The sequence below is a fragment of the Salmo trutta genome, chromosome 15 (genome assembly GCF_901001165.1).
Source record: "Salmo trutta chromosome 15, fSalTru1.1, whole genome shotgun sequence".
NCBI classification, from domain to species: domain Eukaryota; kingdom Metazoa; phylum Chordata; class Actinopteri; order Salmoniformes; family Salmonidae; genus Salmo; species Salmo trutta.
The window spans coordinates 16281638-16569995 of NC_042971.1; the positions used below are offsets into that span (position 1 = coordinate 16281638).

Sequence of the window (288358 nt, forward strand, 5' to 3'; positions counted from 1 at the left end):
TACATATATTATCACCTAATGTTCTGTTAGATCTTTTTTTTAATCAAATTAAGTTATTGTGAACATTACAAGTTTTGAACTTCTATTTGATATTCATTGACTTGAGCTCATACAACTCATTTTTGAGTAAAAAAAAGCATAATGTATGGATTATTTTGACTATAACAAATACTAAGATGAAACATATTGTGATATTTATCACAGACTTACTTTGTGTCAAAGTTTAACAAGGACTCTCTCCTCCTCCCCAGTGTCATGATCAAATATACAGTTGAAGTCGGAAGTTTACATACACCTTAGGCAAATACATTTAAACTCAGTTTTTCACAATTCCTGACAATTAATCCCAGTAAAAATTCCCTGTCTTAGGTCAGTTAGGATCACCACTTTATTTTAAGAATGTGAAATGTCAGAAAAATAGTAGAGAGAATGATTTACTTCAGCTTTTATTTCTTCCATCACATTCCCAGTGGGTCAGAAGTATACATACACTCAATTAGTATTTGGTAGCATTGCCTTTAAATTGTTTAACTTGGGTCAAATGTTTTGGTTAGCCTTCCACAAGCTTCCCACAACAAGTTGGGTGAATTTCGGCCCATTCCTCCTGACATAGCTGGTGAACTGAGTCAGGTTTGTAGGCCTCCTTGCTCGCACACGCTTTTTCAGTTCTGCCCACAAATGTTCTATAGGATTGAGGTCAGGGCTTTGTGATGGCCACTCCAATACCTTGACTTTGTTGTCCTTAAGCCATTTTCCCACAACTTTGGAAGTATGCTTGGGGTCATTGTCCATTTGGAAGACCCATTTGCGAACAAGCTTTAACTTCCTGACTGATGTCTTGAGATGTTGCTTCAACATATCCCCATAATGTTCCATTCTCATGATGCCATCTATTTTGTTAAATACACAAGACCCTCCTGCAGCAAAGCACCCCCACAACATGATGCTACCACCCCCGTGCTTCACGGTTGGGATGGTGTTCTTCGGCTTGCAAGCATCCCCCTTTTTCCTCCAAACACAACAATGGTCATTATGGCCAAACAGTTCTATTTTTGTTTCATCAGACCAGAGGACATTTCTCCAAAAGTACGGTCTTTGTCCCCATGTGCAGTTGCAAACCATAGCCTGGCTTTTTATAGCGGATTTGGAGCAGTGGCTTCTTCCTTGCTGAGCGGCCTTTCAGGTTATGTCGATATAGGACTTGTTTTACTGTGCATATAGATACTTTTGTACCTGTTTCCTCCAGCATCTTCACAAGGTCCTTTGCTGTTGTTCTGGGATTGATTTTCACTTTTCGCACCAAAGTACTTTCATCTCTAGGAGACAGAATGTGTCTCCTTCCTGAGCGGTATGACGGCTGCATGGTCCCATGGTGTTTATACTTGCGTACTATTGTTTGTACAGATGAATGTGGTACCTTCAGGCATTTGGAAATTGCTCCCAAGGATGAACCAGACTTGTGGAGGTCTACAATTGTTTTTACTGAGATCTAGGCTGTTTTCTGTTGATTTCCCCATAATGTCAAGCAAAGAGACACTGCGTTTGAAGGTAGGCCTTGAAATACATCCAGAGGTACACCTCCAATTGACTCAAATGATGTCAATTAGCCTATCAGAAGCTTCTAAAGCCATGACATAATTTTCGGGAATTTTCCAAGTTGTTTACAGGCACAGTCAACTTAGTGTATGTAAACTTCTGACACACTGGAATTATTATACAGTGAATTTTAAGTGAAATAATCTGTCTGTGAACAATTGTTGGAACAATTACTTGTGTCATGCACAAAGTAGATTTCCTAACTGACTTGCCAAAACTATAGTTTGTTAACAATAAATTTGTGGAGTGGTTGAAAAATGAGTTTTAATGACTCCAACCAAAGTGTATGTAAACTTCCGACTTCAACTGTATGATCAAGAGCCTCACATACAGTATATCGTTTGGTCATTGTGCTGCCACAGAAAGAATTGTGAGCAAGGCCTCAAAAAAGCTTTATATATGGGGGAAAGATTCTATTGGGAAAAGGTTCCCATGGGGGTTGCCATGGAAGCCAAGAAGGGGAGTGAGTTGTGTGTGTGTGTGTACTCAAACACATAAGCATGTGGGTGTCTGGGAAAGGAAGTCTGTCCATCTGGTGAATGGGCATGTGCCTGAACTCATTTTTAGACACTAATTGTAGTCTCATCCATTCATTTCTAATGACCGATCATTTTTGATCAGGAACACCGCAGGTGTACAAAAGTTAAATAAAACACCCAAAATGTAATGAATATCATCAAAATGTATTTTGTGCGTTCAGATGCCCTGTGTGGACAAAATCATGGAACCTTGTGACAATCAGATTAAATGAACTACATTTTTCAGACAGAAAACTTGTAAATCGGTCCAATTCAACCGGAACGCAGCAAGAGGGTTAAGGCAGTTTATACAATTGTAAAAACATTACAAAACATTCAGACTGTCTGCCCTAAGGCCCCTACTCCACCACTACCACATATATACAGGACAAAATCCATGTGTACGTGTGTGTATAGTACGTATGCTATTGTGTGTGTGTGTGTGTATGCGCCGATGTTTGTGTTGCTTCACAGTCTCCGCTGTTCCTGTTGTTTTTTAATCTGTTTTTAAATCAAATTTTACTGCTTGCATGAGTTACTTGACGTGGAATAGAGTTCCATGTAGTCATGGCTCTATTTAGAATTGTGCGCCTTCCATAGTCTGTTCTGGACTTGGGGACTGTGAAGAGACCTCTTGTGGCATATCTTGTGTTGTATGCATGGGTGTTCGAGCTGTGCGCCAGTAGTTCAAACAGACAGCTCGGTGCATTCAACATGTCAATACCTCTCATAAATACAAGCAGTGGTGAAGTCAATCTCTCCTCCACTTTGAGTCAGTAGAGATTGACATGCATATTATTTATGTTAGCTCTCTGTGTACATCTGTGTACATCCAAGGGCCAGCCATGCCTTGCCTTGCCTTTGACCTTGACAGTTTACAATCAACGGTAACTCCAAGCAGTTTAGTCACCTCAAGTTGCTCTATTTCCACATTATTTATTACAAGATTTAGGGTTTAGTGAATGATTTGTCCCAAATACAATGCTTTTAGTTTTTGAAATATTTAGGACTAACTTATTCCTTGCCACCCACTCTGAAACTAACTGCAACTCTTTGTTAAGTGTTGCAGTCATTTCAGTCGCTGTAGTAGCCGACATGTATGGCGTTGAGTCATCCGCATACAGAGACACTCTGGCTTTCCTCAAAGCCAGTGGCAATTCATTAATAAAGATTGAAAAAAGTAATGGGCCTAGACAGCTGCCTTGGGGAATTCCTGATTCTACCTGGATTATATTGGAGAGGCTTCCCATTAAAGAACACCCTCTGTGTTCTCTTAGACAGGGAACTCTTTGTCCACAATATAGCAGGGGGTGTAAAGACATAACACATAAGTTTTGCCAGCAGCAGACTATGATCGATAATGTCAAAGGCCGCACTGAAGTCTAACAAAACAGCCTCCACAATCTTTTTATCGTCAATTTCTCTCAGCCAATCATCAGTCATTTGTGTAAGTGCTGTGCTTGTTCAATGTCCTTCTCCATAAGCATGCTGAAAGTTTGTTGTCCATTTGTTTACTGTAAAATAGCATTGTATCTGGTCAAACACATTTTTTTCCAAAAGTCTTCTAATGGTTGGTAACAGGCTGATTGGTCGGCTATTTGAGCCAGTGAAGGGGGCTTTACTATTCTTAGGTAGCGGAATGACTTTTGCTTCCCTCCAAGCCTGAGGGCATACACTTTCTAGTAGGCTTAAATTGAAGATGTGGCAAATAGGAGTGGCAATATTGTTCGCTATTATCCTCAGTAATTTTCCATCCAAGTTGTCAGACCCCTGTGGCTTGTCATTGTTGATAGACAGGTTCTTTGCCGGTAGCCAGTGATTTAGTGGAATACATATAGGTGGGTATACTCTGATTGCCGGTCACGGTGAAAAAGTAAAGCTCATTAAACTTTCAATACATTTTTCAGAAAAAGGTGGGTAAACCCAGAACAGGTAGCTTACATTCAATATAATACATGAGTTGAATCAAAACATGTTTAACACGAGTTATCCATAATTCATGAGTTAATGCTTGGAGTTCACAGATCGTGTGACATAAAACGCTACCTTTCCTTACGCTAATGACATTTATGACAGTGTTATTTGTAATTATTAAGCATTTAACATTTGTGTAATTCAATTGTTAAATACTTAATAATGACAAATAACACATTGAAATTAACCCTGTACGAATCATGGATCTTGGAGAACTCGGAAAATTAATTGTCAGTGTAACTATACCTATGTAACATTTCACTATTTTTTGCCGTGAAAACAGTTCTCATGGGCACACAAATCCAAATAATGTAGGCATATTACATTGCGACATCGAATGCTTCTAATCGAAAGGGTCAACTATAGGCCTACTGTTATTAACGTACTTGTGGGATGGATTGGATGCGCATTGGTGTCTAGCTGTAGGCTAGTTGTCTAGTGATATTGTCGACCATCATCAGCTGATCCAGGAAAGAAAACAAACATTGATAGAAAATCATAAAGCTAAATAAATGGTCTACATTTACATTTTACATTTACGTAATTTAGCAGACGCTCTTATCCAGAGCGACTTACAAATTGGTGCATTCACCTTATGATATGCAGTGGAACAACCACTTTACAATAGTACATCTATATCTTTTTTTGGGGGGGGGGGTAGAAGGATTACTATATCCTATCCCAGGTATTCCTTAAAGAGGTGGGGTTTCAGGTGTCTACGGAAGGTGGTGATTGACTCCGCTGTCCTGGCGTCGTGAGGGAGCTTGTTCCACCATTGGGGTACCAGAGCAGCGAACAGTTTTGACTGGGCTGAGCGGGAACTGTGCTTCCGCAGAGGTAGGGGGGCCAGCAGGCCAGAGGTGGATGAACGCAGTGCCCTTGTTTGGGTGTAGGGCCTGATCAGAGCCTGAAGGTACGGAGGTGCCGTTCCCCTCACAGCTCCGTAGGCAAGCACCATGGTCTTGTAGCAGATGCGAGCTTCAACTGGAAGCCAGTGGAGTGTGCGGAGGAGCGCCACAGACGACACGGAAAACACCAGCGCACTTGAAAAACAAAGCAATGAGTGCTCTAATCAGCTGACTGACAAAACGAAACAATGACAAATCAACGGATAAATATAATGCATTGGAATAAAGGCATGGGCTATTTCTATCAAGGACTCATGGCAAACAAATGGCGAAAATGAGGAAGTACAAAGGGAAATCGACGAGTAAAGGAGCTCAGCTTAGGCAAAAATGTTGCACTACTGAGTGGACTGCTCAGCCACATAGAAATAAATGGTTTAAATCATGATAGAGCAACCTGGTCTCAGAGCATTTCATACTATTCTGTATGTACATCCGAGATACTCCTTTAGTATGATATGTTAGGTTTTATATGGTATGTACTCATTTCTGGATGTCCATTACCCATTTTGTATGATATGTTACGAATTACAATTCTAAGCTAGCTACAAAGTATGTTGAAACTTGCTCGTTGAACAGCTCATTCCAAAATCATGGGCATTAATATGGAGTTGGTCCCCCATTTGATTCTATAACAGCCAAGGACAGTAAGGAATTCCACTAGAGGTTAGAACATTGCTGCGGGGACTTACTTCCATTCAGCCACAAGAGCATTAGTGAGGTTGGGCGTTTAGGCCTGGCTCGCAGTCGGCGTTCCAATTGATCCCAAAGCTGCTCGATGGGGTTGAGGTCAGGGCACTGTGCAGGCTAGTCAAGTTCTTCCTCACCTATCTCAACAAACCATTTCTGTATGGACCTCGCTTTGTGCATGGGGGCATTATCATGCTGAAACAGGAAAGGTCCTTCCCCAAACTGTTGCCACAAAGTTGGAAGCAGAGAATTGTCTAGAATGTTTTTGCTTTAGAAAACAAATCTATTGTTCATTGTCACTCCATATAGTCACAAATGCTATAGATATGGTGACCAGGCTACAAATGTATAGGAGTGATGATGTGTAGGAGTGATGGATACTGTGGTTTAAAGAGGCAACATAATGACCTACCCAATCAAAACTGTATGTGAAGATATGAGGGTGAGTGTAATTACATTTCTATCATAAGTAAAGAGACTTGAAGTGAGGTGCATACCTCTCATTTGGAAAGAATTCTATGTACTGTACAGTGTGTCTTTGTACATTGTCAGAGTAACATCACACCATAGCCTCATGTTCTCAAACAACTCATTATAATGAAGTAAATTAAGTATATTAATATGAAACTACTGTACAAAATGCCATGCAGACAAAAACATATTGAAAATGGGAGCTTTAATTGGAGATTTGCCAAGCATAATTAATTGGAGCTTTGCCAAGCATCCATTACAAATCCAGTATTTCCGCATATTTTCTTCACATCATCTCAAAGTTCTTATTATGATGAAACATTTACTTCTTTTTCCCTGGGACCATCACAATCTCATTGCCAACTTTTCCCAGGAGAGCCTGGAAGACTGCATGATGGATCGAAGAGTTCTATCCTGGTGATGTTTGGACTCCTGGGAGATGGTGGCGGGATGCGCCCCAAATGGAACCCTATTTCCTATATAGTGCACTACTTCAACCCTGCCCTTGTGGGGGCATTATCATGCTGAAACAGGAAAGGGCCTTCCCCAAACTGTTGCCACAAAGTTGGAAGCAGAGAATCGTCTAGAATGTTATTGTATGCTTTAGTGTTAAGATTTCCCTTCACTGGAATTAAGGGGCCTAACCCGAATCATGAAAAACAGCCCAGACCAGTATTTCTCCTCCACCAAACTTTACAGTTGGCACTTTGCATTGGGGCAGGTAGCGTTCTCCTGGCATCCGCCAAACCTAGATTAGTCCGTTGGACTGCCAGATGGTGAATCATGATTCATTATTGCAGAGAACCTGTTTCCACTGCTCCAGAGTCCAACACTTGGCATTGCGCATGGTAATCTTAGGCTTGTGTGCGGCTGCTCGGCCATGGACACCCATTTCATGAAGCTCTCGATGAAGAATTTGTGTGCTGATGTTGCTTCCAGAGGTAGTTTGGAACTCGGTAGTGAGCGTTGCAACCAAGGACATACAATTTTTACGTGCTACGCACTTCAGCACTCGGTGGTCCAGTTCTGTGAGCTTGGTGGCCTACCACTTCGCGGCTGAGCCATGGTTGCTCCTAGATGTTTCCACTTCGCAATAACAGCACTTACAGTTGACCGGGGCAACTCTAGCAGGGCAGAAATTTGATGAACTGACTTGTTGGAAAAGTGGCATCCTATGACGGTGCCATGCTGAAAGTCACTGAGCTCTTCAGTAAGGCCATTCTACTGCCAATGTTTGTCTATGGAGATTGCGTGTCTGTTTGCTCGATTTTAAACACCTGTCAGAAATGGGTGTGGCTGAAATAGCCGAATCCACTAATTTGAAGGGGTGTTCACATACTTTTGTATATATAGTGTATGTTCCCGAATTTACAAAACATACAATATGTTTCAAATCGGCAAAACGTACAATATGTTACAAATTAGCAAAACATATGATATGTTAAGAATTCTAGCTAAGTGGCTAACGTTAACTAGCTCGCTAATGTTAGCTAGGCTATGGGTTAGGGTGAAGGTTAGGGCTAAGTTTAGGAGTTAGGTTAAACTGTAAAGGTTAGAGGAAGGGTTAGCTAAAACGGTTAAGGTTTAGGTGAAGGGTTAACTAAAAGGGTTCAGGTTAGGGTTAGGGGAAGGTTTAACTAACATGCTAAGTAGTTGCAAGCAGCTAAAAAGTAGTAAGTAGTTGAAAAGTTGCTAGTTAGCTTAATTGCTAAAGATTCAAACTCGCAACCTTTGGGTTTCTAGACGTTCCCGTTATACACCCACCCATCCACTCAGAGCAACCACCTTTTGTTTTTTCCTTAAGTAACCATCTGTCTTATATAACCATACTAAACGTAACATAAATGGACTGTCCCGGATTCACGTACAGAATAATACAAAATGCTCTGAGATGGTTACTGGTTGGACAGAGAGGTTGGGGTGTTCGTTTCATTTCGAAGCTTTTATTTTACTATTTACCACTGTAAAACATATTTGCCACTGCATTTTAAAGACATAGAAGAATGGTTAAATGAGCATTTAGTGACCACCTAAAGTTTGAGTTTTGTTGCATTTAGGGGAGCTAACGTATCATTCATATTCCAATTTTTACTTAAGAGGCAATGCATCTTCATAACAGAAACAATCTTTGCGTGTTCTCTTTTATCCTCTGTTTTGGCATCCATAGATTGGGTGGTGAGATAAATAGCATCTAATGAGAATTTGGTTCCATTCTCATTATTTGCCAATTCTGTAGCATGTTCCTAAAAAACTGAATGGTTAGAAGAAAATACGCTTCTTAGTAAATACTCCATTTTATATTTTATTGTAAAACTGGGGGGGGGGAAAGAAAAATTACATCCCAGGCAACACAATACAATATACAGTACAGTATGTCATATCCTTACAGTCAATGCTAATTAAAATACATCACTGGTGAGCTGGGTCTTGTCTGTGGGTAGATAATATGAGGTATAGACACTGGTTCCATACATTTCAGTTCAGATGAAGCAACTCAAAAATATATTTAAAAAAAATCTCTGAATATTTTAATATATTATTGTACAGAGGCAATTTTTGGGTGGGGAAAAAAAGCATAGGAGTCATTAAAGGGAAACTCCACTCAAAAATGATATTTTGGTATTTTTTTCATTAATCCACTGTTGATACAGTCCCAAAATGTTTTGCATGTCAGCAGTCAAGTTTTCAAGATAAAGGAATTTCAAGAAGCAAAGTGTCACGTGCCACATCATCATGATGATGCAAAATGCATCATATGATTCAAAACGCATCACCAAGTGGACAAATCAAAAGAAAATACTAAAATATCGTTTTTGAGTGGACTTTCCCTTTAACAATTGGAGGAGAAGTAATACATTTATACACCCAGACTGTTTTAACATCTTAGGAAAAATCTACTCACAAAACACATACATCATACAACAGTTATTGCCTTAACAATGAGAATGTGTTGCATAGAGATAAACCAGCACGGATACAGCTACAAGCCTTTAAGGTTGCCTAGGTTGCCAAAGATCTTAGAACAGCACACATTTATACTCTAATTTAGGCCTCTTGTGTTGTTGATATTTATAAAACATTTGACATATCTGCTGATTTGAATACTCTTAGTTGAGCCTATATGAATTCATATCTGATAACTATGTGGTTTTTAGTGCTTAAAGAACTGTGTAGCTCTGTTAACAATGTGAGATTTAGAGGCAGGCGTATCTTGCCGTTCCTTAGCCAGTTACTGAGGGATGGTAACTCAAGCCCCATTTATACCTGGTGCTAACATGCATCCTTTGTCCTGATCACATTCTAATTGTGCCCACAATTTTAGGCAGCAGTAGACGATTAAAAGATGCATTGTGATCTGATTGTTATCAGATCTTATAAATGTAAACAGACAAGATAAGGACAAGATCAGGACAAGATCAGGACAAGATCAGAACGAAGGATGCATGTTAGAGCCAAGTATAAACAGTGATAAAAATGGATGTTTCAGCCACGTATCAGCACAATGCTAATATATTGTTAGTGTTTAGTCAATGTCACTATACAATACAGTTTCGTCCTAATAGTAAAGAATGTCTGCTGACTGGATGGGTTTTTTCTCAGTCATAATACTGGCGCTCTAGTTAGCAAGAAGTCCCCCGTTGAGACTGGTCATTGTCGTAACTGCTGAAGAAGAGCTATGTTGTCCTGGGGCAACCCAAAACCCATTACCACTGGACACATCCTGACTCAACTCAACAGAAAAAACATAAAGTGCTGCTGTGTTCGCCATTGGCGGGTCTGCACCACTCTTCCGAGCATTACAAATGGTACTCCTCATTTAGAAACTACTCTTGCCTGGTTTCAGACAGAAAGCTGCACTGGATCGATTGGGCTTTGGATGGAAGAAGAGTATTGTGAAGAGAGTCAGATGTGACAAAGGGATGTCTGCAACGTTTTCAGACCTGTGCTGTCCAGGTGTCAGGATGACGTACTGTATGAGAAACTGCTGCACAAAAGAGCCATATCCAGAGGCTCAGATATCAACAAACTCGTAACAATTTGATGTAACTGTAGCTCTAACAACCTATGTAATGAACGTTGAAATACATATACAGCATCAGTTTGGGGTTATATATCATAGTTTGTCCTCACATTAGCAACAAACATATGCGTTTGATGAAATTTGTCCCTGAATATTCACATATTTTATGTTCAAAGTAATTTATAATGTGACACAGCTGCACGTTTTTTTTGGTCATTTTATTAGATATTATTTTACAAACCATTTCCCTCATAAACAAGAACACACCAAATGCATAAAGAAAACTGGACTTGTTTGAATGTGTTCTAAACAAGAACAATTTATATCTACAACAGTGTCTCTAATGTCAATATCATACCAAGAGGTTCAGGTTTGCAGCCATGGTCTTGGTTAGAGACCAGGTATGTAATATATGTGACATTTTCACCAGCAACTGTACTGTTTGTGATCCTGTGTACTTGAAGGCCGGGATTCAATCAGAGGCGCATTGATGATAAGCACATTGCACTAGCAGCAATGCACCTTTTAAAGGCAATTTTCCTGACGAGTGGGGATATTGCATTCACTATAAATGATGCAGAAATTACCTTGTTGACAAGCAGAAATTACCTTGTTGATAACGCGCCTTTGATTGAATCCCAGCCGAAATGCTCTTAAACAATATTAGTGAGATGAGCCTCAACTCTCAGTACATGCATATGGAACACTCAGTTCTGATGATGCCTTTGGTGGTGACTCATATGAATTATTCTGAAGTTACTCTGTAATGGTGGCACAATAAGTACTTTGGTCTGGGTGCCTGATGCTTTTTGATGGCAATTACTGAAATGTTATTTTTCCATGACCGTAAAATAATTGGGCTTCAAATTGGGCTTTTTGAATATATATATTACACATCTCTGCCTCACTCCTGGAATACACACATATTTCTCTCTCAATACAACAGTGTTCTAAGAAATGTCATCAAGCCTTTGCTTCTGTGTCAGATTGAGCAAAGGCAGTTACCGTAGCAACACATATCTAAATCGCAAACATAAGCAACACATCTGTTAATCTTGGTTTGTGTCTTTTTTTACAGTCTTGTTTTGCTATTACTTGCTCGTCACATACAGTACTAGCCAACATTAGGGTAACAGGCACAGCTACTCCTTATGAGGGAAAGCTGTTTTTCAGTTGTCGAGCAGTTGAAGAATGGAAACTAAGCTATAGGGAAACTGGATACACAGGACTTACAATACCTCCATGCTGATGAACAAGACCCTTACAATGCTAGACTTAGTGGACAGAGGACTAGGAGGTCACTGGATCAAAACTGGAAGTAGGCTTACTGTGTGAGAGAGGGTGGGGGACATACTATACCATATATATTCTTTGTACAATAACATGTTATCCACCGATGGGTTTTCTACTGTATGCTATTAGATACTGTTCTTAGCTAAGGGATGGAAAAGTATTCTCTTTGGAAAGTAACAGGTCATGACTAATACGGTACAACATGTTTCAAGCCAACCTGTATGTGTTAGTCAGCATGAGAGCTTTTACAGAAAGCGTACAATAACATGGACAAGGACAAAGGCGAGTAACAGGGTGCTGTGGTTTTGAAAAGGACCGCAAACACATGTATACACTAGAGGCAGACAGACGTCTTGTTGGGACTATTTGCAGTACTGGTGAACGACAAACATCTCGAAACCAAAAAGCGTTAGTCTAAAAAAGTGAGCGTTGTGCATAGTTAAATTTTCAAAATGTCCTCATTATATCCCTCCTGTTATCTGCAGTGTTACAAGGAAGTGCAATGTACAACTCCTCTTAGTTAAGTACACATAGATCACAGTTGCACTAAAGGAACTCACCACCCACCTTCTCCCCATAAAAAATACCATAATACGATTTTCTAAATATTTTTTTTCAATTACTATTTTTTGTGTACTTTTGTTACAATAATCCAGGCGTGTTCCTCGCGCTCAGTCCCAGGGTTGAGTCCACTTATGTCCATATATATCTTAAGTGTTTTGGCCTGATCTCTCCCTCTCTTTCTCTCCCTTTCCCCTTCTTCCCACTCTCTCATACCTCTCCCACCCACACCACTGTGTTCCCTCTCTTGATGTCTGACACCTCACAGTGGGGCGTGTTCAGTTTGCCGTTCAACACAAAGAGGGATTCCGCTGAGGGAGTGACCAAGTACTGGCCAAACAGTCCGCTGGACACCACCACCCTGTTGGGCCCCCCCCAGGGCCAGGTGTGGTGTGACAGGGGCTCCTTGAGGCTTCTGAGGACCTCAATGTGCCCTGTCGCCAGGTCAGAGAAGAGCAGGTCTGTGCCTGAGCCAGAGGCAGCTACCACAGTGTACTGGTTGGACTTAGTGAAGGAGGGCTGGAAGATCAGGTCGGACACAAGGAGAGAGGTGTCCAGCTCCCGGCTCAGACCCAGCACCCCCTGGAAGGACACTGTCTGAACTCTGACCTTGCCGCGCTGCTGGTCAGGGGTGATGATGTAGCGGCCGTCCGGGGACACATAGGGCTGGCCAGTGATGTTGAGGTTGGGCCCAATGACAGTGTCGGTGACACTGTCGATGAGGAGCTGTGGCTGGGCTGACGAGGGGTCCCTGCTCTGAGACTGGCACTGAATGAAGTAAAAGCCACTCAGGTGTGTGTAGGCCATGCTGACGGGCACACAGCTGTAGTTCTTCAGGCTGATGGTTTTGACTCGGTGGAAGGTCTCCAAGTCAATCTTATGCACCGCAGGTTCAGATTTGAGGAAGACGAAGCCAAACCTAAGACGACAAAGTTCAAGGGAAAGGTTAATGGTCTTTTTTGGGTGATTACGGTGTGGTTAGGATTCTCATTAAATTATAATTTGCTCTTTTCTCCTCCATTTGAGAGAGATCGCAAAGATGAGTTGGTGAGGTCACCAGTGTTAAAGGTTAACGGGCCTTCTGTACCTGACGTGTGTGATAATGAGGTTGGTTGGGGGGATGAAGAAGTCATCAACCCTCTGGAAGGGGGTATGGATGGTGTGGTGCACCTCTCCAACACTGGCCTGGGGAATCACCTAGAACAGAGCAGTCAAAGGAGAACATGAGAACAGGAAATATACAAATACAAGTGTCACCTATCCGGCAAGAGAACATAAAAAGAAAGCATGGGTTGGAGCGTTTACTTAAACATAACAGCGAAAAACTTCGAAGGCAATGTTGCCATATACTCTGAGCTCCAAAAGTACTGGGAAAGTGACAGACTGTCAGCTTTAATTTGAAGGTATTGTCATCCATATCGGGTGAACCATTTAGAAATGACAGTACTTTTTGTACATAGTCCCCCCATTTTAGGGGACCAAAAGTATTGGGACAGATTCACTTATACAGTACCAGTCAAAAGTTTAGACACACCTACTCCTTCCAGGATTTTTATTTATTTATACTATTTTATACATTTTTAAATAATAGTGAAGACATCAACACTATGCAATAACACATACAGTTGAAGTCGGAAGTTTACATACACATTAGCCAAAAACATTTAAACTCAGTTTTTCACAATTCCTGACATTTAATCTTAGTAAACATTCCCTGTCTTAGGTCAGTTAGGATCACCACTTTATTTTAAGAATGTGAAATGTCAGAATAATGGTAGAGAGAATGATTTATTTCAGCTTTTACTTCTTCCATCACATTCCCAGTGGGTCAGAAGTTTACATACACTCAATTAGTATTTGGTAGCATTGCCTTTAAATTGTTTAACTTGGGTCAAATGTTTTGGGTAGTGTTCCACAAGCTTCCCACAATAAGTTGGGTGAATTTTGGCCCATTCCTCCTGACAGAGCTGGTGTAACTGATTCAGGTTTGTAAGCCACCTTGCTTGCACATGCTTTTTCAGTTCTGCCCAAACATTTTATATAGGTATGAGGTCAGGGCTTTGTGATGCCACTCCAATACCTTGATTTTGTTGTCCTTATGCCATTTTGCCACAACTTTGGAAGTATGCTTGAGGTCATTGTCCATTTGGAAGACCCATTACCGACCAAGCTTTAACTTCCTGACTGATGTCTTGAGATGCTGCTTCAACAAATAATTTTCTATCCTCATGATGCCATCTCTTTTGTGAAGTGCACCAGTCCCTCCTGCAGCAAAGCACCCCCACAGCATGATGCTGCCACCCCCGTGCTTCACGGTTGTGATGGTGTTCTTCGGCTTGCAAGCCTCCCCCTTTTTTCTCCAAACATAACGATGGCCAAACAGTTCTATTTTTGTTTCATAAGACCAGAGGACATTTCTCCAAAAAGTACGATCTTTGTCCCCATGTGCAGTTGCAAACCGTAGTCTGGCTTTTTTATGGCGGTTTTGGAGCAGTGGCTTCTTACAGTACATCATTACTTTAAGACATGAAGGTCAGTCAATGCGGAACATTTCAAGATCTTTGAAAGTTTCTTCAAGTGCAGTCGCAAAAACCATTAAGCGCTACCACAAAACTGGCACTCATGAGTAATGCCACAGGAAAAGAACACCCAGAGTTACCTCTGCTGCAGAGGATAAGTTCATTAGAGTTAACTGCACCTCAGATTGCAGCCCAAATACATGCTTTTCAGAGTTCCAGTAACAGACACATCAACTGTTCAGAGGAGACTTCGTGAATCAGGCCTTCATGGTCGAATTGCTGCAAAGAAACCACTACTCAAGGACACCAATAAGAAGAAGAGACTTGCTTGGGCCAAGAAACACGAGCAATGGACATTAGACCGGTGGACATCTGTCCTTTGGTCTGATGAGTCCAAATTTGAGATATTTGGTTTCAACCGCTGTGTCTTTGTGAGACAAAGAGTAGGTGAACGGATGATCTCAGCATGTGTGGTTCCCACCGTGAAGCATGGAGGAGGAGGTGTGATGGTGCTTTGCTGGTGACACTGTCTGTGATTTATTTAGAATTTAAGGCACACTTAACCAGCATGGCTACCACAGCATTCTGCAGTGAAACGCCATCCCATCTGGTTTGCGCTTAATGGTACTATAATTTGTTTTTTTAACAGGACAATGACCCAAAACACCTCCAGGCTGTGTAAGGGCTTTTTGACCAAGAAGGAGAGTGATAGAGTGCGTCATCAGATACCTGGCCTCCACAATCACCCGACCTCAATCCAATTGTAATGGTTTGGGATGAGTTGGACGGCAGAGTGAAGTAAAAGCAGCCAACAAGTGCTCAGAATATGTGGGAACTCCTTCAAGGCTGTTGGAAAAGCATTCCTCATGAAGCTGGTTGAGAGAATGCCAAGAGTGTGCAAAGCTGTAATCAAGGCAAAGGGTGGCTACTTAGAAGAATCTAAAATCTATCTTTTTTGGTACTGTACATGATTCCATATGTATTATTTCATAGTATTGATGTCTTCACTATTATTCTACAATGTAGAAAATAGTCAAAATAAAGAAAAACACTATTGGCATTCTCTCAACCAGCTTCATGAGGAAGTCACCTGGAATGCATTTCAGTAGGTGTGTCAGTAGGTGTGTCCAAACATTTGACTGGTACTGTATCTGTATTAAAGTAGTCAAAAGTTTAGTATTTGGTCCCATATGCCTAACACACAATGATTACATCAAACTTGTGACTCTGCAAACTTGTTGGATGCATTTGCTGTTTGCCCATTAGAAATGAATGGTAAATTATGTATTGTGTCGACGTGGAGTAAATTTAATTGTAACTAAGAGTATAATATTTTTCCAAACACTTCTACATTAATGTGGATCCTACCATGATAACGGATATTCCTGAATGAATCGTGAATAATGATGAGAAAGTAACAGATGTACAAATATCATACACCCCAAAAAATGCTAATCTCCCCTGTTATTGTAATGGTGAGAGGTTAGCATGTTTCGGGGTTATGAAATTTGTGCATCTGTGACTTTCTCACTCATCATTATTCATGATTCATTCAGGACTATCCGTAATCTTGGTAGCATCCACATTAATGTAGAGGTGTTTAGAAACATATTCTATTCTTATTTACAACAAAAGGGACTCCAAATTGACACATTACATTTTTTGCCATTCATTTCTGCTGCTGCCTAAGCGGAGATGAGATATGATGATGACTAAGGAATGAAGAATTATAAAGTACTCAAATAAAACTAAGTAATGTACACAACTGAAATATTTTTTTCTTTTATAGTAATTTCCTATTTTCTATGTGGACCTGACAAAGACTATGGAATATTTTCAATGTTTTGGCAATTGAATGTTCACTATTTTTGGCTTTGGCGTTTACATTAATACGCTTTAATAATTTTTAATGCCATTATTTCATCATATACTTAAAGTAAAAAATCTCAAACAAAATTGAAAACCGTGATAATTTTTTTAATAATCTAACCGAAACCGAACTGACCTCAAAAAGCACTAATCGCTCAGCAATAGCTTACAGTCTACACTTTATCCTCATAGTCATCGTATCATTTCAAATCCAAGGTGCTGGAGTAAAGAGCCAAACACAAAAACAAATGTGTCAGTGTGTATTGGGCAGTGTGGTTAAACGGATGATATATGGCCTCACCTCAAGTCCTGATTGGCTAATGGTTGCTTGAGAAGATACACACACAGATAAAGCTGCTATCTCACAAGTCAAAGGCGGTCGTCTGACTCATCCATTTCTCATTGGACGATCTATCCATCCACTTTATCGGCCCCACCCAGTATGTACATGACAAACGCTTCATCGGGTACTCTACATTATCAGGTCACTGTCAAGGACTTGTGGGCTGTTTATGTAACCACTGCATAGCTTGGCTTGTTTAAGGAACCCCAGTACATATTTCATGTAGAAGGTATTTGAATAAAAGGGAAAACAACTAAAGACACTAATCTGAAGTCTGTGCCATCCCTTTAAAGCTCTAGAACCATCACATTGTCAGTGGGGGACCTGATTTTGTATTTTGCAGTCTTCCTATGAGCGAACTATACTGACAATTAAAAAAAGAAACGTTTTAATGCAGCGCCCTTTGACACTGCAGTCAACAGAGCTACGGAGCCCCGGATGTAACAAAACAGAGGGTTTTTAGAGAGAAACCTTGTTAATAAAGAAGGTCATTAGAAATGTTACATTGTTACAAATGGTGTAGAGTTAATGAGATCACACGTCATGTAAATCGTGTCTAATTAGGAAGTTATGCTCTCACAGGCTCACATCATAGAAGTCATGTCTAATTGGGAAGTAATGCTCTCACAGGCTCAGGGTGCTCTAAACTTCACACCACCACCCTGGCACATATTGATCATATGCACCATGTTACTGTGTTTTACCTCGGCTATTATTTTCTCTCCTGTATTACACCTATTGTACTTTAATACTGAAGGGAAATTGGTTTGTACTGACTGAGTACCTTTTATATTGAACTGCACTTGCTTCAAGGCAGACTGGTGGATCTCAATGTTATTAAGAAATGCTTTATATATATTCTACACTGTAGGTCCCCACTTTACAAGAATATTACACTGTTCTTACACTATATTATGAGGGTAAAGTAATGTGAAATTGTACTATAAATCCAAGTTTATACTAATATCCAACTCCTGAGATAGACCTGCGTCCTCTCCAGGGGGTGTACTTGTACATCAAGCTGCCTCAGAAACAGGAGATAGGATCGTACTTCTATGAGCCGTTCCGGCTCACACAAGCCAAGTCTCGTGCAAACCTACTTACTTACTAATATCCAACTAGCAGGCCTCTACTGGCCAATTCCATTATCCAAGTATCTATTACAGTTGCATCTTTTGATCATGCTGAGGTTTCAACATATTGCAGCGTCTTGCCACTGTTATATGTTGTAAGCTCATGTCACCATGTTTCTAAACCCTAGTTTCATAGGTAATTATCTAATGATCCTGTAGCCAAATTTCAACATATATACTGAACAAAAAATATAAATGCAAAATACAACAATTTCAACAGTTTTACTGAGTTACAGTTCATATAAGGAAATCCGTAAATGGAAATAAATTCATTAGGCCCTAATCTATGGATTTCACATGACTGGGCAGGGGCACAGCCAATGGGTCTTTATTACAGACAGAAATACTCTTCATTTTCATCAGCTGTCCAACTCAAATCAAAGTTTATTTGTCACGTGCGCCGAATACAACAGGTGTAGACCTTACAGTGAAATGCTTACTTACAGGCTCTAACCAATAGTGCGAAAAAAAAGGTGTGTGTGTGTGTGTGTAGGTAAGTAAAGAAATAAAACAACAGTAGAAAGTAATTTGAAAATAACAGTAGCAAGGCTATATACAGACACTGGTTAGTCAGGCTGATTGAGGTAGTATGAACATGTGGGTATGGTTAAAGTGACTATGCATATATGATGAACAGAGAGTAGCAGTAGCGTAAAAAGAGGGGTTGGCGGGTGGTGGGACACAATGCAGATAGCCCTGTTAGCCAATGTGCGGGAGCACTGGTTAGTCGGGACAATTGAGGTAGTATGTACATGAATGTATAGTTAAAGTGTCACGAAACCGACGGATGGTGGCGCCCCACCTCGACCGGGCGGCGCTCGGCGGTCGTCGTCGCCGGCCTACTAGCTGCCATCGATCCTTTTTGTTTCACTTTCTGTTGGTTAGGTCTAGGTAGGCACGCACCTGTTTTGGTTTAGTTATTAGTAGGGGGGTTATTTAGTTTAGCGAGGTATGTCTGTGTTTGTGCGTGATTATGTTCCTTGTCAGGTTTGTGGAATCTTGAGAAACGTGTGTTTTTTTCCCTCTGCCTGTGGTTGTTTTGTGTTTTATCACCGCAGAGGTATTTATGGGCTGCGTCCCTATTTTGGACGTCTAATAAGGGTTTTGGAGCGTGGTATCTGTTTGGCGCCCTGCCCTGCCGTGTTTGGACTGTCTTTATTTTTGTGCATACGGATTAAAGTGTGTTCAAGAATTTACTGTCTCCTGCACTTGACTCTACCTCTCCTGCTTCCTTGAGCCAGCCCTGACATAAAGGGACTATGCATATATGATAAACAGAGAGCAGCAGCAGCGTAAAAGAGGGGCTGGGAGGGGGGGTGGGGGCACACAATGCAAATAGTCCGGGTAGCCATTTGATTACCTGTTCAGGAGTCTTATGGCTTGGGGGTAAAAACTGTTGAGAAGCCTTTTTGTCCTAGACTTGGCACTCCGGTACCGCTTGCCGCCTGGTGTAGAGGTCCTGGATGGCAGGCAGCTTTGCCCCAGTGATGTACTGGGCCGTATGCACTACCCTCAGAAGTGCCTTGCGGTCGGAGGCCGAGCAATTGCTGTACCAGGCAGTGACGCAACCGGTCAGGATGCTCTCGATGTTGCAGCTGTAGAAATGTTGAGGATCTCAGGACCCATACCAAATCTTTTTAGTTTCCTGAGGGGGAATAGGCTTTGTCGTGCCCTCTTCACGATTGTCTTGGTGTGTTTGAACCATTCTAGTTTGGTTGCTGGTCTCAGGTGATCCCACAGGTGAAGAAGCCGGATGTGGAGGTCCTGGGCTGGCGTGGTTACACGTGGTCTGTGGTTGTGAGGCTGGTTGGACATACTGCCAAATTCTCTAAAACGAGTTTGGAGGAGGCTTATGGTAGAGAAATTAACATTAAATTCTCTGGCAACAGCTCAGGTGGACATTCCTTCAGTCAGAATGCCAATTGCACACTCCCTCAAAACTTGAGACATCTTTGGCATTGTGTTGAGTGGCAAAACTGCACATTTTAGAGTGGCCTTTTATTGTCCCCAGTACAAGGTGCACCTGTTTAATGATCATGCTGTTTATCATCAGCTTCTTGAGATGCCACACCTGTCAGGTGGATGGAAACATTCGGGGATCTTTTATTTCAGCTCATGAAACATGTTGCGTTTATATTTTTGTTCATATATATTGTAGCCTAGGCCTTTATTTCCTGCAAAGTAGGAAATAGTGGAAAGTAGTTCACACGCCCTGAAAGTAGTGGGCGTGTGGAAATGAGTTGAAAGGAAAGTAGTGGGTTTATGGAAAGAAGTTGGGTGTGTCGAAAGGAAAGTAGTGGGCGTGTGAAAATGAGTGGGTGTGTCGAAAGCTATAGGTTAGATGGTTTTGACTGAGCTGTGTTTTTTTCTTACTGCGCAATTACTGTACATTGAGCTTCCATACCACAAGAGTTTGGACTTCTGTTTTGAAGCCAGAGGATGAGTCTGAGTCGTATTTCATTGTTAGTTGTACACAAATAATTGTAAAATTTCAGATTTAAAACAGACAATTTTTTAAAATTAAAATGACTGATGATTGGTGTACTGTTGGTTGTATGCCCGTGCTTACTGTGACTGCCACCCATGCCGTTGCCTGAGAATAGTGGTTGGCAAACGGTGTTGTTGCCATTCATGCCCTCCCAATTGAGTAGTAGACTGTATGTATGTATCAAGGTGACATCTAGATGGTTATCAATAAGAGTTATTTCTTGTGTAGGCTGTTATCCTAATTGAAATAAAATAATGGGAGGAGAAAAATAACTGTGTTATAGCTGCCCAGTGGGAAGCAACTCCGTTCGGCAGGCACATCGATACAACACTGATGCACTAGTCATTCGCACTGGCTTATCGACTCGTCGTGCATCCCAATCAGCCACGCAAAATAGTCTTGATTGGCAACAAATCTGTCCATACTGGGCCTCAGCTACCCATACTTGGTTTGTTCTGCTGCTGACCTCTTAGGCCTACTAACAAACACTCAAATTGAAGCCTTTCCTGTTCCTGACAGTGAGATGACACATACAACTCAAAAGGGAGACACTAGCTACTACGCTAACGTTAAGCACTGGTAGCTTCTGCCAGCAGGACGAGTGCAACGTGCGCTCGCACGGGGGACATTTTCCAAGATACAGTCGTTTTGAAATGAGCTAGTTTAACGGGCAACTCTTTTCAATAACATGAGAGGAAATAGACCTAAAGTCAAATAAAAATGTAAAAACGAAAAAAAGGCAATCTGAAAGGGGACTTTTCTCACAGGATGGAAAAAGAGCAGGTGCTCGGGCACTCTTAGACCTCTTTCGGTGCATCTGCTTGGTATCGCACATTTCTCTCTCTGTGGTCCTCTGTAGCTTGGTTGGTTGACCATGGTGCTTGTGATGCCTGGATAGTGGGTTTGATTCCTTGGACCACCCATACATAAGATGTATGCACGCATGACTGTAAGTCGCTTTGGATAAAAGCATCTGCTAAATGACATGTATATTATTATATTACCTCTGCCTCAATTGCTGTCTCTGAATAGCCAGCATTGGCGCGTGCAGACGTCAACAGCGAGACCCGTCTGACAGTTAGAAAGGCTGTCCCTCCCCTTTCAACATCCCTGCGCCTTCATTTGTTTTATCTAATAAATTGACAATCTCACTTGGATGTTTGCTTAGAGATATTGAGCTAGTAAAAAAAAGAGGTGTTTAAATGTTGAATTGGAGAACGGAGTACTGCCGGTGCTCAGGTCAATTACTTGCATTCCAAGTAATAATGACATTATCAAGCCATTTATCTGCTGTGTGATCCATATGCCCTACAGTCAGTTATGCAGATTGCCTGAAATTGAATTTTGGACTGAATGATTCAAGCCTCATTTTGTAATTATTCATTACTATTGAGCGACAACAGAACGCCAGGCGTGTTTGAGTAGTTCTGACAATTCACCCGAATGCTTATGCAGAGCCGTTTTGAGAATTTACAACACTTTGAAGTATATGAACAGAAAATCACTTTGTTTGAGATAGAAAAGTGCCTTTCAAAACTGCCTCGCCTCCTCTTTATTTGAGACCCATTGCATCTCGGTTGGTAGTGAGAACATATTAGGATTTCACAATGAGCTCAACCTGACAAGTGCTCACGTCCTCTCCCTTGCTAATAAGGCTGTTAGCGAGGGAGAGTATTGACTACTGACAGACAGAGCACCTCACAAGATTTTAATAGGATTCCAAAGGAAGAGGAAAAGAACAATAAACATGTTGTGGCCATTGCAAAATGAAAATGTAGTCCCTCAGCAGTTGTAGTAAGCTGTGCTGCTGTCCTCGGTTACCTCAGCCCTATAAATACTATTTAGTATTTTATTAGTTCCCAGCTCCCATTGGCAACCCCCCCCACAGGGGGGCCTGTAATCATCCCTGAAGTCTCCAACACATCCTCTCCAAAGGGACTGGATCCCATGTCTACAGTGCCAAAGCTGTAAATTGTAGTTTGCTGACTGGTAAACGTTGTAAAACATACATAGATTAAATACTCACACAAATGAAATACTTGCTCATACACGCATGCACACACACACGAATGGACAAAAATACACAAGTGCACACCAATAACTCCTTACCTTTAAGGTTGGGTGGGACTTCTGCATGCTGCCCCAGCTTAGCACCCAGACCTGGTCATGTGACTTGTCATAGAGCAGCTTCACCGGGAAAGGATCTGTCTCTACCGTCTTGAGAGAGAGAGAGAGACACACAGAAGCGTCACACCCTGATCTGTTTCACCTGTCCTTGTGATTGTTTCCACCCCCTCCAGGTGTCGCTTATTTTCCCCAGTGTATTTATCCCTGTGTTTCCTGTCTCTTTGTGTCAGTTCGTCTTGTATGTTGAAGTCAGCCAGCGTGTTTTTTCCCGTGCTCCTGCTTTTCTATTCTCTTCTACTAGTCCTCCCGACCCCCCTCCCTTCCCCAACCCCACCCCCAGTGAAGCGCGACAGAGGCATGTGTTCAGTAATGGGAAGCCAGCCTATTTATTTTCCGCTGGTCAGCTATGTGTCAACAGCACTCCCACTCCGAGACCCTCAGAGGAGGGGGGACTCTGCCGCTGCCACTCACATGTCAGAGAAGGGGAATGGGGGGTGGCAGAGTGCACCAAACAATGAGACATACAGGCAACTGACCGCTCGCCACATCCCCCCGTATACTCCTAGTTTGTTACAGACACATCTCACTCACTATCAGCTCACTGTTCTTTTACAGCCATTTTATTTTTACAGCATTTCTCCAGCTAAAGAGTTATATTACATTTTTTATAATGTTCAGTATCTAATATCATGCAGCGTGACAGTAAACGAAAATGACTTTCGTATCTGTGAGCTACATGTTGCTGTTGTTGAGTCAACATATGAGCACAAGAAGGGTGTTCTTTCTATCTCTTTTAAAAGCCTCCCAGAAACGTCTCCGTAAAGAGTGGAGATGGCTGAGATAGAGGGTGAGGTACAGTAGGGAGAGAGAGATGGAGGGAGAGAGGAAAGGGATGATGCGTTAACCCCCTTCCCTCACGCACACCAGTGAGGGTATGGCGAAGTGTGACAGAGCTTGGCGATTGGGAAACTACTAGCTTATCTGTTTTCAGCCCTCTTCTTTCCTCTCCCTCTGTTTGCTCGCTCTTTCTCTCTCTCTACCTATTGGTGACCTGTGTAAAAGCCTCGGGGGACCGCTCTCTAAACAGCTCATAGAGAAGATTAATAATACCAACCAACCTGCACCACATTCTGGGCCTGGGTGTCGATGACCAGCAGGCGTTTCTGAAGGGGCTGGGTGACATAGATGTACTTATCCCTCACACTGACCGCTGAGGACCACACACAGTGTTCCGGAGACACACCTTCACTTTTAGGGCACATCTCCTCCTGGAGAAAGAACGAGATGGAAGAAGAGAGAGAATTGAAGAATGAAAGACGGGAAGAAGGGAGGAAGCAGAAGAAGACGATGACGAAGAAGAAGAAGCAGAATAGAAGGGAGAGTGGCGAATCCACAGTTAATCACATAGCTTCCACACACAGGATAGGGCCATCACGCAGCAGAGAAAATGCTGTTTACAGCAGCAATGGACTAACATATGCCGTATTAAGTTTGTATTGATCTGTAATACAATTACAGCAATCTGTACAACTTAAATCCCTCTGAAAAACAAGCCACTTTTACCAACTTAAGCCCATTACTTTGGGAGAGCAATGTTCTCTAGTACAGTATATTACAGACGTGCAGGGTTACTGTGAGCTATTGACTTGGGGTCTTTGACTAATGGACATTCATAATCCCATAACATTTAGTGAATGGAGGGCACAGATACTGGCAATGGGGGGGTGGGGGGGTGGGGGGGGGGGTGTGTACATCTGTACAGTGGATTCGGAAAATATTCAAACCCCTTCCCTTTTTGCACATTTTGTTACGTTACATCCTTTAAATGTATTAAATTCCTTTTCCCCCTCAATCTACACACAGGTTTTTAGAAAGTGTTATCAATGTATTAAAATAAAAAACAGAAATACCTTATTTACATAAGTATTCAGACCCTTTGCTATGAGACTCGAAATTGAGCTCAGGTGCATCCTGTTTCCATTGATCATCCTTGAGATGTTTCTACAACTTGATTGGAGTCCACCTGTGGTAAATTCAATTAATTGGACATGATTTGGAAAGGCACACACCTGTCTATTTAAGGTCCCACAGTTGACAGTGCATGTCAACTGTGGGACCTTAAACCAAGCCATAAGGTCAAAGGAATTGTCCGTAGAGCTCAGAGACAGGATTTTGTCGAGGCACAGATTTGGGGAAGGGTACCAAAACATTTCTGCAGCACTGAAGGTCCCCAAGAACAGTGGCCTCCAACATTCTTAAATGGAAGAAGTGTGGAACCACCAAGACTCTTACTACAGATGGCCGCTCTTTGCCTGAATGCTAAGCGTCAATTATGGAGGAAACCTGGCACCATCCCTACTGTGAAGCATGGTGGTGGCAGCATTATGCTGTGGGGATGTTTTTCAGCGGCAGGGACTGGGAGTAGTCAGGATCGAGGGAAAGATGAACGTGGCAAAGTACAGAGAGATCCTTGATGAAAACCACCTCCAGAGTGCTCAGGACCTCAGACTGAGACGAAGGTTCACCTTCCAGCAGTACAACGAACCTAAGCACACAGCCAAGACAACGCAGGAGTGGCTTGGGACAAATCTTTGAATGTCCTTGAGTGCCCAGCCAGAGCCCAGACTTGAACCCGATCGAACATCTGACCTGAAAATAGCTGTGCAGCAACGCTCCCCATCCAACCTGAGGATCTGTGGAGAAGAATGGGAGAAACTACCCAAATACAGGTGTGCCAAGTTTGTAGCATCATACCCAAGAAGACTCCAGGCTGTAATCGCTGCCAAAGGTGCTTCAACAAAGTACTGAGTAAAGGGTCTGAATACTTATGTAAATGTGATATTGAATTTTTTATTTAAAAAACTATTTTTGCTTTGTCATTATGGGGTATTGTGTGTAGATTGCTGAGGATTTTTATTTATTTAATACATTTTAGAATACGGATGTAACGTAACAAAATGTGGAAAAAGTCAAGGGGTCTGAATACTTTCCGAATGAACTGCATATCTGTAAGAGTGAGGCTTCTTCCCTCTGGTTTAGTATATATTTAATATCATCTCAAGTCATAAAAAGTCCACAAATACCTGAATCATTAACCTCTAAAACATGTACAGTATGTACTCACATAGCTGGCCATGATCCTCTCGGTGCACTTGATGTGTCTGCGTATCTCACACTCGCTGGGCTGCAGCACCGTGATGCCCTCATCAGAAAACACATAGAACATGTTCCCTACGCTCAACCCTGGGGAGATAGGACATACAAATTGGTTCAGCTAACATTCAAGAGCCTTCCAGAGCCTACACACCCTGTTAGCGACTCCTGAGCTGGTGAATGACTGGCAGTGTTGTCAGCCATTTTGACAGCACGGTCAGTCTCTGTAAACAGCATGTCTAGCGAGTGAATTGTGAGACTGTCTTCACAAAGTTGATAGCCGCTATGAGCGCGAGAACATTTTGCAGGCCAGTTACCTGACCGTAAACAACAGCTGTTAACTCGACAACCGCCATTCATGCTTTGGAAAAGCACATTGTGTGGGGATGGACGGCAGGTTCACATCATATTGAATAACGAGGTGAAATCAACACCTTGAGCGCTGCTGACACAGTCATGACCGTGACGCGAAGGCCAGTGGTACAGTCTGCATCGGGGGGTGCAAATTATTCAAACAGTGGGCCTGTCTCACACTCTCTAAACAGCCAAAAGAGTTTTTCTCATACACACGTTTTGGTTTCACAGCTAGATTATACTGTTCTGAGGAAGAGTTACATGTGCTGAAATGTTGAGGCAGGCCTGTAACAAAACTGTGTGTATATATATTTCCATGGTTAAGTCTTGTGAAATAATGTTTTCAGCAAGAACACATACACACCAATCATCATTCAGGAAGATATAGTCAAATGGAAATTAGAGGAAAATCTATGTGGTGTTTTACAAATGATGTTTTACTCTTGTGGATTTGTGTTCTAAACAAGCATTTCGCTACACCCGCAATAACATATGCTAAACATGTGTATGTGACATATACAATTTGATTTGACATAATGCGTATACACTGCATATAATGAACCTATTCACCCTACAAAACATAGGCATTCAGAAGAATGTTGGTCAATTATAGAAGTTTTTTTTTTTTTTTAAACAGAAAAAAAGACATGGTGAAAAGTGTTATGCAACAGTAGATTTTAGTACCTTCCTCCCGCCACAGTATGTTTGCAACTGCAGCATCACCATCAGAATGACAGAAGAGCGACAGAGAAAGGGAGACAGAGGAGGGAGAGAGAGAGAGAGAGAGAGAGAGAGAGAGAGACCATGTCAAGTCATATCAGAAAAAGTGGGACAGAAACACGTTTAGCAAGAGTGTTTCTTCACAGAGGCAGATATTCTGTATTATCACAACATAAATGTATTCTAGATTTTTGAATTGCATTTGAGACTATCTAAACCCAAAGGCTGTAAAAATGTTTTAGATATATATATACTGTACATACAGATACCATACAATGAATCAGATACAGAGTCACATGACCTGGACTCGAGTCAGAATCGAGTCACAAATATGATGACTTACAACTCGACTTTGACACCAATGACTCGTGACTTAACTTGGACTTGAGCCTTTTGACTCAAACTGACTTGTTACCCTCCCCAAGCCCAAATATTAAAAATTGTGCAGCAGATTACAGTTTGAATCGGACAGCAGCCAATCAAATTGTGCCAGCTGAGAAAAAGTTGCACGTGGCAGTGCAGAGGAACGTCGGTGGGTGAATTCAGACGGAGCCCTTGGAAAGATGATACCCCAAATTATTATTTTCGGATATAAAGACTACGATGTAGTCAACAAAAAACGGATTGCAACTTGCAAAACATGCAGGAAGAAAATTACAGATGGAGGCGCAACAACTTCCAACTTTGTTCGACATTTGAAGCTGCACAAAGAACGAACGGTAAATCGTGGCTAATATAGCCGACAGCTATATATAAATTTGCTAGTGTAGCATGTAGGCTAGCATAACGTTAAATCAATGAGCCTCCACACAGTCAGTCAATGCGGGAACGTGATCATTGCACCCAAGATTGTGCTACAACTGGCCAGGCAGTTGATAACCTAAATCCTGCCTGATGTTACTGCTGTTCCTAAAACCATTGACATACGTTAGCCTACTGTAACCACACACAGAGAGGGTGTGTGTTTGTGTGTGTTAAGGGTTGGGCGATTGTGTACAAGCCTACATCGCCCGATTGCGGCCCTTAGCGATCCTCGATAGTCGATCCCTATGGGGGGGGGGGGGGGGGGGGGGGGGGTCTTTCTCATGGCTACTCATGTATTTCCATGGAAATATAAAGTTTATTTGGAAAGTAAAAAATATATATATTTTTTAAAAGCATTCATGATTTGTGTAAATGTAATATACTGACTATTACTCTTGTTAAAAATATGAAATGGTATTACATTTGGTGAAGAGCACATTATGACTTGTTCAGGACTCGAAACTCAAAGTTTAGGACTTGGGACTTGACTGCTAAGACTTGAGACTTACTTGTGACTTGTGAAACAATGACTTGGTCCCACCTCTGCTTTCTACAGCTTCATATTTTTGGTTAATTGTATGCAGATATTGCAAAATGCTAATTACTGTCTACATTTTCATTGCCAAAATTGGCTTTTGAAAATCCCGGAGGCATTTTTCCATGTTCTACTCTCAGCCACTTACGTGTCTTTCTGGCTGAGTCCTCCACAAACAGAGACGATATGTCCTCGTCCACCCCCACCTCGTTCTTAGCAATGCAGGTGTATGCGCCTGTGTCCTCATAGCGTACACTGCCAATGTGGAGCTCGCTCCCATTCGCTGTGTTAGAGATGAGCAGAAAAGACAAGTGTTAGCTCAGCCCCACGTTCCTACACTGATACACATTTACCTTGGCTGTTTCCTCCTCCCACCTAAAAATGCACACTGTCCTTTCCTAAGTGAATAAACAAAGAGAATCTAAGTAGCCACCTACCTGCGCACCCAACTTCTCGCTAATAGAAGCCACTGACGCCAGGAAACCCTTTTGACGACGTCACAACAACACTTTATCAAAATATACTTTGACTGAACCGTCTCTGTTCTGTTCCCAGAGATCTAGAGTGTCAGGTGAAGGTGATGTATCCCAGGACACAGTGAGTGCTATCATCAGAGGCATCCTCTCTGACTGTACCACGTGTGTGTTTGTGTGTGTGTGTGTGTGTGTGTGTGTGTGTGTGTGTGTGTGTGTGTGTGTGTGTGTGTGTGTGTGTGTGTGTGTGTGTGTGTGTGTGTGTGTGTGTGTGTGTGTGTGTGTGTGTGTGTGTGTGTGTGTGTGTGTGTGTGTGTGTGTGTGTGTGTGTGTGTGTGTGTGTGTGTGTCAGACGTATCAGGTAAAGGTGATGTGTCCCAGGGCACAGTGCTTTCATGAGAGGCAGCAGAGGTATTCCTAGCTCTCTGACACTAGTACTCAGTATTTTTTGGGGATCTAAGGCATGCTCTCACACTCTCACACATCCCTCCCTCCTCATCCTCACACTGCTGCTGTTGCTGCATTGTTGCCTTGATCACAAGGCAATCTTCACAACGCCGCGGAAGGAGTGAAGGACGCCGGTGTCAGACAGCTGCTTTCAACACGCCGTGTCAAAGATCATGTGCCAGTCTCTCTTCCACCTTCCTCCCCTTCATCTCTGCCTCCCTCTTGCTGTCCTCTTTGATCTCCCTCTCTTGAGCTCTCTCCATGTATCTTCTAAATGTGGAGTGGCAGGCAGAGGCAGTGGAGAACTTCTCAGTGCTACACAAGACCTGACTGAGCCATGGCCTGAGACTAAAACCCTGGACTAATATAAACAAACTTCCACAGGAATGCACAGATAATGCAATATACATTTTCTTAACTAGGCAAGTCAGTTAAGAATAAATTCTTATTTTCAATGACAGCCTAGGAACAGTGGGTTAACTGTCTTGTTCAGGTGCAGAACAACAGATTTTTACCTTATCAGCTCAGGGATTTGAACTTGCAACCTTTTGGTTAACTAGTCCAACGCTCTAACCACTAGGCTACATGCCACCCCATTTAGATCAATGTAGATAACAAAAGTTATACCACCTTAAAAACAGTCATTTATGTTACACTATACCTCATGTTAGTGAAATGCACAGTTAAATGGATGATGTTTTTACAGTAGTTTGTGTTCAAATTCACTTTTCTATCTACTCTTTAGGGAGGAGAAACGTAATGATGTAAAGTGTGGGCCTCCCGACATTAAAAACCAGACACGGTCGTAATTGCCTGTTATCCATAATTATGCCTTGATCAATTTTAATGCATAACCACTCAATTAATAATTCTCCTATAGTTAGGCATTGATTTCTCACTTAAAATGTTGTTTTTGTGTTGAATTAATAACAAGGGAATAGAGATATTATACTGTGATTTCAGACTTGTAGAACTGTGTGGCGCCAGAGGGTAAATGGAAGGTTTCAGTGTGGTGAAATGTTGAGAATATGTCAGATAGAACATATACAGAGCTGATATATATATCAATATTCCAAAAGACAGGGGATAATGTTGGTTCTACACAATGCATTTCTATCTGATTTCAGCAGTGTTATGCCTTCCTAAATAGCCCCCACGCAGCTGTCCATTCAGCACCATCAGTAGCACTATGCAGTCATGAACCTTGGAGAGCACCTATTCTTAACAGCTGAGCCTCTTGAACACTCCCATTGTAAATGGGGGGGATCCTGGCAGCATAGCTAGGCAGTTTATCGACAAAAGCTATGTCAAAAAAAAAAAAAAAAAAAAAAATTGTGACGTCTAATGGAAACAGCAGCTATAGGAGAAATGTTTTGTAAAGATCAACAACATTTTTATCAGTTCAGTAAGGGGTGGATTTTTCTTTTGTCTAACTTTTATTTTGTCTAACTTTCTTTATTGCGACAAATGATGGAAACAGTGCTTTTCGAATAAATGATGATTGCTGAATAATCCTGAAGGGACGCAGGGCACGTGAACCTCCACTCCAAATTTGTTTCTAAATGCCTACTGCTCGTTAAATCTACTGTTCAACTATAAAAAGAAAAAAGTTTCTTTGCAGAATCATTATCCTGACTTTCAAGAATGCCTGAATTGCTTCGCCTTGCTTTTCTGGTTGGCTGGATGCAAATTTCACCATCCAATTATTGTAGATCTACAGGAGTGCAAGGTTCACCATGGCACGGACCGTGGTGGTACGTTGGCACATGAGAATTATTACAACATGGCAAATATCAGTAAAATCTTGCATTCTATCAATTTTGGCTTTTGCAGGCTACCTGATACATGAAACAGATAGGTGGGAGGGCATACAGTCTGTCGTCAATTTATTAACGCGGAATTTACCTAAACTAATGAAGGAAATACTTCAACCACTTCATTTTTATTTCACATTCTAGATTTTTGGGATGTCATTAGCTCCAGCTGTTTTTATCGACACAAACGCACCGCAGCAGTCAATTGTCGCATCTATTTTCTATGCAAACCTAAATGTCAACAAAAAAAATCACTTGACAACTTAATGGGAACATAGCTAATGAGGACTGTAGCCTCACCTTTATAATGGCAAGAAAGATTGTGAGCTCTAACATTAGCCTCTGAGTTTGAAATCTATTCACTGATGCAATGTTGAAAAAATTCATGGCAAATGTGTAAAGAGTGTCACTCTCTAAAACCACCGTATTCTGCAGACTAAGGTTTGAGCACTCTGTTAAACCTTTACTAGATATAAGAGTATCATCAGATCTATCCCAAATAACAATTAAATCAACATCCTAGAATCCAGCTTCACGGATTTGCCAACTCTAAACTGAGCTGTGAGAGTTGACAGATCCGTGAAGCTGGATTGCAGGATGTTAATGTATGGATGAAGCTTTCAGAACCTCCCTTGTTTAAGCTTGCATCTGAAGCCTGAAAACAGGCTATTATCACAGGTAATGACCCACACACAGCCTATAAACTGGCATCTAACGAGGGTTACTCCATAAAAGACGCTCACTTCTGTCCCCTCGGAAATTGAAACTTCCGTTTAACTCCCCCACGTGGCTGGCTGCCGTAGGTTTCATTTTCACACACTGTTGTTCCATCTATTTCTTTCATCTTCTAGGAATGGATATTTACTCTTCTAAAATCAGTGGCCTAAGCAATCAACCGACAAAATAACAATAGTCAAAACGGTCACCATAAGCTTAGATTTGGCAACACAGAAGGGTGTGACACAGATTGGCATCTAGTATAGCAACACCTCCATGGTTCCCTGCATAATAGTGTGTCTGGTAAACAGCAGCTGCTATGACGGTAATAACAGGGTGCGTCTCAATTGGCACCCTGACCCTTATATGTTACCTATGGGCCCTAGTCAAAAGTAGTTCTCTATATAGGCAATAGGGTGTCATTTGGGATGCACTCAGTCTTGCCAGTGTGGGCAGCAAGGCAGCCTGGTGCCTTACCGATGAGGGAGAGCTGCTTGGAGGGTCTAGGCTGCAGGTCCATGCCGTTCTTCAGCCACAGGATCGTAGGGTCTGGGATGCCGTCGGCGTGGCAGTGCAGGCTGGCAGACACACCAGGCTCCTGTGCCTGTGTCTCTGGGTAGACCAGGATCACTGGGGGAACTGGATACACAGAAACACGCACACATGCACAGACACACACATGCAAAGAGAGAGACACACGCACACAGCCACAAGAGAGAGGAGTCAGGGAGGAACACTTACAATGAAACATTGATAGGAGTGGCAGGATGGTATAGAAACACACACACACCAGGCACATTGGGCACACCGGGCAGAAAGGATTTTGTTTCACACCAGTACCACACGCATAGCTACATGCACTGCATTACAACATAGTCCAGCATGAGAGATGTTTATAAGAGACATGTTTACATGTTTATAAGACCAAATAAGATCACAATTGAAATACATGGTAACTGTCTTCCAAGATAACCTGCCTTCCAGGAAGAAAACTTTTCTCTCCGTCTTCAGCTGAAGCCAGGTCTTAGATGCAGCTGTATCGTTTTTCAATTAGCCTAAATCCTGCCGTACAACACAACACAATCACGCCTATTGTCCCTGTTAATTGAAAATCATTTCAGGCTATTTTTCTCTATTCATATCTGCGCATGCAATGAATCAAAGCTCTGAGGATGGCGATTATTATCTTTGATTTGATACGGTACAGACGGCTCTCCCAAGGTCTTCAATGAAGAGGCAGGCCCGGTAATCACACGTCATCTCAGCGGGAAAAAGACTTATGCAAATGAGTTTGTCGAGCAGTGTGCTTTGATAAATGTCTGCAGCATCTGCGCTGCTTGCTGCTGGCTAGTTGGTGTACTGTAGCTAAAACGGTTTACATGCTCAGGGTGGAATCAATTGAGTATGGTGAATAGAACGCCATGGTTACAGGCTTAATTTGCTTTCTATGATAGAATGTTGGACATGTTGGAATCAATGCCATGTTTGGTGCTGTGAATGCTGTTGCTTCTAACTTTATCAAAATATTTGTTATCTATTCAACAAAAAAAAGGAACGTAAAATTGAAAGCAGCAATGATCGCAAACTGCAACTATTACACGTTTTGTCAGGGCAACATCCTGGTGACCACGTGCCAAACTAAAATCGGACCATGAAAGGACAGTGAAATGTCAAGTATGTGCCATTACTAACCATTCACCTGCAGTACATGGGTCTGGTAGAGCTCTTCATATCCATACGCATGACAGCTGTAGTTCCCCATATGAATGGTTGTCACCTTGGTGATGTAGAGGGAGCCGTCATCACCAAAGTCCTATTGGGAGAAGAGGAAGGTGGCAGTGGAGGATGGTGAGGAAGGGAATAAGGGAGGGGAGTGAGGTGAGGGGGGGAAGAAAAGTTGGGGACGGATGGAGGGAGGGGGAAGGGAGGGCACACAACAGGGGAGCATGGAGTGATGGGAAGCATATTAGACAATGAATCAACGCGGTCCCTGGGTGTTGGGAGGGGCGTGGGGATTTGAGCCCCGTCGTCACGCTCACTCAGTCTGATAAATAGGAAGGGTTAAAAATACAAAGAACATTAGTGTGATTAATGGAGCCAGTTGTTGTTTTTCCGGATGCACAACTCACCTGGGGTTTTAGCAGGGGCTTAGGGAGGATTAAGAAACTAAATAGTGGTGTCCCGTATGTGGCGGACAGACTGTGTGCAAAGCTACCTACCTGGAAACACATCTCTCTCTGAACACAGACTAAAGCCTTGGAGTTTCTTACCACAAGCTATTGTCCCACTACGTGATTTTAGATAGAACATTTTGCTTCTCTCTTAGCTAACGAGGTGGGAGTGGATGAGGACATATCATCTCTAGCAATGCTTTTAGGTGAGGAAAGGCAGAGGAAATACTTAGGACAGACTTTGTAGAACATAGCAAAACAGTAGAAACTGCTTTAGAAATGAATTACTGTATAGTACAGCACCTGTAGATCAAAGGAGGTTGGTGGCACCTTAATTGGGGAGGGCGTACTCATGGAAAAAGCTGGAGCGGAGTGAGTGGAACGGTATCAAATACATCGAACACCTGGTTTCCATGTGTTTCATGCCATTCCATTTGCTTCGTTCCGGCCATTATTATGAGCCATCCTCCCCTCAGCAGCCTCCCTCTGTGAGGTAGATATTAAACCGTTTCTATAGTATGTAGCCCTATAGGGCATATACTTAAATGTGTAATGGTGATTCTCATTATGTTGTCCAGTACAGGTTTATTTGAGATGCTTTTAATTAGCAAGATATGGTTGTACAGTATGCGGGTGGACCTGAGACTATAAATGCAAATACAATCCTCTCAAAGTGAAATTAAACAAGAGATGCCGAACACCTTGTTCACACTGCCATTTGGGTCTCAAATGATGGACCTCGTAGAAGGAAATGTGTTATAATAAAAGATTTCAATATTTAAGACAGTGGGCGGAATGGCTTTACACATAGTTAGTTAGTTCCGCCTTAGTTTGTAAAGAAGCTAAATATTGTCTGATAAATGTTTCCTTTTGCTTTGTCTTTGAAACGCAAAACCAACCCCGATGCTTCCTTCTATCTCCCCTTCCCCTTTACAATACACACTAATAGTTGTCCATTGTAGCCATAATATCGTTTGTGGATTTTTCACAGCATTCCCAAACGGGCAAGTTTGACATGCTAATTAACATGTGTTATAGCATAGTTGTTTGAATAGAGAAAACGCACTACTTAATTTCATTGCTGAATTATTCCCTTGTGTTTCAGTGAAGGTTGGTCTGTCTGGAACTACTGGAGGCGATGAGTGAAACAAATTGTTTTCTTTCTCTGCAGTACATAGGCTGCTATGACACAGGCAGTCCAATTCTTATCCTTTTCCACAAATTATTTGACCAATCAGATCAGCTGAGCTCTTTTGCCAATAATTGGCCACAAGATCAGAACTGCGCAGCCTGTGTAAACGCAGCCTGTGTAAACGCAGCCGTATGGTGCCGCCCTCTCCTTGAAGGCAATCAAACCAGAGGGGAACAGATTTTATCTTTCCCAAAACACAACGCAATTACTTTGGAGAAAAGTAGCCATTCAATATGTAAAATGTCCCATTTACTAGTGGGAGAGAGCGAGAGAGAGACAGAGAAAGAATAATACTGCTCTACCTTTACGCTGTAGCAGAGTGCAGACAAATGGGTCTGATTCCAGCATGGGCAAATTGCCACTCAGCCAGCGAAACGTTTCATATGTCAGAGTGCCTTTTGGGTTGGAATTTCAATCACAACTAAATGTAATATTTGTTTATTGATTGCAAAATGAGATCATTTTCATAGTAAAACAGAACAACTCAGTTGGCCTGTAAATGAATCTACTTTACGCTGACCTGAAGCGACAAATCACACACACGGTAACCCAACATAGCAGGCGTAGAAAGACGCCTGAACTGAGTTCCCACTTCTGTTTTTCAGGGGAAACAGAAGTTGGGTTGAAAATACTGGATCCCTGAAGAGCGGCAACATCCGCTTTCTGCCAACGCCACTAAAGGTGCACACACGGAGACCAAAGGCCTTCAGTAAGTATGCATTATTTCCTTTGTTCTTAATTAAAATGCACCGGAAGTCCACAATAGGAGGTAACTGTTCCCTTGCAGACTGTATGCATTATAAGAGCATAAAGCTGCCTAAGAATTACATGGGAACACATGATGCGGAGTGGCACTTTGCTTATTGTGCACACCTGCATGTTCTTGCACATCAGACATTACTTTGTGAACATGAAGGCATGAAAAATAACCTCAAAGTAATAGCTATTAGTGGTAACTGACAACTGTAATTATCGTCACACACTTTTTACCACTGAAAACCCTAACTCCATGGCAACAGTAGCAGTAGCATGTTGCACAGAGGACCTTTTTTTCTCTCTCACTTCCTTGTCCTCCCCGTGACACCGCCTATACACATGCCAGTTGACCTGCATGTCATTGTTTATTGTATCTCCGAGGCAACATATAACAAGGCAAATTCGTTAACATGCAAATAGAGAATTCTAAATCAGCTGGTGGATTAACAGAGTCCCCCACTGTCAGCTGTGCAGGTGAGCTAAACAACTCGCCGGCGCCGCCACTCCATAGTTCATTAACCGCATGTAGCCAATTCCCATGCTATGCTATGTTTGGATTTGCTCATATTTATTTTGAACATGGTTTGTGCTCTTTCAGATCAGCACGACGCCTGGCAGAGTGCCAATGAGACCCACATGCTACTGAGACCCAAATCATTACATAATTTCTAATTCGAATAAATGATAGCTAACAAGTGATGAAAAACACAGACCTGTTTTTAATTGGAAATGAAGAAAAAAAACAAGCTGGGAAAATAAGATGAATTAATGGCGTTAATGGGAATTAGCATTTCTCATTTATTTTCCGTGAACCTTTATCTAACGTTATTGATTATTCTTTGATTTCTTTCAACGTGAAGAGCCCCTGTTGAGACACATTCTGAGGATAATCAAATATTAACCAACGTTCCAATTATAAAAAGTTTTTTCTAAAAACCCGCCACATCAAAGTTTACAATGTTGGACACTGGTTCACCTTGTTTCACCTTGAAAAGCCCATGAAGTTGAAAGACACTCTTACTCATATCTACAGTTTCAGAGTGAAAGCCTATGCACTTTTGGGCTGTAGGACTAACCTGTTTCAACCCTGCTCCCTTGGACTCTGGCTCATACTAGCATGACTTAATTCATGTCAAAACATGATTTTTTACAAGGTCCTATAACTTTCCATAAATTCCCTGGTTCCAGAAATCCTGGCTGGAGACTATTGGATTTCCTGCTTATTCCCTTCTTATTCTGGGAATCCTCCAACCAAGATGACTGAAACCCTCTGACTCAGCCAATACTCACATTGATGTCCTCCAGGTCCAGGAAGTTGAGTATGATCCCATTCCTCTTCCAGATGATTGGTGGCCGCAGCGTTCCCTGGATGGCACAAGACAGCACGGTGCTGAGGCCCACTGTTACCGTGGAGACACTCACTCTCTGGTCCGCAGCCAGGCTCAGCTGAACAACCTCTGTTGTCAGGGTGGGGCGAAGAGGGAGAGAGATAGAGAGAGCGAAAGAGACATACAGTTGGGGAGTGAGAGAGAGGAGAGAGAGGGGGAGAGAGAAATAGAGAAATTGGGGGTGAGAGAGAGAAGAGAGAGAGAGAGAGAGAGAGAAAGAAAGAAAGAAAGATAGAAAGAAAGAAAAAAGAAAGAAAGACCAATAAAAGAGATAAGCTGGTGGAACTGAACCAAAGACAGACTTTATTCATCACATCACAGAACACACAGTAGGGGATACAAACACAGCTGTGTGAGAGAGAACTGTGTCTAATCTGAGGACAAGAGCAGGACATTGTGGAAGTATAATTTCTCTCATTAAGGAAGATTTACATTCAGCTGACTAGCAAGTCCAATTTGTTTCACCTTTAAGGAAAATCAAGAAGCACTGTTCCAGAGTGTCCCCAGGGCCCATATACAGGAAGGATGAGAGAGGGATGGAACAATGAGGGATGACAGGTAAGAACGTAATAAATACACTAAATGTACAAAACATTAGGAACACCTTCTCTTTCCATGACATAGACTGACCAGGTGATTCCAGGTGAAAACTATGATCTCTTATTGATGTCACTTGTTAAATCCACTTCAATTAGTGTAGATGAAGGGGAGGAGACAAGTTAAATCATTTTTTAAGCCTTGAGACAACTGAGACACGGATTGTGTATGTATGCCATTCAGAGGGTGAATGGACAGTCAAAAGATTTAAGTGCATTTGAACGGGGTTGGGTAGTAGGTGCCAGGTGCACCGGTTTGAGTGTGTCAAGAACTGCAACGCTGCTGGGTTTTTCCACACTCAACAGTTTCTTGTGTGTATCAAGAATGGTCCACCACCCAAAGGACATCCAGCCAACCTGACACAACTGTGGGAAGCATTGGAGTCAACATGGGCCAGCATCCCTGTGGAACGCTTTCGACACCTTGTAGAGTCCATACCCAGACAAATTGAGGCTGTTCTGAGGGCAAAAGGGGTTGCAACTCAAAATTAGCAAGGTGTTCCTAATGTTTTGTACACTCAGTGTATGTCTGAATGGCCCTGGATCAAAATTGGTTGGGGTCTTTAGGAAGAGTATAATTCATTCAATAAACAAAGATTCCCAGACACCTGACAGAAATCTAAATAGAGCCGACCATGCATGAACTCCTGAGCAAATCCCTGTTCCCTTCCCACTCTGAAATGGATTGGATGGAAACAGTTGGCTCTCCTCCCCCGTGTGACCTATATGAAATTACAATGTGCCAGCCTCTCCTGCTGGTCTATACTTTCCTTACAGTCGGTATTGCTACAGTACATGACTAGAACAAACACTACTGGATATGTAGGTGAATCCAATCGTGATCAAATCCAGGTGATAAAAATAAATAGGTTTGACAGGTTTGAGACACACAATATTGCTTCCTCTAGTTGACTCACCCTAGTTCATGTTCAGACTATAATACCTTGCATTTAGAAGGAGCTTGGCGAAGAGCTGCTCTGCTACGCTAGTACATACTTGTGACAAATCTCCCCTGCTTTTCTCGCAGAATCAATTCACGATGTTCTGATCCACCTCTTATAAAGGCTTATGTAAACCCTATTCATCAGGCTCTGAAAGCAGAGAGCAAGCGGAGCCCAAACACAAACTGCTTGAGAGGGAAACATTTACTGTTGCCATCTAATGATATCATTTAGTCAAGAACTACTTAGATTGCTACATTGCTTGCTGTTCCTTCGTTCAGTTACAAAACATACCAAAAGAGGTGAAACACTGAATTTATAGTAAAATAACCAAGGGTTACTTATTGGATTGGTGAGAATAGGAGAGCAGGTCTAATAGTGTGCCTTTTGGGGGCCCTAAGTGTGTCACGCCCTGACCTGAGAGAGACGGTTTATTTCTCTATTTTGTTAGGTCAGGGTGTGGGGTGGGCATTCTATGTTTTTGTATTTCTTTGTTTTGGGCTGAGTATGGTTCCTAATTAGAGGCAGCTGTCTATCGTTGTCTCTGATTAGGAATCATACTTAGGCAGCCTTTTCCCCACCTGTTTTTGTGGGTTATTATTATTTCTGTGCGTGTTGTGTGTTCGCCACAGTTGCGTTACGTTTCTTTCTGTTTACCTGTTTATTGGTTTGGTTCGGTTTTCTTCAAATAAAGATGTGGAATTACCGGCACGCTGCGCCTTGGCTCATATATGACAGGGAATTTGAAGATAGAGAACGTAACAAAGTGAGATAGACGTCTTAACGTTTATTTTCTGCAATTCTACACATTTTGCCATGGGGTGTAAAGAAAATGTTGCAGGTTTTCTGCAAATCTATACATGTTGCCATGGGGCAGAGAGAAAGCATGTGCAGTTCTACAGCACATTTCATGCAATTCTACCCATTTTGCCATGGAATGGTGAGAAAATGTTGCAGTTTCAATGCAAATTCCCTAATGACTTATGCCATGTTAATATGATATCTGAGTGAGAGTGACTAACAAAACCAATGGTGCCTCCTGGAGGTCAGGGCCCCTGGGCACATGCCCTGCATGCGCGGTCGGTATTTGACCGTGATTAGGCAGAATGCAAGTTTAGATAACTGGCTAGACTAACTCCCAATCTAAAAAGTGTTAGCTGACATGGCTAATTGAGTGACTGTCAGTGACTGACATATCAAGAGTAAAACATTTCTAAATTGTACCTATTATTTATTCTACTATTCTTACTCTCAATTTTAAGTTGAGGACCCCGACTGAGTTCCAAAATAAAACAATATTTGTTTTTTTGTTAGGACACGTTGCCACGTCCAGGTAGGGTTTAATCTACCCCACAGTAATTGGGGTGACATGGTGGGCTATGAGATGTAGGCCAATGCAGAGCAGAGTACATTGATTTGACATGGCTGGCTAGGGAGCCTACTCCTCACTACAACTGGTCTGTCATGTACACTGCATACCTTAATGTTACTGGTATCACAATATGCAGAAAGAAGGATTGTGCAAATGACTGAGTAGTCAGTTTCCCTTTTTGTTCTCAGATGTTACATGTACAGTATATGAGTAGAGAGTAAAGTTGTTGAAAAGGACATATTCATTTGCAGGGTCTTGAGAGATGTCTCTAAACCGAAAGCAAAACTGAAGTGAAGAGGAAATCCGTCAACTCTTGAAGGACAGTGAAGATTGATAAAGCGGATGGATCATTGTTAAAACCAACACATTTCAGCCTTCCAAATTCAGCCATGATATATACACTTTGACACATAAGCGGAATCAAATGTAAAATTCAGAGTGCACTAAGATGGAGGTTATTGTATTGACAAAGCAGAGTCAACCTGGCAACTTTTCAAACCCACTCCGTCTAGAAATTCAGCCTACACTGTTTTGTCTGGCACAAAAGCAATACAAAGAAAACACCCACACAAAAATGTCCTCCATGTTAGAACAGTGGTGGTTTCATCTTTTGTTGGCTCTGAGCAATTCGATGTGAAATAAATCCTGATGCCAAATGGAGATTTTGACTCCAGCTTTGGAGATTGTTGTTCCCTAAGGAGAAGCCTCTCTCCGTCCAATTTTTTACCAGCAGACTACACAGGCAAAAGCCTCGTCTTCTGAAGAGCAGAGCATGTGTGACAAAGGCAGACAAATTACATATCCACTGGCCATGCCTGCACGGTTCTCCCTGCTGGAAAGGCTTGACATGACATTATCTGCTTAATGATTCCTAGGCTTTATAACCCACCCAAAAATTGCGTGTGTACGAGTAACTTTCCTGCGACTCACAAACTATTGATCCATCAGTGGTAACTGCTAGCGCCTGCTATATGCGGTATAGCCAACATGAAGGATGGTCGTTTCTGGCCTCCGCTCCAAAAAATACACACAGAAATATAAATGCAAAGTACGAATAAGCTCTCCCTGGGAAAAACGAATGTGGGCCTCTGAATGCAGCCCAGAAATCTCGTCCCCTTTCTCCTCTATTACCTGGGGCCTCATGTGCCTAAATAAGACATCCCTGGAAACAAAACAGGGGGAAGAGAGCTTGGCTGTCTGCGAGGTGGGGGTACACAGGAATGAGAGTCGAGGAGGGAGCATTAGACTTAAGAATTCGGCCTAAATGTTTGATTGGTCTCCATAGCTCCACCTCCCAAGCTCTCTGATGCTTATGGCATTCTGATGGAGTTGTCAGTGTTGTGGCTAAGGCAATTTACAACCAAGCTTTAACTTCCTGACTGATGTCTTGAGCTGTTGCTTCAATATATCCACATAATCTTCCTCCCTCATGATGCCATCTATTTTGTGAAGTGCACCAGTCTTTCCTGCAGCAAAGCACCCCCACAACATGATGCTGCCACCTCCGTGCTACACGGTTGGGATGTTGTTCTTCGGCTTGCATGCCTCCCCCTATACCTCCAAATGTAACGATGGTCATATTGGCCAAACAATTCTATGTTTGTTTTATCAGACCAGAGGACATTTCTCCAAAAAGTACGATCTTTGTCCCCATGTGCAGTTGCAAACTGTTGTCTGGCTTTTTTATTGCGGTTATGGAGCAGTGGCTCCTTCCTTGCTGAGCGGCCTTTCAGGTTATGTTGATATAGGACTCGTTTTACTGTGGATATAGATATTTTTGTACCTGTTTCCTCCAGCATCTTCATAAGGTCCTTTGCTGTTGTTCTGGGATTGATTTGCACTTTTCGCACCAAAGTATGTTCATCTCTAGGAGACAGAATGCATCTCCTTCCTGATCGGTATGACGGCTGCGTGGTCCCGTGGTCTTTATACTTGCGTACTATTGTTTGTACAGATGAACGTGGACCTTCAGGCATTTGGAAATTGCTCCCAAGGATGAACCAGACTTGTGGAGGTCCAATGCTACCCCACATTTTGTACGTTTGCCCACTGACAAAGAAATGATCAGTCTATAATGTTAATGGTAGGTTTATTTGAACAGTGAGAGACAGAATAACAACAACAAAAATCCAGAAAAACACATGTCAAAAATGTCATAAATTGATTTGCATTTTAATGAGGGAAATAAGTATTTGACCCCCTCTCAATCAGAAAGATTTCTGGCTCCCAGGTGTCTTTTATACAGGAAACGAGCTGAGATTAGGAGCACACTCTTAAAGGGAGTGCTCCTAATCTCAGCTAGTTACCTGTATAAAAGACACCTGTCCACAGAATCAATCAATCAATCAGATTCCAAACTCTCCACCATGGCCAAGACCAAAGAGCTCTCCAAGGATGTCATTTTGCAATTATGTTAGCTCAGCTGAAAAATGTCATCCTGATTAAAGAAGCAATACAACTGGCCTTCTTTAGACTAGTTGAGGATCTGGAGCATCAGCATTTGTGAGGTCCATTACAGGCTCAAAATGCCCAGAAACAAATAACTTTTTTTCTGAAACGCGTCAGTCTATTCTTATTCTGAGAAATGAAGGCTATTCCATTAGAGAAATTGCCAAGAAACTGAGGGTTTCGTACAATGCTGTGTACTACTCCCTTCACAGAACAGCGCAAACTGGCTCTAACCAGAATAGAAAGAGTAGTGGGAGGCCCCGGTGCACAACTGAGCAAGAGGACAGGTACATTAGACTTTCAGAGTTTCAGAAGAAAGTGCTTTGTTTTTGGTCATTTTGAGCCGGTAATCGAACCCACAAATGCTGATGCTCCAGATACTCAACTAGTCTAAAAAAGGCCAGTTGTATTGCTTCTTTAATCAGTATAACAGTTTTCAGCTGTGCTAACATAATTGCAAAAGGGTTTTCTAATGATCAATTAGCCTTTTAAATTGATAAACTTGGATTAGCTAACACAATGTGCCATTGGAACTCAGGAGTGATGGTTGCTGATTATGGGCCTCTGTACGCCTACAGTATGTAGATATTCCATTAATAATCAGCTGTTTCCAGTTACAATAGTCATTTACAACATTAACAATGTCTACACTGTATTTCTGATCAATTTGATGTCATTTTAATGGACAAAAAATTTGCTTTTCTTTCAAAAGTTACCCCAAACTATTGAACGGTGGTGTATATCTTTTTTAAATTTAACCTTTATTTAACTAGGCAAGTCAGTTAGGAACAAATTCTTATTTACAATGACGGCCTACCCCGGCTAAGCCCTAACCCGGACAACGCTGGGCTTTTTGTGCGCCACCCTATGGGACTCCCAATCACGGCCAGGGTCTGTAGTGACGCCTCTAGCACTGAGATGCTGTACCTTAGACCGCTGCGCCACTCGGGAGCCCCACAATATATAGAGAGACTCAGAATAGATAATTTCAGGTTATACAGAGTCAAGCTAGATCATTTCAGGTTGTATAGAGTCAGGATAGATCATTTCAGGTTATACAGAGTCAAGCTAGATCATTTCAGGTTGTATAGAGTCAGGATAGATCATTTCAGGTTAGGTAGATAGATTAATTAATAGATTCAGGATATCAACACCTGAAAAGGAATTTGTTTATTTTGCCATTCTTGATACTTGCTACCTATTCTCCAATGCTGCCAAAGCTGCTTAGCAATGGGCTTTAAAGCAATCAGGTTTAAAACAGCTCTTAATTGGTGCTCTGTTTCCTTTTGCTGGGCCACATCATTGTGACTGCATGGTTCCCTCAGTCCAATCCCTAACTGATAGCAATGTGCCACTACTGCAATATAATATCTGAAGAAAAGCAGCCACATTGGACCTAAAGTTCAAACATGCATGCACACACACAAGCACGTGCACACGCACACTTTAATGTGTCTTTTCAAAGCGGGGAGAGGCTCTATGCAGATATGCCTCCCCTGAGATCCCTCGGTGACTACAAACAATCCCTGATGTGTTGCTGTACATGCCTGGGCTGTGCAGGTGGGAACTGATACATATGGTTGTTCTATTATCAATTAAAAACAGACAATATTTGCCACATCCAGTAAAAGGACTTGCAAGGACTTATAAGGTCTTGCAATTTCACACCAAGGCAAAGTGCTAAAATACATAAATACACCAGCTAATACATTTTTGGTTCCAGGAACGGTTGGGTTAGGTAGAATTTGTATTTATTAAGGATCCCCATTACTCAGACCTGGGGTCCAGTAACATTACCTCTTACTCTGAGAATGTTGCATACCGAAGCATTCCAGGAACAGTCTAACGACTTGTTAACTCCAACAAGTTCTAAAACGTTCTATGGAACATTCATTTATCTTAAAACCATAGACATTAAAACCAGTAGATAGTGATAGTGATACGTCATCCACGTATTCCTATGGAAAACTTGGCTCATGAAGCCAGAAGTATTAGAATTTGAAGCGTGCCATATTGCTGAATGGGGCTGAATGGCACCCCCAAAGAATTGCTAAGGATCATGGTGAAAGTGTTCGTAACTAGAGAAGGATTGTGGTTGATGTAGTCGTTTTCATCCTGCCTGAGAGAGTCAACCTTAATGTCTATAGAACCTCCTCGTAGCCTGCCGGGCCTGTGATTGGTCAATGTCAGCACGTGGTCCTGTGTGACGACAAATGTCATAATAATAATTTACATAGGCTTTCTAGGGCACCGCTAGGTTGCTACGCGGTAGCTGACCAGCAAAGCTTGTGACTTCACGCTCCAGAACGGACATTGGGGGCCTGCTTAATAAAACCCAATGGGACCCAGTAGAAAGAGGTCTCCACATGTTCTTGACATGCTTTTTGCTATAGCTGAGATTGTATGTGAATAAACATTTTCCAGCACAACAACCTGAAGTTATTACCACTGGAATAATACATTCACTTCTGTCTCTCTCAGTTTTTCTTTAGTGCTCTCCCTCTCTTTCATTCTCTCTCTCTCTTTCATTCCTTCTCTCACTCTCTTTCTTTCATCCTCTCTCTCTCTCGTTCTTGAGTTCTCTCTCTCTCTCTTTCATTCTCGCTCTCTTTTTCATCCTCATCTCTTTTATTCCTCTCTCTCTTTCATTCTCTCTCTCTCTCTTTCTTTAGTTCTCTCTCTCTCATTTTATCTTTGTCTCTTTCTTTAGTTCTCTCTCTTTTATTCTCATCTCTTTAATTCCTTTCTCTCTTTCTCTCTCTTTCTCTCTCTCTCTCTTCAATTTGAGGGATCTGAATGTGTCAATTTGCGAGTGTGCTGGTAATTCATGGAGGGAAAGAGAAGATGAGCAATCAGCAACCCACTCATTAATCACACACAATCCAGACCCTTAATCTCCTCCACAGGTAAAGATGAATCCCTCCATTGCCTCTCACTCTACTTCTCCTGTCTCACTTTTATTCTACTTCTGTCTCTCTCTCTCTTTTGTATGTTTCTATCTTTCTCTTGCCACCTCTCTCTTTGCCTCTGTCTTTGCCTCTCCTCCTCTCTCTCTCTCTCTCCCTTTCTCTCTCTCTTGCTCTCTCTCTCGGTCACTTTCTCTTTAAATGTGCCTCAGTGGCTCTAACAAAACCAAGGCGGAGAGACTGACTGCGGCTCCCTGGCAGCCCTGAACTACAAGGAGAATGAAGCTTTTTATAATCACTAAGAATGGGAAAGGTCTGGATGATGAGAACAATCACATCGTTAAACTACATTTAAAAGTTTAGAAATAAGGAAAGATTTCATTGATTGGGCAGGGCCTACATCTCTAAGTGAGCTCTGTAATATAGGCACAGGAGAATCTGCAATGTAAGGTCAATAACCTACTACATCGCTGCTAGTCTGCTTATTGGTTTATTAACAAAAATAGCAATTTACATTTACTTGTAAATCGGTATCTAAATTAATAATAGCATGATGTTACTAGGTACTAATCTCTCACTTCGAATGCTCTCGCTAGATTTCATGGAAAAATATAATTTTATGGAAAAATAGGATACAGAATGTTCAGACACACGCAATTTGACATTTACATTTTTCAGTCCATTATACTGTTTGTGAAACGGAGACAAGAAAAGCTTTGTAATTTGGGAAGTATAAGTTACTGAGGATAACTGAGGAGAAATTCTGTCACAGCCAATTGCCATTATTTGCTAAAGAAATCCATAAATCCTTATGGAACTCAATTTCCTGAACCATAAAAAAACAATAGTTTCCAGTCACATATTGTTTAATGGACTGAACGTTTGACTGAGAATGGGTCTCTTTCTCATGTACATAAAAAATTCACAACCAATAGTTAATGTGAAACTTACTCTATTATAGATTAAGTATGTGATGGCAAATATTCAGCGGTCTGGAAAAAAAGAGGTTCAGATAATGCACTGAACAGTTGGCCACTTAATCCACTTAATAAACAGTACAGTTTTGTACCATTGGTATTTGCTTGTAGTATGAAGGATAATTTTAACCTTGGACGCAATATCTTCATCTTACAATAGTTGAGGATAGGCTTGTTTCCTAAAATGGAATCTGAAATTCCATTTCCACCAACAGGTTTCTGTGCCAATGACCCATAAACCAATAAACAAAACATACAGACTTCGAGTGCTTCAACATGGTTAGCGTTTTCAACGCTACAATCTGCACTGTTTGGACGCTGGAATTATATTTTGGACGAATGTACGCAGGTAGCCTACAGGATACGTTTGAAGTAGCCTATAATCAGATTAAAACTTTATGACTGGTTGTGTTAATGCCACAAATAAAAGATAATACATTTTCAAAGTGAAATGACAAATATTTAGGCTATAGGATATTGAAGCGTTATGAATTCTAGGCACGCGAGGAATAGCCACTCAGATTGGAGAGAAGGCAGAGCTCAGCATCCTGAATAACTGGGCTTGCTGGAAGCATATGTGGCCACATTATTATAGGATGACTTGGTGATCGACAACAGACAGCGCATCTCAGTATCAGAACTTAAAATACAGTCAGACTGGCATGCTACTTTCTATACCTAATAAACTGTTAAGAGTAGAATGGAATGAAACATTCAAATCACGTTTGCACTGTTATTCAAATGACATTTTCACTGCAGTTTACAGCCTAGAGTAGAACATACTCACTTGAAAACAATGCAACTATTCATTGCAATGGGGTGTTGGAGGCTAGTCTACGTAGGATAGTATTGTCCCTAAACAAGATCAATAGGGCAGCTTTTTGAGCTGCCTGTCTCATGTCTTCACTGTTCTTTCATGCACAATGATGCACTATGTCCTCTCCACTTATAATGAAAATTGGTGCAGCTTTGAAGGATTTTATTTATGGTATGATTGCTACTTAGTATATTGCAGATCTGAACAAACGTTCCACCTACCACTATTGTCACTATGAATGGTGGATAGAGAGCAGGATAGACCGTTAGACTGGTAGACTATATTGACCTGTGTGGGATAGTTAGTGTGTGGAAAAACATAGTGCATAAGGGAAGTACCAAAACAACTCGATATAGTGGAGGTGCATGCAAGCAATGAGGAAATTTGGCGAGGATGGAAGAAATTGTATAATAAAACCTGCAAAAGGGCTAAAGTAAACCCGGGAGAAAAATCTCTCCCTCCCCTGTGCCAAATAAAAACCACAGAACTCTCCCCAAAGCAACAAAAAAAAGATAGACAACCTTCACTTAATACTGACCTCCAAGCCGTTAGTGAGGAGCTACGCATTCTCTGAAACTAATCTCCAACTTAATTTGGCTAGATCAAGCCTGATTCATTAAAGACCAACATGCAATCTGGATATTCTTTAAGGGCTCTATTTCATCTGTAAAGCAAACGCATTACAGATTCTGCAATCGAAATGTAAAGGTAATTTACGATTGAGCCGACATGCAGCGTTTACTGTGAATGCGGTCTTCACCAACACATGAACATTGCCTTTAAATTTCAATCCCGATGTAATGCTGAATTTCCATGATAACGGATTGAATAGAGCCTAAATCTTTTAAAAACAGCCAGCCAGAGGCATTTTCTTATTAAACAATGCTAAAGCCTTTGACGGGGTAAATAGCTTTTCTTGTTTTAAAGCCTTAAGGAGGAGGTAAGAGGGATTAATTGCCTGCAGCATAAATCTTTTTTATGGGTGCTACTGACTGACCTGACCTAGAGATGTTATTGGCTACCAGCTGAATGTAGACCCAGTAAACACACACACATACACATACACACACACACACACACACACACAGCATCTCTTCTGCAGCTCATTAAATGGGGTGTGTTTGAAATGTCTTCCATAGCGTCAATATTAGGCCTTGGTTCTTCTCAGAGTGTAGGAATCACATTGAGCCAGACAGTGTTTGAACATGATTTGCAACTTTTGAATCGAATTTCATTCTGCGTGTTATTCATAAAGCTAGGGGCCGATTCAGTCAGATCCGCTTTAGCCGACATCTTCATAGCTGATGATTTGATGTGTCGGTGGAACTGCGTTAGAGCTGTCAAATCCACAATCGACTCACAGTATCATACCTTAAGCGGACATTGCCATTGGCTGCACAAAGATGCAATAAGAGAAATCCAATGCAGCCTTGTTTACACGTTGAAACACTGAAATGTGAGATGTAATCTACTCCTCACTTCGGATGATAGAAATTCTCATTTTTTCATTTAATGATTTTAATTTGAACGTCATTATTTTTTATATAGCCTACACTTTCTGGTTCTGAACTTCTAACGCGAGTTGGACGGGTGTGGCTTCGTGACAAAGATCGCTTGACAGCTCCAACGCAATTCCACCTCCGACACAGCCAAAACATCAGCAATGCGGGTATCTGCTATCACCGGTTAACACTTGATCTGATTGAATCTAGGCCTAGAAAGGAGGATGGTGAAAGCTAAGTATGTGCGGGGAAATAGCTAAGCGTTGTGCAGTAACGTCACCATGAGACTTGAAGTACTGTTGTTCAGCCTTGGCTTTTAACTGACGATCAATGGTATTGATGGGGACGTTATAGTGTGTCTAGGTTTTGGCCTTTCTAGGGAGTTTTTCCTAGCCACCGTGCTTCTACACCTGCATTGCTTGCTGTTTGGGGTTTTAGGCTGGGTTTCTGTACAGCACTTTGATATATCAGCTGATGTAAGAAGGGCTATATAAATACATTTGATTTGATTTGTTATAGTACTGGGAATACTGGTTCAAATCTGTGGTCCACTGTAACAGAGACTTTGGTAAACCTAGTGAGAACGCACTACCGTAATCACCAGACATCTATCTCTGATCAAAATAAAAGAGGAGGCAGTAAATAAAAGGCATTAATGCTTTAATGTTACTAGTTTTTAAGGTCCGTTGCATTCAGGTGTAATACATACTCTGCATGGCCAGCCCATAGATCTGTACACAGATAAAATAATATACTTCTATGGGAGCTAATGAATGCTGTATCACACTGTGATAAAGTGAGAGCACTTATCTTGCATTAGACTCAGGCAGCTTAACTTTTTTTTCAACGAAATACTGAGGGAGTTTAAGCAGTTTTGCTATAGGTACAGAAAAAGAACAAACATGTGACACTGATATTGCTGTAAAAGGTGGGGTTTCAAATGAGTTGTTGCTATGCTAGCACATTAGCTAGCAAGTGTAAACATTACGTAGCATGTGTGAGAACATTCCATTCAATAGCACAACATGTGTGTCGCTGCAAGCAATAGCCTCAACCATTAGTGTAAGTCAGTAACCAACATATGTGTCAGGCCCTAGTTCTTGTCATGTAATAGGATGTCAGATCCCAGTGAGCTCAATAGAGACTTGGGGAGAGGCTGCGGTCACATGTCACTGGCCTTGGGGCAATTGTCACCCTCACCGCTCCATGGCGACACTTATCGTAGATGGCAGGGCAGGGGGGCAGACGGTGGGTGAATACACAGTCATGGGGACTCGGATTGGAGACAGTAAATGGGGCTGACAATGCTCAGCTGTCCCAGTCCATGTGACTATGACTTTCCTCACCAGTGGACATTTCTGTAATGCATGTCACTGCCATGGTCTGTGTGACACACTGATGGGGAGTCAGGTTGGATTTACGTGACAATTAATAATCAGTCATCTGACTGATATGCCTGTCCCTAGCTGTTTCCTCTGTTGGAGGACAGAATGGAAGGAAAAGAACATTCCATTTCCTCTCAAGCAATAATCACAAAGTGCAGTTTGACCTTGTCTGAAGTGTTTTTTTAAAGCGAAAAATGTTGGTAACATCCTTATTACAGTGAAATTACATATGTTATTACACTGTAATTACATATGCAATTACACTGTAACAATCATTGTAATTAATTGTAATAATTCATAGTTACACTGTAATAACTGGTGGTAATTGCAGTCTGTAATTACAGAGGTGTTAACAACGAATGCTAGTTACCATGCTTGTTACAAATGTTAAAGTTAAAGATAACATCCCAACACACCATATTTCAGCCTGCACAAACCACGTGACAAGTGTTAGCCAATTGAAAACTGATTACTTCTGCAATAAAGAGCTCTGGAGTATGATGCCCAGAAAAACGGTTCACAAATAGTTTACATCAAAAAATACATTCAAATGTTAAACCATTTCACTGTGCATTGGGTCAATTACAATGGGTCAATTATTTTAATCATCAATTAAACATTTGTAAACACATTAATAAACAATTACATTTAAAATGATGATAGTCATTTGTGATTGCTAAATTGTAAGCCTATTATTAAGCTTGGTTGAATAATGGTTTATAAATGCACTTAAAATGGTCATAAGACAAACTAACTCCATCATGTAATCTTGCAAGTGTTTCACCGTTGAGGAACATTCTCAATTTTGACTGGGATGCATTCGTGCAATTATTTATTTATCGCAGGAATTAAGGCATCATGTCAAGATCTGCACATCTGCGCAAAACCCTAGAAAAAATGACGGCCGCAAACGTGCCCAGATGTTGACATCGATATCATTTGAAAAGCGCGCAAAGAACAGGGTCAAGAAGAAGGTCAGTGTGCAAGTCCAAACATGAAAGATTGCCACGAAAAAAAAACAGTGTTGTAGGTCAAAAATATCAACACTGTAGAGCAAAAGTACGTTTTCCATGCAATTTATTAGCATTTTTGGATACATTAATTCTGCTGGATGATTTAGCATAGGTATCTAGCTAGCTCTATTCACTAGCTAAATAGCTAGCTAACATTAGCTGGGCTCGATGGTTGTATGTTCTCTTAACCTTCTCAGGGTATCCGTACTCAAGGGTATTACGTGAGACACACCAAGCATGTTAACGTTAGCTAGCTAGCTAACGTTAGTTCCATTTCAATGTATCTAAACACAAGCTAACTTATTAGTATTAGCAAGCACTATTAATGCTAGCTGGATAACACAACAACTAACTAGGGGGGCTAGCTAGGCCAAGCTAGCTATATGCCTAAACTATAGAAATCATGATGATAACTTGGGGTAATATACAGTGTCCATGCTACATTTTCATACATTCTTCTTTTCTACCGCAGATTCTCACAAGGTCACCGACTCCAGGATGGGAAATGCTAACAAGAAAGAACAGATGAAGACAGAGACAGTTGTCAATTTCCATCGCTCAAAGTGGAAGAAAAAGACCATCTCAATTAGCTATCTAGGCTATTCACCATACTTTAGGCTACAGGTTTGAGTCACCACTTACTGTTGAAGTCGGAAGTTTACATACACCTTCGCCAAATACATTTAAACTCAGTTTTTCACAATTCCTGACATTTAATCCTAGTAAAAATCCGCTGTCTTAGGTCAGTTAGGATCACCACTTTATTTTAAGAATGTGAAATGTTAGAATAATAGTAGAGAGAATGATTTATTTCAGCTTTTATTTCTTTCATCACATTCCCAGTGGGTCAGATGTTTACATACACGCAATTAGTATTTGGTAGCATTGCCTTTAAAATGTTTAACTTGGGTCAAACATTTCGGGTAGCCTTCCACAAGCTTCCCACAATAAGTTGGGTGAGTTTTGTCCCATTCCTCCTGACAAAGCTGGTGTAACTGAGTCAGGTTTGTAGGCCTCCTTGCTCGCACACGCTTTTTCAGTTCTGCCCACAAATTTTCTATAGGTATGAGGTCAGGGCTTTGTGATGGCCACTCCAATACCTTGACTTTGTTCTCCTTAAGCCATTTTGCCACAACATTGGAAGTATGCTTGGGGTCATTGTCCATTTGGAAGACCCATTTGCGACAAAGCTTTAACTTCCTGACTGATGTCTTGAGATGTTGCTTCAATATATCCACATAAATTTCCATCCTCATGATGCCATCTATTTTGTGAAGCGCACCAGTCCCTCCCGCAACAAAGCACCCTCACAACATGATGCAGCCACCCCCGTGCTTCACGGTTGGGATGGTGTCCTTCGGCTTGCAAGCCTCACACTTTTTTCCTCCAAACATAACGATGGTCATTATGGCCAAACAGTTATATTTTTGTTTCATCAGACCAGAGGACATTTCTCCAAAAAGTACGATCTTGGTCCCCATGTGCAGTTGCGAAACGTAGTCTGGCTTTTTTATGCCGGTTTTGGAGCAGTGGCTTCTTTCTTGCTGAGCGGCCTTTCAGGTTATGTCTATATAGGACTCGTTTTACTGTGGATATAGATACTTTTGTACCTCTTTCCTCCAGCATCTCCATAAGGTCCTTTGCTGTTGTTCTGGGATTGATTTGCACTTTTCGCACCAAAGTACGTTCATCTCTAGGAGACAGAACGCGTCTCCTTCCCTTTCGGTATGACAGCTGCGTGGCCCCATGGTGTTTATACTTGCGTACTATTGCTTGTACAGATGAACTTGATACCTTCAGGCATTTGGAAATTTCTCCCAAGGATGAACCAGACTTGTGGAGGTCCACAATTATTTTCTGAGGTATTGGCTGATTTCTTTTGATTTTCCCATGATGTCAAGCAAAGAGGCACTGAGTTTGAAGGTAGGCCTTGAAATACATCCACAGCTACACCTCCAATTGACTCAAATGATGTCAATTAGCCTATCAGAAGCTTCTAAAGCCATGACATCATTTTCAGGAATTTTCCAAGCTGTTTGAAGGCACAGTCAACTTAAAACCTGTTGTGGATAGTGGGCGGTATTTGCACGGCCGGATAAAAAACGTACCCGATTTAATCTGGTTACTACTCCTGCCCAGTAACTAGAATATGCATATAATTGTTTGATTTGGATAGAAAACACCCTAAAGTTTCTAAAACTGTTTGAATGGTGTCTGTGAGTATAACAGAACTCATTTGGCAGGCCAAAACCTGAGAAGATTCCAAACAGGAAGCGCTCTCTCTGACCATTTCATGGCCTTCTTGATCATCTCTAACCAAAACAGGGGATCTCTGGCATGACGTGACATTTTCTAACGCTCCCATAGGCTCTCAGAAGGCGCCAGAAAGCTGAATGGTGGCTTTGCAGGCCCTGGCTGAAAAACATTAGCGCATTTTGTAAGTGGTCGATCTGAGGACAATGAGACTGGAGGCGCGTGCCCGAGCTGACACCATGTTTACTTTCTCTCTCTTTGAACGAAAACAACCACTCCCGGTCGGAATATTATCGCTTTTTTACGAGAAAAATGGCATAAAAATTGATTTTAAACAGCGGTTGACATGCTTTGACGTACGGTAATGGAATATTTAGATTTTTTTTGTCACGAAACGCATCGGGCGTATCACCCTTATTTACCCTTCGGATAGTGTCTTGAACGCACGAACAAAACGACGCTATTTGGATATAATTATGGATTATTTGGGACCAAACCAACATTTGTTATTGAAGTAGAAGCCCTGGGAGTGCATTCTGACGAAGAACACCAAAGGTAATCAAACTTTTCTAATAGTAAATCGGAGTTTGGTGAGTACCACACTTTGTGGGTGTCAAAATAGCTAGCCTGTGATGGCTGGGCTATCTACTCAGAATATTGCAAAATGTGCTTTCACCGAAAAGCTATTTTAAAATCGGACATAGCGAGTGCATAAAGGAGTTCTGTATCTATAATTCTTAAAATAATTGTTATGTTTTTTGTGAACGTTTATCGTGAGTAATTTAGTAAATTCACCGGAAGTGTTCGGTAGGAATGCTAGTCACATGCTAGTCACATGCTAATGTAAAAAGCTGGTTTTTGATATAAATATGAACTTGATTGAACAAAACATGCATGTATTGTATAACATAATGTCCTAGGATTGTCATCTGATGAAGATCATCAAAGGTTAGTGCTGCATTTAGCTGTGGTTTGGGTTTATGTGACATTATATGCTAGCTTGAAAAATGGGTGTCTGATTATTTCTGGCTGGGTACTCTGCTGACATAATCTAATGTTTTGCTTTCGTTGTAAAGCCTTTTTGAAATCGGACAGTGTGGTTAGATTAACGAGAGTCTTGTCTTTAAAATGCTGTAAAATAGTCATATGTTTGAGAAATTGAAGTAATAGCATTTCTAAGGTATTTGAATAACGCGCCACGGGATTCCACTGGCTGTTGAGTAGGTGGGACTGGCCCAGAGAGGTTAACAAGACATTTTTGGGGTGGTTTAAAACGAGTTTTAATGACTCCAACCTATGTGTATGTAAACTTCCGACTTCAACTGTAAATAGTTATTTTATGTTATTGAGTAGGTCTATATCTTATTTTATTAATTAGATTAAACAAACAATGAATATCCTTATTATTTTGTTAGAAATGTAAGATATTTTAATTTTTATGTTGCAATAAAGTTGGCTAAAGTAGAAGCGGATATTTGGTTTGTTGGTATTTTCATTTTGTAATATGTAATTATAAAGACATTTCTCATAGGTAACTATGACTTCACTTTAAATGGCTAAATCCTGTGTAACAACTGGCGACAACCTTGTACTCATGCAGATATTACAGTACATGTTATATGTGGTGTACTAGTGGGTTTATCCTCTCACTTGGATGACAAAGAGGTTCAGGTTGTCATAATGGGTAAGTGGGTAAGTATTTTGTTTATATATAGTATATCATATATTATATTATAAACTGGGATGACATCTGTATGATAGACCCCAGTCAGTGAGGTTGACCTATATCTGATCTGTTTTTGTAAACTCAACCAAGTTAACCCAGATGGTACACTTTTTGGGGGACAAGTGCTAGCAACAACATTGAGTGGAGGTAATTGAGGGTAGCTAATTAGAGCCTATTAAGCATCCAACCATTGTAATCTGGGACATCCAGCACATCTGTCTACAAGAGATTACAACCTTGTGGTAGTTATTACTGAATCGGATGCAGCTGAGAAGAAACCAAACACTAAATTGGTGAATTTAGTGGAAATTTACCTACTTGTAACAAGCACGGAAACAAGAATTTTTGCGACAGACTGCAATTTCCACCAGTTACATGTTGTTATTAGAGTGTAACTACTTGTTATAGTGTAATTACAAATGTGGACCCCTTAAAATGAAGTGTTACCGAAATGTTCTTTGTATTTCGGTAACATTTATTTTGTATTTATTTTGTCATATAAAGTTGTCACGCCCTGACCGGGTGAACTCAGGTGTTTTGGGTCAGGGTGGTTTATGTTGGGTGGTTTTCCTGTGTTTGTTTTCTGTTTTGCGTTGGAGCCTTGTGTTGGCTCTATTGGGGAGTATTTCTATGTTGGTTTCTGTCTTCCCAATCAGAGACAGCTGTCGCTAGTTGTCTCTGATTGGGATCTCATTTAAGTTCATTTTCCCCCACGCTGTTCGTGGGGAATTGTATTTGCATTGCTATTCGTAGCCTGTGAAGCTGTTCGTTCATGGTATCGTTAATTGTTTTGCTGGTTCACCGTTCTAATAAAAATGATGATGAACCAAACCTCCGCTGCGCCTTGGTCCCTCTATAACGACGAACGTTACAGAATTCCCCACCGAACCAGGACCAAGCAGCGGGAGGAAAAGGAGCGCGAGAGATGGGCTCGCGAGGGAAAGGAGTTCTGGACCTGGGAGGAGATCATGTCGGGGAAAGGACCCTGGCGGACGGACTCCCAGGTCGAGGAGGAAAAGCCAGCCGGTAGACGGAGTCGCAGGCGGCGGTCGAGGAGGCCCGGAAAACAGCCCCAAGAAAATTTTGGGGGGGGGCTAATGGGGTGGTCCGGTAGGGCAGAGGAAGAGCCCAGACCACTGCTCTCGTGGGGGATGACGGCGGAGGAAGAGACGAGGATGAGGCAGTTGATTGAGGACCTGCAGAGGGAAGATCTGGAGGAGGAGCCCTGGTATGCGGAGTTGCGCGCTGTGTCGCCAGTGCGCCCGCACAGCCCAGTGCGTCCGGTGGACAGACCCAGCACATGCCGTGCTAAGATGGGAATCCAGCCGGGACGAGTGGCTAAACCAGCTCCACGCTACAGGTCACCTATACGTGTTCACAGTCCTGTCTGGCCCGTCCCTGCTCCCCGCACCAAGCCCACGGTGCGTGTCCCCAGTCCTGTCCGGCCCGTCCCTGCTCCCCGCACCAAGTCAGTGGTGCGTGTCCCCAGTCCTGTCCGGCCCGTCCCTGCTCCCCGCACCAAGTCAGTGGTGCGTGTCCCCAGTCCTGTCCGGCCCGTCCCTGCTCCCCGCACCAGGTTAGTGGTGCGTGTCCCCAGTCCTGTCCGGCCCGTTCCTGCTCCCCGCACCAGGTTAGTGGTGCGTGTCCCCAGTCCTGTCCGGCCCGTTCCTGCTCCCCGCACCAAGTCAGAGGTGCGTGTTCCCAGTCCTGTCCGGCCCGTTCCTGCTCCCCGCACCAGGTTAGTGGTGCGTGTCCCCAGTCCTGTCCGGCCCGTCCCTGCTCCCCGCACCAAGTCAGTGGTGCGTGTCCCCAGTCCTGTCCGGCCCGTCCCTGCTGCCCGCACCAAACCAGTGGTGCGTGTTCCCAGTCCGGCACGGCCCGGGTCCGGTCCACCGGTGCCCAATCCTGTTCCGGGCGACGGCTCCGCTCCAGAGCCTGGGCATGCCGCTCCACAGTGGTCCAGTCCGGGCCAGAGGGGTAGGGCTAAGGTGGAGGCGGGGGGGAGAACACGCCCGGGGCCAGAGCCTCCACCGAGGGTGAGGCGCCCACCCGGATTCCCCCCCCTAATAGACTTAAGTTTGGTGCGCCGGGAGTACGCACCGTTGAGGGGGGGGTACTGTCACGCCCTGACCGGGTGAACTCAGGTGTTTTGGGTCAGGGTGGTTTATGTTGGGTGGTTTTCCTGTGTTTGTTTTCTGTTTTGCGTTGGAGCCTTGTGTTGGCTCTATTGGGGAGTATTTCTATGTTGGTTTCTGTCTTCCCAATCAGAGACAGCTGTCGCTAGTTGTCTCTGATTGGGATCTCATTTAAGTTCATTTTCCCCCACGCTGTTCGTGGGGAATTGTATTTGCATTGCTATTCGTAGCCTGTGAAGCTGTTCGTTCATGGTATCGTTAATTGTTTTGCTGGTTCACCGTTCTAATAAAAATGATGATGAACCAAACCTCCGCTGCGCCTTGGTCCCTCTATAACGACGAACGTTACAAAAGTGATGTGATACATCTGTTTCTCTTCTCATATTTTCTCTCTGTATTGGTGGGCAAGGGAAGTGTAAAACAAAAGTGTATTAGAAAGGGATTGGTAGTAGGTGCCAGGCGCACCAACCAGTTTGAGTGAGTCAAGAACTGCAACGCTGCTGGGTTTTTCACACTCAACAGTTTCCCGTGTGGATGTCCTTTGGTCCACCACCCAAAGGACATCCAGCCAACTTGACACAACTGTGGGAAGCATTGGAGTCAACATGGGCCAGCATCCCTGTGGAACACTTTCGACACCTTGTAGAGTCCATGTCCACGAATTGAGGCTATTCTGAAGGCAAAAGAGGGTGCAACTCAATATTAGGCAGGTGTTCCAAGTGTTTTGTCCACTTGGTTGTGTTGACAACCAAACACAATTCAATATCACTAATTATCATTACATTTGAAATCAACAAGAACTTGGCCTATTGTATTGTATATTATTAGTTTCATTCTGGATTGAATTGAAACAATAGCTGTTAATTACACTGGGCTTGATTAAAACCCTGAATGGGAGACCAAAGTGTATCTGTACATAAATAAATTCTCCAGTAGGAGGTGCTGCCCAGGCCATTGTTACCCTGTTGGGGCTAGGGGGCAGTATTTTCACGGCCGGATAAAAAACGTACTCGATTTAAACTGGTTACTACTCTTGCCCAGAAACGAGAATATGCATACAATTAGTAGGTTTGGATAGAAAACACTCTAAAGTTTCTAAAACTGTTTGAATGGTGTCTGTGAGTATAACAGAACTCATATGGCAGGCCAAAACCTGAGAAGATTCCATGCAGGAAGTGCCCTGTCTGACAATTTGTTCTCCTTCTGTTGCATCTCTATCGATATTACAGCATCTGTGCTGTTACGTGACACTTTCTAAGGCTTCCATTGGCTCTCTAAAGCGTTCAGAAAGCGGAATGACGTGTCTCCTGTCTCTGGGCAAAGTACAGCAGCAGAGTTTGTAAGTGGCCTGCCTGGGGACAGTGAGACTGAGATGCGCATTCACGAGACTTCTCCATTTTTTTCTTTCAGTCTTTGAATGAATATAACGTTGTCCAATTGGAATATTATCTCTATTTTACGAGAAAAATAGCATAAAAATTGATTTTAAACAGCATTTGACATGCTTCTAAGTACGGTAATGGAATATTTGGAATTTTTTGTCACGAAATGCGCTCACGCGTTACCCTTCGGATAGTGACCTGAACGCACGAACAAAACGGAGGTATTTGGATATAACTATGGATTATTTGGAACCAAAACAACATTTGTTGTTGAAGTAGAAGTCCTGGGAGTGCATTCTGACGAAGAACAGCAAAGGTAATCCAATTTTTCTAATAGTAATTCTGAGTTTAGGTTGCCCCAAACTTGGTGGGTGTCAAATTAGCTAGCCTGTGATGGCCGAGCTATGTACTCAGAATATTGCAAAATGTGCTTTCGCCGAAAAGCTATTTTAAAATCTGACATAGCGTTTGCATAAAGGAGTTCTGTATCTATAATTCTTAAAATAATTGTTATGTATTTTGTCAACGTTTATCATGAGTAATTTAGTAAATTCACCGGAAGTTTTCGGTGGGTATGCTAGTTCTGAACATCACATGCTAATGTAAAAAGCTGGTTTTTGATATAAATATGAACTTGATTGAACAAAACATGCATGTATTGTATAACATAATGTCCTAGGAGTGTCATCTGATGAAGATCATCAAAGGTTAGTGTTGCATTTAGCTGTGGTTTTGGTTTTTGTGACATATATGCTTGCTTTGAAAATGGCTGTGTGATTATTTTTGGCAGGGTACTCTCCTGACATAATCTAATGTTTTGCTTTTGCTGTAAAGCCTTTTTGAAATCAGACAATGTGGTTAGATTAACGAGAGTATTGTCTTTAAAATGGTGTAAAATAGTCATATGTTTGAGAAATTGAAGTTATAGCATTTTTGAGGTATTTGAATTTCGCGCCATGCTATTCCACTGGCTGGTGAATAGAGTGGGACGCTCCACTGGCCCAGAGAGGTTACTTTTTCTGATAGTTGATATAACATTGAAGATCTGACGTTGTTTTAAAGGAACAAATTAAACCTATTTTATACAAGGTTTGTCTATGTTTACATTTGGTTACCATGATGATGACATCCTGTGGTTGAAATTTCACGCTCAAAACAATAGTTTATGTTGCAGACTTTTTTCAAATCCAATGTATTTTCCACGTAGATTCCACGTCACACTACATTCACAAATTACATTTAAAAAAAGTTGATTCAACCAGTTTGTGCCTAGTGGGATGGTTCTCCTTTTCAGAGCATTGTGGTACAGTGCAAAGAAGCTCAATAGAGAACAATCGTCACGTACTGCAACTGTGTGACATAAAATAATAGCTTTAGTAATTAACCAAGCCATGAGAGCAAAGAGCAACATTCTGTCACGATGGGAAAGAAAGATAGTCAAAGGTTTCTAGAAAATATCCTGGGGAGTTGATTAAGTTGATTAATTGCTTTGAGATCTCTCATTGGAGTCTTGGCTCCCAGAGAAGGAAATCACTAGAGAATAGGTCTAGAAGTCACAAGGCTGCCACGTTATTCCATTGGTTCTGTCTGCTGGTGTATGCTAATTATCTGACTTAAACATTCTTAATATTCCTCTTATTTGAAAGATTATATTATTTTCACTTTAAAATGTGGAATTAATTCCTACAAAATGTTCTTATCTGTAATACCTGATTGTACAGTATAGAGATACCAACATTACCACTTTATCTCAAATAAAAATCAGTACACTGCCTTGCTGTTTCCACAGTTCACATAGAGGTAAGGACAACATTACAACATGGGCTATGTTTAAACATGGGAGTTCTGTAGGACTGCCTTGATGAACCAAACAGCATTGGAAAGCGTGTCTCTTTGAGCTCTACCATTGAGCAAGCTAAATGCATGATTTCCTCAAGGCAAAACTATGTTGCTGGTAGTCTCTTAGCCAAGCAGGGATATACTGACATTGTCTCTGGAGGCCTGAGGATTTCAGCTGAGTTAGAGAAACAGCCAATTCTCTGGAGAATCCACCCAGACATTTTCTTTCTCTTTTTCCACCTGCATCTTATACGCAGAGCGAGAACCCATGCGCTACAAAGAGTCTACAGTCTGTAAACAGGAAGCAACATCAGGTTAACATTCTGCGCTCTTTTCATTATGGTTCCCTCCAGAACGGAGGCTGAGGCCCAAATGGCACCCTATTCCCTATATATAATGTACTACTATTGACCAGGACCCGTAGGGCTCTAGTCAAAAGTACTGCACTATAAAGGGAACAAGATACCATTTGGGACGCAGTCATTGACAGATCAGTGTTGTTTCCAGCAGATTACCGGTGCGTTGTGCAGGTCTGAGGCTGATCAATACACTGTTTAGCTCTGTAGACCTGGGAAACTCAACAACATGCAGCTGGGAAAGAGAGAGCTACAGTAGGCCTATGTACATGTGGATAGGACAAGCTGTGTAGGCTGCTGGCTAATGGCAGCAGAAACCATCTTATGTCCCATTACCTCTATCCTGTTAAATTGCTACCAGCAGCAAAATCCCATTGGTTCATTTATCTGTGATCTCTCTCTCTCTCTCTCTCTCTCTCTCTCTCTCTCTCTCTCTCTCTCTCTCTCTCTCTCTCTCTCTCTCTCTCTCTCTCTCTCTCTCTCTCTCTCTCTCTCTCTCTAAAATGATATGAGCCAGGTGTAGTGTGTTTGTCTGTTCAGCTCCTCATGCTCAGCCAAGGACACCAGGCAGTGAGGTTTCTCTGCAGAGTTGTAACAGACAGCCATTGTTTGATAGCTGGATCGGATCTTCCAGGATAGATGGAGGCCTGCCAGACGGCAAGTGACCAGTCTCCCAAAGGCAGCGATGTCCAGCGGAGGAACAGATCAACACCACCCTACTCAACGAGATGCAATTCGCCTGGGATGCAGTTAGGTCGGTAAAGTTTTCTGCTGCAGCTGACCAAACCACCAGAGAATCTCTTCCCGAAGCTGCTAGATTGTGCAGCCTGGGCTCATAGACTAGACGTAACATAATATGCAAAAATCTGCGACACTCAAATGAGTATGATATGTTACGTTTCGTATGGTTATTTAAGACAGAAGGTTACTTAAGGCAAAAACGAAAGGAAGGAGGCTGGTCGGGGTGGATGGGTAGGTGTATAACAAAAATGTCTAGCAACCCAAAGGTTTAAATCAATCAATCAAATCAATCAAATGTATTTATAAAGCCCTTTTTACATCAGCCGATGTCACAAAGTGCTATACAGAAACCCAGCCTAAAACCCCAAACAGCAAGCAATGCAGATGTAGAAGCACGGTGGCTAGGAAAAACTCCATAGAAATGCAGGAACCTAGGAAGAAACCTAGAGAGGAACCAGGCTCTGAGGGGTGGCCAGTCCTCTTCTGGCTGTGCCGGGTGGAGATTATAACAGTACATGGTCAAGATGTTGAAACGTTCATAGATGACCAGCAGGGTCAAATGATAATAATCACATACCTCGTTCAAATTGCAATTCGTAACATATCATATGGTATAGTTACATAAGACAGAAAGTTACAACTGGAAAAAATAAAAGGAGGGTGGTTGGTCGATATATAACGCAAACGTCTAGCAACCCAAAGGTTGTGTGTTCAAATCGAATCATGGACAATTTTAGCTAATTAGCAACTTTGCCAACATCGAGCAACCCAAAGGTTGTGTGTTCAAATCGAATCTTACTACTTACTACTTTTTGCTACTTTACAACTACTTAGCATGTTAGCTAAACCTAACCGTAACCCCTAAACCCTAGCCTAGCTAACGTTAGCCACCTAGCTAACCATTAGCCAGCTAGCCACCTTGCTAACGTTAGCCACAACAAATTGGAATTCATAACATATCAGGCGTATTGCAAATTTGTAACTTATTGTATGAATTGCAATTTATAAAATCTAATGTGAATTGTAATTCAAAACATTTCATATGAAATGAATGATGGACATCCACAAATCTTGCACCTATCGCATTTGGGCCCAGCCTTGAATAAAAACACTGCTAGCCTTCTAGCCAGTAGGATCCAAGCTTGGGTCAGGTTGGAGAGGTCCCAGCCACAGGGGCTAACCGTGACATTCGCTTGTAAAATGGTGTGGATAAAAATGCTAATCCAAACCCTAATTTCTTCGTATAGTTTGGGATAAATTGCAGAAGAATAGGCTGAATGACTAAACAAACAAAGAATTGACACACTAAAGAAATGAAAAACCCCTATACCACACTCTACAAAGAAAGTCCTGCAGGCTCTATTTTTATCTTAACCTGCAGCTGGCCCAGAACAAAGCAGCATGTCTTGCTCTTCATTGTAAATAGAGGGCTAATATTAATACTATGCATGCCAGTCTCTCTTCCGACACGTTTTTATGAGAAGCATTAATGTGTTGGAAATTCCAAATTGTTTGTATAGTCAACTTACACACAGCACTGACATACACACTTACCCCACCAGACATGCCACCAGGGGTATTTTCACAGTCCCTAGGTCCAGAACAAATTCAAGGAAAAGTACAGTATTATACAGAGCCATGAGTGCATGGAACTCCTTCCATCTTATATAGCGCAAGTGAACAGCAAACCTGGTTTCAAAAAACAAATAAAGCAACACCTCACGGCACAACGCCTTTCTGACCATGTGACCTACTTTGTGTGTGTATGCACTGCCGTGTATGTGTAACTAATAGATGCACGCACAGACACACACACACACAATCTGTTAATGTTTTTAAATGTATGTAAATTGTAAAGTATTTTACATTCGAATGTTTCGAATGTATTTTTAGTTATGTGTTGGACCCCTGTAAAACTAGCTGTCACCATTGGCGTTGGCTAATGGGGATCCTAATAAATAAAAATGTAACTGGACGTGACGTGTGAATGGATGAGTGTTAGTATGAATAAGAAAAGTGTAATCACTCAGTGGAATTGGTTTTCTATCATTAGAGATGTTCCCTAATGAAAACAAGTCTTCATTGCAATATCAAATACTAGGCCTGTGTTTTTGCCATCAAATACTATTCCGATTCCAATTTAGGAAATTCCGATTGTCTTAACCTCTACAGGATCCTAGGCTTGCACCTGGGCTGGAATTATACATTATGGCCTTTCTCTTGCATTTCAAAGATGATGGTACAAAAAAAAATAAAAAAGAACGGATGTTTTTTTTCTTTGTATTATCTTTTACCAGATCTAATGTGTTATATTGTTCTACATTAATTTCACATTTCCTCAAACTTCAAAGTGTTTCCTTTCAACATGGACATTACTTTACTCAGTGCTTTGTTGAAGCACCTTCGGCAGTGATTACAGCCACGAGTATTCTTAGGTATGACGCTACAAGCTACTCCTGCGTTGTCTTGGCTGTGTGCTTATTGTCCTGTTGGAAGGTGAACCTTTGACCCAGTCTGAGGTCCTGAGTGCTCTGGAGCAGGTTTTGATCAAGGATCTCACTGTACTTTGCCCCGTTCATCTTTCCCTTGATCCTGACTAGTCTCCCAGTCCCTAAAAAACATCCCCACAGCATGATGCTGCCACCACCATGCTTCACCATAGGGTTTCCTCCAGACATGACGCTTGGCATTCAGGCCAAAGAGTTCAATCTTGGTTTCATCAGACCAGAGAATTTTGTTTCTCATGGTCTGAGAGTCTTTAGGTACTTTTTGGCAAACTCCAAGTGGGCTGTCTTGTACCTTTTACTGAGGAGTGGCTTCCGTCTGGCCAATCTACCATAAAGGCCTGATTGGTGGAGTGCTGCAGCGATGGTTGTCCTTCTTGAAGGTTCTCCCATCTCCACAGAGGAACTCCAGAACCCTGTCAGAGTGCCCATCGGGTTCTTGGTCACCTCATGGCTTGGTTTTTGCACTGACATGCACTATCAACTGTGGGACCTTATATATAGCATGTGCCTTTCCAAATAATTTCCAATCAATTGAATTGACCACAGGTGGACTCCAAACAAGTTGAAGAAACATCTCAAGGATGATTAATAGAAACAGGATGCACCTGAGCTCAATTTTGAGTCTCATAGCAAAGGGTCTGAATACTTATGTAAACAAAATTTTTTTATTGAAAAATGTTTTTTTGCAAACATTTCTATAAACCTGTTTTTTGCTTTGTCGTTATGGGGTATTGTGTGTAGATTGCTGAGGATTTTAAAAAATGTAATCCATTTTAAAATAAGGCTGTAACGTAAACATTTTTGGAAAAAGTAAAGGGGTCTGAATATTTTCCTAAGGCACTGTATGTGAGGTCATTAGGCCTACTGACGGTCAATACTGATAGTGGATAATATTTAACATGATAGAAATATGAAACAGAGAAAGTAAGATAAGTAAGATATTCGAGAGTACCCATCCCTGCAAGTTAAAAGGCTGTACAATTTAAATTTGGCATAATGGCACAGCATTTCATAAACTTTGATGTAGGAAAGTTGATATGTTGATGTGCTTAAGTTGGCTGCCACATGATTGGTTTCACATTTGTCTCCAGCAATATACAGTTGAAGTTGAACGTTTACATACACCTTAGCCAAATACATTTAAACTCAGTTTTTCACAATTCCTGACATTTAATCCTAGCACTGAATTAGGTCAGTTAGGATCACCACTTTATTTTAAGAATGTGAAATGTCAGAATAATGGTAGAGAGAATGATTTATTTCAGGATTTATTTATTTCATCACATTCCCAATGGGTCAGAAATGTACATACACCCAATTAGTATTTGGTAGCATTGCCTTTACATTTTTTTTTAACTTGGGTCAAACGTTTGGCATGTCTTCCACAAGCTTCCCACAATAAGTTGGGTGAATTTTGTCCCATTCCTCCTGACAAAGCTGGTGTAACTGAGTCAGGTTTGTAAGGCCTCCTTGCTCGCACACGCTTTTTCAGTTCTGCCAACAAATTTTCTATAGGATTGAGGTCAGGGCTTTGTGATGGCCACTCCAATACCTTGACTTTGTTCTCCTTAAGCCATTTTGCCACAACATTGGAAGTATGCTTGGGGTCATTGTCCATTTGGAAGACCCATTTGCGACAAAGCTTTAACTTCCTGACTGATGTCTTGAGATGTTGCTTCAATATATCCACATAAATTTCCATCCTCATGATGCCATCTATTTTGTGAAGCGCACCAGTCCCTCCCGCAACAAAGCACCCTCACAACATGATGCAGCCACCCCCGTGCTTCACGGTTGGGATGGTGTCCTTCGGCTTGCAAGCCTCACACTTCTTTCCTCCAAACATAACGATGGTCATTATGGCCAAACAGTTATATTTTTGTTTCATCAGACCAGAGGACATTTCTCCAAAAAGTACGATCTTGGTCCCCATGTGCAGTTGCGAAACGTAGTCTGGCTTTTTTATGCCGGTTTTGGAGCAGTGGCTTCTTTCTTGCTGAGCGGCCTTTCAGGTTATGTCTATATAGGACTCGTTTTACTGTGGATATAGATACTTTTGTACCTCTTTCCTCCAGCATCTCCATAAGGTCCTTTGCTGTTGTTCTGGGATTGATTTGCACTTTTCGCACCAAAGTACGTTCATCTCTAGGAGACAGAACGCGTCTCCTTCCCTTTCGGTATGACAGCTGCGTGGTCCCATGGTGTTTATACTTGCGTACTATTGTTTGTACAGATGAACGTGATACCTTCAGGCGTTTGGAAATTTCTCCCAAGGATAAACCAGACTTGTGGAGGTCCACAATTATTTTCTAAGGTCTTGGCTGATTTCTTTTGATTTTCCCATGATGTCAAGCAAAGAGGCACTGAGTTTGAAGGTAGGCCTTGAAATACATCCACAGCTACACCTCCAATTGACTCAAATGATGTCAATTAGCCTATCAGAAGCTTCTAAAGCCATGACATCATTTTCAGGAATTTTTCCAAGCTGTTTAAAGGCACAGTCAACTTAGTGTATGTAAACTTCTGACCCACTGGAATTGTGATACAGAGAATTATAAGTTAAATAATCTGTCTGTAAACAATTGTTGGAAAAATTACTTGTGTCATGCACAAAGTAGATGTCCTAACCGACTTGAAAAAAAAGAAATTTGTGGAGTGGTTGAAAAACGAGTTTTAATGACTCCAACCTATGTGTATGTAAACTTCCGACTTCAACTGTATCTAAAACAATTGTAATTTATAATTCCCTCTTCCAAACGGATTACTCATTTACCTAGCTCTTATCAATAGCTCTTGTCAAGTAGTAAAGTACAGTGCATGAAGGATGGTGTTATTTCTATGAGAAAAAAATTAAGTAGATTTTTTTCCCACTTGGAATCGGTAGGTTCGCTAGGTCTTATTCATTGTTCGCTCACGTATAAAGGTTGTGGAATTATTAGGGAATTAAGTCAAGGTCAGAATACGGCGTATCTGTAGACACACCTCCACCACACCTTCATTTATTTGATCTCCACCTAAAACGAATAGCATGCTATTCTCATGCTTACAAATTCAAGTTTAGTTTATGTTAGAATACACCTAGAGAAAAAAGTGCATAAAAAGGGAATTACATTCCATTTACCTGCTTAACTCAGGTCGGAATTGGGCCCTTACAGCGAACCCAGTGAAGCAATACAAGTACGATGAACACACTGTATCTTTGTTGTAGGCTTTGTTATCATACTCTTTCAAAAGGTGTTTTTTTTCTAAGCTGTTTTTATGTTTATTTGAGGCCCAGCTCTCCACAACAGTTTGGGCTGATCAGAGGAACACTTTCTCTGTGACAAACTCTCTTCTCCGGGGGGGGGGGACACGGGACACACGCACTTGTTTTAAAGTTGCAGAGGGAGCAATGAAGCTCACAAAATGTGTCAATCAATGGAGGCATGATAATGAATTATTTCCTTGCTGGAGCGAGAGTTGGAGGGAGAGATAAAAGAAGACCCCATGCTGTGCTGCTAACAGCCGGCGGGCCTCAGTGTGTGAATAACGGTGTGCCGGAGCCTGAGGACTGCTAGCAAAAATGTGATGGTGGAAAAACAACGAGATGGCGAGGAGGATGGAGGAGTAGTGGAGTCTGGGTGTTCAGGGGTTAGAGGTCAGGCCGTGCTATTCCCAGGACACGACTCCGATAAATTAGAGAAGAACTATTAAAGGGGTCAAATTAAAATAGATATTACTATATGACTGGTAGCACAACGGCTCTCAAGAGAATGTTCACCTTTTAAATGATCAACTCACTGATGATTATGGAGATAGGAAATATTAGAGTATTACATTAAGTTACAAGTGTTCTTTTATCACATCTTGTATTACATTTCCCCCGGTTAAGAGAGTCTTCTATTCAATCTCAAGGATTGGAGTTTGGATTGGAGAATATTAAGACTTTCAATTAAATAGTAAGTTCTCATGAGAAGAAAAGAAAGCCAAACATCCTTTCTGTGAACTCTGCGGAAGTCGTTGTAATTCGCAATTATTTTGGCTGGCAAACAACGAGTTTCCAACATTTGCCTTTAATTGGTTACAGGCTGACAAGCAACTGCTGTAACACTAATGCGCTACTTTTTCATCCCATTTATAGATTTATATCACTGTCTGTGTAAACAAGTGGATAAAGATTCTGTCTGCCTAACAGGGATATTGATTTTATTAGCATTATACTGCTCTGAAGCATCATTTGACATATGCTTGGATGTTTCTACTGTACAAAGAAAAAACCCAGTGGTATTTCACAATGTTGAAGATGTTGGCTCATATTTCTTATTTGAAATTTGATATTTATTGAAGTCTCCCGGTACAGAGATATTTTGCTTCGTCTTCCAGACATACATTGTACCTGTGCAGTTTAGGTTCTGTGTATCAGGCAACTTAATGAGCGTAGACACATTCTTTCTGTACTGTCCATCTCTTCTCTTCTCTCCTCTCTATAGGGAGATGGCGGCATTGTTAAATGTCTCACAAAATAGATTATTCCAAGATCAGAGGTACCTACAGTTGCCATGGAGACTCACGTTGCTTGTCTCACTGCGTTATGCAGAACAGAGCAATCCTCTGGCTTCTTGCCGTTCACCGTCGGCCATATTTAAGGGGCGGACGAGAGAAACTGTAGAACGGTGAATGTGTGGAGGAAGAGATGTGGTGACAGGACATCCTCTGTTTCTGTCACACTCAGGGACAGAGACGGTTATTAAGGGCTAACACAGCAAGCTGACAGAATGTAATTACCCCAGCACACAGCTGACACAATGAATGTGCCGGAAACCATACAAATACGGTATTGGCAATTAGCCGTGAAGGCCATGGAGTCGTCTAATGAGCCTTCAAATAAAACACCAACGTGGAACAGAGAGGAGCTGGAAGAGAGGAGCCATCCTGAGAGGGAGGCAGGTGGAATAGACCTTAAGTACAGTTATCTTAAGTCACTCTCTACTATGTGCTTAGCTACGGATATTTCACCACTCACTGCAGGCTACAACGTCATGGGTGGGTTACTTGTTAGACAATGACATGCAGATATGATCGAGGTTGTCCACAGTGTCAGCTTCTAATCTAAATTTAGGCTATTTTTCACTTACTGGAAAAGTCAGAAAACCATGAAAAATGTGCTGCGACAGCTTTACGGTGACGGACAGAAGCTTTGTCTTTCAATGAGTGGGTTTAATTGACTATGCCTTTGCTAATGTAGTCATTTGCATCCCTTGAAAAGCTGTGATCTCCTTGTGATAAGCATACCCTTCTGATGGCCTGTGTAATCTCCACCTGTGGAGGATAAGCATCACAGGCAGACAGGGGACTGGCGCGTGCCGTTCTTCCTGACCTACACCCTACACGGTCATTCATGCCCCTCCACCGCAAAGCCTGCCCCTTAGTACATTCCACCACACGCACACGCACGCACGCACGCACACACACGGACCCCTTTTCCTAGCCAATTACACTTGTCTCCCTTTCTTTCCCGCTTTCTTCCTTTCACTCCTTCCCCCCCTGACCGCTCTCTCCTCCCTCTATGCCACCACACTCTGTTTCAGCCACTTGATTAATTAAGCAGATCTGCTGACGGTGCCTGCCAGCTCAGCTCACCATGTCCTTATAATTCCACTATTAACGGCAGCCATGAAAAACAAATAGACTCCCAGCGAAGGGAGCTCTGGGCTCAATGCCCCCAACTCCAGCATTCCCCCTCTCCTCTCCCTTCCCTTATCCTCTTCACTCCGCCCCATATGGATGCCTCTTTTCCACTCCCCTGGGGCACTACAGTGCATCCCTCCTGCAGTAGAAAAGGTTTACAATGTTAAAGGGAGTACTACCACAGTATGTATCCGCAAGTCTGGACAAGCATCTGCTTCAATGGCTAAAGCACATGTGGTCCATGAGGTTAATGTATCAGTTCACTCTAATAACAGCACATGTGTACCAGCCGTTCTCTAGCATGATCTACATTCACATTGGGTATTTTTTATTGAACCTTTATTTATGGAATAGATAAATACTACACTCTATCCACTGGGAACACACTGGTTGAGTTACTGTTGTTTCCATGTCTTTTCAACAAAATGACGTTGAAACAACGTGGAATAGACGGTGAATTGACATCTGTGCCCAGTGTGTAGGGCACTCACAGAGCACATCTTAGAGTCATTATACCTTTATCTCAGCACCTCCATAGGCACTGCGGCAGAGATGTGCGTTATTCAATGGCCATTACTTATTCTCCTTTGTGAAGAACAAGAGGTCTCTTCTTCCTTTGACTGAGTTGAGCTCTCCAAACTTTTCATCATTAGTCATGAATACTACTTTCCAACATTTCGTTAAATACTCATTAGGCAAAGATTCAAGAAGATATTTTTTTTCTGACTGTGATTATAGCTGTACTGTTAAGCCCTCCTGTACAGCAAAGCCATCCTGACAGACCAGGGTAAAGGATAAAGCGAGAAGATGTTGGAGAGAGAGAAAAAAAGGAAACAACAACGCTGTGCTGAACTGCTACTGTCAGACGCCTAAGTAGATCACTGCAAATACTATCACTTCCTGATGGGGGTGTCTAGAGCCAAACTGAACTCCCAGCTTTGGAATGGAATTTGTCTGCCTGCTATGGAACAGAACACTCTCTCTACACAACAGCATCTGCAGAACGGGGCTTAACATTGAGTATTGCTGCCCAGTGTATCTACCAAGCATGGCATCTACAGGGGGAGGTTGTGTAGAAACACCTGAGCTTCCTGGCATCTCAACTTAAATTTCCCTCAAGGGAGAACAACTCATCTCAGGAACATCCATCCATAGCACATAAGCCATAAACCTCCTCTTAATAAAACATTCCCACTCTTTGTTTTAGTCTTATGCAGCACAACAGTTAACCTTGAACAATGTCTGATCAATCACATGTTTTATTAGTCCCAACCCTCTCCTTCACCTCCCTGTTAAACCCCTTACACCTTCCTCAAAACAGACCCACCGCCAGCCATTCTCACAGCCCATCTGGATGCTAAAAGGAAAGTAACTGTATAATGACAACAATGATTCCACTAAAACCCAGTCATTACTATGGTTAATGACTGTTGAGGCTTAATGGACCTGTGTTTTTGCCCCTATTGTGAAAACCTTCAAAATGGTGCCATGCCGCCTACTGCTAATGTCCTGATTTATCGGCTTTGTCCAATTGGATGGACTGGCCATACAGGTCTGGGCTGCGCATTTTGGTGCTCAGGTCGCATATTGTGTTTCTAATCACACTGGCTGAAATGTATGGTGTATAGATATCCTCTCAGAGGTAAAGCAACCTCAGTGATAGGGGTTGCTCTGTCATCTTCTGTTCCAGCCCAAATCCAGGCTGCCATATTGGCTGTGCGAATAGGCTTTATTAGGCCTGATGACCAGGTGCTCTCAACCACGGCTCACAGCTCAGAGGCCCATAATGATGCCTGGCCTGGCAAACAGGGCAGAGGATTGCAGGATTACTGGATTGCAGCGCAGCCTGAGTCAGGTTTATCTGGTCTGATCCGGTCTTATCCTGATGGGATGGGCTGAGAGAGGGAGGGAGGGAGAGAGAGAGAGAGAGAGAGAGAGAGAGAGAGAAAGAGAGGGAGGTGGGGATTTAAAGCTGGACTTACGAAAAGCGGTGTAGAACTCGTGCAGAGTGAGGTGTCCGTCGTTGTTGTAATCATCGTAGCGGAGCAGGTCCTGCATGGTGCACTCCAGCAGATTGTCTTCTAGGTGCTCCTTCATAGAGATCTGGACAGGAGGATGGAAACCCTAGACTGTATTACAATGACTGTATTACATTCTATGATTCACATTCTAGTTCTATGGATATAAACCATAGGACTAAGTCAGATAAAGTACATTATAACAACTGTCTTCCTTCATTCACTTAACGGTCTTACATCTTCTCTTAACCCTTATTTTAGCCTTGTTCTATCCTATATTTAATTCCCTTTGGAAAAGGTACAGGTGCAAACTATGCTTCTGGTGAGACTGGCCCCATTTTGTACATCTATAGAGGGAAGGAGAACCAACGTGTAGAGCTAGTCAAATACTGCTTAATTAACATACAGATATATATATATATATATAAATATATATATATATAACTGATCATGACATTTAGTGACATCTTATTTCTATTTCTTTGATTTCTCTGATCTTGGATGGATATTTCTCCCTTAAAAAAATGTAAATGTCTCTTTAAAGATTTCTTGGCTACGTGTCAACATTAATAATTGCCAAGTATGATTTGATCAGATCTTCAATCAAATCTTCTAAACTGCTGAGATGTGAGAAATAGTTCATAATGTATTTCATGTCGGTCCTGTCTCCTCAAAGTAGAAAGGTGCAAATTGTCCGTCCCAAATGACACCCTATTCCATATATAGATTTAAAAGTAGTGTACAATTATATAGCGAATAGGGTGCCATTTGGATGTAGGCAAAGTATTTTATTTTAGTTTCATGAGACATTGAGTGATGTCATTTAGCAACCTGTTCTGTAAGCTAATAAAACACGACAGCTATTTGTCACAACACTGCAACTAAATAATTGGAAGTATCTACCTTCTAAAAAAAGATCACGAACCTAAACAGTGCTTTAATGCAGAAACCAACACATTCCCAAGTTCTCGCATGTCACCCCACTCGGCACACTCCCCTGGCTTCCACACCGTGGTGCTTGCCTACGGAGCAACATGAGGAACTGTGCCTCTCTACCTTCAGGCTATGCTCAAACCCTGCCGGTGGAGGCTCCTAAGAGGAAGAAGGGGTATTGTAAAACATTTAAAAAGTTTCCCTAAATATAATCACGTCACCAAATAAATGATTAAAACACACTATTTTGCTAGGAAGGTCTACAGTAGCCTCAACAGCACTCTATAGGGAAGCACAATGGTGTAGCCGGAGGACAGCTAGCTTCCGCCCTCCTCTGGGTACATTTACTTCAATACAAAACCGAGGAGGCTCATGGTTCTCACCCCCTTCCATAGACTTACACAGTAATTATGACAACTTCTGGAGGACGTCCTCCAGGCTATCAGAGCTCTTTCAGCATGAACAGACATGTTGTCCACCCAATCAAAGGATCAGAGAATGATCTAGTACTGAAAGCATAAGCTACAGCTAGCTAGAACTGCAGTGTATAAAATATGGTGATTAGTTGACTCAAAGAGAGAGAAAAAAATAGTTAAACAGTGTTGAACAAATTCATTTCTTCCAAAATGAAGGAGAAACAAGAGAGAAATAGAGAGAGATTGTCATTTTTTTTCACTTTCAGTTTCACTTAGCTAGCAAATTCAACAAGCTAGTTTAGCCTGCTGAAACACCCTGCTCAAACAGAGGGATGCTATGTTAGCTAGCTGGCTATGACTATCCAACACAACACTGGAACTCTTCCAAGTCAAGGTCATCTTTTCGTATTACTAATTTATTGCCACAGGGGCCCGCTGTTGTAACTGCTTACTGACAGTACACTGTAACTTTACTGCATGATTGTAGCGGGTTTACTAACACGTTAGTTATATTAGCTATGTTAACTATGGTGACCATGATGTAGGCTGTGTGTAGCGGTTTGGCTTGGAAAGTGTTTTGTTGCCTGGTCACATACAGCTGATGTGTTGCGAGTTGAAGTCCACAAGCGAAGGGAAGAGCTGAGAGGAGGAGAGCGCATAGATGCAACAAGGAATACAAAGTGGCTGCTTTGAAAGGGAACTGGGTTTACGCGTGATCAGGGGTGTATTCATTCAGCCGATTCTGTTGAAAAAGGTTTCTTAAACGGAAGCAAATGGAACAAAACAGGGATAAACATACCTGAATTTGTCCAACAGAAACTCTTGTTGGACTAATGATTACACCCTATATCAGCTAGATGCAGGCAAGAGTGTGCAAGGCGGTATTAAATGTCACTGTCAGTCCATGTGTCACTGTCTGTGACCTCAAATTTGCCTCTCGACCTGTGTGCACCTACGTTGTAAACTTTCATTCATAGGCTAGGTTGTAGCAACCTCATGATGGGTATAGGAACATTTGAGTGTCATGTAGTAGCCTAAACTTATCGCTGTTACATTGAACTGGGTGAATGGAATATGAATGAGAGACATCCACAACGCTGCAATAGAAATAAGGCCATGGCTCATGAATTTTTTTTGTTGGTCCCTCCTCATCTTAAACGGCACTGACCGCCACTAAACCCTACACCCCAACCCGAGCACCTTCTGGCATAGGACTAGTAGAAGTAGATCACCCATGGATGGCGATGCATCCAATTAACACCAGTTAGTGTGGCTCTGATGCCCACCTTCATCCAATTCTCACCCCAGAGAAGTACCCACCTGTTCAAGCTCGTCGCTGCACAGACGGCCATCCCCGTCCATGTCCAGGTACTTAAACATGGTGTCCACCAGGGCTCTCTTCTGGTCCATGTCTCTCTTAATGTTCCTGTCCCAGCCATTCAGGCCTTTAGGCTGCATATCCAGCAGCATACTCTTCAGCTTGTTGTAATCTGCCATGGTGCACGTGTCTCCTATAACAACACAATACAGACTTTAAATTAACCTCAATTAAGTTATAATGACCTTACCACTGCAGGACTAAATGATTTTGGGGGATGGTTAAGTGTGTAAGAGTGAGTATATTAAATGTGTGTGTGTGTGTGTGTGTGTGTGTGTGTGTGTGTGTGTGTGTGTGTGTGTGTGTGTGTGTGTGTGTGTGTGTGTGTGTGTGTGTGTGTGTGTGTGTGTGTGTGTGTGTGTTTGCGTGTGTGCGTGCATGGGTTCTTGCTTGCTTGAGTGCGTGTTGCAGTGTGCGTGTTGCAGTGTGCGTGTGTGTGTGCTTGCATAATGTGTTTTCGCGCAGGGGGTCCAATTAATTATGTATAATCCTCCAATCCACATGAAAACAAAAGGTAAACATCCTCATTGAGATGCTTTGGACAGTTTTGTCCTCTTTCACTTGCTGAGGGATTAACACCACATGTTTCAAACACAGCATCACATCCTGCCTGACTGCTCAGCACTCTGTCTCCCAGCCCACTAATAAATATGTGCAGAGGAATGGAGGAGCCCTGATTAATCAAGTGCAGCTGAGAGTGTGTTTATTCCTTACTTGAAATAAAATTGTGCAAACACAGGCCACCCGCTGTGGGCATCTTTAGGACTTGATGTGAATGGAGAGCATTGCTCCACTCCCCCCTTCCTCCCCCTTCCTTCCACCAGCTGCCTATGAGAGTTGACAGGAGGTGGGAGGGGTGCCTGTGTATCTCCGCCAAGTGATGAGCGCACCAAATATTAAAAGCTCATTGATATGAATAAGTCATTAGAAAATGTCTCCCGATCGCTGCGAAGAGCCATACCCCCTCCTGCGTGATTGCAATGCCTGATTCCGAATAGACATCAACATCAATTACAGCTAATAAATACCACAGAAAGACAACGGTGTACAAGATGCAGGCATCCAAAGCGTCCAACCTGCATCCCCCTGGTTCCCCCACCCCACTGTAGCACTGATGCCTCAATGTCCTATCCGTTCACCCTCATGTCACTCCTAAACTCAACAAGAGTTCTGTTAAGCCTCTAAAAGGGAGAAATGTCTCCTACATTACGTCACGTTTCGTGGCTTTTTGGTGAAGCATGCTGCCTGATGTGGCTCAGTTGGTAGAGCATGGTGTTTGCAATGCCAGGGTTGTGGGTTCAATTCCCACGGGGGGGCCAGTGGAGAAAAAAAATTATGAAATGTATGCATTCACTACTGTAAGTTGCTCTGGATAAGAGCGTCTGCTAAATGACTAAAATGTAAATTGGGTTCCTTTCACTTCAGTGACAGGAGGGTTAACTTACATGCTATGTGAATTGTTAGCAACTCTCTTTGGAACACACGACCGACCCAAACTTTAAAACACTTTTACCAGCTCTATTTTGCCTACCCGCTGCATTGTCTGTATGACCTGCCGCTGGCACTGCTCTGGTGCTATCCATTAGCATGACAAGGGGTCATTTCAATGCACCAGCCCTTTCTCTCTGACTGCATTCAGTGGCTGATCAATCATTGATCAATCTGCCACGAAGAAGGGGAGGGATTCAATTTTCGACTTTTCAAATCGGGTAATGAAGTACATCTATCAAGGCAACTTTGTGAGGAGAAAGGTCGACGGTGATATGGGTTAAGTTGTTATGACACGCTATTAATCCAAGATCCTCGCTTTTTTCGGGGTAAAGATCTTATGACCTTTCACAGACACACCCCACTATCCGCATCGGTCCGAGGCGTGTGAGCAGCAATAACGTCAAGGTCTCGGCTAAATCCCTGTTCAATGTTATTCCTTCTGGGGGGAATGGAGTGTGCCACTTGTTGAGATGAATGTCATTACTTTCCCTCAATGATGTCCTACTACCAGTAAGTCTTTCTTATTCTGCTGAAGACAGCAGCTGAGGGGCTGAAACATTACTCCCTGTTTGAAATGTCAGCTGCTTAAAGATGCACTCCAGAGCTTTTGTAGTTTTGAAAGTGGTGCTCACTTTCAAAAGGGAGTAATGAATGATCTACGGGACTTTAATGAGAACCAGCCAACCTTTTGATACAGGATGCAGTGATGCGTATTAAAACTGTCACCTGTGATCAAGCGAAGAGCGCTATGGTAGATGGCATCCAAAGGTTTAAGAGTAGGGGCTGCTGCATTCAGATAAATGGTGTCACCATAGTCAAGACCTGGCAGGAATGTTGACTCTACAATATGCTTTCTGCTGTGTAGGGAGAGGCATGATCTATTTCTATAAAAGAAGCCTACTTTAAATCTGTAGCTTATCCGTATGTTTTTTAAATATCAAATTATTGTTAAACCAAAAGCCCAGAAAAATATAGGCGGGAACCTACCTGATTAAAGAACCATCCAATGCATAAATGTGTAAGCCATCTGAAATACTTCTATGAGAATGACAAAATAGCATACATTTAGTATTTCCGTCATTAAGTAACAATTTTACCCATGCGGGACACCTTTAGTAATATCAACATAACTTAACTGCATACAGATATATTTTAGGGAACTAGTGATTTTTTTATATATTTTTTTTTTCTCCAACCTTTATTTAACTAGGTAAGTCAGATACAACACAATAAATGTACAAAGACATAACCCAAACTAAAGAATGGACTAACTATAAAAAAAAACGACTAAAAATAATCCCATTTAATTGAAAGAGTAGGTGTCTGAAGGCCTCTCATGAGCGGTTCCTAGCATCAGAACCAAGAGAGTAAAAGCTTGTTCTAATACATCAACTGTTGAAATCTTACTACAATCCCTCAAGGGTGTGAGCAGCGCTCCTGTTTGATTTATGACGGCTTGACCTCCATGGGCTGAGATGATTGGGTTATTTAAGCCATGCCATCTGTGTCCTGCTAATGGTAAAAGATTGACTTGCCTCTTAGGTAATTATGGAGATGATAGATACTTTCCTCATACGTGAGGGACATCAGGTCGAAAGTAACTGTGAATCAAAGCATGGACCAGGGGTCCTTTGAGGGTTATCTGTTGCATGGACATTACCCTCATTGAGACATGAGCCCATTAAATACTTGCCTGTTTAATTTAGACATAAGTCTTCACAGTGACAGCCTATAACTATGGCCCAAAGCCAATTAAAGTAGCCTGCGATGCAGCATCTAACGGGAGCCACATACTGTATGAGAGAGAACTCTACTTCTGTTCTCAATCTGGCTGGGTAAATAAAGTGTACGCAGACAAAAGACAATCAACAACAGAGAGGCCATTTCAAAATCTCATCTCTCTTTTCAGCCCAACTCAGCAAATCCTAAATCTATGCTGTTACAAAGCTGCAAGAATTTGACTGTAGTGAAACTGGACTGTTTGTCGTAAGAGCTTTGCCAAGGGAAAATTATAACATTTGTTTTGTGAAAATTGTTCTGAGGGACAAAAACGACAATGGGTGTTTATCAGAAGAGCAAGCCAAAAGGAAAGGCAAGCTACATAATTTTTTTTTACAAATTTATTTCACCTTTATTTAACCAGGTAGGCAAGTTGAGAACAAGTTCTCATTTACAATTGCGACCTGGCCAAGATAAAGCAAAGCAGTTCGACAACATACAAAAACACAGAGTTACACATGGAGTAAAACAACATACAATCAATGATGCAGTAGAAAAAAATAAGACTATATACAATGTGAGCAAATGATGTGAGATAATGGAGGTAAAGGCAAAAAAATGCCATGGTGGCAAAGTAAATAAAGTATGGCAAGAAAAACACTGGAATGGTAGATTTGTAGTTTGAAGAAAGTTAAAAGTTAAAATATAAATAATATGGTGCAAAGGAGCAAAATAAATAAAATAAATAAATACAGTAGGGGAAAAGGTAGTAGTTTGGGCTAAATTAAAGATGGGCTATGTACAGGTGCAGAGATCTGTGAGCTGCTCTGACAGCTGGTGCTTAAAGCTAGTGAGGGAGATAAGTGTTTCCAGTTTTAGAGATTTTTGTAGTTCGTTCCAGTCATTGGCAGCTGAGAACTGGAAGGAGAGACGACCAAAGGAGGAGTTGGCTTTAGGGGTGACCAGAGAGATATACCTGCTGGAGCGCGTGCTACAGGTGGGTGCTGCTATGGTGACCAGTGAGCGGAGATAAGGGGGGACTTTACCTAGCAGGGTCTTGTAGATGACCTGGAGCCAATGTGTTTGGCGACGATTATGAAGTGAAGGCCAGCCAACGAGAGCATACAGGTCGCAGTGGTGGGTTGTATATGGGGCTTTGGTGACAAAACGGATGGCACTGTGATAGACTGCATCCAGCTTGTTGAGTAGGGTATTGGAGGCTATTTTGTAAATGACATCGCCGAAGTCGAGGATTGGTAGGATGGTCAGTTTTACGAGGGTATGTTTGGCAGCATGAGTGAAGGATGCTTTGTTGCGAAATAGGAAGCCAATTCTAGATTTCACTTTGGATTGGAGATGATTGATGTGAGTCTGGAAGGAGAGTTTACAGTCTAACCAGACACCTAGGTATTTGTAGTTGTCCACAAATTCTAAGTTAGTACCGTCCAGAGAAGTTATGCTGGATGGGCGGGCAGGTGCAGGCAGCGATCGGTTGAAGAGCATGCATTTAGTTTTACTTGTGTTTAGGAGCAGTTGGAGACCACGGAAGGAGAGTTGAATGGCATTGAAGCTCGTCTGGAGGGTTGTTAACACAGTGTCCAAAGAAGGGCCAGAAGTATACAGAATGGTGTCGTCTGCGTAGAGGTGGATCAGAGATTCACCAGCAGCAAGAGCGACATCATTTATGTATACAGAGAAAAGAGTTGGCCCAAGAATTGAACCCTGTGGTACCCCCATAGAGACTACCAGAGGTCCAGACAGTAGGCCCTCCGATTTGACACACTGAACTCTGTCAGAGAAGTAGTTGGTGAACCAGGCGACGCAATCGTTTGAGAAACCAAGGCTACTAAGTCTGCCGATGAGGATGTGGTGATTAACAGAGTCAAAAGCTTTGGCCAGGTCAATGAATACGGCAGCACAGTAATGTTTCTTATCGATGGCGGTTACGATGTCGTTTAGGACCTTGAGCGTGGCTGAGGTGCACCCATGACCAGCTCTGAAACCAGATTGCATAGCGGAGAGGGTGCGGTGGGATTCAAAATAGTCGGTAATCTGTTTGTTGACTTGGCTTTCGAAGACCTTAGAAAGGCAGGGTAGGATGGATATAGGTCTGTAGCAATTTGGGTCAAGAGTGCAATCAATGTTCCAAACACGCTTTGAGATCCCAATGTTCATATTATTTAAGTGGTGGTGCCATGGTGTCATGCCTTAAGTATTGCTATTTGCAGAACAGCAATACTTAATGATATATGTTTACTTCTATTGGCATTTGTTTAATTAATCCATTCTCTGAAAAATCTGTAATCTCCCAATAGCAATGCCATGTTGCGTAGCAAGTTGCCCAGAAACTCTCAATTGGGACAGATTGAGCTTTTGACAGAGCTCTGGAAAGTGTATTCCCAGCTAGCACATAACATTCTGAGAACTATATGTTTCTTAGAGCTTGGTGAGAGCATGGTTGTCCTATGGTTAGTTCCCGGTTAGTTCAAACATGGTTACATTTAATTTCAATTTTGGTAATGTTCTTGGAATTCGTTCTGGTTTGACATTGGACATGTTCTCAAATAGTTCAGAGAACGTAAAGAAACAATATTTTTTTGTGGGAATTTCAGTACTTCAGCATAACATTTCCTACAGGTTTTCTCATGATTCTATTTAAAGTAATGTTGTCAAAATGTTCAGAGAACGTTAAGAAAACTTGCATATAAAAACACAAGAAAACATTAATAACGTTCAGAGAATATTCTAAGAATTGTATTTAAAAACACACATTTGTTCTCAGAACGTGAAGAAAATGTCCATAAAAAAACACAATATTTTCAGAACGTTCAGAGAATGTTCTAAGAATGTTATTTAAAAACATATACATTCGGTTATAAGCATCAACAAAACGCTCTCTAAATGTTCACTTCTGTTCTCAGATCTTAAAAAAATGTAATCTGTTTCACCGGTCAGGAAACGTATGGCTTCGTATCCATGACCAATGTGAAACCAAAACTTCCAAGGAACCAAATGTGCTAGCTGGGTTATATCATATTATAATATTGTCACGTCCTGACCATAGAAAGCTGTTATTTTCTATGGTAGAGTAGGTCAGGGCGTGACTTTTTTTTTTCTAGTTTAGTTTTTCTATGTCGTTATGTTCTAGTTTTGTATATTTATGTTGGGTTTTTGTTTGGGATGATCTCCAATTAGAGGCAGCTGGTCATCGTTGTCTCTAATTGGAGATCATACTTAAGTAGGTGTTTTTCCCACCTGGGTTTGTGGGAGATTGTTTTGAGTTAGTGTATGTTTCACCTCTGCGTCACGGTTTGTTGTTTTGTTCTTTAGTTATTTTGTATATATTGCATAGTTTCACTGTTCAATAAAATATGTGGAACAATAATCACGCTGCGCTTTGGTCCGCTCCTTCATCATACGACAACCATGACAAATATTTTCAGATCAATGCCATTGATTCGGAGGACAGTAGTTTGACAACCATTGAGAAGTAATCTCAATAGCTCTCCCAACATTTTAGTCACGTCTCACATTTCCAAATGATGCCATTAGATTAGCTGAGTAAAGACATCCAGTCTTCCCCCATATGTTCTGCCGTCAGGATGTGTGTGTGCTTGGCAAACCTTATCTGACTCACTGCACCTTGGGACAGGCTAAATGAGAACTCATTGCAACATGAGAGTTATTGGCAGAGCAGTGAAGGAGAAATACTATAGAGGACTGACTGCTGTGGAAACCTACAGTGCTCAAACCGTGCATCGGTACTATATGTGACTCGTTTCAGGAAACTAGGCGTATGTCGCGCATCACTACTTCACAGGAGAGGCATTTGAACGTAAACATTTTCTAAAATCAAAATGCCTTCTGGAACATGTGAACTTTCATGTGTCTTAATAACAAACTTGTATGTCTGTATGTTGGAACATGTGAATTTTCATGTGTCTTAATAACAAACTTGTATGTCTTGTATGTTGTATGTCTGTAAATACAAATAAAATGGTTAAATTGCGAGCCCAGTTGGTTTAGCCATGGAAAAAGACAGGAACCGTCCCGATTGCCATGATTGGCTGAGATAATGGAAGGACTGGCCATGCCGAGAGATGAGTTTGGATTGGTCTGCCATGAAGCACACTTCTGTCTATAACATGAGCAGGTGAGTATGTGTAGGTACTCCTTTCTAACACAGTTTTTTTTAAAGATATCACGAAAAACTGCAAAAGTGTTACTTATGCTCTCCCCTTTCTGGAAGACTGAGTTTTGAAATCAGTGTAATGCCCGGTGGAAGCAGAGTACGATAACTAAGGAGATAAAGAAAATTGAAGCGTTTGATTGCAAAAGCGGAGGGAGTCCAAAAGAGAACACAGAAGGTCTGTTGTATAAAACACCCGTCTCTGGATTACATCTTCAAACTAAGGGCAACCATGGCATCCGTGACAGAGAGGGAGAAGCATTTATCCATGTATATGGGTAATAGAGTCTAGCTAGCTACATTTTCAGATATTATACATTTATAATTTTGTCAAAAGTCATTTTCATTGCAAGTTAAAGCATACTGAAGGTGGCCAGATAAAGTTAGCTGGCTGGCTGGCTGGCTGGCTCGCTTGTTCAAATTATGTGTATGATGTGTGTAGTAATATTATTTGTATCTCAGAGCAATTTGTATTGCTAGTTATAGCATAATGTTAGCTAGCTAACATTGAACCTAGTTGGTTTGCTTTAGCTACCTGTAGATTCATGCAGGGTAGTAACATTATGAGTTGGGATTATGGTTCATTGTTTAGCTAGCTACACCATGAAAGCAACTATTTCACTGTACCATTTACACCTTCTGTATCCTGTGCATGTGACAAATAAACTTCGATTTTATTTGATATAGTGTGTTTACCAGAGATGGTAATGTGAAAAACAACATGACCTGCACTAAAGTCAAATTAGGATACAACGTTAGGCCAACAAGACAGTGTCCAAGTTCTACATTTCTCTGGTAGAATGCCCTATTTTATTTTTTCACATTCACAACCATGAGCTATTTTCTGTAATTAGCTTGCCATTAATTTGTAAATAATGATCTTGTTGTGAGTTTAATTATTAATTAATTTTTAAAACTAGATATAACGTTAAGACATTGTCAGCTATATGATATTGTCATTATTTGAACTGGCTAGCCAACTAACTTCATGTTAGCTAGCTAGCTAGCAAGTTGGAAACAAACCAAAACATTGTTTAGAAAGTTGCTTTTAGTTGCCTGGTTTGCTAGATTGACATGTACTTAGTTTTTAAAGGGATGGGTTTATTGGTCTTAAAATACACTAGTTGTGCTATTTTGGACCACCAGGCTGCTGATGTCATGCAGCCTGTCGCTTTTGTGTTTATATTTTTCATAACGACAACGACAAGTTTGATGTCGGACGACAATATAATGTTCATGATGTCCCTGCGACAATTGTGTACAGACATGTCGATAGAAGTAGTATAAACCATCTTTTAGTCTTGAAATCTTCGGTTGTTTGGTACACTACCGTACTCACTGTTTAGCACATGACCTCACATGTGAATCCTTAAAGAGATGGGTGGGGCTAAGACTTAAGATGGTGTGAACAATGCTGAATAGTTGTAGACAAAGAAGAGCTCTCCAGAAGGTGTACCAAAAATATTCAAGGGCCATTTTCTCAAAAGTGGGGTAAGTTTGAAAGCAGAATTACTTTCCCATTGTTCCTCAACTATAATGTATGATATACCATTTTCTAGCTGAGTCTTTACTTTTATGCAATGTAAAAAACACAATTTCAAATTTTGCCACATAGGACCGAATCGAGCCAGTCGGTCACATATGCTAGCTGCACCTCTCTCTCCGTTTCTACATTCTCCCAGTTTAAAATCCCACGTATAAAATATTTTGGAGTCTTGATCAAATAGTTATCCAAGTAATAGCCCAGTTCAACTTCAAAGTACAAAACAAGGCTTTAGTAATATAACACAGGAATAAATATGTCTCAATTTCCAAATGGCTGAACACCAACACTTGGCAATCCTTAACATTTTTTACAAATAAAATAAAACTAAAAATACTTGGTAATCCTGAATTGGGCTGATCTAAAATGGAATGTGCAAACAAACACTTTACAGACATAAGTTAATACCATTCAAAAGTAATCAAATGTACTCTGTTATGCAGGATGGCCCACATGAGAGGAAGGAGAAGAAAACATCTTGTGAAAAATTAAGAATATGGGCATTAGATTGTGTCTGCAGTTACAGAGGTAGAAAAGCAATAAAAAATGATCGCTTCACTAGCATCATAACTGCACTGATTCCAACCTAAACAAATCCTTCTACTGTAATGAGAATGAATTCTTGAAATTGTTGTAGAAATCAGACCAGGAAAGTAGCCATCCCGATATACACATTATATTACTATTTTCCCACAGGGCAGAAAAGTACAGTAATCACAAACTATTAAACACCTTTTTCTACTTTACAATCAAGTTCAATCATGGTCCATCACGCCCCCCTTTGTGAGTGTTTATGACGCACTGCAGGTATAATGTACAGTCTGGTGACTTTCACAGTCATTACTCCTTCTGACCCCCTACACCACCTTACACTTTACCAATATGTTTCTCAACCACCCAGTTAAATCACCAACACAATCAAACCCAGAAATAAACCCCACCTGACAGTCCTTAAATAGAGTTGCACTTGCCTCTGCGATCGCTCCGCTTATAGATTCGGAGTACAAGTGTAGGGCGTATATTAGATTTTTCGCATACATTTTTTCCCACCATACCTTCAGTGTAAACTACAGTAATCTCCTGGCTTGTCCTGTCTGTTAGCTGAGCTGGGGCTGCAGACTGCCGTCTCAGGGGGAAAGAGGGTTTAAAATGCCTGGCTAGCTGCTTAGGACCGCAGCCTCAGCGAGACCCATCCATACTGAGACCAAAGCACAAACAGCCATCATTAGCCTGCTCCGTCACACTGGTGACCTTCAGAGGCTTGAAAGGGAGATGGTAAAATCACTTGGGGAAAGGTACAGAAACTGTACTGTGTGCACTGTTGCTACTGTTAGCTGGATGTAAACAATCAATGAATGTGAATCATATGTTTGAAATGAATATGGAAACCTAGCAACAAGATGAAAGATACAGAATGAACTGCAGAGGTGCTCATCAACTTGTGCCCGATTGCTTAGACTAGCTCAGTGTATAGCAGGGAGAGTGAGAAAGTTAATAACCAGTTGAGCTGACAGCCATTCTACAATATTTTGCTATGGTTTTAGTCATCAATCTAACACACCCCTAGAAAGATATCATGGCATTTAAACAGTGACCGTCCCTCCTATAGACAAGCGGAGAAGGACTATGTAAAGGGCCCTATTTTGTTGTTCTGAGCATATGCAATATGTTTGCCTCCAACCAAAACAAACGTTTGACTTCCACACAAAATTACTTATTTACTTATTTTAGGTTTAAGGACGTGTGTAGATCGCATTCTTTATCGTAGAGCTATGAAAATGATGTATTTAGATCAGCCTGCTCGAGACAAATTCGGCGATTGCTTCGCCATGAATGTGCCGTAAAGTAGTCGAGCCAAGATAAATGTTTTTATAAAGGACCACCCCCTTGACGTAACGTTGCGCCGACCGCCAGAAGAAGGCAAATACTCGTTTAGGACGTTGACATGGTCATAGGTAGGTCTGGATGGCTATCTTCTGACTTCTAAAACGGTGAGAAATCAATCAAATCTCTAATCTAAACATATACATATTTATTTAAGCAATTCTAGGGCCCGATTTCGGGGACTGTCAGCTGAAGAGGATTTATTAAATAAAAGACATTTACAGTTCAACTTTGGACAGAAAATATTTTTTGACTTTCAATAAATGAGTGATTAAAAATGACAGTATAGGCTAACAAAACTACTCTTCAGCTGTTGACCAGGAGGTAAAATAACAAGGACAATTGTTCCTCTCTCTTTGCTACAGTATGAGCAGGTACCTGACTCTGGAAAAGCATTACGTTCATTTACAATACAGTGGAATAGCAAAGCAGTAAGAAGACAAAATTAAGAAAAGAAAGTGAGAGGGCAAAGAAAACATAAGGGAACAGCCCTTTCAATCTCTCATGACTTCCATAGTCAGAAAGAGAAAGAGAGATGCTGTATCTCCCTTTCATCTCAGAGTTTTGTCTTTCAACTAAATTTTTATCTTTGACTGTTTGCCTTAAAGAGGAGTTTTCATCTTCTTTCTTCCTCGCTGCTGCACTGAGAGGACATTTTTCTCATGTAAATGTGGCAGCTTCAACAGCTAAGTAACTACCCCCGTGCATATCTACCTGCCCGGAATGTGCAAGGATGACACTTAAATGCAATATCATTAATATACTTCAGTCGTATGACATTGATTTAAGACAGGGCTCTTTTTTTAAAGGTGTGAAGAAAAAAAATCTGAAAACTTTTTTACAGATGCTTAGATAACCTGCTTTAACACTTGAAAAGAGAATAATCACATTTCCATATCTTTTTTGGAAAGGAGGGTATGGAGATTAGGTGGTAGGCAATTGTCATAGCATCCATTTGTTTTACTTTTGTGAATAACTTTGTATAGGTAGATATGCTTTGTTGAAAACACATTTGAGCTCAATTATGTACGGGCCAATATCAATGCTTGATTTGCAGTATAGTTCAAGCCAGTTGTTTGTCATGTTTATAATGTTTCAGCTCTAGGTTTGTTTCTTTGATTCTTTTTCAAAAGAAGGCCAAGTAGTTTGCTGTTTGATTTCCATGTTTCAATCCCCATATCTACACAATCATGTTCCCTTTCACCACATTAAGCAATTATTGGAAGCTCATTTCAATTTGTGCTTATGAAAAGCTGCAATTACTGTGTGTTCCAATTTACAGATAAACAATTACAGTATGATAATGTTTGCTACAGAATAACTGTAATGTTTGGTAGCAACTTTAACAAAAGTACACTGTATAATTCTCATTATACTTTGGATACTTCTTAACCTACCATGTCAGTATTTCAAAATACAATTTGTTCTCAGTTATCAACTTCAGTGAATGAAGGATACTGAAATACCCAATCTATTTTTAACATCAAAGTCAAAAGATTATGAAAAAGTACGGCAACTTTGTTTTATCAAAAACATATCAACCTAGTTAAATTGTGTTCTAATATGTCTACTCTTCACTTTTCTGAAATAACCATACAGTACTTACCAAACTCAGACACAGGGCCAAGTGCTGTGTGAGTTTTCAGAGACCACCAGAGCTTCCATTAGGCTAAAACATCTGCCAGTGAACGCCAACTCTCACTAATGCCATGGACTTTGCTATTGACCCATGAAACCATTACTCTCTGATGCAACCTTCAGGGGCAATTGTAGAATGAGCTGTTCGTATGACAGGTAATATAAGTTGACTGCACAAACACCTCTGGGGAGGAGGTGCATTCTTTCCTCAAGCACAGTAGGCCAACACAGGTTACTGCATTCATACTGCTGGCTGATATGACAGAGCACCTTCTGTCATCAAGAATCCTGGTTTTAAATTGAACAAAAAATGCCAGAATTTAGATTTTTTTTGTTGCATTCACATCCCTTCTGGCACTACATTAATGAGCAATATTTTCCTTGTCATAGATTGTCTCCATTTATTTGACGAGGAAAGATACCACCACCACTCCCAACTCCTATTGGTTGCCTGGAGGTGCGTTGCATTGGTAGCAGTGGAGTGATGTCGAGTCATTAGTGGTTTACACTCGGAGCTCCTCAACCTCCTCCCTCTCTCTGCCAGCAGGTAGAAATAGTGTGAGGGAAAGTCATTAACCAGGGAACAGAACTAATGAAGGGATAAATTAACAAAACAACAAAGAAATACAGCATGGTTTACCCTGCCTGGCTCCTACCTGGCTGCAGGTTCGTTAAAATACTATCTGGGTCAGAAATGTCTGCAATGGGGAAGGAATCTTTGAGGAAATGCAAGAAACACATTTTTTGCCGATGTCTCATTGACTATTAATAATGAGCTGACCTGGTTGAACACAGTGAGTGATTCAGACCACACCACCTCATCTATATATAGAACTGTGTGAATGTTGAACAGGCAAATGTATCATTGGCCTGGCCAGTTAAGCATGCACCACTTCAACCATAGTCCCTTCAGAGAATTGCCTCTAAAACTCTGACTTTTTAGTGGCTCTGTGAAATTCTCTTTCACCCCCATGTTGTGAATCTATACCAGAATATGGATTCCCGCTGTTGGATGTATTTCCAACATTAGAATCTCATAACTGTGAGAGTCACTCTTTTAGCATGAGGTTGTCAGATAGAACGGCATGTTTCAAAGCAGGGGTCTAAAGCTATTAAAATACCCATTGGCTCCCTGTCCCCTCACGATCACCAGTCAAGCCTCCATCCCCCAAGCCTGTCACTCACACCAACAAATTTAAGAGGGGGTAATCTCAGAGGTCCATGGAATTGACTTCAAAATGGACGCAACACGATTCATTCTCTTAATTTTTTCCTTTCCCCCACCTCTTCTCAGGGGCTTCGTCATTAGGCCCGGGCTTGACAACGCAGGCTAAATGAACAGGAGACTCAGACAGGGAGGAATGTGGGTCAGGATGATAATATGCAACACACAATGGCAGCAGAAGGACTGTTTCCCCCGGAGCTACAGCCTCTCCATCCCACAGCCCCCCTGATCATCCAAGTGACAAATTTGAGAACATGGAGGAAGAGGAGTCCAACGACAGATACCCTAATTAAAAAACCTGACAAAAGTTTGTAGGTCCTCTGCGCCCGTAATATATCTAGATTAAAGACTGTGTCTGTAATGAAAACAAACAGACACACTCCTTGGGGAAACAGCAGAGCAGAATGCAGTCTGATATTATTAGAGATTGTTGCAGTGTGGAAAGGCCTCATACTCAGCAGAAAAACAAGAATAGGGCTTCTATTCAATGTACCCTTCAATGCTGAAATGCTTTGGCTGATTCCTGTCCTGAAGAGATGGTTAAAAGGCTCAGACCTGTGTTCAAATACTATTTAGGAGATGTCAATGACTTTCACAGACATTTTTAATTTTTTGGGGGATATTTCTTCTTTAAAAATACCAGTGGTTGAATATTGGAATGTATTTCAAAATACACTAGGAAAATATTGACTTGTATTTTCAAATACAAATATTTAAATACTCCATAAATATTAAATACTCCCAGGTCTGTTTGGTCCTAGGGGTATTTTAAATACTGTATTTGTAAATAAGTATTTGAAAATAGTTTCATAAACTTCAAAAATAAGTAGCTGATTTGGCCACATTATGTGGAAATACTCAAATACACAGAAAATACGTATTTAAATAAAAAAATACTTAAATATGCATGGTTTTGAACCCAGGTTTGTCTAGGCTACCCACAATAAACTATTTTGATGTTTTCGGTATTTTCAAAATGTGTTTGTGATGGGTAAAATGAGACAGAATTTTTTAAGAAAGTTCATGAGAATTCTCATTACAAACTATTAGCATCCTCATCATCAACCCATACTACTGTGTCCCGTCTTTGTTTAACCAACTTGTCATCAGTCTGAGCATGAATCCTTATCCCCTTCCAGCAGTTGAGCTATGTTGTCTCTCTTGAGCCTTTTTGATATTCTAAAATAATGAATCATTAGGGAAACGAACACGTTTAAAAAACACAACCAATTACCAGCCCAAACACAGGATTAAGGCTACAGTATCACTCAGCCTCACTGGGGTACAGGGAGGTAGTACAAATTACTAGTTGTCAGATTAATAATTAATTAAAGCCAAGTAAAATAATCCACAGAGTCCCTGGCCACAAGAGGGACTTTGATTAAAAAAGAAACCGTAGTAGTCTAGTTTGACATTTTGTAATACCTTACGCTGTAAAATTATGTTTTGTAATACTTTACGCTGTAAAATTAAGTCAGGTTGAATAAATTGCTGTGCTGCTTTGGTAAAAACATAAAAGTACACTCAACACATTTATTAACTTGTTGAACTAAAATGTGCTACCATTTGGAAATCATTATCGGTTTCTGTAAAATACTGAAACAACGTGTACATCCAACCTCTAATGGCTCAATGGTTACAAATGCAAATGTTTTATGTCTGTAAGGACTTTCTATTTAATGTCAGCCATCTTGATGATATTTTAATTAAGGAGAGATAATCGTATTAAGCTTGCCAGCCCAATTCTCTGATTAAATCTAGGCTGTCTCCTTTGTAGATAGACTAATAGATTATATTAATCCAACAGTGGACTGCACTCATGTTCTCAAGAGTGTTCTCAAGATACCATTAGAGAAAGTGTTATCAGATACTGTTCTATTGTTGATGACAAGCCAACACATTTATCTTTGCTAGCATGACATGCATCATTTATATGTACAGCACCAGTCGAAAGTTTGGACACACCTACTCATTCAAGGGTTTTTCTTCATTTTTACTATTTTCTACATTGTAGAATGATAATGAAGACTTCAAAACTATGAAATAACACATATGGAATCATGTAGTAACCAACAACAAATCAAAATATATTTTATATTTGAGATTCATCAAAGAAGCAACCCTGTGCCTTGATAAGAGCTTTGGACACTCTTGGCATTCTCTCAACCAGCATCATGAGGTAGTCACCTGGAATGAATTTCAATTAACAGGTGTGCCTAGTTAAAAGTTAATTTATGGAATTTCTTTCCTTCTTAATGCATTTGAGACAATCAGTTGTGTTGTGACAAGGTAGGGGGTATACAGAAGATAGCCCTATTTTGCTAAAGACCAAGTCCATGTTGTGGCAAGAATAGCTCAAATAAGCAAAGAGAAATGACAGACCATCATTAGTTTAAGACATGAATGTCAGTTAATCCAGAAAATGTCAAGAACTTTGAAAGTTTCTTCAAGTGCAGTCGGAAAAACCATGAAGCGCTATGATGAACCTTGCTCTCATGAGGACTGTCACAGGAAAGGAAGACCCAGAGTTACCTTTGCTGCAGAGGATAAGTTCATTAGCCTCAGATATCTTCAAACAACTGCACCTCAGATTGCACCTCATCGAGTTCAAGTAACAGACACATCTTAACATCAACTGTTCAGAGATGACTGCGTGAATCAGGCCTTCATGGTTGAATTGCTGCAAAGAAACCACTACTTGAGGACACCAATAAGAAGAAGAGACTTGCTTGGGCCAAGACACACGAGCAATGGACATTAGACCGGTGGAAATCTGTCCTTTGTCTGATGAGTCCAAATTTGAGATTTTTGGTTCCAACCGCAGTGTCTTTGTGAGACGCAGACTAAGTGAACGGATGATCTCCGCATCTGTGGTTCCCACCGTGAAGCATGGAGGAGGAGGTGTGATGGTGTGGGGTGCTTTGCTGGTTGCACTGTCGTGATTTATTTAGAATTCAAGGCACACCTAACCAGCATGGCCACCACAGCATTCTGCAGCGATACGCCATCCCATCTGGTTTGCGCTTAGTGGTACTATCATTTGTTTTTCAACAAGAAAATGATCCAACACACCTCCAGGCTGTGTAAGGGCTATTTGACCAAGAAGGAGAATGATGGAGTGCTGCATCAGATGACCTGGCCTCCACAATCACCCGACCTCAACCCAATTGAGATGGTTCAGGATGAGTTGGACCACAGAGTGAAGGAAAAGCAGCCAATGTGGGAACTCCTTCAAGATAACCTCCTTCAAAATAACCTTTATCACTGCTAGACGGTTGCTGTTTATAACTCCAGACTATTTGCATGATGAGAGTCTGCTGTCCTGAGGCACATCTCTGCCTGTTTAGATGCTGGCCGAAGAGAAAAAGGAGCAGGAGAGAGAAAAAGGAGAAAAGTTGTCAATTTCAACTAAGTGAGAAAAGATTGCTGCTTAAGACTGCTACAAATGTTGCTGATGCAGTCAAATTGTAATTGGCTGTACCAGAGCCATATTTTACATGAAATGTAATGTCAGATGTGTAATTTTGCTGTGAGGTCCCATTGGTGATACTCTCATCTGCTAAGTGAAACGATGTGCAACACCAGGGGCTTAAATTAAAGAACAGTAAAGATAATTGAAGTTGTAGCATGGCATGAACGTATTAGATATGACATACTTTGGCCACAGATCAAAGACACTTCATATTGTCCCTGCCAACGAACAGGTGTTTCTAGGTAGGGGAGGTCAGTTCGGGACAACTGGTATGTGTCCCAAATGGCACCCTATTCCCTGTATAGTGCACTCTTTTTGACAAGAACCCTATGGGGGGCTTTGGTCAAAATTAGTGCACTAAATAGGGAATAGGGTGCAATTTGGTTAGCACACCTGCTATTCTTCCTACAGTATCACAGGTGAACACAGATGTGCACACTCAAAGCTAGCATTTCAGATTAGTTATGGATTTTGAAGAGAATAATTCCATGAGGAATTCACACCGTTCACACACATCCACATGAATTCACATAAAGAGGTGAGCGTAAACACATGTTTTGTTAATACGGTAGACACCGGCTAGGACAGATTATGTATTGCTGCAATGTTATGCAGTACGGAAGACATTACTTATGGCATCGGTGGCAGAGTATCACCTTCCCAACGTCACATGCCTTGGGTTTTATAATAATAATAATAATAATAATAATAATAATAGTCATTTTAGTATCACCACCACCCCTTCGCCAGCAGACAGTCATGCAGCAGAGTCAGAGACGTGAGGTGGAAACATCATGGACGCCTGCCTGGCGCGTCGACCAGGAGGGAAGGAAGGGATACTGTAACTTTGGCTGTGTCACAAATGGCACCCTATCCCCTGGTCAAAAGTAGTGTACTACATAAGGAATAGGGTACCATTTGGGACACATCACTGTGATCTGAGCGCCCCTGTTCCCCTGCTCTCCTTTCAGTACCACGACAAGCTCATTCCCTTCTGCTCCAACAGCTGCAGCTCTCGGCCGTGACTCGGTACATGCCAGGGATCAGTCACTTCATGATTTAATAAGTCAAAAGACACTTTGACTTTGCCGTTGTTTCTCAAAGCACCCCTCCGCCTCCTTCACCCCCCCCCCCCCCCCCACTCCTGCCCGTCATCGATGTGTGTAGTGAGTAAAGTAGGATGGCAGTCTTAACCCGGCCTGTAAATAATGCACATCTCACAAAGCCCTGGTTCGAACCTGCCGGGGGAATTACCCAGATGTCTGGGCACCTGGTAATAGAATTTAAATGCTGCCAGTTGTCATGCTTGCTCGCTTCAATTTACTGTTGAAGTAAACAGGTTTCAATTCCACTTTATTTTGGCCGTGTGTGAAATCAATCTTTGTTTAATTGTTCCCTGTTACTTCAGGGGCTCGTGCCATTTTGACTAATAGCCTTGTAGTGAAAACGTTGAGGGACACAGGAAGAGGGCCAGTGTTGAAAGGGTGAACTAGCCTTATGTTACTAGCTAGCTATAGCTCCTCTATGTCATGCACTGCCATAGAGCGGCCATCACATGTTCTTATATAAGTCACATCTAAATTTCAAATGTGGCATCTTGATTGATGAATGATATTCATGAAGGTTCCCAGATGTGTCTGGAATTATCATAAAACTGCTGAATATATGCAGATTGATCTAACGTGACATCTTGAATCAGATACATAGCCAGAAATAATAATAGCAAGTGTCATTAAATGGTGCTTTAAAGCAAATTTCCATACACACTTACTCACATTTGGCCCTTATTTGTCAGCTATTGCAGAAATTGTGATACCTTCCTGGAATTTTGAGGACCGTAGTGATAAAGGTGAGGTTTTTAATTATTTCCGAGATGGGTGAAGTTGAACAGTCTCTCCTCCAGTCTAATGTATTAGTCTCATGTAGTCAGTATAAATACAAAAGACAGCAGCAGCTCACATCTCAGTGAGATAGCTCCCCAACTCCATCCAGAAGACACTCACTCTACCAACCTGGGTCCCAGGGACACCCACCGTAGACACAAGTTGCATCCCAAATGGCACCCTATTCCCTATGTCGTGCACTGTTTTGACCAGAGCCCGGTGGCCCTACTTTAACTAGAGCTCTACTCAAAAGTAGTGCATTATATAGGGACTAGGTTGCCATTTGGTTTGCAACCCAAACTCCCCACTCACTACCACCTGATCCAGGACGAACCAGATGACGGCAGCGTGTCTGACACCACAGGTGCTTTTGATGTTGTACAGATGCTCTGCTGAGCAAGAGGCGCGTGAGTGACTGACAAGCTGACCACACGTCAGATACTGCTGCCTGGGCTACGAGAGAAAACATGGCTGGCCTGACTGATGACGGGCGGCAGGAGAACTACAAGGATCCCAATATGTAGGCCTGCGTCCCAAATGGCACTCTATTCCCTATGTGGTATGCTACTTTTGACCAGGGCCCATAGGGATCCCTGGTCAAAAGTAGTGGACTATGTAGGGAAGAGGGTGTCATTTGGGATGCATACATAATACACTCCCAAAGTGCTACACACAGAAAGGATACTGACATCAAAGCCGTCCCGGCAGATGCTCTCAAAACAACCATGTCAGAAGATCACAGATAGTTGGTGAAGGAGCAAATGAGTGTATCTTCCTGGAGGAGAGAGTTGATGAATCAACGATGATACTCTAGATCCCTTTGTTGGTGTGTGTGCTGTACTGTGTGCTGTAGCCTTCTCCATCGTAGGCCAACCCCATGTTGAAATGATGACTGAAAGTCAAAACTCATCAGGCTACTCATCAAATTAAATTACAGGTGTGTTATAATAATTGTGACTGGTATTGTAGGGCAATGTTGCGCGTAAAGACCATATAACTCTGATGAGAAATCATTTCAACTGATTATGTAGTATCACCTGCAATGGTTAACGACACATATTTACAATCGCCTGATACCGCTACCATATCAGAACAAGAATATCGCTTGGCAAACATTTCCATAGTACACACTGGGTGTGCTGCTGCCAGCGGCCTTGAAATGATGAACAGTGTTTGCATAGGGCAATATTTTTCTACCTGGAATGCCGTTGCTCTTTTACACAGCTCTGTCCTGGAGCCTGTCTTGCTCTTTGGAGGGATCATCATGCAATCTCTACCATATTGTCCTCGGGCACCTCCACTCAAGTGGAATCCTATTCATCAGCGACCTAAATGAGCTCGCAGCACTGTCCCTCCCCAGAACACACCCAGGCTGCATCCGGAATTGCACTCTATTCCCTTTAAAGAGCACTACTTTTGACCACATTCCTATGAGTCCTGGTCAAAAGTAGTGCTCTATAAAGGGAATACAGTGGCATTTGAGATGCAAACACTGTCCCTCCACACATACCCAGACCAGGGTAATGGAGACAGCAGCTCATCCTTAAATGATGCTTAGATGATGCCATCTGAACCCAGTAAGCTACAATAGGCTATACACTCCTTCGCGGGACATGGTGGCACCGCAACAAAATGGAAGATACAAAATGTATATTGTAACTAAATAATTGGGAAAGAAGTTCCTATACAAAATGTTTCCTGTACAGTTTCGTGGAATAGGTTATAATACATTGGTAAGAAAAGTGCAGAAAAATGAAATACATGAATTGACTTATAAAGCTTTGACCTAAGGGAGCGGTTGAAATTACGCAATTGGTACCCAGGGAGAATGGGGGAAAGTCATGCTTTTTAATTACACGTTTCATTTAGTCCAGGGGAGGATCCTGTAATTGTAATCGATTAAATGTCATATTGCTCAAAGTTTGATAATTAGTTGCATATTATATCTCGATGTGCGCCCGGTGCTGCCCCTCGTCCCTGATTCTCTGCTGGGCGCGCAATATCAAGTGTGCCTAGTGTGGTCTCAATCAAATGATCCATAGCCTAAACTAAAGGCTACAGGCCTAGGCTATACGACGAGCATGCTCGGAGAAGCACAGGGCAAAGTTATATTTCAAAGAAAATGTATTTCCTTCTTGAGTTTTTGCACTGCTGGGGGGGTGTATGTAAAACTAGGTTACACTGCATTATACACTGCAATGGATAGCCTATCCCAATCATGAGCTCCGGCCTGCCCTGCTCTTGCTGATGTAAACCCTTTTGTGCTGCCCAAACAATGGTTGTGCTGTGTACGGTGGCACTTCAGGAGGCGAGTCAAAGGCTTCTTCCGAAAATAATTGTTTTATTGGTAAAAAAAAGAAATCAATATCTGTGCGTGCAGACTAGGACTACTGGTGTCCTGTTCAGTTTGAGAGGGAGAGCGTGCCGATGAGAAGGAAGACTACTTGCTACTGCTATAATTGATTTGAATAAAAAAACAATATGTTTCATTGACCATATTGAAGCTATTTAATTGACCTTTTTTAAAATGTTATTTAACTTGTATTTAACTAGGCAAGTCAGTTAAGAACAAATTCTTATTTACAATGACGGCCTACTGGGAAACAGTGGGTTAACTGCCTTGTTCAGGGGCAGAACGACAGATTTTTACCTTGTCAGCTCGGGGATTCGATCCAGCAACCTTTCAGTTACTGGCCCAATGCTCTAACCACAAGGCTACCTGCCGCCCCAAAAAGCCATATTTGAGTCATTTACATAACATACATTACTATGAAGAGACAGCGATGGAGATAGACAGTGCATGGGTGCTGAAAGTAGGCTAAATAGAGAAGGCCTAATTCGTTTAAACAGTTGTCATTTTCATTTGACTTTAGGCTACTAACAACAATAGGGCTTTGCCTATTTCTTCCTATTCAAGAAATAAGAGGTATGCCCACCTGTTTGACAGACTAAATTATAGTCTACTGTCTAGGGCTCGAATTGAGGGGATATGTAAGGGTATGTGAGGGTATTGTGGCTTACGCTCAAGAAAATGGCTGAAAGCATAGGCCTACCACCTGTTAGCTTACAATTTCGGCAAAAAATGTAATAGACCCAATTATGTGAAGTGATCTATAACAATGTTTTACTCCGAAATAATTTATGCTAGAAACAAGCTGTAAAGTGCCGGGAAAGCACGTGACTGTCACGTTGGCATAAATGATTCGGGAGACAGGCGCAGGAATGCGTAAGAGGGTTTTTCATTGCATCCAAATTACGGCGTGCCGTGTAAAGGCCCGGGGACGAAGACCAAACAAACAGTATACAAAACACAGGGTAGAAACCCAAAATAAAAGAGCAAGGAGTACCTCGAATAAGTAACACAAGCGCACAATGATTATCACACAGGACGAGACCCATAATCATCTGCGCAATCCACAAGGGCACGAAAGCCAAAACACACAGCACATGTACTCACACGCACCAACGGAAATAGTAACAATAATCGACAGCCCAATGGAAACCAAAGGGCACATATATACAAATACTAATTAGTGGGAATACGGGACAGCTGTGGGTAATGAAAGTTCCGGAGGGATCCGTGACAGACTCGATGTATATGGGATATCTTTGGTTTGTCTCTATGACATTCAGAGGCTGCGCTACAACTTTCTATAGCCGAGGAGAATGTGCAATTCTGTCACTGTGAATTAACTTTCAACATTTCAACAGGCTATTAAACAACAAACTAACTCTAAATCAGTCAGGAGCAAGCCAGGTTGCATGAGAATGATTTATTAATATATGTAACTTGTTTCAGGAAACTAGGCATATGTCGCGCATCACTACTTCACAGGAGAGACATTTGAACATACAGTAAACATCAATTTTTTAGTTTTTGTCCGAAATGCCTTCTGTGAACTTTCATGTGCCTTAATAACAAAAGTGTGTGCCATCTCAAAATACATATAAAATTGTTAAATTACGAGCCTAGTTGGTTTAGCCAAGATAATGGATGGGCTGGACATGCCAAGAGATTAGTTTGGATTGGTCTGTCTATAACATGATCTGCTCAGTATGTGTAGGTAATCCTTTCTAACGAAGCTTTTTTGAAAGATATCACGAAGAACTGCAAAAGTGTTGCTAATGTTCTCCACTTTCTGGAGGACCGAGTTTTGAAATCAGTGGGAAGCCCGGTGGAAGCAGAATATGATATTTAAGGAGATGGAGAAATTTCTGGCGTTTGATTGCAAATATGTGGAGGAAGACGAAAGAGAACACACAGAAGGCTGTTGTATAAAACACCTGCCTCCGCATTGCATCTTCAAATTAAGGGAAACCATGGCATCCGTATATATACATACACACACATACACAGAGTACAACACATTAGGAACATCTGAACTAATTTAGGCTTGCCTAAACAAAGGCGCAGCATACTTATGCAACGACTATATTTTATTTATTAACTTTCACATTAATCATCCACTTTGTCATTACAGAGTGATTTGTGGAGATTGTTGTCCAAAAAAATGACAATTTTAATCCCACTTTGTAACACAACAAAATGTGAAGAAATCCAAGGGGTCTGAATAATTTTGCAAGGCACTTTAAATTCTATGCTCGCTTCGAGGCAAGCAACACCACAACCATGCATGAGAGCACCAGCAGTTTCGGACGACTGGGTGATCACGCTCTCCATAGCCGATTTGAGTAAGACCTTAAAAAAGGTTAGCATTCACAAGGCCGCGGGGCCAGAAGGATTACCAGGATGCGTAATCAGAGCATGCGCTGACCAGCTGGCAAGTGTCTTCACTGACATTTTCAACCTCTCCCAGGCCTAGTCTGTAATACTTACTGTACATGTTTCAAGCAGACCACCATAGTCCCTGTGCCCAATAACAACAAGGTAATATGTTTAAATGACTATCACTCTGTAGCACTCACATCTGTTGCCATAAAATGATTTGAAAGGCTGGTCATGGCTCACATCAACACAATCATGGACACCCTGGACCCACTCCAATTCACACACCTCCCTTTATTTTTTTATTTAACCTGGAAAAGCCCATTGAGACACAGAGTCTCTTTTTCAAGGGAGACCTGGCCAAGAAGGCAGCAACAATCAATACATACAGAATTAAAACATACAACAAACAATACAACAACATGATCCAGCCTAAAAAAAAAAGCCCTAACAGATCCACAGATGATGCAATCTCTATTGCACTCCATACAGTGCTTTCCCACCTGGACAAGGGGAACACCTACGTGAGAATGCTGTTCATTGACGACAGCTCAGCGTTTATCAACATAGTGCCCTCCATGCTCATCACTAAGCTCAGGACCCTGGGACTGAACACCTCTCTCTGCAACTGGATCCTGGACTTCCTGATGGGCCACCCCCAGGTGGTGAGGGAAGGCAACAACTAATCCGCTACTCTGACCCTCAACACGGGGGCCGCTCAGGGGTGGATGCTTTGTCCCTTACTGCATGGCAGTGCACAACTCCAACACCAACATTAAGTTTACTGATGATACGACAGTGGTTGGCCTGGTCACTGACGACGATGAGACAGCCTATAAGGAGGTCAGAGACCTGACAGTGGTGCCAGGACAACATCTCCTCACTCAACGTCAGGAAGACAAAGGAGATTCATGGACTATAGGAAACGGAGGGCCGAGTACGCACCCATTCACATTGACGGAGCTGTAGTGGAGAGGGCCGAGAGCTTCAAGTTCCTCTGTGTCCACATCACTAGAGAATTATTGTGGTTCACACATAGCAACACAGTCGTGAAGAAGGCACAACAACACCTCTTCCTCATCAGGAGCTTGAAAAGATTCAGCATGGACCCTCAGATCCTCTACAAGTTCTACAGCTGCACCATTGAGAGCATTTTGACTGGCTGCATCACCACTTGGTATGGTAACTGTTTGGCATCCGACCGCAAGGCGCTACAGAGGGTAATGCGTATGACCCAGTACATCACTGGTGCCTAGCTCCCTGCCATCAAGGACCACTATACCAGGCGATGTCAAAGGAAGGCCCTAAAGACTTCAGCCAACCAAGTCATAGACTGTTCCCTTTGCTACCACAGTGCAAGCGGTACCAATGCACCAAGTCTGGAACCAACAGGACCCTGAACAGCTTCCACCCCCAATACTGCTAAATAGTTAACCAATAGCTACCCGGACTATCTGCATTGACCTTTTTTCCACTAACTATTTTGGCTCATCACATACGCTGCTGCTACTGTTAATTATCTATCCTGTTGCTTAGTCACTTTATCCCTAGCTATATGTACATACAGTTGAAGTTTACATACACTTAGGTTGGTGTCATTAAAACTCGTTTTTCAACCACTCCAAAAATGTATTGTTAACAAACAATAGTTTTGGCAAGTCGGTTAGGACATCTACTTTGTGCATGACACAAGTAATTTTTCCAACAATTGTTTACAGACAGATTATTTCACTTATAATTCACAGTAGGTCAGAAGTTTACATACACTATGTTGACTGTGCCTTTAAACAACTTGGAAAATGATGTCATGGCTTTAGAAGCGTCTGATAGGCTAATTGACATAATTTGAGTCAATTGGAGGTGTACCTGTGGATGTATTTCAAGGCCTACCTTCAAACTCAGTGCCTCTTTGCTTGACATCATGGGAAAATCTAAAGAAATCAGCCAAGACCTCAAAGAAATTATAGACCTCCACAGGTCTGGTTCATCCTTGGGAGCAATTTCCAAATGCCTGAAGGTACCACGTTCATCTGTGCCAACAATGGTATGCAAGTATAAACACCATGGGACCACGCAGCCATCATACCGCTCAGGAAGGAGACGTGTTCTGTCTCCTAGAGATGAACGTACTTTGGTGTGAGAAGTGCAAATCAATCCCAGAACAACAGCAAAGGACCTTGTGAAGATGCTGGAGGAAACAGGTACAAAAGTATCTATATCCACAGTAAAACGAGTCCTATATCGACATAACCTGAAAGGCCGATCAGCAATGAAGAAGCCACAGCTCCAAAACCGCCATAAAAAAGCCAGACTACGGTTTGCAACTGCACAAGGGGACAAAGATCATACTTTACGGAGAAATGTTGTCTGGTCTGATGAAACAAAAAAATAACTGTTTGGTCATAATGTGTTTGGAGGAAAAAGGGAGAGGCTTGCTAGCTGAAGGACACCATCCCAACCGTGAAGCACAGGGGTGGCAACATCATGTTGTGGGGGTGCTTTGCTGCAGGAGGGACTGGTGCACTTCACAAAATAGATGGCTCATGAGGAAGGAAAATTAGGTGGATATATAGAAGCAACATGTCAAGACATCAGTCAGAAAGTTAAAGCTTGATCGCAAATGGGTTTTCCAAATGGACAATGACCCCAAGCATACTTCCAAAGTTGTGGCAAAATGGCTTAAGGACAACAAAGTCAAGGTATTGGAGTGGCCATCACAAAACCCTGACCTCAATCCTATACAAATTTGTGAGTAGAACTGAAAAGGTGTGTGCGAGCAAGGAGGCCTAGAAACCTGACCCAGCTATGTCAGGAGGAAAAGGCCAAAATTCACCCAACTTGTGGAAAGCTTGTGGAAGGCTACCCAAAACGTTTGACCCAGGTTAAACAATTTAAAGGCAATGCTACCAAATACTAATTGAGTGTATGTACACTTCTGACCCACTGGGAATGTGACGAAAGAAATAAAAGCTGAAATAAATCATTCTCTCTACTATTATTCTGACATTTCACATTCTTAAAATAAAGGGGTGATCCTAACTGACCTAATTCAGTGCTAGGATTAAATGTCAGGAATTGTGAAAAACTGAGTTTAAATGTATTTGGCTAAGGTGTATGTAAACTTCAGACTTCAACTGTACCTACCTCAACTACCACGTACCCTTGCACATCGACCTGGTAATGGTATCCTGTGTACATAGCCAAGTTATCATTACTCATTGTGTATTTATTTTATTTATTTATGTATTTACTATTTTTCTATTATTGATATTTATTCGCATTGTTGGGAAGGGCCGTAAGTAAGCATGTCACTGTTAGTCTACACCTGTTGTTTAAGAAGCGTGTGACATATACAATTTGACTTGATCATCAATTCTTGATTTCTCTCGCTTTCAAGGTTTTGAAAGGCAGTTAGGAAGGCCTTCATTTTCACTGCTAAATGCAGTGCTAAATATAGTCTATTTGATCTACCGTTATTAACGCAATGCGCTTGCATGTCTTTAAAGCAGTTTGCCTGGCTCCCATTCCTCTGGTGGTCTTAATAAATCAGCCTTTTAAATGTTATCTTTCATACAATCATTTCCAGATTCAGAAATGATCATTTGTAAAGTAATGAATGACAAGGTTGGACTTGAGCAGTAATAGAGGCTTTGAGAAGAGCGTTTTCTTAAATCATGCATATGGAAAAAAAGAAATGGATATTAAAGTTGTGCATTACAGCATTAGGGAAAAGCGGACACATTGTTTATTTAAAAAGTGAGTTTGTAGCTGTTCATTTTGAGTTAAGTATTATGAAAAGGGAAATGTAAATCCTGGTGAAACAAATGACTCTAAAGCAGTTGTATTGTGTAATCTAAACAAAGTGCTGAAATCGCAATCACATTCATCACATGTCCACTAGACAATATATTTTCAAACCCGTAGCTACTCTTCTCTCTATTACAAAGCCAGAAAAGCAATAAGGTCTGCCATTGATTTGTAGTATGTTGAGGCCTTGGGGGGCACCTGATTTATATTACAGTGATTTGTGTCGTTACTTGAGCTTTACTCTGCGTTTACTCCACATAGATGAATAAATAACTGTAAAATATCAGAAAGATTATGTTGACATAACACTCACTGCCTGTTGTGATCAATAAACTCTGCCAATGTCCTTTATCTCCCATGGAACTACACTTACTTCATTGGGAAAAAAATGTAGCATGCTAAATTGCTGCTATGAAATGTACAAAGAAGCCTAGCCTACCATCTATAATTGAAGTGTCACCTAGCAAATGCGTAGAACTATAATACTACTATGCACAATATGCTTTATAAGCTCACACAATTTCCTGGCAATCCAAGACTGATCCCCAAAATGCTCAATGTGTGTAATGACTTCCATGACCGTGTCCTTACTTGCTCCTTGGCATTCCACAAGCCCTACTCTATGCTTAACCGATTCACAAATACAACTCCGAGTCTCCAAGGAATGCTCCTAAAACGATATGAGCTGGTACAAGCTCTCCTTCAAATGCAATTTCATCTCTGACAACATTTTACCACATTGTCTACAAATGCTGATGAAATTGTCTCTATTCATGCGTGAAACAATCAGAAAACGGCTGATGTTTGTCTCACCCCCAACTGGCACAATATTTGTGAACGGCAGCCCAAAATAACACTCTCGTCAAGACTCATGCCGAGTGTCTTTCCTTTCTGCTCTAGCTGTACCATATGGGTTGGAATGTGTGAATAGTTCTCTGTGAAACACTTTATAGTAATTAACATCTGTTCCCAAGGAAACCGACCTGTTGTAGTAAGTGTAAAGGTTTAAAACCACAACCTGTTTGAACAGGTTGCTATTATGCTTCTGTCTTGCTGTATAATAGAAATGCAAATACTGTGTCATATAACACGTAAGGTAAAAAAAAAAAAAAAAACTTGAATGCGCATTAGTTGAGGAAATACACTGTCTAACTGTCTAATCAAGCATACATTAGATTAGAGTAATGGGTTGCTCTTTAGGCGAGAAGATCAGACACAAAGGGCTTTACTCCTGTGCTATGTGCTTGAGTTTGAGCCATGGTGGATAGGGCACTAGACTGCTGTGAGGTGGGGATATGGCACTGCTACAGAATGTATGCGTCTCAAATGGCACCCTATTCCCTGTATAGTGCACTACTTTTGACCAAGGCACAGGGCTCTGGTTAAATGTAGTGAATCTTATAGGGAATACGGTGCCATTTGAGAGGCAGACCAGGTATCCTCCCTAAACCCAGTAGTCTTAATTTACCGGTGAATTGTTCAGTCTCAGTACAGCACCCCTCTTATTAGTGCCTGAGACCTGAACACCTCTAGATCAACCACAGGAGCCCTGGCTGTCAGCAGCGTTCAGGTTCACACCAGCAGGATCCTAGTCATGTGACTCAGGTCTCCACATGGGTTTAATGGGGGCTTTGGGTTCCTCCTGGCTACAACACTGAGCTGCTAGTCAAAGGAGCAGCGCTAAAGGTGATAGGTCGGAAGATAACAGAGAGGGTTAGTTTCTAGGAACAAGGGCCTATTTTTGTAGAAATGCGAAAGGTGATGATGGGCAAACCATTTGAAATGACAGTTGTTTGATTAGCGCTCATTATGCAATAAGGTAAGCAAAGTGGTTACAATATGAAGTAAAACATTCAAGTTTCGAACAATGAAGTATACGTTTTCAAAATGCATACTGCCACCAGCTCACATTGCAAGGTGGTGGGTGACATTCCAGTGCATAGCCTGCCTACCGTTGCCTATGCACTTGAATGGCGAATGGGAGGCGCGCTTCGATTACCAGTTGAGAAATAAAAATAGTAGCTGATTTTAACAAGCGATTGTATTCAGGATTGTTGTGCAACGGCAGGGCTTATAAAAGCACGTTTCACTCCAGCTGCAAAGAGCTGAGGAGCTGCAGCAGCAGCTCTAGCACTGTCTAACGAGATATTCCACTCAAAATAGGCTGTAGCCTGTCTGACAAGTATACACACGCCCCAATTTAATTAACCCACAGACTGGTAAGCATGACGGTAAAAATGTTTTTCCATCGACTGATATTTCCATCAATTAATAAATAGCATTATTTTGCAAAGGGGATTATTTTTTTATCCTGGTCAAATTGGACGGCAAATTTTTATTTATCAACCTTCGATTCTTTTTGTTACAGGCTAACAGAAACCCTGGTATTTTGCGTGTTTGTGTTTTGTGTGCATGTGTGTGTGTATGTATGTATGTATGTGTGTGTCAGTCCACAAGAACACATGGCAGCGTGTAGCAACTAGTTGGCTACATGCAATACTCCATCAATGTGAAAACCCTCGCTCACGTCTGTACATCCATTTCCCAAGTCATGTCTATCTCCTGTGATTTCTCAAGAGGCTCATAAAATATATTAGCCCGTAATGTGTTATGAATTGCTTTACGGCGGTCATTTATACCTAGACCACTGCCATAATGACAAAATGTCCTACGGAGTGATTCAGAACGGATAATATATTAAGCTTGTCAGCTGTTGACATTTATTTCTGATGCCCTTACCTGCTTGTAAATTTGTAATTAACATTGTTGATCCTTGTGTGTTGCTAAATTAAATCATGGAGATCTAAGGAACGACTTGGTGCCGTTATTGATAATGGCCCTCAATTTATTGTGAACTCTTAAAGCGTCAAACTTGGCTCAGTGCGATGCACCTGTTAGACGAATTAAGCACTCAGACAATGTGCAGTGACATACATCATTATTCCACCGACTACAACCAGGAATAGGAGATCTTATTTTCTCTGCTCATGATATACTACTGTAGCTTATTTCAGCCGCTAAAAAATGAAAGCTCTCTCTCAAACAAGCGTTGAATTCCATCAAGCATGAGACTATGTTCTATTATCATGCCATATTCTCAGACACCTTGCTCATTTCTCTTTTAAGAACATCAGAGAACCTATTGTATGCGTGATTTTGGAATCATGTTGACCGTTTTTCCATTCTTTGCAGGAGCGGGCAAAGTCATGCAGTGGCCTGCTTCAACAGACTCACAAGGGATGGAAAATGACTCACTGTATTATACAGATTATTGCAGGCTCATTGAAGGGAAGATTGGGTTGCACCCGTGGGATAGTATTTCAGGTTTGTACATGGTGTCAGGGTACACTCTGTGCATCAAGAGGACTGGGCCTTGAGGCCTGGAGGAGGGTAGGAGAGTGGAGAGAGCTAGCTGGGGCTCCAGGGACCAAGGAGGGAAGTGGCTCAGACGGTATTGCCGCAGGGATCTCTGGTCCATTGCTCGATGTATGCTATAAAAGGAGCACAGAGATGGGAGTCACCTCTGTCATCTCATGTCTAATGGGGGGAGTGTGTACCTTCTGTCATTGGACCTCCTCTCTAATGACCAGTGCAGTGTTCCGTAGCAAATGGCTCACTGGGCAAAGAAATGTTGTTTTTATTGTGTGTGTTTTTGACCCTATTTTCAAAAGCAATTTCTAGTAATGCTATGAGTATTTTGTGAATGTGACCCATGGCTATTAATGGTTTCATTTATAATGCTCATTGCACAGGTTTGGAGTGTGGCAAAATTAATACAGAGCGAGAGAGAGGATGAGGTACACCTCCATAAGTCAACCACTGATAAGGCCAGTCCAGGCAGCAACAGCACCAGCCTCAGCCCCCACAGGTACAACCACATCTGAGTATAGATAAGAGAATCATTAAAACAATACAAATGATTGTGTGGAATCACTGTCACATGCTGCTATTGCTATCATTACCACAGGTAATAATGAACGAGGAAGAGGGAGGTGGAGAGAGGGAGGAAGGTGTCTGTTATTCCACTCAATCATGCAAATGCGAAAGTTGTGCCATTTATTTCCAAATGAACTCAACACTCTTTCCACTAATAAGAATTGCAGATTAAGTAAAACGGTCAAGATAATTATCAACTTCACAATCAGCACTCTATCGGGAGAGGGGATTATTACAGCTGAATAAAAAGACACGCAGGGGAAAGAAACCGTAGATTGTTAATCACAGTAATATGTTTAACAAAAGGTCATTGGGTTGGCTGTGCAATTTTATTTTATTTTAAATTATCTTTCTTGAAAGTAATTACTCATGTTTTATTGTATTATTGTATTTCTGGTAGGAATGTAGTACATTTGGTATGTTAGAACTCCCATCAAGAAACTGAGTTGCAGTCCTGCCCTGGCACTTCTCTGAATATAGCCTTTATCAACATACCACTGCTATACATTATTGCTTCAATAGCGTGAGTAATACCTAGGGTTGCAAAGGTAGGTTATATTACTGGAAACTTTAGAAGTTTACCAGTAAACTACCAGAATTTTGGTGTCTTTCAAAGATTTTATGTTCGTGGTCTGTTGATATCTCTCTAGTGGTGTGGGGGCTGTGCTTTGGCAAAGTGTGTGGGGTTATAGCCTGCCTGGTTGGCCCTGTCTGGGGGTATCAACGGACAGGGCCACAGTGTCCCCCCGACCCACCCGTGTCTCAGTCTCCAGTGTCTAGGCTTAGAAGTTAGAAGTTTACCAGTAAACTACCAGAATTTTGGTGTCTTTCAAAGATTTTATGTTCGTGGTCTGTTGATATCTCTCTAGTGGTGTGGGGGCTGTGCTTTGGCAAAGTGTGTGGGGTTATAGCCTGCCTGGTTGGCCCTGTCTGGGGGTATCAACGGACAGGGCCACAGTGTCCCCCCGACCCACCCGTGTCTCAGTCTCCAGTGTCTAGGCTGCAATAGTCTATGTGCCGGGGGGCTAGGGTCAGTCTATTATATCTGGTGTAATTCTCCTGTCTTATCTGGTGTCCTGTGTGAATTTAAGTATGCTCCCTCTAATTCTCTCTCTCCCTCCCGGAGGACCTGAGCCCTAGGATCATGCCTTAGGACTACTTGGCCCGATGACTCCTGGCTGTCCCCAGTCCACCTGGTCATGCTGCTGCTCCAGTTTCAACTGTTCTGCCTGCGGCTAGGGAACCCTGACCTGTTCACCGGACGTGCTAACTTGTCCCGGACCTGCTGTTTTCGATATGTCTCTCTACCGCACCTGCTGTCTCGACCTCTGAATGCTTGGCTATGAAAAGACAAATTACATTTACTCCTGAGGTACTGACCTGTTGCACCCTCTACAACCATTGTGATAATTATTTGACCCTGCTGGTCATCTATGAACGTTTGAACATCTTGAAGAACAATCTGGCCTTAAATGGCCATGTACTCTCTCCACCAGGCACAGCCAGAAGAGGACTGGCCACCACTCAGAGCCTTGTCCCTCTCTAGGTTTATTTCTAGGTTCCTGCCTTTCAAGGGAGTTTTTCCTAGTCACCGATTTTCTACATCTGCATTACTTGCTGTTTGGGATTTTAGGCTGGGTTTCTGTATAGCACTTTGTGACATCTGCTGATGTAAAAAGGACTTTATAAATACATTTGATTGATTGATATGTAATCTATCACAAGACATCTAGTGGCCCTTTTGGATAATTCTGATTATCACAGGCGTCTGTATTTATCTCTGGCCCACTGTGATTCCTTATCACAAAAAAATAGAATGACAATGCTGATAAATATTATTCTAAATATAAACCATTGCCATAGCTAATATCAATGGTGTTCAATATGAGGGTTTCTGCATGAAATATCCTTTATAAACATGGACACCATATACAGTGCCTTCGGAAAGTATTCAGACCCCTTAACTTTTTCCACATTTTGTTACGTTACACCCTTATTCTAAAATGGAAAAAAATAAAATAAAACCCTCAGCAATTTACACACAATACCCCATAAGGACAAAGCAAAAACAGGTTTTTAGATAACAGAAATAAAAAAAGACCTTATTTACCCTAAGTATTCAGACCCTTTGCTATGAGACTCAAAATTGAGCTCAGACGCATTCTGTTTCAATTCATCATCCTTGAGATCATACTACAACTTCATTGAAGTCAACCTGTGGTAAATTCAATTGATTGGACATTTGGAAAGGCACAAACACCTGTCTATATAAGGTCCCACAGTTGACAGTGCATGTCAGAGCAAAAACCAAGCCATGAGTTCAAAGGAATTGTCCGTAGAGATCCGAGACAGGATTGTGTTGGCACAGATCTGGGGAAGGGTACCAAACAATGTCTGCAGCATTTAAGGTCCCCAAGAACACAGTGGCACCATCATTCTTAAATGGAAGACATTTGAAACCACCAAGACTCTTCCTATAGTTGATCGCCAGGCCAAAATGAGCATTCAGGGGAGAAGGGCCTTGGTCAGGGAGGTAACCAAGAACCCGATGGTCATTCTGACAGAGCTCCATAGTTCCTCTGTGGAGATGGGAGAACCTTCCAGAAGGACAACCATATTTTCATCAGGCCTTTATGATACAGTGGCCAGATGGAAGCCACTCCTCAGTAAAAGGCAGCCCGCTTGGAGTTTGCCAAAAGGCACCTAAAGACTCTCAGACCATAAGGAACAAGATTCTCTGGTCTGATGAAAGCAACATTGAACTCTTTGGCCTGAATGCCAAGCGTCACGTTTGGAGGAAACCTGGCAGCATCCCTACGGTGAAGCATGGTGGTGGCAGCATCATGAAGTGAGGTTGTTTCTCAGTGGCAGGGACTACGAGACTAGTCAGGATCAAGGCAAAGATGAACAGGGCAAAGTACAGCAAGATCCTTGATGAAAACCTGCTCCAGAGCGCTCAGGACCTCAGTTCTCCTTCCAACGGCCCTAAGCACACAGTCAAGACAATGCAGGAGTGGCTTCAGGAGAAGTCTCTGAATATCCTTGAGTGACCCAGCCAGAGCCCGGACTTGAACCCGATCGAACATCTCTGGAGAGACTTGAAAATAGCTGTGCAGCGACGCTCTCCATCCAACCTGACAGAGCATGAGAGGATCTGCAGAGAAGAATGGAAGAAACTCCCCAAATACAGATGTGCCAAGCTTGTAGCGTCATACCCAAGAAGACTCAATGCTGTAATTGCTGCCAAAGGTGCTTCAACAAAGTACTGAGTAGAGGATCTAAATACTTCTGTAAATGTGATATTTCAGTTATTATTTATTTATATAAATCAGCAAAAATTTCTAAACCTCTTTTTGCTTCATCATTATAGGGTATTGTGTGTAGAACGACAAGGGGAAAAAAACTATTTTATACATTTTCGAATAAGGCTGAAATGTAACAAAATGTGGTTAAAGTCAAAGGGTCTGATTACATTACGAAGGCACTGTATAAATGTATGTGGACACCCCTTCAAATTTGTGGATTTAGCTATTTAAGACACACCCATTGCTGACCAGTGTATAATATTGAGCACACACGCATCTCCATAGTGAAATTTCTGCACTGTCAGAGCTGCCCCGGTCCTCGGTTGCCACACTCACTACTGAGTTCCAAACTGCCTCGGGAAGCAACCACAAGAACTGGTCGTCGGGAGCTTAATGAAATGGGTTTCCATGGCCGAACAGCTGCACACAAGCCTAAGAACAACATGCGCAATGTTGCCGCCATTGGACTCTGGAACAGTGGGAACGCGTTCTCTGGAGTGATGAATCACGCTTCACAATCTGGCAGTCCGACGGATGCCAGGAGAACGCTATCTGCCCAACTGCATAGCGCCAACTGTAAAGTTTGGTGGAGGAGGAATAATGGTCTGGGGCTGTTTTTATGTTACGGGAAGTCTCAGTGAAGGGAAGTCTTAACGCTTCAGCATACAATGACATTCTAGACAATTCTGTGCTTCTAACTGTGGCAACAGTTTGGGGAAGGCCATTTCCTGTTTCAGCATGACAATGCCCCCTTCCACAAAGCGAGGTCCATACAGAAATTGTTTGTTGAGATTAGTGTGGAAGAACTTGACTGGCCTGCACAGAGCCTTGAACTGAACCCCATCGAACGCCTTTGGGATGAACTGGAACAGCGATTTCGAGCCAGGCCTAATCGCCCAACATCAGTGCCCAACCTCACTAATGTGGCTGAATGTAAGCAAGTCCCCATAGCAATGTTCCAATATCTAGTGAAAAGCCTTCCCAGAACAGTGGAGGCTGTTATAGCAGCAAAGGTGGGACCAACTCCATTTTAATGCCCATTATTTTGTAATGAGATGTTCAATGAGCACGTGTCCACATACTTTTGGCCATGTAGTGTATATACCAATATGTATTTATGATCAATGTTTTGGCATCAATCTGGTGGCAGTTGTGAAAAAAATGTATAGTTGGAAGAGTTAATATAATGCCATTGCTGATTAGATAATTTTTTCATTAATTAGGCTATGTTCTCTTCAACTATATGGTCTATCTACTGGAAACTCATCGACAACATGGACACAGATATAAAAAATGAATTCATTCGCAATGCAGTCGGGATAACAATGTGATTCAGATTAAAAAAATAAATACAATATATATATATATATATATATTATTTTTTCCCATGTTTTTATTCTCCACATTTTCAAACAGTCCATTATTATTTTCCAACCGGGCTATACATTTGAGTGAGGTTTTTTCTTGCCTGAGTAGCCTTGTTTCACTGCAAAAAATAAAATTAAACCATCTAGTGTTCAGCGAAATAACAACACAATGTCAAATTCAGGTAGCCTCGTCAAATAATTAACATCCAATCACATTAACCGTTACTACCTCGTGGGAATTCCGCTAACGGTGCGTATGTAGCCAAACGTAGCTGCTGCTCATGTTGGTATCTGTATTGATAGCGCAACAGCCATGACAGGGAGACATACAGTAGTGGAGTGGTAACGCACGTGCAAGCAGTTGCTCCTGAAGCCACTAGGGTACACTGCAGCATCCACCGAGAGGCTCTTGCTGCCAAAGGAATGCCTGACAGCTTGAAAGACATTTTGGACACTACAGTGAAAATTGTTAACTTTGTTAAACCATTTTAAACCATTAAACTCTCATGTACTCTCGTGTACAGGGACTCTCCGCAACTATTTTCAATGTTTGGGACAAAATTGAGGCTATGATTAAGAAGTTGGAGCTCTTCTCTGTCTGCATTAACAAGGACACTACACAGGTCTTTCCATCATTGTATGATTTTTGTGTGCAAATGAACTCAAGGACAATGTCAAATGTCATAAAGCGATTGATTTGGGTGCGCAATTACGCAGGTACTTTCCCAAAACGGATGACACAAACAACTGGATTCGTTATTCCTTTCATGACCTGCCTCCAGTCCACTTTTTTTTTAAATGTAACCTTTATTTAACTAGGCAAGTCAGTTAAGAACAAATTCTTATTTACAATGACTGCCTACAGGGGAACAGTTTGTTAACTGCCTTGTTCAGGGGCAGTACAACTGATTTTTTTCAGCTCTGGGATTCGATCCAGCAACTCTTTCGGTTACTTGCCCAATGCTGTAACCACTAGGCTACCTGCCGCCCCACTTTCTGCTAGCTGAACAGGAGAGCCTCATCTAAACTGCAACAAGTGGTTCTGTGAGAATGTATTTCATCAGAAGCCACTGACAGATTTCTGGATTGGGCTGCGCTCAGAGTATCCTGCCTTGGCAAAAGACACTGATGCCCTTTGCAACCACGTACCTATGTGAGAGTGGATTATCGGCCCTCACTAGCATGAAAACTAAATACAGGCACAGGCTGTGTGTGGAAAATGATTTAAGACTGAGACTCTCTCTAATATAACCCAACATTGCAGAGTTATGCACATCCTTTCAAGCACACCCATCTCATGAGTTATTCACAATTTTCGATGAACAAATAAGGTTTCATATGTAAGATGGCTAAATAAAGAGCAAAATTATTCATCATTATTATATTATTATTTGTGCTTTGGTCCTATAAGAGCTCTTTGTCACTTCCCACGAGCCTGGTTGTGACAAAAACTCACACTCATACTTACATATGTTTAATAAATGTTGTGGTAGGCTTACAATGATGGCAAAAAACAACATTTGAGAGTACGCTGACCCTGGTGGTAGAGGGGGTACGCAGTTGGAGGTTGAATGTTTGAAGGGGTACGGGACTATAAAAAGTTTGGGAACCACTGCATATATGAAATTTAAAAAAAAATGTATTCAAGTATAAATTACCAAAGTTACGATGGATTGCCATAGATGTTCTGTTAATTACCTGTCACGACTTCTGCCGAAGTCGGTCCCTCTCCTTGTTTGGGCGGCGTTCAGCGGTCGACGTCACCAGCTTTCTAGCCATCGCCGGTCCACTTTTCATTTGTTTTGTCTTTGTTTTCTACACACCTGGCTTCTATTCCCCAATTACATGTTCATTATTTAACCCTCTGTTTCCTCCATGTTTGTGTGCGTGTTTGTTTTATTGTGAAGGCTGTATCTGACGGCTGGTATTATTGTTGCCGGGTTTTGTTATTATGCCCGTTTATTTTGTGGTACTGGTATTTTTCCCACACCATAGTATTGTGTTTATACTGGTGTTATCTTATATTAAATACCTTGTCCACGCATCTCAGCTCTCCTGCGCCTGACTCCTTTCACCAGTTACCAACAGCCTTGACATTACTAAAATTACCAAAAGATTCTGATAACTTTGGTAAATTACCGGTAGCTTTGCAACCATAGTAATACCAGCCACCTTAATTTACCTCCTACTAGAAGTGAGTAATTCATTTCAAGAACGGTGGAGGCTAATGCATTTGGTAACACCACAATGTATCTGATTACTAAGAGGCTGCACTGTGTGCCAAGTCACCCCACGTGTTTTCATACAGTGTCCTATGGCTCGGTAAACAGCATGTTACTGCACATCAACACACCATGCATGGAGAGTGATTAACAAAAAGGTCAGCAATGTTCCACCTCTTAGGTACATCTCTGTGGAAATTATGTGGGAGCATGAAAACAATAACATGCGCTGATAATCCCCAAGGCTAGTCACAACTCCCTCTGTGGCTCTGGATTAGGTCTCAAACTGTTTCAATACTCAGTGATATACTTCACTGACGTAATGGAAAGTCTCTTCCGCTAGAAATACGCGGCTGGCTCGCCCACCCTAATGAGAGCAAAGCCCACAGAGTCACTCCATATTAGTTCTTATTTTGCTTTCTTGATCATTTTGCGGGGATGGAAACAAACAGGAAAATGTCACTCCTCCCAGAGGAGGATATTAGAATTCCATCTCCCAAGGCCTGACACTCCAGAGGAACTATGGGACTAAACAGAGACAGAGGAGCAGCAAATTATTTTCAATTGAGTCAATTCAGGAAGTTACCCAAATTGTCTTAAATCTTTTCTATGACAAAACATTGTCACAGCAGCAAATCATCGTCAGGCAAATGTATAACCATTTATTATCAAACCCCGCTCATTGTGTTCTGCACTCTAAAGTTACCTTGCAAGACTGAAAAGTTAGTAATTGGTCCAGGGACAGGGTTTTGGAGAAAATGATTACATGTAATCAGTTACATTTAATCTGATTACAAAACAACTAACTGTAATCAGTTCTATTTCAAATACTCATTTCAATGTCTCACATTGGGATTCGCTCGGGGGATCACTGGGCTCAAATAACTAATCACACATCATATGTTGAAGACAGACAGGTCGAGTGGCGAATGAGGTTAGCCCCTTTCCTCATTATAAAGGCACTACTCGCCCACATACTGGTCACTCTTGCCTCTTTCTTGTGGAAGAGACTACACTCACTGAAGCTCTCCTCAGCACAACGAGATCCCTGACTTCCTACTGAAGTGTTCTCAGGCGAACCATGAGGTTAACACTGCTAAATGTAGGATCTTGGCTTCTATCAATAGTGTTGAGTACTGACCGAAAGGAAAAGGAAAGCTAACCACCTGCAACACAGTTATCATGCTAGCTCCCTTCTCTTGTCTAGTTTAACCTTCGTTTACTTGTTTGTGTCAACTAGAACGATTGGTTAGCTCACGTCTCCACAGTCGTGGTGGAATACTTACCCGAAGTCTAACTGCCCTCACAAGGTTATTTTCAGCTAGCACTGTGGTAGCTACAGCGTGCCTGAGCCACAAGGTAGCTGCTAGCTAGCTAATCTATTACTAGCCTCGCGGCTGTAGCGTTCAAGCTAGTTTATGCCTATCTAAAGCCCAGGGCTTACACATTGTTTTTACAATCGGCGTCTCACCATCAGCTAGCTCTGTTCTATACAGTGGGCTACTGCTGCCCCATCCCAAGACGAGCTGAGCAAAGCATTGAAACTCCCATGTTCTTGCACTTGTCGTTCCATGGTTGCGTAGTAGGAATTTTACCTTCTATGCATCAATTGCCCGGGAAGGGAACATGCTCAGGAAGCACTCGACAACCCCGAGTCCTATAAGGATTGTAAATTGCTGTCTAGTCGCTGATGTGAGTAAGACCTTTAAACAGGTTAACATTCACAATACAGATTACCAGGACACGTACTCAGAGCATGCGCTGACCAGCTGGCAAGTGTCTTCACTAGGGCTGTTGCAGTGACCATAGTATCTCCACATCAGCAGTCATGACCCCAGTAAAATTCCATGTGACCGTTGAGTCAGCGTAATCTCCTCTTATGCACCTGGACATGCATTGGTAGTACCCAAACTCGCTTAAGAGCATCAGGACGCTAATGGCCTAGTACTCAGTGCGCTACTGTCCTTGTAACCACACTGAAATCAACGCAAATGCAATCAAAAACCCTATCAAACACATCAATAAACAGTATGTGCTTTTAAAACTAACCTCACTGTGATTAATCAACTTGAAGAAAGAAGTTCAATGACAGGTTGAAACTGAGTGGAAAACATGGTCATTGTGGATGTTGTTTCAAAGCCTAAAACAACTAAATGGACAGCGTTTCTAAGGTGATGAATATTTCAAAACACCCATATGCATATTATAGTTCATGCATACATATAGGCCTATCAGCCCTAGCCAGAAAAAAAACCGGAATTAAAATAATGATTGTGCCCTTATACAATACATAGCCTACCGCATATTACACATTGCAGAAAAACACCCCAAAGATTAAACAAATTCTAGTAAGTGTGGACTGTATTGTTATGCGTACTGGATGGACTGGTTAAGTTATGCTACACTCCAAATGTTCTATTCTCGAGTCTGGGAGAGAATGTATAGGCCAAGGCGATGCTGTTGGTTCTGTCGTCTCCTCCCTTTGCCCGGTCTCCCTATGGTCCTACAGACTGAGGAGGCCCTGTTTACTCATGTCTTCCGGCACTACGGGGTGCCTGAGGACATAGTTTCTGATCGGGGTCCCCAGTTCACGTCCAGGGTGTGGAGGGCGTTCATGGAATGTCTGGGGGTCTCGGTCAGCCTTACCTCGGGTTTTCACCCCGAGAGTAATGGGCAGGTGGAGAGAGTGAACCAGGATGTGGGTAGGTTTCTGCGGTCGTATTGCCAGGACCGGCAAGGGGAGTGGGCAAAATTCATCCCATGGGCAGAGATGGCCCAGAAGTCACTCCGCCACTCCTCTACGAACCTGTCGCCCTTCCAGTGCGTGTTGGGTTATCAGCCGTTCCTGGCACCATGGCATCAGAGCCAGACCAAGGTTCCTGTGGTGGACGATTGGGTGAGGCGCTCGAGGGAGACCTGGGAGGCCGTCCACGGGTACCTTAAATGGGCCGAAGGGCGGCAGAAGGCAAGCGCTGACCGCCACCGCAGCGAGGCCCCGGTGTTCGCACCGGGGGACCGGGTCTGGCTCTCGACCCGAAACCTGCTCCTCCGCCTGCCCTGCCGGAAGCTGGGTCTGCGGTTTGTGGGGCCATTTAAAGTCCTGAGGAGAATAAACGAGGTGTGTTATAGGTTACTGCTCCCCCCTTATTACCGTATTAAGCCCTCGTTTCATGTGTCTCTCCTCAGACCGGTGATGGCTGGTCCACTTCAAGAAGCTAGACATCGAGGGAGCCCCGGCGTATGCAGTTCGGTCCATACTGGACTCGAGGTGTCGGGTGAGGGGCCTTCAGTACCTCATGGATTGGGAGGGGTACGGCCCAGAGGAGAGATGCTGGGTGCCGGTGGAGGACGTATTAGACCCATCTATGCTGAGGGAGTTTCACCGCCTCCATCCGGATCGACCTGCGCCTCGTCCTCCGGGTCGTCCTCGAGGCCAGCATTGGCGCGCTGCGGGATGGGGGGGTACTGTCACGACTTCCACCTAAGGTGGTTCCTCTCCCTGTTCGGGCAGCGCTCGGCGTCACCGATCCCTTTTTCCTTTTCCGTTTGTTTTGTCTGTGGTTCTTTCACACCTGTTTAACTGTTCGTCAGGAGCATCATGAAATGGGTTTCCATGGCCTAGCAGCCACACACAAGCCTAAGGTCACCATGTGCAATGCAAAGCGTCGGCTGGAGTGGTGTAAAGCTCGCCGCCATTGGACTCTAGAGCAGTGGAAACGCATTCTCTAGAGTGATGAATCATGCTTCACCCTCTGGCAGTCCAACAGATGAATGTTGGTTTGGCGGATGCTAGGAGAACGCTACCTGCCCAATGCATAGTGCCAGCTGTAAAGTTTGGTGAAGGAGGAATAATGGTCTGGCGTTGTTTTTCATGGTTCGGGCTATGCCCCTTGGTTCCAGTGAAGGGAAATCTTAATGCTGCAGTATAAAATTGCATTTTAGACGATTCTGCAGACGAAGCAATTCCCCTGCAGCAATGTTTCAACATCTAGTGGAAAGCCTTCCCAGAAGAGTGGAGGCTGTTATAGCAGCAAAGGGGGGACCAACTCCATATTAATGCCCCTAATTTTGGAGTGAGATGTTTGACGAGCAGGTGTCCACATACCTTTGTTCTAGGCTTTATTAAAAGTTTACTACTGTACTTATAACAAAATAAAAATATCATGAACACTGTTTACTAGGCAGTCATTTCATACAGCAGTTTATGGTATCCACAACAGTGAACATCATTAGCCATACAATCGGTAATTTGTCTTTGTGATGCCTCCATTCAAGTTGAATAAAAACATCTTATGAAACGTGAAGCTGGTTTTATTATACATGGACATAATAACGTACAGCATAGATATCGGACCTTCACCAGATAGTAGAGCACCAGTATTTGTTGTATTCAAAAAGTTAGATGCTTAAAGTTTAAAGATGAAATCAGAGCTCAGTTTTAGGGATTAGGGATTCGTTCTGCTGTTGCTGATAACCCTCAACATATGAGTTGAGGAACTGGACTTTGGGGATGCAGGCTGCAGACACCTGGGGCAATACAGGGTTACCTCTGAGAAATCCAGTGATTGTATTGGTTCAGTTGCCAATCTAAAGCTCTGCCCCGTGGTCACACATCTCAGCGCAGGCAGAGTGGAAATATTTAATCTGACAGATCACATTTCACAGGATGGCCATGTGTGTATTTATCCAAGTCTGCAAGGTCAGGGATAGAGGAGAACTGGGTCGTGAAACGGCCCTGCATGTTCCCAATTTTACTTCCAACTTTGAGGATGATCAAGTATAATTCAACTTGACACCCATAGAGATAATGTGCGTGGGGGCACAATGACATAACATTTGTTATTTTTTTTTAGCTAAGACAATTTTGTAAAGAGCCTTATAGGATTGTTGTAAAAACAAACAGATGAGTCAATGATAACAATGGGATGAGGAGGTTGAGGCAGAGCGATAGAGTGGAAAAGGCTTTGTGCAGTCTAGCTTTGTCCTTAAGAAGTTCTGATTACAAAACTTACACAAGGAATGTGTGGCACCATTCAAAAGGTTACAGTGCTTTCAAAAAGTATTCATACCCCTTGACTTATCCACATTTTGTTGTGTTACAGCCTAAATTCAAAATTGATTGATATATTTTTTTTCTCACCGATCTACACACAATACCCCATAATGACAAAGTGAAAACATGTTTTTAGAAATGTTTGCACATGTATTGATATTTAAATACAGAAATATATAATTTACGTAAGTATTCACACCCTTTTACTATGACACTCCAAATTGAGCTCAGGTGCATCCCATTTCCTTTGATCATCCTTGAGACATCACTACAACTTGATTGGAGTCCACCTGTGGCCAATTCAATTGTTTGGACATGATTTAGAAAGAAACACACCTGTCTATATAAGGTCCCACAGTTGACAGTGCATGACAGAGCAGAAACTATATCATATCCAAGGAACTGTCCGTAGATCTCCGAGATAGAATTGTGATGAGGCATATACCTTGCCTTCAGAAAGTATTCACACCCTTTGACTTTTTCCACATTTTGTTGTAACACATTTTTTCAACAATCTACACAAAATAATATTATGTCAAAGTAGAAGAAAAATTTGAACACTTAAAAAAGTATTCAATCCCCAGAGTCAATATATGTTAGAATCACCTTTAGCAGCAATTACAATTAAGTCTCTAAGAGCTTTGCACACCTGGATTGTACAATAATTGACCATTATTCTTCTTTAAACTCTTCAAGCTCTGTCAAGTTGAATGTCATTGATAGACAACCATTTTCACGTCTTACCATAGAGTTTTGACTTAAAGCGGCTTGAAAAGCTAACGAGACCACTCAGGAACATTCAATGTTGTCTTGGTAAGCAACTCCAGTGTATATTTGTCCTTGAGTCTTAGGTTGTTGTCCTGCTGAAAGTTGAATTTGTCTTCCAGTGTCTGATGGAAAGCAGACTGACCCAGGTATTCCTTTACCATTTTGCCTGTGCTTAGCTCAATCCGGTTTCTTACTGCCTAGTCCTTACTGATGACGAGCATATCCATAATGTAGCCACCACCATGCTTGAAAATAGGAAGATTGGTACTCAGTGATGTGTTGTGGTAGATTTGCCTCAAACATAACACTTTGTATACAGATCATTACTTTAGTTCCTTATTGCAAACAGCATGCATGTTCTGGAATATTTTTATTCTTTAAAGACTTTCTTCTTTTCACTCCACAATTTTTGTTATTATTGTGGTGTAACTACAATGTTGTTGATCCATCCTCAGTTTCCTCCTATCACAGCCATTAAACTCTGCAACTGTTTTAAAGTTACCATTCACCTCATGGTGAAATCCCTAAACGGTTTCCTTCCTCTCCGGCAACTGAGATAGGAAGGACTCCTGTATCTTTGTAGTGACTAGATGTTGCATCCAAAGCGTAATAAATAACTGCTATGACATGATTTGGCTTGGAAAGGTTTTTTCGCCTGGTCACATACAGCTAATGTGTTGTTCATTGAAGTCGACATGCAAAGGGAAAAGGTAAGAGGAGAAAAAGAAGAGGCGAGAAGGAATGCAACGTGGCTGCTATGAAAGTGAACTGTATTTATCCATCATAAAGGGTCTATTCATTCTGTCGATTCTGTTGAAAAATCTTTCTTAAACGGAAGCAAATGAAACAGGGAAAAAAATACCCTAATTTGTCCACATTCTCATTTGCAACTGTTGGACTAATGATTACACTCCAGACAAGCAAGATGCAGGCAACAGTGTGCAAAGCAGCATTAAATGAGTCACTGTCTGTCATCTCAAATTTCTCTCGACCTGTGTGCACTTACGTTGTAAACTTTCATTCATAGGCTAGGTTGTAGCAACATCATCATGGGTATAAAGAAAATTTGAGTATCATGTAAACTCAGCAAAAAAGAAACGTCCTCTCACTGTCAACTGAGTTTATTTTCAGCAAAGTTAACGTGTAAATATTTGTATGAACATAACAAGATTCAACAACTGAGACATAAACAGAACAAGTTCCACAGACATGTGACTAACAGAAATGGAATAATGTGTCCCTGAACAAAGGGGGGTCAAAATCAAAAGTAACAGTCAGTATCTGGTGTGGCCACCAGCTGCATTAAGTACTGCAGTGCATCTCCTTCTCATGGACTGCACCAGATTTGCCAGTTCTTGCTGTGAGATGTTACCCCACTCTTCCACCAAGGCACATGCAAGTTCCAGGACATTTCTGGGGGGAACGACCCTAGACCTCACCCTTCGATCCAACAGGTCCCAGACGTGCTCAATGGGATTGAGATCCGGGCTCTTCACTGGCCATGGTAGAACACTGACATTCCTGTCCAGCAGGAAAACACGCACAGAACGAGCAGTATGGCTGGTGGCATTGTAATGCTGGAGGGTCATGTCAAGATGAGCCTGCAGGAAGAGTATCACATGAGGGAGGAGGATGCCTTCCCTGTCACGCACAGTGTTGAGATTGCCTGCAATGACAACAATCTCAGTCTCGCTGATGCTGTGGCACACCGCCCCAGGCCATGATGGACCCTCCACCTCCAAATCGATCCCGCTCTAGAGTACAGGCCTTAGTGTAACGCTCATTCCTTCGACGATAAACGCGAATGCGACATCACCCTTTGTGAGACAAAACCACGACTCGTCAGTGAAGAGCACTTTTTGCCAGTCCTGTCTGGTCAGTCCTGTCTGGTCCAGCGACGGTGGGTTTCTGCCCATAGGCGACGTTGTAGCCGGTGATGTCTGGTGAGGACCTGCCTTACAACAGGCCTACAAGCCCTCAATCCAGCTTCTCTCAGCCTATTGCGGACAGTCTGAGCACTGATGGAGGGATTGTGTGTTCCTGGTGTAACTAGGGGAGTTGTTGTTGCCATCCTGTACCTATCCCGCGGGTGTGATGTTTGGATGTACCAATCCTGTGCAGGGGTTGTTACACGTGGTCTGCCACTGTGAGGACGATCAGCTGCCCGTCCCGTCTCCCTGTAGCGCTGTCTTAGGCGTCTCACAGTACGGACATTGCAATTTATTGCCCTGGCCACATCTGCATTCCTCATGCCTCCTTGCATGCCTAAGGCATGTTCACGCAGATGAGCAGGGACCCTGGGCATCTTTCTTTTGGTGTTTTTCAGAGTCAGTAGAAAGGCCTCTTTAGTGTCCTAAGTTTTCATAACTGTGACCTTAATTGCCTACCGTTTGTAAGCTGTTAGTGTCTTAACGACCATTCCACATGTGCATGTTCATTAATTGTTTATGTTTCATTGAACAAGCATGGGAAACAGTGTTTAAACCCTTTACAATGAATATCTGTGAAGTTATTTGGATTTTTATGAATTATCTTTGAAAGACAGGGTTTAGTAGCCTAAACCTATCACTGTTACATTGAACTGGGTGAATGGAATATGAATGACAGTCATTCAACATGCTGTTATAGAAATAATGCCATGCTCATGAAAAAAAGTGTCCCCCCTCATTATAAACGTCACTGACCGCCACTGCTCTGTAGCGCCATCGAGGGCGTTACAGTTGCCATACCAAGCAGTGATGCAGCCAGTCAAGATGCTCTCATTGGTGCAGCTGTATAACTTTTCGAGGATTTGAGGGCCTATGCCAACCTCCTGAGTGGGAAGAGGTGTTGTTGCGCCTTTTTCACGACTGTGCGCCGACCATTTAAGTCCTTAGTGATTTGGACCCCTGAGGAACTTGAAGCTCTCGAACCCGCTCCACTGCAGCCTTGTAGATGTGGTTGAGGCCATGCTGGCCGCTCGTTTCCTGTAGTCCACGATCAGCTCCTTGGTCTTACTGAGATTGAGGGAGAGGTTGTTGTCCCGGCATCACACTGCTAGGTCACTGACCTCCTCCCTGCAGGCTGACCTCCTCCCCCTGAGTCGCTGACCGCCCCCCCTTGAGTCAATGCATGTTAGACTCACATTTGGCAGCGATTACAACTGTGAGTCTTTCCTGTTGACTGTTGCTAGACAACCATTTTCAGGTCTTGCCATAGATATTGTAGTAGATTTAAGTAATACCTGTAACTCAGCCACTCAGGAACATTCACTGTCTTCCTGGTAAGCAACTCCGGTGAAGATTTGACCTTGTGTTTTAGGTTATTGTCCTGCTGAAAGGTGAATTCATCTGCCAGAGGAAAGCAGACTGAAATCCATTAGGATTTTGCCTGTGCTTAGCTCCATTTAGTTTATTTTTTATCCTGAAAAACTCCCCAGTCCTTAATGGTTACAAGCATGCCCATAACATGATGCCACCACCAATATCCTTAAAATAAAACATATATAACAATATAACTCTCAATAAACTATAGAGAGTGTTACGCAGTAATGTGTTGTATTGGATTTGCCCCAAACATAACACTTTCTATTCAGGGAAAAAGGTAATTGCTTTGTCACAGTTTTTGCAGTATTACTTTAGTGCCTTATTGCAAACAGGATTTATGATTTGGAATATTTATTTTCTATAAAGACTTTCTTGTTTTCACTCTGTGATTTAGGTTAGTGTTGTGGAGTAACTACAATGTTGTTTATCCTTCTTCAGTTCTCATATCACAGCCATTATACTCTGTAACTTTTTTAAAGTTACCATTGGCCTCATGGTGAAATCCCTGAGCCTTCTCCTTCCTCTCCGGCAACTGAGTTAGGAAGGACGCCTGTATCTTTGTAGTGATTGGATGTAACATCAAAAACATAATTAATTACTTTACCATGCTCAAAGGGATATTCAATGTCAGCTTTTTTTCTTCTTCACTCATCTACCAATTAGTGCCCTTCATTACGAGGCATTGGAAAACCTCCCTGGTTTTTGTGGTTGAATCTGTTTGAAATTCACTGCTCGGCTGAGGGACCTTACATATAATAGTATGGATGGGTTACAGAGATGAGGTAGTCATTCAAAAATAATTTTAAACAATATTATTGCACACAGAGTTAGCCCATGCAACTTATTATGTGACTTGTTAAGCAAATCTTTACTTCTTAACTTATTTAGGCTTGCCATAACAAAGGGGTTGAATACTTGACTCAAGACATTTCAGCTTTTATTTTTGTATTCATTTGTAAACATTTTGAAAAACACAATTCCACTTTGACATGATGGGTTATTGTGTGCAGGTCAGTGATAAAAACATCGCAATTGAATCCATTTTAAATTCAGGCTATAACACAACAAAATGTGGAAAAAGTCAAGGGGTGTGAATACTTTCTGAAGGTATATATACAAATCTACCTCAGGTCACTTTGCCTGTATTTCCCTGGTTCTCATTTTAGTTAAGCTCTGAAACAATTTCACACAGACTAGGAAATGTCGAGGGAAGCTTGACAGAGTTGCTAAAATACCTGTCTACACATCATTGGGAGAGTGAGAGAGAGAGATGAGAGAGAGAGAGAGAAGGAGAGAGAGGAGAAGGGAGAGGTATTTCCGCTGCTGATAAAATAAGTTACTCACTAATATAAGGGATGCTGGCACACAGTGACTGCATTACCAGATTGCAGTCTACAACACAACTGAGTTGTGAGACATGAATCATTTTTTTACCCTCTGCTCATAATTGAATGGAGGGCCTGACAGGAATGTCATATTCCAGTAAGCTATATGTTTAAAAAGGGTTATATCAAATATCATTTTGCTATTTTATTTGACATTTTAAGAACCCTTGAAGTATCAAAAAAAAAAATTATTTACAATACATTGTTTATGAAAAAGTTTATTTGGCCTCACTGCATATATACTTACTGCATACTGCATATTTACAAAAACATTGAATAACACATTCACTACATGGAACAACAGATAGTCCCCCCAAAAATCTAAAGGAACTTTGCTCTGAAGTGTCTGTCCTATATCTGAGTGATGTAAAATCAGGAAACATTTGTACTTGTTTTAACATATATTTAACCTCTTATTGTTGGCACTAAACACTGTAAATATATACAGTACCAGTCGAAAGTTTGGACACACCTACTCATTCAAGGGTTTTTCTTTATTTTCACTATTTTCTACATTGCAGAATAATAGTGAAGACATCAAAACTATGAAATAGCACATATGGAATCATATAGTAACCAATAAAGTGTTAAAAAAATGAAAATATATTTTATATTTGAGATTCTTCAAAGTAGCCACCCTTTGCCTTGATGACAGCTTTGCACACTCTTGGCATTATCTCAACCAGCTTCATGAAGTAGTCACCTGGAATGCATTTCAATTAACAGGTGTGCCTTGTTAAAAGTCAATTTGTGGAATTTCTTTCCTTCATAACGCATTTGAGCCAATCAGTTGTGTTATAAAAAAGTAGCGTTGGTATACAGAAGGTAGCTCTTTTAGGTAAAAGTCCATACTGTATTAATACTGTATCATTACTTTAAGACATGAAGATCAGTCAATCTGGAAAATTTCAGACACATCTCAACATCAACTGTTCAGAGGAGACAGCGTGAATCAGGAACTTCATGTTTGAATTGCTGCAAAGAAACCATAACTAAAGGACACAAATAAGAATAAGAGACTTGCTTGGGCCAAGAAACGCATACAATGGACATTAGACCGGTGGAAATGTGTCCTTTGGTCTGAAGCCAAATTTGAGATGTTTGGTTCCAACCGCCGTATTTTTGTGAGATGTGAGATGGATGATCTCCGCATGTGTGGTTCCCACTGTGAAGGATGGAGGAGGAGGTGTGATGTTGTGGGGATGCTTTGCTGGTGACACTGTGATGATTTATTTAGAATTCAAGGCACACTTAACCAGCATGGTTACCACAGCATTCTGCAGCGATACACCATCTCATCTGGTCTGCTCTTAGTGGGACTATCAATTGTTTTTCAACAAGAAAATGACCCAACACACCTCCAGGCTGTGTAAGGGCTATTTGACCAAGAAGGAGAGTGATGGAGTGCTGCATCAGATGACCTGGCCTCCACAATCAGCTGATCTCAACCCACTTGAGATGGGTTTGGATGAGTTGGACTGCAGAGTGAAGGAAAAGCAGCCCAAAAGTGCTCAGCATATGTGGGAACTCCTTCAAGACTGTTGGAAAAGCATTCCAGGCAAAGCTGGTTGAGAGAATGCCAAGAGTGCGCAAAGCTGTAATCAAGGCAAAGGGTGGCTACTTTGAAGAATCTAAAATCTAAAATATATTTTGATTTATTTAACACTTTTTTGGTACTGTAATTCCATTCATTTCTTTAAAACTGGTACCTGGGGACCTTCAGACAAGTCTTGTGAGGCCTAGTGCAAAACATCCAACATGTACAGTACGTGTTCATGAGAGTATTATTAGTGTGTAGCCCAAACTGTTTGCACGCTACAGACAGAAGTTGGCAGATCTGCTGTACCGACTTTAGATGAGTCCCAATATTATTGTGGGGGGTTGTAGAGAAAAACGGAGGACACCGTTGTATTCGTGAGAGTCTCCCCGTTACGTTCGTGAGAGTCTCTCCACTCTAGGGGGTTATTAAGCGACGTTTTCAAAGTTGTGCCCAGCAGCTTTAACTGCCATTTGTTTTTATACTGCCATTAAAATGAAGGGGATGGGCCAAATGAATGAATTTGTCACTTCTAGCTTGTTCTGAGGTGTTTGCCAAGAACTTGTAAAGAAGTGCATTATGAAAAGCTGTAAAGCATGTGCATGGAGATAGAGTAAAACAGAAAAACACCTTACTGTTTAAATGCAACCAGCAGAGGAGAGGAATAGATAGTCACTATGACTTAGTGAGAAAGAGAGAGAGAGAGAGAGATTGAACAAATAAAACTACAATGTACACACTACTTATGGGGTTAAAACTTGGGGTACTTTGCCATCGCAAAAAGCACATTAGTTTCCATTAAATACGCCTGATCTATGACACATTAGAAATCTCTTCTGTGCTGGCAGAAATAGGAAGGCATTATTACACTCACACTGAAAGAGATTGAATTCAGAACATTACTGTTTTTCAGTTTACCATACATATCTCAAATTTCAATTACAGCGGCGTATATGAAGGCCAACAGGCAATTGAAAGCAAAACACGGCTGGCTCTATTGTGCTGGATTGGAGAGTTGAATGAAAAAGAAAAGCAGACGAGCGATACCAGTATCTTAACCATGAATACACAGCACACTCGATTTTCAAAAAGTATTATTTTGTTTTTCCCACTGATAGTGAGGGCATGTGTATGGAGTGACAGACAAGGATTAACAGATCTTTGAGGGAGAGAGGGCAAGAAGGATGGCTCCAGAGCTCCAGGGTCTTGGCATGAGGGGAACCAGTGGCAGCCTGTTTCAGGGAGACGCCAGGGGAAAACACCAGGGATGTGTTCCAAAATGCACCCCATTGCCTGTATAATGCACTACTTGCCCACATGGTTCGGGTCAGAAGTAGTGCACTATAAAGGGAACATGATGCTATTTGGGACACAAGACTGGGTCTGGTGTGAACAGTATGTGGGCTGACTGCCTCGCAGCCACTGAGAGGGGTTTTAGCATTAGGCTTGGGCAATATCCAAATGTAATATCATCATACAGTCCTTCTCTCATCCCGGGATTTACGGTATTAATGGCATAGCACACAAGGGGGCGCTAAAAACTCTACTCCCAGAAAGTTAACAAAATTAGCACATACTAATAGCGAAAGCACACAGACGCTGTAAGCTAAATGCTTACGAGCGAAAACGATGATTAACTAATTGCAAAGACAGGCAAATACAGCTCATAAAGTTATACAAGCATAGCTAGTAGATACCAAATATCATTTTTGGTGAGTTTGGACATTTACACGCAAAAGTGAACAAGATAAATTGTGCAACTGATCAAAGTTGTGATGCATGCTTTTCTGAAGGAAGAGCAGCATTTGAACAAGGAGCAGATGGGAGAAGAACGAAGGAGAAAAAAAACTCTAGTAGGAAGCACAAGGACAAAAATGTCAGCTGTACAGATAACTCATCCAGAGCTCTTTGACTTCTGGCAGGATGCCATTATAAGATGTCTGATGGCATACAAGTATAACTTCATCACCTCATGTGTGCCGGACAACAGAGGCTTGCCAATAGAACGCAATAGATATAAAAGCTCCTGCTTTTTCTCCTGTTGTGCTATTTACAAAACAAACATGTGACTGGCTCAACTGTTCTGGAGAATTACGGTAAGCTTCATAATGTAAAATAATGTGACAGGTGAAATGAAGAATGCAATATGCTTTATCTCCTAACGTATTGCACAGGTTGACTGCAGGTATTAACTTAAAAAGTAGCTACATATATTCAAATGTTTTGAAAAACCATTGATGTTACAAACAGAAAGATGGCACAATGTCCCATAAAAGCAGGCTCTTATAGCCTTAAAAGCACCATGTACTGCAAAGCTGTCCCAAGACGTCCATGTTGACCCATAACACTACAATGTCACAGCACAGTCATTTTGTCTAAATGGTGACTGTAAGCGCATTCCGTTCTCCATCTACGGCAGCATACGCAGAGGAGAGATTAAGATATCTGAGCCTGGGAACGGAGCAGGCAGGGACCACTGGGCTGTAATGGCTCTCTAGTCACAGTATACGCGAATGTTCACCAGCATGTACAGCAGTCAAAAGACCTTTCTATTTTCATAGGGGAGAGTGATGTTTATGAGGCACTCCACTAATGGAGGAGCTGGGGACATTTCTATCTGGGACAGGGCAACCATTTTCACACAGAAAATACTACTTTCATATAATGAATCTGTGGGGAGGAATCAACTTAATGAGGTGGGCATGTGTTCGTGACGAGGTTTTCAGAGGAGGTGGGCACGTGTCCGTGGGGGACTGGAGGTGTTCAGAGGAGAACTGAGAAGGATGGGAATTGTTAGAAGGCTCGTTAATAACAAAACTGTAACAAATAAAGTGCTGTCAAGGGAGGCCTGGGGTATGGCCACATCACACCTGGCTAGCAAAACACTTAACAGTCCGGCCCTGATTAAGAATAAGTAGGGATGGAACTTTCTCAGGCAGTTGGACGTGCCCTACACAACTTTACAACATCAGTGGCATGGTTAGCTTAATATTTGTAAGTCACATCACATTGACTTCGCAGTGAATGACTTTGTGTACGTCCCAAATAGCACTCTGCTCCCTATGTAGTGCACTACTTTTGATGAGGGGCCCATAGTGCAATAATATTTATGGCTAGCCATATCTCCCTGGCATATTACATCATTTATGCAGCAGCATATAAGACATTTATGGACTCACCTTGTGCGCGGCGGTCCTTCATTGGCAAATTTTGTCATCAAAGAAAAAGATTTACAATTCCGAGTTGGATGACCGTTCAAAACGTATTTTCCCAGTCTGACTTCCCAGTTGCAATGCTTGCGGTTAGCCACTGTCACCGATTAATTCCAAACAACTCATTGTTGAATTTGCGATTTCCAACTTGTTGTGTGATGTTTATGTCCAATGGTCAATGTGCACCGATATGTTTTATCGATAATTTATCTTCATATGACGAGGATTAAAAAGGATTTGCCAGTAGATTGTCGACTTGATTTATGATGATGACTGCTAGCTAAGATTTTGAAAGTAAGATGTTGACATGATCAGTCCAATCAAAGCTACTGTACATATAATGTGATTTGACGTCATTTGACGTCCTTGAACCTTCTTGGAAGGGCACTTCTAATGTAACTCTATGGCAGCACCCAAAGGGCTCACATTCTTGATGTCTACCCTTACTAAAGTCTGGTGACATAGTGTCCCCATGAGTGACAGAATACTGAGCCAATCACGGTGCAATGCTCCTATTTTCTGCTGGCCTGCCCCACCACCACAGAAAGGACTGAGCTAGGTTGAAACACTTGCATTTTGGAGCTGCCTGTTTGTATGCAGCTTTATTAACTCAATGATATATATACTGCTCAAAAAAAGGGAACACTTAAACAACACATCCTAGATCTGAATGAAAGAAATAACCTTATTAAATACTTTTTTCTTTACATAGTTGAAGGTGCTGACAACAAAATCACACAAAAATAATCAATGGAAATCCAATTTATCAACCCATGGAGGTCTGGATTTGGAGTCACACTCAAAATTAAAGTGGAAAACCACACTACAGGCTGATCCAACTTTGATGTAATGTCCTTAAAACGAGTCAAAATGAGGCTCAGTAGTGTGTGTGGCCTCCACGTGCCTGTATGACCTCCCTACAACGCCTGGGCATGCTCCTGATCAGGTGGCGGATTGTCTCCTGAGGGATCTCCTCCCAGACCTGGACTAAAGCATCCGCCAACTCCTGGACAGTCTGTGGTGCAAGGTGGCGTTGGTGGATGGAGCGAGACATGATGTCCCAGATGTGCTCAATTGGATTCAGGTCTGGGGAACGGGTGGGCCAGTCCATAGCATCAATGCCTTATTCTTGCAGGAACTGCTGACACACTCCAGCCACATGAGGTCTAGCATTGTCTTGCATTAGGAGGAACCCAGGGCCAACCGCACCAGCATATGGTCTCACAAGGGGTCTGAGGATCTCATCTCGGTACCTAATGGCAGTCAGGTTACCTCTGGCGAGGACATGGAGGGCTGTGCGGCCCCCCAAAGAAATGCCACCCCACACCATGACTGACCCACCGCCAAACCGGTCATGCTGGAGAATGTTGCAGGCAGCAGAACGTTCTCCACGGCGTCTCCAGACTCTGTCACGTCTGTCACGTGCTCAGTGTGAACCTGCTTTCATCTGTGAAGAGCACAGGGCGCCAGTGGCGAATTTGCCAATCTTGGTGTTCTCTGGCAAATGCCAAACGTCCTGCACGGTGTTGGGCTGTAAGCACAACCTCCACCTGTGAACGTCGGGCCCTCATACCACCCTCATGGAGTCTGTTTCTGACCGTTTGAGCAGACACATGCACATTTGTGGCCTGCTGGAGGTCATTTTGCAGGGCTCTGGCAGTGTTCCTCCTGCTCCTCCTTGCACAAAGGCGGAGGTATCGGTCCTGCTGCTGGGTTGTTGCCCTCCTACGGCCTCCTCCACGTCTCCTGATGTACTGGCCTGTCTCCTGGTAGCGCCTCTATGCTCTGGACACTGGACACTGACAGACACAGCAAACCTTCTTGCCACAGCTCGCATTGATGTGCCATCCTGGATGAGCTGCACTACCTGAGCCACTTGTGTGGGTTGTAGACTCCGTCTCATGATACCACTAGAGTGAAAGCACCGCCAGCATTCAAAAGTGACCAAAACATCAGCCAGGAAGCATAGGAACTGAGAAGTGGTCTGTGGTCCCCACCTGCAGAACCACTCCTTTATTGGGGGTGTCTTGCTAATTGCCTATAATTTCCACCTGTTGTCTATTCCATTTGCACAACAGCATGTGAAATTTATTGTCAATCAGTGTTGCTTCCTAAGTGGACAGTTTGATTTCACAGAAGTGTGATTGAGTTGGAGTTACATTGTGTTGTTTAAGTGTTCCCTTTATTTTTTTGAGCAGTGTATATTGATATGTGACACGTATTCATGCCAAAATAACATGCAAAACAGGCATGCAAAACAGGCATAAATAAATATATATATACATATTTCATTTTATTTATTATTTGCAAAACATGTGGAGCTTAAAACAGCTGGGGCTCTGCCCTGAAGGACGGGTCACCACTGAGTATAGTAATGTGCATTTTAGCCATATACTTCAAAGTTTTTCAGCATCATGTACATTAATGGCTGTGTACAGTGTAAGGAGTCTTTTAGACCTCTACTTCCCGCTGTGAACCCGGGTGGCCCTGCAAGTGGCTGGCTGAGGTTTACAGGGCGTGAACAGTGCCTGAAACCTATCTCCTCCTCCAAAGCCAAGTGTTTCTGTAACTGAGCTAATGGCCTCAGACACAAGGGGCCAAAGATCAGCGGTCAATAAGACAGACACTGAAGGAAAGAGTGTCCACACTCTGGGCACAGGGTACAGTGAAAAAAGCAGCTTTGATGGCTAATGCAATAACCACAGCCAGACATCAAACCAAGCGGAACGATAAGAGCATTCAGATACTGAAAGCTCCAGGACTGAGAGAAGATGAACAGAGGAGGAGGAGTTTAACCTCCATCCAACGCCGGCTGCCCTAATTTGTCTGACGTGTGACGTGTCCGATTGATCATTATCAGGAATCGCGAGGAGCGGCGATGGCCCCTCAATTGCTTGTCTCTAAATTCGGCCTGACCCTGTGTGAGTCATTTTTAAATGCAATCTACAGTTTATATCTGGGGACCAAAATAGCTCCCTATTCCCTATGTAGTGCACTACTTTTGACCAGGGCCCATATCAATGTAGGGAGGATGGTGCATTTTTGGGTCACACCCTGTGGGTTAGTTGTAACGTCACTCCGTCTGCATTGGAAGTCCTGCGAGCATCGGATTGGGCTGGCTAAATGTGAACAAGCACTCTGTCGGTCAGCCTAGCAGCTTCAGAGACCTCCCACTGGGCTGCAGGAGAACATGCTGTGCTTTGTTGTGCTCAGCTTGCCACTTTGCAGTCAGTCAGGAGATGAAAGCTATTCAAATAATTAGCCATTTTAGTTATGTTTGGAGTGTTCTAGAATAATCAGCCATGGTAGTTATATTAGTTCTGTTTGGAGTGTTTTAGCGAGTGTTGTTTTAATCAAAGGATAGATCAGGAAATGGGCCTGACCCAGGATGTTGTTCGACGTTAATCAGAAGTGAAGACAAGGGAAAACAAAGTTGTTATCTTGTTTGTATCAATTTCAAAACAAGCAAAGGGTTTGTGCTATAGGGTAGTTTGCCGACCAGTTTTTTAATTGTGTAATGGCTCTGTGGGTGTCTGGTGTCTGCGTGTGCTCACAGGTGTTTAGAGTGCCTGGACGTATTTGGAGGGAAAGGAGATTGCTGATGATTTATTGTATTCCCATCAGCTACAGTTTTCGTTGACATACTCAAGTAAAGTCACAACGGAATTGAACAAAAGCCTTAGCCAGGATTCCATAGGCATTTCTAGAGCCCTCCACAATCGTATCTCCAGCTTGTCGCAGGCCATGAACCAACAGCCAAAGGCTTACATCAATACTATTGAGTAGATTGCAGGCTGCAATCTCTTCCTATTGACATCAAAAATGGGTTGAAAAAGGGTTGAAAGAGTATTTCTGTGTGGGAGGAACAGCAGAATAAGGTGGTAAGGGGAGGAAGCCCTTAAGCTTTTTCCTATACCTCCTTCTCCACCTTTTCTCCATCCATAAGGAAAGCTATGGTAAAGCTACACGTGGGTTTGGTATAGTTTTCTATAGACAAGGGACTGTCATTCCAATCCTCTTCTCCCTAACTAATCTTGTCCATAATCAGTCCATCCAGGATTTTGCGATTCTGCTGCTAAACTGACCGATCACCGCAGCACAAAAAAAGGGCTTTTAATTTCAACCAATCACCCCACATTTAATCACCCCACATCACCCCAATCACCCCCTATCCACATCGACCGGACAGCAGTGGAGAAGGTGGAAAGTTTTAAGTTCCTCGGCATACATATCACTGAAAACTGAAATTGTCCACCCACACAGACAGTGTGGTGAAGAAGGCGCAACAGCGCCTCTTCAACCTCAGGAGGCTAAAGAAATGTAGCTTGTCGCCTAAAGCTCTCAAACTTTTACAGATGCACAATTGAGAGCATCTTGTCAGGATGTATCACAGCCTGGTACGGCAACTGCACCGCCCGCAACTGCAGAGCTCTCCAGAGGGTGGTGCGGTCTGCACAACACATCACCGGGGGCAAACTACCTGCCCTCCAGGACACTTACAGCACCCGATGTCACAGGAACGCCAAAAAGATCATCAAGGACAACAACCACCTGACCCACTTCCTGTTCATCCCGCTATCTTCCAGAAGGTGAGGTCAGTACAGCTTCTATCTCAAGGCCATCAGACTGTTAAATAGCCATCACTATCACAGAGAGGCTGCTGCCTGCATACAGACTTGAAATCATTGGCCACTTTAATAAATGGAACACTAGTCACTTTATTAATGTTTACATATCTTGCATGATTCATCTCTTATGTATATACTGTATTCTATACTATCTATTGCATCTTAGTCGATGCCACTTTGCACATCCACATGTTTATATATTCTTATTCCATTCCTTTACCTAGGTTGTGTGTATTAGGTATTGTTGTAAAATTGTTAGATACTACTTGTTAGTTATTTCTGCACTGTCGGAACTAGAAGCACAAGCATTTCGCTACACTCGAAATAACATCTGCTAAACACGTGTATGTGACCAATAAAATTTGATTTGATTTGATTATTTACACACTCCCCCCCCCCCCCTTGTCAGCAAATTTGTGACAAAATATTATTTCTATTTTTTGCCTGCAAATATCAATGCCGCGAAGGGCATAATACTCAACCATTTAAAAAGGTTATTGGAGGACAGCTGGTTTCCAGTCATCATTTGATAGAGGAATACATTTTTGCCCTGTTTTCTGTCTGCAACTGAACCCTTCAATCCCATGCTGAATATCTTGTGGTTATTCATCAAATAAACACCTGAGTCTATTTCTGTGTGTTTAAGTACTGATCATTTTATAACAGTAGTGAAAGTTTGATAATGACCATTTGAGGTAATAATGCTGTATTAAAATACATGACCTAATTCAGCAGACTCTATAATATTCCCCCCCACACCACTCTTTACACAGCAAGGTAAACAAATACGTCTTCACTGACATTTGAGCGTCTTCCGTTCCCGCTGGCTTGCGGTGAAATGGTGATCAAGTGTAATGTGGCGATTGAACACCTGCCTAATTTGGATTAAGCATGCATGGCAGTGTCTGCCTGGGATCTCTGGCGCTCTAATGTGAAATGACAGAGCATTTCTACACATTCACTGCTCATGCATAAGCACCTCTCTTAACTAGCCCGGTCCCAGCATCGAATGACACCACTGTAAACGATGTGCTGTACACTGCTACTCACTTCTATTTATATCAGCATAAGGCCAATAATTACTGCATATAACTGTCCCAGTCAACATTGGACATTAACTTAAGAGTAAAGAGGGATGTTGCCCCCTCAGCCAGAGTCATGAACACATTTTTGTAGCTGGTAAGGACTGAATGAATGCTACTTATTGGTATTCAAGAGGAAATTCCTTTCACCACAAGAAGTTGTAAACAGCATGACACAGCCTTCATCATCCCATGTATACTTTGCTTTGTATGGAAAGCAGTGAACAGTATTAACAGGCAGTAAGTAGAGTGGCCATTTACCGACCCGTAGCTAGGACCTGATGGCAGGGGGTCGAAGCAGTGATGGAGTGGGTGGTCTGCATTGTTGATAAAGTAGGCGTTTTGGTTGAATTGCACATTCGTTCAGGAGGGAAGGGACTGGGAGTCCAATGATTATCGATGCAGTATTTGTAATCCGTGGTAATTTGTTATGAATTGAAGCTGTCAGCAAACTGAAATTGCAGATACTACTGTTTAGGTTTGACAGAAAATTTGTTTTTGTCAGATATTACTGGGATGCTTATGCAATACTTTGAATTACATATGACAACTTAACATTAACTTCAAGAACATTTCCAATGTACAAGTCTACCATTTGGCTTACATTACCATTGTTAATGATTTAGTGGGCTTTGTTCAGTTTTAGAAATGTTCTCAATGAATTACTTGAAATAAACCCTAATAGAGTATAAAAGCATGTATAAGCTGAATATAACCTCAGAGACTGCTTCCGTAAAACGAGGCCCCATCTGTCAGTGAATTGATACGATTCCCAGGACAATCTTGACCCTGTGCCATAGCCCTGAGTGCCAGGACACAGACAACATTATGAATGTTGCACAAATTATTTCCCTCTTTCATTTCTTTAATGCCCCATTTGTTTGACTCTGTCTCTATTGAACGAAAATTCCAGTCATAAATTCTAGTCAGCCCTCACCGTTTTTGTTTGTAATTTAGGGAGGAATTATGTGTCCTCAACTGACATAATTAGCACAACTTCTAGAGAATATTTTGTTTGTGACTCGCAGTCTCAGTTTGTGGATATGATTGTCTCCCAGCTTTGGGTTTTAGAGTTCCTTTGATTCATTAAACAAAAAGGTATCTTTGCAATTTGACTTGTTTGGTATCAGAACATCAGCATTTCCAAATAACAAGATTTCCATTAATAACATCAACACAGTGTGGAGATGTGGTTCTACCTTTGAAGAAGCAGTCCTTGCTGTGCACCACGTAGATCCGTCTCTTCTGCAGGCAGGCGGTGCGGTACACCTCACAGTGGTTCTCGTAGAACCTTCCATCGGAGCCGCACACCGGCACAAAGGTGGGTCGACACTTCTCCTGGCACACACACTCTGCCCGGCCCGTCGACTCCAGCAGCACACACTGGCGGCCCCTCCCACAGTTTGTCCTCTTGCATGGCCCTCCGTTTGACCCAGAGTGGACTGGAAGAAACACAGAGAGAGAGAGAAACCAGAGTTTAGGTTGGAAGAAACAGAGACAACCTGGAATAAACATTCAAAAAGAAACCCAAGGTTGGTAAAATGCCAGTAGACTATCATACTAAGACGATCCAGTAAGAAAAGATAGGAAGGATGGTTGGATAGGTTGTGTTGGACAGAATATTAATCACTTTGAACACCTGTTGTCTGCTTTCTAAAAGGAAAGTGAGAAAAAAAACACCTTGTTTATTGAAGGCGCTGGTTGCGCCAGGTTGTCTCTGAGTGTATAAGGATGTCCATTACATTTCTCAAATGTCAGGTAAATTAAAATCTTTCCTGTCATGTTGTCAGGTGCCAATTTTTCCTAAAGGAAACTCTGAAATGTCATATTGTTTTTATTAAGATTTTGTGAGGGCATATTGTTTTTATAAAAAGAATTGTGATTTTCCATCCAGGTGGACTCATGCTCTAAGACTATCAGTAACATTTCAACTATCTACTAACCTTAACCCTAACCCTTATTCTAACGCTAACCTTAGCAAGCAGTTGCTTATCAACAGATAGTACAACCATCTGTAGAGCATCTACAGATGGAAAATCTAGACTATCCAAATAAAATGTGACCCAATATTACACACACACACACAAACACACTTAAACTTTCTGTGAGATCAACAGAGATTGTACCTTACCCTTTCTTACATGTCCTTCCTAGCACCTGTCAGTCCTGAACCCCTCACCATGGAGATCCTCCCACTCCCTTCTGATTCAATCTATTTGCATTTAAAGCAGGGAAAAAGCTGCTGAGACTTGCAGCCACTCCACCTTGGATTGATCTTGCTAGGCACCAGGCCCTAGAAGGGACCACTCCTGGAGAGATCTCAGCTGGGATTTATGGGGGCTGGGTTTGGAGTATAGGTGGCCGCTAGATTGAGGTTAGGAGCTAGGCTGGGGGAGAGAGGGGAACTGGATTGGTTTTAGCAGCATGGCTGGGGGGAGAGAGGGGGGCTGTGCTGAAGATAGCAGCACTGCTGGGAGAGAGAGGGTAGCTGGTCTGGATTAGCAGCTATAGGCTGGGGAGCATAGTCATAGACTAGATGTAACATAGTAAATGTAAATCGGGTACACTCAAATGAGTATAATATGTTTGGTATGTTTACATAAGACAGAAGGTTACTTAAGTAGGGTGGTTGGTTGGCGTGGATGGGTAGGCATATAACGTGAACGTCTAGCAACCCAAAGGTTGCACTTTCAAATCTCATCATCTCAATCTAATAGCTAATTAGCAACTACTTAGCATGATAACTAACCCTTCCCCTTTCCAGCCGGAACATTCTACTTTTGGATGAATAGTTATGATGGTTACAGTGGCTTGCGAAAGTATTCACCCCATTGGCCTTTTTCCAATTTTGTTGCCTTACAACCTTTAATGAAAATTGACTTTTGGAGATGGAAAATATTTTTTATTGTGAAACAATAAACAAAGACTTGAGCGTGCATAACTATTCACCCCCCCCCCCCCCCCCACTGCAAGTCTCTTGGGGTATGTCTCCATAAGCTTGGCACATCTAGCCACTGGGATTTTTGTCCATTCTTCAAGGCAAAACTGCTCCAGCTCCTTCAAGTTGGATGGGTTCCACTGGTGTACAGCAATCTTTAAGTCATACCACAGATTCTCAATTGGATTGAGGTCTGGGCTTTGACTAGGACATTCCAAGACATTTAAATGTTTTCCCTTAAACCACTCAAGTGTTGCTTCAGCAGTATGCTTAGGGTCATTGTCCTGCTGAAAGGTGAACCTCCATCCCAAGCTCAAATCTCTTGAAGACTGAAACAGGTTTCCCTAAAGAATTTCCCTGTGTTTAGTGCCATCCATCATTCCTTCAATTCTGACCAGTTTCCCAGTCCCTGCTGATGAAAAACATCTCCACAGCATGATGCTGCCACCACCATGCTTCACTGTGGGGATGGTGTTCTCAGGGTGATGAGAGGTGTTGGGTTTGTGCTAGACATAGTGTTTTCCTTGATGGCCAAAAAGCTCAATTTTAGTTTCATCTGACCAGAGTACCTTCTTCCATATGTTTGGGGAGTCTCCCACATGCCTTTTGGCAAACACCAAACGTGTTTGCTTATTTTTTTCTTTAAGCAATGTTTTTTTTCTGGCCTCTCTTTTGTAAAGTCCGGCTCTGTGGGGTGTACGGCTTAAAGTGGTCCTATGGACAGATACTCCAATCTCCTCTGTGGAGCTTTGTAGCTCCTTCAGGGTTATCTTTGGTCTCTTTGTTGCCTCTCTGATTAATGCCCTCCTTGCCTGGTCTGTGAGTTTTGGTGGGTGGCCCTCACTTGGCAGGTTTGTTGTGGTGCCATATTCTTTCCATTTTTAATAATGGATTTAATGGTGCTCAGTGGGATGTTCAAAGTTTCTGATATTTTTTTTTATAACCCAACCCTGATCTGTACTTCTCCACAACTTTGTCCCTGACCTGTTTGGAGAGCGCCTTGATCTTCGTGGTTCCGCTTGCTTGGTGGTGCCCCATGCTTAGTGGTGTTGCAGACTCTGGGGCCTTTCAGAACTTGTATATATATACTGAGATCATGTGACACTTAGATTGCACACAGGTGGACTTTATTTAAATAATTATGTGACTTCTGAAGGTAATTGGTTGCACCAGATCTTATTTAGGGGCTTCATAGCAAAGGGGGTGAATACATATGCACGCACCACTTTTCCGTTTAAATTGTTTTATTTTTTATTATATATTGAAAAAAGTTATTTTTTCATTTCACTTCACCAATATGGACAATTTTGTGTATGTCCATTACATGAAATCCAAATAAAAATCTGTTCAAATTACAGGTTGTAATGCAACAAAATAGAAAAAACGCCAAGGGGGATGTAATGGCCGTCAAAGGGAGTAGACCAAGGCGCAGCGGGTTGAGTGCTCATTTTAACGTTTATTTTAATAAACTTGAACACGTAACAAAAACAAGAAAACGAATGACAGCTAAACAGTTTTGCAGGCTAACCCTAGCAGTGCAAAAACAACTTCCCACAAAGGACAGGTGAAAACAGGGCTACCTAAGTATGACTCCCAATCAGCAACAACGATGTACAGCTGTTCCTGATTGAGAGCCATACCAGGCCAACACAAAGAAATACACAACATAGACAGAGCATAGAAATACAAAACATAGAACATAACCAAAAACCCCGGAATACTCTAAACAAACACCCCTCTACATAAACACATATCCCAACAAACCCCGAACCACATAAAACAAACACCCCCCTGCCACGTCCTGACCAAACTACAATAACAAATAACCCCTTTACTGGTCAGGACGTGACAGGGGATGAATACTTTTGCAAGGCAGTGAACATGCCTTAATAACACTGCCATCCAATCACCAATTTTATTTCTGAAAAATGCTATTTACACATGACAACATGAGTTAAAAATAAATATAATTGGTTTAGGACTTTATGTGTGGGAACTTTTATTTTTACTTCAATGAAAAATCTCAGACCAAATCCTACATTTGCCTCAGTGCCCTGGTAGATGACTGAAAGGAGAGTGGATCTCAAGTTCTATTTTGACAGCTTCAAAGTGGGAACCAGGTGGATCAGTTGAGGTAAGAAAATTATTAAATTGGTTATGACAATGTTTTATCAATAATGTCACTTAAATGACAAATCATTTTGTTAAAAAGTCTGTATTTGCAGTGCTGAATAATGTTGGTTGCAATGCAAGCAGTAGCTTGCGTTATTAGCTATTGCTCTAGCTATCTATCCTCTCCATTTCTGAATGAATTTGTTTCTTTCTAGCTGGCAAAACAAGTGAGCATCGTTTTCTTTGTGTACTGCCAAATGTCGATAACATAACTACATTTGCCACTGGTATGGGCTAGTAAATATCCTAAACCTAGCCAGCTAGACAGTGATAGATGCAAGCTAAAACCAGGGAAAGGGAAGGAGAAGAAACAATTTACTTTCTGTTTCATCTGCTGGTAGCTTGCTAATGTTCACTCAAATAGGTTTTTCTACATGTAATTGATGAAATTAGATTTTAATTCCATGAAGATTGTAATTGTGTGAATATTGTAGAAAAACCCTCTCTGAATATAGCTACCATGTAGAAGATGGCTAGCTATGCTCCAACTTCAGCCTATCAGCTTTTCTGACATGGTTTTCCTGCCTGGCAGATACAGTGTCTGTTTCTACTATTGTACTATTACTGTACTAAGATAGTTAGCTAGCTAGATTACTAAAGCTACTAAATCCTAATTTAGCTAGATAGGATAGCATATTTTGTGTTTGGTTCCACTATCACTGTCCTTCATCCACCACGCACTCATCTAGACACAAGCAAATTGTGATAGTGTTTGCTATAAATCAGATGATGTCCACAATCCTTTAGTAAGTCAACGTTTTTATGAGGGACAATCCCACCCTCACAGTCCAGGTGAGCACAATACGATAAACAAGAGTGACAGGACACACACACACACACACGCACACACACACAGGACAGGCAGGTGAACATTGCCTGGCAGGGAATCGACATTCGGCAAGCCTGCTCACAGATCTGTTCATCCTATTGTATGATTGTTGTCATGCCATGTTAAAACATAGAAGTTGGCTACACACAGGAGATGGCTATTTGGCACAATCTGATGGAAGACCAAATCAAGTCAAATCTTATGTTATTGGTCACATACACGTGTCTAGCAGATGTAATTGCGGGTGTAGCGAAATGCTTGTGTTTCTTGTTCCGACAGTGTGGCAATATCTAACAAGTAATTTCTAACAATACACAACATATACGCAATACACACAAATCTAAGTAAGGAATGGAATTAAGAATATATAAATATATGGACGAGCAATGTCAAAGCGGCATAGACTAAGATACAGTAGAAAATGATAGAATGCAGTATATACTGTACATATGAGATGAGTAATGCAAGATAGGTAAATATTATTAAAGTGACATTATTAATGACCACACTAACATTTGGCTTATAGTCAGAACAGAAAGAGTGAAACTTCAATGTACTGGAGGACTACTCTAGAAATCATCGGCTTTGTTACAGGAAAGATGGAAAGGAGAATAGGATGCGATTATGTTTGCGTAGCACCTGAATGTGAGGGCAAGCGGTTATGCATCGTAGGGGACCGAAATTGTTTTAGGTTGTGGCACTCCAGGTAGTGTGAATCATTGTGGACATAGTTACCTTTACTGGTGCTTATCAAAGACGTCTACACTGACACCCGTCTAGGGAATTTTGAACACAGCCCTGACATTGAAAGATTATAAACTATTGTTCCTCCTGTGCAGGGTGAACCGGGTGTTTGTCTACACTGAGCTGACAGAGGAGCTGGGTCGTGGGAGAGGTATGGCTGTCTAACAGACTAATATCCTGAGGAAAGAATCTCACGAGCAGATGGTTCAGTATGTCCAAACACATGATGCAAATATTAAAGATTATACTCCATACGGATGTTGAACAGAAAAGAATACCCTTGTCAAACCAGCTTGACCACTGTGCTCACGCTGGTTTCACAGAATTTGAGCTTGCAAGATCATGCTGGTTTAGGGAGGTTATAGAAATAGATCATGCTTGATGCCATGCCAACTGAAGACCCCCCTCAGGTCTAAGACGCTGCCCAGCGTCGCTCCCAACGCCTCCACCCTCACCTCTCCCCTTCTTTCCCGCTCCTCACCGCTAACCCCTAGCCTAGCTAACGTTAGCCACAACAAATTGGAATTCGTAACATATCATACGATTTTTATATATTTTATACATATTGTACAAAATAGATGGACATCAACAAATGAATACATACCATATGAAACATAATATCACATCATACTAATTGGAGTGTCCCGGATTTACATGTACTATGTTACGTCGACCGGGCTGGGTTAAATGTGGAAGACACATTTCTGTTGAATGCATTCAGTTGTACAACTGACTAGGTATCCCTCTGTCCCTTTCCTTTCCCTGAGTCCAGGTTGTGGGGGGAGAGAGAGGAGCTGGATTCAGTTTTGCAGCACGGCTGGCGGGAGGAAAGGAGTACTGTGCTGGAGTTAGCAGCATGGCTGGGGGAACGAGGGTAGCCGGAGTGGGGTTAGCAGCTTTAGGATGGGGGAGAGGGGTACTGGGCTGAGGTTAGTAGCGTGACTACATTTCTGGAAGGAGCAGCACTGGCTCTCAATCTTAACCTCAGAGATTAATTTTCGGAGACAGGTGGGGAATTATTGTCGGGAATTGATTATATTGGGTATCTGATTGGCGTCACTCAGCATAATATTTCATTCAGAATTGTTCAGCATAATATCTCATTGTTTGCGTTGATCTAAACATAGAGGGTCATGTATTAATTCCATGTTATGAAACCGCTAAAGCTCAAGACCTCAGTTCCTCCTATTACAATCAAACAGTTGAAAACACAAATTGAATCTGCCTTTAGTATAATTGTATCTAAATTCTAGGAAATATTTCATAACAAAGGTAAGGCTCCACAGTTGGAGGGTAAAAGTCCTTTAATTACATAAAGGAGACTCGCACCCACACACACACAGAGAGAGAGAGAGAGAGAGAGAGAGAGAGAAAAAGAGACCTGAAGGCTGACCTGGCTTTGCCGTATTGATGTGTGATCTATCATAATGAAGTGTGAGGTGCCAGCCAGGAAGGGGAACAGGTACTGGACCCGAGGGGCGGGGGGGGGGGGACGACACACAACATGATGGCCTTGTATCCAGTTCACTAATTGTTCTGCATGTCTCGGCAAATCATCTGTGGGAATGCAAACACCCCGGCTCCCCAGTGACCTTGTTGTCAGTGTCAAGGTCAGGGACGATTACTGGATCGTTTGTATTCTCCAAGCAGCAAAGCTTAAAGGCTCAGCACCGTCCGGCGCCACTGGTTGTTTTTCTTCTTCACCTCCCCCTGTCCTTTCCCCACTCTCTCCCTCACTGTCTCTCATTATCTTTGCAGAATAGGCCACAATAAAAACGAGAAAAGTTCTGGGGTTCTGGTGTATAAAGTCTTGTGGGCTCGCTGATCTGTACAGTAAGCCTTTCTTCTCTACTCCCATGGGCCATGTAGCCTCCAGTTGTGACTAGCTTGAGAAGCTAAAGTATCATTTGATAATCCTCTCTGTTAAGCTGAAGCACAATGGTTATACAAGTTCAACCAAGCCTCTGTGCAAGTGGCAGTCAGTACAGGCTGACTGACCAGCAGCGGCAGGGCCTCACATCTTTAGTGCCTGCATTCAATTTCCCCCTATGGTCATTCCCTTTATTCTATTAGTCCCCCCTAGCTGAGCTCTAATGGGCTTAGGCAGAATCTAGACATTGTCCCTCATCATAATCAGCGACTTCGAGAATAAATAATGAAGAATTAACATGTTTTTAAACTTTTTTGCAGATGTATAAAAAAAAATAATAATAAGTCTTCACACCCCTAAGTCATTACTTTGTAGAAGCACCTTTGGCGGTGATTACAGCTTTGAGTCGTCTTGGGTGTCAGCTTTGCACATTTGGATTTGGGGATTTTCTCCCATTCTTCTTTTCAGAATTGTTATGTTAGATGGGGAGTAGCAGTGAACCGCAATCTTCAAGTCTTTCCACATATTTTCAATGTGATTTAAGTCCGGGGTTTGGCTGGGCCACTCAAGGACTTCACATTCTTGTTCTGAAGCCATTCCAGCGTTGTTTTGGCTGTAGGCTTGTGGTCATTGTACTGTTGGAACTTAAAATCTTCGCCCCCAGTCTTAGGTCGTTTGCACTCTGAAGCAGGTTTTTATCAAGGATTTGTATGTATTTTGTTCCATTCATTGTTTCCTCTGTCCTTACAAGTCTACCAGTTCCTGCCGCTGAAAAATATCCCCATAGCATGATGCTGCTACCACCATGCTTCACGGTAGGGGTAGTGGTAGACGGGTGATGAGCTGTACCTGTTTTTCTCCAGAAATAGCACCTTGCATTCAGGCCAATGAGATACAATTTTGTATCATCAGACCACAGAATCTTTTGCCTTATGCTCTCAGGCTTTCATGTGCCTTTTTGCAAACTCCAGGCATGCTGTCATGTGCCTTTTTCTCAAGAGTTGATTCCATCTGGCCACTCTCCCTTTAAGCCCATATTGGTGAAGTGCTGTACAGACTGTCCTTCTGGCAGGTTCTGCCATCTTAGCCAATGAACTATTTAGTTCTGTCAGAGTGGTCATTGGTCACCTCCCTGACTAAGATCCTTTCTGCCCAGTTTGGTCAGACTGCAAGCTTGAGGCAGTCTTGGTAGTTCCATGTTCTTTTCCATTTCCCAATGATGGAGACCACTTTGCTCTTGGAAACTTTTAACACTCCATTCTTTTATACCCTTTCCCAGATACAGTGGCAAAAAAAAGTATGTGAACCCTTTGGAAATACCTGGATTTCTGCATAAATTGGTCATAAAATTTGATCTGATCTTCGTCTAGGTCACAACAATAGAAAAACACAGTCTGCTTAAACGAATAACACAAACAATTATACGTTTTCATGTCTTCATTCACCACACCGTGTAAACATTCACAGTGCAGGGTGGAAAAATGATGTGAACCCTTGGATTTAATAGCTGGTTGACCCTCCTTTGGCAGCAATAACCTCAACCAAACGCTTTCTGTAGTTGCGGATCAGACAGTCAGGAGGAATTGTTTCAGTTCAGCAATATTCTTGAGATGTCTGGTGTGAACTGCTCTCTTGAGGTCATGCCACAGCATTTCAATCAGGTTGAGGTCAAGACTGACTGGGCCACTCCAGAAGGCGTATTTTCTTCTGTTGAAGCCATTCTGTTGTTGATTTACTTCTGTGTTTTGGGTCGTTGTCCTGTTCCATCACTCAACTTCTGCTGAAACTCATTTGCTGGACATATAGCCTAACATTCTCCTGCAAATGGTCTTGATAAACTTGGGAATTTATTTTTCCGTCGATGATAACACGCTGTCCAGGCCCTAGGCAGCAAAGCAGCCCCAAACCATGATGCTCCCTACACCATACTATACAGTTGGGATGAGGTTTTGATGTTGGTGTGCTGTGCTGTGCCTTTTTTCTCCACACATAGTGTTGTGTGTTCCTTCCAAACAACTCAAGTGTAGTTTCTTCTGACCACAGAATATTTTGCCAGTAGCGCTGTGGAAACTCCAGGTGCACTTTTGCAAACTTCAGACGCGCAGCAATGTTTTTTTTGGACAGCAGTGGCATCTTCCGTGGTGTCCTCCCATGAACACCATTCTTGTTTCATGTTTTAGGTATTGTAGACTCGTCAACAGAGATGTAAGCATGTTCCAGAGATTGCTATAAGTCTTTAGCTGACACTCTAGGATTCTTCTTAACATCATTGAGCATTCTGCGCTGTGATCTTGCAGTCATCTTTACAGGACGGCCACTCCAAGGGAGAGTAGCAACAGGGCTGAAATTTCTCAATTTATAGACAGTTTGTCTTATCGTGGACTGATCAACATCAAGGCTTTTAGAGATACTTGTGTAACCTTTTCCAGCTAGATGCAAGTCAACACTTCTTAATTTTAGGTCTTCTGAGATCCCTTTTATTTGAGGCATAGTTCAGATCAGGCAATGCTTCTTGTGAATAGCAAACTCAAATTTTGTGAGTGTTCTTTATAGGGCAAGGCAGCTCTAACCAACATCTCCAATCTCGTCTCATTGATTGGACTCCAGGTTAGCTGACTCCTGACTTCAATTAGCTTTTGGAGAAGTCATTAGCCTAGGGGTTCACATACTTTTTCCAACCTACACTGTGAATGTTTAAATGGTATTCAATATAGACAAGAAAAATACAATAATGTGTGTGTTATTAGTTTAAGCACACTATGTTTGTCTATTGTCGTGACGTAGATGAAGATCAGATCAAATTTGATGACCAATTTATGCAGAAATCCAGGTAATTCCAAAGAAATCCAGGTACTTGCTACTGTATCACTCATCAAAATTCTATCTCAGAGATCTATGGACAGTTCCTTGGACTTCATGGTCAACTGTAGGATCTTATATAGATGTGTGTGTTTTGTTTTAAATCGTTTTAAGTCCAAATAATTGAATTGGCCACAGGTGGACTCCAATCAAGTTGTAGTGACATCAAGGATGATCAAAGGAAATTGGATGCACCTGATCTCAATTTGGAGCGTCATAGCAAAGGGGTGTGAATACTTATGTGAATGAGATATTTCTGTATTTAATTTTCAATAAAATTGCCAAGAATTTCTAAAAACATGTTTTCACTTTGACATTATGGGGTATTGCGTTTAGATGGATGAGAAAAATATACAGTACCAGTCAAAAGTTGACACCTACTCATTCGAGGATTTTTCAATATATTTTTACTATTTTCTACATTGTAGAATAATAGTGAAGACATCAAAACTATGAAATAACACATATGGAATCATGTAGTAACCAAAAAAGTTGGTGTTCTTTAGTAGTGGTTTCTTTGCAGCAATTCAACCATAAAGGCCTGATTCACGCAGTCTCCTCTGAACAGTTGATGTTGAGATGTGTCTGTTACTTGAAGTCTGTAAAGCATTTATTTGGGCTGCAATTTCTGAGGCTGGTATGTCGAATGAACTTATCTTCTGCAGCAGAGGTAAATCTGGGTCTTCCATTCCTCTGGCGGTCCTCATAAGAGCCAGTTTCATCATAGCGCTTGATGGTTTTTGCAACTGCACCTGAAGAAACTTTCAAAGTTTTTGACTGACCTTCATGTCTTAAAAAGTAATGATGGACTGTCGTTTCTCTTTGCTTATTTGAGCTGTTCTTGCCATAATATGGGCTATCTTCTTTCACACCCTGATCTGTTTCACCTGTCTTTGTGATTGTCTCCACCCCCCTCCAGGTGTCGCCCATCTTCCCCATTAACCCTTGTGTATTTATTTATACCTGTGTTTTCTGTCTGTCTGTGCCAGTTCATTTTGTTTGTTCAAGCCAACCAGCGGTTTGTCTCAGCTCCTGCTTTTTCGCGCCCTCCTGGTTTTGACCCTGCCTGTACTGTCTCTGAGCCCGCCTGCCTGACCACTCTGCCTGCCGTCATGTACCTTTGCCCTACCTCTGGATTACCGACCTCTGCCTGACCTGACCCTGAGCCTGCCTGCCGTCCTGTACCTTTGCCCCACCTATCTGGACTACTGACCCCTGCCTGCCTTGACCTGTCAATTTGCCTGCCTTTTGGGATGATTAAACTATTGGTTATCTGACGTGGTCTGCATCTGGGTCTTACCTTCATATCTCATAATCTTCTGTATACCACCCCTACCTTGTCATAACATAACTGATTGGCTCAAATGCATTAAGAAGGAAATAAATTCCTCAAATTAACTTTTAACAATGCACACCTGTTAATAAATGCATTCCAGGTGACTACTACATGAAGCTGGTTGAGAGAATGCCAAGAGTGTGCAATGCTGTCATCAAGGCAAAGGGTGGCTACTTAGAAGAATCTCAAATATAAAATATATTTGGATTTGTTTAACAGATTTTTGGTTACTACATGATTCCTTATGTGTTATTTCATAGTTTTGTTGTCTTCACTATTATTATACAATGAAGAAAATAGTAAAAATAAAGAAAAACCCTTGAATGAGTAGGTGTTTCCAAACTTTCGACTCCATTTTGAATTCCGGCTATAACACAATAAAATGTGAAATAAGTCAAGGGGTATGAATACTTTCTGAATGCACTGTATAATTAAATAAGAACAATGGAAAGTTGTAGGTAAAAGCCATGAAACTATTTTGCCTTTTTATGATATTTACCAGAGGAATGTGTCCTCCCCTGAGTGCTATTTGTGTCCTCGTGCCTAATCTAAGTTACGGAAACAAGACTTCAGGCAAGCATCCGTCAAATTCTTGACAGATTGATATTTGCTTTATTAATCATTTTATGAAATAACAATCTTGTCATTTTGCTCCCTTCAGATGCATCATGTCACTGTAACGAAGGGGTATCTTCACCATCTATCTACAAACACAGTACGTCAGTATACTCTCGAGGCCGACCACTTAAGGACATGCTCTGTATTCAGTCAAGAAAACATCTGTCTTTATTTGTACCTGAGGCTACATACTGAGTCTGATTAAAGCCCGTCAACATTTAAACATCAATCAAAACACATTTTTTATCCACCCATCCCAAACCACAGAAGAATAGGTAGGGCTGAATCATTGAGTGACACTTGGAGAGTGGGACACTGCCTGGCCTGCCAAACTGTTCTAATTAGAGAGGAAGTGCCACTGCTCTGGTGGTGTGGGACTTCCTGTCTATCCACAGTAACAGAGTAATAACTGAGCCCCAATCCACAGAGCCTCCATCGCTTCCGTACTGCTAGTCACATGTCCTAAGGCTTAGGATATTGCAATTTCGTGGATTCAGTATGGACATTTTGGTTTCCAACGTGGCTTTTGGATTCAGTGCCTCACGTCGACTGATCTCCCATATCATTCTATTTGGTTTAAATCAGATGAACATAATCACATTCAGAGACATGGTGTCAGACATCTTCCCCCTCTGTATGACACAGTCAGGCAAAATGATTCTGACGGACACACTGTTTTTGAATATCAATGGACAAGAGGCCAGAACTTGGGTGAGAGACTGTAGTGTATAAGATTAGTTTTCATGTCTGTGACATTGTGTCTATCGACCCCAATGGTCATATGAATTCAAACAGAGCTAAGAAATGAGAGGTGGGGGGGGGGTGAAAACAGCCCAACTTGTAAGCCTCTACGACCTCCCAGACGTGAGGATTTGGAATTAACTGTCTTGACACTGGTTGGGTGAGAATTGCCGCCATTTTATTAGTATGAAATGAATAATTCCAATTAACCGCTCTGTTTTTTTCTGACCCTCAAAGGATAGAATACTGAGCATACATTGCCAGTGGTTTGAGAGCATTGTAAAGTAACTTTAAAGGGATGATTATGTACAATATGAATTTGAACTAAAACCATTTTTTCAATTGCCCATAAACTGCATGACTTTCATCGTTATAATGTTATTCAATATCCTGCGCTTCTCCACGGGAGATGGAAATAGATATAAAACAAGCTAGACAGCGTGTATTCCAAACACAGTGTCACTTTAAAAAGTACAACACGTTCAAAGGTCCTGAAACTTTGGTAGACTTTTCTAACTAACTAACAAGGCAACTCCAGTGCAGATGATTTATAAGAACAGGACATAGTTGACTAATTATACAGGGCCTGTCTCAATATCCTGCATGTTATTAAAGTGAATTAACTTCCTCTCCCAGCATGATTATAAAGGATGGTTATGGAAAAGGTAATTAAGTGAGACTGTTAGTTGACTGCCTGCTCTGTTTATGAGCTGCTGCTGTCTCTGGAGATAGAACAACTTGAATTTATTAGTCATGAAGAAAGGCCATTTACCTTGGGTTGGAAATTGACCATCAGATCATCTGTACTATTTTCAGATTCTCACCTGTTATATTCCAATTGTGTGTGTGGGAGTGTGTGGGTGTGTGTGTGTGTGTGTGTGTGTACACTCACGTGTGTTAAAGTATAGTAGCTAGCAGCGCTGATGATGGATCTGCAGGTTCAGAGATGTTGGTCCAGTGCTGTAATGTTATTTACTGCCATCCCAGAATCACTAGGTGTTGAGCATCAGTCCATACCAGGCTCCTCTCTCATTTCTCCCTATTAATTGCCACCAGCTACAGTAGGCCAACACTGAATAAGCCACACAATGCATTTTCTGCACAATCCTCACCAACAGCAGAGGTGATAAAATATGGTGTATCATGAAAAAGCACAAGTCCAGTTCCATCTCAGGGGTGTATATTATACAAATAGATGGTGTGGTGAAAGCTAAGAAATGTCCCTCATCTGTCCCATACAGCTACAGCATCTCAGAAAGAAATGAGCCCCATATGTTGTAGACTTAAATTAAACATTTCCTTTTATTGCCAAAAGAATTGGAATTGTATATTTACTGTAGGTGTGTCTGTGTGGGTTCTAGTTATACTGTCTGTGTGGGTTCTATTTATACTGTCTGTGTGGGTTCTAGTTATACTGTCTGTGTGGGTTCTAGTTATACTGTCTGTGTGGGTTCTAGTAATACTGTCTGTGTGGGTTCTAGTTATACTGTCTGTGTGGGTTCTAGTTATACTGTCTGTGTGGGTTCTAGTTATACTGTCTGTGTGGGTTCTAGTTATACTGTCTGTGTGGGTTCCAGTAATACTGTCTGTGTGGGTTCTAGTTATACTGTCTGTGTGAAAACATGTTAATGTGTTACATGTCAAATGTGTTTTGTGCATTCTCATATTCAAAAGGCAAAGTGTTAACTAGTTTTGACAGTATGTTACATATCAGAAACATGTACTGTGCGTGTGTCTCAGTGTGTGTACAGTACGCGTGTATACCTCTGTGTACATGCATGTCTATAATGCTATACGTCTTAATCTTATTGATCCCGGCTCTGTGCTGACACAACTCCTGCTCATCCCAGAGCTTTGGGAGATTGCCGGCCGCACTTGATGGCATCGCCCTCGCTCTAACATCACAGTGAGGGTAGAGAGAGACAGGGTCAAGGGTACCTCGCCTTTCACACAGCCAATCCCGACCTGGGTTTAAGCTAATTTGCTTCCCCTAGTCCGGAGATTTGTTCTGCAGTTAGAATATAAATATCATGCCACTATCATGCCACCATTTCATAACTGTAATAGCTGTAATGCATGGGTCTCTTTTTGGGGCATACCTTGAACTTCGAGTAAGTCCTCTGGGTATATTTCAGTTCAGATACAGTTCAGATATTGGCCACGCCTCTACCTCTCCCTCTCTCTCTCTCTCTCAAGCTTAGACCTCCTTAGTCATATTATTTATGGCAGGTTAATAAGCATACTGCGCTTTTAAATTACACAATATATACAAAAGTATGTGGACACCCCTTTCTGCCACACCTGATATTTCTGCCACACCTGTTGCTGACAGGAGTATAAAATTGAGCACACCGCCATGCAATCTCCATAGACAAAGATTAGCAGTAGAATGGCCTTACTGAAGAGCTCAGTGACTTTCAACATGGCACCGTCATAGGATGCCACCTTTCAAACAAGTCAGTTTGTCAAATTTCTGCTCTGCTAGAAATGCCCCGGTCAACTGTAAGAGCTGTTATTGTGAAGTGGAAATGTCTAGGAGCAACAACGGCTCAGCAGCAAAGTGGTAGGCCACAAAAGTGCACAGAATGGGACCGCCGAATGCTGAAGCGCGTAGCCCATAAAAATCGTCTGTCCTCGGTTGCAACACTCACTACTGTGTTCCAAACCGCCTCTGGAAGCAAAGTCAGCACAATAACTGTTTGTCGGGAGCTTCATGAAATGGGTTTCCATGGACGAGCAGCCACACACGAGCTGATCAAGCAGATCACCATGCGCAATGCCAAGCGTTGAATGGAGTGGTTTAAAGCTCGCCGCCATTGGACTCCGGAGTAGTGGAAACGAGTTCTCTGGAGTGATCAATCCTGCTTCGCCATCTGGCAGTCCAAAAGATGAATCTGGGTTCGGCGGATGCCAGGAGAATGCTACCTGCCCCAATGTATAGGGGCGACTGTAAAGTTTGGTGGAGGATGAATAATGGTTTTGGGCTGTTTTTCATGGTTCGGGCTAGGCCCCTTCGTTCCAGTGAAGGGAAATCTTAACACTATAGCAGCAAATGGGGGACCAACTCCATATGCATGCCCATGATTTTGGAATGAGATGTTCAATGATCAGATGTATTTTGGTCATGTAGTGTATCTCAGCTTGTAAAAGGTTGAACATCAATCCTTTTCAGGAGCCAGAATTAGAAATATTGAATAAAACATCAACATTTCTTTCTTCTGAGCTGTCAGATCTAATGTTTAAATTATGATTTGCCTCAAGGCATCATGGGAAATTCAAGATGGCCAGGAATCATTCTTATCGGATTACAATAACGGAAGAAAACCACAATGACAGACAGAAGCTCATCACCAAACACAACCGGGGAAAAAATGGAGAAAACCCTGTACGAAATAGCTTTGACCGCTCTTTCCAAAGCAGACAATGCACTATATTGTCCAGCTGGAACCGGCATTCATCTTGAGCTCCCATCAGGCCCAGTCAGGTCTGTTCGGTGGGTGGGCGGTTCAGGCTGGATTGTGTTGACAGCAGCCTGTCATTGCTCAGGCGGTGGGGGGAGACGGGGGGCTGGCTGGCTGTGTGGAGGCCAAGCATCAGTGGGACCACCACAGAGAGTTCATCGCTGGATGTGTCTACTGTAAGAGGAGGAGGTGGACAAGGTGAAGCTATTGCTGGGGATTAGGGACTCTGGCTTGTAGGTAGGGAGGCTGTCTGTTTCTGATAGTCGGCTAAAAAATATGCCTCCTCTCTGCGGTATGTATGTAAGCTACTGTACTGTGAGTGTACAATATGTATTTCAGTTACAGTGAAATGGGTTATGAATGAGGCATAAATCCACCGTGACCCTAGCTAGGAACTTTGAGGGCATTGTTTACAATGCTGTTTAAAATGTTTGACTCCACTAAACTTTGTCAGAATAACATATACCGAATGTCTTGAGGTTGCCTTTGGCTATGCATTAATATACCTTTTCAAACATTCAAATCATCAAAGCTACGTTATCTACCTTCCTCTCTCACCCACATGCATTAAACACTCTGATATCACTTTTAAGTAAAACACCTCTCTTAAAATTGTGTTATGGGTTCATTTCGAATTTGAGGTCAGTCTGGATCAGTGTTTTTTGAAGCTAGTGCTCAAAAGGAGGGTTCATGAAGGGGCCAGAACGGAGAACACTCACTCTCAATCAGATCACAATACATAATAGATAGCCCCTGTGAATAAGTGATGAAGGACAGCTATGAGAAAATGACTTGCTGCTTAGGGACACAGAAAAAAACCTACAAGCTCTTTCCCAAGCACCAAAACATAGGCCAGCCTTCCAACACAATGAACTGAAACATAAAGGTATATGCTGCAGAAGTGGAGATATTTCATATAAACTAGCATCATCGTCACTTTAACAGTGCCTTCGGAAAGTATTCAGACAACTTGACTTTTTCCACGTTATGTTACCTTACAGCCTTACTCTAAAATGGACTAAATAAAACATTTTCCTCATCTATCTACAAACAATACCCCATAATTACAATGCAAAAACAGGCTTTTAGATGTATTAAAAATAAAAACAGAAATACCTTATTTATATAAGTATTCAGACCCTATGCTATGACATTTAACATTTACATTTAAGTCATTTAGCAGACGCTCTTATCCAGAGCAACTTACAAATTGGTGCATTCACCTTATGATATCCAGTGGAACAACCACTTTACAATAGTGCATCTAAATCTATTAGGGGGGGGGGGGGGGGTTAGAAGGATTACTTTATCCTATCCCAGGTATTCCTTAAAGAGGTGGGGTTTCAGGTGTCTCCGGAAGGTGGTGATTGACTCCGCTGTCCTGGCGTCGTGAGGGAGCTTGTTCCACTATAGGGGTGCCAGAGCAGCGAACAGTTTTGACTGGGCTGAGCGGGAACTGTGCTTCCTCAGAGGTAGGGGGGCCAGCAGGCCAGAGGTGGATGTGTGCAGTGCCCTCGTTTGGGTGTAGGGACTGATCAGAGCCTGAGACTCGAAATTGAGCTCAGGTGCATCATGTTTCCATTGATCATCCTTGAGATGTTTCTACAACTTAACTGGAGTTCAACTGTGGTAAATTCAATTGATTGGACATGATTTGGAAAGGCACACACCTGTCTATATAAGGTTCCACAGTTGACAGTGCATGTCAGAGCAATAACCAAGCCATGAGGTCGAAGGAATTATCTGTAGAGCCTTGAGACTGGATTGTGTCGAGGCACAGATCTGGGGAAGGGTACCAAAAAATGTCTGCAACATTGAAGGTCCCCAAGAACTTAGTGGCCTTCATTATTCTTAAATGGAAGAAGTTTGGAACCACCAAGACTCTTCCTAGAGCTGGCCGCCCAGCCAAATTGAGCAATCAGGGGAGCAAGGTCAGGGAGTTGAACAAGAACCCAATGGTCAATCTGACAGAGCTCTAGAGTTCCTCTGTGGAGATGGGAGAACCTTCCAGAAGGACAACCATCTCTGCAGCACTTCCAACAGAACAACAACCCTAAGCACAAAGCCAAAACAATGTGGCCTCGAGACAGGTCTCTGAATGTCCTTGAGTGGCCCAGACAGAGCCTGGACTTGAACCCGATCAAACATCTCTGGAGAGGCCTGAAAATAGCTGTGTAGCAACGCTCCCCATCCAACCTGACAGAGCATGAGAGGATTTGCAGAGAGAAATGGGAGAAACTCCCAAAATACAGGTGTGCCAAGCTTGTAGCGTCATACCCAAGAAGACTCGAGGCTGTGATCAAGACCAAAGGTGCTTTAACAAAGTACTGAGTAAAGGGTCTGAATACTTATATAATGTGATATTTCAGTTTTTAGTTTTTTTTATAAATTTGCAAAAATGTCAACATCTGTTTTTGCTTTTCACTATGGGGTATTGTGTGTAGATTGATGAGGGGGAAAAAACAATGTAATCACTTTTAGCATAAGGCTGTAACGTAACAAAATGTGATAAAAGTCAATGGGTCTGAATACTTTCCTAATGCACTGTATGGTATGTTGTACGGCCCTGCATTGTGTGTTTCAGATTTGACATAGGTTAGACATTAAAGCAATTAGCATGCATGTGTAAATATACAGCACGTTGCTTTAATTTATTTAAACCAGCTGTCCACACAAGGAACCATGCAATACAGACATACTGTATGCCTGCATAAAATCTCGAAACGCAGTTGTTGAGTTGTTGATTTGCCGAATTGCAGTTAATCTTGGTTGAGTTATGTACTGCATGGGAAATGTCGACAGCTGTGTTTGACCTCTGCCAACAGTGTCTGGGTCATAGCCTACAGACCATCAGGGCTATTTGCTTTCTCTCATAGCCTACAGACCATCAGGGCTATTTGCTTTCTCTTGGCCTGCAAATGTCTACTGTACTGTACTGTGGGGATCCATCTTGAGGAGTCGCAGGGTAATACCTCCTGGCTATTACCCAAACAATCCTCGCCGCTGCCAATTAGGCACAGCTGTCTTTTAATCAAGCCATTTTCTCAGAGCGGTTGGAGTACAGTTTCAGCTTCTCATTAATTGTTTACGTGCGAGGAGGCAGGGCGGCAATTCTTGGTCAGCACAGAGCAGCTTCAACAGCAGACTAATTCTATAAAAAAATGTGCTTATTAGCTGAACTTCACGGTGGTGTAATACGTGTCATCAAACACTAAAATGTCCATTCTCTCCTCTCTGTCTTCATCCCAAATGGCACCCTATTCCATTTGGGACGCATCCTCTGTCTGCAAATTACAGGACAATACAGCCATGGGAGGAAGTAGACTGGAGAAATATCTGAGCTGATCTAAAACTATGACCTGAAGCCAAGGATTCTTTCTAAAAAAACTCCTCAAAACAAAGCAACGTAGCACATTCTAAAGATGAAGCTCACATGCAGAATAAATGAAGAGTTTCATTCAAAAGCGTTATATATCCATTTTCAGAAATTGGTAATTTAGCTTTTATTGTTTGAAGAAATGAAAGATATTGGTGTGTTTTTTTCCCTATCTAATCATGGCATGGGGTTGGTCATGTAGTGTAACAAATATCTATATTATTTATAAATGTACAAATTATACATTTATGACATCAATATTTCAAAATCAATACATGAGATCTGTATGCAAAACATTTACATTTGAAATGGTCATTTAGCAGATGCTCTTATCCAGAGCGACTTACAGTAAGTGCATTCATCTTAAATTAGCTAGGTGAGACAACCACATATCACAGTAAAATATACAGGATACAAACATACCATTCCAGCTAAACAATGGATATGTAGTGTTTTGCAAAAAAACACATCTAAAATCTATGAATTAAAAACCTGAGAACAGGAATATCGTACACACATAGCGTTTTGGAAATAAACTTTTCAAATGTACTCTCTCCCTCAAACTTAAACACACATTCACGCTGTCTAACATACATGCATTTAACCACAAACACACACAGCCACTCAAATGCATTACTTGGGTGAAAGTTGTTTGTCGAGTTAGCCGAGAGAGTCTATTCTCTTCAAGTGATGATATTATAAGTGCAGATGCAGCGCTTAGCTCCACAGCGCACCACATGGGAATACTAAAAGCAAGTCCTGACCCTGTTGATCATTAATAATTCACAGGAAATCAGGGTTAAAATGAGTGCACCCTCGAGTAACACATAATTTATACACGGGCCGGGAGACGCTGGTCTCCAACATCATAAACTTTGAATAAGGCGTAGCCCTACTCCACCCAGCTTCTGTAGCTGTCCACGTGTTTCGACATTAGCTCCATTACGCTGCGAGTCATCCTCCATTTGGCTGCCGTTGGCTGCCCTGGCTGGCTAACTGACTGGGTTCAAATGGAGCTGGCCGTCCTGCTAGTCGCCGTGGTGGGAATAGAGGCCCGTCATGGCCATGATGGTCTACATCCAGACTCATACAGTAGACCACAGCCACCATATTATTCCACCATTATACCACCACCACCACATCACGCATTCCTTTTGATGAAGATAGAAGTCCACAGCATCTGAAAACTCTACAGTGGTTGGCTTCCTCGTACCATTTCCTTTAACCAATCCTTCATCTGCACTGACAGGAAATAAGCAAATTTCCGGAGAATCCAACATGTTGTTTTCAACAATGCATTTTGATATTGCAGGAGACATAATGGTCAATCTAAGCGCTGGCGGTAGCGCTATAGGACACAGCCGGAATTATGAGCGCAATAGCTGTCGGTGGCACAGAAGGGCTGGGTTTTGATGAATGAACAAGTTGTAGGTGTGATGCGGGCTTGGCCACTCACTGGCCAATCAACGCATGTGTTTGTCTCAAGTTCTGTAGGTTATTGACGGTCTTTGCATTGTCTTCAACTCCAATTCGGTAAATTCTAGTTCTGGTCCATTGTGGATTGATGCTACAGTTTATTAAATAGCATAAGCTACAGTAACGAGTAATAGCAAAAGTAAAAAAAAAAAAAAAAAATGTATTTGCTGTGTTGGCAGTCAACATTGTTGCAATTGGATTCAACAAACCTAGCATAGCCTACATGTCTTTACGCATCTCAATAGAAGGCTCCTGTAAATGGCATTGACTGTATGTGTGAGACAGGTTCTCAATTAACAAGATTTAGCCTAGGCCTACCGTTGATATGGCATTATAGGACTGAAACATTTCAATACGTTTGGAGGAGTGCATCTTTGGTAACCGGATGAGAGGTGTTTTTTGGAGATGGGGATGGATATTTGAACAAGCAAAATGAAGTATGCAGGTAGACATACAGTTGAAGTTGGAAGTTTACATACACTTAGGTTGGAGTCATTAAAACTTGTTTTTCAAAAACTCCACACATTTCTTGTTAAGAAACTATAGTTTTGGCAAGTTGGTTAGGACATCTACTTTGTGCATGACACAAGTAATTTTGCTAACAATTGTTTACAGACAGATTATTTCACTTATAATTCACTGTATCACAATTCCAGTGGGTCAGAAGTTTACATACACTAAGTTGACTGTGCCTGTAAACAGCTTGGAAAATTCCAGAAAATGATGTCATGGCTTTAGAAGCTTCTGATCGGCTAATTGACATCATTTGAGTCAATTGGAGGTGTACCTCTGGATGTATTTCAAGGCCGACCTTCAAACTCTGTGTCTCTTTGCTTGACATCATGGGAAAATCAAAAGAAATCAGCCAAGACCTCAGAAAATAATTCTAGACCTCCACAAGTCTGGTTCATCCTTGAGAGCAATTTCCAAATGCCTGAAGGTACCACGTTCTTCTGTACAAACAATAGTACGCTAGTACGCAAGTATAAACACCATGGGACCACACAGCCGCCATACCGCTCAGGAAGGAGACGCATTCTGTCTCCTAGAGATGAACGTATTGTGGTGTGAAAAGTGCAAATCAATCCCAGAACAACAGCAAAGGACCTTGTGGAGATGCTGGAGGAAACAGGTACAAAAGTATTTATATCCACAGTAAAATGAGTCCTATATCGACATAATCTGAAAGGCCACTCAGCAAGGAAGAAGCCACTGCTCCAAAACCGCCATAAAAAAGCCAGACTACGGTTTGCAACTGCACATGGGGACAAAGATCGTACTTTTTGGAGAAATTCCCTCTGGTCTGATGAAACAAAAATAGAACTGTTTGGCCATAATGACCATCGTTATGTTTGGAGGACAAAGGGGGAGGCTTGCAAGCCGAAGAACACCATCCCAACCTTGAAGCTCGGGGGTGGCAGCATCATGTTGTGGGGGTGCTTTGCTACAGAAGGGACTGGTGCACTTAAAATAAATGGCATCATGAGGAGGGAGAATTATGTGGATATACTGAAGCAACATCTCAAGACATCAGTCAGGAAGTTAAAGCTTGGTCGCAAATGGGACTTTCAAATGGACAATGACCCCAAGCATACTTCCAAATTTGTCCCAAAATGGCTGAAAAAAATCATTCCCTCTACTATTATTCTGACATTTCACATTCTTAAAATAAAGTGGTGATCCTAACTGACCTAAGACAGGGATTTTTACTAGGATTAAATGTCAGGAATTGTGAAAAACGGAGTTTAAATGTATTTGGCTAATGTGTATGTAAACTTCCGACTTCAACTGTATGTGTGTGCAGTATATTTTCAATTCAAGGCACTCTGACGAATAGACCATTTAAAAACCTTTTATGGATAGGCTACTTTGCAAGGCCAGGATAAAAAATACACAAAGCATGAATTGCTGTTGAACCAGCCTTCATTATAGTAGCCTATGGAGTGCTTCGTTTTTAATCATATGAAACAGAAAACAAGCAATCAGTTTTTTTAAAACAACAATATTTCTAAATAGGATGGGGTCAGAAGCATGATATGATAAATCGCTTCTCTCGTTCCATGGCACTGTATGCACACATGGGCCTAAATGTCTTTCCACATTAAAATGTGCACATCTATACAAAATACTAGGATACTGTGAGGCAGATTCTCAAAAACATCTGCCGTTGACATGGCATTATAGGACCGAATAGTTTGGAGGAGCGTGTCTTTGGTAATGGAACGAGGGGAGCTCTTTGAAAATGGGGATAGCTTACTTGAACAAGTGGAATTAAGTATGCAGGTACAGTATGTGAATTGTGAATAAGATTAAGGGGAGGGTAGGCGCTTGGTTTTTAATCAAATTAAACAAAATGGGAGAAAACCAAATGTTTCTTTTATGTTTCTAAATACGAGATTCACCGGGACAAGAAAAGGCACATCTCTCCTTTCATGAGCACTGACTGTGTGTCATGGCTCGATAGGCTGCGCTTCCTCTCTCAAATTGTACCGTTAAGACCTGCTTTACTTTTATGACCTGCTTTTTGTGGGTCTTAAAACTTTCCATTAGCGCTGAATGAAATTGTCACTTTTGCGCTTGTTTTTAAGGGCACACCTCAAATATTTAAACCCATCCCACGCCAGCGCAAGTGAACTGATGTTAGACAGATAAATTGCCGAACCTGGTGCCAGTGCACCAGTTTTTACATGACACAATTGCAAACTAACGTGCGTTTGACACATAGAGCCCAAAAGTCTTGTCTTTGAACAGGTATAACATGAAAAGGTTCAAAACTTAGGCAGTTAGTCTTTTTTGAGTAAACAAACATGATGTGTACTGTATCTGACATTGGACAGAAATAAAAACAAACAGGTTAGTTAAAGGTTTTGCAATGCAGATCACGCATGCTATATTTGCATTTTTATGGAGTTCTTATAGCCTTATTTTCCCTTTAACTCATTTCAATACGAAGTCTCACCTTGTAAGAGTACGTACTCAACAAACATAATTCTAAAAGTTAACCCGGACTTTGTATCACGTTTCTACCACGTTGTTGTTGCTGCTGCCGCTTTAAAGCCATACCCAATGTTTTCATTTGTTGTTGAGGTTGGATGAGTGAATAGTGCTCACGACTTTAGGTGTACACACAAAATCCTGTGCAGAGCGAAAGTGAGAATGTGTTTACACGAGGAAAATATTATACTCACCACTAGACAACTGGTCACTTTGAAAATGAAGCCATCAACACATCCATGCAGAACAGTTTTTAGATAATCCCTGCTCTCTAGCTGAAAGACACCTGAATCACTTCCTGTTTTACATTGCCGACATATTCTTCCTAATCATCTTGAATAATATTCACTAACATAACTCTGATGTTAACGTAGCTTGAAAACTGACAGCGCAGAGTCTAGTTCAGCGTTCTCGCTCAAATTCCTTCCACGTTTCAAATTTAATACCCCCTGTCATTGTTATGGATCCATTATATTTTTGGGGAAAGCTTTCAAAGCAATGCCTGTCTAACTATGCAAATGACTCAGTACCGTATATCTGAAGACTCCAGAGTATTTGCATTTTGTAAATGCTGTCAGATATTTTTTAAGTGGCTTGTATCCTCCGCAAATCCCTTTAATATATTTTATACTCCCCTGTGTGCGAGAACATACACTGAGATATTGATTGATGACACAATGTAGACAACTTGCTTAGGCTGGGAAAGATGCAGCATAATGGATGAAAGGGTAAATACACGCTTGAATAAATCAATATGAAGTTTGGGTGTTGAGCGAGGGGGTGAAACCATTGTGCTGGGTAAGTGTGAGGGCTGGTTCTCAAAGTAGAGACCAAAACGCTTTACTTGGCACGGGTTAGTCAGAGGAGCACACATTCCACTATTCTAACACACATCGACGCCCATTCACACTCACACACACCGTCTTCTCTCTCTTTCGCACTCCCTCTCTTCTCTCTGACGGACCCCCTGGCAGGCAGGCCTCCCCAGATGACCAGGGTATGAGGATGAGGGGAGACTATTATACAATCACACAGCACATCTCATAACGTGCACGTGTTGCAATGTCTCTCACATGTCTCTGGAACGTCAGGGATTATGGGTAAAGAAATTCCTTGAATGTTTTGTTCTTGGGACGTGTCCGTCTGCTAGCAATCTCATTGCTTCATCCAGCCAGTGGAGAAGCCAGCAGGAAAACAAGGCACGCAGTCAAGGAGAAAATGAACTGATCAGAGAGGGGAAATAGAGCACTAACAGGCCAAATAAATAACTCCAGAACCCTCAGGCATGGCTCTCACAGAGTTATTGCTGTATGCAAACAAAGGACTTGCATATTTATATTGTGAGATTAGTGTACATCATATTTAAGAGCTGCTAATTGGTGATGGTGTCTGTCTAACTGCCCTTTTGATGAACGCGGCATGAATTGTGAAAAGATGTGTCAACTGCCAAGGAAAATGTATAAAGATAGTTAGAGTAGGTGGGTACATTCTCTGTGATTTCATATGGTGGGAGGCATACTGTATGTTTATACAATATGATACTGTGTTTGGATACTGCAATCAGGGTATGATCAAATTGAGTCTGATTTCACAATACTGTAGTAAAGCCTCAGTATAGCCTTGTTATATCCTAAGATCGTTCTCTCACTCAACACTAATGCTGAGGAGAAACGGAGTAAATCAACCAACTGTCAACCACCATGCTGTGGGCAGTACATCTTATGACACAGCTGCTTTCAAATATCAGAACTACAAACAGATGGACCTCCAACTAGCACCGACCATACGTCTCCAAAAGCACAAATGAATAGAAGATCCATTCTATTACAGGAATAACCTTAAATCTGTTTCAAGTCCTTTCCTTATTGCCGCATTCATCAAAAGGGCAGTTAGACAGACATGTTTTAGCCCCAGGACTCCGTCCCCGTGACAGACCCAGACCATAACTTATCATGCCATTGTGATTTCTCTTTCCCTCTTGCTTTTCTTCAATGGCCGACGCCAAGGAATAATGAAGTGACTCGCAGCACTTTTACTCCTCATAATGGCTAATCTAAAGATCATTAGTAACAGTAAACGCTTGACTTGTGTTATTTATTATGCTGTTCTGTTTCCTATTAAAACTTTGCTGGTCTTTGATTTATGCAAAGGTGCCTCCATGCATGTGCAGAGGCCGAGGCATCTTTAATAGATGCCGTGCGATTTCTTGCCAGTGAAGGATCTCAGTGGCGGATGAAATTGCTTTCATGTAGTGGGTTGCCATCATCATAGGCACATTAAAAACTCAAGGTTGATTTCAACCAGGGGAGCAAAAACAACATTTCTTCTGACTGCATGTTTATAGCTGTGAGTATGTGCTTTGTTTTGGTCAAACCTGAGCAAAAAAATGTTGTATTTTGTAGTTTATTTGCAAATACCAACATTTCAAAAACTCGAGGTAGTCGAATATAGAAAATCAACTAAAACTTTAAAATCAATTACTTCCTTTTGATATTCAAATACAGGTCTCAGAAAACCCCCAAATAAACAAAAAAAGAAAATGTCAACTTCGTTTATTTTCAGAAAACTTAGCATGTGTAAATATTTGTATGAACATAACAAGTTTCAACAACTGAAACATAAACTGAAAAAGTTCCACAGACATGTGACTAACATAAATGGAATTATGTGTCCCTGAACAAAGAGGGGTTCAAAATCAAAAGTAACAGTCAGTATCTGGTGTGGCCACCAGCTGCATTAAGTACTGCAGTGCATCTCCTCCTCATGGACTGCACCAGATTTGCCAGTTCTTGCTGTGAGATGTTACCCCACTCTTCCACCAAGGCACGTGCATGTTCCCGGACATTTCTGGGGGGAACGACCCTAGACCTCACCCTTCGATCCAACAGGCCCCAGAAGTGCTCAATGGGATTGAGATCCGGGCTCTTCACTGGCCATGGCAGAACACTGACATTCCTGTATTGCAGGAAATCAAGCAAAGAACGAGCAGTATGACTGGAGGCATCGATCCCACTCTAGAGTACAGGCCTCAGTGTAACGCTCATTCCTTTGACGATAAACGCGAATCCGACCATCACCCCTGGCGAGACAAAACCGTGACTCGTCAGTGAAGAGCACTTTTTGCCAGTCCTGTCTGGTCCAGCGACGGTGGTTTTCTGCCCATAGGCGACGTTGTTGCCGGTGATGTCTGGTGAGGACCTGCCTTACAACAGGCCTACAAGCCCTCAGTCCAGACTCTCGCAGCCTATTGCGGACAGTCTGAGCACTGATGGAAGGATTGTGCCTTCCTGGTGTAACTCGGCAGTTGTTGTTGCCATCCTGCACCTGTCCCGTGGGTGTGATGTTCGGATGTACCAATCCTGTGCAGGGGTTGTTACACGTGGTCTGCCACTGCGAAGACGATCAGCTGTCTGTCCCGTCTCCCTGTAGCACTGTTTTAGGCGTCTCACAGTGCCCTGGCCACATCTGCAGTCCTCATGCCTCCTTGCAGCATGCCTAAGGCACATTCACACAGATGAGCAGGGACCCTAGGCATCTTTCTTTTGGTGTTTTTCAGAGTCAGTAGAAAGGCCTCTTTTGTGTCCTAAGTTTTCATAACTGTGACCTTAATTGCCTACCGTCTGTAAGCTCTTAGGGTCTTAACGACCGTTCCACAGGTGCGTGTTCATGAATTGTTTATGGTTCATTGAACAAGTATGGGAAACAGTGTTTAAACCCTTTACAATGAAGATCTGTGAAGTTATTTGGATTTTTCCGAATTATCTTTGAAAGACAGTGTCCTGAGAAAGGGACGTTTCTTTTTTTGCTGGGTTGATAGGATCATTAGCACATGGTTTGGAGTGCTTTCAGATATGAATCTTAAATCATAGCCTACAATTAAATACTTATTGATTGAGAAAATAAAACATGCTAAACGTTTAACATTTATCAATCTAAATAATGGAAAACAATAGAAATGTAAGCCAAACATATTTTGTTTTATTGTTGTACATTTCATTTGAAATGTAATGGAAAAGTTAAGCACAGAATGAAAGTAATTAATTATTTTGCACTTATCTTGCCATATATATAGCTGAGGCTATATATATGGCATATAGCTGGATCTACACAACTGGCTTGGGACATGAACTTATGATAAGACACATTTTTAGGACCTGAAAACCTCCTGATCTTTGAGTAAACTGTCACATTCAAGCACATGGACATATCTCAACATTAGAGTAGAACGCTTCTGCAGTTTCAAAATGACTAAGAAATACCTTTTCATAATGAGTGAAGAGTCATACAGTAACACCTGACATCAAGTTCTTATACATATGAAGTAACTTTGATACAATAGCAACATTGTTGTTACATAGGAATTTAGAAATTGCTTTATTATCACATAATAATGGAGTTATTACATAAGTGGAATAAGGAACAGTCACTATTCCTCTTGTGTAGAGTAGTTACAAAACTCTCAACTTATTGCTATGCAATTAAAAGGCAATTACCTAATAAATGCTAATATATTGATGCTCCAAAAATAATAACAGTGTTATTACACAGGCACAAGAACAGTTTGATGTTAAGTGTTACTGAGACTGCTAACAGTATCAAAATATGTCTTTTAAGTGTTTAAGGGAACTAAATATCCCAAAACAGCATTTTTGAATCAACTGTGGCGTTGTTATTTTGTAATTACGAAGGTCAAACCCACTGCTGGTGTGTGTGGCCAAAGACCTCTATTGTCATATGACCATGGCACCGGTTCCAATCCAAGTGCCAATGCCATTTAGCGAACTCCAGGTGGTGCTCTGGCCAGGTGACACGAAAATACAGCTCTTTGGCCACGTACAGCAATGATGGATTTGGCCTTTGAAAGAACAATTCACATGCAGAAAATCTCATTCATACTGTAAAATATGGTGGTGGATCTTTGATGTTATGGGGCAATTTTGCTTCCACTGACCCATTTTTGCCAAAAACCTGGTTGCCTCTGCCAGGAGGCTAAAACTTGGCTGCAAGTGGATCTTCCAGCAAGACAACAATCCCAAGAACACATCAAAAAGAAATGGATAATTGACAACAAAATCCAAATTTTGCAATAGCCATCTCAGTCTCTGGACTTGAACCCCATTGAAAACCTGTGGTTTGAATTGAAAAGGGCAGTCGATAAGTGCAGACGAAGGATATCAAGGATGTGGGAAAATTCTGTATGGAGGATTGGTCTAAGATCCCTCCCAATGTGTTCTCCAATCTCATAAAACATTTTAGAAGAAGGCTCAGTCTCATTATCCTCACAAGGGGAGGGTGCTGGAGTACTGAAAACAGGGTATCCAGTCATTTTGACCCCTATCTTTTTTAGATTTTTTTTAATTACTTGTTTAACAAAATCTCTTTCTGAGCAATTGTGTAATCACTTTTTATTCAGTATTTGTACTTATTTTATCTAGGTTTTTTTTTGCTCATCTTTATCAGAGGGTCAATAATTTTGTACCCCACTGAGAGCATCGATGTATCCCTTAGTCATGCGTGTAAAATGCATTAAATCTCATGTCGATCAAAGTGGAATACACCTGCCATGGCCTGTATTATAAAAAGGTCATTCTCTTTTATCCTCCTTCCTGTTGCTTTCATTTTCCGCTCCCCAGACAGGACATTGTCACATTAAAAACAAACTTCCTGTGCGATAAGTAAAATAATAACAGCGACGCTCTTCAAAAGCAAATCACCAAGCAAATCACCATGACATTTTTGTCCTGATGGTCTTGACTGTGATCCATATCATAACCTATAAAAGCCAATGGAGACAGATGGGGCTGCCTGGCCCTGAACAATGCTCTGCTGACTGCAGTCAACCATGCAACTGGTGATAAAAGCAGATATCACCATCACCCAGCCCTTTCCCAGTCCCTGTCACAGGGGAGGACCCTTCACTAGGCTCTTCCTCCTGCTCGGCTCTCCAGTCTGCCCAGTTTGACTGGGATGAGTCCCAAATGGCATAATATTACCTATATTGTGCACTACATTTGACCAGAGCCCTATGGGCCCAGCTTTCCTTTCCTTTTACTGCTATTGAGTGATATGATGTGTGTTGGTTGCTGAAATAGCCCTGGCATCACTAGTCGGGGTCACACGTCTAATTTGAGTCACCTCGGTGAGCAGCTGTCCATTGTCTGAGCTGCACCTGCCTCCTTAGCTTCTAACAATATCAGTCAAATCTCTCATTTCAATGTGTGATGTCAGGTCAGGATCAATGGTAGGGAAACAGAAATCTCTGAATTATGAGCCATATGGGAAGCAAAGCTGTATCATAGGACAGATAAGAGACTCTCTCCCTCTCCCCCTCTTCTTCTCTCTCTCTATCCTCCCTCCTTTCCTCCCTCCATAATTCTGCAGGCATTCATTGATGGGATTCATAATACACAGCACCCCAGAGCACTGGTTCCAAATGTTTGGATTCTCCTGGCTGCTTCTTCTTCCCAGACACGGTTAGTCACACACCTGATATTAAAGCCGCTGCCATGTGAAATGCTGTGTAAGCACACAGCGAGGGAGAAAAACAAATATGATCAGAGTTCAAATTGATTTCCAAGGAAAATGGTCTGTTCTCAAGCACCACTGGAGCTAAACATGCAGCAACATTATTGAGCTGAATTATAGATCAGATGTTACGAATCCACACATCCATCTAGTCACAAGTACATACCTAGAAGATAGTCTGGTAAGGATGCGCACTCCAATGTGGCTTGATAACTTAACGTTTTAACCAAACCATCTATTACTAATATATTAACCGTATAAATCACCATCAATTATCTTTTGTTATGACATGATGTTGTAGTATAGCTTCATTCTAACAGTGGTCAGTTTAATGATATGGTCAAGACTGGCTCTCGCATTACTAAGGCGTGACAAACTACCCCCTCGCCATAGGAATCCAAGTCACACCATTAGTTGACCTTCTGCACATAAGCTCTCTTTGATCATCAATCCCCTCCGATTGCTGTTGATTTGTACAAAAACCCGGCCAATCGACTGCACTCTGAAATCAGGGACCCATAGTCCCCTGTGACCCCTAAAAACTCTCTCTCTTACCTCCTGGAGAAGACACCACCATAGAGGAAGAGCACAGACTGGATATGGTAGTTCAAAATGTGTGTGTAGCGTCAAACCACCATGCATAATTTGTCCTTCAGGCCAGGCATAAGGAAAGGAGGGAAGGTGGCAATTAATGAAAACAAAACCCCCAATCCTCCCAGGACTGTAATTCACTGGCTCTCTCTCTCTCTCTCTCCTGATAGTAGAGCCTGCCTGCCTGCATGTGTATGCATGTGACATCCCCAGATGCCGTCACAGCTATAAATATCACTTATCAAGCTAACTGACTGTTCTCTGGCTGGAAAGCAGGGACTGAAAATACAGGCACAGGTATGATTGCTTGCCCTGACAAATGGCATCCATCAACTCTCACTAACTTTCATATTCATCCACAATTTGCCTCTGACAATACATCGCTATCGGCTCTTTCTTGTGTACTGCTGTGTGACTGGCCTGCCTCCTCACTGTGCTGATCAATGAGCGAGGAAGACGTGGGAGATGGAGGAGATAGGGAGCAAGGTGGAAGAGAATGGACACCCTGGACTCCCAGATCTCCTGTTCCCTCTACCAAAAAAGACTCGCTGCACACTCCCCATACACCCCACACGGCAGGCCTGACATTGCCACTAGGCCCATAAGGGAAATCTCACAGTACCGAGTCATGTAAACCCTCCTGTAAATCCGGTGTCGGTTCCTACACAACGGGGGGGTGAAGATTGAAAATATTGCAGCAGCTCCCTCGGCCCGTTTTCTCCTCTGAACCCCCAGTCTTTACGGCTCACCTCATAGAATATGCCTGGCACTCCTCTGTGGCTTGATGGCACCCTGCGATCTCTCCCGTCCCTTAGTCCAATTCATGTGAGGAAGTCTAGGGTCCTGTGCTATTAATGACAGATTTTGGTAGAAAAAAAACTTTCTTGAAAGAAGCGTTCTGATGGCCCCCTACCAACTTTCTCCCTTTACTGTCATCCACCATAAAAGACGAAGACACACTGAGAAAAAAAGATAGAATGTGTTTAGTTCTCAGCTGGAGTCTTCCTGTATCTTTGTGGAAGCCGCAACCACTGTGCCTCAAACACACGCAGAAAGAGAAATCTAAAGTATGAGACAAGAAAGAGAAAGGCTTATCAGGATTTGTGATTGCGACTGATGATTGCATTGTGACAATGTTCACATACTGCCAAAAGATAGCTACAGAACATGTATGAGCATACATAAACACTTTTTAAAGGGGCAATCTGCAGTTGCTACATCCATTTTTGGACTTTTAAATTAATGATATGTACCCATTGATTCTTGAAGAATATAACTTATTGCCTCACGAGCTTAGTTCAACTGCTGCGTCCCATCAGAACCCAAAATATAAGCTTGCTTAATTCTTTGGAAACAATTCAATTGTAAGCAAACACTATATACCTCAAAACATGGTTAAAACGATCATTTTGATATCATGGATGGTCAGTCTTTGTATCGACAGCTCTGTATATGAATTTGAGAGTGATTACATTGCTCCAGCCTCAGCCCGCAGCTTTTTACCGAAACAGGTGCGGGGATTTGCTTTGTTATTGTTTCAACTGCTGATTGCAGCTTTAAGATACAAAATAAATGTTCCTATGCTTGCAGGCTGTGGTCTTTCCCAGAATGTATTGAATCATAAGCCTCAGATGTATCAATGCGTCCCGGTGAGATATGAATTCGGAAGTACACTATTTATTCCATTTTAAATTATACTGTCATATCAAAGACTGTGTAGCCCAGTTTATAAACACATAAATATAATATATTCTGAATGAGGAAATATACTGTACAACACAACACTGCCAGTCTTGTAGAAGGTGATTGAAATGAGAACAGCATGGAACTGCAGTAAATACTCCGGCAGCGCAGTTGCTCAGCCCCAGTTGAGTCCTGTATTCTGTATTTTGCTGAGCAGATACTGTACCTTGGTATGAACACACAATGCTAATGATATGCTAATCACATGGCACCGGGTATTGTGGTCGACTACAAAGCAGCTCCATCCAACACCCCACTACAGTTGTAGGATATTAATTTGATCACCCTGTTGCAGGAGAACTTTCCTGCAATGCGGGACATTTAAAGCGTGTAGTGTGTTTGAGGTTTAAAAAAAAAAAAAGCTTCTGAAATTTCAGAATTGATTTTCCCTTACGGAAAATGTATCAACCCCTACAAAAATATTTCTGAATATGTTGCCAAATCTGAGGAATGCTCAGTGCGCCATATGATCAGCCTTTGGTGCAATCAGTTTCAAGTTTCAACGTTTATTCGTTAAGTGCACAGGATACAGCAAGTGTAAAACAGCACAGTGAAATGATTACTTGCGAACTCTTGCCCAGCAATGCACTAATAAAAGCAATAATATTGATAAGAAAAACACGAGAACTATGAGAGAAGAAAAAATTGAAAACAAACGTAAGTTACATACAGGTCAGTGCCAGTGAAACAGTCTTGCTTCTGTTCCTCTGCTTGCCCCAACCTGGGCTCGCACCAGGGACCCTCTGAACACATCGACGACCCTCACCCTCGAAGCATCATTACCCATCGCTCCACAAAAGCCGCGGCCCTTGCAAGGGAAACAACTACTTCAAGGTCTCAGAGCGAATGGCATCGCTGATTGAAATGCAACTAGAGCACACCGCTACCTACCTAGCCATTTCACACCGGTTACACCAGTACCATTATTACAATGTGCAGGGCTACTGGAGTGATTGAGGTAGGTAAGTGCATGTAAAGAGGTGGAAAAAGTGACTGGTAACAGGATAACTACTAATGGTAATAATAATCATTATAAATCAATCAAACACAATTTTCATAGTCACATACGTCGTGAACAACAGGTGTACACTAACAGTGAACACAAACAAATTAAATAATAACAATAGAAAAAAAAGGTTTACATGAGGAATATAATACACAATGAGCAATGATAGCTTGGCTATATACATGGGGTGCCAGTACCGAGTCGATGTGCAGCGGTACGAGGGAAATTGAGGTAGATATGCAAATATAATAAATCATATAGAAGCAACGTCAAGGTAATCGTAATCAATATACTCGCTATAGCAGCAGCGTATGTGGTGACTGGGTGTGTGTGTGTGTGTGTGTGTGTGTGTGTGTGTGTGTGTGTGTGTGTGTGTGTGTGTGTGTGTGTGTGTGTGTGTGTGTGTGTGTGTGTGTGTGTGTGTGTGTGGATAGAGACCTGTGGAGGAGCATAGAGTCATTGCAGTGCATTATGTTGAGACAATGGCACAGTATACTAGTATGCTAGACTAAGGTCATATGGCTCTGGCCAAAGTAGTGCACAATATAGGGAATAGGGTGCCAATTGGGCTGAACTCATTGTCCACCGCCCAACCAATAAAACCAATTACTACACTGTTCCTCTCATCTATTCTGAGCATTTTAAGGAGGCCTGAAAAATGAGACCTACTTAGGGAGCGGTCGAAATTTACACAACTTTTACCCGGAGGGTCATGCTTTTTCAATTTCAGTCAGGGGGAGGGTTTATTTTTATTTTTTTATTTAGTCCAGGGGAGGGTCATGACATTTGTAACCAATTAAATGTCATATTGCTCATGGTTTGAGAATGAGTTACTTATTATAGTATCTTGATGTGTGCCAGATTCTGCCCCTCATCCCTGACTCTCTGCTGGGTGCACAATATCAAGTGTGCCTAGTGTGGTCTCAATCAAATGATCCATAGCCTATACTATAATACTTATTTCCCTCATTAAAATGCAAATAATTTTCGACATGCGTTTTTCAGGATTTTTTTGTTGTTGTTATTCTGTCTCTCACTGTTCAAATAAACCTACCATTAAAATTATAGACCGATCATTTCTTTGTCGGTGGGCAAACATACAAAATCAGCAGGGGATCAAATACTTTTTTCCCTCACTGTACGTTTGGCATACGCAATTATAGTCAATTATACATAGATCTTGTCAGCCAATTCCTTCAGTCACCATACACTCCATAAATATCTCTGTGTCAGTGAAGTGTGTGTTAAAACTTCTTCAGGATCAGTGGTTCCCCTGCAAGACAGTTGAGCTAACACAGGCTAATGCGATTAGCATGAGGTTGTAAGTAACAAGAACATTTCCCAGGACATAGACACCTCTGATATTGTCAGAAAGCTTAAATTCTTGTTAATCTAACTGCACTGTCCAATTTAGAGTAGCTATTACAATGAAAGAATACCATTCTATTGTTCGAGGAGAGTGCACCGTTTTGAACATGAAAAGTTATTAATAAACTAATTAGGCACATTTGGGCAGTCTTGATACAACATTTTGAACAGAAATGCAATGGTTCATTGTATCAGTCTAAAACTTTGCACATACACTGCTGCCATCTAGTGGCCAAAATCTAAATTGTACCTGGGCTGGAATAATACATTATGGTCTTTCTCTTGCATTTCAAAGCTGATGAAAAAAAAAAAGTTAGTATTTTTCTTTGTATTATATTTTACCAGATCTAATGTGTTATATTCTTGTCATGCCCTGATCTGTTTCACCTATCCTGATTGTCTCCACCCCCTCTCGGTGTGTCACTTATTTTCCCTAGTGTATTTATCCCTGTGTTTCCTGTCGCTCTGTGCCAGTTCGTCTTGTATGTTCAAGTCAACCAGCGAGTTTTTCCCATGATCCTGCTTTTCTATTCTGCTTTACTAGTCCTCCCGGTTTTGACCTTTGCCTGTTTTTCTTGTCTCCATTCCCGCCTGCCTGACCATTCTGCCTGCCCTGACCTCAAGCCTGCCTGCCTTTCGGTACCTCTGGAACTCTGAACTGGTTTTGACCTTTTGCCTGTCCGCGACCATTCTCTTGCCTACCCCTTTTGGATTGTTAATAAACATCTTGGACTCTAACCATCTGCCTGCTGTGTCTGCATCTGGGTCTCGCCTTGTTCCCTTTACAATTCTCCTACATTCCTTTCACATTTAAACAAACTTCAAAGTGTTTCCTTTGAAATGGTACCAAGAAAATGCATATCCTTGCTTCAGGGCCTGAGCTACAGGCAGGTAGATTTGGGTATGTCATTTTAGGTGAAAATTTAAAAAAAGGGTCCAATCCTTAAGAGGTTTTAAGTTAAAACAAGGGCTTGAATTGAGGAGGTATGTGAGGGTATAATGGCTTTTGTTAAAGAAAATGGCTGAAAGCATAGGCCTAGCCCTTTTTGTAAATGTACCTGATTCTATAAAGTGATTTATAATGGCGCTTTACTCCGCAATGCTTTATGCTAGAAACAAGCTGTATAATGCCGGGGGAAAACGTGACTCCGATGCATATCAGATATCTTTGGTTTGTCTCTATGACATTCAGAAGCCTTCTATAGCCGAGGAGACAAAACATGTACTTTGCTTGGGAAGTAAAATGTGATTCTGTCACTATCAATTGATGTTTGACATTTCAACAGGCTATTAAACAACGTACTAACTCTAATCAGTCAGGTGCAAGCCAGGTAGCCTAAGAAGGAAAGAAAATGTATTATTTACACAATATTATTATTATTCAAGGCTATAGCCTGCCATTTAAGAAATCAATTGTGAAGCATTTGTTACACACTACAGGGTGGCTAGAGCACTCAGCATTTCAATAACACAACAACAGCACTTCAACAAAATGCTGTATAAATTTAGGCTGTATAAATTGAAATGTAAAACAATAATTACACAAAAAAAATGCCTCATTAGGCTATACAGTCATTCTACAATGCCTTTGAATTCACTTTTAGAAACACGAGTTTGGCCAGTCTTTAGTTTGAGGATCATGTGGTGAGCTATGCATTCCTAGTGTGTTAAGAGCATCTGCTAGGCAAAATTATATTCCCATGCCTTAATCACGGTCAACACAGATATATTTTGTAACAACAACATCATGGAATAAAATAGAATAAATGAGGAAATGATAGTTTCCCCCAAATGAAAAAAAATGATGGTATGCGGCTGCTGTGTTAAAACAACGAACGGCTTTTTCTTGAATTCATTGACGATCAGATACTTCGGTTGTAACTAGTTCTGTTGCAGAACATTTTTACAGTTGATAGACAACTTTAGCACTGTTCCAAACTTAGACTCTTCTTTTTGAACAATAGCCTGTATAGAGATCAAAATGTCTCCGGTGCTGCAGCATGCGCTCATTCGTTGTCATGCTCTGTTGTGGTATTAAAAAATATTCTGCTTGTCTCCAGTCATGTAAAATGACAGAATTGCATGAAATGCATTTATAAAAAGGCAATGTTTTCGCAGATCGCAAATGAGATCATAGATTCATTCGTTGATTTTTGATCATGAATATCTTTTCAACTCTACCCTGGTCTGTGAATCCACAACCTTCTGGCTACTTTGCCATGTAATGCTTACAAAACAAAAAACTGTTTCCAAAACGTCATATCTAAGGCTCTGCTCTGGCCTAGGAGTCAGAGTAAACGGTAGGCATGTTCTCTGCTATCCACTTCTATGTTTTAATTATTATTTTGGGTATAGGGGAGGGTCACTTGTTTTTTTGAAGAGTTCAGGGAAGGTCAGGTAAAAATGTTCTTTACTGAAGGAAGGGTCATCCATTTTAATTTCAAAGAGGTCCAATTTTCTCCAGGTATCCCTCATCATAAATAACGCACAGTCCCTTACTGGAGCTGTGCTGAAGTTGCCTTTGGGCGCCAGCATCAGCTCATTCATTTCCACACGCTGGTGAAGTCACTAGAAACGTCAGAGAGACTTAAGGTGCCTTTGGGGTTAACCTCTAAGTTTAGCTACTGTGCACCGACCTAATCCAATAAAGATCAATATCTCCACCTTGGCACTAAAGTAGATGTGAGAGTTGGAGCTGGGAAGCTGCAAACTGCTCTCAGCAGCTTCGGGTCTGGCTGGGCTACAAACAGGGAACAGCTATAGAGGCCCGTTGTGCATTGTTATTCCATAGGGTCAAATGCCAAATAGAAGCATTTACTATTTATGGTCATAATGTTGGTGGTCCATGTAAACAATGTTTTAGGTGTACTGTATGTGTGCACAGCGGCGCAACTTTCACTGGGAACAGGGGTGCCATGCCCTGCCCCACATTCTGAAATATAATTTTTGTCTCCCCCCTGTTATATCATTGCACTGTGATACAAAAAGCAGTATCAGTGTGCTTTAGGACCATGAAGATGCCTCAGAGTGGTCGGGTAAGCTGTTTGGCGGTGTCAGCCGGCTGGATTTAGGACCATGCCGACAGGCTGTGTGAAGGCAAAGCTTCTGAAATGCTGGCTTAGGACCGGCATGGGAGAGTTGAACAGAGGCATCTGCTGTCAGTGTGTATGTGTTGCGTTCCTTCTTTCTCTGAGTTGTAAAAGCAAGCAGAGCATAAACTGGCTACTCTTAAGTTGACTGATGTAGCTGGCAAGGTAACTGCTGTTTGACTTAACAGAAAAAAAGAAGTGTTTATTCCCAGTGCTGAGCTAGAAAGTGTAACTGACATGTTAGCTAAGGTTTTATCCCCGCTCAACTGAGGGGAATGAATTAGCTAGCTAATAGTAGCTACCACAACCAGTTCAGCTCTAGCCTCTATTGTTACAAAGTGGCTATATTATAGCACCATCTAACAGCTGTTGTATGGAAATGTTTTGTAGCCTTTGTTTTGTCCCGTTTCAACAGAAGTAAATGAACTTGGTTAGAGAGAGAGCTAGCCAAAAGTTGTCTAACTTCAGCTATTATTTTGCCTCAATTACACTTACGTTAAACCTGAATCAAACAATGAAACTAGCAGCAAAGCGATTGAAGACCAATATTCTGATGGGTTTTTTTTGCGCAATGTGAGATATTACAGTGAGTATAGCAATGTATAGTCAGTTTCCCTAGCTAATTCCCTACTTTTTACACAAACACAGTAGTGGAGCAGGTTGAGAGCTTCAAGTTCCTTGGTGTCCACATCACCAACAAACTAACATGGTCCAAGCACACCAAGTCGTGAAGATGGCACGACAAAACCTATTCCCCCTCAGGAGACTTGGCATGGGTCCACAGATCCTCAAAAGGTTCTACAGCTGCACCATCGAGAGCATCCTGACTGGTTGCATCACTGCCTGGTATGGCAACTGCTCGGCCTCTGACCACAAGGCACTACAGAGGGTAGTGTGTATGGCCCAGTACATCGCCGGGGCCAAGCTTCCTGCCATCCAGGACCTCTATACCAGGCGTGTCAGAGGAAGGCCCTAAAAATTGTCAAAGACTCCAGCCACCCTAGTCATTGACTGTTCTCTCTGCTACCGCACGGCAAGCGGTACCAGAGCGCCAAGTCTAGGTCCAAGAGGCTTCTAAACTGCTTCTAGCCCCAAGCCATAAGACTCCTGAACATCTAGTCAAATGGCTACCCAGACTATTTGCATTGCCCCTCCCTCTTTTTCACCGCTGCTACTCTCTGTTATCATCTATGCGTAGTCCTTTTAATAACTCTACCTACATGTACATATTACCTCAATTACCTTGACTAACCGGTGCCCCCGCACATTGACTCTGTACTGGTACCCCCCTGTATATAGTCTCGCTATTGTTATTTTACCGCTGCTCTTTAATTACTTGTTACTTTCATTTCTTATTCTTATTTCGGTTTTAACTGCATTGTTGGTTAGGGGCTCGTAAGCAAGCATTTCACTGTAAGGTCTACACCTGTTGTATTCGGCGCATGTGACTAATAACATTTTATTTAATTTAAACATCTCTACAGGCTTCACAGTCATGGTGCACAGTCAATGCACAACACTATGCTCATGTCTTAGCAGGATCAGATGGTGACAGGTGTCCCAGCAGGGTCAGACAGCCAGGGGAGACCAGTCTACTGAGCTCAGTAGGCCTACATTATAACAAAATCAGTGACTGTATACAAAGTTCCATCTTGAGTTGATGGGTAGGCCTATAGTTCCTACATCACAGGGGTTTAAATTTAAAACTACAGTCTGGAATCTGGGAATAACAGTCATTTCAATTATTTAACCATTGATTTTATTATTGAATAATATAATGTATAAATGTACACCAAGGTCATTCTTTGTCATGCCTCCTCTTAACAGGACCAGATGGTGACAGGGGTCTCAGCAGGGTCAAGCAGACAGGGAAGACAAACTATTTTAAAGCAGTCTGACAAACCTCTAAAGTCGATTCAAGGGTTGATAGAGGCTTTTCAAGATGACACAAAACATGTAAAACTAAAATGTGAGGAAGCTCTGGAAAATGATGAATGAATACAGATATGTTTGAATGCCCATTCATGTTCATATAGTCTCATAGATAAATGACTTCAGTTTAAGACCACCTATACGCCTGTGAAACTAAATAACATGCACTCAGAAATGTCATTAGTCTGCGAGAGATGTAGAACATGTTACGCTCCCCATCAAGGAAAACAAAAACTGTCACCAAAACAGAAAGGGGAACTAAAAACGTATCTGACAACAACACAAATGAAACAGGTGGGATTTTTGGAGGGTTGTCCGCTGAAAGTTGACTAGCAAGAACTGTAAACTTAAAGACACCCACCATGAGCACCCACTACATTTACCCAAGAAGAGGCAAACAAAATAAAAACCCACACCAAACTTAAAGACAGGAAGCAAACCAAAAAATGTAGCAAAACAAAAACTGGGATGATCAGATAAAGGATAGCCTGTCCAGAAATCAAATAGGGAGAGCCAACCCTCCACGTCTCCCAAGACCACTGGAGCACTGGGCCGGCCACTCTTAAATAGCACCTGGTCCAGCACAGCTGAAATACCTTCCCGCTAACGAGATAAACAACCAGCACAGGTGTAATACATACTGACTAACAAGAAAATAACTTCCATCTCACAACATGATCAACTTAAATGCGTAGCCTTCTCAATATAAACATGAACTGTGTTCGAATACCCATACTAACATACTGTATACTACATACTTAATGAGTATATACTACATTCTATAAATTATTAGTTAATTTTAGTATACTGGAAACGAACGGTATCGTTTCAGTTGAGCGTACTAGAGCTTTGCCTGTCTACTGGAAGTTGATGCTGTTGCTATGCAACCTCTTGCTAGCTTGTTAGTTTAACAAATGACTAGCTAAACATTTTACGATTTCGGGTGTGTTCGTCAATTCATCCTGGAGTGCCAGTGTGCACTCTGGGCGTTTGTAAATCCCGAGCACTGTCAGATTGTCTGTTCGTAAATTCAGAGCGTTTCACTGTCGGAGTGCACTGTGCATCCTGTTTCAGACCCGGCATGAAGAAGTTACGCAAGATGGCCTACCATACTACCATGGTGAGCCAAACTCAGTATCTCTTGTCAAATTGTAACTGGAACGACAATTTGAGATTGACCAGGCCGGGCAATTCCAGTTCTCGGGGGCCTGATTGGTGTCACACTTTCCCCCCCATCCCTAGCAAACACACCTGATTTCAACTAAGATCATGATTAGTTGATTATTGGAGTCAGGTGTGTTAGCTGGGGCTGGGGCAAAAGTGTGACACCAATCAGGCCCCCGAGGACTGCACTAGACCAATCTATTTGCCCAGAAGTGGCACGAGAACGCCATTTCCTCATTAGAACATCATCTCTGTCAAAGTAACCCACACAAACTTCATCATAGTGACTAATGAGGTGAAACCAATCGGTGCACCCCACATGCTGAGGAGCTAATGTCCAAATTGAAAAAACAAAGCCTGTAACACTTTCCCTCTTAAGACAGCAAATATATCCTATATTTTTGTTGGACAAGTTTACTCACAACCAACAGAGAATAACTTCCATCTCACAACAGGATCAATTTAAATGCGTCGCTACTTAAATGCGTCGCCTTCTCCAAAATAAATATGGTGTCTACTGTCTGTCAACACTTAAATACCAGACTGAACAGCCACCATTTTTTTTGTAAATATACAGTACCAGTTAAAAGTTTGGACACACCTACTCATTCAAGGGTTTTTCTTTATTTTTACTATTTTCTACATTGTAGAATATTAGTGAAGACATCAAACTATGAAATAACACACATGGAATCATGTAGTAACAAAAAAGTGTTAAACAAATCAAAATATATTTTAGATTTTAGATTCTTCCAAGTAGCCTCCCTTTGCCTTGATGACAGCTTTGAACACTATTGGCATACTTTTTGTTATTCTCTTTCTATAACTGCCTAAAGCTGAAGTTTTGAGAAATGGGTAAAATCACATACTTTTCTAGAACTCCCATCCCCTTGGAACGAGCCCAACCAAAACAAAATTAATCCAAAACTCCAAACTGCGCAGTCAAAATAAATAGTGAGCCAGGGCTACACACTGGCTAAACGCAAAACACAAAGCCCAACCTTGAAAGCCAATCAGCAACCAAGTTGTCCGTACCACGGACATGTCTGATTGTTATGATCGTGTGAAGGCTGGTTGAAATCTGGCAAAGAGTATGTTGTTTTATCTCAGCATGTCTACAGATTCTCCCTTCTCCCTGTTTTTGTTTGCTTGGAAATATTGATACTGGAGACTTATTTGAAGAAACTGTGTAACGTAGCATTTATAGCAGCTAAAAATGCTTTGCCATTAATTGGATGGTTGGTTATCCTCCCACAATGTCACAATGGATGGCAGAAATGTCAATTTATATATCACTAGATTTGAATTATTACTAGATTAAGGGTAAACTTGGCAACTTTCATAAGGTCTGAATGCCTTATATGGAATACAGTACAACTAAAGGAGTCTGCATTGAAAACATTCCCACGTCACGTTTTTAACAGCTGCTGGGTCCTGGCCAGGCCGTCCTGTGGGTTGTCACTCTGGCCTTGGCCTAACACACCTGAAACAAATAATGAACGTTTCACTAAGATCCTAAAGCTTAGTTGGGTGTGTTGAGTTGGGGTGTTGCAAGGCGGTGGACCCCTAGTGGCAGGACGGGGCTACCCAGCTATATCAAAAAAGCTCTACAGTACTATTTGGCCATATGACATTAATTATGTGGAGCAGGTATTCCCAAACTGGGGTACACGTAATGTCGTCAAGGGTTTGCCAAATAAAAATGTGTTTCACATTTTTTCTTCACATTTTTAAACAGTCCATTTATATTTTCCAACGGGGCTATACATTTGGGTGAGGTGTTTTTACTCACCTGAGTAGCCTCGTTTCACTGCCAAAAATAAAATTAAACTATCTAGTGTTCAGCGAAATAACAGCACAATGTCAAATACAGGTAGCCTAGTCAAATAATTAACATCCAATCACATTAACTGTTACTCTCTCGCGGGAATTCCACTAACAGTCCGTATGTAGCCAAACGTAGCTTCTGCTCATGTTGGTATCTATACTGATAGCGCAAAAGCCATGACAGGGAGACATAGTGGACTGGTAACGCACGTGCAAACAGTTGCTCCAGACGCCACTTGGGTACACTGCAGCATACACCAAGAGGCTCTTGCTGCCAATGGAATGACTGACAGCTTGAAAGATGTTTTGGACACTACAGTGAAAATGGTTCACTTTGTTAAAGCAAGACCCCTGAACTCTCGTGTATTTTCTGCGCTATGCAATGATATGGGCAGCGACCATGTAATGCTTTTACAACATACAGAAGTGTGCTGGTTATCAAGAGGCAAAGTATTGACAAAAAATAAATAAATTGAGAGACGAGCTTAAAGTTTCCTTTACTGACCATCATTTTCACTTGTCTGACCGCTTGCATGATGACGAGTTTCTCACACGACTGGCCTATCTGGGTGATGTTTTTTCTCACCTGAATGATCTGAAGGATTACAGGGACTTTCCACAACTAATTTCAATGTGCGGGACAAAATTGAGGATATGATTAAGAAGTTGGAACTCTTCTCTGTCTGCATTAACAAAGACAACACACAGGTCTTTCCATCATTGTATGATTTCTTGGTGTGAAAATGAACTCAAGCTTACGGACAATGTCAAATGCGATATTGCAAAGCACCTGTGTGAGTTGGGTGCGCAATTACGCAGGTACTTTACCGAAATGGATGACACAAACAACTGGATTCGTTATCCCTTTCATGCCCTGCTTCCAGTCCACTTACCGATATCTGAACAAGAGAGCCTCATCGAAATTGCAACAAGCGGTTCTGTGAAAATGTAATTTAATCAGAAGCCACTGCCAGATTTCTAGATTGGGCTGCGCTCAGAGTATCCTGCCTTGGCAAATTGCGCTGTTAAGACACTGATGCCCTTTGCAACCACGTACCTATGTGAGAGTGGATTCTTGGCCCTCACTAGCATGAAAACTAAATACAGGCACAGACTGTGCGTGGAAAATGATTTAAGACTCAGACTCTCTCCAATACAACCCAGCATTGCAGAGTTATGTGAATCCTTTCAAGCACTTCTCATTAACCTGTGGTGAGTTATTCACCATTTTCAGTGAACAAATAAGGTTTTATATGTAAGATGGTTAAATAAAGAGCAAAATTATTGATTATTATTATATTATAATTTGTGCCCTGGTCCTATAAGAGCTTTTTGTCACTTCCCACGAGCTGGGTTGTGATAAAAACTTACACTCAGTCTTATGTTTAATAAATGTATCGTATAGTGTGTGTGTGGCAGGCTTACAATGATGGCAACAAAGCAACGTTTGAGTGTGCGCTGACCCTGGTGCTAGAGGGGGTACGCAGCTAGAGGTTGAATGTTTGAAGGGGTACGGGACTGTAAAAAGTTTGGGAACCACTGATATGGAGGATGTGCTGTTTCTGTTTATATCTGTAGGTGTTTCCAAACCTTCCCCTTGTGGAATGTTCATTTTTTTAAGGTGGGAAGGAAGTTGTGTCGGAGAGAGAGTTGGGTAATTGACTAGAAAGGTGGTGGTCGGGCGTGCAGGCGACTCGGGCTGGCTGGGCGGTCTGGCTGAAATTTGATATAGAGGGTATCTTAATAGAAAGTTAAGTCTTTGTACTTCATTTTTTTAAAGAGTTGTTCATTTCTTAGGCTATTAGTTAAAGGCGCAACACAATATTGATTATTGAATTATCTTTGATCTAGTTCAGTCTTATCAATCACTTAAACATATTTAATAATGATCTCTTACTTAGCTTGATGACTGGGGGCATTTTTCCTTACTTTGTGTTGTTCTGAATAGAGATGGCCATGGGTCATATGAGATTGTGTAGAAATGCAGAAATCGACCTCTAGACCCCATGCCATGTTATGTCCTCTCCACTTCTAAAACCAAAGTTGCGCCCCTGTGTCTGCATCCCAAAATGGCACCATATTCCCTGTATAGCTCTATTGGCCCTGGTCAAATGTAGTGCACTATATAGAGAATAGGGTGCCATTTGGGAGGTAGCCTATTCCATGTCGAACTATAAAAGGTAGAGGTGACAATGATTCGTGAATCCATGATAGAGTCATAGACTTAACAGTCCTTATGTGTATACTAAGCATTTCCATCCCATCAAGTTGCTATTTCAACATGGACCTATTCCTCAAGCCAAGCTAAGGCTGGGTGGGTGGGTTTGCCAGAATAAGTCATTTCCCCTTTAATGCAAATAACAATGAAAAAATTGTGTGAAATGATCTGCTCTTCCTCACTAACTTGCCATCTTTCTGTAGTCAAATATTTTAAATATTTAAAACTTTATTGAAAAATGATGTGTTTGGAATGATGTGTGATTTATCTGTCTGACAGCCCAGTATAAATCCACATTTCTCCGTCCCTGGCTGACTAAATAATATTGAGATTTGATATCAATTATACATGAATGTAATTACACATTGTACATTATTCCCTCTAATAAGACAAAGTGATGGGATAGTGGGACTCAACAGGCTTTTTATTACTATGTGAGCAGCATGTCCATCTTCGCTATGCCGTATTATTGCGAAAAGTTAAATTCCTATCAATTTAGTCTCACGTTAATAAATTGCTTCAAATGCTTTCTCCCTTTTTAATAGAGGTCAGAGTCATTTTTATGTGTCATTCTGCTGAAAGCGAGAGAGCGATAGAGAGATAGTCTTTATTAAGACATTTAACTTTCTGTCACACCCAGTTAACATGCAGGCCATTGGATCTCAGAGCCTCACTACTCTCCAATGGAGGGAATTAGACACTGTAGCAAGCATTTACATGACTTAATTCGTCCTATACAGGTAAATGCTAAATTCTTATTCGCATACTTTGCAGTTTCCAAAAGTGTTGGTTTCTCCCCTTTAAACAAGGTTTCCACAAGTCCTCTCGTAGTAAATATGCGCAAGTTTGTTTCCCCCTGTAAAAACTACAATCCTAAACTGTTCAGTCATACCCTGGTCACTGACATTCTCAGAACACGGCCAATGAACATCAAGGACAAATGAACCAAGGAACACTAAAACATGCAAAAGGCATGTCTTTGGTCACAGGTTTTCCCCCCCCTCTCTTTTACTCGACAGACCTGACTGCGAACATCATCCCTGATATTGCTTTAAACACCTCAGCGACAACTTAAGAGACTTGTGTATTTTTCATCAACTAAACCCCCTCTCCACACACATATAGCACAGGATAACAACATGGCCCACAATTATACATCCCACACAGAGCAAGGGAAGAGGAGAGGACTGCAACAGAGCTAACTCCAGCGTTAAAATATTCACAGACAGCATTATTAATATTTCATATTCTACTAAATCTGCTTTATTGTTACCAAGCTAAGCAGTATATAAATCAGGTTCTCTCAGCAGTCGAAAAAAAAGGGGGAGAGATGGAAAAGAGAGAAAGCGAGAGCGAGAGATTGTGTGTGTGCGTGTAAGAGAGAGCGGGAAAGAGATTGAGAGAGAAACTGCTTCTATACTATTATGAATGCATATGCTGTCATCAATGTCATGTTGGTAAATTGCAATTAGACAGAGGCCCTGCCACGTGCGCTCAGATTAATAAAGCCAGAGTAATGAGGGCAGATCTCAGATCTGTAGAGGGAAATGGCCGGTCTTTAACTGGCGCGCACACACACACTCACAAACACGGAGAGAAAGAGAGAGACCTGACCTCTGTCTCTACAGCTACCCACTAAACACACTCACACACAATAACCAGGAAGGTACTGTATAACTATATATGGCAATTACTGAAGTGACAGTAATGATTACAAACAGGCATAGTTGCAGTGAAGTCATGGTAATGCCTGTGTTTATGATATAAAACGGTCATCCAATGAATATAACATGAGGATACGTTGTATATGAAATAGTGTGCTAGAAAAGCAATAGTAAACTGCACAGCTTGACCTCTGTGCTGTTTACTAACCCAGTGACAATACTAGACAGTATAGGAGGGCGTTAGAAGGCATTACAGTTGATTTGTTTATCTGCGGCATATGCTCCTATAGATAAGCTAAACGACTTTAGCTTATTGCAATTGCCATTTACACTATGACAGTTGATTTGAAAGTCAACATACATGTAGGATCTTAATTTGACCCTTATTGTCGTGGCAAAATAATCGTGCAGCAACAGGATTTTCACGTTTAGTCCATTATGTCGCTCGATCAGTGGTTAGGCTAGTAGCTGGACAAAAGTAGGCTGCATGAAAAGTGCTACGCTGTAAATATAACAGTGTGTTTGTGCGGGTTTCCAGTGAATTTATGTAAATTACAAAGCTCATCTGCAATTCTCAGAAACAGAAAGAGTGATCCTACATCTGTCTATGTGGCATATAATTGTCAGTGCTATATCTGATTTCACACTATCCTTATCCTATGCATGCATGCCTGCAGAAATTTCATTTTTCCTTTCCCTTACAGATGCCCTTACCCAATGACACACCTAATTCATTCTCTGGCCTATTTCTGCGGATGGGATTCTTAACTGACGGTTTCACACCTGGGATATATCCTGCCCACTGTTACGCATGCTATTTGCACAAATTGCTCCATTTGTGTTTGAATATGAAATACATTTGCCAAAAGGAATGAAGGCTCTCCTCTGAGAGGGTTGAGATGGGAGTGGCATTATTCTTTACTGCATTTTTAGCTGGATGGGTAGGAAGGCTATAATGCATGTAATTGTATGAAACAAAATGCAATCTCGATTGCTACTGTATATCTTAAGCACTTTTCCGAGTCATACGATGTGATTCGTAAATGATTATATAGCACTTGTTTTGAGGACTAAATACAGTGGGTGTTTCTCAATATGCATGAGGCACACAAATTGGAGTACGGAACAGTCGGAGCATGAGTCCAAATCAAAGTATGCAAAACGGAGCATGGAGGGAAGTTTTCAGATGCATACTTTGTTTGTACACACATTTTGAAACACGCATTGATGCAGGCTTCAACTGAAACTCCCAGGATTGTTGGCGTAATGTGACGCAACCACGTAACGGCACAAAAAGTATTGAAAACAATGGCGGCTGGTTCAGTGTTGAAGCAAGAGAAAGTGAACTCAGACTTCGGATTGAAATGTAGTCCATTCACATCTCATAGTATGTTGCCTGACTACAATATGTGACCCACCACCTCGATTAGGTTGTACGTAGCAAAATTTGAAATTGTTTTTTACATTGCATAAAAGTAGATACTCAGCGCTAGCAAATGGTATATCATACAATGCAGTTGAGGAACAATGGGAAGGTAATTCTGCTTTGAAAGTTGATAAACTTTTAACCCCACTTTTGAGAAAATGCTCCTTGAATATTTTGGTACACCTACTGGAGAGCTCTTCTTTGTCTACAGCCATTCAGCATTGTTGACACCCTCTTAAGCCTTAGCCCCACCCATCTCTTCAAGGGCTCACATATGAGGCCATGTGCTAAACAAAGTGAGTAAGTTAGTGGAGAAAACAACCAAAGATTTCAAGACAAAAAATTGTGAAAGTAGTAGCAAAAAGTAGTAGTAAAAATACACTATCTAGCCCTTGGCCCATATCCTAATCTGACTTTCAAGCAGGTCATGTTGTTTTTCACATTACTGTCTCTGCTAAACACACACTATATAAAATAAAATCTAAGTTTATTGTCACATGCACAGGATACAGAAGGTGTAAATGGTACAGTGAAATGGTTACTTTCGTAGGGGAGTGATTTGTTTAGACATGAACAATTAACCATAATCCCAACCAATACTAACATGCACAATGCATGAATCTGCACTTAGCTAAAGCTAACCAACGAAGGCTAACTGACAAGGAACTAAAAGCTAGCTAGCATTAGCTACCCACGAATAATTCATACCTAACATTGGCCTTCTACCTTGCATAACAACATTCGTTTTAGGCTGTATTTTAAATGTAAAACTTGCTGGATAGGCAGATTATTATAATTCACATATAGATAGGTGATATTTATGAAGTAAAACATTTGATTTGTGTATATCATGTTTAGTCTCTAATTGCCATTGTCCTGGCTGAAAGTAGGTCCAGTGAATGGGAGGTGCAGCATGAGGTAATAAGGTAGGGGGAGTGCTAGTGTTTCTCAAGTGTAATATTTTATGCGTGCTCCACACTCCTGTCCTCACAAGAGCATACTCAAAATAACTTGTTTTAGCATACTTGTCTCCGGAGGAAAAGGGTGACATTGTTGCACTGCTTTTAGAATATCAGGGTTTATTCTCAGATGTACCAACTCAGGCAAATCTACTAGAGCATGACATTGACATTGGGGACTCTGCCCCAATCAAACTATATGCCTATTGAGTGAATCCTGAAAAGGAAGAGAATCTCCGCAGTGAAGTGGAGTTAATGCTTGAGCTCGGGATTACACAACATGGGAACAGTCCGTGGAGTTCGCCCTGTATATTAGCATCTAAGATGGATGGGTCTCTGCGGTTTTGTTCTGATTTTCGGAAACTTAATGCTGTTACTAAGTCGGACTCAAACCCTTTGCCCAGGGTCGACGATTGTGTGGACCGTGTTGGCGCTGCTAAGTGTTCCAAAGACTTGTATGCTTTTGTCACTCCTGATGGTTTGTTTTCCTACATTTGTCTACCGTTCGGGTTAGCCTCCTTCAGAATAGAGAAAGAAAAAGACAGTTTTGGTCTCTGCACCGGTGCCAGCTGCTCCAGATTTCCGTCGTCCATTTGCTTTGTACACCGATGCCAGAGATGTAGGAGCAGAGGCTGTGCTCCTACAGAAAGACGATAACAATGTTGAGCACCCTGTGGTGTATTTTTCAAAGAAATTGGCCTGAAATCAAAAATACTCTTCGACTATCGAGAAGGAGACGCTCAATTTGCTACTGGCTCTTCAGCACATCAAGGTTTATGTATCGGCCTTTACACCTATGTTGTCTATACTGATCATAACCCTCTCGTTTTCCCATTTCCTACAAAAATCGAGCGTCACGAAACACCGTCTCATTTGCTGGAGTCTCATATTGCAGGAGTTTTGCCTTAAAATCCAAAGGCTCGTGAGGGTGGTTAGGAGTGGCTGGCCCAGTGCTCCAGTTGTCTTTAGAGTTGTGGAAGGTTGGCACCTTTAGTTGGCTTTCCCTATTTGATTTCTAGAAAAACAATCCTTTATCTGATCTTCACAGTTTTTATTTTGTTCGCCTCTTCTTGGGCAAGTGTTTTTCTTGCTGGGGAACGTAACAGATCTATCCTCCTAGATGTATCCACTGCCTTCAACATTGTGAACAATCCGATCCTCTTCTCCACCCTCTCAGGGCTGTGCGTCTCAGGCTCTGCACACTCTTGGATTGCATCCTACCTGGCAGACCACTACTACTAGGTAACGCGGAGAGGATCTGTGTCTGTACCACGTACTATCACTAATGGTGTCTACCAGGGCTCGGTTCTAGGCCCTCTCCGCTTCTCTCTATACACCAAGTCACTCAGCACCCTCGTATCCTCACATGGTCTCAACTACTTTTCTCCATTCCCCCCTTCTGACACCCAGGCGGCAAAACGCATCTCTGCCTGCCTGGCAGATATCTCAGCTTGGATGTCGGCCCACTACTTCAAGCTCAACCTGAACAAGACTGAGCTGCTCTTCCTCCCGGGGAAGGCCTGCCTGCTCCAAGACCTCTCCATCACAGTTGACAACTCCACGGTGTTCCCCTCCCAGAACATCCTGTCATTCTCTGCAAACATCAAAGCAGTGACTTGCTTCTGCAGGTTCATGCTCTACAACATCCATAGAGCATGACCATACCTTACACGGGAAGCAGCACAGGTCCTAATCCAGGCACTTGTCATCTCCCGTCTGGAATACTGCAACTTGATGTTAGCTGGGCTCCCTGCTTGTGCCAACAAACCCCTGCAACTTGTCCAGAACACTGCAGCCAGCTTAGTGTTCAACCTTCCCAAGTTCTCCCATGTCACCCCGCTCCTTCGCACATTCTACTGGCTTCCAGTCGAAGCTCGCATTCACTAAAAGACCATGGTGCTTGCCAATCGAGCAGCAAGAGGAACTGCCCCACCCCACCTTTAGGCTATGCTCAAACCCTACACCCCAACCCGAGCACTCCGTTCTGCCACCTCTGTTCCCTTGGCCCTCCCACTCAGCTCAGTCCGTGCTCATCTCTGTCCTGGCACCCCAATGGTGGAACCAGATTCCCCATGAAGCTAGGACAGCAGAGTCCCTGCCCATCTTCCAAAACCATCTAAACACTAATCCCACAGCACCTTCTCCTTCCTTTTGTACACTAACACTCACACTTGACTTTTCCCCCCCTTACTAGCTCTGACTTTGCTGAAAAATGAACTTACCATGACTGTGATATGTGGTTGTCCCACCTAGCTATCTTGAGATGAATGCACAAACTGTAAATTGCTCTGGATAAGAATGTCTGCTAAATGACTAAAAAGAAATGAAATGTCAAAGACCAGATTGATGACATAAACATAGGCCTTATGAGCTAAATCAACATTTAATCTAATATCATTGTCATGGATGCGTTCCTCTTCCCTATATAGATTATTAATTTGACTAGGGTCCATAGGGCTCTGGTCCAAAGTTGTGCACTATAAAGGAAGAAAGGGTGCCATTTGAAACAGCCATTTGAAACAGCATCTCCACTTAACCGATATGGCAATACATGTTTCCCCATTTTTAAACAATGCCTTGGGTTGTCACATAAGGCACTAAAGCTGATCTTACCAGCAATATTATTTTATGACTATGGTCTAATGGTAAAGGAGCGATTGGTAGGTAGAGGTAGGTAGATGGAGTTAGGAGAGATGGGAAGAGAACCTTGAAGTCAGCCCGGTGTGGTATGGCATACTGCATCATACAGACATATTTCTTCATCATCTCCGACAATATGATCCCTCCTCTGAGAAGAGATGATATCCTCAAAAATAATTATTTAAAGTGCAAATAACTCTAAAACACTGTACGAAACTCGGTGCTTAAAGTTAATCACAAGACTGTATAAAAATATCAAAAGACAGAACTGTCAAATGCAAATTAGGAGACTCAGAAGAAAAAGGCATTCCTTGCTAGCATGGCTGTGTAGCTAGAGTGTTGCCACAGTGAGGATTGAGCATGGTAACAACCAGCCCTGAAACTTAAGGCTGTGTGGGCGGGAGGATGGGAGGGAGAGTTTGACACTGATTGTGCTGACTGGCATTCTCTCACTTACAGCCTCTAACACTCGGACAGACCAAGACAAGAATCAGATTGATAATGTGCCTTTTCCTGACTATTTTTGGTTCCAAGCACCGTTCTCCGAGACTAAAATAATATTATGTGAACGCATAACACACACAGAGGACTTCCATGTCAATCAGTCAGAGCGAGAGAGGGAGACTTTAAGACATTTGGCGTTCTGTCACACTCTTACCATGTAGGCCACGGGATCTCAGAGCCTCACTGCTCTCCAATAGAGGGAATTTGATACTGTAGCAAGCATTTACATGCATGACTTCCCTCGTCCTATATTGTTAAATGCTAAATCCATATTCACAACTGCCGTTTACAAAAGTACGAGAGTGTGAGAGAGAGTCATCCACCAAATCTCCTGGACCAGTGTCAAAATGACATAATGTGACTATATAACATGCGAACATCATTTTATATCATACACTGTGTACAGAACATTAAGAACACATTCCTAATATTGAGTTGTACCCCATTTTGCCCTCAGAACATGCACAATCCGTCGGGACATGGACTCTAAAAGGTGTCGAAAGCGTTCCACAGGGATGCTGGCCCATGATGATTCCAATACTTCCACAGTTGTGTCAAATTAGCTGGATGTCCTTTGGGTGGTGGACCATTCTTGATACAACGGGAAACTGTTGAGCGTGAAAATCCAGCAGCGTTGCAGTTCTTGACACACTCAAACCGGTGCCCCTGGCACCTACTAATTTTTTGTCTTGCCCATTCACCCTCTGAATGGCACACATACACAATCCATGTCTCAATTGTCTCAAGGCTTAAAAATCCTTCTTTAACCTGTCTCCTCCACTTCATCTACACTGATTGAAGTGGATTTAACAAGTGACATCAATAAGGGATCATAGCTTTCACTTGGATTCTCCTAGTCAGTCTACATCATGGAAAGAGCAGGTGTTCATAATATTTTATGAACTCAGTGTAGAGGGCAAAAAGCATTGATGTGCCACCAATATAGCATTGCCACTCTGAACACTGCTGTGGGTTTTAGGAAGGGGGGATTGAGTTGAGACATTCCTAGTGAATCTTCTGCTAATGAGAATTTCCTTAAGTTCATTCAGCATGTCACGATCGTTTTGAAGAACGGACCAAAGCGCAGCGTGTGTTGGGTTCCACAAATTTCTTACCGTGAAACTTCAACTAAAAAACAATAAACATACAACGAAAGTGAAGCACAGAGCGCACATCAGCACTCAACAAAACAATATCCCACAAATGCAGGTGGGAGAAAGGGCTTCCTAAATATGATCCCCAATTAGAGGCAACGATTACCAGCTGCCTCTAATTGGGAACCATACAAAAATACCAACATAGAAAATATAAACTAGAACACCCCCTAGTCACGCCCAGACCTACTACACCATAGAGAACCAAGGGCTCTCTATGGTCAGGGCGTGACACAGTATGCTTCTATAATTCTCTTCTAAAACACAGGCAGAATCCATACTCTCTGTATGCTCTCTGTTAGCCCACACAGTTTTCAAAACAAACAGGGCATGCTTCCCAAATGTCACCCTGTTTCCTATATAGTGCTCTACTTTCAAAAGTAGTGCACTATATAGGGAATAGCTTACTATTTGGGATGTAACCAGGGAAACACAGTATTTTTTATTTGTTATTGTCGCTGTTGCTGCGGGTGTTCTCTCTCCCTGCTACCTACCTGAGCCAGCTTCACGTTTGTTGAGTTATAAATAATTCAGTGTTTTAATTCCAAAGACACTCGCAGATATTCTCAAAAGGAGCTACCCATCCACTGGTATAGTTCTATAGCTGGTTATTATTCCATACCAGGATTCACATCCCGAAGGTTCTACGAACAGTAAATATGGACACTATACAAATGCAGTACCATAGCAAGAATCCAACACAGACGGTATTATTTTATGTTATGGTGTTATTTTAGGACGAATCTCAGTAGAATATTTGCATTGCTTGCTAAGATCAGACTGTCTGTCAGATGCACCAGGGTGCTTTTATGCTATGACTTGCCAAGAACACAAAAGGAGAGGACGTAGCTAAAGAGCTTCAGAGACGCACAAATTGCGTATTGAATTTGAAAAGCACACATTCAAAGCGTGCATCTTGGCAGGCTCATATCCTCCCAGACTGCCAAAATGAAGACACTGGTAATTGCTTGTCATATTTAGAAAATGATGTAGAAAATACAAATACTGTATTAGAACCGTTCAAATTCTATTATTTGCCTCGTTTAACTCATTTTCACCTCACATGAGCACAATTCAGTGCTTTTGAGTTTGTGATTTTCAATCACTAAGCCTTAAGCCATCAGCCTGTGGCACGTCTGTCTGTCCCCTGTGAACAAAATAATGCACTCCGCATGGATATCTCTGAGTGGGAGTGCTAGGCAAAGTCACTCTCTTTGTCTTTGCAAAGTGCAATGACTTAAAAGAAAAGAAAAATCCTGAACACTCTTCAAAGTGTAACATAGACGAAGTCTTCGTCGCACCTTTTATACTCCTATCTTCTCTGTCTAGACCTGCAATCTACAGCTGGTGGTTGTAGAAGGTTTGGTCACATATGGAATTTACGCTCTAGCTGAACTATGAAACTTTCTCAGAAAGACAATTTGAGATATATTTCCTAGGAAAAAAATCAACAGCATCAGTCTCAGTCAAAACGTGAATGAACACATCTGACAAAGAAAAAACTCCCTCCAACTATTTCAATAGTACTGTGTCTCTGACACCAAATGCATATGCAGGCATTGTGCAGAGAGTGTGTTTACTGAGTCATATAACCCGACTTGACAGCATCTTATTAATATTTCCACTTCCCCTGAGGTATGCAAATATGCTTTGTCCTTTGCAGAGTGACAAAGTGCTTCTAAGGACCTTGCTGCCCGGATGAGATCCCCATCTCAATAACTTATTCTCAGAACTCCGTCAGGCAGAGAAGCAGGGAAGATAGGAGCACATACTGTAGGAATTCAAGGCAATCATTTATTTTCCCACCTCATAAAGCAGGGTGTGTGTTGATGCCAGGCAATACAGTTCAAGATAAAGGTAAAAAGTGTATCTTCGGGGTAATGCCACCTAACTGCTCAGGCTGAAAACACTGTGTTGCTGTCCCTCCGGAGACGAGGCAGTGTGAGTCAATGCAAATCTAATCACAACCTGTCTCATCTGTGAACACCTCACAGATGGCTCAAGTCACACAGGCTATTGTGTTTATATTCACTTCCCCGTTAATTCAATTACCTATTTCATATCATCACAGATCACATATACAGCAGTGGAGGCTCCTCAGAGAAGGAAGGGGAGGACCATCCTCCTCAGTCAATTTCATTTAAAAAAAGAATAGTGAAACATTAAAAATGATCCTTTTTTTAGATAAAAACAATAATGAATACAGTAGGTCTACAGTAGCCTCAGCAGCACCATGGTGTAGCCGGAGGACAACTAGCTCCTGTCATCCTGTGGTACATTGACTGCAATACAAAACAAAACTTGGGAGGTTCATGGTTCTGAGAAACAAAAGAGAGGGAGTGAAAGAGAGAGAGAGCTAGCTATAATTCATAGTATATGTATTTTTTCACTTACTTAGCTAGCATTGAATGCACTTAGCTAGTTTGCCTACTCAAACACATGCCTCAAACAAAAAGCGATGCTATATTAGCTAGCTGACTATGGCTATCCAACACTAACTCTTCCAAGTCAAGGTAAGCTTTTGGTTTGATTCATTTATTGCCTACCGGTGTAACTGCTTACTGTTGACTGTAGACTGTACTGCATGATTGTAGCGGGTTTACTAATGCATTAGTTCTAGTAGCTATGATGACTATGACATGACAACGATGTAGGCTATGTGTAGGGGTTAGCGGTCATGATATGACGGTTGGGCTTGGAAAAGTTTTTTCTCCTGGTCAAAGGCAGTTGATGTTTTTTGCACTAAAGTCCTCAAAGGGAAAAGGTGAGAGCAGGAGAGTGCGTAGATAGATGCGAGAAGGAAAGTGAAAGGGGTGTATACATTGCGCCAATTCTGTTGGAAAATGTTTCTTGAACTGAAGAAAATGGAACCGAACGGGGATTAACATACCTGAATTTGTCCAATAGAAACTCTTGTTTGCAACTGTTGGACTAATGATTACACCCTAGAACAGCTAGATGCAGGCAAGAGTGTGCAAGGCGGTATCGAATGTGTCACTGTCGGTCACCTTGATTACTCAAAATTCTCTCGCATGCACCTACACTGTACACTTTCCTTCATAGGGTAGGTTGTAGCAACTTCATGATGGGTACAGGGGAAATTGGAGTATCATGTAGTAGACTAACCCTATCGATGTTACACTGAGCTGGGTGAATGGAATATGAATGACAGTCATCCGATATGCTGCAATAAAAATAAGGCCATGTTCATTAAAAAAAAAGAGAATCATCCTCCATCATCTTAAATGGCACCGACCGCCACTGACACTGATGGTGTTATGATTTCAAAATATATCACGCGATGATGACTTGTACTTGCAAACCTAACCTGTTGAATGAGATATTGTCGTCTTATCCCTATTTTCAGTATGCAAATAATGGCAGTGTTAGGTCTCTTTAGCCTTGTAAAGTAGAACATCGTTGTAATTCACAAGCTGCTTAGAGATCAAAGCCAATTTGCAAGATTGTTTTTACCCCCCCCCCTTAAAATAACAGCCATCTTTGTGTCATTTTTTCCCACCATTCCTTTCTGCGATCTTAGCGTGTTCTGTGTTAATATCTCCAGCCCAAACAGGCACTGCAGTGTTCCTCCCAGTTCTCCCCAGTCAGAGGAAAGTGCTATTCAGAGTTTCACTGCCAATGTAAGGCTCTCTAAATCCCCAGAGAGTATGATGTGCCCTCCATAAGCCCTTCAACTGGATCTCAGGGCATGCTAAGTACAGAGCTTACGCTTTTGGTACAACTCCCTTTGTCTTTAACTTTCATACTTTAAGTCGAATCAAAGTACGGAAGTGGTACTGTACCTACTCAACTTGATTATAGGGATGCTGGGGAATGCTTGCAATTCCTGGGCTTGATCAGAAAACGGACTTGGAAATCAGAACATTTATGGGGCAAATCACAGCTCAGAAGCCATTCAGAGGGCTTCTAAGTGTATTTACCAAATCTATAAGGTGGAGGCATTTCACAAAAGGCTATTATATTTTAACTATTTTGATTACGTTTCTGATGGAGTGATTTCTGCGCGGTATTTTATGAACTCTATGCTGAGTAATCTTTATTGTTCTTCAATATAATGAAATCATATTTCTTGAGATTAATGACATGACTATCTGATAGTGACTTATAACCGTCAGTAGTGAAATGATCCATAGCGGCAGTTTTAATCATTAGAGACGACTCTTTGAAGTAGAACCTGAAAGTGTGTCTTTCTGGATCGCTCCCAAATCTCGCAGAGTTTAATTGAAGGCCACACAGAGAACGTGTGTTATTTGCAGGCAATGTAGCCTATTTCCAATGTTCACTGAGAACTCCTATACATGAGTAAAAAGAGGGCTGTAAATTACGTGATGAAACAGGACTATTTTGGAGCAATAACACTTCACATTCCTTTTGAATTTGAACTAGTTTAATGTGTTAAGACATTCGAAGGAGAAGATCTGTGGAATTGAAACGGAGATGGGTTATCTGGCTCGGTGGCTTAATGACAAAACACTCACACCTTGGTATCTGTGAGGATAGCTTCCTCCCCTCCTCTACTCTCCTCTCCTCCTGCCCATACCTTTCCAGTCATTTCCAGCTTGTTAGAGAGTCCCTCTGTCTGCCTTGCCCTATCTAATTCCCAACCAATTACCGTCTAAATGAACCACAGGGCTGCTTAACTTGGTTTGCCTCTTCCCATTGTTTAATTTGTGATGGTAACGAACCCTGATTAATCCTCAGTAAAAGGTTCATAAATTAAGCACTCAAGGCCAAATGAATCACCACCTATTCATAAGATAAATGGACAATATAAATTTAGCATATGACCTAAACAAAAGAGAGAAAACATCTGGTGATAACGTTACATTTCATTCTGTTTCTGTTCTTTGTACAGCCTGACCTTTTCCGTTGCTTGTTGTGTGCTGCTAGCCAGTAAAATGTCATTTATTTATGACTTCTGTCTGAGCCGACAGAAGACCACCACGCCATGTTTGCACCACCACAATTTTCCCAGGTAATGTTGTCGTCTCTCAAGCAAAACCTGGGCAATTTGATTAATGCCGACATTTCCAAGTGAGTAGCACAGACCCGACAATAAAAACCTTGTCATGCAGAGAGAGAGAGAACGAGAGGAGAGACCAAGGCAGCAGTTAGCCAAAGGGTGAGAGAGAGAGAGAGATCTGCAGTTATTCCCTTTCAAGGAAGAAAGGACAAGACATGCTTTTTTGAAGGTGGGGAAGTTTAGCATACAAATAGATAGTGAATAATTAGTCCCAGGAGATGGATGGATCACCACACCATGTGAATAATTCCAACACATTCTAACACTGTTGGTCTGTCCTTAAATGGCAATGAAGAATGTTGTCACCCGGGAGGTGTTGTTTCCTTAACTTAAGCCATTTGCCATATGTTCTAACTCTCTCTAAGGTCAGAAACAGCCTATGTGCTATAATACACAAAAGGGTTGCTGTGAGGGCAAAAAAAGACATACATCGACAACAAATACTGTACAGGAAAACACACTTTGAATATTACATTCCAATAGACATTTGAATATAACATTCCAATGCACACTGAGGTTGGCTGTAATCTTGAAACTATACTGAACAAAAATAAAAACATGTAACAATTTCAAAGGTTTTACTGAGTTACAGTTCATACAAGGAAATCAGTCAATTAAAATAAATTAATTCGACCCTAATTGATGGATTTCACATGACTGGTAATACAGATATGCATCTGTTGGTCACAGATACATTTAAAAAAAAAAAAAAAGTAGGGGCGTGGACAGTGTTGTAAAGTACTTAAGTAAAAATACTTTAAAGTACTACTTAAGTTGTTTTTTCGGGTATCTGTACTTTACTATTTATATTTTTGACAACTTTTTACTCCTTGCATGCTGACCACACCGCTCCCATCGCAAAATAAATTTAAGCATACATGGTATTCAATTATTGCATCCAAACTGCTCGTGCGCGCCAACGAGCGTCTGCATTGCCAAGCTCTAAAATAGAAGTCAGTTCTATTTATGACGCTGAACGCGGTGAGAGTCCTGCCTCTCCCATCTCCTCATTGGTTTATTGAAGCAGATACTGTCACGAGAATTTTCAATCCCAATGATAATAACTAACAATCAATAAGCTTTGACCAATTCCCGAGGTTTGTAAGACCCTGGGTTTAATAATAATTAGGCAAAGACTCAGCTTATGCAAAAGGTCCATAAAGTTTATTCACGAGAACGTTCTAAAGTCAAAATACAAAGAACATGTCATTTTATAACTCACTCCCTCCCTACTTACGCACAAACCTACACACAAACAGTAGATAGCCTACGCACATACATACACACGAACAGTAGGTGGGATGTATCCTTCCCCATAGTTCTCACCACTGTTTATCACTACCAAGCTGGCAGTTCCATTCCCCCGAGATTAGAGGGACCTTGATGGGACTCCCTTTCCTGCCGTAAGTTTCTCACTGTTCTAGCCAGGTCAGGTCATACACAGTTTAATTGTTCTCGGTATTTTCTTAGTCACACACACATTTCTACTTGTCTCGACCACACCTTATTAGACTGAAGTTTATCATTCTAATTCATTATACATGTTACAGAATCTAATAATTACGTTTGTCTAATTATTCATTATATATGTTACATAATGTCATAATTACGTTTCAGGGTGGAATTGTTTAGTCATTACCTTTAAACATATAAATTCCCTTATCAGATACCCACATGCCATCTCCTCATTGGTTATAACCACATGTGTGATTTAAAGATGAACTGAGTTCGGTCAGTCGTCATGGTAACTATGAAAGTTAGATGCCAATCGCCATATAAAGTCCACAGAAGAAAAAGCCTGGAAGGAGGAGAGATGAGTAGAAACGATTGGGTTGACAGTTTTATGTGAAGATTAACTGTCGGAGTAGAGGACCTTGTGCATTTCAAGTAAAAAAACAACTGATCGTTTGTATCACAGGACAAATTAGCTAGCAACAGCAAGCTAGCTAAATAGGACAAATTACCCAGTAACTGCAAGCTAGCTAGCTAAATTGCCATAAATGTTTAAAGCTTTTCGACCTGTCTCCAAATTAATATAATTCGTTCAGAGTTTGTTTTGGTATTTCAACCTGCGTGTCATGATCGCGTTTGTTGTGGTGGGACAAAATACATTTGCGCACATGACGCACGCGCCTGGCCGGTTTGGGCACGGTGTTATATTTTGAATGCTTAGCAGGACAGGAAAATGGTTCAATTCAAACACTAATCAAGAGAACATCCCTGCTCATCCCTACTGCCTCTTATCAGGCGGACTCACAAAACACAAATGCTTCGTTTGTAAATGATGTCTGAGTGTTGGAGCATGCCCCTGGCTATCCGTACACTTAAAACAAGAACATTTGGCCATCTGGTTTGCTTAATATAAGGAATTTTAAATTATTTATACTTTTACTTTTGTATATTTTAGCAATGCATTTACTTTTGATACATTTAAAACCAAATACTTTTAGACTTTTACTCAAGTAGTATTTTACTGGGTCTTTCCGTTTTACTTGAGTCATTTTCTATGAAAGTATCTTTACTTTTACTCAAGTATGACATTTGGGTATTTTTTCCACCACTGGGCGTGGATCAGAAAACCATGCATTCTCATGCTGAAACATGAGGTGATGGGGGCGGATGAATAGCACTACAATGTCACGGTATCTCAGTGCATTCAAATTGCCATAGATAAAATGCAATTGTGTTCGTTGTCCGTAGCTTATGCTGCCCATACCATAACCCCACCACCACCATGGGGCACTCTGTTCACAACGCTGACATCAGCAAACCGCTCGCCCACACAACGCCATACACGTGGTCTGCGGTTGTGAGGCCTGTTGGACGTACTGCCAAATTCTCTAAAACGACATTGTAGAGGCTTATGGTAGAGAAATTAACATTAAATTCTCTGGCGACAGCTCTGGTGGACATTCCTGCAGTCAGCATGCCAATTGCGCGCTCCCTCAAAACTTGAGACATCTGTGACATTGTGTTGTGTGACAAAACTGCACATTTTAGAGTGGCCTTTTATTGTCCACAGCACAAGGTGCACCTATGTAATGACCATGCTGTTTAATCAGCTTCTTGATATGCCACACCTGTCAGGTGGATGGATTATCTTGGCAAAGGAGAAATGCTCACTAACAGAGACGTAAACAAATTTGTGCACAAAATTTGAGAGAAATAAGCTTTATGTGCGTACGGAAAATATCTATGATCTTTTATTTCAGCTCATGAAACATGGGACCAACACTTGACATGTTGCATTTATATTTTTGTTTAGTGTATTAAGAGCATGACAATACTGAGACCTAGCATTGCATCTTCCTTATTCCACAGCTTGGAATATCCCAGTCAGTAATAGAACAACACCACCGCCGACGTAGAGCCCTGTAGTACCGACCACATCTCAGCAACGATGTGATTATAGTAGGATACAGTATAAATCATGATGAAAGCGGCCATTTAGGCCTTTTTTGTTGTTGACCTATGCATTCCCCCTGTAAGACCCAGTGATCCAGACAATATACAGGTAACAACTTGGTGTCGTTATACTCCTAATAGCGTGCTCTAAAATACGGAGTATCGCTACGTTCTGAAATACAATTTTACACATGAATTTATTCAACATTAAAACGATTAATATTAATATATAAAAGTACCCTTTTTCTGACATATCGTTTTAAACAATATACTCTACAAGTACATCTCATTTCCAGAGTGGGCTCTCTGCTACTTTTAAAGTTATGATACATTTTATGAGCACCACCAACACAGTGAATGGGAGAAAAAAATTCAAAGGGAACTCCCTCTGCTGGTGATTTACTGAATGTGCAATCCTACAGGAGGGCTGTGATTGGTTAATGACCTATAACGTCTATTCCTATGTGTAAATGTATAATTTCTTTAAAAGTAGCAGAGAGCCTACTCTTAAAATGGTATGTGTTTGAAGAGTATATCAACAACAACAAAATCTAATCACAAAGGGTACTTTTGAGATAGTAATAATTATATTTTTAATGTTGGATACATTCATGTGAATTTTCTTTCTTCAGAATATAGACATACTCTATATTTTAGAGCACACCATAATGAGTACAATGACAGATGTTGTCTGTACTATGTACGGTTCACAGATCATAGGGTCTTACAGGAGGCATGTACTGTGTAGGTCCAGAAAGCACCTGAATGGCCACTTTCATCAGGATGTCCCCCCCCCTCCTCCCCCCCCCTCCCCCCAAAAAATGGTGATACAAATGTAAAAAGCATGTTAAACATTCTTCCTCCCAATGAAGTTATGTAAATTGCCAGAACAATCTGCGATACCAAAAACATTTTCGGCCCACGCTGGCGTGGAATCGCCCAAATGTGATTTTAAATGATCATCTTTAACACAATAGATGTGTCAGTAGTGTAGAAGTAGGTTTGATACTACCTAAAACCTTGAGTTCTTTCACCCGAAGAGGACTTCTATAGAATGTACTATCAATGCTGTTCACATAACCTGCACCAACATAAAAGGTTTATGCCATCGATAAACATACTGCATTTAAGTGGTGCAGTTTGGTTGATTACGGGGTACTTACATGGATCGGCAACTCCGCCAGCTTCTCCACTCTTCTGCAAAGAGAGAGAGCACAACAAAACGTGTTACTATGAGCCTCAGACAAAACCCTGGTGTGCTTCTCAGCAAAAATATTGTGCCACATGTAATGTGTGTTTTCCTCTCTGAGAAAAGACCAGTCGAAATTGAGAAAGGTTTCACACTGTTTCTGAGGTAAATTCATTCATCCTCCTGCAAGATGACAGGTGTCATCCCAGTTTGCCTGGATATCTGTCAGGATGATGTAGAGCTCAAGAAGCAACATGCCTGTGAAGTTCATATTTATCCGCAGTGCAAGTAACAAAGACCACTTTGGGCTTCTCAGAGCAGCTGTTGGGATTATGTACATTCCCCACTGCCAGGCAAAGATATCTGCATAATTAAAGTGCCAAACACAATAAGAGTCGGGGAATTTAAATAGATGGAAATCACTCTGAAGGGTCACAGTAAGGAAGCCTAAACGAATCATTGCAGGCTGAGTGGTTTAAAACAATAGAGAACTGAAAGTAAAGCATGACACTGTGATCTTCTACTGTACCATCATAAAGTCAGTAGCTTTATTTAGATAACATTACAAAAAGCTACAACAACCTGTGCATACTGTAATCAGTGAGTAATAGTACTGTAATGTCAAGTACTATTTAGGTATTTTATAAATGATGTCTTACTGCGTTTGACATGGTCATGCTGTTTTTAGCATCTGTGTAGAAATAGCAGGTCTCTGTTGCCAGTGCACAATACATTTGACCTCTGTTTTTGGAAACCATGTCATACAGTATGCAGCTTATGTATAGTAAGTAGGCAAACAGCATGGACTCACTGTATGTCCACACACAGCCCATGAAACCAAAACAAAGTCTCCTCTTACATCTTTGCATGCCAGCTGTTGTCCACCATCTTTGACGTGATGCGTCCCTCACTCTAAATCTGGCTTGTAATGAGCTTGACAGATAAAGCATATGTGTCTGATAGCCTTCTTGGCAGCTGAAGCAGAGAGCCCTTGGTCCTTGGAGACTCTGTGAAGAGACACCGCTGCCTTTCAACAGAATGTGCTTCCGTGTGATTAGAGACTTGGGCCAAGTCAAACCCTCCTCTCATGCCATCTGCCTGTCTTAATTGCAGACGTGAATCCTCATCATCGCAGAGTAAAGCGTTTGCACTGATCAAGGGTTTTCCATAATTTCAAGAGGGTCCTGTTTATTCAGTTGATTAGAGACTGTCACTGGTTTCAGAACCACTGAGGAAACTCTGTCCGCTCTTAGAGAGACACAGATATATGCTCTAGGTCTAGACTCAATCAGCTAGCCAATATCTGTGTATTTTCTGCCGTTTAGCTTCCATTTAATCTCCCTAGCTAGATTTAATTGAACATCACACAGCACCCATGCAAACATTTCTTTGGGGAGAGGCACAATTGTAACAGCAGGGCAATTCAGCCCAAGCTGTATCCTTATGGATGCTGGTATATATGCTCTCGTATGCCTCTGTTCCTCTCCTATAAGGTTGCTGTGCAGCCAATCTCATTCATAGGTCCATATGCTTATCCACTCTCTTTAATTTAAGCCAACAGTGTGATTTAGCTACCTGTGCCAGATCAGCTCGCTAGACAGCACACACACGACAGCAGACAGATGGCCGGCAACAATTAGACTCTGATAAGGAAGAGCAGACTGTGCAATATAAACCTTAGTTGAATACCTGCAATTTCTGAAGATAAAATTGAAAATAACCTTTCAATTGCCAAGGGTATACATTTCCTTCAGAAAGTATTCATACCCCTTGACTTATTGTTGTGTAACAGCCTGAATTCAAAACCCCATAATGACAAAGTGAAAACATGTACTTAGAAAAGTTAGCAAATATATTGAAAAATAAATACAAAAAAATATAATTTACATAAGTATTCACACCCTATTGGCGGCGATTAGAGCTTTGAGTCGTCTTGGGAATGTTTGTATCAGCTTTTCACACCTGGATTTGGGGATTTTCTCCCATTCTTCCTTGCATATTTTCTCAAGCGCTGTTAAATTAGATGGGAAGCTGCAGTGAACAGCAATCTTCAAGTCTGGGCTTTGGCTGGGCCACTCAAGGACTTTTACATTCTTGTTCTGAAGCCATTCCAGCGTTGCTTTGGTTGTATGCTTGGGGTCATTGTCCTGTTGGAACGTAAATCTTCCCCCAGTCTAAGGTCATTTGCACTCTGAAGCAAGTTTTCTTCAAGGATTTGCCTGTATTTGGCTCCATTCACTGTTCCCTCCATCCTTTACTAGTCTCCCAGCCCCTGCCTGTGAAAAACATACCCATAGCATGATGCTGCCACCACCATGCTTTACGGTAGGGATGTTGTTAGATGGGTGATGAGCTGTGCCTGGTTTTCTCCAGATATAGCGCTTTGCATTCAGGCCAAAGAGTTTAATTTTTTTCTCATCAGACAATAAAATCTTTTGCCTTATGCTCTCAAGTCTTTCAAGTGCCTTTTTGCAAACTGTACCTTTTTCTCAGGAGTCGCTTCCATCTGGCCACTCTCCCATGAAGCCCAGATTGGTGCTGTAGAGACTGTTGTCCTTCTGGCAGGTTATGCCATCTCAGCCAAGGAACTCTGTAGTTGTGTCAGAGTGGTCGGACGGGCATCTCTAGGCAGAGTCCGGGTACTTCCATATTTTTTCCATTTCCCAATGATGGAGACCACTGTAATCTTAGAAACTTTCAACACTCTACAGATTGTTTTATACCCTTCCCCAGATATACAGTACCAGTCAAAAGTGTGGACACACCTACTAGTTCAAGGGTTTTTCTTTATTTTACTATGTTCTACATTGTTGAATAATAGTGAAGACTTCAAAACGATGAAATAACACATGGAATCATGTACTAACCAACAAAGTGTTAAACAAATCCAAATATATTTTATATTTGAGATTCTTCAAAGAAGCCACCCTTTGCATTGATGACAGCTTTGCACACTCTTAAAGTGGTTCCTCCTTTAAAAGTTGTGTCATACTGCGGCACACCTTGCGTGCTGCTGCAGCATTCTGTGGCACGTCATTTAATTCACAGCCGTTTTTTCTGTTAATTCAAGTTACTGCTAGTTTGACCACCAGAGGGCATCTTTGCGAAACATGTACCAGTCATTCCGTACTGGCATTACCAGAGAATTTAAAACCTGTTTTGTAATAACATAGTATATGGGATTGATTTGAAGAAATTTGGCTTAATTAATTGTATTAATATTATGGTGTTTCTATTCAGAGAAAAACGAAAAACGAAACCCTCAGGGGTTACGTTAGGACGGAATGGAAAATATGGCGCTGTACAACATGACCGTTGGGAGTAGGCTACAGGATTGGAGGATTCTAAATTGTTAGCCTTCATTAGACAACTTTGTACCAATATTTCTGTAAATCAGTGATATTTATTCCCATAGTAATTCGTTATGGATCCATAACGAAATCAACATTTGCATTTTGAAAGAGTATTTTTTTTATCATTATTTTATTAACAAAATGTGTTTATTTGTTTATTAGACTACTGTGCAGTCTACAATACATACTGTAGTAAACATGGGAAAGTGCCTAATCCCTTATATAAGGGAGAGCAGGCCATGTCTGTACTACAGAATGCAGGGCACGTGGGAGACCGGGTTTCAAATCCCCGTTGGGGAGGAAGGAGTAGGCTGTCCATGTAAATAGGAATTTGTTCTTAACTGATTCCATACATGTTATTTCATAGTTGTGATGTCTTCACTATTATTCTACAATGTGGAAAATAGTAAAAATAGAGAAAAACCCTGGAATGAGTAGGTGTGTCCAAACTTTTGACTGGTACTTGCTGGAACGGAAAATGGCGGTCGGCAGTAGAGTACTGGGTTATTACGAGGAAGGAGTAGGCTGTCCTTGTAAATAAAAATTTGTTCATAACTGACTTCAGATAAAGGTTACACTAAGAGCATAACATCACTGCACCCTAATTTTCTAATTCTTGTCTAACCAATACCCAAATGGAGATTAAGTAAAATATAAACATCCGTATTTGAATGTCCTTTTTTCTCGTTATTTTATTTTATTAATGAAAGCATGAAGATGAAATACTGTACTGCTGTTTTGAGTTAGAAATGTAACACTTTAGAGTACTTAAGCATCGAATACATTGCAAGTTGAGGGATTTTCACAGCAGTTGCCGGGTTATAAAAAGTCTATTGTCCTGCTAATAGAAAACATTTGCATGATGGTCTACACCTGCTACAGTTGTGAGGTCTTCACTATTATTCTACAATGTACAAATAGTAGAATATTTAACAGTATATCATTTTTAACAGTATATCTAAAAAAATAAAAAATTCAATGATGTGACTCTCCGCCAATAATTACATTTAGAGGATTGGAGGACTCTATATTAATATCTAAGGGGCATTTTCCGTTAGGATCTGTGAGAATATCTAAGGGGCTTTTATATAATTCTAAATTAATTAATAATAATCGCTTTGTTTAAAAAGTAATGATAGTTTGGAGATTTTGTTTCCGTTTAACCTAGAGTGAGCGAGAAAAAGGCAATTCTTGAACATGGGGTGAGACATTCTCACTAATTTGTAAATAAAGCCAGTTAATAATTTAGAATGATTTATTTCTGGAGAAACCTAACTTGATTATTTAGCAGACATCACTTGCTTATATTCAGTCAACACATATCTTAAGAATATCATGGAAAATTTGAACATTTTCTTTTCTCCATGCTTGTCTCAGAGCAGCGCGAAGCGGTGCTGAAATAGACATCCACAGCGGGAAGTCTATGTTTTCTGTGCCCACTCATGGTATCTCTCTTCGGTTACACATCCTTGGAATAGCAGAACAGCATAATGGTCCGGGCGGCCCCTGCTGTGCCTGGTGAGCAGTTGGTCAAGTTCTGTTGTCAGCAGAGGAACGGAAATGTCAGGGGGAACCGAAAACCTGATGAACCCACCACATACTGTATGTTGACTCTACCTGTCGGAGGTGGAGATCCAGAGCTCACAGGTGTGCCTGGCATGGATTGTGACTCCATCTCGTTCCTTGCCTTTTCAAAGCGTGAGTGAGTCAATGACTATTCAAGCCATTGACTAACTGATGAATGAAGATGATGCGGGATCGGCAAAGGCAACCTGTAATCTGCGGGCATCACGGCTTGGTAAGAAATGTTATATATAAATATACAGTTGCAGTCGGAAGTTTACATACACCTTAGCCAAATATATTTAAACTCAGTTTTTCACAATTCCTGACATGTAATCCTAGTAAAAATTCCCTGTTTTAGGTCAGTTAGGATCACCACTTTGTTTTAAGAATGTGAAATATCAGAATAATAGTAGAGAGAATGATTTATTTCAGCTTTTATTTCTTTCATCACATTCCCAGATGTTCAGAAGTTTACATACACTCAATTAGTATTTGGTAGCATTGCCTTTAAATTGTATAACTTAGGTCAAACGTTTCGGTTAGCCTTCTACAAGCTTCCCACAATAAGTTGGGTTCACCCAATTGTGAACTTTTGGCCCATTCCTCCTGACAGAGCTGGTGTAACCGAGTCAGGTTTGTAGGCCTCCTTGCTCGGACACGCTTTTTCAGTTCTGCCCACAAATGTCCTACAGGATTGAGGTCAGGGCTTTGTGATGGCCACTCCAATACCTTGACTTTGTTGTCCTTAAGCCATTTTGCCACAACCTTATAGTATGCTGGTGTCATTGTCCATTTGGAAGACCCATTTGCGACCAAGCTTTAACTTCCTGACTGATGTCTTGAGATGTTGCTTCAATATATCCACATAATTTTCCTCCCTCATGATGCCATCTATTTTGTGAAGCACACCAGTCCCTCATGCAGCAAGCACCCCCACAACATGATGTTGCCATCCCCGTGCTTCACGGTTGGGATGGTGTTTTTCGGCTTGCAAGCCTCCCCCTTTTTCCTCCAAACATAATGATGGTCATTATGGCCAAACAGTTCTATTTTTGTTTCATCAGACCAGAGGAAATTTCTCCAAAATGTAAGAACATTGTCAAAATGTGCAGTTGCAAACCGTAGTCTGTCTTTTTTATGGCGGTTTGGAGCAATGGCTTCTTCCTTGCTGTGTGGCTTTTCAGGTTATGTCGATATAGGACTCGTTTTACTGTGGATATAGATAATTTTGGACCTGTTTCCTCCAGCATCTTCACAAGGTCCTATGCTGTTGTTCAGGGATTGATTTTCACTTTTCGCACCAAAGTACGTTCATCTCTAGGAGACAGAACGCGTCTCCTTCCTGAGCGGTATGATGGCTGCGTGGTCCCATGGTGTTTATACTTGGGTACTATTGTTTGTACAGATGAACGTTGTACCTTCAGGTGTTTGGAAATTGCTCCCAAGGATGAACAGACTTGTGGAGGTCTACAATTTTTTTCTGAAGTCTTGGCTGATTTCTTTTGATTTTCCCATGATGTCAAGCAAAGAGGCACGGAGTTTAAAGATAGGCCTTGAAATACATCCACAGGTACACCTTCAATTGACTCAAATTATGAAGCTTCTAAAGCCATGACATCATTTTCTGGAATTTTCCAAGCGGTTTAAAGGCACAGTCAACTTAGTGTATGTAAACTTCTGACCCACTGGAATTGTGATAGAGTGAATTATAGGTTAAATAATCTGTCTGTAAACAATTGTTGGAAAAATTACTTGTGTCACGCACAAAGTAGATGTCCTAACCGACTTGCCAAAACCATAGAGATGTCAAGACATTTGTGGAGTGTTTGAAAAACAAGTTTTAATGACTCCAACCTAAATGTATGTAAACTTCCGACTTCAACTGTATATACATATATTTATATATTTTTTTAAATCTCAGAACATTAACCATGTGTGATCGCTTATTTTCTACTGTTCTGTAGTTTCGACCCAATGATTCGTCTGACAAACAAAGAACTTTGCGTCATGCCAGCCCAGGCATGGATCAAGCTGGCGAGACATTCAATAACATCATCTTCACAGACGAATCAACCGTGGCCCTTGAGCAATCTGCTCAAAATTGCTACGGAAAAAAAGGAAAAAGATCAAGAAGATTAACGAAAGCATAAAGATGTTGATGAATAAATGCTGTTTTGAGTTAGAAATGTAACACTTTAGAGTACTCAAGCATTGAATACATTGCAAAAAAAGTATATAAATTGTATATTGTCCAGCTAATAGGAATCATTTGCATGATGGGCTACATTCTTTATTGTAACCACAGTGTCACACATAATTTGTATCTACCTTTCCAATTACTTTTAGAGTTTGGGAATTACAAATGTGCGCTTTCTTTTTAGTTACATTGTTTAAGTTCGAACGTGCAGACTTTTTTCTTTAAATGATTGTTTTATGTAGGATGCTACATTTTTGACCAGTTGCAATTGTAAGTAAGTTATTTTATATAGGTCTAGGCTCCGAAGAAATAGACTCCAGCTAAGCCCTCTTGTTGTTTGTAAAGTCAAATTCAAAATTCAAAAGGCACTCGCACATCTGAGCCATCTTTTTTGCAGGTGCATGGCAACAGCCGGATAAGATGAGGAAAAAGAAAAGGGGACCTGCACACTACTCTTGATCGTATCACGTATCATCTTTAATAAGCTTTACGTGTCGGCCTCACGGCCTTCGTCAGAGCTTTTGTGAGTTTAAAAAAAATTAACACCCTTATGTAGACCACACCCACATTCGTTCCATGCATCGAAAGGGGTTGGAGGCGAAGGAGAAACCTTGTGCGCATATCCGCTGCTTTTTCTAGATAGTCCTGAAAATGATTTGTTGCAAGTTGGGGAGGGGAGGGGAGGGGAGGGGGAGAGGTTCACACCTAGCTCAAGTTGGGGAGGACAATTATTTTGTAAAGGTTGAATTGTCTATTATTCAGCTAATAGCCCACCCTGCTATGCTTGTGAACAACTAATAATAATAGTTTTTCTCCTTTCCACGTTAAAGATTCCAATTGATAAGTGTTTTTAGCCACAATTGGCCCCAACCCCAATTAATACATTTGGGCACAGTCGATAGCGTGCTGGACTTCAGGCTAGAATGTTGGTTCGAAACCTGCTCCCTGCTTGCTATAATGAATGAGTTTGATACACCTGGTATTGGATATGGTTTATAAAAAAACAAGCTAAATAGCGATTTTCGTAAATTAACTTTATGACAAAAAAATATGCACAATTAACTAACATATTCCTCTCAGTTGTAATTTTTTTTGCTTGACTCGTTATGACGTTATGACGACATACATTTGCTTCCCTGTGATGTTTTGTCAGCCATCTTTGCTGAAGTCACCAGGGACGGGTGGCCAGCGTCAAATTCGTCATTGGAACTACTTGATATGATTGGTCATATAAAAACCTTGGGACCCAAATGCATAATGAGTGCTCTAACTCCCCCTTGTGGTGGTCTGGAGCAATCAAGCCGTGACGCTAGGTACCTCTAAGTCCCGCGGGTGTAAGCTCGCAACTTTTAAAGGAGGAACCACTGTAAGTGAGTCCAAACTTTTGACTGCTACTGTATACAAATGAGATGTCTGTATTTAATTTCCAATAAATGTGCAAACATTTCTAAAAACATGTTTTCACTTTGTCATTACGGGGTATTGTGTGTAGACGAATGAGAGATAAATATATTTAAGCAATTGTGAACTCAGGCTGTAAGACAACAAAATGTGGAATAATGAATTGGGTATGAATACTTTCCGAAGGCACTGTATCAGATTCAATTCACACAAGGCTATCACACAAAGCTAAGTATGTGTCTGGTGTGTTAATGAGAAAGCTGTTCAGAAATGGTAAAAATCAAGTAGCACTATATTCATAGACCTATCTAATTGTGTTGTGTGCCCATCAGTTGATACAGGAAATAAGCAAAAATATACCATCCAATCTGACCATGTTAATGACCACAATGGGGGCGGCAGGTAGCCTGGAGAGTAGGAGCATTGGGCCAGTAACCGAAAGGTTGCTGGATCGAATCCCAGAGCTGACCACATCAAAAAATCTGTTGTTCTGCCACTGAGCAAGGCAGTTAACCCACTGTTCCCCCGGGTGCTGAAGACGTGGATGTCGATTAAGGCAGCCCTCCGCACCTCTCTAATTCAGATGGGTTGGGTTAAATGCGGAAGACAATGTTCAGTTGAATGCATTCAGTTGTACAACTGACTAGGTATTTCCCTAACCCAAAGGAAGTCCTTACTATGACAAATACTAAAGTAACAAGCTTTCTGGCAGCAGAAAATTCTGGAAAATCTCAACTGACAAATTACTTTCCCCTGAATTCTAAGTTCCCCCCCTGCATTCCATTTGTGTCATTAGTGGGAGAGTTGGGCATCGTTGCTGCATGCTTTCCCTGATATTTACAGGCATGATTTGTCCTCTAAGTGTTCCTATTAATTGTAATTACAGTGCCATACTTCCTGAAGATGGAGGGAGACAAAAGAGTTCCACTGAGTTTTTAAGAGCTTCTTACATGCCCAGATTTTTCCCTAATTAAAGTGCTAATCGCTTGCCTATGGGAGGGCAAGACAGGTCAGGCTAAGAGAGGATGCAGGCTCACTGCTAATATGGAGCCCCGTGCCCAGGCCACTCCACTCATGGAGTGGACAACTTTCTCCCAGACTGCCGCCGACGTGCCCATGTCATTGCCCAGTTATTTCACTGATCTTAGAGCAGAAAGCGGTTTTCTGCAGTTTTTGGTTTGGGTATTTGTTTCAAGTGTATGTGGCGTTTCCAGCTTGTATGGCGCCCTGGGCAAACCCCCCCTTCAGCACCCGCGCCCGCCCGCACCCGGGGGCGCCCCGTGCCACCACCGGTAAGATGCCCATGTCGCCCGTACCTAAATCCGCTACTGATTTGTATTAGTCTATAAATACATCTCTTTGCCAAAACTCCCATGTCTTATTCGACTAATATTTTTGAAAGTGTAAGAATAATAATTCAGCCATAGTTGTTCTGAAATGTTTATTGCTTGACAACATTTTACTCCCTCCTCTATGTTTAATATAACACACATACATTCGTTATTCATTTCGGTTGCCTAACCTGATGTGTACAACAGAAGTATTTGACTCTAGCCACAAAATTAAGGAAATTAGAAGGGGGGATTCTGGCACGGGGGAGATTTTCGGCACAACACCTGAGCAGAGCCTGCCTGTCTGCCTACACTCATCGCGAACAGAATCCTCGCTGCTCTGCGCACCCAGTGCTGCTAATATTCTGCTTATCATAGTAGCCTATACACATTATGAGCAATGTTCCCTCTAAACTGCGCGCAGCTCCCCGGGACTACCGCAGATGAAAATATAAGCATGAGCAGAGAAGCACAAGATTGAGTTTTCCCTTTACTGGGAACTCTATCAACGTTTCCCTTTACTGTGGGAATTGTGATCGAAGCAACGTAATATTAGCCACTTTCAATGCAACATACCGAAACAAAACTAACTATGAAAGAGATTTTGCTGTAGGCAGAACGCATCAGAGTAGGACACGATTTCATTGACAATAGGCCCGTACTCTACACAGACCAGTGTGCCATAACCAATCTGAGCCGCAGCAGGCCTACATGCAAATGGGTAGTCTTGTTTTACAACACGAGCGGTCAAGACTGCATGTGCTTGTTTTGAGATCAAATCGAGAGCGACATGTAGCAACGTGTGTACATTTGTTCATATCCTTTGCTAGTTATTGAGATCTTAGCCCAGTTATCAATCATTTGTAGTCAGCAATAGGAGAGTGATTGCTTCCTACAAGAGCACAAAACGTGTGCATTTCTAGGCTGCATTCCAAACACTTAAATGACAAACCCTCTCACTTGCACGGCAACGGGCAAAGTGAAGAATGAATGCATTTTAAAATGGGCCGCTACTTTACTTTACTATTTATATTTTGACAACTTTTACTTTTCCTTCACTACATTCCTTCAAGAAAATATTGTACTTTTTACTCCATACATTTTCCTTGACACACAAAGGAACTTGTTACATTTTGAGTGCATAGCAGGACAGGACAATAGTCCAATTGATGCACTTATCAACCGAACATCCCTGGTCATCCTTACTGACTCTGATCTGGCGGACTCACACATGCTTTGTTTGTAAATGATGACTGAATGTTGGAGTGTTCCCCTGGCAATCCGTAAATAAAAAAATAACAAATAAAATAGTGCTGTCTGGTTTGCTAAATATAAGGAATTTGATATGATTTATACTTTTACTCTTACTTTTGATACTTAAGTACATTTTAGCAATTACATTTTCTTTTGATACTTAAGTATATTTTAAACCAAATATTTTCTTTTACCTTTACTCAAGTAGAATTTTACTGGGTGATTTTGACTTTTAATTTAGTCATTTTCTATTAAGATATCTTTACTTTTACTCAAGTATGACAGTTGGGTACTATTTCCACCACTGCATAATTTGTCTGATTCTCTGTAATAATGGTATGGGAATAATTATGCATTTTATTTTGCAAAGCGAATTCTAGCCTTCGTGTTTACAGTAAATGCCAGCCGGAAGTTGCACAGAACTTTCACTATGTTCAAGTTTGCGCTCAGCAGACCTGAAATTTGCTCATTGATTAAAAAAAAGGGAGCATTGGTCACGAGAAGGCGAGTCCGAGTCACCAATGGTTGAGTCCAAGTTGAGTCACAAGTCCTTGACTCGAGTACAACATGGCTATGGGTTTAAAAAGTCATTGGGGGCCATACTTGCAAACATTAGAAAAAGTTAAAGTTTTAGTTTAAAGTTTAAGCATCAGCCAATTAAAATCGTTGACAATGTTGCACGTGATCAATAGCTACATATTAGCTGCCCCCATTATATAACCTGGCACATTCAGACCTATGCTAACCTAACCAGGTGGCCGTAATTATTTCCTGTAACAAATTCCACATCAGCCAATCAAATATCTTCAACGTTTTATCTTCCAACCAATGGCATTTCGTAAAATAGGTCAACTTGGCCACCAGAGGTATATATTTAAACCTCCTGTTTCAAGGTTTAATTTTGTTCCCCTTCACTTGGTCTGTCTCAAGTGCAGAGTGACAATATCGCATCCTTGACTAGGCTACTTACCAACGTTACCTTAGACAAAATTCATCAGGTTTGTTTTCGCATATATGACTAAATCCCACGTTTTTGCTTATCCATTTCACATACAGTACCAGTCAGAAGTTTGGACATACCAACTCATTCAAGGGTGTTTCTTTATTTGTACTATTATCTACATAGTAGAATAATAGTGAAGATATCAAAATATTTTAGATTCTTCAAAGTAGCCACCCTTTGCCTTGATGACAGCTTTGCACAATCTTGGCATTCTCTCAACCAGCTTCACCTGTAATGCTTTTCCAACTGTCTTGAAGGAGTTCCCACATATGCTGAGCACTTGTTGGCTGCTTTTCCTTCACTCTGTGGTCCAACTCATCCCAAACTATCTCACTTGGGTTGAGGTGGGATGATTGTGGAGACCAGGTCATCTGATGCAGCACTCCATCACTCTCCTTCTTGGTAAAATAGCCCTTGCACAGCCTGGAGGTGTGTTTTGGGTCATTGTCCTGTTGAAAACAAATTATAGTCCCACTAAGCGCAAACCAGATGGGCTGGCATATCGCTGCAGAATGCTGTGGTAGCCTTGCTGGTTAAGTGTGCTTTGAATTCTAAATAAATCACAGACAGTGTCACCAGCAAAGCAACCCCACACCACCTCCTCCATGCTTTATGTTGGGAACCACACGTGCGGAGATCATCCGTTCACTTACTCTGCGTCTCACAAAGACACAACGGTTGCAACCAAAAATGAATCAGACCAAAGGACAGATTTCCACCGGTCAAATGTCCATTGCTTATGTTTCTTGGCCCCAGCAAGTCTCTTCTTATTATTGGTGTCCTTTAGTAGTGGTTTCTTTGCAGCAATTCGACCATGAAGGACGGGTTCACGCAGTCTCCTCTGAACAGTTGATGTTGAAATGTGTCTGTTACTTGAACTCTGTGAAGCATTTATTTGGGGTGCAATTTCTGAGGCTGGTAACTCTAATGATCTTATCCTCTGCAGCAGAGGTAACTCTGGGTCTTCCTTTCCTGTGGCAGTCCTCATGAGAGCCAGTTTCATCATAGCGCTTGATGGTTTTTGCGACTGCACTTGAATAAACTTTAAAAGTTCTTGAAATGTTCCGGATGTCTTAAAGTAATGATGGACTGTTGTTTCTCTTTGCTTATTTGAGCTGTTCTTGACATAATATGGACTTGATCTTTTACCAAATAGGGTTATCTTCTGTATACTACCCCTACCTTGTCACAACACAACTGATTGGCTCAAACGCATTAAGAAGGAAAGAAATTCCACAATGAACCTTTAACAAGGCACACCTGTTAATTGAAATGCATTCCAGGTGACTACCTCATGAAGCTGGTTGAGAGAATGCCAAGAGTGTGCAAAGCTGTCATCAAGGCAAAGGGTGGCTACTTTGATGAATCTCAAATCTAAAATATATTTTGATTTAACACTTTGTTGTTAACTACATGATTCTACATGTGTTATTTCATAGTTTTGATGTCTTCAATATTATTCTACAATGTATAAAATAGCAAAAATAAAGAAAACCCCTTGAATGAGTAGGTGTGTCCAAACTTTTGACATGTACTGAACATCCATGTGCTTTTACCGACAAAAGGTAAAGCAGATCTATACAACATTGATCTATACAACAATGTTGTGGACTTGTGAAATAGCTGTCATGTACTTTTATCATCATTACTTTCCTGGTGGCACACACCGCTAAAGTGGTTGACTCGAAAACAATTGTGCTCATTAACCATGGGTTCGAGGCCCCTTCACTTCAAGCATATTTGTTAAGGAAAACAATGTTAACTGCTGGTCGACGCATGTGACAAAGTGGATGATTATAATAATGCATGTATAACATTGTACCCTACACGTAGAAATGTAGCCTGCACGTCTATGTAATATAGCCTACAGTAGCGACGATTATTTATGTAAACAGCGCCAATAGTCTATGTGTCGGTCTGCAAGAAGGACTCCCAACAAGAATCTCCTCATTAAATGTATTCGCAATCTTCATTGACAAGGTTTTCGCTGCACTTCTCTTCACAATATATGTAATTCCACATTTCAAAGATTTCTTTTTTTTAGCTCAGCTGGGATTTGAACTTTCCGCAGACGGCAAAAATCACCAGAAGCCAGGCTCGCAATACTGTGTGCTAATCATCCAATTTAACATTAATGTGTGCTTTAGTAACTTTGATTAGCAGATGGTGCTGTTTGACTGATGTTAAGGACGCTCTCATGGAAAAGTGTTCTATCAGTCTAAGTACGTCAACGGTTTTAATTGGCTGATACGGAATTTGAAACGGGCATAATCACGGCCACCTGGTGAGGATAGCATAGTGGGCCAAGTTAGGTAATTGGAATAGCTAACATGTAGTCTTTGATCACGTGCAACCATGTCAACATATTTTATTGGCTGATGCTTAAACTTAATGACATGCTCCAAAACTTTGGTGACCACTAAACATTTTTTAAACCTCCCGCTTTGGACTGGATGTGTCAATGTATAGTTCAAACATGCATAATCTATGAGCAGAATTACTGTCTTACTTCAATTAGCCACGACATCCCTGGTTTGAAAGTTACTTTTCTGGAAGCTGTACTGCGCCATTTTCCCTTAATATTCCCCCACGTGGACCAGTACCCTAACAATTCAAGTTCTAGCCAATGAGCTTCAGCCCCTCGCCATTTGAGAGACAGCTAGCAAGATGCACACACAGCAGAGAGAGAGAGAGAGAGACAGCAATGACGTTGCACACGTATTGGACACACAGTTGAAGTCGGAAGTTTACATACACTTAGGTTGGAGTAATTAAAACTTGTTTTTCAACCGCTCCACAAATTTCTTGATAACAAACTATGGTTTTGGCAAGTCGGTTAAGACATCTACTTTACAGACAGATTATTTCACTTATAATTCACTGTATCACAATTCCAGTGGGTCAGAAGTTTACATACACTAAGTTGACTGTGCCTTTAAACAGCTTGGAGAATTCCAGAAAATTATGTAATGGCTTTAGAAGCTTCTGATAGGCTAATTTACATCATTTTAGTCAATTTGAGGTGTACCTGTGGACGTATTTCAAGGCCTACCTTGCTTGATATCATGGAAAAAAACAAAATAAATCAGCCAAGACCTCAGAAAAAAATTATATACCTCCACAAGTCTGTTCATCCTTGGGAGCAATTTCCAAATGCCTGAAGGTACCACGTTCATCTGTACAAACAATAGTACGCAAGTATAAACATCATGGGAGCACGCAGCCGTCATACCGCTCAGGAAGGAGACGCGTTCTGTCTCCTGGAGATGAATGTACTTTGGTGTGAAAAGTGCAAATCAATCCCAGAACAATAGCAAAGGACCTTGTGGAGGTGCTGGAGGAAACAGGTACAAAAGTTACTATATCCACAGTAAAACGAGTCCTTTATCGACATAACCTGAAAGACCGCTCAGCAAGGAAGAAGCCACTGCTCCAAACCGCCATAAAAAACTGGTGCACCTCACAAAATAGATGGCATTATGAGGAGGAAAATTTTGTGGATATTTTGAAGCAACATCTCCAGACATCAGTCAGGAAGTTAAAGCATGGTCACAAATGGGTCTTCCAAATGGGCAATGACCCCAAGCATACTTCCACAGTTGTATCAAAAGGGCTTAAGGACAACAAATTCAAGGTATTGGAGTGGCCATCACAAAGCCCTGACCTCAATCCCATAGAAAATTTGTGGGCAGAACTGAAAAAGCGTTTGCGAGCAAGGAGGCCTACAAACCTGACTCAGTTACACCAGCTCTGTCAGTGGGGATGGGCCAAAATTCACCCAACTTATTCTGGGAATCGTGTGGAAGGCAACCCGAAACGTTTGATCCAAGTTAAACAATTTAAAGGCAATGCTACCAAATACTAATTGAGTATGTCAACTTCTGACCCACTGGGAATGTGATAAAATAAATAAAAGCTGAAATAAATCATTCTCTCTACTATTATTCTGACATTTCACATTCTTAAAATAAAGTGGTGATCCTAACTGACCTAAGACAAGGATTAAGTGTCAGGAATTGTGAAAAACTGAGTTTAAATAAATGTATTTGGCTAAGGTGTATGTAAACTTCCGACTTCAACTGTATGTGACGTGGTTGACAATCTTCGGGGACCACGTTTTTCTTATTTTTCTAGATCTTTAGTCTGCAGCATTCAAACATCCGGAGCTTCCCGAAGCTTCTGCACATGAGTATATTCTTTACTTTACACACAGACAACAGGCGAATGGTGCTTGTTTAACAAAGTTAGGTCAAAGATGAATCAGTGTCTGCAAGATTACATAATCATCAGAGTATTCTACATAACCAAACAAATTATAATAGCATAGTATAACATTACTTTAAGACAAAAAGTAATGTAAAACACACCAGAAGAAATTCACTTTCTTTAGCTGAAAGACGAAGACCAGAGCTTACCCAAGATGTTTCACAACGACTTAAGTATGTTATATTTAGGCTTGAAGTGACAAATCAAGCTGCCCAGTGTGAAAACAGTGTATTTTCCTATGATATGACATACAAATTATTTTCAGCCTACGTTTCATTTCAGGGCTGTTTAAAAAATTATTTTTATCACCCACCAGCATGGCATTGTTAATTAATGAGAAACAGCTGCAAAGCTATTCCTCTTCGTGACTGAGATGAGCCAAGCGGCCTTGTGTCCACTTGACTGTCTGAGCCATGGAGAAAATCAAAATAGGGGGTGCAAACTTGTGTTTTTGCACCTTCACTTTTAATTACCTGAATATTATCATAATCCATTGGATATTTAATACATTTTCACTTATTTTTGAGCTAGTCTGTATTAAAATAATATCTGACCATTTTATGAATGGCATAAGTGCGTGATATGATAGCGTTTTGCAGGATGAATGGTTTTTATCACAACATTCTTGCTTTATTACACGCTCCACTGCTTTGATTGGTGTAACGTTAGCAAGAAACCACAAGTGTCTATTCAGATAATGAAAAGGCACCCGTGAAAGAAACTTCAAGGAATTCATAGTTACATGTCATTTGTGGCGCGCATGATCATGAGCAAAGTCATTGTAGCCTATCATTTCACTTCCCCTGTGGCTTCCCCTGTGGCTCAGTTGGTAGAGCATGGTGTTTGCAACGCCAAGGTTGTGGGTTCGTTTCCCACGGGTGGCCAGTACGGAGGAAAAATAAAAATGTATGAAAATGTATGCATTCACTACTGTAAGTCGCTCTGGATAAGAGCGTCTGCTAAATGACAAATGTAAATGTAAATGTAAGGAGCACGGGCTGATTTGACTTTGCTGTACTGCCAAAGCCTGCCAGCAGCTTTATGGAAGATGACACAACTTTGGAGATAACAACGGATGGCAAAGTCAAAGATAGGCCAGTGGTTTCCATCTGTGGTTTAGTTTTCCCTAAATCAATGCTAATAACAAATCCAGAACCAGCAAAACAGCAAGCTGGCTAATCTTTTGAATACTCTCTGGTAAAGAAAATAACCATCAATAACAGGCAACATTAGCTAAGATAAGGTTAGCATGCTAACTAGGTACACTGACAGCTGTCAGTGCCCTATTTGTTGATGTTTATCAACTCCATATGGAAATTCCCACACTCAATTCATATGTATAAGTAGCCTTTGTCATTCTTCAGAGGTGGAACCTAAATGAGCATTTTCTTTCTAGGACAGGAAATGACATTGAAATAGTGGCGGTAACTAGGCTTGGGCGGTATACCATACACCGGGGTATTTGGAAATAGCCACGGGACATTTTTTCAATACCGTCAATATCGTTGAAACTATTTCTTTGAAGTTTTTTTTTTTTACACATTTGAATATTTGTAGGTACTTTTTAAATAAATACTTGCAGTCAACTTGTGCAATACGTTAGGGAGATAAAGATTGTGTTCTTAATTTCACCTGTCATATAAGCTTCAGAATGAAAAATGAACAGTAGTCCCCGTCACGTGGTGTTTGTTTACAAGCACACAACAATGAGAGACCGGAGCCTTGTGTGTCACTCACTGTTGTGCAGCACACGCCAGATGATCTAGCTAGTTACATTATTTAATTCACAACTAAATGTTTGCCAGCTAGATATAATAGCTATTAAGTTAACTGTCTAAAATGTGCTAAATGCTCTCAAATTGGATTTGGTTTGCTAATTTAGTAGCTAGTTAGCCATCTAGCTACCTAAAGCGTTAGCTTCTTCCAAAATCAAGTTTCACTTACTAACAGCAGATAATCCCCTCCTGGATGAAGAGCCATGCTGTCTAATATTTGTTTTGTGCATGCAGCAAACAGCGAGTATCATTTGTTGTTACTTGTATAACTTTGTCTGTCCTACAAATAGTTCAGGTCAGAGACCGTATAAAACTTTCGCAATCCGCTCATTAGCATTTTGTTAGCATTCTCTATGGGATTTTACATGTATTTGCTAGCATTGCTAACTTTCAGATTACAGAGGCCCAGTGGGGTTTAAAAATACTACCCCTTGTGTTCATGTCGTTATTAGCGAATATCCCAGTATGGCACAAGGTCTATATGAAGGTACAGTATGACAATCTGGATACCGTAGCATAGCCTACCTGTGTATTTCTCCTAGTGGCGCATGCTGTTGAGTTTTGGACACATGAGAGAAGAATGTGGTGGTGTTTTTGTCTTACAAAAATGTTATACTTGGCTATTATATTCTGTTATGTTATGTAGAATACTATGATCATTATGTGATCCTGCAGACATTGATTCAGCTTTGATATAACTTTATTAAATGAGCACCATGACTGTTTGCCTGAGTAGCCTGTTCTCTGCACATAGAGAATACACATGCAGAACGTGATCCGCACATGAGCATAAGCTTCGGGATGTGCAGTGGACTTTAGTGCATCACGAAAAAAGTTGGATCCGCAGCTACTCTATAAACTAAATAGTACACTTTTTCTAGTGTTTGCAAGTATGTCCACATTGTGTTTAAATGGAAGACCTACAAACAATGATTTGCATTAACAAGCAAAAATGCCTATTTGTATGATTTTATCTTACAGGTTCAGCAGTGTAGTTAGCTCTACTGGTGAGCAGGTGTTAGTAATGTGGATTGATGTCATAATGGCGCTGGAGGGGATGGCCACCATTTTACAGACTCTTGCTATTTTATGCGCTGATCCTAAACATTTTTGGACGTAATGTTTCGGCCATCATTTCATATGATCGGAAAGAGCTTTTTTCTGGACATCAAAACAGCGATTACTAACCTCGATTTGGATGAGGACTTCTATTTCAACAAATCGGAGGCGAAGGACATAATGCCTTTCCCAGACCAGGCCCAAATCCCCGTCACTCGGAGGAGGAAAAGGCGTGGATAGGAGTGGATAAGTTGCCATTACCCTCCGTTCTATTGGCGAACATGCAATCACTGGAAAACAAACTGGATGAGCTCTGATCAAGACTATCTTATCAACGTGATCTGATGAACTGTAATATCCTATGATTCACCAAGTTGTGGCTGAACAAGGACATGGATAATATAAATGTAGCTGTTTTTTTCTATACATCGGCAGGACAGAACATCTGCATCCGGTAAGCAGAGGGGATGTGGGGTGTGGGGGTGGTTGTCTGTTTGTCTGTTTGTCAAAAACAGTTGGTGCGATCTCTAACCAGTCGTCTTGACGTGAACCAGTCGCCTTGATGCCTTGATGACTAGAGCCAGCAAGTTGATTGTACACCTTCGGAACGTGAACTTTCTCAGAAAGCTTTGAGGATCCGTAGCCTTGATGTCTCTCTGCTGTTGGTTTTGCTCTGATAGTCCCTTTGCGTAGAGCCTTTCTGCAGTCAATGACCAAAAGCAAATGTGTGGACTGTTATTAATATTTTCATAATTTAATTACCTCAACCCAATTGAAATGGTTTGGGATGAGTCGGACCGCAGAGTGAAGGAAAAGCAGCCAACAAGTGCTCAGCATGTGTGTGAACTCCTTCAAGACTGTTGGAAAAGCATTCCAGGTGAAGCTGGTTGAGAGAATGCCAAGAGTGTGCAAAGCTGTCATCAAGGCAAAGGGTGGCTATTTGAAGAATCTGTTTAACACTCTTTTGGTTACTACATGATTCCATATGTGTTATTTCATAGTTTTGATGTCTTCACTATTATTCCACAATGTAAAGAATATAGTACAAAACAAGAAAACCCTTGAATGAGTAGGTGTTTTAAAACTTTTGACCGGTAGTGTATGTCAAACAGTTTTGTTATTGTTCAGTCTTCTGTGATGTATATAAAGTGTAGTATTGGGATGCAAACTCAAAATTGAATACATTTCAACTCTATATCTGACATGTTGAAACTAAAACTCTGTTTAAAACGGGTGGATTCAGAAGTTCTCACCTTTACCCAAACAGTTCCTACAACATGACACGAGCATCAAGTAAATCTGCCTTTTCCTTGACTGAGAGGCTGGACAAGTTGAGCCTCAGGGCTCTCTACCCACCACCACAAGGCTCATGCTATCCAAGTCTGTGCCCAAACAGCTTCTACTTTTAAAAATCCACCTTTCCAGAAATAAGTCTCTCACTGTTGCCGCTTGTTATAGACCCACCTCAGCCCGTAGCTGTGCCCTAGACACCATATGTGAAGTGATTGCCCCGCATTTATCTTCAGAGTTTGTACTGTTCGGTGACCTAAACTGGGATATGCTTAACACTCCGGCCGTTCTACAATCTAAGACAAATGCCCTTAATCTCACACAAATGATCAATGAACCTACCAGGTACAACCCTAAATCCGTAAACACGGGCACCCTCAATAGATATCATCCTGACAAACATGCCCTCTAAATACACCTCTGCTGTCTTCAGCCAGGATCTCAGCGATCACTGCCTCATTGCCTGCGTCTGTAATGGGTCCGCGGTCAAACGACCACCCCTTATCACTGTCAAACGCTCCCTAAAACACTTCAGCGAGCAGGCCTTACTAACCGACCTGCTCCGGGAATCCTGGAAGGATATCGACCTAATCCCGTCAGTAAAGGAGGCCTGGTTATTCTTCAAAAGTGCCTTCTTCGCCATCTTAAATAAGCATGCCCCTTTCAAAAAATGTTGAACTAAGAACAGATATAGCCCTTGGTTCACTCCAGACCTGACTGCCCTTGACCAGCACAAAAACATCCTGTGGCGTACTGCATTAGCATCGAATATCCCCCGCGATATGCAACTTTTCAGGGAAGTTAGGAACCAATATACACAGTCAGTTAAGAAAGCAAAGGTTAGCTTTTTCAAACAGAAATTTGCATCCTGCAGCACAAATTCCCAAAAGTTTTGGGACAATGTAAAGTCCATGGAGAATAAGAGCAACTCCTCCCAGCTGCCCACTGCACTGAGGCTAGGAAACACAGTAACCACAGTGTCATAAATCTACAATAATCGAGAATTTCAATAAGCATTTTTCTACGGCTGGCCATGCTTTCCACCTGGCTACCACTACCCCAGCCAACAGCTCTGCACCCCCCATAGCAACTTGCCCAAGCCCACCCCCCGCTTCTCCTTCACCCAAATCCAGACAGCTGATGTTCTAAAAGAGCTGCAAAATCTGGACCCCTACAAATCAGCAGGGCTAGACAATCTGGACCCCCTCTTTCTAAAACGATCCGCCGCAATTGTTGCAACCCCTATTACTAGCCTGTTCAACCTCTCTTTCATATAGTCTGAGATCCTAAAAGATTGGAAAGCTTCCGCGGTCACCCCCCTCTTCAAAGGGGGAGACACCCTAGACCCAAACTGTTACAGACCTATATCTATCCTGCCCTGCCTTTCTAAAGTCATCAAAAGCCAAGTTAACAAACAGATCACCAACCATTTCGAATCCCCCAGTACCTTCTCCGCTATGCAATCTGGTTTCCAAGCTGGTCATGGGTGCCCTTCAGCCACGCTCAAGGTAATAAATTATATCATAACCGCCATCGACAAAAGACATTACTGTGCAGCCGTCTTCATCGACCTGTCAATCATCGTATTCTTATCGGCAGACTCAACAGCCTTGGTTTCTCAACTGACTACCTCGCCTGGTTCACCAACTACTTCTCAGATAGAGTTCAGTGTGTCAAATTTCAGTGTGTCAAACCAGTCAGTATCTGGTGTGACCAGCATTTGCCTCATGCAGCGCGACACATCTCCTTCGCATAGAATTGATTGTTGATTGTGGCCTGTGGAATATTGTCCCACTTCTCTTCAATGGCTGTGTGAAGTTGCTGGATATTGGCGGGAACTGAAACATTCTGTCATACACGTCGATCCAGAGCATCCCAAACATGCTCATGGTCGACATGTCTGGTGAGTATGCAGGCCATGGAAGAAATGGCACATTTTCACCTACCAGGAATTGTTTACAGATCCTTGCAACATGGGGCTGTGCATTATCATGCTGAAACATGAGGTGATGGCTGCGGATGAATGGCACCACAATGAGCCTCAGGGTGTCGTCATGGTATCTCTGTGAATTCAATTTGCCATCAATAAAAGGCACTTGTTTTCATTGTCTGTAGCATATGCCTGCCCATACCATAACCCCACCGCCAACATGGGGGACTCTGTTCACAATGGTGACATCTGCAAAGCGCTCGCCCACACAACGCCATCTGCCAGGTACAGATGAAACCGGGATTCATCCATGAAGAGCACACTTCTCCAGCGTGCCACTGGCCATCGAAGGTGAGCTTTTGCCCACTGAAATCTGTTACAATGCCAAACTGCTGTCAGGTCAAGACCCCGGTGAGGACGATGAGCACTCAGATGAGCTTCCCTGAGACGGTTTCTGACAGTTTGTGCAGAAATTCTTTGGTTGTGCAAACCCACAGTTTCATCAGCTGTCCGGCTGGCTGATCTTCAACGATACCGTAGGTGAAAAAGACGGATGTGGAGGTCCTGTACTGGGGTGGTTATTCGTGGTCTGCGGTTGTGAGGCTGGTTGGACATACTGCCAAAGTCTATAAAACAGAGTTGGAGGCGGCTTAGGATACAGAAATTAACATTAAATTCTCTTGCAACAGCTACTGACAGGAGTATATAATCGAGCACGCAGCCATGACAAACATTGTCAACAGAAGGGCCTTACTGAAGAATGCAGTGACTTTCAACGTAGCACCATCATAAGATGCCACCTTACCAACAGGTCAGTTCTTCAAATTTCTGCCCTGCTAGAGCTGCCCCGGTCACCAGCACGTGCTGTTATTGTGAAGTAGAAATGTCTAGGAGCAACAACGGCTCAGTCGTGAAGTAATAAGACACACAAGCCCACAGAACGGGACCACCGAGTGCTGAAGTGTGCTGCATGTAAAAATCCTCTGTCCTCGGTTGCCACACTCACTACTGAGTTCCAAACGGTCTTTGGAAGCAACGTCAGCACAAGAACTGTTTGTCTGGAGCTTCATTAAATGGGTTTCCATTGCCGAGCAGCCACACACAAGCCTAAGATGACCATGCGCAATGCCAAACGTCGGCTGGAGTGGTGTAAAGTTCGCCGCCGTTGGAGCAGTGGAAACGCATTCTCTGGAGTGATGAATCACGCTTCACCCCCTGGCTGTCCGACGGACAAATCTGGGTTTGGCGGATGTCAGGAGAACGTTACCTGCCCGAATGCATAGTGCCAACTGTACAGTTTGGTGGAGGAGGAATAATGGTCTGGGGCTGTTTTTCATGGTTAGGGCTAGGCCCCTTAGTTCCAGTGAAGGGAAATCTTAAAGCTACAGCATACAATGACATTCTAAACAATTCTGTGCTTCCAACTTTGTGGCAACAGTTTTGGGAAGGCCCTTTCCTGTTTCAGCATGAAAAGAGTGGAGGCTGTTATATCAGCAAAGGGGTGACCAACTCCATATTAATCCCCATGATTTTGGAATGAGATGTTCGACAAGCGGGTGTCCACATACATTTGGTCATGTACTGTATATTGGCCTCTTCTGTATGGTATGTATGTCTGAGAAGCAACAAAGTGCATATCATCATCTGTAAGTACTCCATGCAGATACAACTGGGGATCTCAAAATAGAGATGTCTTAGTGAATTCCCTGTAGGTCTCATGGCTTGATGTCTTGACTATAAGCTTGAGTGGGTTAAAAAAATGAGTTGCACTGTAGACTGCATCTGTATCATGCTAATCTCAAACATCACTGTTTCCCAAATTCACCCTCTCTCTTATCCATCCTAATCTTTCCCGTGTACCCTAAATACCGTCTCAATCATATTTCCTTTTTTTCCATACTCTCCTCAGTCTTATTGTTTATTCTTGTCCCCCTCTCTGTGGAGTGAATCATGATTATAATCCAAAAGGTAAAATTTGAATTTGATTCTGAGATATGGCTTTGTGAGCTGCGAGGCTGTTATGAGGCCACATGAGAGAGAGGGCAGCTGATGCCTTATGGCTGACCTTACCAGAGCCAGGTGGCCTGATGGCCTAGCATGGTGGCTCTTCTCCAGTCGCCCCAGGTGCTGTGACTGCACCAGGACAATGGAGGCTCTGCCTGGGATTTGTCAGCTCATTATTTACCCAACAATTACCTAAAGATGGCCCTAAGGAAACTGTACATCTATCTCTATCTCAGTCTTTCAAGTTTAATTTCAGGACTGCCAGTCAGAGTTGTTTCAGTGTCATATGTTTGCTTACATTTAGCATCGTTTCTGGTGTATTCTGGCCGGGGAGGCTTCATTTTATTCACTTTTTCATTCCTGAAGGCTCCTGCTCTGTTGCATATTGATGCAGTCTAATCCACCACCACCATCACCCCAGGGATGACTTTAAACTCCTATGCCAATTGACCGCTTTTGAGTTCCCATTTCCTGGGATAGATGGGGATGCCAGGGAATGTGTTGTTTGCATTGAGGGATATAAGAGGACAGAGCAGAACCGCCTGAGCGGTGACATTCCTCTGCTGGCTTCCAACTTGGCACGGTGGCACCCCACAGGCCAGCCAGGCCAACTGCAAGAGCAGACTAGGGGAGATACAGCATGCTTATTTTCACAAAGATTTGGGAGACAGGTGGGGGGGGGGGGGGCGACACAATGTTTCCTAGATGCTCTGTGGGACAACTGATTCTGGGTTTGGGGGAGGTAGGGCTTGTAATGATTACACCTGTGTGATTAATGTGCAAATCTACAATAGAACTTCACACATCTCTACCAATAGCTCTGTTCATGCATCACAACCAGACACTGTCACTTCTCCTTTGGAGGTTCAATCCAGACCAGCATGAAAAATGAAAATTGGGGGAGACTGCTGGGAGGAAGCTAATGGGATTTAGGGCTGGCTCATAGATATAATGTCAACCCATACCAGAGAAGTGATTGTCAGGCAAATGTGTGTACATGCAAAATATTCTGAACAAAATTTGAAAGAGACAAATGATAGCATGACAAAAGAGAGTCCTTCTGATTTTTTGTGCTGGGTAATTGATTAACACACTCTCTGCAGCCAAACTGAGCCTCCTCTACTCGGTGGAGAGAGAGACAGGGAAGATGTATGACGCCTGTGATTGCAAGGTAACTAAGCAATCCTCTGTCAAGACCACCTGCATAAGGAGACAAACACTCAAATGCCCATGTTGAGCAGGGAGAGTATTTCAATTCAATTGCACAACAATTGTGCTATGTACAGGTAACTGCCAAAAATAATGGAAGCACTTCAGTAAATGAGGGACACAAAGTATATTGAAAGCAGGTTCTTCCACACAGGTGTGGATCCTGAGTTAATTAAGCAATTAACCTCCCATCATGCTTAGGGGTCATTTATAAAAATGCTGGGAAGGCCATTATTTTGGCTACCATTGCTTTGCCCCCATAGGATGACAATGCCCCCATCAACAGGGCACGAGTGGTCACTGAATGGTTTGATGAGCATGAAAACAATGTAAACCATATGCCATGGCCGTCTCAGTCACCAGATCTCAACCCAATTGAACACTTATGGGAGATTCTGGAGTGGTGGCTGAGACAACGTCTTCCACCACCATTACCCAACTCCAAGCCATGGAATTTCTTCTGGAAGAATGGCGTTGCATCCCTCCAATAGAGTTCCAGACACTTGTAGAATCTATGCCAAGGTGCATTGCAGCTGTTCTGGCGGCTCTGGAAGTTCGTCGTGGCCCAACGCCCTATTAAGACACTTTATGTTGGTGTTTCCTATATTTAAGCAGTTACCTGTATATATTGATATAAGCTTTATTATGCAAAGCATACAATACTTTCTGGGGAGCTGGGGTGAAAGAGAGAGGAAGAGGAGGAGAGTCAGATGCGAAGATAAAGGGGCTTCTAAAGACAGGCAGAGAGAAGAGTAACAGACACAGACAGAGAGATTTATTCAGAGGGACAGGCAGACAGAGCGTGGTTGAGGGTGATAGAGATGTTCGAAAGAGACAGAGAGAGAAAGAGGGTGACAGAGAGAGTGACAGAAAGAGACAGGGATACACAGAGAGAGACGCATACGGTATGTTTACCCTTGTCTGTGGTCCCTGGGAGGTGTTCTCTGCTGTGTTTGCTGTGTCCATGCTCCTGCTCCCTTCAGCCAGCCAGCAGACAGAGGCAAAGGTTCCAAGCAGGACAGGAAGTGCCCAAACACACAGCCAACCCATCAGTTTCATCCTGTCAGGAAAAAGAGCATGACAACAAATGTCACACCGCCGCACCTGACTGACTGACTACTGCCCCTCACACACAGCATAGAACAGTGCAGCAATTTACAGCACAGCACAGTACAGTACAGAAAGGGGACAATATAGCACTGTACAATGCAGTACATCATAGCACAGTACAGCAGTATAGCACAGTACAGCACTATAGCACAGTACAGCAGTATAGTGCAGTACAACAGTGCAGAGCAGGTCCCTCTTTCACGGGCTGATAACTTAGAATCGCATCACTCATTAATCTGGATAAAAGGCACTAACTCAGAGCTCAGAGGAGCCCTCTGCTTAATTGGCTGGTAATGTGACTCTCCAAACAGTCATAGTCCTGTGAAAAAAAGATCTAGTTGCTTTGAGTGTTTTGAGTGATTTTCTCTGTGGTAGCTGGATGGTTGAGGATTTTGCAGAGCAAAGTGTATTCATTCAGGGTGATACAGGGTTGCATTGTAGAGTGACTCATCGATGTGTGGGCAGTTTCTGTATAAACAGTGTTTCCTGCAACCATAGGCCTATAATGTGTAAACACATTGAGGCTGTAGAGCGTGGACAGGCTCCAGCGTTGATGGGTTCTGGGAGAGGAGAGGAGAGCTTGCCCTTGTGAAATGAATCAACAAAAGAGATCTGCCAGTCAGTTTGTTAATGTGCTGCTGCGCTGACATCGGCTCCCCCAGAGATGATTGTAAAATGAAGAAGTCATTCATCACGAGAACAAACTTTGGGGGAAAGTAATTATTATTCAAGCAGCATTGTTTAGAATACCTCAAAATGCTCAAAAGGATATAAAAGTTATTGATATTTGACAAAACAACATTTCAACAAGTATTTGTATGCTTGACCTGGATTAGGGTAAGACACAAACAAGAATCAAAGTCCTTGACAGCCCCAGTTTGCTACTCTACAATTCTCACTGTTAGAAACGAAGCATGACTGTACACTGATCACAGGCATCGCCATCATGTTGTATTTTGGGTGTACCTCCAGTACACTCAGGGTCAGTGGGTCCCTCCTCATTGCAAAACAGCCACTAGCCTACCTCTACCTCTGCTGCTGCCTGCTCTGTTTTGATGTGTCCTGGTGAATATCTCCCCTGACAACAGTACGGACATGCAGCCCCAGAGGGCTTCCTATGCCAACTGATCCTGTCCACAGGCGGCAGATCATCTGCTACATTCACAGGCTCCTGTCATCATCGCTTCCTATTTCTTCCCGCCGGACGGCCGCCTCACTAGCTCGCGTGCAGCTACAGTGGTCAGAACCACCAACCAAGCAACAGAACATATGCAGACAATCAGGCAGTCTTAAGCAGTGCCGCAGCACTCTGGCATAATTATAAATGGCAAAGGCCTCTTGCAACAGTTAGTCTTCTTTCAGCGCCTTCCACCCTGCAAAGCACTTAAACAGGGGGTGGTCCAAAGAGAAAAATAACATCTGTGACCATAGTGGTGCATGTCTGCTGCCCCAATGCAAGCGAGAAGGGCTTTTTTTTTGTAATAAAAACCCAGAGGCTAGCGGAGGAGAAATATTGCCAGTCTGACGCTGCAGCAGCTTCAGAAAGCACCTTTAATGAAAGATGTCTTTATAGCACAGAGCAGGGCCACCAAGGGGATTGCCTCCCTGTCTTGTTTTTCGAATGCTTGGATGGCTTGTACATTTGCTTTGTGTTTCTGTGGGTCACAGCAGCAGATACATGGGGAGAGCAGGGGAATCAAACTGCCCGTCAACAGGAGGCACGGGGGGGGATTCATTTTTTACCCTCTATTGTACTGACACCGGCTTCACAGAATCAATTCTTCAAGGAATTTTATATGACAAAGTAACGTGATAAATCTCCACCATTTTGAAGTGTATCTAAGGTGGACGTATACAGCCTGTGGTGCACCAGGGAGATAAGGTTATGAACTGCTATTTAAACTAATGTAAAGGTTTAATATGCCAGTCACCTAAAACTGAGACTGACAGCAAACTGCCTCCACTAGCCTCTTGAGTTTTTTGTGTTCATAACAAAACCCTTTGATATTGCCAACCAACTTTTGTTGACAAGATTAGCAATCTTAGGCATGACATGCAAACGACAAACACAGAGCTTTGATAGTCATGCATATTGGACCAAATAATGAAAGACAAGCACTATAGTTTTGAGTTCCGCAAAGTTGGTGTGGAAGAGGTACATTTATTATTTGATTTTTCTATCTATAAATAAGTACCAGCCACCTGATACTGACAACCTGGATGGTAAATTGCTGAGGTTGGTAGCGGAATACATTGCAACTCCTGTTTGCCACATCTTCAATTTAAGCCGAGAAGACGGTGTGTGTCCTCAGGCCTGGAGGGAGGCAAAGCTCATTCCGCTGTGCAAGAATAGCAAAGCACCCATTAACGGTTTAAACAGCCGAGCAATCATCCTGTTACCAGTGCTTAGCAAACTTTTTGAAAAGAAAATTGTTTAAACAAATACAATGTTATTTTACAGAAAACAAATTGGAAATTGACTTTCAGCATGCTTATAGGGAAGGGCGCTCAATATGCTCGGCACTGACACAAATTATTGATAATTGGCTGAAAGAAATTCATAATAAGAATATTATGGGAGCTTTTTTGCTTGACTTCAGAGCAGCTTTTGATATCACTTAAACCATGTAGGTGATATGGATATACATCCTCTGCCTTATCATGGATTGAGAGTCATCTAATAGAACACAGAGGGTTTTCTTTAATGGAAGCCTCTCTAACGCAAATTCGGTTGAGTGTGGTGTACCGCAGAGCAGCCGGCTTGGGACATTATTGTTTTCTGTTTTTACGAATGACCTTCCACTGACCTTAAATAAAGCCTGTGTGTCTATGTACGCTGACGACTCATCAGTATACACGTTGGCTATGACAGTAAAATAATTAACTGACACCCTTAACATAGAGCTCCAGTCAGTTTTAGAATGTGTAACTAGGAATAGGCTGGTGTTAAATATCTCAAAAACTAAACCCCATCTAGATCTATTACTGAATTATGTGGCAGTTGAGCAAGTTGAGGAGACTAAACTGCTGTGTATAACCCTAGAACGCAAGCTGTTGTGGTCAAAACATATAGACTCAATGGGGGCTAAAATGAGAAGAGGTCTGTCAATCATAAGGTGTTGCTCTGCTTTCTTGACATCCCCTACAGGCCCTAGTTGTGTGGTCATGTGAGGCAAGGAAGTACATAGGCAAATTGCAGTTGGTCCGGAACAGAGCAGCACATATTGTGCTTAGATGCACACGGAGGGCTCAATTTAGGGACTGACTGCATCACTAATGCTCTTTGTGCAAGGTGATGAAGGTACCGAACTGTTCAAGCAGTTGGCACATAGTTCGGACACTCATCGGTACCACACAAGACATGCAACCAGAGGTCTCTTCACAGTCCTCAGGTCCAGAACAGAGGCTGGGAAATGCATAGTGCTAAATAGAGCCATGACTTCATGGAACTATCTGCCACCCCAGGTAACTCAAGCTAGTAATAAAACCAGATAAAGGGCTGTGACTGGTATATTGGCCATATATCACAAACCCAGAGGTGCCTTATTGCTATTATAAACTGGTTACCAACGTAATTAAATATTTTGTCATACCCGTGGTATACGGTCTGATATACCATGGCTGTCAGCCAATAGGCATTCAGGGCTCGAACCACCCAGTTCATAATAATCATTTGGTGGGTGCTTATATTTGTCCTATGTGTTTTTTGCATATCCCAACTCCCGCTGAGACACCCTCGGAGAGTGGGGTCACGTCCAGGGTCAACCATTATCAACGGTAACCCTGTAGCAATTCAAGTTAAGTTCCTTGCTCAAGGGCACATCTACACATTTTTTTCACCTTGTCGGCTTGGGGGTTCACACCAGCGACCTTTCAGTTACTGGCCCAATGCTCTTACCGCTAGGCTGACTGCCTCCCTAACGGAGACTTCTCTCTGCCAGAACCCCTATGACTGTATGCCGACAGGATTTAAACAACAGCTCTCAAAGTTGTATTGTTTTATTACTCAATATGCTGACTGAGAGATAACATTTACAGCAACACAAAAACTCATCACAGTTTTGAATGGATAAAACTCTTAACCAACACTAAAAGTCTGGTGAGAATATCTTTGCAAATTCTCCAAGTAACTCCATTTTCACATCTAACAGCACACAGATAACGACTAACGACACACTTGCTTTCCAACACAATTTGAGAGTTTCAATAGGAACTAGGATCCTCAGAAGCTAGCGAATAGCCTTTCTGGGAGACCTCACTATTAATTATTGTCTGATACTTTCTCTTCTCCCCGCTCCATCTCTATAGAAAAGAGTCTCAGAGATCTACGGCCCAGTAAATAATAAGACAGAGGTTAATACCATAGAAGACACCTGTCCTCTCTGCTGATATTGCCCTTCCTTTTGACAAGATTCTGGGACCAGTTCTGTAGCCTAAGGGTGTTAAAGCTCACATAAACCTTGTCAGCTAGTGGGAGACACACGCCGTGACTTGTTCATGCCAGAGAATAAGAAAAAAAACAAAGAAGCAGATGAAAGGATATATGTCGGGAGTAAAGCAATAGCATACTACCGGGTGGTCTTGTCTTGCAGATCAAGTTGTGATCGTCTGAGAGTCGGAGGACTTTCTGATATCCTGAAACGTATGTCCCTCTCTCTCTAATACATAGATATTGAAGCAACCCATCACAACTCCCTTACTCGGCTCTCCTCAGTATTAGGCTGATTCTGTGATTCAGAATCTAAACAGTATAGGCGATGCACTGAGCTCAAGCCATTGGCTCCAAATGTGATACAGCAGAAAAGATCATTCCAAAAGTTCAACGAAAGTGATCAGAATTTCAAGTGACCAGCCATTCACCATACATTGGACGTAGTGCGCTTAGGGATTTATGTGAGTAATATTGGTCTCTGTTCTGTTTGGTGTCTTACTTATTAAATCCATAAAGTAATAAGAGTTACCAGTCTCATTATGTTATAGCTTTCAATACAATGTCATACAGTAGCTAAGACATTAACGTATTAAATCATTGTTAATAACGGCATTTCATAAGTTAAGTAAACAAGTCATGGTAGTTCTGCTAGTGCAGCGGTGGCCCGTGAGTCATGCTCATTGTTACTCTCCGGTTTGTATATCGGTGCGTGAGTCAATATATTAGTAATATGAATGCATAATACAAACACATTTATTGCACATTAGCCAGGACCAATGTGACTTGAATTATACATCAAGCAAATATTTATGTTTAGCACTTGAGCCTTAATTAAATATGTTCCACTTCGTAAATTAAATTATTCAGGTCAAATGTTTTGCTATAATTTTACTTTTCAACTGAGAGACAGTAGCATTAACCTAAATCTATTGGATAATGACATTGATTGCATATTGACATTATCATGCTGATTACAATGGCAATCAAGTTAAGTAAATCCGTTTCAGCTCCAGCAGAATAGCAATTGCAAATAGCAAAGATAAGTGCCGCCACATTTGCATTCAAAAGGTACTCGCACTAATTGTGTGTAAATCTGTCAAAGTGCTAGCAACAACAGGGTACTACAAGAGCAGTGAACGGAAACAATGACTTTGTCAAAAACAAATCCTAAAAAAGAATTGCAACTCTAAACTGTAACATCCACTCCCCACGTCAGCTTCTCAACGTGCTACCAACCATGATCAATGACAGAGCAGCAACCCTACTATTGCTATTTCTATCTCTAATCAAAGGCCCCCACTCCCTCTGCAGAACTTTAACACAAATATAATGGCCCACCTATTCCCCACTGGGATAAGAGAAGCCCTTTGAGGAAATCAGGGCGATAAAAGTATCTCTATGGAGTAAATGCCTGAAAACGAACTTAGCTTCAACTCCAACCATGGTGTTGGAGGAGAGGAATTTGACAGTGCATGAGTCACCATATCATATTTGCCATAGAACTGCAACGGCAATAATCTGTGGGACACGGAACAATAATGTTTCTCAGTTAATACGTTATTGACAGGAATAGATTTTCAGGTGCAACAAACGTCAGCGAGTCACCTGGTAGTGCAGTTAAAGTTGTTCTGTAGACTATGGATGATGAGAATAAAGATAAAAGTATGGTTAAAAATAGATATGCTAAACCATAGCCATCATCCCCCTTGCACGTTTTCTTCCCACGGTTTATGCACGGACTGAAAGAAGCCCATAGGAGTGAACGGACTTTTTTTCAGCACCACGGACAGCTCTATTGTTAACGCTATAAAGTGCGCAAAAGTCATTCCAACACACCATACACGCTGGTGCACACCGTTTTCTCACAGCTGTCCAACTTCTCGCACAAGCTACTGGGTAACTGTAAAATGACAATGGTTTTGGATAGTGTACAGAATGTATGGCCACATGGATTTGACGCTGCCTCGGTACACCTTTAAAAGTAAGACCCAGTGCAATCGTCCCTCGTTACGTTTTCCCTGTACAATCATTTTACTATAGGCCTACATGTTTCATGAGGCACCTCAAATTTAACACAAATGCATTAGGGCTGAAGACTGTTTCAGGGGAGTCCCCCGTGCCCTGCCAAGGAGGCACACTATAGGGATCGAGGATGCCTAATTGTGGCTGATATCATTTTACTAGTGCTATGCTGACCACATCCAGAGCATCCCAACAGAATTCAGTGACAGGGGAAAAGGGTGCTAGTAACCTTTCTCGGCCGGGAATATGTTTCTGTTAAACGGTGTCAAGGTATATAAGATATGTCTCGATAGCCTACATTAACTAATAAGCCCTTAAGAAAGCCGCTGGAGTAAGCGTATATCCGACATACTATAAGAATATAGCTTGGTAACATATAGCCTAGTCAACCTAAAACTAACGTATTATTAACTATAAAAGCTGAGGTGTCGGGGAAGAATAGTCTACCTCAACATGTATAAATGTATAGTAGGCTACCATTACTGTAATTGACATCACACCGATGTGTTGATACTTACATTAAAATGGTTTAAACCTAATTTTGCGACAGTACATTTATGAGTAGCCTGTACTGCATAATGAATGCATCTTTTTTTTCAATTATTCAGAAAACTGATTACAATTTCCAGTCGCATTTGTCTTCATTCATTAGTACTCTTACTCAATCACCCGCAGATATTACAAAACACCCAGATAAAATGCAACCTACAATGCATGACTAAACAACTAAAAAGTATTGTCCATTTCTTCCCTTCAAGCACAATTGCCTACTTACCAGTCGTATTCCACTAGTGATGAAAACAGAAATATGCCGGCAAAAATACCACCACAGGTGTATGATTCAGTTTAGGTGTCCAAACACTTTCTTAGTTCCAGCCTCCGCCCGGTTGCAGATTCGTCTCGTGTGCGACGGGCTTTATTGAATTAGGCTCGCGAATAAGCATGCGTTGGATGTTCCCACTTCTAGCAGCGGCGCTCCATTCTCCAAGCTCTGAGTGGCTCTCACTACTGGCTTGCCCTATTTCAACGGCTTCAGTCTACACTTCTTTTGACGTCACTAGCTGCATACACATATCTGCAGATTCTGCGCCATGAGCGACACCTGTGCCCACGTTTACGTGGCATGTTTGACCTGTGAACCTTGACCAGGCAGGTAGCCACCGAAATTGAACATGGTTGTTACCTAAATTAGGCAGGATTATTCGCCAAGGGATGATGATATGCCAACTCTTACAATTAATGATGATGCCATCGTAAGAAATGATATCTATCAGTGTTAAAGTTACCAATATGTTCATCTACTCAATATCAGCAGTCTAGCGACATTAACTTTTTTTCATTCGCTTGGCAAACAGTACTGGCATGGCATTGAATTGGCAGACATGCACTGTCATTGATATGACATGATGTTTCCTTCACCTTGTCATAGCAGTGCCAAATCTGTCACAACACACAGATCCTTATATAACTACTGCATTAATGTCTAATCAACATCAGGGTACTGCGTTTCAAACGCTATTAGAAACAGCGCGTTCATAAAGTATTCAGATCTCTTCCCTTTTCCACATTTTGTTATGTTACAGCCTTATTGTAAATCGATTAAATACATGTTTTCCTCATCAACCTACACACAATATCGCATAATGACAAAGCGAAAAAGTGTTTTATAAATGTTTGCAAATGTATGATTGTTTTTTTTAAATACCTTATTTACATAAGTATTCAGACCCTTTGCTATGAGACTCAAAATTGAGCTCTTCTGCATCCTGTTTCCATTGATCATCCTTGAGATGTTTCTACAACTTGATGGTGAATTCAATTGATTGGACATGATTTGGAAAGACACACACCTGTCGATATAAGGTCCCACAGTTGACAGTGCAAGTCAGAGCACAGATCTTGGGTAGGGTACCAAAAAATGTCTGCAGCATTGAAGTTCCCCAAGGACACAATGGCCTCCATCATTCTTAAATGGAACAAGTTTTGAACCACCAAGACTCTTCCTAGAGCTGGCCACCCGGCCAAACTGAGCAATCGAGGGAGAAGGGCCTTGGTCAGGGAGGTAACCAAGTACCCGATGGTCACTCTGACAGAGCTCCAGAGTTCCTCTGTGGAGATTGAAGAAACTTCCAGAAGGACAACCATCTCTGCAGCACTCCACCAATCAGGCCTTTATGGTAGAGTGGCTAGATGGAAGCCACTCCTCAGTAAAAGGCACATGACAGCCCGCATGGAGTTTGCCAAAAGGCACCTAAAGGACTCAGACCATGAGAAACCAGATTCTCTGGTCTGATGAAACCAAGATTGAACCCTTTGGCCTGAATGCCAAGTGTCACATCTGGAGGAAATCTGGCACCATCCCTACGGTGAAGCATGGTGGCAGCATCAAGCTGTGGGGATGTTTTTCAGCAGCAAGGACTGGGAGACTAGTCAGGATCGAGGGAAAGATGAACGGAGCAAAGTACAGAGAGATCCTTGATGAAAATCTGCTCCAGAGAGCTCAGGACCTCTAACTGGTGCGAAGGTTCACCTTCCAACAGGACAACGACCCTAAGCATAGAGCCAAGACATTGCTGAGGTGGCTTCGGAACAATTCTCTGAATGTGCTTGAGTGGCCCAGCCAGATTCCGGACTTGAACCTGATCAAACATCTCTGAAGCGACCTGCAAATAGCTGTGCAGGGACGGTCCCCATCAAACCTGACAGAGCTTGAGAATATCTGCGGAGAAGAATGGGAGAAACACCCCATAAAATACAGGTGTGCCAAGCTTGTAGCGTCATACCCAAGAAGACTCAAGACTGGTATCGCTGCCAATGGTGCTTCAATAAAGTACTGAATAAATGGTCTGAATACTTATGTAGATGTTACATTTTAGATTTTTATTTTGTATACATTTGCAAACATTTCTAAAAACATAATTTTGCTTTGTCATTATGGGGTATTGTGTGTCGAATGATGAGGGGGAAAAACAATTGAATCCATTTTAGGGTAAGGTTTCAGAATGCACTGTATAGTAACAAAATAAAATAACAATAATGAGGCTATATACAAGGAGTACCGGTGTCATGTCTTCCCAGCATGAAATAGCTCCCAATCGTTCTGATTTTGTTGTGATTGTGACGTCATGTTGTAAAATTTCTCAGAGCGTGAAAATGTTTTCATTTCAATAATTGCACGCACATCTCTTTGTGTGAATGTCTGAGCACGTGTGAATGTCTCTCACACCCTCCCTTGCCCTTGATTTAGCTAGCTAGCATAATTAGCTGTCAGTTGTTCGAGATGGCTTGTTCTCAGAGCTGTGCAGTTTTAGCTTGTTTGTATAACTAAATAAACTAATATAAAAGCTAGGTTTTTGTCAAAGTATAAACAACTGTTTCACATCTCCACTACTTACTTTTGATAACCAAATATATTGAGCTAGCTATCTGCCATTCCGTGCATCACATGACAGACTACACTCCCTAGCTAGCACAAGTTGCTAGCTTATAACCTTACCCACCATCTCTCACATTACCCAAAGCCAACAGTACCGTGGTAGCCTCTCTGCTGGAGCAATCTTTGAGTGGAAAGTAAATGGCAGCACTGCTAATAAATGCAATGCTAATTCGTGGGAAAGCCAAATCTCCTATCAACACCACTAACAAAGATTTATATAACTTACTGGTACTGCAATTTCTCAAAAATAATCTGTTCTTGCTGTCATTTGTCAATTCGGTGGGCTCTAATGTCGTAATGTGGAACTGAAGACTCGACTGTGTTGCGTGTGTGTCTCTCAAGTTTGTCGCCAGAATATTGCCAAAGAGAAAGCAAGTCCTTGATGTAAGTTAAGGCCATCTGCTTAATTAGTAGGTTGATAACAGAAATTGACAGTCCAAGACTTGAGTGAACAGATTTTATTTCAGGGTATGAGGGGAAGAGACATTACAGGCTATCCAAAAGAAAACTATCATCCTCCCCCTGGCAGATATCAGACCAAAAGCATTAGATGTAAAACCTGCAGAAACAAGTCACATGATCGGCTGTCTTATAGCAGGTGTTTGACACTTTAATAAAAGGCAAATAAAATGAGTAGATATGATTGAGATGCTGACCAACAAAAATAAACTTGTACATTTCTGTATACGTCCAACTATTTGGGTAATATAATGAGGAAGGCCAATTCTGAACTGTTGACATAAACAATCAATTGGGCAAAATACCAATTAGCAAAAAAATATCAGAATTGGGCTGCCTGTGTAAACTCAGCATATGTGGCTTCCTCAACCCTCCCTGAAGAAGGTGCTGAAATGTAGGTTATTCTTTCCATTAAATCAGGGGTGTCAAACTGATGCCATGAAGGGCCTAGTGCACGTGTCGTGTCAAACTCATTCCACGGAGGGCCGAGTGTCTGCAGGTTTGATGAATTAAGGTCACTAATTAGTACGGAACTCCCCTCACCTGGTTGTCTAGGTCTCAATTGAAGGGAAAAACCAAAAACCTGTAGACTGCAGGTTTTAGTTGTTCCTTTCAACTAAGACCTAGACAACCAGGTGAGGGGAGTTCCTTACTAATTAGTGACCTTAATTCCTCAATCAAGTACACTACATGACCAAAAGTATGTGGACACCTGCTCATCGAACATCTCATTCCAAAATCATGGGCATTCATTTGGAGTTGGTCCCCCCTTTGCTGCTATGACAGCCTCCACTCTGCTGGGAAGGCTTTCTACTAGACGTTGGAACATCACTGCGGGGACTTGCTTCCATTCAGCCACAAGAGCATTAGTGAGGTCGAGCTCTGATTTTGGCCGATTAGGCCTGGCTCGCAGTCGGTGTTCCAATTCATCCCAAAGGTGTTCGATGGGGTTGAGATCAGGGCTCTGTGCAGGCCAGTCAAGTTCTTCAACACCGTTCTCAACAAACTATTGCTGTATGGACCTCGCTTTGTGCACGGGAGCATTGTTATACTGAAACAGGAAAGGGCCTTCACCAAACTGTTGCCACAACATTGGAAGCACAGAATCATCTAGAATGACATTGTATGCTGTAGCGTTAAGATTTCCCTTTACTGGAACTAAGAGGCCCTGCCCGAACCATGAAAAACAGCCCCAGACCAGTATTCCTCCTCCACCAAACTTCATAGTTGGCACTACGCATTCAGGCAGGTAGCGTTCTCCTGGCATCCGCAAAACCCAGATGGCGAATCGTGATTTATCACTCCAGAGAATATGTTTCCACTGCTCCAGATTCCAATGGCAGCAAGCTTTACAACACTCCAGTCGATGGCATTGCGCATGGTGATCTTAGGGTTGTGTGAGGCTGCTCGGCCATGGAAACCAATTTCATGAAGCTCCAGACGAACAGTTCTTGTGCTGACGTTGCGTCCAGAGGCAGGTTGGAACTCGGTAGTGAGTGTTGCAACCGAGGATAGCGGATTTTTACGTACTACGCACTTCATCACTCGGTGGTCCCATTCTGTGAGCTTGTGTGGCATAACACTTCGGGGCTGAGCAGTTGTTTCTCTTAGACGTTTCCACTTCACAATAACAGCACTTACAGTTGATCGGGGAAGCTCTAGCAGGTCAGAAATCCGAATGCAGAAGTCGGGGCATTCATACTTCTTGCAATTCACGAAGCGGCGCAGCGCCTTTGTGAAGGAAGTTATCAAGGAAGTGTTAATACATGGTGCACGAGGGGAGATGTTTGCGTTAGACATTACATTAATTACTACACTTGTAATGCATTTGTATAATCACATCCTTGGTCTCCGTTTGTGATACTAGCTCTGTTTCTGCTTCTAGCTGGGCAAACCTTGTGACTATATATGGATCAGCTGAGCTGAAAAAGAAAAAGTGACCAACATAGCACTTACATGGTTATGATTAGAAAGTGTTAGACTTGTCATGACCAATGTTTGACATCAGTGACAGTAAGACTATGTACATCGTTTGCAAACTCCCCTACACAGTCAGTGATGATGTTGTCCACAAGTCCAAAATCAAGAAGTTTGGCTATTGACTATTGAAGCGATCTCTGTTCCCTATTTGCCCTCCAAGGGTTCTGCAATTACCCAATTGCTGAAGAGATCAGTCATGGTTAGGGCATACTGGTTGCCAGCCGCGGGTTCTCTTCTCAAAAGGGCCTATGAGATCGATGCCCAGGATAGACCATTTATTTAAGCCTTTAATTTCCATGCACCTTACGTGTGGAATGATCTACAATACACTTTAAAATTTGAGGAATTGGTGCCTCTAGGGCATTTCAGATGTTTTATTACAAAAACAATGTCTGTTTTTGATGCTTTTTTTGCTTTTTGTGTATTGTTGTGTATAATAATGTGTATTTTATCATGTATATGAATTTGTAGTTTAATGTGTTTATTGTATTTTATTGTGTAATGTGGTGCTATAGGAATAGGTACTCCGGGGCCCCAACAGTGGCAGTCCAGCCCTGATGATCTGATCCTAGATCTGTGGTTAGGGGCAATCACAGACCACTTCCATCTCAGGCTAACCTCCTCACATTTGCCGATCTCTTTTTAAATCTCACTTCCTTTTTCCTTCTCACTTTCCCTCAATTAACCATTGTCTTTAAAACGGGGAGAGACAAAGCATGACGCAATTACCTATCCTTACAAGATACCAGAATGGGGCCTCCATCAAAATTGCATACAGCTCTGAAATATTTATGCTCAATGTAACATTTATCAAGAAAAGAAAGAACTTTATTAGCAGTGCAAGCCTTTTGATTCCATGGACTGCTGCAGGCTGGATAAGAAGAGAGGGACACCGTAAGGAGAGAGACACAGAGAGGAATAGAAGGACAAGGGAGGGAGAAACAGAGAGACAAGGGAGAGAGATCCAGAGAGAGAGAGAGAGAGAGAGGGCGAGAAAGAGAAAAAGAGATGGGGGAAAAAGAAAGGGAGAGGGAGGGAGGGAGAGAGTGGGTGAAAGGGAGGGAGGGAGAGAGAAAGGGACAGTGTATTGCATTTGTAAATAGATAATCAGGGAAGATATTTGAACCAGTACACAGTTATATCTGATTGGAGGGGAGTTAGCTAGCCTGGCTGACACTACATTTACAACAGCCTCTTGTCCAGACCAGTGTGTCACATGGCCTGGACAGGAGGCCGTTGTAAATGCAGTATTCGCCGAGCTGACACATTGATTGGTTCTCTCAAATGTTGTTGTTTTATTCCTGGGGGTTTAGACCTCTCGTCGTTTGGATTTGAAAAACCAATAGTTGTAATGGAAGGAGGCTGTATGTAGCTGTGAGTGAGGAACACACAGAGGAGAAGCAACCAGTAAAAGCACAGCTCCCTTCATTATCGACGCATTGTGCCGACAATATCAAAACAGCCTTTCCAGATTCTGAATTCATGAGGACTTCAAGTTATGTGTAGGCCAACCTAGGAGTTAGCGCCCCTTGCTTGGGATTTTCATATGGATTTGCAGACTTGCATGATTAGAATCAGTGCTTACAGCCTTCCATTGCCTGAAACAACTCAACAAAACAGACACTGTAGATACTGTAAAGCACAAAATGATTGTTTCAGATGTACAACGTCGATGATGATAGAACAAATGTTTTTTCTAGAAGGTGAAAAACAGTATCAAGGAGTCTGTGTTGACCATATTCTTATCTAGGAAGTTCCAGTGGGCATATTTCGATGACTACTATTTGGCAGTGGAATTAAATCACACCTATCCTTCATTTACACGGCATCATTTGATGATGCATTGAATATAAATCGTTTAACCCTTGGTAGGTAAATGGGGGTTTAGTGCTCAAACGACTGGAATGGAGATGCTACCTTATATAATGATGCATCAGAAGTTGAGTCACGACACTCTCCATTATAAAAAATATGTTTATTAGAAATCCATAGTTAAAAACACTGTGTGATGTTTTGGTCAGAGACCTACAGTACCAGTCAAAAGTTTGGACACACCTACTCATTTCAAGGGTTTTTCTTTATTTTTTACTATTTTCTACATTGCAGAATTTCATCAAAACTATGAAATAACACATTTGGAATCATGTAGAAACCAAAAAAAGTGTTATATATTTTATACTTGAGATTCTTAAAAGTAGTCACCCTTTGCCTTGATGACAGCTTTGCACATTATTGGCATTCTCTCAACCAGCTTCTTAATGCATTTGAGCCATTTGAGCCAACAAGGTAAGAGTGGTATACAGAAGATAGCCCTATTTGGTAAAAGATCAAGTCCATATTATGGCAATTAGACCGGTGGAAATCCATCCTTTGGTCTGATGAATCCAAATTTGATATATATTTTTTATTTCTATTAAACTAGGCACGTCAGCTAAGAACAAATTCTTATTGACAATGACGGCCTACCCCGGCCAAACCCGGACGACGCTGGGCCAATTGTGTGACGCCCTATGGGACTCCCAATCATGGCCGGATGTGATACAGCCTGGATTCAAACCAGGGACTGTTGTGACACGCCTTGCACTGAGATGTAGTGCCTTAGACTGCTGCGCCACTCGGGGCCCCACTCCAACCGCTGTGTCTTTGTGAGATGCAGAGTAGGTGAACAGATGATCTCCGTATCTGTGGTTCCCACCATGAAGCATGGAGGAGGTGTGATGGTGTAAGGGTGCTTTGCTGGTGACACTGTAGGTGATTTATTTAGAATTCAAGGCACACTTAACCAGCATGGCTACCACAGCATTCTGCAGCGATACACCACCCCATCTGGTTAGCGCTTAGTGGGTCTATAATTTGTTTTTCAACAGGACAATGACCCAACACACCTCCAGGCTGTGTAAGGGCTATTTGACCAAGAAGGAGAGTGATGGAGTGCTGCATCAGTTGACCTGGCCTCCACAATCACCTGATCTCAACCCAATTGAGATGGTTTGGGATGAATTGGACCGCAGAGTGAAGGAAAAGCAGCCAACAAGTTCTCAGCATATGTGGGAACTCCTTCAAGACTGTTGGAAAAGCAATCCAAGGGAAGCTGGTTGAGAGAATGCCAAGAGTGTGTAAAGCTGTCGTCAAGGCAAAGGGTGGCTACTCTGAAGAATCTAAAATATATTTTGATTTGTTTAACACTTGAATGAGTTGGTGTGTCCAACCTTTTGGCCGGTACTGTACACCAAACACCTTGGTAGTTAATCATAACTTCCAACTTCCAAATTTCACTCACTTTATAGACTCCTTTTCCCTGACGACCCTGAAAAGGCTGAGGTGTCAGGAGTGATTACACTCTAGCGAAAAAAAAACCTTTTTATCCAAAGGACGGTGGGGCTGCTTTATTTGTCAACTGCCGTTCCTGCAGTAATGATTCAAGCCTTTGATATGAAGGTCAAGTCTAACACAATGTTTCCAAGTGAGACAGAAGCCTTTCTACATGTTCCAGCTGTCTCCTCTGACACACTGTAGCTGGACCTGTCATCTTGACCGGCCTGTTTAAACAGTTGCCCCCCTATACCCCAGGTCTGTCGGCTCTAAACTTGGTGCTAGAGATTCTAATGCGTTTGAACTGACTACCTCCAGAAGAAGATGTGTTCAATTTGGTTGCCACTAATATCGTGTATTCTGGTTTGTGATGTATGTCATATAGGATATTTCTGCACCACAACTGATCTAACAGTAAAGAGGGTTTGTAAGACCAGCGGGAAACACTTTATATTCATATAGTATTATAATATTTGATTATATAAGTAATGATAGTGGTGCAGATTTAGAACAGAGATTTTAGTCAGGCACGTTATGAACTGGCCCTCAGAACTAATGCAGAAATCCATTCTGTATTGGATCTATCTTTTACTGTGTTCTATACCGATAGCACTTTCAGAGAGAGAGAGAGATTCCTCTAGGGCCACTCTTTAGCAGTCCCTGGTCATTACAATGCACACACATTTAATCCGTAGCTATTGACGAACGCATATGGAATCTATTCATAAGGCCAACAGCACTCTGGAGTGAGTGGGGAAATGATCAAATTAAATGGTACAAATAGGAATCGATTCTCGGAGCCTGTAAATACCTCAGCCCATACAGGTCAGACTGTTGATGACAATATTCTCGCATATCATCTTGATGCGGCCCACTTATTTTTTACAAACATATTTTTCACCCACCTCGTTGCTTGTTTGGTAAGGGTTACAGTTGAACTCAAGTAATATAGACGCATTTCTTCAAGACTGGCACTCAGACGGATAGCTGACAGACAGAAGCAGCTAGCAGGCAGCACTAGTGGATAGAAACATATTTCTCCTTTATGCCCCCCTCTCCCCCCCACTACTTTACCTCCTTGCACTCTGCTCTGGTTCTGGCTCTGCCCCCTCCCACCACTGTTTATTGAAAAGAGCTGTGCAAAACATGTGTGAGTCCCAAATGGTACCCAATTCCCTTTATAGTGCACTACTTTTGACCAGAGCCCTGTGGGCCCTGTTAAAAATAAGTGACCTAAAATGGGAATAGGTTGCCATTTGGGACTCATCCCATGTGTCCTTTTCAATATTTCAGTAAAATGACCCCCTACCCGTGAGTGGTGTAGTCAAAGTGCAGCGGCGCTCCTTTGTACCTCACGGCCAACACGTCTTCTGGACAAACCGGGGCATTGATTTGTTTCACAGCTGCAGTCTCCCCTTGATATTGGTCTATGTTTCTGCCTCTGCCTCCAATTTGTTGGCGGACGGCGGCACAAGGGCCCCAGATGACGACAATGAGATAGGGCTAACAGATGAAAGCAGCGGCACGATGCTCACGGTAATGCTGCTGCAGTTCTTACTTATGGCCCAAATGTCACCCTCAGGGTTGGGGAGTAACTGATTACATGTAATCTGATTACAAAAAACACAAACTATGATCAGTTACGTTACCAACTAAAAATATTTGAATCAGATTACTGTTCATTTTGAAAACTGTATTATAAATTCACAAAGGATGTTTGCAAAAAAATACATTATGTTTTCTCAATGGCATTCAAATCAGCATTGAAAAAAGGCGATCATGACATGCAGGTTAAAATATAAAAACCAACTGTGAATCAACTACATTAAAATCAAATTCTATTTGTCAAGTGCCGAATACAACAGGTGTAGACTTTACCGTGAAATGCTTACAAACGAGCCCTTTCCCAACAATATAGAGTTAAAAAGTAAGAGAAATTCATTTTTTTAAGGAAATAGTAACACATTAAAATAACAATAACGACACCATATACTGTACAAGGAGCACCGGCACCGAGTCAATGTGCAGGGGTACAATGTACTGTAGTTGACGTAATTGTGGTAATATGTACATGTAGGTAGGGGTAAAAGTAACTAGGCAATCAGGACAATAAATAATAAACTGAGTAGCAGAAGTGTATATGAAGAGTGTGAACAAATGTGAAAGTGTGTGTGAGTGTGTTTGTGTGTGTGTGTGTGCGGCGTCAATAAGCATGTGTGAGTGTGTGTTTTGTGTTTGTGAGCGTATGCAGTGTGTGTGTGTGTATGTGTATTGGAGTGAGTGAGTAGAGTCCATAGTTAGCACACCGGTATCTCTTGCCATGCGGTAGCAGAGAGAACAGTCTGTGACTTGGGTGGCTGGAGTCTTTGACAATTTTTAGGGCCTTACTCCGACACCACCTGGTATAGAGGTCCTGGGTTAGCAGGGAGCTCGGCCCCAGTGATCTACTGGGCCGTACACATGCAGTCGGATGCCGAACAGTTGCCCCTACTAATCGGTGATGCAGCCAGTCAAGATGCTCTCAATGGTGCTGCTGTAGAACTTTGTGAGGATCTGAGGGCCCATGCCAAATCTTTTCAGCCTCCTGAGGGTTAAGAGGCATTGCTGTGCTCTCTTCATGACTGTGTTGGTGTGTTTTACCATCATAGGTTCTTAGTGATGTGGAGGAATTTGAGGCTCTCGACCCTCTCTACTACAACCCTGTCGATGTGAATGGGGGCGTACTCAGCCCTCCGTTTCCTGTACTCCATGATCAGCTCCTTTGTCCTGCTAACATTGAGGGAGAGGTTGTGGTCTCTGACCTCCCGTCCTACAGTGGCTTGCGAAAGTATTCACCCCTTTGGCATTTTTCCTATTTTGTTGCCTTACAACCTGGAATTAAAATGGATTTTTTTTGTTTTTCTATCATTTGATTTACACAACATGCCTACCACCTTGAAGATGCAAAATCTTTTTTTTTATTGTGAAACAAACAAGAAATAAGACCAAAAAAAATGAAAACTTGAACGTGCATAACTATTCACCCCCCCAAAGTCAATACTTTGTAGAGCCACCTTTTGCAGCAATTACAGCTGCAAGTCTCTTGGGATATGCCTCTATAAGCTTGGCACATCTAGCCACTGGGATTTTTGCCCATTCTTCAAGGCAAAACTGCTCCAGCTCCTTCAAGTTGGATGGGTTCCGCTGGTTTAAAGCAATCTTTAAGTCATACCACAGATTCTCAATCGGATTGAGGTCTGGGCTTTGACTAGGCCATTCCAAGACATTTAAATGTTTCCCCTTAAATCACTCGAGTGTTGCTTCAGCAGTATGCTTAGGGTCATTGTCCTGCTGGAAGGTGAACCTCCATCCCAGTCTCAAATCTCTTGAAGACTGAAACAGGTTTCACCTCAAGATTTCCCTGTATTTAGCGAAATCCATCATTCCTACAATTCTGACCAGTTTCCCAGTCCCTGCCAATGAAAAACATCCCTACAGCATGATGCTGCCACCACCATGCTTCACTGTGGGGATGGTGTTCTCTCGGTGATGAGAGGTGTTGGATTTGCGCCAGACATAGCGTTTTCCTTTATGGCCAAAAAGCTACATTTTAGTACCTTCTTCCACATGTTTGGGGAGTCTCCCACATGCCTTCTGGCAAACATCATGTGTTTCACGTGTTTGCTTATTTTTTTCTTTAAGCAATGGCTTTTTTTCTGGCCACTCATCTGTAAAGCCCAGGTCTCTGGAGTGTACGGCTTAAAGTGGTTCTATGGACAGATACTCCAATCTACGCTGTGGAGCTTTGCAGCTCCTTCAGGGTTATCTTTGGTCTCTCTGTTTCCTCTCTGATTAATGCCCTCCTTGTCTGGTCCATGAGTTTTGGTGGGTGGCACTCTCTTGACAGGTTTGTTGTGGTGCCATATTCTTTCCAAATTTTAATAATGGATTTAATGGTGCTCTGTGGGATGTTCAAAGTTTCTGATATCTTTTATAACCCAACCCTGACCTGTTTGGAGAGCTCCTTGGTCTTCATGGTGTCGCTTGCATGGTGGTGTCACTTGCTTAGTGGTGTTGCAGACTCTGAGGCCTTTCAGAACACGTGTATATATACTGAGATCATGTGACAGATTATGTAACACTTAAATAAAGTCCACATGTGTGTAATCTAACTAATTATGTGACTTCTGAAGGTAATTGGTTGCACCAGATCTTATTTAGGGGCTTCATAGCAAAGGTGGTGAATAATGTACATACAGTTAAAGTCGGAAGTTTACGTACACTTAGGTTGGAGTCATTAAAACTTGTTTTTCAACCACTCCACAAATTTCTTGTTAACAAACTATAGTTTTGGCAAGTCGGTTAGGACATCTACTTTGTGCATGATACAAGTAATTCTTCCAAAAAATTGTTTACAGGCAGATTATTTTACGTATAATTCACTGTATCACAATTCCAGTGGGTCAGAAGTTTACTTACACAAAGTTGACTGTGCCTTTAAACAGCTTGGAAAATTCCAGAAAATGATGTCATGGCTTTAGAAGCTTCTGATAGGCTAATTGACATACAGTGAGGGAAAAAAGTATTTGATCCCCTGCTGATTTTGTACATTTGCCCACTGACAAAGAAATGATCAGTCTATATTTTAATGGTAGGTTTATTTGAAAAGTGAGAGACAAAATAACCACAAAAAAATCCAGAAAAACGCATGTCAAAAATGTTATACATTGATTTGCATTTTAATGAGGGAAATAAGTATTTGACCCCTCTGCAAAACATGACTTAGTACTTGGTGGCAAAACCCTTGTTGGCAATCACAGAGGTCAGACATTTCTTGTAGTTGGCCACCAGGTTTGCACACATCTCAGGAGGGATTTTGTCCCACTCCTCTTTGCAGATCTTCTCCAAGTCATTAAGGTTTCGAGGCTGACGTTTGGCAACTCGAACCTTCAGCTCCCTCCACAAATTTTCTATGGGATTAAGGTCTGGAGACTGGCTAGGCCACACCAGGACCTTAATGTGCTTCTTCTTGTGCCACTCCTTTGTTGCCTTGGCCGTGTGTTTTGGGTCATTGTCATGCTGGAATACCCATCCACGACCCATTTTCAATGCCCTGGCTGAGGGAAGGAGGTTCTCACCCAAGATTTGACAGTACATGGCCCCGTCCATCGTCCCTTTGATGCGGTGAAGTTGTCCTGTCCCCTTAGCAGAAAAACACCCCCCCAAAGCATAATGTTTCCACCTCCATGTTTGAAGGTGGGGATGGTGGTCTTGGGGTCATAGGCAGCATTCCTCCTCCTCCATACACGGCGAGTTGAGTTGATGCCAAAGAGCTCCATTTTGGTCTCATCTGACCACAACACTTTCACCCAGTTGTCCTCTGAATCATTCAGATGTTCATTGGCAAACTTCAGACGGGCATGTATATGTGCTTTCTTGAGCAGGGGGACCTTGCGGGCGCTGAAGGTTTTCAGACCTTCACAGCGTAGTGTGTTACCAATTGTTTTCTTGGTGACTATGGTCCCAGCTGCCTTGAGATCATTGACAACATCCTCCGTGTAGTTCTGGGCTGATTCCCCACTGTTCTCATGATCATTGCAACTCCACGAGGTGAGATCTTGCATGGAGTCCCAGGCCGAGGGAGATTGACAGTTCTTTTGTGTTTCTTCCATTTGCGAATAATCGCACCAACTGTTGTCACCTTCTCACCAAGCTGCTTGGCGATGGTCTTGTAGCCCTTTCCAGACTTGTGTAGGTCTACAATCTTGTCCCTGACATCCTTGGAGAGCTCTTTGGTCTTGTCCATGGTGGAGAGTTTTGAATCTGATTGATTGATTGCTTCTGTGGACAGGTGTCTTTTATACAGGTAACAAGCTGAGATTAGGAGGACTCCCTTTAAGAGTGTGCTCTTAATCTCAGCTCATTACCTGTATAAAAGACACCTGGGAGCCAGAAATCTTTCTGATTGAGAGAGGGTCAAATATTTATTTCCCTCATTAAAATGCAAATCAATTTATATCATTTTTGACATGCGTTTTTCTGGATTTTTTTGTTGTTATGCTGTCTCTCACTGTTCAAATAAACCTACCATTAAAATTATAGACTGATCATTTCTTTGTCAGTGGGCAAATGTACAAAATCAGCAAGTGATCAAATACTTTTTTCCCTCACTGTAATTTAGTGAATTGGAGGTGTACCTGTGGATGTATTTCAAGGCCTAACTTCAAGCTCAGTGCCTCTTTGCTTGACATTATGGGAAAATCAAAATAAATCAGCCAAGACCTCAGAAGAAAATGTGTAGACCTCCACAAGTCTGGTTCATCCTTGGGAGCAATTTACAAACACCTGAAGGTGCCACGTTCATCTGTACAAACAATAGTACGCAAGTATAAACACCATGGGACCACGTAGCCGTCATACCGCTCAGGAAGGAGACGCGTTCTGCCTCCTGGAGATGAATGTACTTTGGTGCAAAAAGTGCAAATCAATCACAGAACAACAGCAAACTACCTTATGGAGATGCTGGACGAAACAGGTACGCAAGTATGTATATCCAAAGTAAATCAAATCAAATGTATTTATATAGCCCTTCTTACATCAGCTGATATCTCAAAGTGCTGTACAGAAAACGAGTCCTATATCGACATAACCTGAAAGGTCGCTCAGCAAGGAAGAAGCCACTGCTCCAAAACCACCATCAAGAGCCAGACTACGGTTTGCAACTGCACTTGGGGACAAAGATCGTACTTTTTGGAGAAATGTCCTCTGGTCTGATGAAACAAAAATAGAACTGTTTGGCCATAATGGCCATCATTATGTTTGGAGGAAAAAGGGGGAGGCTTGCAAGCCGAAGAGCACAATCCCAACCGTGAAGCACGGGGGTGGCAGCATCATGTTGTGGGGTAATTTGCTACAGTAGGGACTAGTGCACTTCACAAACTAGATGCTATCATGAGGAGGAAAATTATGTGGACATATTGAAGCAACATCTCAAGACATCAGTCAGGAAGTTAAAGCCTGCTCACAAATGGGTCTACCAAATGGACAATGACCCCAGCATACTATAAAGTTGTGGCAAAATGGCTTAAGGACAACACAGTCAAGGTATTTGAGTGGCCATCACAAAGCCCTGACCTCAATCCTATAGAAAATGTGTGGGCAGAACTGAAAAAGTGTGTGCGAGCAAGGAGGCCTACAAACCTGACTCAGTTACACCAGCTCTGTCAGGAGAAATGGGACAAAATTCACCCACCTTATTGTGGGAAGCTTGTGGAAGGCTACCCAAAACGTTTGACCCAACTTAAACAATTTAAAGCCAATGCTACCAAATACTAATTGAGTATATGTAAACTTCTGAGCCTCTGGGAATGTGATGAAAATAAACGCTGAAACAAGGAGTAAATGTCAGGAATTGTGAAAAACTGAGTTTAAATGTATTTGGTTAAGGTGTATGTAAACTTCCGACTTCAATTGTGCACACACCACTTTTTTCATTTCACTTCACCAATTTGGACTATTTTGTGTATATCCATTACATGGAATCCAAATAAAAATCCATCTAAATTACAGGTTGTAATGCAACAAAATAGGCACTGTATTAGCTGTCTCATCATCGTCGGTGATCAAGCCTACAACCATTGTGTTGTCAGCAAACTTGATGGTGTTGGAGTTGTACACGGCCACGCAGTCATGGGGTAACAAGGAGTAGAGGAGGGGACTAATCACGCACCCCTGAGGGGCCCCCGTGTTGAGGGTCAGTGTGGCAGATGTGTTGTTGCCTACCCTCACCACCTGGGCATGGCCTGTCAGGAAGTCCAGGATCCAGTTGCAGAGGGAGGTGTTAAGTGCCAGGGTCCTTAGCTTAGTGATGATCTTGGAGGGCACTATGGTGTTGAACACTGAGCTGTAGTCAATGAACAGCATTCTCACGTAGATATTCCTTTTGTCCAGGTGGGAAAGGGGTGTGTGTAGTACAATAGAGATTGCGTCATCTGTGGATCTATTGGGGCGTTATGCGAATTGGACTGGGTTCAGGGTGTCTGAGATGATGGTGTTGATGTGAGCCATGACCAGCCTTTCAAAGCATTTCACAGATGTGCCAAGGGGCAATAGTCATTTAGGCAGGTTACTTTGGCGTTCTTGACCACAGGGACAATGGTGGTCTGCTTGAAACATGTAGGTATTACAGACTGGGCTTGGGAAAGGTAAAAATGTCAGTGAAAACATTGGTAATCCATATGGCCCTTCGGCCTTGTGAATGTTAACCTGTTTAAAGGTGTTACTCACATTGGCTACTGAGAGCGTGATCACACAGTCACCCGAAACAGCTGGTGCTTTCATGCATGGTTCAGTGTTGTTAGTCTCGAAGTGAGTATAGGAGGCATTTAGCTCGTCTGATAGGCTTGTGTCACTGGGCAGCTCGTGGCTGGGTTTCACCGTGTAATCCGTGATAGTTTGCAAGCCCTGCCACATCCGACCAGCGCCAGAGCCGGTGTAGTACGATGCGATCTTAGTCTAGTATTAAATCTTTACCTGTTTGATGGTTCGTCGGAGGGCGTTGCTGCATTTCTTCTAAGCTTTCGGAGATTAGTGTCCCGCTCTTTGAAAGTGGCAGCTCTAGCGTTTAGCTCAATGTGGATGTTTCCTGCAATACATGGCTTCTAGCTGGGATATGTACGTATGGTCACTGTGGGAACGATGTAGTCGATGCACTTATTAATAATGCCGGTGACTGATGTGGTAAACTCCTCAATGCCATCGGATGAATCCCAGAACATATCCAGTCTCTGCTAGCGAAACAGTCCGGTCAACTTAGCATCCGCTTCATCGGACCACTTACATATTGAGCATGTCACTGATACTTCCTGTTTGAGTTTTTGCTTGTAAGCAGGAATCAGGAGAATAATGTTATGGTCAGATTAGCCAAATGGAGGGAGAGCTTTGTTTGTGTCTCTGTCTGTAAAGTAAAGATGATCTAGAGTTTTTCCGCCTCTTGCTGCATAGGTGACATACTAGTAGAAATGAGGTAAAACCAATTTCAGTTTTCCTTCATTAAAATCACTGGCCAATAGGAATGTCGCCTCTGGGTAACCATTTTCTTGTTTGCTTATGGCCCTATACAGCTCGTTGAGTATGGTCTTAGTGCCAGAATCGTTTTGTGGTGGTAAGTAGACAGCTATAAAAACTATAGATGAAAGCTTTCTTGGTAAATATACTGCTCAAAAAAATAAAGGGAACACTTAAACAACACATCCTAGATCTGAATGAAAGAAATAATCTTATTAAATACTTTTTTCTTTACATAGTTGAATGTGCTGACAACAAAATCACACAAAATAATCAATGGAAATCCAATTTATCAACCCATGGAGGTCTGGATTTGGAGTCACACTCAAAATTAAAGTGGAAAACCACACTACAGGCTGATCCAACTTTGATGTAATGTCCTTAAAACAAGTCAAAATGAGGCTCAGTAGTGTGTGTGGCCTCCACGTGCCTGTATGACCTCCCTACAATGCCTGGGCATGCTCCTGATGAGGTGGCGGATGGTCTCCTGAGGGATCTCCTCCCAGACCTGGACTAAAGCATCCGCCAACTCCTGGACAGTCTGTGGTGCAACGTGGCGTTGGTGGATGGAGCGAGACATGATGTCCCAGATGTGCTCAATTGGATTCAGGTCTGGGGAACGGGCGGGACAGTCCATAGCATCAATGCCTTCCTCTTGCAGGAACTGCTGACACACTCCAGCCACATGAGGTCTAGCATTGTCTTGCATTAGGAGGAACCCAGGGCCAACCGCACCAGCATATGGTCTCACAAGGGGTCTGAGGATCTCATCTCGGTACCTAATGGCAGTCAGGTTACCTCTGGCGAGCACATGGAGGGCTGTGCGGCCCCCCAAAGAAATGCCACCCCACACCATGACTGACCCACCGCCAAACCGGTCATGCTGGAGGATGTTGCAGGCAGCAGAACGTTCTCCACGGTGTCTCCAGACTCTGTCACGTCTGTCACGTCTGTCACATGCTCAGTGTGAACCTGCTTTCATCTGTGAAGAGCACAGGGCGCCAGTGGCGAATTTGCCAATCTTGGTGTTCTCTGGCAAATGCCAAACATACTGCACGGTGTTGGGCTGTAAGCAGAACCCCCACCTGTGGACGTTGAGCCCTCATACCACCCTCATGGAGTCTGTTTCTGACCGTTTGAGCAGACACATGCACATTTGTGGCCTGATGGAGGTCATTTTGCAGGGCTCTGGCAGTGCTTCTCCTGCTCCTCCTTGCACAAAGGCGGCAGTAGCGGTCCTGCTGCTGGGTTGTTGCCCTCCTACGGCCTCCTCCACGTCTCCTGATGTACTGGCCTGTCTCCTGGTAGCGCCTCCATGCTCTGGACACTACGCTGACAGACACAGCAAACCTTCTTGCCACAGCTCGCATTGATGTGCCATCCTGGATGAGCTGCACTACCTGAGCCACTTGTGTGGGTTGTAGACTCCGTCTCATGCTACCACTAGAGTGAAAGCACCGCAGCATTCAAAAGTGACCAAAACATCAGCCAGGAAGCATAGGAACTGAGAAGTGGTCTGTGGTCCCCACCTGCAGAACCACTCCTTTATTGGGGGTGTCTTGCGAATTGCCTATAATTTCCACCTGTTGTCTATTCCATTTGCACAACAGCATGTGAAATTTATTGTCAATCAGTGTTGCTTCCTAAGTAGACAGTTTGATTTCACAGAAGTGTGATTGACTTGGAGTTACATTGTGTTGTTTAAGTGTTCCCTTTATTTTTTTGAGCAGTGTAGTATTGTCTACAGCTTATCATGAGGTATTCTAACTCAGGAGAGCAGAACCTCGAGATTTCCTTAATATTAGAGATCTCACCAGCTGTTGTTAACAAAGAGACACACAAAACCTCCCCTGAGTTTGCTTGGCACTGTCTTTCTGTCCTGCCAAACAGCTAGATGTATATTTCCCATGTCCTTGTTCAGCCACGACTCTATATAGTGCACTGCTTTTGACCAGGGCCCATAGGGCTCTGGCCAAAAGTAGTGCATTATTTAGGGTAGGGTTTCCCAAACTTGCACCTGGGGACCCAAAGCGGTGCATGTTTAGTTTTTTGCACTAGTGTTACACAGCTGATTCAAATAATCAACTAATCATCAAGTTTGGTTATTTTAATCAGCTGTGTAGTATTAGGGCAAAAGTTTGGGGACCGAGTTGGGGAAACGCTGATGTAAGGAATATGGTGCCCTTTGGGATGTCAACCTCGCTGAAGTCATGCAGAAAATTAATACAGTATATGTTAAAATCCATAAGTCTACCAGGAAAGATCCATAACGAAGCTGAATCTAAAAATCCATAACAGTAAAATGAGTTTTGATTACCTCATTATTTGCCATTATGAATATGTATGAGTTATTTTATAGTATCTTTCCAAATGTATTAGCCTGTTTTCCGATACTCTATTATGGTGTCTTTTTCTGCGTCTCAAATGGCACCCTATTCCCTTTATAGTGGACTACTTTTGACCAGAGCTGGTCAAAAGTAGTGCATTACACACAGTAGGGAAGAGGGTGCCATTTGGGATACACCCTATGACTCATCTGAAGTGTCTAAGATATAATGGTGTTGTTGATAGACTAGAGTTGAACATTTTGCCTAACAGTGCAGCCCCAAACACTACAGTAAAACCAATGAGGGGGAGGAATATAAATGACTGTTGCTCCTGCCAAAGCCCAAAGTGCAATCAATAGACGTGAACTGTCATCATTAAAGGCCCAGTGCAGTCAAAATTATGTTTCCCCTGTGTTTTATATCATATTTTACAACAACTGATGAAATTAACACTGTAAAAAAAAGGTCAGTGTTATGGTTGCTGTTTGAAAATACAATCTACATAGGACCTTCTAATCAGCAGGTTTGCATGGGCGAGAGTTTCACCATGAGATAAATTGGTTAATAGACCAATAACAAAGAGTGCTCCAAATCTCTGCCAATAACAGCTAGTTTTCAGTTTCCCCCTCCCCACTCAGACCACTCCCAGACAATTCTATCAAAATTCTTGCTTGAGAATAGTTTTCTAAAAAAGCTATTTTTTACCATTTTAATTACAGTAAGGTACTTACTTAACTGTTACCCAGAAATGATTTGATATCGATATAAAAAACGGCTGCATTGGACCTTTAAGGCAGCCTTCGAACCTACATGACAGAGAGGGATTATTAGGGCCACAGCATTGTCTTCATTAGTCCCTGTCCTTCCCTCTATCTGCTATTTATCTAATTAGATGACAATCTGCTTCCAAGTACAACTGTTTGCTATTCACTGTGGTGGTTATTTTAAACAATATCTTCAGTTACAGTACATCTTAACTACTCTATATCTTCAAAAAGGTTGACACATTGACCAGCAATCCTAATCTCTCCACATGTCACTGCCCGTGTTGTCAATAAAGGATTGTGAAAAATGCATTAAATGTCACTGATCAGTTGTCCTCCACAGTCTCTTTCTTCTTGGTTGGATTATTGGGATTCTGTCTTTTTTGAGGGACTGGTTCTCTCATGAAAATCTCCCCAGTAGCATTTCCCAGTGGACTCTGGCTCTGGGAGTGTCTCTGGCTGCCCATCGTTACTGGTTGCCTTGATGCCCGGGATCACATAATTCCCCCTTGCCCTGTTGCCTGGTCCAGTGCGTGTGCGTGTGCGTGTGTGTGTGTGTGTGTGTGTGTGTGTGTGTGTGTGTGTGTGTGTGTGTGTGTGTGTGTGTGTGTGTGTGTGTGTGTGTGTGTGTGTAGACAGATACTGTAGATGAGTGGCCATGCGCCACATAGAGGGACATTCCATCATTTAAAGTGTGCCGTTCCATCATCTAGGCCAGCTGAAGCCGACAGACGGGCAGTGTCAGCAGCGGTTATATCTCACACACTTGATTGAGGCACCGGTTATCAGGGGAGTAGCAGAGGAGAGGAGGCAAGACAAGGGTAGCTCTTAAATCTGTTGGATGTTGCCTGGGTTTTATTGGATGGACAGGAGAATGGCTACAAAAGAGAGAGAGACAAAAGGTAGAGAGAGAAAGAAAGAAAGATCTGTTTGACCTGCTTGTTTCTCTGTAGAGTGCTTTGTAAACAAACACTGTTGTGTTTTGATAAATGGCTTGAGTAGGAAGCTTATGGACCACATCCGTCTTTCTCCAGAAACCTCCTGTGTTGCTTTTATATGCAGCTAGCTCTCTCGATACGCCTCTAAACCTGTGTCAATTGCAGAGTTGAAAATAAATCTCTTGGCCCATTCCTCTAGGTAATAAGAAGGGGAGACAAACCAACAGGTGAGACATTACTGGAGAGGAGCTCCCTCCACAGAGACTTGTTTTTACAACTGGCAGTAAACCGTGATTGCATCCCAAATGGCACCCTTTTCCCTTACAGGGTACCACTTTTGACCATGGCACATAGGGCTCTGGTCAAAAGTAGTGCTCTATATAGGGAAAAAGGGTGCCATTTGGAATACACACTGGGACTCACCGGGAGGAAGCCAGCGAAGGGAGAAGATGGGAACAACACCATTTATGCCCTCTGACACAAAAAAAACATATACTTTATTGTTTCTCTTCAGAAGATGTGACCTGATGAGAATCTGGTGAAGGTAAAACATCGGTACGAGGGCGGTAAATCTAAGACGAGTTGCTGAAACCAAGCACTTCATCAGGGTTGATTGAGGACAGCTCAAAGTTGGGACCATGCTTCTGCCAGTCATACAGTATCATGTGAATTGGGACCGTGAATCGTTTCAGCTTGTGTTCCCTTTACTAAGACAGTTTGGACAATCCAAAACAATAAAGAGGCCTGTCCCAACTTCAGGCAAGCCAGGAAATTGTTTGTTGTGAAATCACTACATTGCAATAGTCTCAGTATACACTTTGCACTTAGTGATTTTCCAAACTGTACAAACACATTACCACAGATGGCTTGCTCAGTGTCCCTGATGGAATTATGTCCAGAAATTGCTTCTTCTTTGCATGAGGTGCGAACTCACACAGCAGCGTGGCCTTCCATGTTGCAGAGCATTTCCTTTGCAGGGTAGATATCTGTATGGGGAAGCCACTGTAGCGTGGGATGACCTTGGAATGGAAGGCATCGCATCATTTCCTCTACCGATGAGATGAGGTGGCGTCCACCACCGCTGGCCCTACCTACCATCTACAACTCTGGCCCTAATGCAACATACTCCAAACCCCACGGTATAATGGCTTCATCAAAAATAACCCTCCCTCTCTAAGTGAAGAGAACATTGAATTGTTAAATAGAGTTTCAAAACTTCTGCAAACGCACACGGCCTGTGATGGGGGTGAGAGCTCACCTGTTAAAACTGCAGGGGAGATTTCTGAGTACCTCTCTGAACACTTACGGCTAATTGCTGCACACCAATGGAAGGACAATCTCAACACGAGGTTAATTACTTGATCTCAGCCATATATACAGCCTGCCGTCATAAACCAACATGGTCCCAAGTTATCCCATATTGTATATCCGATACAGCCTGGTATCCAACACAGCCCACATGCTTGCGTGCAACAAGCTATAAGAAATGCTATAGTCTTTCTATAGAACGTCATTTACTGTAGTCTTAGAAATGTATTGTTCCATTCTGTATGCCTGATTCTATTCTTTTGTAAAGAGATTGTGAAGCCTGTATATATATGACAGGGTCATATATTATCATATCAGTTTAGGTAATATTACGCACACACACACAGACACACACACAAATAGCTTGTGGTTTGGTGGAAAACAGCACATCCAGGGGGAGAGGACAGACATTACATGGATCATTAGGCCCAAATATAAGAAAGCGCATCGTCTGGCCTAATGACTCTTTGATAAGCTCTTTTCTGGAAGTAAACATAATCTGTTGACTTTCAATTCCTTTGTCACACATGCAATGCTATTTGAGGCAGAATGAATGGTTCTGCTGTGAAAGAGGCGGTGTTGTGCACACAACATTTTCCGGAAATAGTGTGAGTGAAATTCAACTAAATATTTGTACATATGCACTCTCTAAATAGAGATCTCTCTCTCTTTCTCTTTCCTGCTTTCTCTCTAATTTCTGCCTCACCTGTAGCTGAGACATAATGAACATATGATGCAGGAACCACAACGCCTATAGTTAGTAAACCACATATACACTACCGTTCAAAAGTTAGGGGTCACTTAGAAATGTCCTTGTTTTTGAAAGAAAAGCACATTTTTTAATCGATTAAAATAACATCAAATTGATCAGAAATACAGTGTAGACATTGTTAATGTTGTAAATGACTATTGTAGCTGGAAACGGCTGATTTTTTTATGGAATATCTACATACTGTAGGCGTACAGAGGCCCATTATCAGCAACCATCACTCCTGAGTTCCAATGGCACATTGTGTTAGCTAATCCAAGTTTATCATTTTAAAAGGCTAATTGATCATTGGAAAACCCTTTTGCAGTTATGTTAGCACAGCTGAAAACTGTCATCCTGATTAAAGAAGCAATAAAACTGGCCTTCTTTAGACTAAACTTCATGTAACTTCAATGCCTATAGTTAATAAACCACATATACATGTAACTACAATGCCTATAGTTAAGATGTACCTTGCTATTGTTGTCATTATAATTGACTCTAACTATTGGCTCGGTAAACCGAACAAACAATGTATCAGTCAGTGCATACAGAAGATAACAGGCTATTGAATATATAACGGGAGTCATATAATTGAAAATTCTATGGGACTTTAGGTCGATTTGCAATTGTTTTACTTATGCATCCTCATGGTAGCATATGTTACCTCATCACTTACTGGCAGTTATTCAAAATACTAATCATACTGAGAACAATTTGTTTGCGTCAGAAACCTTGCGGCAAAGAGGATGTTTGATTTCCAAGAGGGTCAAGTAAGGCTCCTTCTCGTTCCTCTCCTTTTGCTTGTTTATACTTCCTTACAAACAGCGTTTAAAAATGCTCCACGCCCAGAGCAATGTTTACTTTTCACCAAACTGAAGAGCTTGGTAGACAGGAAACTCACAGGCTTTCCTCTTATATATTGCATAGATATTCCTGTGATGTGCTATAAAGTCACAGCCACCACTCTCTGCGATGTTCCACCGTGAACTCGGAACATGTTAACACTCCCCGAGACACATTGTGGCTTGATGACAACGTGACAGGTCCATCAATCTTATTTACCCGGGGACAGGCGGAGATATGAGGCGCCAATCAATAACCCTCACAATTAGTTCCACTCCAGAGGGGTGTGCGGTCCCCGGCACAGCTGGACAGGAGCACCGCGGAGCATCGTGGAGCACCAAGTGTCTCTGTTTCATGCCAACTGCATGTCCTGACATTAGCTACCTCCTCCTGGGACACACTGACATTTCCATAGGCCCTGCCATCAGAGGACAGGAAAGAAGGAGGGAGGAGGAGAGGATGGGGGGGGGGGTGGGGGGTTGTTGGTTGGTTTTTCCCTTGACTTGATGACCCCCAAAGGGGGATAGATAGACGCAGCATAGAGCGGAGGTTGATGGATCTATATCAATCGGTAAAAATAGATAACTGTCATCTGTCATCATGGTGTCTTGGAGTTAACCATGACCAAAGTAGCCCAGCGGAGTGGAAACACTCCGGTAGCATGCGAGTCCCAGCATGCAGCACTGCTGTTTGGCTGCCCTTTGGTGCTGTGACCTCAGGCAACAAAGGGATGATCGGTTTAGCTTTTTTTTCATCCGAATGATGTCATTACAATACCCTTTACTTTTTTTGTATCATCATTTCAACTTGATTAGATACAGTGTATTCTACTTGTTACTATGACCTCAGGCAACAAAGGCTTACTAAAGATGCTGTTATTTTTTTGGATGGCTGTGATCATGAATAAATACACATGTAAAACGTTACAACATAATCTAAAAACAGTGTCGGTACTTAAAATGTACATCTTCATAAAAAAAAGAGGACATCCCATGTTCTATATTATCTCAACCATGTTGGTTCCATGTCATTTCATTGAAATGACATGGAAACAACACTGATTCAACCAGTGTGTACCCAGTGGGAACTTGATCAAGTAGAATATAATAAGTATTCTCAGAAAAAGTTAAACAATGTTATGGATGTTGTCGATACTGGACAGTTTATAATATTGTGATGGTCTATGCTTTGTAACACTTTAGGACTCATCAAAATCGTATCTAGTAGTTAAGGCACATCAAAAAGCCACATTACCACTTGTATGTTCTTTTGAAATTATTAATGTTGCTAAACCATTTTAAGACACTTTCAATTTCCCTACAGGGCAGCAGAATTTTTGCACATGCAGTTATTCTACAATTCTGCACCGTTGTGAAAATGTACTATCTCAGCATTACAATAAAAAGCTAAACAAATATGAATTGTACTCTCTTTCATTTCTGAGATTTCAGCAAGAGAAACTGAAGAAAATCAATTTTCAAAGCTTAATAAAGAAGTACTCTAGGCAAGTCTGCCAAATATACTGTTTCTGTGTGTTTGAAGCAAGCACTATAATTTATTTACAGTATCTACATTCACTGAGATCCACTGTTGAATATTACGCTTTTACTAACCACATCCATTTCCTTTACTCCTCAAAAACTGTGTGAAGGCTTAAGTCTAAAATGTATTTCGGGCCCCAAAATGAGCGATATCCTTGCAAATCTCCACAGAATTTTAGCACACTGTCCTTGAAGGTTAAGAGCAGCTTCACGCTGATGTTAAATCATTCTCTGTCAATGTTCAACTTTGATCATGACAAATAATGGTGTTTTCCTGTGAGCCAACGCATTGGACATCAATAAACTCGAATGGTTTGTCAAACCAATGTATGGATTACGGTAGAGAGCTAATAAAAACACTATATCCCATCAGGCTTAAAGGGTCTAATGATCCCACAGTGTCTTGTAAAGTCACTACTGTATATGCCTCGCCTCTGATAGATATACACTCTTAGTCCACTTTATTTCATTACCCTTAAAGAAGCCGAGGATAAAACAAGCTACAGTGGTGTCTGAAATGATTGACACCCTTGATAAAGATGAGCAAAAATGACAAAAATAAATATTTTAAATGCTGAGATATAATGTATGGAAAAAATAAGAAATTATATTATTTCATTCTAATATAATTGCTCAGAGTAAGATATTTTCTTTAACAAGTAATGTATGTTCTTTCTCAAAAAGGTAGCTGTCAAAATTATTGAGACCCATAAAGATTGTTATTAATAAAGTGCTATTTGGTCCCATATTCCTAGCATGCAATGAATACATCAAGCTTGTGACTCTACAAATTTGTTGAATGCATTTGCAGTTTGCTTTGGTTGTGTTTCAGATTATTTTGCTCCCAATAGAAATGAAATGGTAAATAATGTATTGTGTCATTTTGGAGTCCCCTTTATTATAAACAAGAATATAATATGTTTCTAAACACTTCTACAATCATGTGGATACTGCCATGATTACGGATAATCAGGAATTAAATTGTGAGTAATGTTGAGTGAGAAAGTTACAGAGGGTCAAAGATCATGCACCAAGACATGTTAACCTCTCACTATTACCAATAACAGGGCAGGTTAGGTTATGTTTTGGGGGTGTGATCTTTGACGCTCTGTAACTTTCTCACTCACTAAAACCCTCCCAGGACTCATCAGACATTCCTCTGGGTGCATTGTCTGCTGCCATGTTATTATCTCAGGGACAAAACAGCCAGCCAGGACGTCTTTAGATGTGGTAAGTGTTAGTGTTAATGAACATAGGCGTGTCTTGACAGTGCTTAAGTACTTTAGCATTCATACAGAGTAGTCCCTCCAGTCGAAGTTGTAAACATGATCGGTTCCCTGGTGCTCTATTCACAGGGGTGGTGCGGAGAGCCCTGTTGGTCCAGCCACTGATGTAAACTAATTACCCCCTCTCTCTCCACTGTGCCACGCTCAAAGTCTTCCCCCTCGTACTCATTGTCAGAGAGGGAGCGAGCGCTTTACTGTACCACTCTACTCTTTTATAGAGTTCCTCTCCAAATGCAGCAAAATTATTATTCCACCCCTAGTACACCACCTCCCTAAATTCACTCTCTGATGCACACACACACACACACACACACACACACACACACACACACACACACACACACACACACACACACACACACACACACACACACACACACACACAAGCATGTACGGTATGAGACCATAGTTTGACTATGCGTTCTTATTTTCATTCTATCCACATTCTTCAGTTTGTTTGAAACCACTTTGCCAATACATTATGTGTCATGCCACTAATGTTCATGCTGTAAGAAAATGTAATGCTATTTTCATTATGAAAGGGAAATATTGTCTAACCCTAACTTTACTGTCTGCCTGAAGGCTTAACCAGGTGAACGGGTATACATTTTGTACCCAGTGCAACAATGCAGCACCTAGACATGTCCTTTAGAGAAAATGATCAGACCTTTATTTGGCCTGGTAGCTGTGTTGGGGACATGGAGGTGAAATCATTTTGGTGGAGCTGATACAGAGAGGCCTTTCCCTCCCACCTCTGTAAGGCCAGTGTGTGACACAGCCTACCTGGAGCTCTCTCTCTCTCAGAACAGCACCACTAATCAGGTTCGCCCCAACGCTGCCTGCAGCCCCAGCATACACACGCACACAGACAGACATGAACGCACGCACACAAACAGACAGACACAAACATACACACATGCACGCAAACACACACACAAACACAGCTCAGCTTTCAACTCCATAGTCCCCTGCAGCTCAAGGCCTTCGGTGTGAACACCTCACTCTGCAACTGGATCCTGGACTTACTGACAGGCAGACCCCAGGTGGTGAGGGTAGGCAACAACACCTTCATCATGCTGACTCTTAACACAGGGGCCCCCCAGTGATGTGTGCTCAGCCCCATTATGTAATCCCTGTACACCCACAATTGCGTGGCCATGTACGACTCCAATGCTATCATTAAACGCCCACACTAGTAGAAATCCCCTTTTTCGAGCTGAAAAACGGGGGCCAGAGCTTACCCATGATGTTGCACGATGATTTAAATCAATGTCATCATTTTAGTCAAAGTATCATACATTTGGGCTTGAAGTGACAAAACTGCCTACTTCATGCAAGTCTGTGTGAATGCAGTGTCTTTTCCTATGATATGACATACAAATCAATTTTTGTCTACGTTTCGTTTCAGGGCTGGATTTTATTTTAAAGTTACCACCCAGCAGCATGGCATTGTTAATTAATCAGAAACAGTTATTCCTCTTCGCGAATGAGATTAGCGAAAACGTCCTTCTGTCCACTTGGCTGTCTGAGCCATGGAGCAAATCAAAATAGGCGGTGCAAACTTGTGTTTTTGCAGCTCCACTTTCTTTTAATAGAAACTTTTCATAATCCATTGGATAATTTGTAAATTTTCACTTATTTCTTAGTTAGTCTGTGATAAAAAATATAGACTACCGTTCAAAAGTTTGGGTTCACTTAGAAATGTTCTTGTTTTTGAAAGAAAAGCACATTTTTTTTGTTCATTTAAATAACATCAAATTGATCAGAAATACAGCATAGACATTGTTAAGGTTGTAAATGACTATTGTAGCTGGAAACGGCTGATTTTTTTATGGAATATCTATATACTCGTACAGAGGCCAATTATCAGGAACCATCACTCCTGTGTTCCATTAGCACGTTGTGTTACCTAATCCAAGTTTATAATTTTAAAAGGCTAATTGATCGTTTAAAAAACATTTTACAATTATGTTAACACAGCTGAAAACTGTCATCCTGATTAAAGAAGCAATAAATAAAACTGGCCTTCTTTAGACTGTGTACTACTCCCTTCACAGAACAGCGCATACTGGCTCTAACAAGAATAGAAAGAGGAGTGGGAGGCACAGGTGCACAACTGAGCAAAATGACAAGTACATAAGAGTGTCTAGTTTGACAAACAGACGCCTCACAAGTCCTCAACTGGCAGCTTCATTAAATAGTACCTGCAAAACACCAGTCTCAACGTCAACAGTGAAGTGGCGACTCCGGGATCAAATCAAAGTTTATTTGTCACGTGCGCAGAATACAACAGATGTAGACCATACAGTGAAATGCTTACTTACAGGCTCTAACCAAACAGTTCAATTTTTAAGTAAAAAAAAAAAGGTATTAGGTGAACAATAGATAAGCAAAGAAATAAAAACAACAGTAATAAAGACAGTGAAAAATAATAGTAGCAAGGCTATATACAGGCACCGGTTAGTCAGGCTTATTGAGGTAGTATGTACATGTAGGTATGGTTAAAGTGACTATGCATATATGATGAACAGAGAGTAGCAGTAGCGTAAAAGAGGGGTTGGCGGGTGGTGGGTGGCAGGACACAATGCAGATAATCCGGGTAGCCAATGCGCGGGGGCACCAGTTAGTCGGTCAAATTGAGGTAGTATGTACATGAATGTATAGTTAAAGTGACTATGCAAAAATGATAAACAGAGAGTAGCAGTGGCATAAAAGAGGGGTTGGGGGGCACACAATGCAAATAGTCCATGTAGCCATTTGATTACCTGTTCAGGAGTCTTATGGCTTGGGGGTAAAAACTGTTGAGAATACTTTTTATCCTAGACTTGGCACTCCGGTACCGCTTGCCATGCGGTAGTAGAGAGAACAGTCTATGACTGGGGTGGCTGGGGTCTTTGGCAATTTTTAGGGCCTTCCTCTGACACAGCCTGGTGTAGAGGTCCTGGATGGCAGGCAGCTTATCCCCAGTGATATACTGGGCCATACGAACTACCCTCTGTAGTGGTTTGCGGTCGGAGGCCGAGCGGTTGCCGTATCAGGCAGTGATGCAACCAGTCAGGTTGCTCTCTATCATGACACAAGGCGAGACCCAGATGCAAACACAGGAGGCAGATGGTTGGAGTCTTACAATGTTTATTCATCCAAAAGGAGAAGGCAAGAGAATGGTCGTGGACAGGCAAAATGTCAAAACCAGATCAGAGTCCAGGAGGTACAGACTGGCAGAAAGACTCGTGGTCAAGGCAGGCAGAATGGTCAGGCAGGCGGGTGTCCAGAAAAGGCAAGGGTCAAAACCAGGAGGACTAGAAAAGGAGAATAGCAAAAAGCAGGAGAACGGGAAAAACACTGGTTGACGTGGAAACGAATTGGCACAGAGAGACAGGAAACACAGGGATAAATACACTGGGGGAAATCTGTGACACCTGGAGGGGGTGGAAACAATCACAAGGACAGGTGAAACAGATCAGTGAATGACACTCTCGATGTTGCAGCTGTAGAACCTTTTGAGGATCTGAGGACCCATGCCAAATCTTTTTAGTTTCCTGAGGGGGAATAGGCTTTGTCATGCCCTCTTCACGACTGTCTTGGTGTGTTTGGACCATTCTAGTTTGTTGGTGATTTGGACACCAAGGAACTTGAAGCTCTCAACCTGCGCCACTACAGCCCTGTCAATGAGAATGGGGGCGTGCTGGTTCCTCCTTTTCCTGTAGTCCACAATCATCTCCTTAGTCTTGCTTACGTTGATGGATAGGTTGTTATTTTGGCACCACCCGGCCAGGTCTCTGACCTCCTCCCTATAGGCTGTCTCCCTGGCCACGCAGTCATGTGTGAACAGAGAGTACAGGAGGGGACTGAGCACGCAACCCTGAGAGTCCCCCCTACGGCCTTGTGAATGTTGACCTGTTTAAAAGGTTTAACTCACATCGGCTACGGAGAGCGTCATAACATAGTCATCCGGAACAGCTGATGCTCTCATGCATGCTTCAGTGTTGCTTGCCTCGAAGCGAGCATAGAAGTAATTTAGCTCCTCTGGTAGGCTCGTGTCACTGGGTAGCACGCAGCTGTGCTTCCCTTTTTTAGTCTGTAATACTTTGCAAGCCTTGACACATCCGACGAGCGTCAGAGCCGGTGTAAAATGATTCAATCTTAGTCCTGTACTGATGCTTTGCCTTTTGATGCTTCGTCTGAGGGCATGGGGGGTTAGAGTCCCGCTCCTTGAAAGTGGCAGCTCTACCCTTTAGCTCAGTGCAGATGTTGCCTATAAACCATGGGTTCTGGTTGGGGTATGTATGTACGGTCACTGTGGAGACAACGTCATTGACGCACTTATTGATGAAGCCAGTGACTGATGTGGTGTACTCCTCAATGCCATCGGAAGAATCCCGGAACGTATTCCAGTCTGTGCTAGCAAAACAGTCCTATAGCTTAGCATCTGTGTCATCTGACCACTTCTTAATTGACAGAGTCACTGGTGCTTCCTGCTTTCGTTTTTGCTTGTAAGCAGGAATCAGGAGGATAGAATTCTTGTCAGATTTGCCAAATGGAGGAGAGGGAGAGCTTTGTACGTGTCTCTGTGTGTGGAGTAAAGGTGGTCTAGAGTTTATTTTCCTCCAGATGCACATTTAACATGGTGGTAGACATGAGGTAAAACGGATTTAAGTTTCCCTGCAAAAAGTCCTTGGCCACTAGGAGCACCGCCTTTGGATGAGCATTTTCCTGTTTGCTTACGGCCTTATTCAGCTCATTAAGTGCGCACGTAGTGCCAGCATCGGTTTGTGATAGCTACGAAAAAAATATGAAAACTCTCTTGGTAAATAGTGTGGTGTACAGCTTATCATGAGATATTCTACCTCAGCCTAGCAAAACCTCGAGACTTCCTTAATATTAGATTTCGTACACCAGCTGTTGTTTAGAAATATACACAGACCGCCACCCCTTGTCTTATAGGAGGCAGCTGTTCTATCTTGCCGATGCAGCGTAAATCCCGCCAGCTGTATTTTATCCATGTCGTCGTTCAGCCACGACTCGGTGAAACATAAGATATTACAGTTTTTAATGTCCCATTGGTAGGATATTCGTGATCGTAGTTCGTCTATTTTGTTATCCAACGATTGTACGTTGGCTAATAGGACTGATGGTAGAGGCAGATTATCCACTCGCCGTCAGATCCTTACAAGGCACCCCAACCTACGTCCCCGATATCTCCGTCTCTTTCTCATGCAAATTACGGGGATGTTGGCCTTGTCGGGTGTCTGAAGTAAATCCTTCGTGTCCGACTCATTGAAGAAAATGTTTCGTCCAGTACGAGGTGAGTAATCGCTGTTCTGATATCCAGAAGCTCTTTTCGATCCTAAGAGACAGTTGAAGAAACATTATGTACAAAATAAGTTACAAATAACGTCATTGGAAGTAGGGTGCTGAGGGTGCTGCACACACCTTGGAAAATCAGATTAAAACAATATATATATATATATATATATATATATATATATATATATATATATATACACACAGTTGAAGTCGGAAGTTTACATACACCTTAGCCAAATACATTTAAACTCAGTTTTTCACAATTCTTGACATTTAATCCTAGTAAAAATTCCTTGTCTTAGATCAGTTAGGATCACCACTTCATTTTAAGAATGTGAAATGTCAGAATAATAGTAGAGAGAATGATTTATTTCAGCTTTTATTTCTTTCATCACATTCCCAGTAGGTCAGATGTTTACATACACTCACTCAGTATTTGGTAGCATTGCCTTTAAATTGTTTAACTTGGGCCAAATGTTTCGGGTAGCCTTCCACAAGCTTCCCACAGTAAGTTGGGTGAATTTTGGCCCATTCCTCCTGACAGAGCTGGTGTAACTGAGTCAGGTTTGTAGGCCATTTCTGAGGCTTGTTACTCTAATGAACTTATCCTCTGCAGCAGAGGAAACTCTGGGTCTTCCTTTCCTGTGGAGGTCCTCATGAGAGCCAGTTTCATCAAAAGGCTTGATGGTTTTTGCGACTGCCGAATTGACTGACCTTCATGTCTTAAAGTAATGATGAACTGTCGTTTCTCTTTGCTTATTTGACCTGTTCTTGCCATAATACACGGGAAGATGGTGCCGACAGTGATGATCGCCTCTATGTACTATTTCTTACATTGTTAGCCCAGAAAATTTCAAGTGTTATTACATGCAGCCGGGAAGAACTATTGGATATAAAAGTGATGTCAACTTACCAACATTACAACCAGGAATACGTCTTTCCCAAAGCGGATCCTTTGTTCGGACTTCCACCCTGGACATGGGATCTTATCCCAGAGGCCGATCCAAAACAACGCGGTCGCCGCAGGAGAGGCAGATGGAGCGCCCTACTGGTCAGACTCAGAAGGTGAGCACACCATCCACCGCTACCGAGCATATTACTCGCCAATGTCCAATCTCTAGATAACAAGGTGGATGAAATTAGGGCACGAGTTGTCCCCACATGCTTCAAGATGGCCACCATTGTTCCTGTTCCCAAGGAAGCTAAGGTAACTGAACTAAATGACTATCGTCCCATTGCACTCACTTCTGTCATCATGAAGTGCTTTGAGAGGCTAGTCAAGGATCATATCCCCTCCACCCTACCTGATACCCTAGACTCACTCAAATTTGCTTACCGCCCCAATAGGTCCACTGATGATGCAATCGCCATCACACTGCACACTGCCCTATCCCATCTGGACAAGAGGAATACCTATGTAAGAATGCTGTTCATTGACTACAGCTCAGCTTTTAACATCATTGTACCTTCCAAACTTGTTATTAAGCTCGAGAGCCTGGGTCTTGACCCCACCCTGTGCAACTGGGTCCTGGACTTTCTGACGGGCCGCCCCCAGGTGGTGAAGGTAGGAAACAACATCTCCACCCCGCTGATCCTCAACACTGGGGAGCCACAAGGGTGCGTTCTCAGCCCTCTCCTGTACTCCCTGTTCACCCATGACTGCATGGCCATGCACGGTTCCAACTCAAGTAAATTAGAGTGTCTAGTTTGAGAAACAGACGCCTCACAAGTCCTCAACTGGCATCTTCATTAAATAGTACCCGCAAAACACCAGTCTCAATGTCAACAGTGAAGAGGTGACTCTGGGGTGCTGGCCTTCTAGACCGAGTTGCAAAGAAAAAGCCATATCTCAGGCTGGCCAATAGAAGCCTAGAAGGCCAGCATCCCGGAGTCGCCTCTTCAATGTTGACTTTGAGACTGGTGTTTTGCATGTACTATTTAATGAAGCTGCCAGTTGAGGACATGTGAGGCATCTGTTTCTCAAACTAGACACTCTAATTTACTTGTCCTCTTGCTCAGTTGTGCACCGGGGCCTCCCACTCCTCTTTCTATTCTGGTTAGCGCCAGATTGCGCTGTTCTGTGAAGGGAGTAGTACAAAGCGTTGTACGAGATTTTCACTTTCTTGTCAATTTCTCACATGGAACAGCCTTAATTTCTCAGAACAATAATAGACTGACGAGTTTTAGAAGAAAGGTCTTTGTTTCTGGCCATTTTGAGCCTGTAATCGAACCCACAAATGCTGATGCTCCAGATACTCAACTAGTCTAAAAGAAGGCCAGTTTAATTACTTCTTTACTCAGAACAACAGTTTTCAGCTGTGCTAACACAATTGAAAAAGGGTTTTCTAATGATCAATTAGCCTTTTAAAATTATAAACTTGGATTAGCTAACACAACGTGCCATTGGAACACAGGACTGATGGTTGCTGATAATGGGCCTATGTAGATATTCCATAAAAAATCAGCCGTTTCCAGCTACAATAGTCATTTACAACATTAACAATGTCTACACTGTATTTCTGATCAATTTGATGTTATTTTAATGGACAAAAAAATTTGTTTTTCTTTCAAAAACAAGGACATTTCTAAGTGACCCCAAACTTTTGAACGGTAGTGTATATGTATGTATGTATGTATGTATGTATGTATGTATGTATGTATGTATGTATGTATATAAATATGTATTTCTTGTCAATATTTTACTGTCAATCTGGTGGCAGTTGTGAAAAAAGTTGGAAGAGTTGCAGAGTTAATAGAAAATAATACCATTGTTGATTGGATGCTTTTTCATTAAGTAGGCTATTTTCTCTTGAACCATATGGTCTATCTTCTAGAAACTAATGGACAATGTGTACACAGATATAAAACATGAATAGTATATATGAATAATTGTTTTAAAAGTTATTCAAGTATAAATTACCAAAGTTAAGATGGATTGCCATAGATGTTCTGTTAGTTATCAAAATGACAGAAGACTCCTTTGCAACCCTAGTCACAATACTCCCTCTCTCTTGGCTTCATAAAAGGCATGGAGAGGCTGTCATAATTCATCTGAATAAATGGGCTGTTTAAGGGGGATATTTGATTAACTAGATGGAGGTTTCTACAACAGATAACACAATATCAAGGCATTCCTGTGCCTCATCATTTATCATTACATGCCTCTTTGTGACAGGACATATTCCAGGAAAAACAGATGCGCATTTGGAGATTAAGGGCGAATTTATCTAGTAAGCTTCGATATGAAATCCAACCAAAGGAAATTAAATGCTTGCGTACGTGCACCACTGGCCTTCAGATTGTTAGGAATTTCCATCACATCTTATTGCACAATGGAGATTTGCATTGACAACCTTTTTCATGAATTGACAAACCCTCACGTTAAATCATAAATCTTCGATTATGTATTGAACTTCTGATAGTCAAGTCAAGACATGAAGAATAATAGTGACATCGATTCAGCATTAACCATTTATGATAGCTTAGCTGTCCACTGACAAGCCAGATATTAACACACTTTCCAACTGTATCTACATGAACAATCTCAGCTATTTTGAGTATGCTGTGCGTAGAAGGCATGAATCTCTAATCTCCCTCTCATGTCTGTGTGTGATGCATTATTGATTATGTGATCAGTTCGGGCATTAGCCTGTGAATTCTGGGATTAATCAAATGGAGTGGATGAGAGTACCTGAGTGTCTGGTGGTGGTGGTGGTGTGTGTGTGTGTGTGTGTGTGTGTGTGTGTGTGTGTGTGTGTGCCTTCTTTAAGTGCCTGCCTCACGGTAATGGCCGCCATGCTAACAGGAACAGACAGCCTGTAGCCCACTCAGCCTTGGTGCAGCCACACGTCTCGCTCACCTCAAATGAGTCCTGTCAAGGGCCCCCACATCGGACGCCACCCTAATTGGCAGTGTATTAACAAGCAAATCATTCCAATTAGCAGGCGCTGAGTGATGAGGAATAATATTCTCTGTGTGATGGTGGGACGGCGGGGCTCCCGCGCTCCGTCATTTGCATTTTCTAATTTCCTAGAAACAATAGCAAGTAAATTGGAGGATGGGAGCGGAGGAGGCACCGATGACAGAAAGATACAGTATGTCAGCTAAGGATCCTCTCCGCCACATGGTAGGAGAGACTGTCTGCGGAGCTCTGGAGCACAGAGCAGCACCACCAGGAGAGGTTCTTGACTCTGTCTATTGTAGTCACTGCCTGGAGCAAAAGCCTAAACAGCCTCCACATTGACTACAATTACTGCTGTACCGTGTGTGACCCTTCGCTCTACAATTAATTATCCATGACAAATATCACCACAATGTCATGAGATTGGCCTGTGGGTAAGGTTTATGACCCCCCCATAAATACCTTTCTCCCTTCCCTCTCTCTCTGACTCTACTGAAGGACTCTTGAATAGCCTTTGTTAAACATAGAGAGTCTGGAAACATCAAACAAGTGGGGGGAAAGGAACCATATTTCGGTAATAGAACCAGTTGAAAATATGCGTTGGTACTTAATGAATATGATGTCAGTTCGGTTGTCATCTGAGACATTATGACTGATGACAGGACGACATAAACTGTATCTGGGAAAGTCTACACATTCTAGTTATCAGATTCACATGGAATTGATGTGCAATTTAAATGTTTGAATATGAAATTATTTGTGAAAAGATTAAATGCAATTTTAGCTTCCAAATGAGAGAATTGGGTTTTCATAAGGTTAGAGCTCTGCTCAATCATTGGCCCGCCCCTGTGGAGATACATTGTTTATGAACTATGAAACACACCCTTCTCTCCCTCCACTATATAAGCCCTTGACGAAAATACACTGCTCAAAAAAATAAAGGGAACACTTAAACAACACAATGTAACTCCAAGTCAATCACACTTCTGTGAAATCAAACTGTCCACTTAGGAAGCAACACTGATTGACAATACATTTCACATGCTGTTGTGCAAATGGAATAGACAACAGGTGGAAATTATAGGCAATTCGCAAGACACCCCCAATAAAGGAGTGGTTCTGCAGGTGGGGACCACAGACCACTTCTCAGTTCCTATGCTTCCTGGCTGAGGTTTTGGTCACTTTGAATGCTGGCGGTGCTTTCACTCTAGTGGTAGCGTGAGACGGAGTCTACAACCCACACAAGTGGCTCAGGCAGTGCAGCTCATCCAGGATGGCACATCAATGCGAGCTGTGGCAAGAAGGTTTGCTGTGTCTGTCAGCGTAGTGTCCAGAGGATGGAGGCGCTACCAGGAGACAGGCCAGTACATCAGGAGACGTGGAGGAGGCCGTAGGAGGGCAACAACCCAGCAGCAGGACCGCTACTTCCGCCTTTGTGCAAGGAGGAGCAGGAGAAGCACTGCCAGAGCCCTGCAAAATGACCTCCAGCAGGCCACAAATGTGCATGTGTCTGCTCAAACGGTCAGAAACAGACTCCATGAGGGTGGTATGAGGGCCCGACGTCCACAGGTGGGGGTTGTGCTTACAGCCAAACACCGTGCAGGACGTTAGGCATTTGCCAGAGAACACCAAGATTGGCAAATTCGCCACTGGCGCCCTGTGCTCTTCACAGATGAAAGCAGGTTCACACTGAGCACGTGACAGACTTTACAGAGTCTGGAGACGCCGTGGAGAACGTTCTGCTGCCTGCAACATCCTCCAGCATGACCGGTTTGGCGGTGAGTCAGTCATGGTGTGGGATGGCATTTCTTTGGGGGGCCGCACAGCCCTCCATGTGCTCGCCAGAGGTAGCCTGACTGCCATTAGGTACCGAGATGAGATCCTCAGACCCCTTGTGAGACCATATGCTGGTGCGGTTGGCCCTGGGTTCCTCCTAATGCAAGACAATGCTAGACCTCATTTGGCTGGAGTGTGTCAGCAGTTCCTGCAAGAGGAAGTTATTGATGCTATGGACTGGCCCGCCCATTCCCCAGACCTGAATCCAATTGAGCACATCTGGGACATCATGTCTCGTTCCATCCACCAACGCCACGTTGCACCACAGACTGTCCAGGAGTTGGCGGATGCTTTAGTCCAAGTCTGTGAGGAGATCCCTCAGGAGACCATCCGCCACCTCATCAGGAGCATGCCCAGGCATTGTAGGGAGGTCATACAGGCACGTGGAGGCCACACACACTACTGAGCCTCATTTTGATTTGTTTTAAGGACATTACATTAAAGTTGGATCAGCCTGTAGTGTGGTTTTCCACTTTAATTTTGAGTGTGACTCCAAATCCAGACCTCCATGGGTTGATAAATTGGATTTCCATTGATTATTTTTGTGTGATTTTGTTGTCAGCACATTCAACTATGAAAAGAAAAAAGTTTTTGATATGATTATTTCTTTAATTCAGATCTAGAATGTGTTGTTTAAGTGTTCCCTTTATTTTTTTGAGCAGTATATAACATTCTGTTCCGAGGACAATAGGACGACGGTCCATACGTTAAAAGGACTAACATGTCAACTACAGAACTAAGCCAACCTCAGCGTGAGCTTTGGTTGTGAATGGTATGAAATTTGAACTCTTATTCACAAAAGGAGTGAGACATCCTAGCCGTTGAGTTAGCAACAGCAGCTGTAAATGTGGGCTAGGAAAGGACGGACGACCTATCCCGTCTACCACACAACGATGTTACTACAAAGTATCCAGATTACCACCAGAGACACCCGTCAAAGGACTAGGAAGTCCTCTGTTGGGCAACACGGCCAGCATCTACGACCAACCTACCGAAGCGCATCTCGGAGTAACTATTTATTGCATTTCCCTTTTCCAAATGGCCGGTAATTTTAGAATGCATAAGATACTGTATTTACGATAGCAGAGCTTCTCCCTTTGTTCCTCAGTCTTCCCGCTCTGTCACTCAAACCCAACCCCCTTTCCTTTGGGTAACCAGCCGTCATGTCGGCTCCATCCACCAGGTCATAATTTGCATTCTGTGTATATGTAATTCTGTGTGATTAGTTAGGTATTTAGTAAATAAATAATTAAACCCAATTTTATATTGCTGATTCAACTTGTTAGCCAGGTTTCGTGAAGATAACCAAGAATTTACAACTTTCAGATGAGACTGAAATAAGGTGACGATTAATATTGACTGCTATTGATGTAAAATATTACTAGGTCTTTAAGAGTTTATTCGGAAGATAACAGCTCTATAAACACTCTTTCGTGGTGCCCCGACTTTCTAGTTAATTACATTTACATGATTAGCTCAATCAGGTAATATTAATTACAGAGAAAGGATTTTATTGAATAGCATGTCATATCACTTAATCTGGCATAGACAAAGACACGACAACACACAAAAAAATAGTGGTTCTGATTAGCACCAGACAGGGGTTATTTGGCTTGTAACCATAGTAGAACCCTTTTTTGAAGGTTCGGTAAGGAACCATGCTCATAGGGTTCTAAATGGAACCTGTATGGTGCTATAAAGAACCCTTTCCTAAGGTTCTATGAAGAACCATTAAAAAAGGTTCTGCTATGGTTACAACCCTTTTTTTATTATTATTATTTATTTATTTTATTTCATCTTTATTTAACCAGGTAGGCCAGTTGAGAACAAGTTCTCATTTACAACTGCGACCAGGCCAAGATGAAGCAAAGCAGTGCGGCAAAAACAACAACACAGAGTTACACATGGGATAAACAAACGTACAGTCAATAACACAATAGAAAAATCTATGTACAGTGTGTGCAAATCTAGTAAGATTAGGGAGGTAAGGCAATAAATAGGCCATAGTGGCGAAACAATTACAAAAATAGCAGATCCGTACCACATTGGGTGAGGCGAGTTGCAGGAAAGTATATTCAGTTCGTAGATGGTTATATACTGTAGAACTGTTTTATATTGTTCTTTACAGAAACGTTATGGAGAATGCTTCTATGTAGACCCTTTTGAACTCTGGAACAGCTGGGGGTGCCTAAGAAGAGAATTGAGGACCACTGACTGATTCAATCAACTGTTCACAATTAACACAAGGTTATATGTGAGTCTATCACACAATGCAGTCAAGACACAGCCACTGACCATCGGTGTATATGTGTATATGCAATGGTTTAACACAACACATTAGGCTAACTGGAATGACATCCTCACTTACGGTAGCACAAAAATAGCTGTGCGCAAACAACTCCCCAAAATATTTTAATGAGTGCCTCCCCCACATTTGAATTATCACTGAAAGAGCAAAGAACCGGTTTGTGAACTGTAATGAATCATTGAAGAGCTCAAAGGGTCCTTCGAGTCATTACGGTTCCACATAAAACCATCACCCTTTCCAAAGAACCCTTGAGGAACCCATTTTTTTTAGTTTGCAGAAGTTATGGGAAGATTTAAGTCAAATTGACAAAAGGCTATCTTTCACTTCTTCATTAGGTACATCAAGTTGATCTACCACCACTAACCATATATATTCTGATCAAGTGTTGAGTAACCCTATGAGGGACAGTCTCTCTGTCTCCAAGGAGTTAGCTTGGTGTTGGATAAACCAGATTGGGAGTCCAGTGGCATTTGTCAGTTGAGACAATGGGGAGACCATATCATTGGTAATCTGAGCGCCAGCTCAAAGATGCCTGAGCAGATTGAGTAATGATGGGAGAGTAGAAGGAATGAAGGAGGTGGGGCGCTACAACAGCCCACAGTGTAATGGATTGTGCGTGTGTGCGTGTGTGTGTGTGTGTGTGTGTGTGTGTGTGTGTGTGTGTGTGTGTGTGTGTGTGTGTGTATGTGTGTGTTTAACACTGTGAGCTATATGTTTGGCTGCCGTTAAGGTGACGCTAGTGTCAAACGCCCGTTAGTTTGCATTGTTGTCATGTAAAAACTGTCACACTGTCATTTTCCAGCCCTAACGCCAGGATTGGTAATTTACCTGTTTTATATCAGCTGGCTTGCGCTCAGATGGGTGGGGTTGAAATATTTGAGGTGTGTCCTTAAAAACATGATCCAAAGTGCTAATTTCAGGCAGCACTGATAGGGATATTTAAGACCAACCAAAAGCAAGTTTTAGCGGTAACGCAGTTGGTTATGGCATGAAATTTGACAGCAAATGCAGCCTATCCAGCTGTGACGCACACTGCCCATATGCTCAGGGAACAAGAGTAGCCTAATATGCTTTTTCTGCCTGTACACTTCCTATTTAGAAACATAAAAAACGTGTTTTTTCCTATTTTGTTTTATTTGATTAAAAACCAAGCATAGCTTCCCTTCCTCTCAATGAAGTCTTTTTTTTGTCTGCCCAATACAATCGTGAAGTAGTCAAGACTTTCGATAAAGGGTTTGGTTCCTGAGATCACTTGGAAATAAATCTTAATCACCAAAGCTTTATTAAAATATCAAGTTTGAGAGGAGTAAAACAGTGAGCTGACATTCCCTTTTTATAAATGCATTTTAGGCAGGCCCACATTATTTTAGCCATACAGGTCTCGTTTTGGACGTGCGTAAAACCCCCTCCTTGATGTACATGTCCATGTCCATCAAGAAAAAAGAGATGAGAACCACGGTTAATACCGGTGAACCTTGTATTTAGAAGCTATCTGTAACCTGTAAAGACTGCTTTTCTTCCGTTTCATATGTTCAAAACCCAAGCTTTCCCTTCGGCCTACTACACAGTAACTGAGGCTGGTTCAACAGCAATGTGTGTCTTTTTTTATCCTGGCAGTTTTATGATATCATTACATTTTACATGTATTTATTTATTGTTGTTGTTAAAAAAAAATGGATAACTTGTTTTTCGCAAAATGTTATTACAACCAAACTTATTACAATGATTCACCTTCCTGGTTTTACGGTGATAGCGTCCGTGGTGCACTTGAAAATGCAACTTCTGGAGATGTGTGAATGCGATCTGATCTGTAAAATGGTTCTGACTATGTTCATAAAACATAGGCCTATTTATGAGCAGTATAACGGTGAGCGGACATTCTCCCACTCTATTTATATTGGATCTTTGTCCAGCTACTATGAAAAGTTTGGATGTGCATAAAACCCTCCGTAGTCTGCCTTGTTTTAATATTATATGCCCACAGTGAGAAATGATGGTGCCTGTAAGTCTGACATAGCCTATATAAAACAAGTTGTTGTTTAGTTTTGTTCACAATTTGATTAGAATTATTTGTTCTCTTTTTAGTCATTAACAATAATGAATTTAATCTTGCTTATTGAATATGTTTGGAATGTCCATTCTCAGCCATAATGCAATTTACAGTAGGTCTAGCCCCATATATCAGTGTGAATGCTATTGAAGCCATGCAATTACTTAGAACAAAGTAGACTGCAAATGGGTTCAAGTTAAAGTATTTAGCAAAGATAGGTTAACATTTAGTTATTTTGTTTCTGTAAGCCATTTAACAAACTATAATGGACTAACGAATTGGAGTTGATTCCAAGGCAATACATACAAGTCTGTGAATACCCAACTTGAAGCAACAACATATTTCACCATGAAGCACGTTCTGATTGGCCAGTAAGCGGCCAAGCCTCGACACACATAAGATTTCACACCCCTGAGTCAATACTGTACATTGCGGAAGCACCTTTGGCAGCGATTACAGCTGCAACTCTTTCTGGATAAGTCTCTAACAACTTTGCACACCCGGATTGTACAATATTTGCCCATTTCAAAATTCTTCATGGTCTGTCAAATTGGTTGTTGATCATTGCGAGACAACCATTTTCACTCTTGCCATTGATTTTCAAGCAGATTTAAGTCAAAACTTTAACTTGGCGACTCAGGAACATTCACTGTCTTCTTGATAAGCAACTCCAGTGTAGATTTGGCTTTGTGTTTTAAGTTATTGTCCTTCTGAAAGTTGAATTCATCTCCCAGTGTCTGGTGGAAAGCATAATGAACCAGGTTTTTCTTTAGGATTTTGCCTGTGCTTTGCTCCATTCAGTAATTTTTTTTACCCTGAAAATCTCCCCAGTCCTTAACGATTACAAGCATACCCATAACATCATGCAGCCACCACTATGCTTGAAAATATGGAGAGAGGTACTCAGTAATGTATTATATTGTATTTGTCGCAAACATAACTCTTGTTTTCAGGACAAAAAGTGAATTGCTTTGTCTTACTTTAAGGAGTATTTCTTTAGCGCATAGTTGCAAACAGGATGCATGTTTTGAAAAATGTTATTCGGCACAGGCTTCCTTCTTGTCACTCTGTCAATTAGGTTAGTATTGTGGAGTAGCTACAATGTTGTTGCGGTGTCAGAGGAAGGCTTTAAAAATTGACAAAGACTCCAGCCACCCTAGTCATAGACTGCTCTCTCTGCTACCGCACAACAAGCGGTAACGGGGCACCAAGTCTAGGTCCAAAAGGCTTCTTAACAGCTTCTACCCCCAAGCTATAAGACTCCTGAACAGCTAATCAAATGACTACTCGGACTACCCCCCCCCCCCCCCCCCCCCCCCCATCACACACACACACTCCCACCCCCATTTTTACGCTGCTACTCTCTGTTTATTATCCAGGCATAGTCACTTTACCTCTACCTACATGTACATATTACCTCAATTACCTTGACTAACTGGTGCCCCCGCACATTGACTCTATACCAGCACCCCTGTACATAGCCTCGCTACTGTTATTCCATTGTTGCTCTTTAATTGTTTGTTATTTTTCTATTTTCTTCTTTATTTCATTTATTTATTTTTTCCATCATTTTATTTTAGTAAATCATTTCTAAACACTTATTTTTCAGAAAACTGCATTGTTGGTTAAGGGTGATTTGATTTGATTTGATTGTTTTTCTTTGCAAGGCATTGCTTGACTGAGTGACCTTACAAATCATTTTATGTGTCTGGTGCAAAGATGAGGTAGTCATTCTGAAATCATGTTAAACACTATTATTGCTCACAGAGTGAGTCCATGCAACTTATTATGTGACTTGTTAAGCATATTTTTACTCCTGAACGTACTTAGGCTTGCCATAACAAAGGGGTTGAATACATATTGACTCAAGACATTTCAGATTTACATTTTTTATTCATTTGTAACAATTTCGAAAAACATAATTCCATTTTTGACATTATGGGGTATTGTGTGTAGGCCAGTGTCAAAAAAAAATCTCAATTCAATCCACTTTCAATTCAGGCTGAAACGCAACAAAAAGTAGGGTGTGAATACTTTTTAAAGGCACTGTAAGTAGTCTAACACAGTACCATTTGGTACACTGATATACAGTACCAGACGAAAGTTTGGACACCTACTCATTCAAGTTTTTTTTTTTTTTTTTTTTTACTATTTTCTACATGTTCTACATCACAACTATGAAATAACACATATGGAATCATGTAGAAACCAAAAAAGTGTTAAACATATCAAAATATATTTTATATTTGTGATTCTTCAATTTGCCTTGATGACAGCTTTGCACACTTTTTTTATGCCGGTTTTGGAGCAGTGGCTTCTTCCTTGCTGAGCGGCCTTTCAGGTTATATCGATATAGGACTTGTTTAACTGTGGATATAGATACTTTTGTACCAGTTTCCTCCACCATCTTTACAAGGTCCTTTGTTGTTGTTCTGGGATTGATTTGCACTTTTTGCACCAAAGTACATTCATGTCTAGGAGACAGAACGCATCTCCTTCCTGAGCGGTATGATGGCTGCGTGGTCCAGTGGTGTTTATACTTGCGTACTATTGTTTGTACAGATTAACGTGGTACCTTCAGGCGTTTGTAAATTGCTCCCAAGGAAGAACCAGACTTGTGGAGGTCTACACATTTTTTTCTGAGGTTTTGACTGATTTCTTTTGATTTTCCCATGATGTCAAGCAAAGAGGCACTGAGTTTGAAGGTAGGCCTTGAAATACATCCACAGGTACACCTCCAATTGACTCAAATGATGTCAATTAGCCTATCAGAAGCTTCTAAAGCCATGACATCATTTTCTGGAATTTTCCAAGCTGTTTAAAGGCACAGTCAACTTTGTGTATGTAAACTTCTGACCCACTGGAATTGTGATACAGTGAATTATAAGTGAAATAATCTGTCTGTAAACAATTGTTGGAAAAATTACTTGTGTCATGCGCAAATTAGATGTCCTAACCGACTTGGCAAAACTATAGTTTGTTAACGAGAAATTTGTGGAGTGGTTGAAAAACGAGTTTTAATGACTCCAACCTAAGTGTGTGTAAACTTACAACTTCAACTCCATCATGCTTTATGAATCCATATGGTTTCCCTGTCTCATCACATAATCACATAACAGTAGGCTAGCACATTGTCTGACCCATCCCAGCCTATCCCGGCTCAGCCCATGCAGCCCAGTTGAAAGCACACAAGACATGCAAAATCCTTCATGTCAAATTATGAATGTTGTTCTGTTCCCTGGCTGCCCCTATGAATTAAGCTGTCAGAAAAGTTATATGAATCTCCGTTCGATGCAGCCATGGCCAGCTATGCATTTCAATGACATAATTTAATCAATTTATGAGATTACATCAATATAAATAGCGAGGCAAATGTCGATGGGTCACAGCAGGAAAATATATGAGATTGCATACTAAGAGACATTTATATACTGTATGTAACTCTCAGACTGAACTATTCAAGGGTGAATTATTTATTAACTCAATGTAACTCTGAATTCAAATACATGTTATTGCTTTTACCTACTGGATACTGATTATACAGTGCCTTCAGAAAGGAATTCACACTCCTTGGTACTTTTTTCAAATTTTGCTGTGTTTCAGCTCCATCGCTGCTCCTCTCACCTCTCTCCTCAAGGGTGGTCCCAGTAGGTTGGTGTGGAGTCCAGCAGCTGACGAGGCCTTCCGCCAACTCAAGGGAAGTTTCACTTCCACCCAATTTCTCAAACACCCAGATCCCACGATATCCTTTGTGGTGGAGGTGGCCGCTTCAGAGGTGGGTGTGGGGTTAGTTCTGTCTCAACGACAGAACTGATGCAGAGCCTCGGTCTGACACCATTAAAAGGTAATTTACCACCTTCACAAGTGCAGTCTTAGTGCTATGATGGGGTCTAAAACCAGACTGAAGCGTTTCGTATACATTGTTTGTCTTCAGGAAGGCAGTGAGTTGCTGTGCAACAGCTTTTTACAAATTTTTTTTTAGAGAAATGGGAGATTCGATATAGGCCGATAGTTTTTTATATTTTCTGGGTCAAGGTTTGGCTTTTTCAAGAGAGGCTTTATTACTGCCACTTTTAGTGAGTTGGTACACATCTGGTGGATAGAGAGCCGTTTATTATGTTCAACATAGGAGGGCCAAGCACAGGAAGCAGCTCTTTCAGTAGTTTAGTTGGAATAGGGTCCAGTATGCAGCTTGAAGGTTTTGAGACCATGATTATTTTGATCATTGTGTCAAGAGATATAGTACTAAAACACTTGAGTGTCTCCCTTGATCCTAGGTCCCTGCAGACTCAGGACAACTGAGCTTTGGAGGAATACGCAGATTTAAAGAGGAGTCCGTAATTTCCTTTCTAATGATCATGATCTTTTCCTCAAAGAAGTTCATGAATTTATCACTGCTGAAGTGAAAGCCATCCTCTCTTGGGGAATGTTGCTTTTTAGTTAGCTTTGCGACCGTATCAAAAATAAATTTTGGATTGTTCTTATTTTCCTCAATTAAGTTGGAAAAATAGGATGATCGAGCAGCAGTGAGGGCTCTTCGATACTGCATGGTACTGTCTTTCCAAGCTAGTCGGAAGACTTCCAGTTTGGTGTGACGCCATTTCCGTTCAAATTTTCTGGAAGCTTGCTTCAAAGCTCGGGTATTTTCTGTATACCAGGGAGCTAGTTTCTTATGACAAATGTTTTTTGTTTTTAGGGGTGCGGCTGCATCTAGGGTATTGCGCAAGGTTAAATTGAGTTCCTCAGTTAGGTGGTTAACTGATTTTTGTACTCTGACGTCCTTGGGTAGGCGGAGGGAGTCTGGAAGGGCATCTAGGAATCTTTGGGTTGTCCGAGAATTTATAGCACGACTCCAGTGCACCATCCACCATCAGAAGGAGCAGGCAGACCGCCACCATAGTGAGACTCTTGTGTTCCATCCAGGGGATTGTGTCTGGCTCGCTACCAGGAACCTCCCACTCTGCCTACCCTACAAGAAGCTGAGCCCCTGGTTTGTGGGGCCGTTCAAGGTTCTCCGGAGGGTCAAGGAGGTGACGTATAGTTTCAGCTTCCCAGTGACTACTGCATCTCACCTTCTTTTCATGTCTCCCTTCTCAGGCTGGTAGTTCTTGGTCCCATAGCTGATGCTGTCCCCCACGACACCCATCTGCCCGCCCTGGACGTCGAGGGAGCTCCCACCTATGCTATCAGATCCCTACTGGACTCCTGACATCTTGGGGGTTGGCTCCACTACCTGGTGGACTGGGAGGGGTACGGTCCAGAGGAGCAGTGTTGGGTTCCGGTGGAGGACATTCTGAATCCCAACATCATCCGTGATGTCCATTTTCGCAGCCCGGACCGGCCCGCTCTTCGTCCTCGGGCCGTCCCTCTGTCCGGCGTCGTCCTGCGGCTGGTACCGCGCATCAGGTGGGAGGTGGGGGGGGGGGGGGGGGGTACTGTCACGTCTACTCCCAATCCTCCCCTCTGGCTTTTGTAGTCGTCGGTTTACTAACCGCCGGTCCTGGAAGCCATGATTACACGCACCTGCACTTCATCACTAGGCACACCTGAACTCCATTACCTCACTCATTACCTCCCCTTTATCTATCACTCCCTTAGGTTCTTTCCCCAAGCAGTATTGTTTCTGTTGTTTATGTCTAGATGCTACTCCTACGTTATATAATTTCTTGTTATATTAAACATACCACCTGCACCTGCTTCTCGACCCCCAGCGTCTACGTTACATCAGTCTGCTTTCCACCTGACACTGGGAGATGAATTCACCTTTCAGCAGGACAATAACCTAAAACACAAGGCCAAATCTACACTAGAGTTGCTTACTAAGGAGACAGTGAATGTTCGTGAGTGGAACCAAGTTACAGTTTTGACTTAAAGGAGAAGTTCACCCAAAAACACCCCTGAACCCTTTATAACACTTACCCTGGCCATTTTCATCCCCTCAGACAGTTTTTAAGTCCATTGCTTGAGTACTTAGATTTCTGTATTTTTATGTAAAAACTATACATTTATGAAATCACCTAAAATGCATTACAAACTATATATATTTTATGTTACATAAGCAACGATTGACGTCTCAACACTGATTTTCTAAATACATGTGTTTTTGATGTAAAAAGTATGACAGAACAACGACCTACTTCTTGCTCGCGCAAGGTCCCTATATCTTCTGTCATCCGGTTGATACTTCTTCGTGGTTCGAAGATTGATAATTACAGGAGGCGGGACGAAGGAGCGTCTTACTATTGGTCTTCCAGAAAGGAAGTCAGGACAACAGGAAGTAAACAAATAGTTGTTAGCTAGTAGTAGCAAAGATTTTTATTACTAACCTATTGTTCTATGTGTGGTAGTAGTATTGGCACAGACAAAATGGGAAACCTATTTGGGCAAAAGGAGCTGCATTGTACCCAGGAGCTATAATGCTCCTCAAATACAGACAAACTGCACATTTTCACTCCTTTCCTGTCCCCGAATGCAATGGAGCTTAGTGTCAGGCATGGCTGCAGGTCATCCAACATCCTGAGTATGGTGTTGATACGTCACCTGAAGTCATTCACCAGTTTCAGTTGTCAGTGTTCAGTGATCATTTTGTGGCCACTGACTACAATGGTGACCACTGTCTTTCCATGGATGACAAAACTCCAGCCATTCAAGGTAAGTTAGGTTACTAGCTAGCTAGCTAACGGTGACTAACCCTATTCCGTACAAATTTGCGTAACCGTGGCATTCAAACAAGGCTGCAATGAAAACTAGGCTTTACAGTTTTCTGTTTGTGCTATTGATTGCATGAAGTGACTTGCTTGCCTAGCCTTGCTCTGGCCATAGAATATCAGTTTAAGTTGAATTTATTTGCACCAAATAAAATAAGTGATAAAAAACAATAGAGAAAAGAAAAAAACTGTTTGCAGGTGTGGTTGGAAGCTATATAAAAGGCGTATATAAAAACCACACCACAAAAAAATATACAATAAATACGTTGTTTTTTTAAATAAGTAGAAAAGAAGTTTAAAAAAAGTGTTAAAACAGATAACGAAACCCACTAATCATAAATGTACAAATGAACCGATAAGGTATCACAAACAAACAAACAAAAAGTATGTTTTGTTTAAATGTGCATGTGAGTGTGTGAGAGTTGGGCTATATGGAAGAGATTACAGAGTAGTTTGGTCATCAGGCTGACCCCCAGTCTTCGCTTGAAATTATTGAGGGATGATGCGGTTTTGGCAATGTGAAGATAACAATTCCAGGTTATGGTACCTCTGTATCTGATAAAGAATTGACTATGTGATAACAATTCCAGGTTATGGTACCTCTGTATCTGATAAAGAATTGACTATGTGAGGTGTGGCAGTGGGGAGGTGAAGTTTAACGCAGTGTCTTGTGTAATATAGATGGATTTCAGAATTAACCTGGAAGAATCCATTGAAGGGTTTAGGTAAACTGTTTGGGAGGTTTGAGTATTGGTAGATGAAAATGCATAATTGGCATACATTAATGTTGATAATAGACAATATATTGAGTTTCTTAAACAAAGGTGCAGATGGAGCCAGGTAATTAGAGGTGGCTAGTTTTGCAAATTGATTTTGTATGATGGGTAATTTCTGTAGGTACGAGGCATTTGTACTGGCCCAGACAATATTACAGTAAATTAAATATGGGTAAATGAAGCTATAGTAAAGAGTTAGCAAGCAAGCCTGATGAAACTAACCACTAATCTTTCGGATGATATCATCAGATTTCATCACTTTGCTGCAGACAAATTGAAACTGACACTGTTGGAGTCCATGTGGGGTCAAACGGCATCAGGAGGGCTAGCTCGGAACATCTGAAAATGGATTTTAAAGAACTGATTTTATCATTAAAAGACTCCCGAAAACGGCCAATAATTTCAGGTCCAGTACCATCGTCGGGAAACGGGTGTGAAAGATTCATCAGGCTACTGGCCTTACACATCTGGCTAAAAGATTATTGCAGTTCTGCTGGAGTCACTTTTATAGGTAACTTTGACACCTTCTGGAAACAGAAGGAACTCTACAGGAATCCATCCAAATCATCTTGGCTCCTGGACTCTGTCCACACATTTCAAGGCTGCGTTGAAACAATGACTTATCAATGACCAGCTCAGCTAATCCCTACAATTGTGACAATGAGTTGTCATCATGCTGCATTAAATGCACGTTATCCTAGGGGCGTTGGCAGAAACAAAGTACAGTTGAAATCGGAAGTTTACATACACCTTAGCCAAATACATTTAAACTCAGTTTTCACAATTCCTGACATTTAATCCTAGTAAAAATTCCCTGTCTTAGGTCAGGTTAGGATCACCACTTTATTTTAAGAATGTGAAATGTCAGAATAATAGTAGAGAGAATTATTTATTTCAGCTTTTATTTCTTTCATCACATTCCCATTGGGTCAGAAGTTTACATACATCCAATTAGTATTTGGTAGCATTGACTTTAAACAGGCAAAGCGCCAATACAGGGCTAAGATTGAATCATACTACACCGGCTCTGACGCTCGTCTTATGTGGTAGGGCTTGCAAACTATTACAGACTACAAAGGGAAGCACAGCTGCGAGCTGCCCAGTGACACAAGCCTACCAGACGAGCTAAATCACTTCTATGCTGAGGCATGCATGAGAGCATCACCTGTTCGGGACGACTGTGTGATCACACTCTCCATAGCCGACGTGAGTAAGATATTTAAACAGGTCAACATTCACAAGGCCGTGGGGCCAGACGGATTACCAGGACCTGTGCTCCGGGCATGTGCTGACCAACTGGCAGGTGTCTTCACTGACATTTTCAACATGTCCCTGATTGAGTCTGTAATACCAACATGTTTCAAGCAGACCACCATAGTCCGTGTGCCCAAGAACACTAAGGCAACCTGCCTAAATGACTACAGAACAGTAGCACTCACGTCTGTAGCCATGAAGTGCTTTGAAAGGCTGGTAATGGCTCACATCAACACCATTATCCCAGAAACCCGAGACCCAATCCAATTTGCATACCGCCCAAACAGATCCACAGATGATGCAATCTCTATTGCACTCCACAGTGCCCTTTCCCACCTGGACAAAAAGAACACCTATGTGAGAATGCTATTCATTGACTACAGCTCAGCGTTCAACTCCATAGTACCCTCAAAGCTCATCACTAAGCTAAGGATCCTGGGACTAAACACCTCCCTCTGCTCCTTCTGCAACTGGACTTCCTGACGGGCCACCCCCAGGTGATGAGGGTAGGTAGCAACACATCTGCCACGCTGATCCTCAACACTGGAGCCCCTCAGGGGTGCGTGCTCAGTCCCCTCCTGTACTCACCCACAACTGCTCTTTTCTCTGTATATATCAATGATGTCGCTCTTGCTGCTGGTGGTTCCCTGATCCACATCTACGCAGACGACACCATTCTGTATACATCTGGCCCTTCTTTGGACACTGTGTTCTAACCTCCAAACGAGCTACAATGCCATACAACACTCCTTCGGTGGCCTCCAACTGCTCTTAAACGCTAGTAAAACCAAATGCATGCTTTTCAACCGTTCGCTGCCCACACCCGCCTACCCGACTAGCATTACTCCTCTGGACGGTTCTGACCTAGAATATGTGGACAACTACAACTACCTAGGTGTCTGGCTAGACTGTAAACTCTCCTTCCAGACTCATATTAACCATCTCCAATCCTTAATCAAATCTACAATCGGCTTTCTATTTCGCAGCAAAGCCTCCTTCACTCACTCCGCCAAACTTACCCTAGTAAAACTGACTATCCTACCGATCCTTGACTTCGGCGATGTCATCTACAAAATAGCTTCTAATACTCTACTCAGCAAACTGGATGCAGTCTATCATTGTGCCATCTGTTTTGTTACCAAAGCCCCTTATACCACCAACCACTGCAACCTGTATGCTCTAGTCGGCTGGCCCTCGCTACATATTCATCGCCAGGCCCACTGGCTCCAGGTCATCTATAAGTCTATGCTAGGTAAAGCTCCACTTTATCTCAGCTCACTGGTCACGATAACAACACCCACCCGTAGCACACGCTCCAGCAGGTATATCTCACTGGTCATCCCAAAGCCAACACCTCATTTGGCCGCCTTTCCTTCCAGTTCTCTGCTGCCAGTGACTGAAACGAATTGCAAAAATTGCTGAAGCTGGAGACTTATATTTCCCTCACTAACTTTAAACATCAGCTATCTGAGCAGCTAACCAATTGCTGCAGCTGTACATAGTCCATCTGTAAATAGCCCACCCAATCTACCTACCTCATCCCCATATTGTTTTTAATTTACTTTCCTGCTCTGTTGCACACCAGTATCTCTACTTGCACATCATCTGCTCATTTATCACTCCAGTGTTAATCTGCTAAATTGCAATTACTTCGCTACTGTGGCCTATTTATTGCCTACCTTCTCACGCCATTTGCACACACTGTATATAGACTCTTTTTTCTATTGTGTTATTGACTGTACGCTTGTTTATTCCATGTGTAACTCTGTGTTGTTTGTGTCGCACTGCTTTGCTTTATCTTGGCCAGGTCGCAGTTGTAAATGAGAACTTGTTCTCAACTAGCTTACCAGGTTAAATAAAGGTGAAATAAAAAAAATTAAAAAGAAAAAAGGCACGACTCTAACACCATCATTAAGTTTGCAGATGACACAACAGTGGTAGGCCTGATAACCGACAACGACAAGACAGCCTATAGGGAGGAGGTCAGAGACCAGGCTGGGTGGTGCCAGAATAACAACCTATCCCTCAACATAACCAGGACTAAGGAGATGATTGTGGACTACAGGAAAAGGTGGACCGAGCAAGCCCCCATTCTCATCGACGGGGCTGTAGGGGAGCAGATTGAGAGCTTCAAGTTCCTTGATGTCCAAGACAGTCGTGATGACGGCACGACAAAGCCTATTCCCCTCAGGAAACTAAAAGATTTGGCATGGTTCTTCAGATCCTCAAAAGGTTCTACAGCTGCAGCATTGAGAGCATCCTGACTGGTTGCATCACTGCCTGGAACGGCAACTGCTCGGCCTCCGACCGCAAGGCACTACAGAGGGTAGTGCGTACGGCCCAGTACATCACTGGGGCTAAGCTGCCTGCCATCCAGGACCTCTAGACCAGGTGGTGTCAGAGGAAGGCCCTAAAAATTGTCAAAGACCCCAGCCACCCCAGTCATAGACTGTTCCCTCTATTACCGCATGGCAAGCGGTACCAGAGTGCCAAGTCTAGGACCGAAAGGCTTCTCAACAGCTTTTACCCCCAAGCTATAAGACTCCTGAACAGGTAATCAAATGGCTACCCTGACTATTTGCATTGTCCCCCCCCCTCACCCCCAAGCCCCTCTTTTACGCTGCTGCTACTCTCTGTTAATCATACATGCATAGTCACTTTAACTGCACACTCATGTACATACTACCTCAATTAGCCCGACTAACCAGTGCCTGTATATAGCCTCGTTACTGTTATAGCCTCACTACTGTATATAGCCTCGCTACTGTTATTTTTATTTCTTTACTTATCTATTGTTCAGCTAATACCTATTTTTTACTTAAAAATTGCACAGTTGGTTAGGGCCTGTAAGTAAGCATTTCATTGTAAGGTCTACTACACCTGTTGTATTCGGCGCACATGAAAATTAAACTTTGATTTGATTTGACATTCATATTCTGACTCTCTGAAACTCACTTAGATAATACCTTTGATGATACAGTGGTAGCAATACATGGTTATAACATCTACCAAAAAGACAGAAATGCCAACGGGAGCGGTGTTGCGGTCTATATAAAGAACCACATTCCTGTAAAGCTTAGAGAAGATCTCATGTTAAATACTGTTGAAGTAATATGGCTACAGGTTCATCTGCCTCACCTAAAGTCCATTCTTGTGGGACGCTGTTATAGACCACCAAGTGTTAAGTCAGTATCTGGATAATATGTGTGAAATGCTTGATAATGTATGTGATATCAACAGAGAAGTATATTTTCTGGGTGATTTAAATATTGACTCGCTCTCATCAAGCTGTCCACTGAAGAGACAGCTTCAAACTGTAACCAGTGCCTGCAACCTGGATCAGGTTGTCAGTCAACCTACCAGGGTAGTTACAAACAGCACAGGAATTAAATCATCAACATGTATTGATCACATATTTACTAATGCTGCAGAAATTTCCTTTAAAGCAGTATCCAAATCCATAGGATGTAGTGATCACAATATAATAGCAATATCTTGGAAAACCAGATAGGCTGGGACTAATATAGTCTATAAGAGGTCATACAATAAGTTTTGTATTGACTCATACTGTATGTTGATGATGTAAAGAATATTTGCTGGTCTGTGGTGTATAATGTGCACTTGAAAATGACTGTAAAAACTGTTAAATCCTTTTGGATTGATGAGGAATTTAAAATTGTATGGTTGAGAGGGAGGAGGCAAAAGGTATGGCAAATAAGTCTGGCAGCCCAACTGATTGGCAAACGTATTGCAAATTAAGAAATCATATGACTAAGCTAAAGAAAAATAAACTATACGATGAAACAAAGATAAGTTATATAATGTTAGTAAAACGCTTTAGAGTACCTTACTTTTTTTTTTTTTTTTTAAAAGCCAACTCGGCTCCATCATTCATTGAATCAGATGGTTCATTTATCACAAAACTCATTGATATTGCCAACTACTTTAACCTGTTGGGGATAGGAGGCAGTATTTGCACGGCCGGATAAAAAACATACCCGATTTAATCTGGTTACTACTCCTGCCCAGTAACTAGAACATGCATGTATTGTATAACAAAATGTCCTAGGATTGTCATCTGATGAAGATCATCAAAGGTTAGTGCTGCACTTAGCTGTGGTTTGGGTTTATGTGACATTATATGCTAGCTTGAAAAATGGGTGTCTGATTATTTCTGGCTGGGTACTCTGCTGACATAATCTAATGTTTTGCTTTCGTTGTAAAGCCTTTTTGAAATCGGACAGTGTGGTTAGATTAACGAGAGTCTTGTCTTTAAAATGGTGTAAAATAGTCATATGTTTGAGAAATTGAAGTAATAGCATTTCTAAGGTATTTGAATATCGCGCCACGGGATTCCACTGGCTGTTGAGTAGGTGGGACGCAACCTTTGATGATCTTCATCAGATGACACTCCTAGGACATTATGTTATACAATACATGCATGTTTT

At 41.9% G+C, this 288358-nt stretch overlaps 1 protein-coding gene across 1 annotated transcript; it reads right to left on the minus strand.

Moving 5' to 3' along the window:
* Window positions 1-8443: 8443 nt before the first annotated feature.
* LOC115148555 (follistatin-related protein 4) lies at window positions 8444-232775 on the minus strand. Its single transcript, XM_029690540.1, has 16 exons — window positions 232557-232775; window positions 225133-225277; window positions 198554-198587; window positions 134917-135159; window positions 74283-74473; window positions 71578-71698; window positions 36935-37101; window positions 33218-33338; window positions 32003-32164; window positions 28223-28357; window positions 26700-26726; window positions 25633-25751; window positions 23627-23776; window positions 22491-22598; window positions 13117-13226; window positions 8444-12948 (listed from the first exon to the last, which is right to left on the minus strand). The coding sequence occupies exons 2-16, from the start codon at window positions 225274-225276 to the stop codon at window positions 12240-12242; spliced, it is 2541 nt and encodes an 846-aa protein (XP_029546400.1). The 5' UTR covers window position 225277; window positions 232557-232775; the 3' UTR covers window positions 8444-12239.
* Window positions 232776-288358: the final 55583 nt, after the last annotated feature.

What these genes read in the sequence shown, in the direction of transcription:
- LOC115148555 (XM_029690540.1), bottom strand. Translation starts at nt 225,276, where the DNA reads ATGAAACTGATGGGTTGGCTGTGTGTTTGGGCACTTCCTGTCCTGCTT. An exon ending in CAAGCAGCTCTCCCTCATCG is followed by an intron (nt 28,358 to 32,002) that starts GTAAGGCACCAG and finishes TCTCTAACACAG; the next exon opens with CGAATGGGAGCGAGCTCCAC. An exon ending in AGAGGATCATGGCCAGCTAT is followed by an intron (nt 23,777 to 25,632) that starts GTGAGTACATAC and finishes TTCTTTCTCCAG; the next exon opens with GAGGAGATGTGCCCTAAAAG.